At 39.1% G+C, this 288,358-nt stretch overlaps 3 protein-coding genes, 2 long non-coding RNA genes and 2 other non-coding genes across 27 annotated transcripts; 5 read left to right on the top strand and 2 right to left on the bottom strand.

The window, feature by feature from the left end:
* The first annotated feature begins 66,246 nt into the window (after positions 1-66,246).
* Positions 66,247-66,881, top strand: LOC118715346 (60S ribosomal protein L18-like). Its single transcript, XM_036431484.2, has one exon. It carries the CDS (start codon positions 66,292-66,294, stop codon positions 66,856-66,858), a length of 567 nt encoding a protein of 188 aa, XP_036287377.1. The 5' UTR covers positions 66,247-66,291; the 3' UTR covers positions 66,859-66,881.
* Positions 66,882-85,155: 18,274 nt separating this feature from the next.
* TRNAC-GCA lies at positions 85,156-85,227 on the bottom strand. The gene has a single exon. It is a non-coding gene; the product is annotated as a tRNA-Cys (tRNA).
* Positions 85,228-85,753: 526 nt separating this feature from the next.
* On the bottom strand, positions 85,754-85,825 carry TRNAY-AUA. Its single transcript has one exon. It is a non-coding gene; the product is annotated as a tRNA-Tyr (tRNA).
* A 32,914-nt stretch (positions 85,826-118,739) lies between these two features.
* On the top strand, positions 118,740-156,971 carry ACP3 (acid phosphatase 3). 11 transcript variants are annotated; one of them, XM_036431476.2, is made up of 12 exons: positions 118,744-118,943; positions 128,101-128,196; positions 129,680-129,766; positions 130,222-130,374; positions 135,186-135,284; positions 136,500-136,592; positions 138,241-138,373; positions 142,520-142,602; positions 145,326-145,429; positions 147,233-147,402; positions 151,509-151,561; positions 156,378-156,971. In XM_036431476.2, the coding sequence occupies exons 1-12, from the start codon at positions 118,830-118,832 to the stop codon at positions 156,381-156,383; spliced, it is 1,191 nt and encodes a 396-aa protein (XP_036287369.1). In that variant the 5' UTR covers positions 118,744-118,829; the 3' UTR covers positions 156,384-156,971. The 11 variants fall into 11 exon arrangements, with proteins under 11 accessions (XP_036287376.1, XP_036287374.1, XP_045435247.1 ...); XM_036431480.2 differs by lacking the exon at positions 151,509-151,561 and adding an exon at positions 121,385-121,540 and having other exon boundaries at positions 118,813-118,943; XM_036431475.2 differs by lacking the exon at positions 151,509-151,561.
* Positions 156,972-171,916: 14,945 nt separating this feature from the next.
* Positions 171,917-275,355, top strand: DNAJC13 (DnaJ heat shock protein family (Hsp40) member C13). 11 transcript variants are annotated; one of them, XR_004986853.2, is made up of 58 exons: positions 171,917-172,180; positions 185,506-185,586; positions 192,164-192,239; positions 193,042-193,191; positions 193,574-193,615; positions 197,881-198,081; positions 199,572-199,778; positions 199,871-199,966; positions 200,497-200,588; positions 204,683-204,849; positions 204,958-205,037; positions 205,121-205,290; positions 205,719-205,818; positions 207,657-207,764; positions 208,932-209,087; positions 210,160-210,216; positions 212,176-212,297; positions 214,372-214,447; positions 214,708-214,803; positions 216,184-216,327; positions 220,006-220,020; positions 220,583-220,665; positions 223,174-223,327; positions 224,051-224,154; positions 225,136-225,295; positions 226,671-226,733; positions 227,876-227,977; positions 229,486-229,590; positions 230,341-230,543; positions 231,593-231,677; positions 233,784-233,938; positions 234,647-234,692; positions 237,183-237,337; positions 238,692-238,893; positions 240,114-240,229; positions 241,200-241,278; positions 241,909-242,044; positions 244,436-244,620; positions 245,037-245,111; positions 247,512-247,631; positions 248,803-248,982; positions 249,662-249,829; positions 251,882-251,995; positions 253,236-253,352; positions 254,929-255,106; positions 256,835-256,926; positions 258,331-258,430; positions 259,590-259,664; positions 259,868-259,980; positions 260,705-260,874; positions 261,029-261,071; positions 261,498-261,671; positions 263,684-263,863; positions 264,149-264,289; positions 265,950-266,093; positions 269,078-269,177; positions 273,293-273,401; positions 274,511-275,355. XR_004986853.2 is itself a non-coding variant. In XM_036431450.2 (57 exons), exons 2-57 carry the CDS (start codon positions 185,519-185,521, stop codon positions 274,615-274,617), a joined length of 6,747 nt encoding a protein of 2,248 aa, XP_036287343.1. In that variant the 5' UTR covers positions 171,917-172,180; positions 185,506-185,518; the 3' UTR covers positions 274,618-275,355. The 11 variants fall into 11 exon arrangements, 10 of the variants coding, with proteins under 10 accessions (XP_036287343.1, XP_036287346.1, XP_036287345.1 ...); XM_036431450.2 differs by lacking the exon at positions 273,293-273,401; XM_036431453.2 differs by lacking the exons at positions 192,164-192,239; positions 273,293-273,401.
* On the top strand, positions 193,965-195,154 carry LOC123652057. The gene is made up of 2 exons (XR_006741139.1): positions 193,965-194,141; positions 194,350-195,154. It is a non-coding gene; the product is annotated as an uncharacterized LOC123652057 (long non-coding RNA).
* A 6,357-nt stretch (positions 275,356-281,712) lies between the features above and the next one.
* On the top strand, positions 281,713-285,502 carry LOC123652058. The gene is made up of 2 exons (XR_006741140.1): positions 281,713-282,013; positions 284,551-285,502. It is a non-coding gene; the product is annotated as an uncharacterized LOC123652058 (long non-coding RNA).
* The last annotated feature ends 2,856 nt before the right edge of the window (positions 285,503-288,358 follow it).

Raw genomic sequence — 288,358 nt, 5'->3', positions numbered from 1 at the left:
CCATAATAAAGCTGCTCAGGTGTGACTATGTGACCACTTCCAGAAATAGCACTTTAAAATGTTTAAAAAGGTTTTCTACTTCCTGAAGTAAGGCTGGTAAATATTCTGAAAAGCACATGTAATAACATATTACTAGATTCTGAACAACTTACAACATCAATTTTTTTCCAAAGCACTGCTGAGTCATAAGAAAGTATCACCAAGTAGGTGGAAGGGGGTAGGGAAAAGGCAGTAAGATATAACCAGAAAGATGAGCAATGAGGAAAAGCAAAACTCAGTGTCTTCTTGAGGGAAAATGCCAAAAACAGAATTAGAAAAGGGATTCTAAACCTGCGACAAATGGGAACCTAACCTAAGTCAGTAATTTCAGCAAATAAGGTCACTTAACTATGATCTCATAATATAATGTTACCTATACACAAGAAAACAAATTGTCATACATAAAAATAGCATGACAGCCAAGATTGGTTTGGCTCAATGGATAGAGCGTCGGCTTGGGGACTGGAGGGTCCCAGGTTTGATTCCGGTCAAGGGCATGTACCTTGGTTGTGGGCATATCCCCAGTAGGGGGTGTGCAAGAGGCAGCTGATCGATGACTCTCTCTCATCGATGTTTCTAACTCTCTAGCTCTCTCCCTTCCTCTCTGTACAAAATCAATAAAATATATTTTTTTAAAAATAGCATGACAATATAGTGTATTATCAGATGCAAATTATAAAATAAGAATGACATGTTTAAAGAAATAAAAGATAAAACTAACAATAAGCAAAAAGAAGAAGATAAAAGAGTTTGTGAAATTTAAAAATAAACAAAATGAAGTTTTAGAAATGAAAAGTATAATAGCTAAAAATGAAAACTCAACAAAATTAAAGATAAAACTGTTTAATATAACTGAAATTATATTAGTGAACTGAACAATGATAAATAAAATAGAGGCTAAAAAAAATAGAAAAGATCAATGAAACTTCAAGCTAGGTTTTTGAAAAGATAAACAAAATAGGCAAACTTTTGCCTAGACTTGCCAAGAGGTGGGGGGGGAGGACTCAAATAAATAAAATTAGAAATAAAAGAGACATTACAACTCATATCGCAAAAATACAAAGAATCATAATAATTTATATGAACAATTATACACCAACAAATTAGATAACCTAGATGAAATTGGTTGAGCGACAACCTGTGAACAGGGAGGTCAGGCATGTGCTTGGGTTACAGGCTCAGTCTCCAGTGGGTGAGCAGGAGGCAGCCAATCAGTGATTCTCTCTCATCATTGATGTTTTTATCTCTCTCTCTCATTTCCTCTCTGAAATCAATAAAATATATTTTTTTAAAGAAGAAGAAATGAAAACCATTAAGAAATAGAAAATATGAACAGACCAATTACTGGTAAGAAGACTGAATTAGTAATCAAAAATCTTCCAACAAACAAAAGCCCAAGACCAGATGGTATCACTGGTGAATATTACCAAATATTTTAAAAAGAATTAATACCAATTCTCTAAGTTTTCCAATGAGGCCAGCAAAACCAGACAAGAACAACATAAAAAAAAATTACAGGGAAATATCCTTGATAATCATGGAGGCAAAAGTCAACAAAATACTAGCAAACCAAAGTCAACAGTAAATTAAGAGAGGAAGGGAGAGGAAGAGAGAGATAGAAACATCAATAACGAGAATCATTGATCAGTTGCCTCCTGCATGACCCCAACTGGGGATGGAGCCCACAACCTAGGCTTGTGCCCTGACCTGGAATTAAACTGTGACCTCCTGGTTCATAGGTAGACACTCAACCATTGAGTCATGCTTTCCAGGTTGGTTCATTCATTTTTAATACTGTATAATACTCTGTGTGTGGTTTTACTTGAAAATTTATTTACCTTCCCATTCAAAAGTATGTTGTTTGTTTCCAGTGTTTACTATTATTATCAGTACAGTTATGAAGCAAGACAGCACTCCTACCCACACTCAAACACATTAAAGCAGATGCTGCCGGGACTGTGAGCCAGAACCCTGCTGACCATCACCGCTCTACATTAACCAAATGGCAGCAAAGAGGTGGTTTTCCTTGCTTTTCCAATGAGAGCCACTGTCATTTTTATTAGAGAAGAATTAAAAGTGAAATTGGGTTTTTTCCCCCCTATCTCTACATAAATTAGAATATTTTTTAAAAGGCCATGTGTTTCAAGAGAATGAGAGAAAGCATATTTCCTTGTTGGAGTGGTTTCTTTCCCTATGGCTTCAAAATAAAAAATAATAAATAAAAGTGAATCTGAAGCTAAATAAATTAATTTAAGGTGGTTCAATGAAATAAATCATAACAAAGACTCAAATCTGAATAACTTTAAATATTTGAGTTTGTGATTCTGGAGTAAATTAATGATTTCCCCTAATAATAATAATAATAATAATAATAATAATATCTATAACTAGAGGCCTGATGCACAAAATTCATGCCAAGGGCTTGGCCCCCCACCATGGCCAAGGCTGCCTCTGCCTCAGCCCCAGCAGCTGTGGATTTGTCCAGAAGGTTGTCTGGTCTAATTAGCATTTTATGCTTTTATTATTATAGATAGTTCCCAGCTCTCTTTACTAATGATTTCTATATCTGTCTAATCCATGAGTCCTTCCTATCTCATCCCTGCTATGACTTTTATATGACTGAGTTAAGAGAACATATCACTTATTTAATAATAAGTACCAAATATCCTTAGTTACTCAAATGCATAATTCCCACATGTTCAAGTTAAGAGAAAATGGACAGGAAAGGCAATTATATATTTCCTCTAGACAATATGCCTCATTTTAGTCCTGACCTGATTCTCCTAGGATTCTGGATATATGATAAAGGATATATGATAGTGTTTTGGTTATAAACACTATAACTGGAAAATATTTGAGAGCTTCAGATGGGAAGATTCCTGTGAAATACTTTCTTCAGTGTTCAGAAGGTTTTTTTTTTTTTATTAAACTTGCTAAAAGTAGTCCTTTCAGAAGGCTGCCAGGAGAGTTTATTTTCTTCAGTTCTGCTTGTGAGATTATAGTGGCTATCCACAAGATAATCTGTGATTTGATTACTCTCTGAGAAGATTTCACGTGGAGGTAGAAAAGAAGAAGGGAATAGGAAATTAATTTTGGCAATTATCAGACACCAGTACACAGCAGTCTCACAGAAACCATAGCACTTTTTATCCCATTTATGCGTGAGGAAACCAAGGCTTGGACTGATGAAATAACTTGCCCAAAGTCACATTAACAGTCAGTGAAAGTGTCAGAATTTGAATTCACATCTGTGTGCCAAACCTCTGCCCACTCCACTCAAGGTTCTGGAAGTGTGGATCCACGCACCAACAGCACCAGCATCACTGGGAGTGTAAGAAGTTATTACAAGTGTGAATTCTCTGGTCTAACTCCAGACCTTCTAAAAAAGAAGCTCTGGGGGCAGGTCACAGTAATCTATGTTTTCATAGGCTCCTGGGTGAATCTGATGCACATCCACAGAGAACCACTGTGCTGTGCTAGATCAATTCACAAAAAAGGGGGGTGGGGGCGCCATAAACCTGGAATCTAGAAGAGAAAAAGTGCTGAGCAGGGCAGAATCTTCATAAAAAGTTTAGATCAGTGGTCTCCAACCTATTCTTCGCCATGCCCCACCTAAGCATCTCTAAAATTCTAATGCCATCCACACCAGGCCCCCGTGACATATAATTCTTATTATTCAAAAAGTGAACTCCTATTCATGTGAAGGAAGCCTAAAAGGCCATTAACTTAGTCTAAACAAGCTTCCAAAGAACTTGGCATCCATGAAAGAGAAAAATAAAAGAATGAAAGAACAGTTGAAGTACCGAGGAAGAAATCACTACGAAATTGTTAAAAAATAATAACATGAAATGATATGGGAAAAATAGCAATCAAGTTTCAAGACATATAATAGAAAACTGAATTGCATAACTGTCACAATATATATTTATATACTATATATGAGACCCCTAGAACTATAAGAAATTCAAAAAAAAATTCACTATTGATAACTCATTCTCAAATTGCTCCCCTTAAAAATCAAATTGCTCCCCTTAGAAATCAAAGTGCCCATGTTGGGAATCACTGGTTTAGACCCTAGTTGGCCTCTAGCTTGGATCCTGGGAAGAGCCCAAGAAAATGATTCCTACTTATAAATACACTTCAAGAATGAGACTTAGAGCATAATAAACAGGCATAGACGATGCCCTATAGGAAGATGGAATGATTTAATTGTTCCTTTGATTGAATTTTAAAGCTGGAAAGAGACTGATAACTAGTCCAGTTACAATAATCAGAAAAGTGAACTGATTTTCTCCAAATCACAGAACAACTGGTTGGTTAGCAGCAAGCCGGGACTAGAACACTGGTTTCCCAGTTCCCAGTTTGTGCTTTTCTATTAGGTCTCCCTTTCTCTTGCTATACTTCACACTAACCATTAGATTTAACACTGCATTTTCCTCTTCCAAGTCACAACATGTGAACTGAGACGATTTTAAGTTTAAAATTCTGAAAAGGATTCCAATATTTTATTCAACCTTCCTATTTCCCGGCTCTGGGCCAGGGAAGCCAGCCACCTGTTCTTACTCTATTTTTATCAGCTGGAGAAAAACTGAATGAGAGATGCCAGCAGTAACCCGGTCCAGAAATAGGGCATGGGGCCCCCTGTTACGGAAGCTGCCGTGGGCAGGGAAATTGCAGGAACAGCTGGCAGGCAGAGATGTAATCAAGAATGAAGACACAGCAAGTGCCTGCTGTCATTTGGAACTTTTTCCTGCCTGGGTTTCCCACTTTATTATAAGACAGCTTTGTCGGAAGAGGAACAATAAAGAAATTAAAAATTAGATCTAACTGACCAGGAACAGAGTTCCTAAAAATGGGAGGACAGGTACAGAACTGAAGTCCAGCCCTAGCTGGTTTGGCTCAGTGGATAGATGTGGCCTGCATATTGAAGGGTACTGGGTTCAATTCCAGTCAAGGGTACATGTCCAGGTTGTGGGCTCAATCCCCAGTAGGGTCCATGTAACAGTCAGCTGATCAATGATTCTCTCTCATCACTGATGTTTCTCTCTCTCTCCCTCTCTGAAATCAATAAAAATATATTTTTTAAAAGAAAGAAATTAAATCCAAGTAAACAGGACAGAATTAGCTCAAACCCTGGTTGCCTGGGCCCCTGAAAGAGAAGTATGGGAGACCAGAATTCAACTTGCTACATAGGCTTCCCAGATGGGAAAGGGATGGAGAACAGGAGAGAGAGTGAATGCAAATCTTAAGAACTACTAGGTGGGCCCTAACTGATTTGGCTCAGTGGACAGAGAATTAGCCTGTGGACTGAAGGGTCCCAGATTTAATTCCAGTCAAGGGCATGTAGTAGCACTGATTAGGGCATGTGTGATGTTTCTCTCTATCACAGCGATGTTTCTCTGTCTCTCCCCCTCCCTTCCCCTTTCTCTAAAAATCAATGGGAAAAGATCCTCGGGTAAGGATTAACAAAAAATAAAGAACTAGTAGGTGGATATGAAAAAGGGAGAGAGCTATTTGGGCAACTGTAAAGCAAGAGCAAGTTGAAGAGTCGAAGTTCATGGGTCTAACTTCCTGTTTGGGGTTGGGAGGGGTGCTGCAGAGGGACCACTGATGATCTGAAGGGAAGATGCAAAGCCAGCCTGTGACATGAATCTTCATTACAGATCATTAAAAGTTGGGAGGAAAGTGATATTTTGGTTATGGTTTTATTCCAAACAGAACTGTATTGTGCCTTCTAAGGTGATATAAAGATGAGGAGGCACACTGGTATAAAGGAGACAGTATGGCTTGTTCCCAATGAGAGGTGGCCTGGGATAAGACCTAGAAGTGAGTGGCTCGCTAGAGCAAAAAGGATTGCATGCAAACAGCAACTGTGTTGGAACCCAGGCATAAGGTCAAGAAGAGAATTAAAAATGGTCCCAAATGAGGTCAAATTAGGAAAATGTGCAGAGTCAAAAATAAGGATTGGAGGAGACAAATAAAGCAGGAAGTGAGCATCAAAACACCAAAATTGTCAGTTAGCATCTGTGGCTTTCTAATTAACCAGGAGCTTGTTCCATATGTGGGTTTTCTGGTTTAATAGTTAGGGTCAGAAATTGGGCAAGTAGCAATTAGGTGGTCTTTACCGCATTTTTTTTCTTTCAGCGGCAGCCTGCTTACCTACAAAGGGAGTGACTGAAATTTTTCCTCCAAGTGCCACATCCCAACCCTACCAAGTGACTGTGGAAACCAACTCACAAATGATGTGTGCAGAGAAGACTATGAAACACTAAAGGCTTTCTAAACGTAAGGTGATGATAGTAGGATATAATCTTAATGCTACTCTGCCATATTGGTTTAATGAGATGAGTGGTGGGTCTGTGAGTTTTAGGCTGAAAAATGGAGGGGAGAGGCTCGGGAATGATACTCTTAAAGACAGAGGGTGGGTCCAGGCAAACAGTGTCGTGAATATCCTCCTTATCCAACTGAGATTAATATACCTATTATCCAAGCCACCAACTGTTAGATTAGTGATTCTCCTCATTTTCCCCTCTGCAACAACAGGAGGATTGATTTTCCCTTTCAAGAAACACCATGAACCCCCATTAGTGCAAAATGGATGACTATCTTATTCTTAGAAACTCTATTGTTCTTTAAGGCAGATGAAAGAGAAGCAGAGGATCTCTTTGCTGAAGCTACCCATTGGATTATACACTCAACTTAATTCATGTCTGTGTGTACATAAAGCAGGTCTCCAGGGCAAGTCTAAGCAGGAGATAAGACCTGTTGCTAAAACTACATAACAAATGAATTCCTGATATAGACATTGCTAATCATCTAACTCTTGGCCAGCCAACCCCCTCCCAACTTCTCTTTCCCCCAACTCACACATATACTTCTTCCTTACTTTCCTTACTAACCTGATCTGTTTAGGGTAGCAATATGCAAACACAGCCTCCCTTGTAGACCTATGTGGTCTTAAGTTACATGTCTAACCAATGAAATGCAGGCAAAACTCCCTAAGACAGCTAAAAATTACCTGGACAAAACAGTTAAGTCTTGCTACAAAGCACTTCACCATTCGCTTTTCTTCCTGCTTTCCTGGGGCCTAGAAATAGAGCCACCGTGCCATCTTTGACCAGGAGGCGACAAGCCTCATCCAATAAATATTGAGATTGAGGAGACACAGCCTGCATTCTCAGGGGCATCACTGGGCAGCTGCACCAGCCTGCCTCTGCTTTTTATTATATTAAGTGAGAAAAATAAACACATGTTTAAACGTCTCTTCTTTGGCCTTTCTTTTATTTTCAGCGGAATATATTCCAAACTGACGAGAAATTTTCTAAGAGATATTGGGGCTTATAATCCATTTCAGGTCGTATGATCCATTTACCGGGAAGACACCGAAGGCAAGTAAGAATGATAAGGAGGTTCTGGCGAGACGACACACAGGGGCTGATGTTTACCAATACATCATCATTTTGACACAAGCAGAAAAAGCTAGTGGCATTTTAAAGGCAGCAAACTGTGGACACAACCCATGCATGGTTGCTCAATCTCTTCACCCATGAATATTTACTGAGCCCTGTTCTGCACCCAGGGTCCTCTCCCTCCTTCTGTCAATACCATTCTTGGAAACTCCGAGATTATTCACTGGTAAAACAGGAACCTCACCTCCAAGGATCTTAAAGTGCTTCAGCAATATCTATGGACAAAAATATCAGACATGGATGGACTGAGAACTTTCTCTAAGTTACCCATTCATTTAAGGATGGAGGTAGTAATAGATACAGGTTTATTTTCCTTTTTTTTCTTTTCTTTTTTTTTTTTTTTGGAAACTTCTATGGATTATCTTTCGATGTGGACAACAAACTTTGAAAGGTAAGCAAAATGGAAGTGAGTTTCTAGCCCCAATAAAATAGCATATAATCACGTTGTGCCGCATCATGATGATACTTGTGATAAGTAATACACATGAATGATGGCAACCACTTGTATACAAACAAGCCACTTTTTCAATCTTTCTCCCCATTTTGTTAGTTTGCCAGTGTCTAGAATTAGCAGCAAGGCCCTGGAATTATTATTTTAGCATCATCATCTAAGCCCACACATTTGCACTCAGCAAAATATAAAGTAGGCCAAGTAACTGGCCCTTCTGGCAAAGGAGCATGCTCTTTTTCATGACCTGCCCTCCCCTGGCCCTGCCCATTCTCTGATCTATCGGGCTGAGATTTCTCTCCTCCACCCATATGTCAGAATCCTCATACGCACTTGACAGCTACTGAAACACCAAAGCCATATGCCCCAGATGTTAGAGAACTTAGAAAAAACAAGACTTCAGGCCACTGGACTATAAACACAGAAGCATTACCTCTATAGTGCTATCTGCTCAGCACCCTTCTACGAATTTTATATACAGTCACTCACTTAATCACAAACAACCTCATGGGACAGAAACGATGATCATGCTCCTTGTACAGGGGAGAGATGGAGCTGTCCATGGGATAAGTAACTAGTAGCACAGCTAGTAAGTGGCAGAGGTCCAGTCTGGCTCCAGACTCTGGGCACCCAGATTCTAGACCCTACACTTTCCCTCCCCAGGCACTGTAGGGTCCTGCTGGTTATTCTCTGTTGACACCCTGAACACTCAGAACCAGTTTTCACCCTTCTGCCTTGCTCTGTGTCCTGGCAGGATGCACCGTCTAGTCAGCTTCAACTAGGCTCCCTTGCCCTCTGGCTGCCAGTGGATTTGGCCCATGGAAAGGGCTGATGGGAGGTAAGAGAGTGAGAGAGGAAATGTATTCCTCACTCCAATCCTTCCTTACTTCACCACAGTGCTAGCCACGGCTACTTCCTCAACAGGCAGCCATGGCTCCTTCTGGGAAGCCTCTCTCCCATCACTCCAGCTCTCTCTCCATGGACTCTACCATTGCCTCCTTTCCCTTACTAGTCCTGGGGGAGGTGAACGTTCCCCACTAGTGCCATTCTTCAGGTGTTCTTGGTGTTTCCCACCCTTTGTTATTTTTCTTAACTCTGTCCACATTTTGTAAGTATTTCTTTATTTAAACTCTCTTCATCTAAGACTTGTAAGTATGCCATCTATTTTCTTCCAGGATCTTGACCTACACAAAGGTTCATATGACAGATGCCCTCCCTGATCAGAGATGGTGGTCTCCAGAGAAGGACACACCACAGTGACACAAAGCTCCATGTCCCTAGCATTATCTCAGTTCTTCACAATAGGTGTATGGACTGAAGACAAGGAGAGACCCATTAAAATAACAAAAGGGCCAATATGTCATAAGATTTAAAAATTATAAATATACATACATCTATTAACAGAAATTCAAAGCATATGAAGAAAAAGTTGACAGAACTAGTAAAAGATAGACAAACCCATAATTCTAGCTGGAGAGTTTACCATAACTCCCTCAAAAATGATAGAATCACTGGATTTAAAAAAATCAGTGAATACACAAAAAAATCTGAATAATCCTCCTTCACACCACTACCTACAATATACCAGGACACATCTACTATTGGTATTTAGACATAAAACAACTTTCAATGCTAGCACACCGATATTATTGTCTATCAGTCAATGTGTCAATGAACAATGGAATCCTTTAACAAGGAGGAGAGGACTATAGTAGCTTGGAAAGGCATACAGAGGGGGAATCTATGAAGAAGTCACATTGAGAAGCTGAAGACTCAAAAGACAGAATCTGGTTTATGGTTCAATCTTTATGAAAAATTCTAAATCTCATCAATAATTGTCACAAGTCCTGATAGTGGTTGCTCTTGAGAGATAACGATGAAAGTGGACTCTCCTAGGGTGCTGGATATATGTTATCAATTGAGCTAGGTGCTGGTTACACTGCTGTGTTCAATTTGTGAAATTCCTTAAGCTATACCCTCATGATCTGTGCACTTTGTGGAATTCATATCATTATTCAACAGCAAAACACTTTTTAAATGACAAACTCTGTGAGCTTCACACTTAAATTTCAGTTCTTAACTTATCTTCATGAACGTTAGTTGGAACAGAAAACACACACAAATATATTCCTTTTCCCATTGTGCTTGGCAAGTGTGTATTCAAAAGAATCATTAGCCCTTAATGCAGGACTCCAAATTACAAATTGATCAGCAAAGTAAATAAGTAAGAATTATACTTAATAAAATAAAACTTTCATAAGTTTGGGTCTTCCTCTTAATTCTCAGATGGGATTACTGGCTCCAGGTCTTTATTTGTCCTGTGTCCATGCCCAATGCTTTGAGACTTTGAAACGGGTCATTTCTTCTTGCCTCCATGGATAGAGTGCATTTCCCCAACCCTTGCCTTTGGGCTTGATCATCATGTGACTTTCTTTGGCCAATGATATATAAGCAGGAGTGACAGTATGCTACTTCCAAACCTAGGCCTTTCAGAGGCCTTATAAGTTTCTGCTTATTTTTTTGTGCCTCTGTGATTGCCTTGAAAAGAGTTCCAGGTAGTCATAGTCCCTTTATCTTAAACCTCAGAATGAAACACATGGAGCATACCTGAGCCAGCTGGACCCTTCACTTGAACCAGACACATGAGTTAAGTAAATGCTTATATTAACAACTGAGAATCTTTGTAGCTCACTGTTACAGAACATTTGCTAACTACTACCCTAGCCAAAAGCTAGAAATATGTGATGGAAGCAAGTTCTAGAATTCAGCCTGATTTCTTCAAGCCATAAGACATGCTCATTCACAATATAGCCTATGCCAGATTTTAAAATCCTATATAATAAAAGCATAATATGCTAAGCGTCCAGTCGGCCATTCAACCAATCAAAGCGTAATATGCTAATGATATGTTAAGGTAGCTCAACCACTTGCTATGATGTGCAATGACCATCAGGGGGCAGACACTATGACCAATAGTTTAGTTTGCTGCTGGGGTCCAGCCGATTGGGACTGAGCGAGGTGGGCCAGACATGCCTTGGAGCCCTCCCATAGTCCCTCCCTTGCTGGCCAACCTCCAGCATCCCTTCACAGCCCTGATGGTGTAAAGGTGGGGTCCCTCAGCCTAGCCTGCATCCTCTCGCAATTTGGGACCCCTTGGGGGATGTCATAGAGCCGGTTTCGGCCCAATTCCACAGGCCAAGCTACGGAATCTCACTGGTGCACGAATTCATGCACTGGGCCTCTAGTAATAACAATCATAGTATTAAGAAAAAGAAGATTGGGCAGGCTTCTATTGTTCACGCAGAGTAGTGAAGGGCAAGACCCAGGTCAATGTTAGAAAATGGTGCTGGATATCAGGGAAGAGATGCAAAGGAAATTTGTAAATAGGTCTATTTACAAAGTTCCTGACTTTACAGCTTCTGGCCCTGTAGTCTATTTAAAAACGTCTGCTTTCTGCAGTCCTGAGTAAAGACTTCTACCATCTAGCAAAACCTTGTGTACTGTATTCCCTGACATGGGCCTCTCCTTCCTCCTTTCCACCTTTGAGCCATGCCACAGAGTGGATATTCTGGGCTGGCAAATGGATCACATGCACATTGAGTACAATGAGCCCCTCACTATTGGAAAAGTAGGTCACTTTTTCCCATCATGCTTAGGGAGAGAGTTGATATCTCCCTCTCCCAGGATTGTTTTATATTCTCCTTCCTAAAACTATGCTCTGAGCCCATGGTATTAGAATCCCAGCTCAGGCCTGTATCCCAGAGCCCCTGAGTAAGTCACTCAACTGCTTACCAGTCCATGTCCCCAGTCATTTCTCTCGAGCTACAATGAGAAAGAGTGAGTTCTGCGTTGACAGGCCCTGGGAGCTCCCTGATTTTAAAATGTTAAGAGGCGCTCCTGGGGGCTTGAGCAGAGGTAGCAAAAGAAAGCACATGAATAGTCTTTGGCAGAAGTGCTGGCTTTTTGACATTCAGCAGCTCCTGGGAAGGCTTCATTTGCATACCCAGCGCTGTCACAGAACTGGGCCTTGTAAATCCAGAGTCTAGCATCTGTCAAAAGAGAATGCAGTGGAGTCCCTGATAGGAATCTGAGAAGGATGCCCGATTTGGAATCAGAGCTAGCACACATGGCTCTCAACTCACAGAGCATCCTACTTTCTCTTGTGAATCAGAAAGGAAGTAAAGTTCACTGAAGACAGACAACGTGCCTGGCAAAGTTCTTAAAATTTTTATTCATTATCTCATTGAATCCCCGAACAGCCCTGGAAGGTCAGTATATGAATTTTCCTTTTATCAATGAGAAAATGGAGCCTCAAAGAAATTAAATGACTTGTTCAAGGTCATGTGATGAGTAAAAAATGAGAATGTAGGTTTTTCAGATCTATTCCACTGTGTCCTCAAAACCGAAAAGATGAACATGACTACAGAAAACCTTGGAGAAGACAGAAGACAACTATCAATGACAGGTATTTTTCAAGAGTCCACAACTGCTTTACCTGAATGGTAAAGGTGGGGTAGAAACCTGTCCCCAAAATTCAAGCCGGCCTGTCCGTTTCCATCAGCCAGAGGTGCCATAGTCAGGGAGTCTTGTATTGATGGACTTCTTTCAGGCAGAAAACAGAGAGCGCCCTCCCTGGCAGGTTTCTGGAAACCCTCAGGTCACTCTATACCTCCCCAAGTTAGTATTGGCGCTACCGCACAGACAGATGGTGGCCCCAGGATAAATGACAGAAAGATCAGACCTATCCCAGATACAGAAAAAAGATGGCAGTTATGGAATCTCACCAAGACACATCTGAACATTTTCAAACCTAGACAATGACCACTCTATGAAGCTTAATGTGATTTTTAAATGCATGTGGGTTCCAATATAAGTAACATTTGCAAGTATTAATTATGTACCCATCACTGAGCTAGAACTTTCACCTATGTGGTCTTGTATATCATCTTTGCCAATGCTGTGAGTGAGGAAGCCTTACTGACTGAGAAAATGAAGCTCCATAGACACTTAGTGCCATGCACAGTGCCAGACAGAGATGAGTGGCAAAGCTGCATTCAACTCAGCTCTCTCTTTCTTGTTGTTTTTTTTTTGTTGTTGCTGTTTTTATCTTATTTTTTTAATTACAGTTTACAGTATACTTGATACTATTTTGTATTCAGGTATACAGCATAGTTGTTAGACAATCATATACTTTACTAAGTGTTCCCCCTGATATTTCCAGTACCCACCTGGCACCATGCATAGTTATTACAATATTATTGACTATTTTTTCCTCTGCTGCACTTTATATCCCCCATGACTATTTTATAACTACTGATTTGTAATTCTTAATCCCTTTACCTTTTTTACCCCATCCCCCCCCCCAGAACCCCTCCTGTCTTTCAACCACTAGTCTGTTCTCTAAGTCTATCCACCCAACTTTCTTGAAGAGTAGTTCAGCCCTAGCCAGTTTGGCTTAGTGGATAGAGTGTCAGCCTGCCTACAGACCAAAGGGTTCCAGGTTTGATCCTGGTCAAGGGCACATTCCTTGGTTGCAGGCTCCTCAAGCACTGGCCCTGGTCAGAAGCCACCAATGGATATGTTTCTCTCACATCGATGTTTCTCTCAGTCTTTCCCTCTCTCCCACTCTCCCTAAAAATCAATGAAAAAAATATCCTCAGGTAAGAATTAACAACAGCAACAACAAAAGAAGCTCAGAATTCCTAGTTCCAAACTGTGATTGCCTGGGCCCTAGGTTATAATCACTTGGACTTTTTATAACTAAAAAATCATATTTTGAACAAGTTCAACATCATTGGAAGTAAGATACTGCCTCCAAAGTAAAGGTAGAAACTTTAATAATAACTCAACTGTATCTGAAGGTAGAATTCACATCTTATTCTCTCTTTTTTTAGTTAGATTTAGTAGCTCTTCACCTACTGGTTAATTTTTTCTTCTCTCACTCCCCCCCCCCCTTTTTTTTTTTCTTTTTCATTTTAGTTTCTCAGGTTGACAGGGAGGGGCTTCCTTCTCACTGGGAAGGAAGTTCCTTCTCACTGGGAAGGAACTTCTACACAAGTTCCCTTTGGCCATGGCTCTGCTGGGATGTTGGGGTCCAGGTCTTATCTGGTCTTTGATCTGTACTCTGCTGGCTGGTTTTTTCCCCTATTTATTGAATTATTGAGGTGTTACCAGTTAACAAAATTATACAGGTTTCAGGTGCACAATTTCACAACTCATTATCTGTACCCTACATGTGTGTTCACCATCCCTAGTGGAGTCTCTGTTCATCATCGTTAATCCTTCTATACCCTCCTCTACCTCCCCCCACTCACCTCCCTCAGGCAATCACCACACTATTGTCTGTGTCCATGAGTTTTTTCTCTTTTTTCTCAATCCTTCTACCCCATAAACACACAGCACCCTAACCCGACAGTTGTTAGCCTGCTCTCTGTGAGCCTGTCTCTATTTTGCTTGTTAGCTCATTCTGTTCATTAGATTTCATATGAGTTATATAAAATGAGAGAAGACTAACAAATATTTTAAATGAATTTTTGAGAGGCATGGAGTGGCCTTAATAGACTATCACTGTGGGTATATAAGGCTCTTCTTTAGGGAGCAATGCCACTAAATTGATCAGTCAAATGGTCAGCCCTACAGATCCCTAAATCCAGGAAAAAATACTCTAGGTTTTTAGGAAGGTTTTATTTTAATTCCTGTTAGGAAATTAGATCCATTATTACCTGATGGATTCCTAAGAAACCACTGGGAGTTCTCAAAGGTATATCATCAATGTTCTGTTCTCAGACATTTAAAAAGGCTAATGGAAATGCTATGTTAACTATGATATGGCCATATAGACCAACACATAGTCCTGGCTATTTTAGCTGAAATTATATAAACTCATTGATCAGAAGGCCTAAAAGGAAGCCATGATTAGCAGGTGGAGAGATTGGTAGAGATTTATGCACACTAAAATAGAAAAACAAATTCATTATGACTTATTAATTATAAAATTTTTAACAAAATACAGTGTGGTAGAGAAGATAAAAACATGAATAAAAACAAAAATCGAGCCAAAAACATAAATTGGTAATTTGTAGAAGAGAACTCCCCAAAGTTAACACTAATAAATAGAAAGTGCAAGTCAAAATAATATGCCACGTTTTGCCCATCACATTAGTAAGAAGTCAAATGGTACCAAATACTGTCAAGAATGTGGAGAAATGGTGCATTGCTACCAGAATGGTGAGCCTGTCCAGCTCTAGTTATACGTGAGCTTGTGCCCCAACTTACTATAAAATAAGTGGATTTGCTTGGCTTGTGGAAGAAGGCACAGCATCTCTCATTGACCCCCAATGCTCACCCACAGATCCACCTTTGCTTCCAAAATTGAAACCTGTTTAGCCTTGGCTCTATGGGCTTCCCGGTTATCTGCAGAGTAGATTTAAAAATTCCAAGAAATACCAATTCAGGAAGATAATTGGAAGTAATTAACTTCCTAAATCACCATCCAGACTGCAGGCTCCCCTTGCTCTTCATAAACAACCAAATGAAGAAATCAAGAAACAGTAAGATTTGCTGCCAGGCAACAGTAAGAGGGCGGGAAGCAGAGGGGGGTGGGGAAGAACTTCCACTAGTGAACAATATTTTCTTGAACACAAGGCAAAACAATATGGAACAAATTGTGTTGAGGTACAGTTGTTTAAATATAAATCAGCTAAAGAGTCCCCCAACTGATTTACAGAGGGCACAGGAGATTAAGAAATATGGCATAACAAGGACTTCAAAGGATAAATAATTACTAGCATCCAAGTTCATATGTAAAATAAAGCTTCAGACATTCATTTCATTAAGACATGCAGTTATGTTATGGCCAAAAGAAAATCAAATTTCTATGGCTAGAACATGTGCAGGTGTCATGTGAGAAAGTCATTTTTCAGACAACATACACATTTTTAAAATATTTTTTAAAAAGTGCTAAATGGAGTTATGCAAAATTGTCTCGTGAAAGTCAGTGTCAATGCTTAAAAAACTGTTGTCACATGTTAAACATTTCTAGGAAACTTCAAGATTTCCAGGCTGGAGAAGATAAGCAATTTCTAAATAACCTACAAGTTTAGGGGACCCTATACATATGTGATTTTATAAAATACATTTTATAACTGGAAACCTTCTTCGTAAGCAACTCCCATACCCAAACACATCTCATCCTTGTCCCATTTAATTACATGAAAAACTCAGAGACATTTTGTATTCTTTTCTATGGATTTTCATCTTTGAGATGGTAATGGATACTAACACTTTACAATCAATCTTCTTCAGTCACCTTCTAAAAACAAAATCAAGCAATATGTACCTTCTTATCTTGTCAAGTCTAGGTGAACTAGAATCAAAATGAAATCTGAGTCAGTGCTTTACTGCCAAAAGGGGGCAAAATCCTGTACTTTAGAATCTAATGGGGAAGATATAGAGGTAGAAGGGTAATACCACATAGTGAGATAAATAATACATTAGCAAGAATTACAGAATTTCATGAGGGAATATAAGCCATTCTTGGGAAGAGCAGAGGGAAGGGCAGAGACAGGTGCCTGGAGGACTTAATGGCTAAGCAAAAGCCAGAAGGAAAGAACAATATACGCTGATTCATCATCTCAATTTTCTATATCTTAATATTGCAATATACCAGGATGTTTAAGATCAACATAGAAAATGAGTGGAAATGTATAACAGCAAGCCAACAACTTGAAAATACTGATGTTGCCTATATGTAAATAATGCCATGAGTCTATTTAATAAAGCTGTGGCAGCTTATTTTACAGCCCATCAAGCAAGGCCATATGGACCATCACCGTTTTTAGAATCAACATTCTAGAAAGCTCATCTAGCTGTGGTTATCTATTAGAAGCTGTAGTGGGTCCCTGAATCCCAGGCCATTCTCTTCCCTCTTCTAGAATCTAAAAGAGGTAATGTGAGTACTCAGTGGAAATTATAGAAATTATAATATTTTCTCTCTTCACATTTTCAAACATAGCCTTATTTTCATGACTCAGTTTTACACAACTCCATTTAGCACTTTTTAAAAATGCTTTTCGAATATGTATGTTGTCTGAAAAATTACTTTCTCACATGACATTTGCAAATTTTCTAGCCATAGCAATTTTATTTTCCTTTGGCCATAATAAAACTGTATGTATTAACAAAATGAAATAGCATAAAAAGAGAAACACTTGGACAGAAATATTCAAAAACTAGGTTGTGGTGGTAGTTGCACAATTTTATAAATTTGCTGAAATCATTAATTTATCCTTACAATGGGCAAATTTTAAGGTGTATATATAAATTATAACTCAATAAAACACACCTAAATGTTGACCTTTTAAAATGTATATATTATTCCTTTCAATGCATGTTTCATGCATTTCTCTCTATATTACTATTTATTGTTTTAAGGCATCAGCTTTGCTTCCTTCCTGGTTCCCACTCCAACCAGCTCTGTGATCTCAGCAAACAGCAAAACTTTCTGGAACACAATTTCTTGATACTAAAGGTGGGTTTTAATATTTACAACCTCCTAGGGCAGATTGGAGAATAAATTAGAAAAGTGCAAGATCAGTGGCAAGTGAGGTCCCAAGTAATTAAGAGAAGTTTGGTAAATAGTTTTCTTCCTTCCCTCACTTTCTTGAAGTATATAATTTGTTGACCAATTTGTGCATTACAACAATAACAATCATTCTACCAAAGGATTTGTGTCCCTGGCTAAGAAACTATTCGTGTTCCACAGCAGTGACTCACTCCCCAGCATGTTATCAGAATGCTGGTCAATAACCTCCTTGGCCCAGCCAGTGTCGCTCAGTGGTTGAGCATCAACCTATGAACCAGGAGGTCATGGTTTGATCCCCAGTCAGGGCGCGTGCCCAGGTTGTGGGTTCGATCCCCAGTGGGGGATGTGCAAGAGACAGCCGATTAATGATTCTTTCTCATCATTGATGTTTCTATCTGTCTCTTCCTGTCCCTTCCTCTCTCTAAAATAATAAAAAAATAAAAACATATTTAATCACCTGCCTGGCCTGTGGCTCCAGGCTCCCAAAGAAGTGCCAAGTTCTTCCCCCAACTTCCTCCCTCACCAGGGGCCTTCTGAAGGTGATACCACTTGGTTTACACCTTTCATTTAAGAAACAAATGCTTGTTCCAAGTAACAGCAGGTTTTCAAATGTGCCTCCAGGATTCTTAATAGCAAAGGTCATGCTTCTCCCTGGTGGCACCCAGAGTTCATCAGCACCCCCAGACTGTACAGTTAATGCCTCACCCAGAGGACAAGGGGGTATTTAAATGTCTTGAGGGAGAAGCAGCAGAGATTGAGAAGCCTTGGCCCTGGAGCCAATCGCAGCTTAGACCTGACATGCCCATGTGCATGCCAATTAGCAACAGCTAATGAGTCCTAGGCACTCTCCTCACTCACAGCCTGGGGTGAGGGCCTGGGATCAGCACCACAGCCCTCAGCTAATCAAGCAGTTCAAAGCAAGCCTACTTCTGAGGGGATTAAATTAAGGCAAGCCACCACTTTCAGGATGAAGCTTTGGTTTTTTCTATTACCCTCTCCGTCTGCAGTTCCTTTGCCCAAGTAGTCTGCTAGGACCCTTCCTGAGATCTGAAAACCTGGCTGGCCTGATGTGGAAGAGAAAGAATGATACGATTTCCAGCCCTAGCAGGTGTGGCTCAGTGGGTTGAGCATTGTCCCACGCACCCAGAGGTTGCCGATTTGATTCCTGGTCAGTACATGCTCGGGTTCCAGGCTCAATCCCCAGTAGAGGTCGTATAGGAGGCAGTGGATCAATGTTCCTCTCTCATCACTGATGTTTCTCCCTCTCCCTCTCCTGTCCTCTCTCTCTCTCAAGTCAATAAAAACATATTATGATATGCTTTCCAGAAAAATGGGTGTTTCACATCACTTCTTCCCTCTCCCCAACTAGCTAGCCAACGCCTGGAATTCCACTGAAAGAGCTTCATTCCATCAGCCTAAGATTTTTATTCTCAAAATATAATGCTCAAAATTTAATAATATATATTAATAATTTTTTAAATATTTATTTCCTTCAATTTATTATCCCCAGTATAGGAATTTAGTTTGACAAAACAGACATGTAACAAGACTTCTGCACCAGGAATTTTATCACAGGATGGCTTATTATGTTAAAAACAAAGATGGAACCAATTTAAATGTCCAAAACTAAAGATATAAAATAAATCTGGCTTGGCCATATGATAGAATATAAAGTAAATATTAAAAATCATGTTTGCTAGAGCTTAACTTTTTAAAAAAGACAAAAATTATATAGCAAATTTGATCAAAATTGTGCATGCACACACATCCCATGCAATGTTATGCACAGAGAAAATTCTGGTAGAAAATGTTCAAAAATATGGGCTATGTTTTTCTTCAGTTAGTAGGACTATAAGTGCCGTGTAGAATTTCTACCATTCTATTTTCTTCTCATCGAGTGAGCATTTGTTACTTTTCCGAATGAAAATAAAAGACTTCAATAAATTGATGAAAATTTCACAATCCTCTAGAAAAGATAAAATGCCGAGACCGGTTTGGCTCAATGGATAGAGCGTCGGCTTGGGGACTGAAGGGACCCGGGTTCGATTCCAGTCAAGGGCATGTACCTTGGTTGCGGGCATATCCCCAGTGGAAGGTGTGCAAGAGGCAGCTGGTAGATGACTCTCTCTCATCGATGTTTCTAGCTTTCTATCTCTCTCCCTTCCTCTCTGTACAAAAATCAATAAAATATATATATATATATATATTTTTTTTTAAAGAAAAGATAAAACTTTATTATCTTGTTCTTTCAAAGGGTGTCTGGGAGTGTCATCCATCATTTATACTCAAAGTGCATCGGTTTCAAATTTTCTAGGGAAGCCAGTTTTTATAGGGAAGAGACTGAGCGCATGAGCTTGAGGTGTTGAGGGGGAAGAGGAGACGTGGTGCTGGTAGCATGGGAGTGGGGCTGGAGGCAAACACCTACTACTCCACCACCCATTCAGAGCTGTCACATGGCTGGCTGGCTGCCTCTTACAGGAAGAACTCAGAATTCTCAGGTTAATAATTTTATAGAACATTAACATCAGACAAAAATCACTCTGGTTAAAGACAAAATTAAGAACTCAAATGGAGACTGTGCAGACCACAAAAATCTTCCCTTTCATGGCTAAAATGAGAGACTGCTACTTATCAATTGCAGCTTTATCACACTCCATTTCTCAGACCCCATAAATAAGATCCCCAGTTATGGAATTGTCCTGCCTCCTAGTAGCATTCAACCCAGAATAAAGCCATGCTTCCTTGAAGCCTTCCCCAAATCTCCAAGTTCAATCTCATAACAATTTCTCCCAGAGAAACATTCCTTGGCTCCCCATGGCGGGTCCTCCCTTGTTGAAACAAATGCCAATAAATCCGACTTGTTTGACCACAGGTATGTTGCTAGGGGCCTCTGGCTGGCGAACACAGACATCTTATTTCCTCTCTGCTCTGCCACTTACTGGATGTGTCCTTGGGCAGGTAGATTGTAGTTACTGAGCCTCCTTTCTCTTCTTGTTAAAATGGTTACAGCAAATCCAATCACAGTTACCTCTAAGGGTATTTGCATTTGGGTGGCAATAACAGCAACTGGTAAAACAAAAATGGCAAGTCTTTGCTGCAAGCAAATTCAAAAGCAATAAATGCTGCTATGTAGTTTGGAAAGAGCTGATTCAGTGTGGAGTAGCATGCTGGCTCCTCCACTGTGGGATGTCAGACAAATCAACCTCTCTGAGCATTATCTATAGAAAAAGGATGATACTAAATTACACTGACCTCAGAGTTTCTGTGAAGCATAAATTAAAAATAGATAAGAAACTTAGTGCAACACCTGTGATATAGTTGATACAAAATATGCTGGGTCTTAAGTTTATTCATCTTGGTTTTTCAGTGTCTGACACTTAGTAGACATCCAAAAAAATATGTGTAACTAAGTTACATTTGAAATTATTTTATTCACTGAATAGAATTATTTGAGGACTTTCTACATGACATGCTATGTGTTACACTCGCACATGTGTCAAACACAAGGCCCGCGGGCCAAATCCGTCCCGCCAGGCCTTGCAATGTGGCCCGCACCGCGCTGTCATCACTGCACTCCGCTGCGTTTCCATCACAATGACAGTTTATGACTGTTCAGTAAACCATTCGGCCCACGATTTAGGCTGGATTTTAGATTTTGGCCCCTTCTCTGATTGAGTTCGACACCCCTATGTTACAGCCATGACTTCCATGATAAACCAAAGTTACCATCTCTTTCAGTCTAGTGAAAGACTAGAGGGAGACAGACATTAAACAAACATACAAATAAAGTTTATCTACAAGTTGTGATAACTGGTAGAGCATCGCTAACATTTAGAAGTAAATAATGTTTTACTTGGGGACCATCCTGTGCATTGTAAGATGTTTAGCAGCATCTCTGACCTCTACCCACTAGATGTCAATAGCACACCCCCGCCCCTCAAGTTGTAAAGATCAAAAACGTCTAGATCACCAAATGTCTGGGGGAGGGTATTCCCCCTCCCACTGTACTTTAAAAACCAATGTTACAAAGGAAAAATAGAAGAAGATTCTCTGAGTCAGACAGATAAAGGGACCAAATCTAGCCTATGAGTTAAGTGAACATCTGATTGAGGAGAGAACCCTGAAGCTGAGACCCCCAAAATGGTCAGGATAGACTTTGGCAATAAGGAGGAGGAGCGTCCTGACAGGGGTGAAGTCCCAGAAAAGGGATAGTTTTAGCCTCACACTTTCAATGGGGAGAACATACTGAAAAGGAGCAGGAAAGTCCTCTCTATTTCAAAATAGCATGTGGACAGTTTCTTTGGCAAATACTTAACAGTCAAAGGAGGAAATTCCAGAATAATAAAAAGTTCTGAAACCAAACATGGTATAAAACCTGGAAAACTACTACCAAACTGAAAATTAATTAATTACAAATCAATTAAAGGGAATGAAATATAATTTGAAAAGGTGCATAAAATTGCCTGTATTCCTACCCTAAAGAATTTTTCTTTTTGTTAATCCTCAACCGAGGATTTTTTTTAGTTGATTTTTTTTTTTTTTTTTTAAAGAGAGAGTGGAAGGAAGGGGAAGAGATAGAAAAAGAGAAATGTGGATGTGAGAGAGACACACCAACTGGCTACCTCCCACACACATCCCCAACCAGAGCCTGGGATCAAGCCTACAACTAAGATATGTACCCTTGGCTGGAATCGAACTTGGAACCTTTCAGTCCATGGGCCAATGCTCTATCCACCGAGCCAAACTGACTAGAGCTCCTAAAGATCTTCTATGTCGTGTAACCCCCGCCCTTTTTCCTACCAGACTTTTCCCTCTAAGCTTATGAATCCAAATTTCAATAGCTAGAAATGACTTCCACTTTTCAGCAGACACTTCAGCAATCAACCAAGCAAAATGAACAATCTTCTTCTGTTTAGTCAAATGCAGAACTCCAAAGCGATGCATAATGCAAGGAGTGCAATGTAAAGAGGTTGCCCCAGGGAAAAACTATAGAAGCTGAAGCCTGAGCGCGCATGCTTTCAGCTGCAAGTAAGAGAAACCTCAACTTTCAGTGGTCTGAAAATATCAAGAAGGATATTTTTATTACTTGATAAGAAATGTGGTATTAAGTGCTTATAGGTGTATTTAACATTGCAACACACCATATATGTATATGTGTATATGTATGTATGTATACACATATACCTGTTGTGATGTGTTTATATAGTGAAATAAAAGTATAATGAAAGAAAATATATTGCATGCAATGTATTCTGATAGTTTTTATTCTGTTTTATTCGGTTTCTATTTTTAAAGCTTTTGGTGATGAACAACCCAATTTTTAAAAAGGCAAAATATTTAGACACTTCACAACAGAAGATATGCAAATAACCAATAAGCACATGAAAAGATACTCATAAAAAGACACTTGTCAGAGAATTGCAAATAAAATCTACAGTAAGATACCAACAACACACACAAGAATGGCTGAAATTTAAAAGCCTGCCCATGCTAAGTGCTGGAGAGAAGACAGAGCAATCAGGACTCATCATCACTCTGCCAATGCGAATGTAAAAAGCTTTACTTTGGAAAAGCAATTGGCAACTTTTTATTTTCAGAACCAGCAATTCATAGTATAGACCCAAAAGAAATAAAAACACAATTTCTCATTAAGACTTGCACATGAATATCCATAGAAGCTTTATTCATAGCCTCCCCCAAAAGATGAGAACAAATATCACCTGTCCATTAACAAATAAATGATAAAGTGTGATATACCCTCATAAAGGAATACTACTCAGCAACGAAGAGAGTTTATTAATACATACAATATAAATGAAATGCACAGACATTGTACTAAGTGAAAGAAGCCAGGTGCAATATATATATATATATATATATATATATATATATATATATATATATATATGAATTTGTTTATATAAAATATATAGGAGAAATTTTTCCTTTTTAAAATTTGTCTTTATTGTTGACGGCCCTCTTTTTCCCCCATTGATCCCCTTCACCCAATCCCATCCTCCACCCCAGGCCTTCACTATACTATCGTCTGTGTCCATGGGTATGCATATAAGCATAGAAATCTTTTCTTAATGATCATAAAAAATTCCAGTGGTGCCTGGGAGCTGAAGGAAAGGACTACCTACAACAGGGCACAACAAAATTTGGGAGGAGGTGATAAAATATCCTTTATCTTGATTATGGTGATAGTTACATGAGTGTTTGCATTTGTCAAAACTCCCCTAAAAATGAGTAAATTAATTTTGGATCCACTAATGGGTACAACTTACTTTATTATTCAAATTATTTATATTTAAATAATAACAAAGAACTTTCTGGAATCCAAATGATTAGTATAATAGTCCAGTAGGCTGCCATGATACACATGATTACATTAAACAGAGTGTGACTATTAAACGTAAGACCTGGTACACAATAATTCCAGTCAGCACAGGCCTTCAGGAGTGTGTTTCCAGCCACGTTACAACTAGTGCAGTAGTTTAGTGAAAATCACTTTCCTATTTAGAAAGTACTTTCAGTTGCATTTTATCTAACCTGAGCAACAGTCCAATAAGGCATATATTTTTATTATTCTTTTACAGTCAAGGAACTAAGATTTAGAGTCACTGACCTAGTAAATACAAGGTAGATCAAAATCCGCTTCTATCTGTGTCTACCAATTTCCCATTTCATCACCAATGGGTTTAAGAGCACCAATTCATGGGCTCTTGACTTTTTATTCTAATTTTCTTGTTATTGGAACACCCAGATACCAAAAAAAAACACACGTATTTAATGTGTCTCATCTGCTGTCAAAAAATAGAGTTTAGTTCTACTGCTAGCATTCCAACCCACAGATCCATACTTTATGGATTCAATAAGATCAAATGGAAGTCACCTAAAAATGCAGCTTTAAAAAAAGATGTCCTTTTCCATTTTCCTTCCTCCAAGAGCTGGATGCTCTTTCCTCAACAGATTTGGCTAGTTAATCAAAAAGAAGAAACCATCTGAAGAGTGGAATCTATGACCTCTTTGTCAACACAAGTCAGATAATTCAATGCCAAGAAAGGCTATTTTTATTTTCATCTGATGGTCTGCAGATTTTTTAAAGGTCAGCACAGTGGAAGTAAAAAGGAAAAACTATTTAAGAACATCTCCCACAAATCTCTCTCCTCTTAATAGCCTCAAACTTGACCCTATGTTATCATCAGCCAGTTACTTTGAGTAGTTGGAATGTGGTTATATAATGAGGATAAGGGACTGGCTCCATCGCTGGGAGGTCACCGAAGTAACTTTGACATGTTCTGGAGCCACCTAAGCCACCGTTGACAGCAGCAGTCACAGTGTGAGTCCAGAAAGATATATCTCCTTAACTCATGCTGCTACTAGAAACACGAGCAAGTAACTAAAGGAATTGAAGGCGTTTGTTTACTTTATCCTTCAAGCATGACTATGAGGACCACGTCTCAGGAGATAAGAAGGATGGGTCACATTTAGTCAACAAATGCAATCACTCTAAGCTGCAGCAAGGGAAATCTTGCAAAAGACTCTCATTGATTCTGTGGTTCTGGGGAAATCATTTTGTTTCTCTGAGCCTCAGTTTCTTCATCTAGAAAGTGAGAATAGTTATTCCCTAGCTTACCAAGTTGTTATGAAGTTTAAATAGGACAAATATGAAAGAGCTGTGGGTACCGTGAAAAGCAGTACATGCATTCATGATCATTCCATGCTTTATCAGAATCTACTCTTCGTTACAAAAAAATAATGTCTGTGCTCTATTTAATAAGGGTTTGTTGAGTGCCTGCTCTGTGCCAGACAATGGGCTATGCACTGGAAATACAGGGGAAATATAAAGAGATCCTTATAGAGAGTGTGGGGTGGGAGGGCACCAGGAAAGGGGGTTAAGTAGAGTAAATGCAGTGATGTGGCACTCTGTTCCCCTCTAGACTCAAAGGACTTATTCTCCCAGCTGCTGGAAGTACTGTCAGTCTTTTAAGGAATGCCTAGGTTGAAGAGAGTCACCTTGTCCCTTTCAGGGGGTTCATATTAAATAAATTAAGCATCTGAGGGCACAGTTCTCTTTCTCCAAACTGGGACACTTCTGAAGAAAGGGTCATACCTCTTCAGAATTGTCCATAGGGCTGGCTGACATTGGGGCTGTATCACAGCTCACCTCCTTCCTCTGATCAGTCCTCCTTGCTTCCCTTCCTTTCCACAAATATTGATTTTGGAGAGCTCCTCAATAAACTTCCTGCACACTGGCATCCTTCTCAGAATCTACTTACTTCTGTGATGATGAATTGTATGTGTCAACTTGGCTAAACTATGGTGCCCAGTGTTTGGTCAAACACCAACCTAAATGTTGCTATAAAAATATTTTTGATATGCTTAACATTTAAATCAGCAGACTTTGAGCAAAGCAGATTACCTTCCACTATTGGGCCTCATCCAATCAGTTGAAGGTCTTAAAAGGAAAGACACACCTTCCAATTCTGTTTTTAGACTGGCTTTGGCCTTGAGCTGCAACATCAACTCTTCCCTGGGAGGAAAGAAGGAAGGAAGGAAGAAAAGAAGGAAGGAAGGAAGGAAGGAAGGAAGGAAGGAAGGAAGGAAGGAAGGAAGGAAGGAAGGAAGGAAGGAGGGAACAGAGGAAGAAAGGGAGGGAGGGAGGGAGAGAGGGAGGGAGGGAGGGAGGGAGGGAGGGAGGGAGGGAGGGAGGGAGGGAGGGAGGGAGGGGAGGGAGGGGGAGAGACCCAGCTGGCATGGTACAATTCCTGGTCAGGGCACATGCCTAGCTAGGTTGTGGGCTCGATCCCCAGTGTGGGGCACGCAGGAGGCAGCCAATCTCTCATCATTTATATTTCTATCTCTCTCTCCCTCTCTATTCCCCTATGAAGTCAATAAAAATATATTTTAACAAAAAAGAGAAAGAAAGAAGGAAGGAAGGAAAGGGAGATTTTGGAGGACCTTGACTGATACAAATTCCCTTCAATATTAGACATTTATGATACAGTAATAAATTATCTGAGTTGGCAGCATAGTGACAGCTTCTTGGTCACTAGACCTGTGCAATCACACAGGTACCACACTCAGAAGAATCTAGGTTATAAGACCTGCTGTCACCATCTTGAAAATCTTGGTACTCTTATCTTCAAACTTGTCTTTTGTAAGCGCAATCCAATGGAGCACATGTTTGAGCAAAAGGAGATACATGTAATATGCATGTTCCCTGTTTCTTGCCTCCCCATTCATTTATAACATTTGAGATGTCCTACGACTAACTAATTCCAGGGAACACACAATAGGTGGAAATTCAGTGAGACTCAGCAGAAGATAAGATTGCTACTTCTACAACTAAGTGAGTAGGGAGAAGGAGACCATTGACAGCCCTAAGAGGCCACAGTCCTGGCCAAAACTTTCTTCAAACACAGAAGACAGACAGTGACATTCTAACAAATACATATAACCAAGAAACATTATTTATTCTTTTTTATTCACATTACTTTCCTGTATAAGCCACTCATTTAGGCTTAAAATGAAAGCAAAGCAGAAAGGGAAATATCCAACAACACATTTCCTTTACTTTCGGTCCTTCCTTATTCATCAGTAAGCTGAAGGTAGAGAGTGTTGGTATGATATTGTTCTTATTGAGATATGAAATTTAAAATGTTGACTTAATTTTATGCATATTTTCCACTGACTAGTAAGAATAAAATACACATGCTTATACAAGCAATGAAACCTGAATTCTGTAAGTTTAGTGATCCTACATGGTAAATGCTCATATAAAACTGCATTGCACAACACCACAAAAATTCACATTCAATAACAATTTACAATGTTAATTTCCTTTACTTAGAATGACATTAAATAGCAATCAAATAGACAAGATAGGAGACAGAGCATGCAAATAAAGAAAAAACTTTATACTGTAGTACCTTTAACAGTATTTTTTCCCCCTGCTTTTGAACAAGGTTTTGAAAATTATGTAACCAACTCTGATTAGCAGCATGTCTTATGGAGTTTGAGGAAAACTGAATAAAAGTTGAGTCTTAACAGACTATTGGAAATAAGGGAAAGTGAGTTGAGGGAAATAGAGAGAAGGTTTGAGGCAGAGGGAAAAGGATGTAGTCTAGTTTCACAGTCTAAAAGATATGGTTCCCACAGGAAATTAGAAGCTGTTTGGTTTATCTGGATCTTGAGTTGGGTCAGTATGCTTGAGGGCTCTGGCAAAAGATGAATCTGAAGAATACAAGACAGGCCAGATCATGTGGGTGCAGATGTACACTCAGCAGGTGATGGGAAACCAATGGAGAGGGTTAAATAAGCGAGTTGCAAGAGAAGATACATGTAGAAAAACCTTTAGTACCAGCTTTGATTCTAAGGGTCTCATGCTATGAGTCCTACATGGTGTTTGGCCATGGACTTTCCTTCCACCTAAATGTTACAATGCTAGTTGTCAAGCAGAGCACATGCACCAGTTACCAATCACAAGGCGGGGGTAGGGGTGAGGAGGCACTTTAAACAGCTCTTAGTACCAAAGTCGCCAAAGAAAATACAACATAGTCAAGCACTAGATGGAACAGAGCTTTACTTACATGATGAAGAGGTGGACAACACGGAAGGGACATGAAGAGTATTATGCTGAGAGAAATAAGCCAGTCAGAGAAAGAGAAGTATCAAATAACCTCACTCATATGTGGAATCTAATGAACAAAATATATTGACAAATAAAATAGGTTTTTTTTAGCCTAAGACCATCAGAAAACACAGATATTTACATTACGATTCATAACAGTAGCAAAATTACAGTTATGAAGTAGCATTGGAAATAATTGTATGGTTGGGGGTCACCACGACATGAGGAACTGTATTAAAAGGTCGAGGCATTAGAAAGGTTGAGAACCACTGCTCTAGGAAGTGTAAGAAAATTTATAATGACAGAAAGCAGCTGGGAACAACCTGCAGACAGGGAGAAGGGACATGGAGAAGAGATCATGGGGAGATGCCACAGGGAGGGATAACAAGGAGGCATGAGAATGCTTGAGAAGGTATAAAATATATTTATTATCCTGATTGTGTTAATAGATTCACAATTGTGTGTGTGTGTGTAATGTAAAAACATTCCAAATTGTACCCTTTAATTATATAAAAGTGATTTCACATCAATTATACCTAATAAAACTTTTTTTAAAAATATATATATTTGTTTTCTGGGGATTTGTTTCACTATTTTGTCCCCTTTTGTATGTGTTTAAAATAGTCTAAAATAAAAAGTCAAAAAGAAACACCTTTTCTTTTCTTTTTTTTTAATCATTTTATTTTTTTATTAATTAATTAATTTATTTTTTTACATATTTTAATGATTTTTTTGCCCCCCTCCCTCCCTCCCCCATATCCCCTCCCTCCCCATAGTTTTATGTCCATTGGTTGTACTTATATGCATGTATACAAGTCCTTCGGTTGATCTATTTATCTCCCCCAGATCCTCCTCCCCTCCCCGCTGTAATTTGACAATCTGCTTGTTGCTTTACTGTCTCTATATCTATCTTTTGGTTCATCAGTTTATAATGCGAGAAACACCTTTTCTTTTCTTTTGGTACAACATAATCAGATTCATAAAACTAGAAGTGGCCTCAAGGTATCATGTTGAGCCGAAACTGGTTTGGCTCAGTGGATAGAGCATTGGCCGAAGGTCCCAGGTTTGATTCAGGTCAAGGAATGTACCTTAGTTGCGGGCACATCCCCAGTAGGGGGTGTGCAAGAGGCAGTTGATCAATGATTGCCTATCATCAATGTTTCTAACTCTATCCCTCTCTCTTCCTCTCTGTAAAAAATCAATAAAATATATATTTTTTAAAAAGGTAGCATGTCGATCCCCCTCCTCTACTGGGAAAGTCAACAAGTGCTTTTAATGGGTCTGCAGGTTATAACCTAAGTTGTGTTGCTAGAGTTCTCAGGAACATGCTGGGCTTGCACAGCCTTAACTTGCCCCTAAAACGACCCTCATTTATTCCCCTCTAACCTACTGTCCCCTGTATCAGGTCAATAACCAAATATCTGTCCTTGCTAATAGTAAAGTTTCCCTATGAGTCTGACTCCTCCAGAGAACAAACAGAGGTGCAGAGAAAAGTGATATGGAATGCATATTTGATTGCTCAATTAGCTGCTGTCCTTCTCCCAAGCAGCTCTGGCTAACTTAAAGTCAGGCAGGGACTGGAGTGATAATATGATCTGACTTTTCAACTCAGCTCCACTGTTAACTAATCTACATCATTGGTCAAGCCCCTTTCCCCACTGGGCTCTCAGTTTCCTTCTCTACATCAGGAGGGGCTTGGTCTCTACCTCCAAGGTCTCTTCCAGGACTCATATTTACAACCCTTCTACTTTTCTCTTCTATACTCAGAATAATACACTACAGAGTGAGACTCATCGAGGATTTTACGACATGGGCAATAGGCTGTGACTGATGAGAGTTGGGAGGAGGCATTATTCTTAGATGGATGGGTCTCATCTGGGTTATAATGTCAAGTACATTATATTGAAGTTGGAATAAGCAACTTGGTCAAGCATGGTTTGCTGAAAAGAACAGAGTCCCACTTGTACTGCTCAAGCAAATGGGGAAATCCTGAGAAGCTGCAGGGATTTCTTAGAACTGAAATGGTGAAGCACAATTAGAGGATGAGAGCAGGGACCATGAAATCATGAACAGTGTAACTCACCAGCCCAGCTCCCTCACCCCTGTGCTCTTGCACTTTCTGTCACCCAAATGATCTCTCTCTCTCTCTCTCTCTCTCTCTCTCTCTCTCTCTCTCTCTCTCTCTCTCACACACACACACACACACACACACACACACACACACACACCCCTCTACCTCCACAAAGGCCTTACTGCAGTCTTTCTGTAAAGCGGTCTCCTGTGCCTCAGTGACCTATGGTGGGAAATGGCTCAAAGGCCTAACATGACCTCCCCCTCCAACATCCAGCACCACCTAATTAATCTCTCATTTGAAAGCCCAGATTCCCAGGAGGGCACCCCTGAGGAGCCACATTAGGTTGGGTAATTCCCTGGTATAAACATTTGTCCATCATTGAGGGTGAGAGGTGGGTCGTGAATAGAGAACTGTTCTCTGTGGCATAGCTAAATCAAGACCACACATCAGTACTGATCCATTTGTACTACTTGTGGTATCAGTAGACTTGCCTCCAAGCCCCTGCTCTCACCTCCTGCCACAACCCCTTCATTTGCCTCACCACCTACCCCATCTCCGGAGCAGGAGATTAATTAATGAACAGTCAGTCACTTTGAATGATGCAGACCTTGTACAGGTCTGAGCCATTTATTTTGAATGCTTCCCATCATATCTAACCTTGAAGCTTCCAAATACATGATAGATAGCTAGAAATGACTCTGTACCTGATTCTTCCTCTTATTTTCTGCTGGTATATTTAGAAAGCATCAGAAGGGGAAGAAATTGCAGCTTTTTCACACCTTGACTTACTTAGTCACTAGTAAGATGATTGACCTTCAAGCTAGAATTCCTGCAGAACTTCCTATTTCTCCAGCTTGATTAGCACAGAGCTTATTGACTTCAGAATCAAGAATCAAACACTTAAAACTCCACTTGCTTCTTGGATGTTTTGCAGGTGCCCTTTCCTGAACATTGTTCAAACTCAAAGATACAATTAATGTTTGTTAAGATACAATAAGTAGGTAAACAGTTTCCAAAGATATTCCCCAATATATATATATTTTTTATTGTTTTGTACTCTCTTTAAACCTGGGTTGGCCCTGTGACTACTTTGATGGATGGGGGAAAATAATGCTTTTGGACTTCATATCGTTTAAGGTGGCCTAAGATGTGCGAATAAAAGGAACTTAGACAAAGTACAGATAAGGATTTAAAGGAACGAAAGGAAGCTTTTTCAGGAATCTGGGACAGAGTGATTTTGAAAACGTTTGTTTCAGTGTCTGTCTCCTTGACTAGAACATGACCTGTTAAGTGGAACTGGGCCACGTTCACTTCTACAACCCCAATGTCTGGCACAGGACTTTAGCCATCGTGACCACTAGATAAATATTTACAGGGTGAATAAATAAATGAATGATGACCTTCCATATTCCCTACCATAAATCATAGCATCTTAGACCTAAGAGAAATCTATATCATTGCTCTTCAATGTAGTCTCTCAAAGCAGCAGCATCAATATCATGGGGAACTTGTTAGAAATGAAGAATCCCAGACCCTACTCCAAAGATAATGAAACACAATCTTCATTCTAACAAGATTTCAAGATGAGTCATAAGCACTTTAAAGTTTGAGTAAATTGAAATGTGCTTGTCTTGAGTAAACTCTTCTGTTGCATACCGAAAATAAGACATCCTCCGAAAATAAAACCTACTTACAGGTTTCCTTCTGAGTGAAATATAAGGCATCCCCCCGAAAATAAGGCCCCCTAGGCTAAACATGAGAGATTTGGTCCACTGATTCTGAAAGAATTTCACAAGAAATTCACCAGGAAATTCAGGAATTGGATTGTTATGATGATGTTCCAGAAGATGATGACATGATTGTCACTGAATAAATGAGTAAATTCTTGATACTGTAGGATTCACAGTTTGTCTGGTTTGTGTTGACAACTACCGTACTACCGTACTGTATACAGGTAATAAATTTCCTTTATTTTCATTTAACAATAAATGTGTACCTTATACTTCTTCATGGAAAAATAAGACATCCCTTGAAAATAAGACCTAGAACATCTTTGGGAGAAAAAATTAATATAAGACATTGTTTTATTTTCGGGGAAACAGGGTAGTTAGAGAAGCTTGATAGATGCTCCAAGCCTTGGGTCAAACCAAGCTGAAAGCACAGTCCCACCCACCCCCTGACATCACTAGTCTGATGTTTCTTTCTACCAGACTCTCTTCTCAACAGAAAAGAAATGCATGACAGACAGAGTTTGCCTGAATTTAATATTTAGCGTCTGTACTGAGTTGAAGGAGGTAAGGTGGCTTTTTTTTTTTTTTTTTTCAGAGAGAAAGGGAGAGGGATAGAGAGTTAGAAACATTGATGAGAGAGAAACATCAATCAGCTTCCTCCTGCACATGCTCTACTGGGGATGTGCCCACACCAAGGTACATCCCCTTGACCGGAATCAAACCTGGGACTTTTCAGTTCGCAGGCCAACGCTCTATTCACTGAGACAAACTGGTTTCGGCAAGTAAGGTGGTTTTTTAATGATACAATTCTGACCTCAGTTCCAATGTGTAGATTCCCTTCCAGCCTTCCCCCCCAAATACACACATACACACCAAGGAATTCTCAGACACCAGCTGGGTGTCCTACAATTCAACTCAGTCCTGACATCCACTTGAAGACAGCACCAAATATCACAGGTGAATAGCTCAGCCCCACAAGATTGCCCTCATTTTGGATGCCAATCACAAGTTCAGGTTGTTACCTGTGCTTCTGATTAACTGATTAACCATCGATAAGTCAGTTCCCAGGACTCCCTCCTTCGGTTCTGTTAATTTGCCAGAGTGACTCACAGAATTCAGGAAACTAATTTACTCATTAGATTATTGGTTTATTACAAAGGATATTAAAGGATATGAATTAACAGGGAGATGAAAGGATATATGATTGAACTCAATCTCTAGCCCCTCTCTCCTCCCTGGAGGTCAGGGGTAGAACGGAAAATTCCAACTCTCTAATCCATTGGTTGAGCCCCTTGGCAACAAGGCTTATCCTAAGATACTTTACAAAAATAACCTCATTAACATAACAACAGACACTTTTATGGCTCTAATCACAGGAAATCCTAAGGTTCTTAAGAGCTCCTTGACAGGAAAGAACAAAAACTAAATATGTATCTATCTATCTATCTATCTATATATATATATATATATATATATATATATATATGATATGCAAATTAATCCAGGACACCATAACGGGTCATGGCTGGACAGGAGAAGGTTGTGTGCAGGTGAGGCCTGGAGCAGAGACTGAGGCAGAGTCAGGGAGGCCTGCCCGAGCCAGCGCAGTGACTCAGGTCATTCTGGAGCGGACACAGGCAGGGGGACCGGGGAACGCTGCAAGTCAGGCACAGGTCCCAACCTCCCGCAGCACCCTTCTGGCATGACTCTCCCGTGATTTCAATTGCACACTGGGCCTCTAGTTTACTATAAACCACAATATCATAAGTGCTATAACTAGTACATTAGATGCAGAAAACTCCCTTTTCTCACTGGCTCTCACATGGTCTTTCATCATCTGGGACCTCCTCGCCAAGGCTGGCCCAGTTTTCATGTCTTACTATCATTGCATGAAATCATCAGGACAGAATATGTTAAGGAGAGCCTAGGAGTGTACTCTACAGAAGGAGAAACTAGTACTGACCCTGCTAAACATTCTCACAAAGGTGATCTCCATTCATCCATAAAGAGTACGTGCATGTCACAGATGGGGGAGACTAAGCTCTAAGAAGGAAAGTAACTTGCTTAAGTCACTCCATTAATTCAAACTCATAGGTTACAAAATCTAAGATGGCCTGAGATCAACCCTCCTGGACTGGCTCAAATGGGGAACAGTTAAGGGACATCAGCAAATGTGGGGGAATAGATCCACCAGCTTTAGGATGACAGTGTCTGCACCTCTTTGAAAACACTGGCAGGAGTTATTGGAGAAGTGCCCAATTCCAAGCCTCCTGCTATCCTCCAGTCAAGTTCAGAGCCCTGGGACCCTGAAAGTCTGCTCTGAACTGAAGACTGCAGATAGCTCTTCCCTGCATGAAGATTTGGCTGCTCTTCTCATCCACTCAGATAACTATACAAAGCAAGCATCCCTGAAGCTGTTTTACTAATCCAATTATTAATTACGTGGAAAGGAGCAGGGGGAATCCCAAGTAGTGTAGACATGCCAGACGCATGCCTAGTAAAGTCTGGGTGAAATAGGGACAGTACTTACATCTCAGTTGTACCTGGGAACAGGTCATTGGCCAGCACAGGCATGGCCACTGCTAGCGTGGGAAGATTTGAGATACCTGCGCTCCTAAACAAAAGGAGTTCCCTCTCTGGGCTTTCTTGTGCACTGGGCTCCTGGCTCTCCTGTTGCAGGGGGCATGCTCCCCTGCATTTACCCACAAAGGCTCCAGGCCATGTGGATGGACCCCACACAATGGACTAACGGACTGCAACCAGCCTTAGGCTGTGCCGGACCCAGTTCCAACATGGAACAGAAACTTTGAATGCTAGCTTTGCTTCTGGCTCTGTTGAATCCCCAGCTGCACCTCTTCCAGGACTGGATTAAGGGAAATGGGACTTTAGAAACCGAGGGATATAGTTCATGCAAATAAAAATCACTCATCCTCCCATGTCTTAAAAAATACTCTCTTAAGATATCATAAGAACCCAACCCCCTGCCCTCAGTGGGAAAAGGGATTTACCACTTCCACCAATAACATCACCACTGGCCCAATATTATCAGCACAAGATGCAAACATTTCCAGGAAGCCAGGAGCCTGTAAAAGTGTTCTGTGATGCCAGCTCTAGCTAGATCAAGCAAGAGTCCCAAATTATTGGGTCTCCAACATTTCTGCTCCTTGATGCACAAAGCTGAGAAATGATTTCGAGTGAGAGCATATGGATATCTGGAAGTTTTGTTCCTCCAAGTAGAAGTGAATCCTGATTTGCTAAAGAACATGATTTGGCAAGCAATTACTGTTGACATCAGAGGACAAAAGTAAAAGGTTTTTAAGATTTTTGACATCAAGACCTGAGATATAAAATAGCCAAGGCTACATGACTGGTAAGGGGCTGAGAAAGCATTAGAATCTAGGTCTAATTCATACTTTTTCAATTCTGTGTGAATATCTTTGCAACATTTATACCTATTTGTTTGTTCTCCTTTTTTTTCTACTGGTATTTTTATTTCCCTAGGGGATCTCTTCCCATGACTAAAAATACCATCTACATGTTGCAGACTCTAAAATTCATATTTTCAATTCTGGTACCACTCCAATTTTGATATCACATCAAAAGTATATAACCAATAGTTTACCTGACATCTCCACTTGGATATCTAACCAGCATCGCAAACTTAATTTTCCTAAAACAAAACTCTTTATCCACATCTCAATTCAAATTTGTTCTACCCTTAGTCTTCTCCAGTTACATAAACACACCACCCCTCTATTTGGTTGCTCCATACAAAAACTTAAGTCACCTGAAATCCTCATTTTCCCTCCCATTCCCCATTTAATCCATTAGCATGCCCCATTAGCTGTAACTCCTAAAAGTGTCACAGAGTAATCCACTTCTCATCATCACCATTGCTTCCATTGCCCTCACTTAGATGTTTCATGTTTCCACTCTTGCTCTCTCTAACCCATTTCCTAACACCCAGAAGGATCTTTGAAAACATGTATCAGGTCATGTCACTACCTTGCTTCAAACCATGCAAAGGCTTTTTCTAGTGTATCTAGAAAAAATCCAATGCCTGATCATGGCTTGTAAGGTCCCGTTGATCCAACTCCTAACCTATTTGAGTTCTTCTTCTATCACTCTTCCTCTCACTGTTTCTATTCCAAAGAAACTGACCTTTTCTCAGTACCTTGAATATACCAACCTCATTCCAGACCAGGCCTTTGCTCAGGCTTTTCCCCCGAGCCAGAGCCCCTTCCCCAGGTCTCTGTATGGATGCCCTTCCATCACTCAGATATACCTGTTCACATGTAACACCCGCAGGAAGCCCTGCCCTCACTATTCCATCTCAAGTAGCTCCCTTGCCCCTGACTCTTTCTGTTTTATTTGCTTTATAACACTTAGTAGTGTGTTTTTTAAAGTTGTTCACTTACTTATTGTCTCTCCAGCACCACGTTTCCTCCCAAAAATGTTATCTCATTATGGTCATGGAATGCTGTATCTTCCTTATTGAGAACAGAAGTCCTTCCATAAGAGAACTGCAGTCCAACAGGCTCTGTCACAACTACTGAACTCTGCCACTGGAGCACCAAAGCAGCCATATATAATGTAAACAAATGAGCATGGCTGTGTTTCAATGAAACTTTATTTACAACAGGTGGTGGGCCGAATTTCACTCATAGACCATAGTTTGCCAGCCTCTTATCTAAATGAGCATGTGGCTCTCATGTATAAGATGCTCAGTAAACATTTATCAATTGCATAAATGAATAAAAAAATTTAAACAGAACACTCTCTAAAAGGAGACACTAAAAAAAATAGAAGTAAAATAGATACTCAGCTGGTGACTCTTGTATACATCTAGCAATAGCTTATTATTAACAGAGCTTTATTTTTCTCTTATGTACTTATTTCTATGTATTATGAAAATAGCATATTTCCATCCCTCTGTGACTTGGCAAACAGCTTATACTTTGTACTAAGATCAGACAGATCAGTGGGCATTGAGAAACACTTGTGACACAACCTATAAACGCCATCTGTGCTTAGACAAGACATGGCCTGAATATAGAAAGAATGGCGTGTCACATCAGCTGATGATAAAAATGACCCAGAGTTTCTAAAAGAAGATTTCGAGTGAATTACTCATCATTGAAATTTTCCTCTGATTCTGCTACCTCCTGAATTGCACCTTAGCCCTTTTCTACTTCAATTTTTTTCCTCCAGATAGCCTTCAGAATGGATAAAAATTGTGATTAAAGTACTATAATTTATTGTGAGGCTGCACCTGCCAGAGATAGGATGATTCAATTACTGCAAGAAGATATAGACACAAATGGGAACTTGATTTTGAGACTTGATTCGAGAACAATAGATTCCCGAAGCCCTGGATGTGGGGAGAGAAGGGGGAGGAACTAAGGTTTACCTTGGGAAAGTTAACTGCCCATTGAAAAATAACAGAGAGTAAGGGCTCAAGAGAATCCCCTGTATGATGCAGGATAACAAATCAATGAGTAACTAGAGGAGAGGGATTCAGAATACATTTCCCATAGAAACAATGGTGTACACGGTACCTACATTTTATTATTATAAAATAGTGCTGAGACTAAACTTCAGGAACACCAAGGATTGGAAGCTATTTCTAGGCATCTCCCACTACTGCTAAAAATACTTGTTTCAAGAATGGGCCTTTGAGCTCTAAACAAATGACCTCCGAATGAAAACCACTGGGGCACAACGTGTCCAGAGAAGAGAGGAGGGCAATGCATCCGGATCCTCTAAGCAGAAAGAAGAAAAAGAAGAGGGGGGAAAAAAAAAACAGAGAGAAAATTTCTCTAATTATAGTTTGTTTTTTTTCTTTCTGAGCTATGGAAGATATTGTAGTTAACAAACAAAAAAATGATAAACTAAAGAAAGCAAGGTAATAAACTAAAGAAAAGCAACTTTCCCTCCTGCACTTTGAATTCTGACTTCTGAATGAATGGGCACTAAACCTGGAAATGGGTGAAATGTATCTTTAACAAAGCTCTAATCTTCAAAAAAAGGCTCTAAACTCAAAACCCTTTAGTAGTACCTTTAAAAAGCTTACCATGTGCCTTTTCCAGAAAGTTGCTGATGAGCGCCATCTACTGGGAGCTACCCAAAGTGTGTTGGGAAACTTCAGTGCACTTAGCAATGAAAGGCAGAACTCATTCTGCACAATGGCCTCTTGGTAGATAAAGAGAAGATTCACCTGGAAATCTTACTGTCTTTGTCTTTTGAATAGGTTCTAAGATTGAATTAGGAGTTCCATGTCCAGAGGAAAAGATGCAAAGTGAGTACCTCAGGAAATGAAGGGGGATAGGATTTAAGGGTAGAATCAGATGGGGCGGGAAGAAAGGGGGGGCGGGGAGAGCTGTCCCAAGCAACCCTTGCCCCTCTTCTCACTGCATTTAAGTCACTGAGGAGAGGGGATGAAGGTGCACTCATCTGAATATCAGATCATCCTCAAAAGTGTTTTCTACTCTATTGATAAAACAGGATCATGAATATTCCATCTGAACTAGGTCCTTCACTTAACATTGACTACCACTGTCTGGCTAATAAAATAATATGTATGTGGATTAGTGAAACCCCAACGGCTGATCTCTCAAATTCTTAGCACATTGTATCCTGGCTGGATCTGTTGACTAAAAGTGCCACAATCCTGTGAGGTAAACGATATTTTTATCTCTGGATTTCCTCATCTCTGAGCTAGAGCTTCTTCTACTTGTGTGGTACTGAGATTTTTGCACCATCGCTTTTGTTTTTCTCATTAATTCTTTATGATGTATCGGTCCCTGAGGTGTTCTTCGGATGTAAGTAGAAAATTTGACTCACACACAAAAAGTTTTCATATAAATGTATAGCACTAGAGATATCTTACCCAAAAGAGTAGATGGTGATGGATGGAGTTTCACTAAGAATGAGACGTTAACCCAATGGAAATAACGTGAACTCGCCTCTCCAGCTCTGCCACATACCAGTGGGACAACTCTGACAAAGTAACGTCCTTCTGGGTATGGGGCAATATGGCCTTATAATATTATTATGAGAACTGAAAGGAGCACTTGTGTTCTAAGTGACCTGACCTATATTAAAGATCACATGCTTTTCTTTCTCATTTTCTTTTTCATTGGGACCTGCATACATAACAGATGTGAGAACCCTTCTCAGGAGGCCGCATCAGAATTCAGTGCGGCTACATTTGCCTTTCACTCCAGAAGACCCGCAGTGCTTTATAGCAGGCAGCTCATAAAGGATGCACGAGCTCTCTCCAAACTGGTGTTTCTAACCAAGAAATAAACCACTGCATTGTAGGTGCCTATAAATAAAAAGGGAAGGTTTCCAATTGCATTTTTTGCCTGAGTCAAAGGTTGAACATCTGCATGGCTCAAGGGAACTGCTAAAAAGACATTATGATAAAAAGGCACCTATGCAGATAAGTCAAAAACCCACAAAGGCTACCCCAACAAAATTTATTTCTATAAAATTGGCAACCGTTGAAGAAGAATCTTTCCTTTTCTGCCATGGCTTTCCTTTCCTTGATTCATGAATGGTAGCCCAAAGAACCTTATCTCAAACCAGCAAACACACACACACACACACACACAAATGTTGTTATTATACAGATTGGTAGACTGGTTAGATAAATGTTTGCAAATAAACTTAGCTTTTAATATCAGCATGTTGAAATTCCAATAGCAACAAAATCTTTTTATTGTTCATTCCTTTATTAATTCATGAAACAACAAATACCTAACTTGAGCCAGTGTTCCAGGTGCTGGGGAATAAAACAGTGAGTCAGAAAGGCATTTATGGAGCTTAATATTCCAGGGAGAGGAGCCAGGTAATAAACATGCAAACACATAAATAAGTGCCATATAATTTCAGAGAATGAACACTATGAGAAAATATAGCAGGATAATGCAGTTCCCTAGGAGTCAGCACTCTTAGACTCTCGGAGGGAATACTGCTTGAACTGAAATCCAAATGACAAAACAGAGCCACAACCAATGTGAGGACCGAGAAGTCAGGCAAAGGGAATAGCAAGTGCAAAAGCCCTGAAGTAGAAGCCAGAGAAGCATGTCGGAAGCAAAAGGAAGGCTACCGTGTTTGGGGAATGATATCAAAGAGGTTGTGGGCTATGCTTCTCAATCTTGAATGAGTTTACAAATCTCTTGGGGATCTCATAACCATGCAGAGTCTGATTCAAGAGGTCTGGGGTGGGCCTGAGATTCCATATTTCTATCAAGCTAACAGATGATGCTGAGAATGATGTCCAGGGCAGGGGTCCTCAAACTTTTTAAAATGGGGGCCAGATCACAGTCCCTCAGAGAGCTGGAGGGCCAAACTATATGAACTACTAATTCCTACTGTAACACCTCGGTTGCGCTCACTGCCCAAAAAACCTGGCGGGCCGGATCAGACTCCTCTGCGGGCCGCATTTGGCCTGCGGGCCGTAGTTTGAAGACGCCTGGTCCAGGGTCTTGTAGCAAGAATATAGGGCCTTGTAAGCCATGGGGAGAAATGTTTGAATTCCTGCTCATTACAATGGGAAGCCACATTTATCTGATGCCCATATATGTCTGGAGCACTTCTCGGTTATACAAAAGTCTCATACCCTTTTGATATTTTTCTCCCCAACTAGCACAAAGCTGAGTATTTGATAGGTGCACTATCAACGTCTGTGTTAAATCATAAGTCTGATTAGTTAGATCTTGCTTTGTAATTGTCCTGGTCCAAGGAAGAATACCAAAAATAATGTTAGAAGGGGATGAAACAGGTTATGAATGGAAAGATCACAGGTGGACTTCAAGTCATTTATTTATGGATTTAAATTCCACGCTAATGACTAAAGAAACTTGGCCAACATGTTCAACTTCTCCAAATCTTTATAATAAGGATAATATCCTCCTTATTGAGGAAACATGGAAATTACATGCAATCATAAACTGCATTGCCTTGCAAAAGTAAGCGCTCAATAAACATCCACTCCTCCCCTTGCCTAGTTCCATCTGACTGTTAGCGCCATGACATTTGTCTCATAAACTGCAAATTTTGTGGAGCAAAGTTGACTTACAAATTAAGAATTCAGTGTCCAGCCCAGCCAGAGTGGCTCAGGGGTTGAGCATCGACCTTTGAACCAGGAGGTCATGGTTCAATTTCCAGTCAGGGCACGTGCCAGTGTGGGGCGCGCAGGAGGCGGTCAATCAATGATTCTCTCTCATTATTGATGTTTCTCTCTCTCTCCCTCTCCTCTCCTCTCTGAGATCATACTTAAAAAACATACTTAAAAAAAAGAATTCAGTGTCTATATCCATATAAAGGAACTGATTATTGATCATGTAATATTTGCTTATTGCTGCCTAAAAGACAATCAGGCCTAGTGGTTAACTCTAGTTCTATTACCAAGTTGCTTGACCATCTTGGGTAAATCCCTTGATCATCTGAAATGAAAGATTGAAGAACTAGTAGATGGTCCCATCCAACTCTGGCAACTTCCAACTGATTACCCTGCTGAGAGTTCTGAGAGAGTTGTCTCCCAGGAAACATGGCAGATGCTTGTAGCTGAGATATTTGAGTGGTGAGATCCAAATTCATGGAGGAGATGAGTGAAACCCTGTCCATTAACCTTGGCCAACAAATAGCCTCATTCCTTACTCTCCAATCCCATTATTTGAGGAACAAGGGTGCCAGAAATGTTATCTCATCCTCATCAGACCTTTAATATTTTTAAAAGCAACTGACATCACAGAGAAAACTTGACTACAAGATTTAATGGAATCAAATGTGTACACCTCTCTGTTTTATGCTGAGGTTTTTGTTTCTTTTTTTTTTTTTGTCACACAATAATCTTATAACACTCGATTTCCAAAAATATCTTTGAGATGAAAAGAAATCTATAAAAGTGCTAATATTTTAAACAGTTGGTAAACTTTAAGGAGGATGTTGAGGGTTTTTTATCTCTTCTGGTCTTCACCACCTGCACTCCTTCCTCATCTCAGTTTGAGATTTTATTGGCCTTTATTTGTCTGCTTGGATTTGTTGTTGCTGCTGTTGTTTATGCAGTTAAATGCAATAGCCCTAGTCCATTTGGCTGGGAGGGGGAAGGGAGGGTAGAGTGTCAGCCAGTAGGGGGTGTGCAGGAGGCAATTGATCAATGATTGTCTCTCATCACTGATGTTTTTATCTTTCTCCCTCTCCCTTTCTCTCTGAAATTAATAAAAACATACTTTAAATAAATAAATAAACAATAAAAATTAAAACAACTCCAGCAGCAAATGCCTCTTACACTAGAAAATTACAACTATTGTAAGAGGCTTGAGCTGAAAAAGGAAATTATATATCTTGTCTAAATGGGTATATTTCAGGGAAATGGTTTTTCAATGAAGACTTGGAAATGAGCAGAAACTATTTCTTTTTTAAAAATATATTTTTATTGATTTAAGAGATGAAGGAGAAGAGAGAGACAGAAACATCAATAATAAAAGAGAATCATAGGCTGGCTGCCTCCTACATACCCAGCACTGGGGATTGAGCCCGTAACCCAGGCATGTAGCCTGACCAGGTATCAAACCATGACCTCCTGGTTCATAGGTCAATGCTCAACTACTGAGCCACATTGGCTGGGCAGAGACTAGTATTTCTTTAAAGGCCAAATGCTTCATCCCAAAGGAATGTTTTCCCACATCCTACAGAGAAGACCAGTTACTTCCAGATGTGTCAACAAAAGTATCCTTCTCTCAGTCCCAGCCAAATGAAGAATTTCTTTTTAGCTTTATTTACCCTCTGCCTTAGCCGGTTCTGCTGTTTGTCTTCTTTATCCTGGTGTTTTAAAGACTTCAAATGCTGAATAAAATGGCTCAAAGATCTAAGAACCAGGTAAGGGTGGCATACAGTGTCACTTCAGATAGCTCACAGCTGTCACAAATCACACCATGTTTAAAAGATTAAATTACGTGTACCAAAGGTAGACACTAAATCCTCCAAATTCTATGTATCCATGGGTCTGTGGAGCAGGCAAAGGAGCAGGTGCTGCTTACCCCAAATATCACTCCTTTAGTATTATCTCTGCTCTTTCTTGGCCCAGGGCACCCATAATTAACTCCCGTAAACTGAACTTACAACCCTACCACCCTCCACACACACCCACTGCTGAAAATTGTATTGGCAATTAATTTGTCAGGAAAATGCTACAGGATGTGAACACTGGTAATTTTATACCATAGATATTCAAATTAAACTCCGGTCTAAGTGTTTTCAGTGTCAAATTGTAGAATAGCTATAGAAAAAGAAAGAAACACTACCTGCCTCCTGCTATCTCCTGACAAGAGGCGAACAAGAACACTGTGGATGTAATAACCATGGCTCCATCTGTAGGCTTCACTTGGGAACATTAAGAACAAAAACACACTAATTATGGGTGACATTCTTTGAAAAGGGATGGGGGGGTTGGTTGTTCTATATCATTCCTCGAGGGCCCAGAATCTTTTTAATGAAGAACAATAGTGTCAGATACCGATAACTTGCAGAAGTCCATTCCAAGTGTGCACCTTATGTTCCCAAGATTACTGTGGCTTATAGACACCTAAAGTCACAAAAGAAGCACAGGACAAGAGTATGAACATAGCACCCACTGGAAAGTCCCTCTGACTATCTCTTGTAGAGAAGAAAAGCCTCAGGAACAGTGAAACTGAATCAAAGGGGAGAGCATAGAGCCTCGGGTTTTCCTGATGCTATAGTTTTAAGGATTCACTTCATTAGTTCTATTAAAGGAAGAAAGTAAACTAATATTGTCTACTTCAGGCCAATAAGTGTGCCTATAAGACATCATTATATATATAATATTTTATTGAGGAGGGGTCTGAAACCCAGGCATGTGCCCTGACCAGGAATTGAACCATGACCTCCTGGTTCATATGTCAATGCTCAACCACTGAACCACACTGGCCAGGCAACATCATTCAATCTCTACATGAAACCATTCAGAATGTATTACCCATCATTATTTGGCAGGTGAGGAACTATGGCAGCATAAGGGTTCAGCAGCTATTTAACTCAGCCAACATGCTTTCTTTGTAAAATTCAAACTCAGATCTTCCTGGGCTTTTTCTTATTCCAAATGATTCTAACTTCTGCATCAAGAACACTAGGGCAGGATGAGGGACTCGTCGTTTAGCTGATGGAATTCTTTCATAGGGTTTCCTGATCCTTGTAAGTAGATTAAATAAACAGTATCTTCACACACATATGCACTAACACTCTTAAATGTGCTTAGATGCTATTGGTGAAAATAGAAATTCATTTACAAGTATCACTAAACTCAGAGCATCTTCTCATTATTGTACCTGTTTTCCATCAGTAAATACCAAAAGTATAATATTATCATGTTAACATGTTGTCTTTTTCATTAGGGGCTTTCATACTCAAGAGCGATTGCTACTCTCCATACAGCTTGCCGAGACTATTCTTTAAGACCTGGTGCAAACTGAGCACCAAGGAGTTAAATTGTGGCGCCATGTGGCTCACGTGGAAAATGGAAGCCATCAATATCCTGTTTTCAGCTTAGGAAAGAACTGCTTCACTAAAGCATGGACAACTATTTCACAAATTGTGACCTAAGGACTATCTGAGACTTGATAAAAAAAAAAAATCATATTCCTGAGCACTATCTCAGACAATATTAAGTCAGACTTTGAAGACAGGGCTCAAGAAATTGCACTTTTTTTTTTTTTTTCAAGCTCCGTAGGAGATTCCATCACCTATAAAGTCTGAGAACCACTAATGAAAACTGAGACCATGAAATAATTTCCGGTCCAACCATACAACACTGGATCTAAATAAGATTCAAGGACCTGACATAAACGTATATGAGATGGGAAGCTGGTTTCTGTCCCTGGAGAACATAGACTGTGGGCTATAGTCCATCAGTTTACACCAAGACAAAGAAAATATCTTCAGTGTTCAAATCAGCAACACAGAATTGTTAACACATGGGTAGCCGAATGGATTTTTCCCCTATTCTGAAATATGAGGATGCTTTGCCAAATTAGATTTGGGATTTTAAAAATTCTCTACCTCTCATACTTAATGCAACACAAATCAAAAGCCATTCATTAACATTGATATAGCTCCTATCTTTACGATTGCAGATTATTTCATTTCATTTCATTTTTGCATTCAGACATCCTTGCCTTGATGTATGCTAAAATTTAAGAATGGGAGTTTATTCTTGTGAGTCTGTTAAGATGCCTGTTTTCTGAACAACTAACTAGCTTTAGGAGCTATTAGGAGATGGAAACTCCAATATAATGAGAGACATGGAACCTTGAACTCTCACTGTCTAGGATGGCAAGAAGGTTCCAACTGCAGACTAACTTCAACGGCTTGGTAGTGGTCTCTGGGGAATAGTGTAGAGAACGATTCTGAGACCCCAGGCAGGCACTGGAGGAAAGGTTAGTGGGATTGATTCTAGGCAACGTGGCAGCAAAGTGCCAGGCACTTGCTATCCTTGCTCTTAGTGATATAGTATTTGCATTGGAAACATCTGCCAGGTTATACATCACCCAAAGCCAGGGGATTCTGGAAACTTTCCCCTCTTTCAAATGCGCATTTAATAAAAGAGAGGCAGTATCCAGAAAGGATGACTTTCCCGAAGCCACATAACTACTTGGAAAAGCAGGCCCTACACTAGAACTTAGTTCTCTCACAGATGTCTCACAATGAGACGAGTTCCCTTTCATCTGAGCCATGTCTGTTACACAGCTTCTGAAAAGGAAGTTGAGCAAATCTCCACTATGCCATGTCAGAAGGCAGTTCCCCCAAGCAGCAGGCAATGACCTCTTGCTCCAATACCAAGTTGGCCTAGAAATAATCCACCTAGAAATAATGCCATCTAGAAATAATACCATCTAGAAATAATCTGGAGTAATCCAACTGTTCAAGAACCAAACATGTTCATGACTGGTTCTGTTAGCCTAAGCAGGAATGCGTGCCCAGGTAAGTTGGGGACAGGGGCACTGGCTGGGATGAAGTCAGCTCTGTGAAATAGGATAGAATGTGGCAGGCACGTTGTACTATGCTCTCTTCCCTGGAATTCACTGGGTGAGGGCTGGAGTCTAGACCTGCAGGGTATGGCCATATAGCCTCCTTCTCAAATGCACTCTGAAATGCATCATGATACAGTCAATAATAAGAGGGCGCATTCCTCCTGATGGACGCTCACAGACAGAGATGCTCGAGCTTTATAGATCTCTCACAGTTAGACATGACTTCACCAGTCCTGATGATTGGCCTGAAAGGGAGATTAGCATCACAGCATTTTAGCACCTTCCTTCTCTTGGAACCCTTTCATTTCTTTTTTTCTATCCTTTTAATGGTATTAAACCACTTTCTCTTATTAAAAAAAAATTATTATTTGTTTGTTTGTTTGTTTATTTATTTATTTATTTATTTTGCATAGATTGTTTCTCCAATCTCCAGGACCAAGTACCATACCATTGGTGCCCCATGAAGAAAATGGTGTTACATACAAGGAATCTTAAACATACTCATCAGAGTGCAGGTGTTGTCTCCAGTGATTCACAGACAGCAAGGGAATGAGATCAGAGTGCAAGGATTGAGGCAAGGCTGGGTGTGCGTGTGAATGGTGGTGCGGGGGGGGGGGGGGGGGGGGAGATTGCCAGGCAGCCCCCAAAGGCAACCCCAATAGTAACTTGTTCAGGAACTTGTACAAGCTAGGAAAAGGCACCCGTGGCTCAAAACACTTTACTGCCATCTGCTGGAATGTTTTCAAAATAACTCTTCATATCTAGAGTGACTGTGAGTGAATGTCGCCCCCTGAAGGTGTGCCTGGTTGCTACATAACCCACACAACTAAATTGAAGTGAACTTGGGAGAAAATCTAGTCCAGTAGGTGAGGTGGAACAGGAAATCCCAAGACAGTGTAAACCAGAAATCAGTCTATACCAGGAGACCACAAACTATAAACCCGGATAAGGCATAATTCAGAAAGAAGCACTCCAGAGTGAGGCCAGCTCTGAAAGCCAACATGGCCATTACCTTTAATAATACAGCCAGTTATTGCCAGAGAGAGAGGGAGCCTGACAAGTCTAAGAGAGGCTCCAGGACCAACTAGATTGAGGAAGCACTGCAGACACCAGCTCAGAGAATCAGACACGGGCCCTCAGAAGGTGACTCTAAGTCCCAAAGACTGAGGGAGAAGCTGAGGCTGCAGGTAGAACAGCCAGCCTCAGTTGTGAAGACAGAGGGCTGCAAAACCATAGGTCACTCAACAGTCGCTCAACACACATTTACTGAGTACTTGCTATATGCCAAACATTATGCTAGGTAAACAGACTACGGAGAAGAATAAGTCATGAATCCCACCACCAAGCAACTCGTGGTCTGATAAAAGCTCCAAAAAAATACATTTTTAGATGAGTTTAACAATTTATAAAATAAAGTTTAATATATATATATATATATATTTAATAAGTACCTACAACATGCCTGGCACTGTACTAAGCACAGTACATAAACAGTGAACTGGAAAGATTCTTTTCCTGTAAGGGGCCGATAGACAAGTAAATAAGTTTGCAATACAGGGTGTGTATGCATCACTATAGAAATTGACACAGAGGGCTGTAGGCACTCAAAAGAAGGGCACTTAGCCAGTCTTGGGGGGCATGGGAAGGGTTCCAAGGAGGAAGCAATAACTAAGGTGATGCCCATATAAAATATAGTTCCTGCCCTGAAAGGGTTTAAGAGCATAGGTCTGAGCTATCCAATGCATAGGTACATGGCTATTGACTACATGAAATGTAATCAGTATAATAAATTGATTTTAATTAATTTAAAACTAAAGCAATGAAAAATAATTGTTATGGTTGTTAAATGCACTTTATTGTTTCAGTGGGATTATACTCACTCTAACCATTGCATCACATAAGATATTATTGTTGTATTACCGTGTGTGTGCACTTTTTTTCTAGATAATTTGAAATTATATATGGGGGTCACACATTCCTATTGGATAGCACTGGCCTAGACCCAAGAGATAGTCACACAATCAGAAAAGAAAAGCATTCATTACAAGTGCTGGGATAGCAATAGGTTCTATCCCAGTAATTTTACTACTACCTACGGCTGCCTGGAAATATTAAGACAAAATGCTGAGGAGATCCTAGACACCAGAGAAAAGAACACAAATTAAATGCAAATTACTGTAAACTGAGTTTATGAAGAAATGGATGGCACAGCGGGGAAACAATATATTTTAGAGGAGCACCTCATCATCTGGGCAGAGACAGGTCCCTATGCTGAGATAGGTCCCTGGCTGCTACAGATGTGGAAATATGATGCTCACTGTCCTACATCAATCAGTGTGCGTTAGGCTGTAAAGAACGAAAAGTCTAGCAAACAGTGGCTTAAACTTTACAGATATAACTATTTACTTATCAAGCCCGGAAGTAGTAAAGTATGGCTGGTTCAGCAGCTCAGTTGTGTCTTCAAGGATTCAGCAATTGCTGGTCATCCCACCACCCTAAGGATTTTTTTGTTTTTGGCCCTAGGTTTGTTTCCTCGATGTCCCCAGGCAAGAAGCAATGGGATGGGAGCAGCCAAGTTAGAGAACATTCCCTTTAGCTCATTGTCCCTCAAAGATCTACCCTTGCTTGCTTCCAGGGAGGCAGAGAAAGGAATTATCTGGCAAAGGAGAGCCAGAAAGCCCTAATACATTGACGCTAGCCACCAGTGTCCTATAGAGGCCGGGCATATTGCTGCCAGGAAAGAAACTGGAGTTCTGTTAGCAAGGACTCAAGGAAAGTAACTCAGTGTCTACCACATAGAACAAGACTGTGGTACTTGTTTCATGGTATTTAAATATCCCATAAGCTAGTTCTTAGCAGGTAATTGTCTAAAAGAGACTCCCTACACTGAAAACACAAGAACTATTTATAAGCACATATGAAGGACGAGAGATCCAAAAGCACTAGCCAATCTGCCTACAATCCTCTTGTACTCAATTAGGGAAAGTGGTGCCATCTCAGACCATTGTCTCCACTTGACATGAACAAGTGTGAGATTCACAGTGACTGAGAAATCATTTTTACTGAGAAAATAATTTTTTTAGCCTTGCCCTGAAGAAATGAGAAAACTACAACACATCCAGCATTCTTGAACCAAGAACAAGTTATTTTTCAAATTTCCCTAAATAAGAAGGGCACCAAATTGAATGCTATACACAGTGATTGTTAAGATCAATTTTTATAGACAGATATGCTAAAAAGGACCTATAAACCAGAGAGTAAAGAGTGGGAAGCAACAACAACAACAAAATACCAATAATCTTGGCGACAGAAGAAAAGGAATCTCATTCTCTCAATCACATGGAAATTAAAATGCACCTCCATGATCTATGGGAACGCTGGTAAATCATTCACATGAAACATCTCCCCAGCAGGAGGGGCCAAACAGCTCATCCTTTGCAGGGATGTGACAGCCCGCAGAATTTGTGACATGTTCATAAATCAAAGGAGATCAAATTATGTTTCACCATTAGGAGCATATGTGGGCCTTTCATTCAAAAGGCATTTATTAAGTTTCTACTCAGTTCTAGACATGGAGGTAGGTCCTGGCAATTCAGAGACAAAGGGCACTCGGCGCCACCCTCAATCTGTCCACAGCCCAGAAGAGAGATAAGAAAATAGATGTGTTCTTCCTTAGGACAAAAGGTCTGTCTTCTTGTAAAGAAGAGAGGTCCTAGGAAGGTCCCACAGAGCAGGTGGTGCTTCCGCTGGGTTACAAAGATGAGTAGACACTTTCCAGGGAGGCAAAGAGCTAAAGGAGATTCGGGGATGAGAATACAAAGGCAGCGATTTGAGAAGCAGACTGGTGTTGGGAGAGCAGGCCAGCAGTTCCTGCACGCGAATGAAGCAGAGGGCATTTGGATGGCTCTGCAAGAGCAGCAAGCACAAAGGCTGGGAGGACATGTGAGGAGCTGGACTACAATACCGTGCAGCAGCAAGCATATAGCTTTGAGGTTGAAAAGACCTCCTTTTGTGTCCCAGCCCCTTCACTACCAACTACTGTATGTGATTTGGAAGATGATCTTTCCGTTTTCTGAGGTTTAAATTTCCTCTTCATCTGCGACATGGAAATAACAAATACTTTCCAGGGATGATGTGTGGGAAATAGAATAATGATTCTACAGGGATTTGGGAACTTGCAAAGCAGTGTACCAATATTGGTCATTATTTTTATCGTTATGCATGTGTTATTGTTGAAATGGGTATAAAAGCAGATCAGCCTGCATTTACATTGCCTTCCAGAACAAAGTGGTCCTACTATTTCCCAGAGGACTATTGGTGGCTAAAGGGGCAGCAAAGTAGCTTAAATTTTGAAAAATCATCTGATAGCTTAAACAATGCTTCTTCATTTAACTGCACTGAGACAATAGTGACAGAGAGGCACTAAAGACAGCTGTTCAATCCTGGCTCTGTGAGGGCAAGGCAACCAATAGATGTGTGTGTGTGTGTGTGTGTGTGTGTGTGTGTGTGTGTGTCTGAAAATCAATGGGAAAAAATATCCTTGAGTGAAGATTAACAAAAAATAATAATAAAGCAATAAAATAAAGACAGCTATTAAAGAGCGCTGAACACTTAGCAAATGGGCCTATCACTGTAACTCAGTGGTGACTGTATAAGAACCTTTAATCAAACGTTGTCATTTCCATCTGAAACCTGTTAGCTGTTGGGTACATCTCAGTCCTTTTCCAGGGAAACACAGGGCAGCCTTGTTATTGAAAGCAATAGTGAAATATACTGTCTAGAGCTTCATGGCCACCATCACCACAACCCCAATTGTGTCTGGTTACCATGGAACCTGGTTACCATAGCAACTATTTATAAACTCTCCAAAAGGTCCTTACTAAAGGATATGAGTTGGTAACCAATGTCTACGCTGGCACAGATAAGTAAATTTGAGCTCTAGCCTCAGGTGTGTCATTAAATATTAAATATTCCTAAACGTTGAGAAGTGACCTCAGTTTATTAGACTCTGATTGTTCCCTCCATGGAGAAGGAAGATTATTCTGCTTTATTTCACCTTTGTAAGGCTACATGAGCTTGCTTATTCAAATAAATACTTGTTCAAGGCCTCTTGCACACCAGGCACTTTACAGTAACAGATTATTTAACCTCTCCAAGCTTAGTTCTTAGAGAAGAAAGTGCTCTACTGGAAATTCGCATGGGTGGCATTTGAGTCTTCCAGGTTTGTAATGGTTTCCTTCAGTCTCTTGTCTCTCCTCAGCCATCCAAGTGAGTTTCTCAGCTAAAGTGAAGCTTTCTTGGAAAGACGCAATTGCTCTTTAAAAATGTGTATCTTTCAAAATAAATGGCAATGCCTTTGTAACATTTCTGAAAGAGTGGATCTGGCTGTGAAAGTTGACTCAGAGACCATCCAAGGAGCTCTGGTGCAGGAACTCATAAAGCAAGGTCTCAGGGCTAGTGTGCCAATAGGCAGAAAGATTCCAACGTCATCTATTGGTGCACTTAAAGTGGGAAAAAGAACTTCGCATAGGAAGTCTAGGTTTAAAGTTCCAATTCCTTCATTTATTGTATATATAACCTTGGGTTAATCAACTTCTTGTTTGCTATTATCTAAAAATATTAAGAATATCTCTCAAGGTTGTTGTGAAACTTAACTTTGAGTTAAACAATAAGTTATAGTACATGTAAAAGTTCTTTTTTAAGATTAACATGCTGTTATTTTCTCATATGTCAATCTAACTCTAATTCTAAAATGGTAGCATGACCAACTCCAAGCTAAGATGTGAGGAGCAGAACTGGTCAGAGCCAGAACCAGATGAGGAAAGATAGGAGAAAACAAGAGTGATCACTCTGGAAAGAAAAAGGAAAGAAAGAGATAAACTACCCTGTTTCCCCGAAAATAAGACAGTGTCTTATATTAATTTTTGCTCCCAAAGATGCACTAGGTCTTATTTTCAGGGGATGTCTTATTTTTCCATGAAGAAGAATACAGAACACATTTATTGTTAAATGACAATAAAGCAAATTTATTACCTGTATACGGTACGGTAGTTGTCAACACAAACCAGACAAACTGTGAATCCTACAGTATCAAGAATTTACTCATTTATTCAATGATAATCATGTCATCGTCTTCTGGAACATCATCATAACAATCCAATTCCTGAATTTCTTGGTGAATTTCTTGTAACTCTTGGGGGGGGGGCCTTATTTTCGGGGGGATGCCTTATATTTCACTCAGAAGGAAATCTGTAAGTCGGTCTTATTTTCGGAGGATGTTTTATTTTGGGGGAAACATGGTATGACCAGTATTTAGGCCAGAAAGGAGGAAACTATTAACTTCAAACTCTTGAAGGATTACCATGTATAAAACAGGAAGAGATTTGTAAAGGAAGGAAAAAAGAGACTGTGAAGTTCAGAATGTAGAACTGCAAAACGATTGCAGTGTGGCTGATATAGTTTAGTCTAGGGGTGTCGAACTCAATCAGAGAAGGGGCCAAAATCTAAAATCCAGCCTAAATCGCGGGCCGAATGGTTTACTGAACAGTCATAAACTGTCATTGTGATGGAAACGCAGCAGAGTGCAGTGATGACAGCGCGGTGCGGGCCACACTGCAAGGCCTGGCGGGACGGATTTGGCCCTCGGGCCTTGTGTTTGACACATGTGGTTTAGTCTATGGGATCAGACTGGATTTGAGTCAAATCCCAGTTCTGCCATTCTTTCTGGACGACCTTTGGCAGATTAACTCTTCTAAGCCTTAGTTCTTACATCATTAAAATGGAATTAAAAATACTACCTGTTTCATGAGGTAGTTATGAGAATTAAATAAGATAAGAAGTGTAAAAGGCTTAATAGAGTCAATGGCTCATGAAGTTTTTCTATAAATGTTAGCTTTTTAATTAAATGATGAAGAGGTAGAGGAGGAAGAAGAGGAAGGTAGACTAATAGGTAGAAGACAGACTCAGTTCCATTAGGGGAAGCTTTCCCATGGATCAAGATCATCCAACAATGGAGAGGGTATGCTGCTCCCCCATCCCAGTTCCCCTGTCTGAGCAGCACAGGCCCTGGGTGGTACCTCAAGTAATGGTCTTTACCACAAATCTTGGCCTGAGGGTGAAGCTTATTTTCCCTTGAGAGCTGGGATGTGTGAAGTTGAGGAGATGACAAAGGGATGGTAGTGTCTTGGGAAAGAACGAATTCCAAATCCCAGAAGACCATGCCAATACATCACCAGACCAATGGGAGCTGGACAAAGAGGAAGGATCCCAGAAGGAGGCCAACAATGGGGCCCACAGGGAAAAAGGAGAGAGATGAAACCTAAAGTCACTCCTTAGCAACAGGGAGCTTAGCTACTGGTGCTTTTTTTTTTTTCTTTCTTTCTTTTTTTTTAATCCTCACCTGAGGACATGCTTTTCATTAATTATAGGGAGAGAGAAAGAGATAGAGAGAGAGAGATCTATTGGTTGCCTCAAGCTAGTGTCCTGACCAGGATTGAACTGTAACATAGTTATGTGCTCTGAACAGGAATCAAACCTGTGACCTTTCAGTGCACAGGAAGACATTCTGACCACTGAGCACACCAGCCAGGGCACTGCTGGTGTTTATGTGGTATGTCCAAGGCTATGCAGTGGGATTACTAGCCAGAGGCAGATGCCTTCTTGAGACACAAGGTTCCCAGTCACTAAACTTTTTTCTGCAGAGGCAAGTCACGATGCATCCAGCGGGACTCCTAAGAATTGTGTTCCATCCCACAGAACTTGGTCTACATATATGATTTCTGCAGTTCCTTCCAACTCTACAGGTTATACAGTCCTATGAATTAAAAGGTCCCACTCAATTATTCTCTATATAGCTATTGTCTTTCCTCCACCTTCTTTGTATATTCAGTCAACACATGTTTATTCAGTACTTACTATATAGCAGACATTGTGCTAGTTACTGTGGAAAAACAGTTCCTATCCTCCAGGGGCTTATAGTCTAGCAGTGCTATCCTTTAGAAAAAAATGTGAGTCACATTTGTAATTTTACATTTACCCATAGTAATGGAGAAAATGAGACATTTTGGGGGTCTAGCAATCTGAAACTGTGCCGTTAACCTAATACACGTTATTAGCCCATAGTCTAGTCTCTGTCCCTTTAATTATCTGGTCCTGAAGACTTGTCTATTCCCATTTTAGAGAGGCCATAAACTATCCCCAGACGGAGTTATCAGAGCTGGTGCCAGGCCAGGCCTTTAGTTGTGGTCTCAAGGCCACAGCACTTGGGGCTCGTTGAGAACTTGCAAAGGGGACCGGAAAAACCTTATTTGGGAGACAAAGAACTAGAAAAAGTATATATAGAGAGAAAGCTTCCTCCATGTTTTTGTCCAGAAATTTGAAAGACATTTTTCTCTGGGCCTGCGTGTAATAATAATAATAATAAAGTATAACTCCATTTCTCTAAGTGTTACTTGGTTTTTCCCTGGTCTTCTGTAACAATAGGAGTAACAAAAACAAAATATGAAGTGTAAAATCAATCTTAATATATGTTATTTAACCAAGCATATCCAAAATATTATCATTTCAATATGTAATCAATACTTTAAAAGTTACTAATGAGATAATTTACATTCTTTTTTTTTGTTTTTTTGTTAAGACCTTGAAAATCTTGTATGTATTTTATACTCGCAGCGTATCTCGGTTGGGATCAACCACATTTCAAACATTCACTAGGCACATATGACTAGATTGTCATATTGGGTATTATAGGTCTTTGGATATCAAAAGTGGGTATTTTAGAAAATAATAACCATAGACTGACAGAGGAGAGGAGCTTTGTCTTGTAGCATTAGCAATGGTGTACTGGTAATTCTTTAATAACTGGCCCGGAGGAGAGCATAATTTGTAATATTTGCTGATTTCCATGGAATCCTCATTGACATTTTGGTCCAAATAGAAATGACACCTTCTTCTGGGGCCATAAAATTGTTCTTGGAGTGCTAAAGAAACTTCCTCTCCTCTAAGGTGAGCACAAGAGGAAATCAGAGCCACCAGATAAATCGGGTCCTGTCTAAAGATCAGGTGACCTAGATTCTGATCCTAGAACCTTAACTCGTTTAAGGAAGTCTTGCTCACCTGTTACATGAGGATTGCAGCAACTGCTATGGTCTAATTTCTACTAAATAAGGATGAAGTGCATGAAGGAGTCTAGTAAGAACCACAACAAATGTGAAGTTTTATTATTAACTTTTGCAAACTTCAACCAGTGAGTTGTATTCATTCCAACTTCCCCATTAAGTCCGGAGAGACTGTTACGAGGGAAGGAAGGCAAGTGACCACTTAACCCCAAGGAAGCTGCACACTGTGTTCCTCCTGGAAAAATAAGCCACTGCCACCCCAGAGGCTGCCCAGTCTCCAAAGCAGGTCCCAGCTGCCCGGGGAGGGACATCATTAAGAGATCATAGCAACCTCTACATGTCTCTGTGGCTCTAATTTATAAAAAGGGTGGGGGAGGAGGGGAAAGAGCATGATTTACTCATGGTTCTATAATTATCACAAAGTAATGCAGCTTCCCTAATAAATATGTCAACAAATTGCCACCAACCTTGTGCCCCCATAGCCCAGCTGTGCTAATAGACATTTCCATCAAGGCTTCTCACACAGGGGGACTGGAGCAGATGGCTCCAGGTGATCAGCCCATCCAGGTTATATGATGACAAATACTAATATCTACTGTGATTTGTGAAGTGTTTGGTTGGCCTGGCTTCAGCCATAAAGGCAGGTATATTCTGAGCTGCCAACTTAAGCGCTAAAGATTAGGTTGATGCTCAAGATCGGGGCCAGGTGGAAGCCCTCCCACCAGCATCTCCCTGCCAATGACACAGAGCAGCCTCGTGACAAACCACCCTCCAGAGTTTAGTTTTACTTCAGCTTTTCCTTGTGGCCTTGCATGAGCTGTCATTCAGGCTAATTGCTGCTGATCTTCTGACATGGCCATAGGAGAGAATCAAGCAACCAAGATGTCCGGTAAGACGGCCAGAACAGAAAGCTAAGGTGCCAGGACCTCAAGAGGAGAGGAGGAAGGTCAGGGTTGCCCTAGAAAAGTCAGGGTGTTCCTACAGCATTTAGGGAACACTTAATTAACAAATCATTTGTTGTCTATCTGGAATGTAAGTTTAACTTGGTATTCTGGTGTGTGAGTTTTTGTGGTTTTGCTATATCTGACAACTGTGAGAGTAAAGGGACAGCAGCCAGCTCATTTGTCCCACCTCAACTAGCCATATCGCCTTCCCATCCCTTCCACTAGAAAAAGAAATTTATGAACATTAATTTCTATGAATATTAATTTGTGATTTCAATTTAATATAAAATGAATATTCATTTCTGGCCAAACATTTACACTTTGAGCTAGGTTTGAGGCATCTCACTTTGTCTTTTCTTTGACTTCCCGAAACAATAAAATTATCCAGATGGTCTTTACCTTCTTTCAAGCTATTTAAAGACCCCAACAACCATAACTGAAGATTGGCCTTGGTACTGTAATGTTTATTATGCTCCACAGACTCTATTAAACACTTTATACCCACCAATTAATGCTCACAGCCAGCTCATAAAGAAGTTATTTTTTATCCATATTTTGCAGATGAACAAATCAAATTGCATAAAATGTGGGCACTTTGCCCAGGTCACACAGCTAATTAAAAGGCAGAGATGGGATTCAAGCCCAGGTGTGACTCCAGAGCCCATGCTAGGATATAGCTGGTGTCAAATCAACCCTGGTTGGGGCAGGTTGGGAGCCTTCCTGCTAGGTGACTATAAGATTATTCTGGAAACAGGAACTACGTTGCCTTCTTTGCAAGGTCCTTACTTACGCAAAGAAAACATCTGCTTGATTTTTACAGTTAGTTGCCAATTGGGCTTCATTCCCAGTAACAGGAGTCTGAGAATGGTCCCAAGCTATGCTTGCCTCTAGATTTGGGCTGCTGGGGTATGTCTGAAGGGTACTAAGACCCAGGGCGGGGGGGAGTAAGGAGGGAGTTGGGGTTCAAGAATAGGATCTCAGACTCTGAGGGTCTGTGAGAAGAGCATGTCATTCCCTCTCAGATTGTCCCCTAACTTCTGTGACAAGTGAGTGAACATAGCATTTCCTGTTTATGATCTCCGTGGGTCAGTAAGAGGACATGTGCAGCAGCAGCAGCAGCAGGCTCTGCGGTGACAGGACACACTGCGTTAGCATCAGTGGCTTTTGGATGAGGATGGGCATTACTGGACAGCACAGCTCCCTGGGGAGTGGCAGAGCAGGGCTTGGAAGAAATTGCCAAGACAAATCAGAGGATGAGAAAAAAAAGGCTGAAGGCAGATCAGTGGAAGGCCTAAGAGCACACGTGAGGCCTGGGCAGGGACTTCCAGAACCCTTTGGAAGAAAACAAAATCCCACCAGGCAGGAGGGGGCAAAGGCAAGAGATAACAAACTGACTTGGGGTTATTTTTATAAAAGATTTTTAGCCTCTGGCTGACTCTCCCTGGAATAATTGGGGTGCACTATAAACAATAGAGTTCACACTCTTTTTGCATAGCTTTCAAGTTCAAAAGTAGTCCTCTCCCTCAATTCTAACAAGATAATGAGAAAGAAAGTGTAAGAAATAACTAATGTGAATTGTCTCATTAGTGAGTTCTTATATGACATCCTAGAGTGTCTATTAACATATAATAAGTCTATGCTTATAGAGACACAAAGTTTTTCTTATGTCATTAAAAATTATTAATTCCACAACAGTTCTAATGTTAGATTCTGCTAAAGGGATTATATTGCTTAACCCTGCTGACCATTTCATTACCTTTTGTAGGAATCAAGTAGTCAAAATACTTTTATACATGAATATTATCTTTTCCTTGCGCTTTTTTGAAAATCATGAAAGCAGCTATTACCAGGAATTTTTGCCCTTGCATTTGTTTTTTGTCTTGCAGATTACAAAGAGCCCACCAGTTTGGTTTGATTTTGTTTTTCTTGATTTCATAAAAACTCTGTAGGATATGTAGGATACCATGAGTTGGTAATAGTGGTGAGCTATCATTGAAGTGTCTCCATTAAGGATCAAGCTCCATAAAAGTGATGAATAATAATGGTTAACTACTGCTAAGGGTTTTTATATCTTACACTGAGGATAAAATTTATTTATTCCAAGAAGCTCCTGATATAGACCATAAATCCAGATGCAGACATTGAGGTATCCTGATTATTGAAGTCAAGAACTTCTTAAAGATGGATCATTTTCCTGGGAAAAGGATGAAGCTAGCCATAAGTTTGCACACCCCTGTGCACCTCATCCCTTCACCGCTGCAATCAGACAGATCCTGCCTGGAAGTGACCCAGAATCAGGCTTGATCTATAGATTCAATATAATCCCAATCAAAAGCCAAGCAAGTTATTTTATGGACACCAATGGACTGATTCTAAAGCTTATGTGGAAAGGCAAAAGGCTCAGAAAAACCAAAACAATATTAAAGGTGAAGAACAAAGGTGGAGAACAAGTGCTACTTAACTTCAAAACTTACTATAAAACTATATGAATCAAGAGAGTATGGTATTGGAATAAATCAGTGAAAAGAATAGCCCAGAAATAGACCCCCATAAATATAGTTGATTTATCTTTGACAAAGAAACAAAGACAATACAATGTAATAAAGATAGTGTCTTCAACAAATGATGCTAAAACAACTCATCCACAAGCAAAAAAAAAAAAAAAATCTAGACATAGACCTTATACCAGGCGTCTTCAAACTATGGCCCGCGGGCCACATGCGGCCCGCAGAGGAGTCTGATCCAGCCCGCCAGGTTTTTTGGGCAGTGAGCGCAGCTGAGGTGTTACAGTAGGAATTAGTAGTTCATATAGTCCGGCCCTCCAGCTCTCTGAGGGACCGTGATCTGGCCCCCACTTTAAAAAGTTTGAGGACCCCTGCCTTATACCCTTCACAAAAATGAACACAAAATAGATCACAGGCCTAAATGTAAAATGCAAAACTATAAAACTCTTGGAAAAAACCTAGATGATAGTGGATATGGTGATGCCTTATTTTAGATACAACACCAAAGATACAATCAATAAACAATTGATAAGCAGGATTTCATTAAAATTAAAGCTTTCTGTTCTGTGAAAAAGATAATATCAAGAAGTGGAAGACAGCCCCTGCCAGTGTGGCTGAGTGGTTGAACATTGACCTATGAACCAGGAGGTCATGGTTCAATTCCCTATCAGGTCCCATGTCCAGGTTGTGGGCTCCACCCCAAATGTGGGACATGCAGGAGACAGCTAATAAATTATTATCTTTTATCATTGGTGTTGCTTTCTCTCTCCCTCCCTCTCCCTTCTTCTCTGAAATCAATAAAAATATTTTTTTAAAGAAGTGGAATACAAGTCACAGATTGGGAGAAAATATTTGTAAAAGATACAGCAGATAAAGGACTATTATCCAAAACATACAAAGAACTCAACCATATGCATACGTGTTGTATAAAAGATGTAGCATGCAGTGTTTCCCAGACTTCTTTGACTAAAGTGAGTTTGGAGAACCCACTTGGGAAACCCTGCTCTGCACACGTGGTGCTTGGCAAGGAACTGGCATTCAGCAAACACTTGTTGACTTGGCAGAGGAAAGTGCTTCTAAGGACTGAGTCTTAGGCTCTGCTATGAGTAGAACTGAATGCAAGTAATGTGTGAGGCAAAGGAAACACCAATAGGGGTCTCAGGGAGCAAGACAGGGAAAAGGAAGGCAGCAAATCACGTGTGCATTTTCAAGTCAGCTCTCAGAGTAGGTGCCTGGAGCTCAGTCTCCCTGCAAAACTCTGGAAGTCGTTTGCCTGACAATTATCCTGCAGGAGGGGTGAGGAAGCTGTATTATTTAACCACCAGCTCCCGTCAGTCATTGGTTGAAGACTGCTCTCAGAGGATATTAAGCCCCTAGCATTTCTAGCTTGTCCTGTGGGTGCTGCAATGGATTCTATGGCCTGAGAAAGCCTGGGGCAAAGAAATGCAGGGGTCATCAGTTGGATGATAAAACAGTGGGATGTGGATAGGGTATCTAGAGTTTCATCTACAAGAGAGATCATTGACAGTTTCTGAAAATTCTAAAAAAAATCTCCTAACCTCATTTTCCAAACCATAAAAGCAGAAATACCAATTGATTTATATATTAAATATATATATGCACTTTCTGGTTTGGGATTTAAGTAAGGATAACAATCTAGTGGGGATAATAAAATGGGTGAACTGGGCAGGGAGTGGGCAGAGAGTAGGTATTCACAGGGTTAATGTTATAACTAGGGGCCTGGTGCACAAAATTCATGCAGAGGGTGGGGGTCAGTCCCTCAGTCTGGCCTGCACCCTCTCCAATCCGGGATCCCTCTCGCAATCCAGGATCATTGGCTCCTAACAGCTCACCTGCCTGCCTGATCACCCCTAACCGCCTCTGCCAGCCTGATGGTCATCTAACCACTTCCCTTCCAGCCTGATGGCCCCCATTGATCGCTACCCTCAGGGATCAATCTCAGAGCAGAGGGAGGCCCTTCCCATCAGTCCTGCGCTCACCATTGATCCTTGCCTACATAGAGGCCCTGCCCACCCTGCTGGGGCTCTGGAATCAAGGCAGAGCAGAGGCAGGCATTTCCCTCCTGGCCTGGGCTCTGCCATTAATCCCTGCCCACAGGGAGGCCCTGCCCACCCTGCCAGGGCTCTGTGATCAATGCTGTACAGAGGGAGGCCCTGCCCACTTGGGTGGGACTCTACAATGGGTCCTTCCAGCCTTAGCGGCTTGCCTTGGGCCCTCACAGCCAGGGCTTTGTCCAGAAGGTCATCTGAAAGTCATCTGGAAGAAGTCCAGTCTAATTAACATGTTATACTTTTATTAGTATAGATAAGATGATAGATGATAGAAATAGATAGATGATAGATAGATAGATAGATAGATAGATAGATAGACAGATAGATAAATAGACAGATAGATATCCCCTATATTGGTTCCTACTAATATTTGGTCTTTGACACTAATTCCTGACACAGAGCTCCTAAAACCCTTATAATTTTCTAAGTGATAAGAGTATCTGACACTCAGTTCCCAAATTCCTTATGAGTAATAGGGATGGCTTTTGTTCTAATAAGGCAACTCTTGGTGGGCTCCTGATTGAAGACTAGTCACAGAAAGAACAAGGCATAATTGTAGAAGCTGAGAACTTTCAACTCTATCCCTCATTCTGCAGAGAGGGGAGAGGGACTAGAAACTGAGTTAATAATAGACCATGCCTACATGATGAAGCCGCCATGTAAACCCTCACACTGTGGGGTTTTGAGGGCTTCTGGGTTGGAGGACACATTTAGTTGCCAGGAGGCTAGTATACCCTAACCCCTCAGGACATCTTGTGCTCAGAACATTTTCAGGCCCTGTCCTATGTATCTCTTCATCCAGCTGTTCATTTGTATCCTGTATTATATCCTGTATTATATAATAAACCAATAAGCTTAAGTGTTTCCCTGAGTTCTATGAGCTATTCTAGCAAGTTATCAAACCCAAGTAGGGGGTTGTAGAAACGCTGATTTCTGGCTGATTGGTCAGAAGTACAGGTGACAACCTGGGGCTTGTGATTGGCATGTGAAGTGAGGGCAGTCTTGTGGAATCTGAGACTAACTCTATGCAGATAGTGTCAGAACTGGACCAAATTACAGGACACACAGCTACTGAAAACCCCACACATCTGGTGTCAGAAGTGCTGTGAATAATCACAGAAGAGTTTTTCCTCACACATATGTCTAATTCCTTTGAAGTATCCTCATGTCTATGAAGGCTTACTCCACTTGCCAAAGATTATTTCAGGGGAAATAATCTTATAAACAAAGCTCAACACCACAACCCAATCTCAACATTCAGTTAGTATTTTAGCTACACACATCCTTTAATGGATAAGTTTATATCTGTTGACTTTGCACTGCCATAACTCTACTCCCACTCTCTGACAACCGCTATATATCACACACAGCAGCACTGTATCAGACACAAGAACAGTCTAGGAATTAAATGGGGTGCCCTAAGCAAGGCATGCCCCAACAGATCATATCTAGCTTACTTGCTCTTTCCATAATGCTGTTGGAGAACGTACATGAAATTCTGACGCTGCCAAAGACCCCAGTCATTCTTTAGTTAGTACTGTGACTCTAAATCACATAAACTCCATGAACTTCAGGATCCCCAACTACAACATGAAGATAAAAAATACCTTTGTTAGTCTGAGTCTTAAGTGAGATATGAATAAGAATAAGCTCCACTAACTGAAAAATGCTACATGTATGTGAGTGGTGTTTTTTTTAAATATATTTTTTGATATTTTTACAGAAAGGGAGAGGAATAGAGAGTCAGAAACATTGATCATCTGCCTCCTGCACATCTCCCACTGGGGATGTGCCTGAAACCAAGGTACATGCACTTGACCGGAATCAAACCTGGGATCTTTCATCCATAGGCCAACACTCTATCCACTGAGCCAAACCAGTTAGGGCATGAATGGTTTTCTAATGCCACCATCTTGATCTCAGCCAATAAGGAGGATGTACACTCCACAAGTCCAATGAGAACTGAATAATCATTTACAATGGGTGAGACGAAATGGGTTTCCAATCAACTCTACTTCTTTGGAGAAAAGATAAACCAAATGTGTCCTGACCTTCCTACCTTTTATGATGCTTGAAAATCAAAAAATAGGCTTGCAAGCACACTCCTCCCCTTTCAGAGTGAATCACATGCTAGTCACAGATAGTAAAGTCAGACCCAAAGGAATGCTTGATTATTTTTCCTGCATTTGAAAGACACGAAGCACTTAATTATGCATTCTGTAATTAGTTTGTAGTTCTCACAATGGGCACATGGGGAATGCTAACAGCGGCTGCAGGCCTGTGGGGAGGGAGCAGCACATTTGATATTCCAGGGCTGTCCCATGGAAGGGGTTCACATGTAAGGACAGCTTTGTTCAACTACAAAGAAGTCCTAAGGCAGTTCCCATCAGCACAGTGGTGGTGGAGGGAAGCAAGATTCCTCACATATGAAGGCTGGCCAAGGTCATTGCCTAGGGAGTGTACTGCTTCATTATCTCGGATCTGTGAATTGTTGGTCATCTCCTGACATGGAGATCAGGGAATGTGCTGAGATGACATTTTTGTGTTCGATGGTCTCAAAAGTCCTGGGGCCTTGATTGCCACTTTGTATTGTTCATGTCTGCTGGTGTTGAACATTCCTCCCAGAAATGGTTCCCTCCGGTAGCAAGCCATTACCAAAAGCACTTCAAGTTCAAAGGACTGTAGAGCATGTTAGACGTAATCAGGACCAAAAAGCCTGCCCTCCAGGCCTAAGCCCAAGCAGGAGGGATGCAATCACTGTGCTGTCCGCAATCCACTCATGGGTACCTGGAAAAACCTCACCCTTCAGGAGGAGAAATTGATTTTCTGTATAAACCACAGAGGGTGACTTACATTTCAATATGGTGGGCTCTGCCTGCTCACAAAAACAGAAGGATGATTGGGTAGATTGTCTGTAAAAGTGGCCCCGAATTTTTACCTCTCTGAATTCACACTTGCTTGCCATTTGATTTTCAATCAGCCCATCAAACTTCTATTAGCTAACTTGTTAAGTGTGAACTGGCTTTATGAGTTGTTCTGGTCAAGAGGATACGATAGAAGTGATATTGAGCTGCTTTCAAGCCTCTGGCTCAAGAAACATTCCACTCTTTTTCTGGGGACCCTGCCAAGCTGCCATGTGAGCCAGCCGGTGGGATAATGAGAGCCCTATGGCCTAGTCACCTCCCACTGCCTCAGCCAGCAGCCAGCCACCTCAGAAGCAGAGCCTCCTAGCTGACCACAGACATACATGAGCCCAGCTATACCCATCCAACCCACAGAATTGTGAGCTAAATAGATGGTGGTTGTTTTAAACCACAAAATTTTGAGGTGGTTTGTTGTATCCACAAAAGCTCCATAGAGAGGTGTATCCCATATATAGCCCATTCTGGTTGCAAATGATCTGGGCAAGAAGATGCTGGAGGAACAAGTGCACATACAGTCAAGGGGAAGTTCCCAGAAGATAGATTTTTCATCTGAGCCCTCTATAGAGGCCCATCCCCCAGGCCAAGACTTGGCTGCTCACTGGCTGAGTATAAATCAACACCAGCCTCTGTGTGTTCTCTGCATCTCTAGAAATAATCCCAATTCCCACTCTAACCTACCACTCCTGATGCTCAATTTCCCATTTCTTTGGCCAAGTTTTGTTCCCTGTCTCAGTTCCTACCATTTACCTGCCCCCATTTATCCTGATCATTGAATTGAGCTCAATGATTTTCCTGCTCTTCCCTCAACTCCCATTCGTTCTCCTGCTTTCTGGCTTTCATCCACACCACTGGACAGGAACTGCTCACCCGAAGGTCACTAACAGCCTCCTAAGTCCTATATTTAATAACTTCATCTCCATTTTCCTCTCATTCAACATCACGGCAGCACTTGACCTTGTTCTCTGAAACCTCCTTTTAGGAGAGCTTACTCGGGAAAGTTGCCAAAGAGCATTCTTTTAAAGAATCCACTCATTCAAGAAAGTATCAAGGCTTGTACATGATTATGGTGAGATTACAGGGAGAATTATCTGCCAGTGATAGCAGTATTTCTGATTTCAAAATGATAGCTGTCACATTAAAAAAGGAGGAAAAGATATGCTGAGCGTGATTCTTCATGTTTTTTGCCACAAAGTCTAATTTTGTTTTTAAAAAGGGCATCATTATATCTAAAATGTTAGAAGTTAGACTCAACAGAACACTAGACTAGGTAGGATTCAGGAGTTCAGAACTGAGTCCCAGTTCTGCCACCTAGAAGCAGTCTATCTTCATAAGCTACTTAACATCTTGAGCCATAATCCATCATCTGAGAAATGGAAGCAATTGCCAGACTGTGAACTCCATGAAGGTACAGATTCTCTTTATTCTTCTTGGCACAAACACAAGCACAATGCCTACAACACAGTAGGTGGTCAGTTAATGTTTAAATGTTAGTTGACTGAGTTTTGAAAAAATGAATGAAAGATCTGAGACATTTTATATACATACTAGAGGCCCAATGCATGAAATTTGTGCAAGAATAGGCCTTCCTTCCCCCAGCTGCCGGGACCAGCTTACCTCTGGCACCTGGGACCCAAGCTTCCCTCTAGCCACCAGCTTTATCCGGAATGACAGAATGACATCCGATCTAATTAGCATATTCCACTTTTATTATTATACCAGGTGTACCAGTTAATAATGGCGAATTTTGTAATCAAAGAAAACACAATAATTTCAAGAGAAACATCAAAAGCTCTTTATTCAAAGTAATGTCCATCACTAGCTACACATTCCCCCATCTTTCAGGTAATTTGTGGATTACCCAAAAGAACTTTTCTTGTTTTGAGACAGACTATACAGAGACCCAATTTTCCATTTCTTAGTATGTTTTGACGTGCTGCTCAGACAGTGTGTGTGTGCCATTGATCAGAATAAGTGGTAATCTGAAGAAGCAAGGGCTAATGAATACAGCAGGTGGGTTAATACTTCACAGGCAAGATCTTTTAATGTGTCTTCAACTGGTTTTGTGTGATGGTGCATCATCATGAAGCAAAATTACTCTGCCATGTCTTCTGGAACATTCTGGTCATTTTATGATCAAAGCATGGTTCAAATTGATTATTTGTTGTCGGTAGCAATCAATATTAATGATTTCACCTGGTTTTAGAAGTTCATAATACACCACATTCTCCAAACGCAGAGCATTGTCTTCTTTCCTAAGCGATTTGGCCTTGCAGTCAAAGTTGATGGTTCACCTGGATCAACCCATGATTTTGTGCCTTTGGGATTCTCAAAATAAATCCACTTTTCATCGCCAGTCACAATTCGATGCAAAAAAAAATTTCCTTCATGCCATTGAAGCAACATTATACTGATGACTTTTCGATTTTCCATTTGTCTTTCATTTAGTTGATGTGACACCCATTTTCCTTCCTTTAAAATCTTTTCCAGTGCTTGTAAATGATCGAAAATTGTTTGTTGAGCAATGTTTAATCTTTCTACAATTTGTTTTTGACATGCATCTTCATCCAATAAAGCTTGAAATTGTTGGTCTTCAAACTTTTACAGTTGACCTGGGCATTCTTTGTCTTTCACACCAAAATTAACACTTTTAAAGTGTTTAAAATAGCTTTCCGGACCTGGTGGAGCAGGAGGCGCCATCATGGGAGTCGACATCCGCCACAACAAAGACCGCAAGGTCCGGCGCAAGGAGCCCAAGAGCCAGGACATCTACCTAAGGCTGCTGGTCAAGCTGTACAGGTTTCTGGCCAGAAGAACCAACTCCACTTTCAACCAAGTGGTGCTCAAGAGGTTGTTCATGAGTCGCACCAACCGGCCGCCGCTGTCCCTTTCCCGGATGATCCGCAAGATGAAGCTTCCTGGCCGTGAGGGCAAGACGGCCGTGGTCGTAGGGACGATCACTGATGACATGAGAATCCAGGAGGTGCCCAAACTGAAGGTGTGTGCCCTTCGCGTGAGCAGCCGTGCCCGGAGCCGCATCCTCAAGGCTAGGGGCAAGATTCTCACCTTCGACCAGCTGGCCCTGGACTCCCCCAAGGGCTGTGGCACTATCCTGCTTTCTGGTCCTCGCAAGGGCCGCGAGGTGTACAGGCATTTCGGCAAGGCCCCAGGAACCTCCCACAGCCACACCAAACCCTACGTGCGATCCAAGGGCCGGAAGTTCGAGCGTGCAAGAGGCCGCCGGGCCAGCCGCGGCTACAAAAACTAGCCCTGAATCCTGTCATGTTATTAAAGAGGTTTTGGACGCTGAAAAAAAAAAAAAAAAAAAAAGTGTTTAAAATAGTGTTCACAAGTATCTTGAGATGAAGCATGTTCACCTTAAGTTTCCTGAAGTATACAATAACTTTTTCTTCAAAATAATGAATTAAAACTTCCCATAAATGCTTTTTTTGGCACAAAATTTAACATTTTTAAGTGTAAAAATATCTATGATATTAACACCTTCAGCAAATTTGACATATGAAGTTTTGAAGCTTGCTGTCAATACAACAAAATAGCATACGTATCACATGTATATCAACATATATGTAACTCCATCTATTGAAAAATATCTGCATCATTAACTGGTACACCTAGTAGATATATATATACAGATACATATATATGAAGTTTCCAATGAGCCTTTATATATTATATATATATATATATATATATATATATATATATATATATGGAATCAGAAAATCTTTTTCAATCTTGAAAGTGATTAGTTAGCAAAGCAGAACATATTCCTTGAAACATTGTTTTCCTTCATAACAAGGAGAGGAGCATGCATCTATTTAAGTTAAGACAGTTATATTGTAGAAACTACCTATTTTAAGTGAATGATAAGCACCACATAGTCTATTGAAAAGAACAAGCTCTTAGACTAGCTCGGGAGGCCTCATTTGTTTTCAACGCACATCTTGGCTGGCTGGCTGGCTGGACATTTGGATGCCTTTCTTTCTAACCCTGGATACGGAGCCATGGCTACTCTGGGGCTCTCCCCTTTCCTCTAACACTAGCCTTAGGGCTCCATAGTTAGATGTTTATTTATAGACCCTGTTTAAACGCAAGAGAGATCAGGTTGACCATCCTCTTTTTCCGTAGTAAATGAATTTAAAAATATAAAGCGTACAAGCTTCTCATGAATAACCATGGGCCTCCTTCCTGATTTATGAATTCTAAAAACAGGCATTAGAGGGAGCATCCCTCAGGTTCCTTTCAGCATGAGCAGTTGTTACCCATATCTGAATATTTAGACCTTATTGCCTTACAAGTAGCAGAAAACATAACCCAAAGTGGCTTAAGCAAGAAGAGAATTTATTATCTATATATATAAAAGCCCAGCAACCAGAAGGGTGAAATGACCAGAATTGACCAGTGGCTATGACATGTGCTACAGCAGCCAACCTGCCTGATCCAAGCACCAATTGGCCCCTTCACCCAATCAGCCTGGCCCCTGATGGCCCCCAACATCTAGATCAGGGACAGATCTGGCCAGTCAACCTCATGCAGAACCTCCTTCCACACCTGCCCAGCCCAATGGGCCCCCATCGGGGCTGGCTGGCTGGACTCATCCATGCATGAATTCATGCATCAGGCTTCTAGTCTTATATAATTGAAAAATACAGAAGGAAATTGGGTATGGATTGATCAGTATTCCAACAATGTTCCCCCAAAATCCTTTTTCCTCTTTAATTCTTAGCTCTGCCTTCAGATGTTGAATCCATACTTAGCATTTGCATGAGAGCAACATGGCTGCAAAAGCACAAAGAACTACAGTGTCTTCTATTCCTATGTAGTGAAAAGAACACTTGCCTTAATCCCAAATGTCTCAGCAAGTCTAAAGATATCTTATTGGCCTAATAATGAGCTTATGACCCAACTAAAACTCATATTGGTAGTCAGATGGCATGCAATAATTTGATTGGCTTAGGCAACAGGGATAACTCTAGAGTTGAAAAGTGAAAATTTACCAACAACAACAAAAAAAAAGGAAGATCCTCCAAAGAGTTGGTAGTAAAACTGAGGACAGACCCTGAGTGTCAAAATAAAGGCAAACAAAATCTGACTAATCTTATGACTTCAGTAGACACAATATGTGATAGGCATAGACTGTCTTTTAAAATACAACCCTTTTATTAGGCTCATCAGGTCACACAAGGGATTACTCTCATAAAAATGCAATAGAAGAGGCAGTGATAATAATCTACTTTGTTTGGATCTTTCCAAAGCCTTTAACACACAGGACAGACACCTAGGGTTTTTTTTGTTGTTGTTGTTGGCTTGATTTTATCAGAAAGCCTCCATTGTCTGAGGTAAGAAAGCAAGAACTAATCCAGAACAAATGTAACCCAGGCTACTGCTTTGGGTTCTTTTGGAAGAAAGTTTCCACCATTCTCCTAATTGGAACTGTTATCTGTGATTTTTTTTTTTCACTCTGGACGTAGTTATGTGGACCTCAAGAAGACCAGCTAATAAGGATGAGTCCAATTCTGCTCATTAGGCTTCAAAATGAGAAGACACAAAAGCACATAAGCCCTGGGGAGAAAACCAGACAGAAAATTGTCTAATTAGGTTTCAGAGAGTTCGGGAAACCAACAGGATAGAATTTAAAGTAGAGATTTATAAATCACCAGAATTCTCTGCTTGCATGTTTGTACTCCCCTGACGTCTGAAGAAACTGCTCACTGTGGAATAAGGGATGATGGTGCCTGAGACCCATTTGCCTTTGCAAGCCTGAAAAGGAATCCATTGGCACCAAAAGGCAGTAAAATGCAACCACATGCTGGCAACAGTCAAATCTGCCCTCTTGATTTTGACTCTGTTTCTTTAGAAAAGTTTTGTGGTTACCTGATGGGTGATCTAGCAGAGCTGGCAATTAACTGGATCTCGAACAGCAGGGATGGCTTCTTGTGTAACTCCATTCCGGCATCCTTAAACGCACTACCTGCAGTTATGCTATAAGAAGTAGTGGTGGCCAAAAACCTAGGAGATGCATAAAAGGGAAGAAATCTGGGCCATGTTTGAGGCAGCATCATTAACGTTTCAAACACACAGACAAGCAGGAAGGTTATTGTGCAGATGGTGTGGGTCTCATTAGTGTGGAGTTGAATTCCCGGTTATCCCCTACTGACACACCGCGGTGCTAAATATGCTGACAACCATTCTAGTGCACAAGCAATACATCAGTGTCTTCCTGTCTTGTGATGGCTATCTTGAAAATTTGATTTGCCTTTCTGCAATTAATCGGGTTGTAATATTTAATTTTCTGCAACCTATTTTGCTATTGAATTTTTCTCCAAATGTCTTTTGTAGGAAATACAGAAGTAAAATGTCAAGGATCTACAAAGTAAGAGGCAAAGTTATTATTTTTTATTATGTCAATAAAAATATTTATTAAAGTTTTACTATGTATAAGTTATTGAGTCTTGCTTTCACACAGTTCCAGAATTCATCTTCAGATTGTCTTGTCACACTTAACTGATCTAAGACTTAAAACAGAAAGTTTTTAATGTCACAAATCAGAAATGTTATGACATGTTGCTTGGAATTCAGAATCTGTAGAAATTCTTCTAAAGAAAGGTACTCCATTTTGTCTTTAAACCTTGAGCAAAAGATGCAATAGACTTCATAATCACTGTAGTAACATACAAAAATAGATAAAAGCTTTTTGAATAAGCTTCTTTTAGAGTTTAAAAATAATTATATAGGTTAATCAAAACTCAATATATTTATGTTTCCTTCTCCATATGAGGGGCAAAATTATTATGAGTACAGCTTAACTAATAAGAGAAACACAAGTTATTTTTTTTGGTCTTGTCTGTGAAAAACAAAATACAAAGAAAGATAACATAAGCCCAGGATATGCAAATCCAACACTTTGTACCACAAGTTTATGAGTAAGATGTGCCAAGGGGAAATCTCAGAAAAAGACATTTTCTTTACAACACACAGTGGTATATTTGCTATAAGAACCCATTTCCCAAAGGAGAGGTCAGCAAACTATGGCTCTTGAGCTATATTCATCCCACCACCTATTTTTCATTATTATGAATCCTCAATAGATGATATTTTTTCCATTGATTTTTAGAGAAAGTGGGAGGGAGGGAGAAGGTGGGGGAGGAGAGGGAGATAAGAATAAAGAGAAAAGAGAGAGAGGAAAACACAATTTTGAGAAAGACACACCAATTGGCTGCTTCCCAAATGCACCTGACTGGAACTGAGGACTTAACCTACAACTCAGGTACCCAACCTTAACCTGGAATTTAACCAGCGACTGTGGGGTGATGATCTATAACCGCTAAATAAAACTGGCCAGGCCTGTCACCTATTTTTTTTTAATATATTTTATTGATTTTATACAGAAAGGAAGAGAGAGAGAGAGAGAGAGTTAGAAACATCGATGAGAAAGAGTCATCGATCAGCTGCCTCTTGCACACCCCCTACTGGGGATATGCCCGCAACCAAGGTACATGCCCTTGACCGGAATCGAACCCAGGACCCTTCAGTCCCCAAGCCAACGCTCTATCCATTGAGCCAAACCGGTCCCGGCCTGTCACCTATTTTTGTAAATAAAGTGTTACTGGAACATAGACACATACATCCCTTTGAGTCAATGGCTGCCTGCATACTGGAATGAGTAGCTGTGATACAAATTATATGGCCTGCAAAGACTAAAATATTTACTGCCTGGTTATGAAAAAACAGAAAATGGCTTTCAAACCCCTGTCCCAAAGGCTAGAAGCAAATGGCCTCCTTGGTCTCTTAGCATCTGGATTTCATCGCTCTAATGGCAAGAGCAGGCAAGGAGAGGGAAACCCAAGAATATGTACTTCTGGGAGGAAAATTGGGCATCTCTTCTTGAGACCTCTAGCAGAATAATTCAAAGTCACCCATCCTATGCTTTCTCAGGTTAGGAGGCACCTCCCAATGAGGTGGCCCCTCCAATCAGCCATCACAGGAGAAAAGGATGCACTAGAAAAACAGTAAGGAAACATACCTCAGTGAACTGGTGGGTGTGATAATCAGGTAGTTGACATTATTGGCACCCTCATATTTCCATTCCTCACAGCTGGTATCTTCCCTGCCTCAGACAGATCATGTATTTTCCCCCCATTTCATACTATCTTTTATACCCATCTCCCAAAGAAAGATATTTGCTATAGATGTATTAACAGCCATGTCCATGAAAATGAGACACAGAGAAATCTTTAAAATGTCACCTTTCCCCTCTCCACATCCAAAACTATTCTTCCTAACACCATGACCCAATAACCACATAGCGTAACCCATCATATTAGCAATCTGTCTTATTGAGATGGATTTCTATGTGTGTGTTGCATTTGGAAGCAGAGGGTAAAGGAGTGGTTAATCATCCTTTCTTTAGAGGCCAACAATGGTTATATCTCTACCTGCCTTGGTGTCATAAATTTTTCTAAAAAGTGAAGGTCCAGTGGGAAATGCCTCTCATTCTATGGCCATAGTAAAGATTGTCCATGCACATACAAGATGAAAGTCTTTAAAAAACAATGCAATAGAGAAATCTATTTTACTTTGTTTAAGCCAGTGTATTAGGCAGCTATTGCCATAATAGGCGCTGCATAACAACCTCCCCACCCCATCCCCAATCCCATGGCTTACAGCAAACATTTATTCTAACATAAATTGATGGTTGACAATAATTTGCCTGAGCTAGGCTGGGCTGAGTTGGGCACCTCTGCTTTAGGGTGAGGATTGGCTGGGCTGGGCTTTGGTGTATAAAGCAAGAACAGAGCAGACTTTTTGGACGCCCTTAACAATCCAATATGGAGTCACTGTCAATCATGACAACTATGTCAAGTGCATCAAGACTGAGGTAATGGGGTGTAACCAGAATGCCCTTAGGAGGGGCCCAGAACACCCAAAACCACACTTGGAGAAAAACTCCATCTAGACTCTACTATGAATGAAACCTTCACCCCCTGTAGGCTATAAGAAGCCAGAGCTCCGACCATCCAATGCTTAAGCTTGTCTATACCATGGGTCACACTCAGAGCCCACCCAGCCTTCCACTCCATGGGCCTGAGCAGCCACTGTCACTGCCTGGCTTGAGACCAACGTTCACCTCTCTATCTTTGGACACCACAGTGACTGGGACTTTGCACTGGATGCTCACTCTGTGTGTAACCTGCATGTGACTCTATTGGCTTATTGGAGAGGTTTCCCCTAATAAACCTGGCAGGATGGAAAGACACAAACATGTGTGAGTGATTCACTATACTTTGGGCTATGGGTTGGACTCAGGTCAGCTTCTGGGGGATTCTTTCTGTGACCCAGACTGATGGGGCAGCAGTTACCAGGAGGAATTCTTGCACAAGCATATTTCTTTTTATATATATATATATATATATATATATATATATATATATATATATATATATATATATAATTGGTTTCAGAGAGGAAAGGAGAAGGAGAGAGAGATAGAAACATCAAAAATGAGAGATAATCAATGATCAGCTGCTTCCTGCACACCCTCTACTTAGGATTGAGCCTGAAACCCAGGCATAAGCCCTGATGAGGAATCAAACCGTGACCTCTTGGTTCATAGGCCAACGATCAACCATTGAGCAACCCTGGCCCAGTGCACAAGTATATTTCAAGCCTCTGCTCAAGTCAGGCCTCCTAACATCCCATTGGCCAAAGCAAGACACATGGCCAAACCCTAGTGAAGGAGCAGAGAAGTACATCCTGCCTATATGAGGTCATGGCTTGAGCATGGATATGTAACTCTACTACTATTATATTGTTGTTGTTTGTTTGTTTGTGGATATTTTCCATTGATTTTTAGGGAGAGTGGAAGAGAGAGTGAAAAACAGAAACATCAATGTGAGAGAAACACATCAATTGGTTGCCTCCTTCATGAGCTGTGATCAGGGCCCAGGTCAGGGAGGAAGGAGTCTGCAACCAAGGATGTGCCTTTGACCGAAATCAAACCCAGGACCCTTTGGTTCACAGGCTGATGCTCTATCCACTAAGCCAAACCAGCTAGGGCAACTCTACTGCCTTTTGACAACCCATTAACATTCCTTTCCATTCCATTCTGACTCTACCAATATTTCAACTACCATCCCAGCAGTTCTCTACTTTTTTGAATTACAGGACTCTCTTCTGACTCATATCTACCAAAATCCTTTCCATAGAATACACTTCATGCTAATCTATATACAATTGACCATATGTGTAACTATAGAATGAGGCTTGGTTTTCAATTCACTTTGAGAGAGAGCGAGAGCGAGAGCGAGAGCGAGAGCGAGAGCGAGAGAGAGAGAGAGAGAGAGAGAGAGAGAGAGAGAGAGAGAGAGATATTACCTGAGACCCCATCCTCTTTAAATATGCAGGTGCCTTATCTCTACACTGATACCAGAAAGAAAATAAAATTGGTCTCACAGAGAATTTGAAAACTTTTCCAAGACTATGCCAGGAAAGAACCAGAACACTCCTACAGAGGATGTGTCCTCCTTCTGGGCTTGCAAAGCCATTTATTTGCCTCTCGCAGCTGTGGTCAGGCCATCCGAGCGGACTCATTAGAGGAAATTTACTTCAGTAATTGTCCAACTCTCCTCGTCAGCAGGAGTCTCAGGAAGTTGGCCTGGGAGCCTGATCTGGGCTGTGAAGTGGGAGCTGGCAGCTTCTTTATAAATCAGTTTGTTCTCAATTTCAAGGAGATCTAAGAGGTTGTATCTGTGATAAAATGAATTGAGAGGCAAGCAGACAATCATGGTATCAGCTGAACTGGTAGGTTAGAGAGGCAGAAACAAGGAATAGATACAAAAACAGAGGGCAGAGCAGTGGGTCTGGGGCAAAGGGGAGAAGGGGCATTGCCTGGAGTATCCTACAATATCGAGGGGCCTGACCTTGCTGGTGAGTAAAAAGAATCTGGATCCATTTGAACCAGTTGTGAGCCACCAGGTGGAGTGTGGGGACAGCACCACACCTTAGAATAGGCAATCATTACATAGTCAATATAAAGGTATATTTTAAACTAGAATATTCTAAAACATTTCCAGAGAACACAAGTCTTGAGTTACGCTAAAGCATATTATTAACATGAAACAGTGTTCCAGGGATAAAAGAGGTTTAGAAACTCCTGTGAGCTTATCTTTAAGGGATTTCTTGGCAGGACTTTGCAGCAATTCTTTATAATGATAATGTGTATTGTGAGTCTCCAAGAGGAATGTGTAGGTCACAGCATTTTTGTAAACTGATTGATTATGAAGCCCACCTTTTTAGAGTATTTTGGCAAAATACACTGTGAGAAGCATGAAGATAGTGACCCAAATCGATTAAATTTGCTTTCTACTCACAAAATGCACAGTACCAGAGTTAAGTTAGAAAAACTGAAGTATAAAAAGGTATAGAAAAACTGAAGTATAAAAAGGTATATTGCTGCTGGCTGGTGTGGCTCAGCGGTTGAGCATAGACCTGGGTTGTGAGCTCGATCCCTAAGAGGAGGCATGCAGGCGGCAGCCAGTCGATATTTCCCTCTCATTGATGTTTCTATCTCTCTATTTCTCTCCCTTTCTCCTTCTCTAAAACCCAATAAAAACATATCTTTAAAAAAAAAATGAATTGTCGCCGAACAGGTTTGGCTCAGTGGATAGAGCATCGGTCTGCAGACTGAAGGGTCCCAGGTTCGATTCCTATCAAGGGCATGTACATTGGTTGTGGGCACATCCCCAGTAGGAGGTGTGCAGGAGGCAGCTGGTTGATGTTTCTCTCTCATCGACATTTCTAGCTCTCTATCCGTCTCCCTTCCTCTCTGTGGGAAATCAATTTAAAAAAAATTTTTTAAGTGAATTGTCACCAACTTAACTCATCTCTAATTATTTTCTTCTCTTTTTAAAAAAATTATACATGGGATAACATTTTAATAAGTTTAAGTAGCTTTCTCATCTGCAGTTCCCTATATTGAACTTCTTCCCATAGCCTATTAGAAACATCTATTTCTCTAGAAAAGGTTAATGATTATTATAACAAGAGTGGAAAAAAAAGAAAAAAGAAAGAAGAAAACAGCTAATATTCAGCTTCAAAATTCCAAAATACGATTTTTGCAACAACTTAATGGTCTATAAAAGCAAGCTTTTTCAAGAGGGGAAAAAAAAAAAGGATTTCCCAAATCTCTTTAACTTTCATTAATTTGCTAAGGGCTAAGCCTAATTAAGCTAGATCATACCATTTCCTCTATACCTATGCTTCTCAAACCTTCATGTGCACACAAGTCTTGTTAAAAATGCAGCTTCTGATCCATTAGGTCTAAGTGGGCCTGAGATTCTAATCAGGTCGCAGGTGAGGCTGATGCTGCAGGTCCTCAGACCACACCTTGAGCAAGGATACTCCTTGCACATCTGATGCGCACCAGAGGGTTGCTACCAAGTATAGAAAGAAGAGAATATTTTGAGGAAAGTCCAAAGTTTTTCTCTTCCAACCTGAGGGATGGTGGAAGAAACAAAGGAGGCAGAGGAAGGAAAAATGTATCTCAAGTCTCCCCTAAAGTACCAGAAAACAGAGATAAATCAGGGAAGATTTATGCCGAGACCAGTTTAGCTCAATGAATAGAGCGTCGGCTCGGGGACTGAAGGGACCCGGGTTCGATTCCGGTCAAGGGCATGTACCTTGGTTGTGGGCATATCCCCAGTAGGGGGTGTGCAAGAGGCAACTGATCGATGACTCTCTCTCATCGATGTTTCTAACTCTCTATCTCTCTCCCTTCCTCTCTGAACAAAATCAATAAAATATATTAAAAAAAAAAAAAAAAAAGATTTGAGGAAATTTCCAGAAAATTTGTCCAGCTTGTGATTTTCAGCACTGGAATGAAAATACCCAATGAGGGCACCCTGTTTCAGACAGAATTTGGTGATCCTATATAATAAAAAGCACAGTATGCAAACTGTCCCCTCTACTGGGAGGTCATGTAGGAGTTTGTCCAGGGAGCAGGGCCCACTGGGGCAAGGGGAAGGGAGGCCCTGGCTGGAAGCTAGCAGCCATTAGAGACCCTAACAGTACACGCATTTCATGCACTTGGCCTCTAGTGATTCATAATTAGATAGAGGAGAGTTCTCTGTGAACTCTCCAAAACTGCCTCTCATCCAAGGGATAGTGACTGGAGCTCCCTTTAAAAGGCCCTGAGAGTCAGTCTGGGGAGTTTCACAGAAGCATTCATAATAGGGAGTCCCAGCCAGACTGCCAGGGTACCCACAGCACAGCAAGAACCAGGAGAGTACTAAAGTTAACGTGGAAGCCTGGTGCAATGATAGAGGCCAAACTACTGGGGTTCAGCAGCAAATATTAGCTGAACAATCCTCTAATGGAGCTCATTGACCTTGGAATAATCCAAGCCAGGGAGCAGCCCATCTCAGCCCCTCTGCCACAAAGATCAGGGTAGTTCCAGGAATAACAGAGTTCAAGAATCCCATCCCCATCAGCCAAGGTCACACAAGCCACACACCCTTGAAGAGGCACAATGGGTAGGGATAGAAAGAAAGTGATTATACAAAGAAAATAAACTTATAGAGATGGTTTAAATTACTGGATTGGACTAAGATTATTTCATTGGACTAAACATTAGGTAGTAGGGTGGATCAGACTGGTTAAAAGGAAATAAACTGCATACTCACGTAATCCCAACTATAGATACTGGCAACCCTAGTCCATGTTAACATGGCCTGAACTTAACGAAAGCTGGGCTCAACTGTGATTTCAGGTTTGTTCATTACTTTTAGCAACTCTCAGCCATGTAGAGGAATTCAGTAACTCCAAATGGTCATCTAAGTTATCCTCCTTGTCACATGGAACCTCAAACTGACCCAACTTTAGCTCTTTTTTCTTCCTCTAATAATTTTTTATGGGTTCCCTGTCACCCCAAGGAATGTTCTATAAGAAAATACCTTCCTATCCCAACATCCTTGGAATGCCCAAGGAGGAACCTGCTTTCTTTGGATCTCAAATGGAAAGTGATTTGATCTACCAAAGGGATTCACCAAAAGAATTTCAACACCTCTACCAAACCAACAGCAGGTAGAGAACACTGAACCGTGATTACTGCAAGATACACACAGCTTCCCAGATCCTAAAATTATGCAATGTCTCTTAGCTACCCTGTTTCCCCGAAAATAAGACAGTGTCTTATATTAATTTTTGCTCCCAAAGATGCACTAGGTCTTATTTTCAGGGGATGTCTTATTTTTCCATGAAGAAGAATACGGTACACATTTATTGTTAAATGAAAATAAAGAAAATTTATTACCTGTATATGGTACGGTACTACGGTAGTTGTTAACACAAACCAGAAAAACTGTGAATCCTACAGTATCAAGAATTTACTCATTTATTCAATGATAATCATGTCATCGTCTTCTGGAACATCATCAGAACAATCCAATTCCTGATTTCCTGGTGAATTTCTTGTGACTCCATTTCTTTCAGAATCAGTGGACCAAATCTCTCATGTTTAGCCTAGGGGGGGCCTTAGTTTTGGGGGGATGCCTTATATTTCCCTCAGAAGGAAACCTGTAAGTAGGTCTTATTTTCAGAGGATGTCTTATTTTGGGGGATACACAGTAAGATCAGCACAGGGATGGAGAGGAAGGTTTCTCCAGATCTCTGTGATGTTTCCCTTGGTGATGAGTGGTATGTCCTTTCCTACTTTACCCCCAATCCCATCTCTATTCCCATGAGAATCACTGCCCCAGGGACACTGTTATTCAAGCTGCTCAGAGCAAAAAGCTATATTCCTAAATTGGGTTGAGAAACAATCTACATTAAATAAACAAGAGTTAGTGTGTCAACAACCCAAATACAGGTTAGTGTGTTGAAGAGACATGAAGCTATCTATAAAAATGAATGAAAAGGAGGTAGTATTTTAAATAAATGTATATGCAAAGACAAAAAGACCTACCTGTGATTAGTAATAAAAAGAAAGAAGAGATGGGATGTACAAAGAACATCTACCCAACTACATCATAATTCCTATCTAGATCATGATGGTAAGAAACAATCACCAACTGTTTAGTAGATGGAAGATGGATCTCTTGTCTCCTTTACTGTGTAAGTGCATAGTTAACTGTACCTGGTTCTCAGAATGGAATATGATTTCTGGAATCTATATGTATAAAACCCTAATGACCTGAATGACCAGTCACTATGATGTGCACTGCTGGGATCAGGGCTGACTGGCCAAACTCCTTCGGCCCCTCCCTTCCTTCAGGCAACCTCTCACCAACCCCTTCCCCTGGTAGGCCCAGCCTGGATCAGCCCCAATCAAGGCAGGGCCAACTGGACCCCACCCATGCACCAATTTATGCACTGGGCCTCTAGTTCTCAATAAAATCTTTGATGATCTTCCTAAAATTCTGGGTACAACCTTTTTTTAAAATATATTTTATTGATTTTTACAGAAAGGAAGGGAGAGGGATAGAGAGTTAGAAACATCGATGAAAAGCATCAATCAGCTGCCTCCTGCACATCCCTCACTAGGGATGTGCCCACAACCAAGGTACATGCCCTTGACTGGATCGAACTTGAGACCCTTCAGTCTGCGGGCCAATGCTCTATCCACTGAGCCAAACTGGTTAGGGCTGGGTACAATCTTATATATTCAGACAGGTACTGAGCAGATTCTATCTATTTAAAGAGTCAAGATCATGGCGCCCCAACTAAAAGATATCAGGCAGCACCTCCTCCCTAGCAAACCCAGTGTGAGCTACTTATGTCACATGCAGATGGCATCAATGTGTATCTTTGATTGATTGCTTAAAAGGGCAGGACCCTATTCCTTCCCAGCATGTTGGAAACCACCAAAGAAAACAAATTTTAACAAAGGTCCAGCAAGTGTTTTTATGCTCCAGGGCTTCCATCAGCTCCAGGCACTTTGATACAAACCAGAGGCCTCCTCACAGCCCTGCAAACAGAGGGAGCTTTTCCCCTTGGCTCATTAGGTATCCTCCTTGCATCTCTATATCTTACTAATGCATTAAGGCTCAGATCAATTTGCACTTCTTTCAAGAAGCCTTCCTTGACCACTCTAACCTTCATTGATCTCCCCCTTCACTGGATTTCTTGAGCAAGTATTGATTGTACCATAATTACAATATTTTTTCATGTCCTGTCTTGTATTCCTTAAGTTGTCTTTTTTCTTTATACCAGTGCATTTTCCAACAAGACTTTGAAGACCTCACTACCAAAGGGTTTCTCCACTATGGGGTCAGGTTCCAGATTTTTTAATGATCTGGTTATGAAATGTTCTTCCTCAAGGGCCATATTGTTTCTTGATTTTACCGGAGCCGTGGCCAATAAAATACTGTAAATCTCTGACAGCCCATCAGCTTCCTGAGGGTCCCACCATCCCCCTGTGACACAGCGGCCCCTGCTTCTGACTCACCCGACTTGCTTTTCTGGCTTCAGCTTCTCTCTTTCATCCACTAGCCTGGGCACTGTCTTTTTTCATGGGAGATAACTGCCTCTTTTTCAGACCCAGTTCTCCTTGTTTAGGGCTAGATGTCTCCTCAGCAGACACTCTGGGTAGCCAGCTTTTTGGCCGCTATTCTAATCCTCCTAATTGATAACCTTGGATCCCCCGGTCTCTGTGGGCTGTTCGCCAGCTCTCTGCTGTCCCCTCCTGGCAATTTGTGTCATTGTGTCAGATCTTTCAAGAAATATGGCCAGTTGCCTTAACCCTTTACATTCTAGTAGAATCCATATAAGCATATAACCATAACCAAGGGACACAAAACACTGGGGGGGGGGGGGGGGGAGCATGTATGGGAGTGGGGTGGGGGGAGGGGGAAATGGTAATATATGTACACATATAATACCTTAATAAAAAAATGAAAAAATAAATAAACAAATTCTAGTAGAATCCTGTGGATTTGGCATGCCTGGTGACAAACGGTCATTTAATATCTATCACATGATAGATTTGTTTAAAGTTTAACTACTATATTTTTAGCACTTAATTATCTTACTTTCACAGTCAGCCATTCACCATCAGTTAGCCCTGCCTTTATTAGATACTATTAGTATCTAATAAAGATCTATTAGTAAAAAGACAACCATCTATACCACACCTTATAGGAAAGTGGGACATGTGACTATGCATGGGGCATGAATTTTAAGAAAGTCATTATACTGCTCTGTCTTTTACTGATTCTTAACCATACAATAAGAGATAGTATACAATAGTGATTCTCAAAAATTAGTTTATGTAAGGATTGCCCGGTGAGATTGTTAAAAATTAAAATTTATAACTATCACCCTTAGAGACTGATTTTCCAGGTGGAGCCTAAAGATCTATATGGTTAGCCAGCATCGAGCAATTCTATTGCAAATGGAACGTGAGAAACACGAATGTACTAGCCTTCTTCTGTTTCTATTCATTCTATTCCTTGCTTCAGCCAAAACCTCACACTCTAAGGTTTAGAAAGAGAGCACCAGCCTCATAAGGATCTGGGAGAGAAGCAGGCTTCAGTGAGTAAGCATCTTTCAGAAGCACAATCATCATGTTTCTCTCCTTGCTGGGAAGATCGCAAACTGTGCCTAACCCCAGCGCCTGATGTAAGAGGGAGTGTTGTCATCCAATAGCTCTCTTCCATAATTTATTACGCTGGGCCCTGCAGCACACACACCAATGATAAGTTACCGAGTCAGCAAGGATTTTAGCACCCAGGGGACAACGGTTACTTAGATGTCCTTCCTTAGGCCTGGAGACAAATACTTGGAGAGTATTTTTATAACTGGTTATTTGTTTACTCAAATGAAGGTTTATCGGACTGACTGTGCTCCCTGGTATCTTAGCACAAACACCGGAGAGAAAGATACTTCCGCCTCCTCAGCTGCTGAAAGGTGGGTTCCCTGCATTGCCCGTGGGCTGCTTAGTCAAGGTGATTCTCTGACTTCCACATGCACTTGAGTCACTAGGGCTCTGGTTAAATGCAGGTTTTGACTCAGCGGGTCTAAGGTGGAACCTAAGATTATGCATTTTTAATGAGTTACTAGGTGATTCCGATGCTGCTAAGTAGAAGACTGTGCAGCAAGGCTTTCTTCAGGGTTCTGCTCTGGAGCGAGGCTGCCTACCTTGTGTTAAAGAGCAAAACCACAGGCCCAAATGGTGTTACTTGTGATAAAAACCCATGAAACCAAACCTCACCTGACTAGCCTGGCTCAGTGGGTGAGGGTTGACCTATGAAGGTCATCGGTTTGATTCCTAGTCAGTGCACAAGCCTAGATTGTGGGCTCAATCCCCAGTAGAGGGGTGTGCAGGAGGTGGCCAATGATTCTCTCTCATCATTGATGTTTCTCTCTCTCTCTCCCTCACCCTTCCTCTCTGAAATCAATACAAATATATTTTAAAATCTACCTAGATTTAATACGCGATCCAATTACAATTTCAACCTCTTCCAGAAACATAATCTTAATCAACCAGTGTGGAATTTTCTGGTCCACACCAGTGCAGTAATCTGTTATGCGGGCCTTCTCAATCCTCCACCAAAGAAAAGATAATCTACAAGGAAGAAAACAAAACAAAACAAAAACCCTGCCATTCCATTTCCTTCCACCAACATGTGTGATGCTGCCCATCTTATGAATTGCTTAATGAAGCCAGTGATCTTCAAACTTAGTTGAATTTTGTTCTTTAACAGTTCTAAACCTGCTATTCCTGCTTACTCACCAAATGACTCTTGGTAAATTGAGCTTTGAGCCTTCGTTTTTCCCATGAGTAAAGCAGTACCTCCTTCAAAGGGTTATTGTGAGAATTAAAGGAGGAATGCCCATAAAACACCTGGCATGTGGCAACCTTCCAGCAAATGCTTATTACTGCTGCATGACCTTGTGACTTCATGGGACACCTGCCGCAGGTTGTAACCATGGTGTACAGACTTTGGTCACATCCTTCTCGGATCATCTTCTATATTCGTCTCTGCCTCCAAACTGTCTTCAGTTCTGATTCAATAGGAGGAGTAGGTGAGGTGATGGATGAAAGATTAAAAGACACTGCTTTGGCTGAAACTGGTTTGGCTCAGTGGTAGAGCGTCGGTCTGCGGACTGAAAGGTCCCAGGTTCGATTCCGGTCAGGGGCATGTACGTTGGTTGCGGGCGCATCCCCGGTAGGGGGTGTGCAAGAGGCAGCTGGTCAGTGTTTCTCTGTCATCGACGTTTCTAGCTCTCTATCCCTCTCTCTTCCTCTCTGTAAAAGAAAAAAAAACAAAAAACAAAAAAGACACTGCTTTGAAGATGGAGGAAGTGACCATGAGCCAAGGAATGCAGCTCTAGGAGCTGGAAAAGACAGGGAGACAGAGTCTCCCCTAAAGCCTTCAAGGAGTCTGTGGTCCTGCCAACACCCTGCCTTTGGCCCAGTGACACTGACCCAGAACTTCTGGCCTCCAGGACTGGGAGAGGCTGATACAAATTGTTATTTAATTGGCCCATCACAGTATTTTTTCCTGTTTCCTGAGGGCCCCACCAAGATTGTTCCTTTTTAAAAATATATATATATTTTATTGATTTTTTACAGAGAGGAAGAGAGAGGGATAGGGAGTTAGAAACATCTATGAGAGAGAAACATCGATCAGCTGCCTCTGCACAACCCCCACTGGGGATGTATGCACAACCGAAGTGCATGCCCTTGACCAGAATCGAACCTGGGACCCTTCAGTCCGCAGGCCGACACTCTATCCACTAAGCCAAACCGGTTTCGGCAGATTGCTCCTTTTTATTCACCCCACTAGAATGCAAATTCCCTGAGGACAATGATACAGTCTGACTATATCTCTAGCAACAGGCGGTAGAGATGGTGCCTTGTTTAATTAAATCTTGGATGCCATTTACTTCCTTTTAAAGCAGACTATAATTAAGATTCCTTTTATTTTTTTTTTCTAAAGAACCTCTGCTATATAGCAACCTTCCAAACACATCAAAAAAGAAGTCAGGGGAATTCCCTATGTTGATTACTTCTTTCCTAGTATATGAAAAATGACCCATCTGTGGTTTATTTATTTACAACTCTGACCCCAGAGACATCGCCTGTCTAGGTCTGTTCAGTACTGAGTTAATTAAAGTTGGATAGGAATACTGCAAACAACCGAAATGTCCAGCATATTTTTTATATAAGCCATATGGCAAATGTCACGCAGCACTTAAAACCCATATATTTTGAACAGTTTTAGGATGTTTAATACAATGTATAGGATATATTATTAAATGGAAAAAAAAGTTTACAATAATTTAAAAAATGACATTTTAGGTTGTCTTAGTCAAGTTCAAGTAGCTTATTTGGTGACCATGGGACACACAGAAAGAGAAGAGGGGGACTAAGATGAAAGGGAAAGAAGCCAATAAAGGTTGCATTTTCATGAAAGTTACCACTGAGGGCAATCCAACTTCCTTCTACTGGGAAGTCTGAAGCCAGATAAAACACACCCTGGCTCAGAGTTATCCTGGGGAAGAGAGGTAAGAGATCTCGGGTATTTAACAGCAACTTTGTCAGTCATTGTTTGAGAGGTGCCCCTGCACTTCCCGCTTGCCATGAACAGTTGTAGAATCAGCTCTAATTCTCTCCACAACACTCTCCCCCTCACCCCACTCCCAATCCCCAGCCAAAAAAAAGAAAAGAAAATCAGGGAAACAAATGCAGCTGCTGACAGTTGGAATCTGGCCAGGCCGAGTAAACTATTCTGGTAAAGGCCGAAGAGAAAATTGACAGAGCATCCAGACTGCCTCCTATACTCTCTAGATACCCAGAACCTAGAATTTGAGGCAAAAGCTTACGTGCTATTCGCTCTTCAGGAAGTTTGATCCCGGGAGCAGGAGTGAGGGGAAGGGAGTGAGGCAGAGACAGGACGTGTAGTCCGTGCAGAGGTGCATTTCCAAGCTGGCCACCATGCGGTTGAAACTGATCACTTGGTCTCATAATGCTGGCTCTTGAGAGTATGTAGGAACTGTTGCATCCTGGGACAATTTGTCCTAAGGAAGGGAGGAGGAGATGTTAGCCCTGGGCTGGGTCTCACTAAGCAAGTTTTTCCCCCCAGGGTGCATTAACTCCTCAACACTTCCAGATTCTGCCTATGGATGCACCAAGTGGGTCTCATGGCCTCTCACATCTCAAAAGCAAGACCGCAGCCAAGAGGAGGACACAAGTGGCAGCCAGTAGGACACATAGGCAGGAGGGAAGGGATGGCAGGTGCCTTCCAGAAAGTAGAGCCTATTCACAGAACACAGTAAGGGATAAACATGAACTGGCTTGAAGGTTAAGGATCTGCATTCTTCTCCTGTACTTAACCCTGAAGTTCTGTTACCACCCTGCCATCCCCCTTCTCTAAGATACTGTTCATCTCTGAAATCCAGAGTCCTCGGCTCCTCTCAGAAGCCTTCCATAGCCTCTCCTCCATAGGCAGGAGTAATTCCTCCTCCTTTGCCCTAGGCGCCTGGCTGCCTCACTATAGATCCAGTCTTTTAATGAAGCTGCCCAGAGGAATAAAAATAAACACTCAGGGGGCACCTGGATTTGAACCAGGGACCTCTTGATCTGCAGTCAAATGCTCTACCACTGAGCTATACCCCCTGACATGACAGATAGCCTATAAACACTTAATTCTACTTTGATGAGTTGCATCATACTTCCTAAATGCCTCCTTTATGGTTGAGAGTCCTCCCGGATTTTAAATTCATCTCAATTCCCACTGGTTTTCCCAGAGCTTATTTTAGAAATTTTGGCAAGAAGCAGAGGAGAGCCCTGGCTGGTTTGGATCCGTGGATAGAGCATCAGCCTGCAGACTGAGGGGTCCTGGATTTGGTTCCCATCAGGGACGCATGCCTGGGTTGCAGGCTTGATCCCCAATGGGGGGCATGCAGGAAGCAGCCAATCAGTGGTTCTCTCTCATCATTGATGTTTTTCTTTGTCCCTCTTCCTTCTTCTCTGAAATCAATAAAAATGTATTTTTTTAAAAAGAAGTAGAGGAGATGATTAATATAAAGAACTTAGACTGATGCCTAGGACATTAGGACATTATTATTCAGCCAGTCATGAGCTACAGAAAATAAAATCAAATTCAATCCATAGCCTTTGGATGCAAAAACAGAACTGTATCTGGGGTCACCAGGATTTGAACCAGAGACCTCTTGATCTATAGTCAAATGCTCTACCCCTGAGCTATAACCCCCAGTGAAATGAGCTTGTTTTTAATAGTCTATTCCTCTCTCAACATTCTGATTCTAAAAACCTGCAATGCAAAGGAATGATTCACATCCCAGGGTCCCCAACTGGACAAGGCAGGACAGCTCAAGACTTCATTATCCTACTCGAAGAGGGTACAATTTAACATTCATGAATTGTTTATTTCTGGAATTTTCCACTTAATATTTTCATACCATGCTTGACTGCAGGTAACTGAAATCACTGAAAGTGATATCATGGGTAAGGAAACTGTATCACTTACAACCTGTGTGAGACAGCTCTTCCAAGCCCTAACTGTAAGATCATTTCAAATCTCACAAAAACAGGTGATCAGTGAGAAACACTCTTCTATAACTATAACGCAGCTTGACTGAAACTTGGTATAGTGTCACTTCTAAAGGATCATTTCACACAAAGAAACAGAACTCCAAACAAGAGCCTCTTACTCAACTAAGTCAGTTCTTTATCCTTAAGATTCCTTTGCAACTTCCAAAAACAACCATAATTGGAGCCACCCATATTTTGTGGCTTCATAATCACCTCTCATCCTAATAAATTGCTCAGGAGCTTCTTATGGAAACCTTGCGTGTGTAAACCTGTTGAGAATTCTCTCAACAGGTTTACACATGCAACGTTACACATACAGGTTTACAACGAAAGGGATGTTCCTTTCGTTGGGTTGTGGCTGTGTGGTAGCCCAGGAGAGGGGAACACCATTCCATTCCTTTTCAGCCTGTGACTTTACACAAGGCTCTCCAGCTTCCCTCCACCTGTTTCTTAGTCTGCAAAGAAGTAGTTGGAGCGGAGAGCTGAGTCACAGTGTGCTCTGCGCATGGTTCTTTTCTCTTTTTAATCCTGGACTCCAGTGGGAGTTGCGATGTTAGCAGTAACAGATGTGCTACGTGCTTCCTAGGAAAGAGCCCCAGCACTGGAAGGGACCTAGAGATCATTTATTCCAACCGTTTCTTTTTTTTTACTTTTTAAAAAATATATTTTATTGATCTTTACAGAGAGGAAGAGAGAGGGATAGAGAGTTAGAAACATCGATGAGAGATCAGCTGCCTCTTGCACACCCCCCACTGGGGATGGGCCCGCAACCAAGGTACATGCCCTTGTCCAGAATCGAACCTGGGACCTTTTAGTCTGCAGACCACTCTCTATCCACTGAGCCAAACCAGTTTTGGCCCAATCACTTCTTTTGTAGACTCAGAAACACAAGTGGAGGGAAAATGGAGAGCCTTGGGTAAGGTCACAGACATCTCAGGAGCAGAAGCAGAACTGACCATCAACCAGCTCCTTGGACCAGGGGCTCTTTGGAAGCCCCAGGGCCTGGAACAATGTAGGTGCTCAATCAACGTGGGGATAAATGTAAAATTGTCCTTTCCTAGAGCTAGGCCAAACATCCTGATTTACTGGGGATGCTCCTGGTTTCCACACGGAGTGTCCTGCATCCCAAAGCCTAGCACTCAGAGATTCACATGGGAGCTACCAAAGAGGTGGGGAATCACAGCACCAGCCATCTTGCAGAAAATGGTGGCTATTCAACATGTGCTCAACCACGGGATGTGGGAACTGGGTCTTTCTTATTTTTATAGATACTATAGGACTTTATCATAATGGAAATACATTAGAATTTAAGTTTCAGAAATTAGAAGGATTCTCCCCTTTATATGAAGATATTCTTTCTCATTGTTTTTTCACTTTTTAATCCTCAGTTTCCTCGATTGTAAATGGGGATACTGTCATTAGAAGATCTCCTCGATCCTTTCCAATCCCCAAAGTCTATGGCTCACAAATTTGAAATATGGCTCCTTCATGGAACTAGGTAGAAAGTACAGAATGGCCAAGAAATAGTGTGTGTGTGTGGGGGGGGGGTGTTACATTGAGTGGGAGAGTTCAAATATAGTGCAACAGAAAAAAGAAAGGCAATATGTTACCATGGCCACAAGATTTAATAGCAACCTTGCTACCCTAGTTTTTCCTCATTTTATTCCACAGAAGACTTTCCAAATATACATCTGTGTTCTATGAAGAGATGCTCAACATCATAAGCACAAGAGATGTGCACCTCAAATGAGCACAATGAAATATCACCCCACACTCCTTAGACTGGCCACTATCCAAAGAACATAAAAGAGTATGTTGTTTTTTTAAAATTTCTCTTTAAGCTTTGCTTAGCAGTAACTGAAAACTTCAAACCTGAGAATTTCTCCTTTAAGGTAGAGGTGGAAGAAGACTTTGCTACAGTCAACCCCAGCTCTGTTCAATCAGTCTGACCTTTGGGCACGATCCTGAATCCCTTTGGATGCTCTCACCCTCATCTGCATAAAGAAAAGAAAACTGGATTTGATGATCTCTCAAGACTCTTATAGTAACTTCAAACATATCATTTGAAATCAAACTTCTAAATAATACTCTGAATATAGTAAGAGAAGCTTCATTTTTAAAGGACCTAAAAGTACATACTTCCAGAAGCAAATATTTAGACTTGTACATTTTCAAAGATATGTCAAACCAAGCTATTTAAAAGCATATTCCAGATTTTTTTTAAAAAAACAACAATACAAAAAAACTCAAAGAAATTTAATATTTAATTACTGATAGTAAATTAACTTTAATTTTTTAGCATACTTATTTTCATAGTTTTTGATCCTTTATTTTGATAAATCTTATATTTTTTATGTATACTGCCTCAATTCTATTTGGAAGTACATGAAATATAAACTATAAAAAAATAATTAAAATATTTCAGTAGCTCTAAAGGAAAAACTGCTTCAGGTTAAAACTCTTTTATTATGTCTCCTGGGAAAAGCATTATATAAAGTGAATGCATTATATTAAAGTTTCTGGGAAGAATACAGCTCTCAAAGGGCCCTAATTGACTTATAGAAAGTGAACTCAGCTTGGAGAAAAATGAAGCATAAAGTTTTTGCTGACCTGACCAAGTTCACATGAAGTTAAACAATTTCAGTCTTTGCCTACAAGAAAACTCTGTCATCTATCTGGGTCCTACACTCTAGCTGACTTAATGAATATCTAGGCACACACACACACACACAGATACTAAGTTCCCCCACAAAAAGGACCAAGGCTTTATGTCTCACTTTATTACCAGTCTCTATGCCCAAAATCAAACTCATGGACCATAACTCTGCTCCCTACAGACAGGTGTTCCAGTTACTGGCTGCCTCCCTTCCCAAATCTCTTGGCATTACCTGTGAGTCCATTTCTTATGGATAATTAAGGGTAACTCAGAGGGGAAAACTGATCCCTGAGGGCAGAGTCAAGAAGCATAGAAAATCGCCCAGCCAGTGTTGACTCATGCATTAAGAGGTCCCCGGGTTGATTCCTGCTCAGGGCACATGCCCCAGTTGCAGGCTCCATCCCAAGCAAGGGATGTGTATGAGGTAGCCAATCGATGGTGATGCATTGCTGTTTCTCTCTCTCCTTTCCTCTTTCTAAAATCAATAAAAATATAATTTTTAAAAAAGAACCATAATGGAGGAATGCAAGATAGTAACACCGAGTCCTCCTAGGGAATTAGTCTCACATGCCTTGCTGGGTTTCCAAATTGCTCTGGACCAGCGGCTGCTATGGGCCTCCTGTTTTTCCGCTTCTTCAATGAAAGTGTCTACTATAGCCATTCTATGCCTGCCCCACCACAGCGGGGCAGGCAATCGGTCTCATCAGTTCACAGACCCTCAGACTGAGAAGGATGGTGCTCCAGGAGATTGCTTTGAGAAACCACACCATGGAGCCTCATTTGCACCTGGACCTCAAGATTGAGACTGACTTCATAATGAGGTGAAACTTTTGTAGGAACTTGGAAGGCATGTAGTTTGCATTTGAATAAACCATTATAGTCAGAGGATAAATTGTTTTAAAACATAAAACCAAATATCAAAAAGTGGTACTCTCCATATGATTCTGACATGCAGAATTCATGAATATAATAAATAGCTGTTTTACACCATTAACTTTGGGATGGTTTATTATGCGGCGATATATAACTGGAACTACCTGCCTGTATTCCCTGTCACTGTTATAACTCTTAGGCCATTCTACTGCTTCATGCTTCAACCAGAATTTGGGACTGCCACATCCTTGGGTCCTGCTCCTTTTCTGTCCTGCTGACCATATCTTACCACCATCACAATGCATGAGTCTGTCCATGAGCTCCAGACCCTGTCCCTCCCCTCACCTGGTCTGCTTTGTCATGGTGAGCTGCGCTGCCCTATGGGTGAAACCCAAGATGGTGCAAACATTATGGTGAGTAACATGATTATGACTACGCAGTAAATAAGGAAAAGGAGATCATAGTCTAATAGTTGACACTTGACAATGAGACTTCTGATTTTGCTGTTGTTTTATTTGTCCTGGCATCTCTAGCTAACAAGTTGCATTGCATTTCCAGTTTCCTATTGGTCTAGGTCACAGTGGTCGGCAAACTCATTAGTCAACAGAGCCAAATATCAACAGTTCAACGATTGAAATTTCTTTTGAGAGCCAAATTTTTTAAACTTAAACTTCTTCTAAAGCCACTTCTTCAAAATAGATTCGCCCAAGCCATGGTATTTTGTGGAAGAGCCACACTCAAGGGGCCAAAGAGCCACATGTGGCTCGCGAGCCACAGTTTGCTGACCACTGGTCTAGGACAAGAACCAATGACCAGTGGCTGATGAGCTTCTGGCAAATCTTCCACTTCACTTAGCAGAACTCTGAGCCAGATACCATTGCCTCAGACCCCTTCTAGGATTTCCTACTAGGGAGAGGATGCATCCAGCAGCAATACTTTCTCACATTCAAATGTTCTGGTCACCACCTACCACTCCTCCTACACATTCAGTCTCAGTGTCCATTGGGTCTGACATCTCAAGGCTTCAAGCAAGTGGAATGTTCTCCTTCTGCCAAAATGGTATCTGGCACACAGCTCATTTCTCTGCCTCTGTTACCTGCCTCATTCTCCCAGCCAATGCCATTAACACTCCTCCCACTGCAAAGCTATGTACTATCAATTACCAAAATTGCTCTCAAAATGATGACGGTAATGCCCACAAGAAGACCTGGGGCGAGAGACTAGAGGATTTGATGAAATAACCACTAGACTCCCTAGATTGCCAGCTGATAAGGGATGTGGCAGCATCTCCTTTCCACTGGCATGAGATCTTGGAATCATATAACAGGCATCCGTGGAGGGCAATGGGGCAATTCAGGCAGTGGGTGATGAGGTCAGGAAGGAATATGGAAATGGATAGATGGTGGCTCCTGCAGCAGGGAAATAAATGACTCTTCTCTTTTACATGGTTGGCATACAACTTTCAACTGAAACTTGGTAAAGATGAGGTTATTTTACCACAGGCCACACCCTTGGCCTCCACATAGTCTTCCATTTTTATTTCATTAATGTTTCTTTGTTTTCCAGAAACTTCAGAAGAAGTTTAGATGGTGGGTTCTGGGAGACAGATCCAGGAGCATTAAGTTCTACATCTAAACTTTGAGGTCTTAAAATATTTTTCAGCTATAAAAAGATGTCCCATTTTCAATATCCAATTATGTAAATAGTTTTCCACCGTCAGGAGATTTGCAGAGGTTTAATTTGGCTGACAAATTTTTCAGTTGCCTCTTCCAGATTTCATAGTGCCACCCTGCATGGTTTTCAGCCGCTAAAATTATAAGTTATTGTGGACATCTGCTTCTAGCAAATATAGTCAGAGCTGTCCTGCTGCCACCACCAGTTTGCAATCACAAAACTAAAGGGGGTTAAAAGAAATGAAAAAGAACAACTTGCACAGCTTCCAGGAGACAGGGCCTTTCCCTATAATCACTCCCCACCACCACCTCATCCAACAGCCCCAGCCTGCCTCCCCCACCAGCTCTCAACCTAATGTCACAATGAAGCATGGTGGTCCCTCCTTTGAAAAACTGCTGTTTGAAACTGATGTTTGAACTCCTCTGTTATTTTTAGATAGTCTCTTATTCTGTAAAATAACTTTGTTTTTTAGCTTAAAAAATAGAAAAGATAAACCTAACTGTCTGACCTCACAAGCTAGCCATCTAAAGGGGCTGATACGTTGATACTGATAATAATTCCCATTATTCTCATGACAAGTGTTTGTCCATTATGTATCCAAGGTTACAGGTGTCTATATAGTTATGATATATACTCAAGGTTACAAGTTGTCTGTATAGATATGACATGTTTATTAGACATGATATATACTCAAGGTTACAAGCTGTCTGCAAAAAATAACTTACACAAAGAACTAGAAGGATATAAAAATGGAATACTTCTTCCTGTGTTTGTTCAGAATTTGACAGAAATAATCTGCTCTGAAGCTTCGTGCAATAAAGAGGACTCCTAACTAATTGGCTCATTAAGAAGTCTTGTCTAGCTTGCTGATTGATAATACAATAACTCAACTGCCAAGTATACATAAGAGGAAACATCAACCTCAGTTCTATTTGTTCTTTATCATTCAAAGCTCACCATCTTTTGTCAGAATAGAGAATGAAAACTGTGAACTGCATTTAAGGACTCTGTACACCCCAACCATCTCAGCCACAACATGTTTAGAATGAAGAGACTCTAGCTCGTCCTGGGCTGGCTGACACTTGGCTCCAGAGCCGAGGGCCATTAGATATCCCTGACTTGGCTTCATCTTTAGGCCAGCACTGTCCACTATAAATGTAATAAGGACCACTAATATGCGCTACATATATAACTTTCTAGTAGCCACATTAAAAAAAAAAAAAAAAAAAAAAGCCCACTTGGTGTGGTTTAGTGAGACTCTCAGCACTTACAAAAGGCATTTCCATTTTCTAACCCTCCTGAACTAATGCCTTTATCTCCAACAGCCCATTCACTGCTTCCCAGCAGGCTTCTAGGAGGCCAGCCTGTTCTCCATTCCTCTTCAGGAATTCCATCCTCTGAAACTCTCTTTTTATATATTTTTATTGATTTCAGAGAGGAAGGGAGAAGTAAAGAAAGATAAAAACATCAATGATGAGAGAGAATCATTGATCGGCTGCCTCCTGCATGTCCCCAACTGGAAATTGAGCCATGTGCCCTTGACCAGAATCGAACTGGGACCCATCAGTCTGCAGGCCAACACTCTATCCACTGAGCCAAACTGGCTAAGGCTAGAACTCTCTTTAAGACTTCCTGTCTACCCAGGTCCCCCTTGCCCAGGCTATCCATTCAAGAAGTAACAAACACTATCCATGTAAAGACTTAATAACTAAATTACATAGAGTTATAAGGGCTGTTCAAGATTAAACATAAAGAAGCCACCGAGGTTCAAAACACCTCACCGTATTCTCATCCCTGTTCATTTCCAAGAAATCCAGGTATCTTCTCTGTTCTCTTTTATCCCCAAGGATACAGACCATTAACCACACGTGCTCTTCTCTTATCCAGAGGATCCACCCTTCCATGAAGATGCCTTGATGCAGAGCCCTCCTTTTCTGCCAGAAAGGAAGTTTAGGGGAGGTCAATAAAAGAACTAGTAGAACATTGAGTTAGCTCCTCATCCCAAGTGGGAAACTTGCCTCTAGCGAACTTGAAAAGTCTTGAGAAGATGGAGAGGCAGCCTACTAACTAGAACAAAGACCTTGATTTCCATTCAGTCTCTGCTTAGCATTTTGCCCAGAGCTGTGTTTCTCAAGTGCTTTGGATTCCAGGACAAGGGCAAAGTCTCTACAGAAACTACCTCACCTCTTTCTGCTTATCACTTTCAGAAATTGGACATTTGGCATTGCTTTCAACCAGACACCAATACGGTGAGAAGGCTTTTTTTAAAAGTACATACCAAATTGAATTATTATTTCAGTCCTTGAATGAAAACCTAGCACTGTCACAATAGTAAATATGCGATAGAGCTGTGTAAAATAGCCAGCTAATGGCCTTCAGGGCACCTAAAAAAAAACACACATAACCTGGAGGGAGGGATGGTGAAGTCAGTTGCCTCTTACATTCTAAATTGAGATCTTCTGCAAATAAAAACAGATCTTTGGATTTTAAATTACATTCAAAGTGGTTTCTCCACATAAGCAATTCTTATGCAATTAGAAGTTAATGCTGCCTGATCAGATGATTAGACTTGCTAAACAAAACTATCTAGACAGATCAGAGCTCAGAATGAGGCCATTCTGGACTCCCCGGGCAGAGGTGCCAGTTGCTCCATGGATATGTTCTTGCCTTGGGCAGGCTAGTTAACTTCTCTGAAACTTAGCTTCCTTATCAAAAATGCTGGTATTAGTACCTACCCAGATTTGTTCTGAAGATTAAGAGAGTGTATGTAAAAGTAAACCTATAAGGCCTTGTTATACTAACTTTGTATATTTCTTCATTCATGCTAATGGGATTTGGGCAGGAAAGACAGGTAACCAGGCATGCTGAGTCAGCCATCTTGATCAGAAAGTTTTATTTTCAATATTATTATTATCAGGTAAGAAAACATTTTCTGTACCAAAAAGACAGCAAATGAGATGGTCACTACCCATGTGGGGCTCCCCTAAGATGTACATTACCCCTTGGAAGTCAGAGACTTCTGACCCACCTGCTGATTCACCGCTGCTGATGTGGCTCTAAGTGAGCCTTCAAACTTTAGCAAGGGACTGACTCCAGACATCTTCCTAGAGAAATAGATCAAAGGAAGATGGAGTGATAGGGAGAACAAATGGAGGGAGAGGAAGATTATTGACAGCTTAGGTGTTGTTGTTTTTTAACATATTTTTATTGATTTCAGAGAGGAAGGGAGAGAGAGAAACATCAACGATGAGAGAGAATCATTGGTTGGCTGCCTCCTGCACATCCCCTACTAGGGATCGAGCCCACAACCTGGGCATGTGCCCTGACTGGGAATCGAACCGGAAACCTCTTAGTGCATGTGTTGACACTCAACCACTGAGCACCAATAGCCGAGCTGAACAGTTTAGCTTAAGGATAAAAGTAGAAAATAAGAAGGCTCCTGAAGAGCCAGCTAAAAAATTAATCCAGACTAGAGAGGAGAAAAACCTGGAGAAGAATTTATTATTCCCATGATTTTACTTTTTGTGTTAGCCCATGTCTATTTCCCTGGGGAAATGAGCTATTACAAACCTTCAGCTATTGCTGAAATGAATACAACTGAATTTAAAAATCGAAGGTTAGACTATCAAAAGAATCTTCATTTAATACTAAAATAAAACTACAACCGAAGTCTTTGTTGTTCTCCAAAATAACAAAGAGCAATGAGTGCCTCCAGGAGAGGTAGAAGACAAGAAAAGTGTCTGTTAGCATGAAAAAAGGCGGAAGCAGGAAACCAGCATACAGTGTGGGAGAGAGAAGAGTGTGCAAATAATCTAGACTCAAATCCAAACTATCTCACTTCTGAGTTATGCGATCTTGGGCAGGATACAGAAATTCTTCAAGTCTCCCCTTCATTACTAACAAAAACAACAACAACAACAACAACACAATAATAATAATAACAACAACATTGCTATGAGCTGAACTGTGTCCCCTCAAATATATATATATTGAGGGCTTAACTCCCAGTTCCTCAAAATATGACTGTCTTTAAAGAGATACTTAAGGTTAAATGAGGTCATTGGGCCCTAATCCAAAAGAACTAGTGTCTTTCTAGGAGAAGGAAGAGACATGGAGATGTTTATGCACAGAAAAGGGCCGTGTGAGGACACAGCAAGAAGGCAGCCATCTGCAACCCAAGGAGCAAGGCCTCAGAAGAAACCAAGCCTGCAGACACCCTATAAATGGCTGTCTTCCCACTGTTTAGTTTTATTAAGTAACTGAGCTCCCAAGTGTTTCAATTCTTAATCATTCACCCCAGTGCTTTTTAAAAAGCCTTTCAGAGCAGTTCCCATGGATGACCCATAGATGGCATTCATTGGCCACAATGGAATAAAGTTTCTTAAAAACTACTTACTGGAAATTTTCAAACACCTACGTAGATATTCTAATGAGCCCCTAGTACCAACCACCCCATGTCAACAATTAGCAACAAGTGGCAATCTTGTTTACCTATCTATTCACTTACCACACCCCTGGATTATTAAGAATGAAATCTCAGATACCATTTCATCTATAAATATTTTTGTATGTACCAATAAAAGGTAAAGGTAAGATAAGTACCTTGACCTGACTACTTATTTCACTTATTTTTGTTTTTGTCTTTTAAACCTCTAAAATTAAATTCACAAAGAATTATTTTATAATGACTTATTATAATTCAGACTGCTCCTTTATCAGTTTTATTACATATTTGTTCATTATTCACCATGAGAAGCATTAAGAAGCAGGTGGGGTGGTGCTAAGGGTAGAAGGAAGGGACATCTATAATAGTGTCAAAAATCCTTTCAAAAGCAGGTCAGTGGGGGAAAAAAATTGTATTTCAAACTGAAACTATGGATTTTCTTTACATGGGAAGTGTTCAGAACCAATGTCACCCCAATAAATTATAAATAAATATAAAAATAACAAAAATTCTAATTTTTCATCCTAAGGCCTTTCGTATGTACTCTCCATAATTACTTGGGTTTTGACTCAATTCCAGACTCAAATCTAGACCATACCTTCAGGCTAGAGAAGAAGCAGAGGCGGGAAAGAGACGATTTCCAAGAGCAGCATGGCAGTGGGATGAAACTGGGCTTAGAGACTGTATTCATCTGAGCCTTAATCCCATCACATCACTATGGCACCTTGAAAAGTCACTCAAGCTCTCCGTGCCTCAGTTTCCTCTGTGGCAAGTAATTGTACCTACTCAAGCTAACAGCAACAGCAGAGGTGAAAGGAGGTGACTATGAACGTGCATGTATATGTCAGGCAGCACGGCACAGTGGTTCAGAGCAAACGCTCAGGTGTCTGACAGATCTGGGTGTGAGCTCTAGCTGTGTGACCTTGGGCAAGTGGCTTTACCTTTCTGATCCTTAGTCTCAACATCTATGAAATTAAGATAAATTACAGAGCCAATATTGCAAGAATGAAACCTTACTATTTGCAACAGCATGGATAGACCTAGAGGGTATTATGGTACGTAAAATAAGTTAGACAGAGAAAGACAAATATCATATGATTTCACTTATATTTGGAATATAAAGAGCAAGAGAAAAAAGAAAAGAAAACAGACTCATAGATACAGAGAACAGGCTGATGGTTGACAGAGGGGAGTAGGGGTTGGAGATGATAAGATCAAGTAGTATAAATGGGCAGTTACACAATAGTTACAGGATGTAAATAGTATATAGTCAATAATACTGTAATAATTGCACAGTGCCAGATGGGTACGTGCAATATTAGGAAGATCACTTTGTAAAGTATATGGTTATCTAACCATTCTGCTGTACACCTGAAATGAATATAAAATAATGTAAATTGTAACTGAAAAAGGAAAATTAAAAAAAAACACACACAAAAAACAATGCATGTCAAGTATTTCGAGTGCTTAACACATCGTAAGCAATTACTCTCTGGCAGGTGTTACTACTCTTTTTTAATTATAAGTTTTATTGATTTTTAGAGAGAGAGGAAAAGAGAGGGAAGGGATAGAAAGAAACATTCATGAGAGAGAAACATCATCAATTGGCTACCTCCTGCACACCTCTTATTAGGAATCAAGCCTGAAACCTGGGTATGTGCCCTGACCAGGAATCTTACCTGTGACCTCTTGGCTCATAGGTAGATGCTCAACCACTGAATCACTCCAACGGGGTATTACTACTCTTATTACTTCATTTCTAAGCTGAAGGATCATAGACGCCAAAGGGAATCTAGAGAACATTTCTTAAGAGGACCCACGAGAGCTGTTCATTCAAGTTCACATCTGTTTCCTGAGTCAAATTCCCCTCAGCTGACACCTTGGATCCTGGCCTTCCCAAAATCTTTCAGGCCTCCTTAAGGCTGTGGTCAGCAAACTGCAGCTCAGGAGCTACTTGCAGCTCTTGGGCCTCTTGAGTGTGGCTCTTCCACAAAATACCACGGTCTGGGCAAATCTATTTTGAAGAATTGGCTCTAGAAGAAGTTCAAGTTTAAAAATTTGGCTCTCAAAAGAAATTTCAATCATTGCACTGTTGATATTTGGCTCTGTTGACTAATGAGTTTGCTGACCACTGCCCTAGGGGGGTGTGCTAGTCAAACCTGTACTTCTGAGCCTAAAACAAAGGGAAACTGAGCTCAAAGGCTGAAGGTCAGGGAATCCATGTTCTTTCCTCCGCCTTCTTGTGATCCCATAGATAACCTCAAGCAGCCCTGTCCAGGTGCTGCTTAAAGAAAATGACAATAGCTGATCTGTCACGTATGATGATGGTCTGATGCCATAAGGCAGTGATTCACTGGATCCCTAATCACACTCACATAAATGCTGAGCCATCTCTCTCCAGGAAGGCTGGGGCTTTCCCCAGAGCAATTCGCCTCCTCACTCTGAAGTGGGAGGGAGGTGGGGAGAGCAGATGCTTTAGAATAAGTCTGCTCCCAGTTCTGGAAAAACACCTTTGGGGTTTCCTATAAGGAAATTAACACCCTTCTGATTTGTATGCTCTCATCTGTCATTTTGTAATCAACCTCCTACTCAGGAGTGATGTTTTATACTGCTGATACTCTTAAAACTGGGACCTCAACAAAGAAGAGCTTGCAACAGATGCATGGCTGCTGCTCAAATCATAGCTGAGGCACTTAAACACCCAGAAAAGATCTGTTTGGCTCGTAGAGTTTCTCATAGCAGCGGGATGAAGGAGGGTTTCTTTACAAATTTCCTCTGAGGCTCCTTGTAAACAAACTTACACCAATAATTACAACCGCCTTCTCTTTGTAACAACAGCCAAAACTGTGAGCCCCAGCCAAGGCCTTTGCCATTCATACAAAACCTTAAAGTGGCAGGTGTAAGCACTGATGAAATGTAAAGAGAAATGGGGTCTGGGTGGTGTTACCCTGTTATAAGGATAAGACAGAGAGAAAGCCACTAGGGTTGCTATCTCTCTCCCATCCACAGAAGCAACCACAGGCTAACATTTCCCAAACCTAGTTGATAAAATGATACAGTATGCTATTAAATTATTATGCAAAACTGAGGGGATTCCTGTTTAAAATTAGTTTAAGAAATATTAAATGCAATCAAATTAATTAGACCATGTTAGTATAGGATTATGAGAGCTTTTCACCTATCACTGTGCCTTGTAACACTCCAAGAGGGTAATGGGTATTCAAAGTGTTTCCCGTGCATGCTTTACTATGACATCTTTTGTTTACAGATTATGTATGAAATTGGAAAAATCTTCCCTGTTAAGAAATTTTGTGATCTGATTGTTAACTGCTGTTAGCTTGATATCAAGCATAGAGAGAGAATCTTCACTACAGAAACCAGTGAATACTACAACCATTACAAGTATTATAGAATTTAAGTCATCAGTTAAAAATCTCTCCCCTCATCAAGATCTATCAAACATTCAAGAATAGCAGACAGATAATTCCAGTCTTGTACAAATTCTTCCAGGGAAGTGAAAATTTTAATGAGTTTAGCATGACCTTGATACTCAAACTGATAAAAACATGAGTAAGAAAAATCTCAGGACAATCTCAATCATTACCATAGAAGCAGAAATGGCAAACAAACTACTAGCAAAATAAATCCAGTAATGTATAAATCAGAGAGAGATAACATAAACAAAGTGGTTTCTTCCCAGAAATGCAAGGATGGTTTAACATTAGAGAATCCTTTCATGTAATACCTCACCTTTAAAAACTTATTGAGAAAAGTTTGTAATTGTCTAAAAAGATTTTTTTTAAAAAAAGAAAGAAAGAAAAAGAACCTTTGAGGAACATCAATAAAGTTCATAACTTTAAGAAGAAAACTCCTAACATCAAGAATAGAAGGCAACGTCTTTAAATTAATAAAGAATAGCCCTCTTTCCCTCCAGAAATAAGAGCAAACGTGGTCACACATTGAAATCCTCTTATAAAATCAGGAATAACTCCATGGCATCAATCACTTTCACTACTCCTATGCAACATTGTTCTGGGGGTGTCCAGCTAGCACTTTAAGGCATGGGGAAGAAATAACATGGATGAAATAACAAGGCTTGTTGCAATATAAATACAGTGTGGGAGAAGGGAGCTGGTGTCACTCTCCAGGAGGAAATTTAAAGCCAGCATCTATATCACAACAAACCTGGAAGGCAAGAAGAGAAGGGTCAAGGGGAAGACCTAAGAAGCTAGAAAAACAATTTCCCTCCTTGCTCTTCGGTAATGATTTGGCCACCAGGTAAGACCATCACTACCCGGCAATTATTAGTGATTCCCTAGGATCTCTTCGCCCTCCCAGGGACCACAGACCCTGAAGACAATGAGCTGGGAAGTCCCATTTCATCAGCCCTCTCTGGCCTCCAGCAGCCAGCATGAGCCCAGGGTGAAGCAATCACTGCTTCTCTCCCTGGACACTGAATCCCTAGTCACTGCTCATCCCCTTTGGTTGGTGGCTCCAGATTCCAGTATCTTCTAGTGAACTTTTAAAAACAACCAACCAAACAAATAAAAGTACTTCACCTGGGGCACATTTTAAATTCTCATTGCCCAGGCCACACCCTGTACTATTAAATCAGAATCTTGGGTATGGCACCAGATATCAGTCTTTAAAAATAACAATAAAACAGACTGTTCCATTATACAACCAAGATGGAGCCTTTCTCCTCAAAGTGTGAAGAGAACATTGGCATCACTAGGAAGCACGTTAGAGCTGCAGAAGCTTGGACCCCACTACTGAATCATAATTTGTATTTCAACGAGATTTGTATGTCCATATTCAAGTCTGAAAAGATTAACTTTAGAGAAATGGACCCTGGTAAAAATCCATGTGGAAGCACCAAGGAACCAATTCTTCTGGGAAGCCAGGTTGAGCTGAGTATCCATCACCAGCACTAATATTAGCAGAAAGTCTCCCTGTTACCATCCATCTTTCCCACTGCTGCCAAAGCGATCTTTCCTAACTCTAATTGTGTATTGCTCGCCTGAGATACAAAGTCAAGTCCAAACCCCTGATGGAGGTCCAATCACCACCCCTCTCTTCAGCCCCAACATTCTGTCCCCTTCCTGTCTGCCCAAACTCCTACACACCTACACCCTGCCTCCACACACCCTCAACACTCATGCCTCTGCTAATTCTGCTCCTCCTGCCTGAAATTCTCCTCGCTCCCAGTTAACACTGGCGAGGCTGTTAACCTCACCTTCTTTCTGCCTAAAGAACACCTTTCCCTTCTTCAAACTCAGCTGAAATGTCTCCTTCTCCAAAATCAGGCATTTGCTCCTCCGATTTCCCACAATTCTCCTACACTGGTTTTAATATAACCATGATTATGAAGTGGGAATTACTTGTTCACATGTCTGTCTTGCTCACAGATTTGTGCTCTTAAGGGTAGAGACCATGGCCTCTCACATCCACTCTGTAGCTAAAGGAATCATGAATTTTGAAAGGACCATTGGTTAGGATTCTAATGAGGTCTCTATCCCTCCCCGGAGTTCCATCGCCCACTCATGGGGTTTCCCCTTTAAGACTCCCAATTAATTAACCATATGTTGCAAACATTTAGTATATGCTACCTTGGGAATACAAAGATGAGGACATACACACACCTTTTCAGAAATTTATCTCTGCGACACTTGATGAGTCCACCTTCCATTCCCACTCAGCAAATACTTTAAAACGCATAACCCAGTGGGAAGGTAGGGTGATGGTACTCTACATTTTCAGCAAAGGGATCAAGGTTAAAGAACTAGATTAAAACATTTATAAACTGGGTGATATTCTGAATATACTTGATTCTCATTATTCACAGCAGTTACTGACTAGGAATCAAACCAGCAACCTTTCAATGCATGGGATGGCAACCAACTAAGCCACTCCAGCCAGAGCCTGGCTCAATGCTCTTTAAGGTACAATCTGTCTTGAGCAGTGCTTCACAAATGTAAGGTGCAGGCCCAGAACCCTGTTAAAGGCCACACACTGATTCAGTGGGTCTGGAATGGGGCCCAACACTCTTCCGTACCTCACAAGCTCCCCAGGGATGCTGATGGACCACACTGTGACTACTGAGGTCTAGATTGGAGCCTTGGTTGCCAGTCACACCTGAGCATGCATGAGAAACACAGAGTCTTGCCCTAGCTGGTTTGGCTCAGTGGATAGAGCATTGGCCCATGGACTAAATTGTCCCTGGGTTCGATTCCGGTCAAGGGCACATACCTCAGTTGCAGGAGTTGCAAGGCTTGATCGTGTGCAGGAGGCAACCAACCAATGTGTCTCTCTCACATCGACGTTTGTCTCTGTGTGTCTTTTCCACTCTCTCTCTAAAAAAATAAAAATTAAATTATTTAAGAATCACAGAATCTACCCTCCTCATCACCAGTATTTCAGACTCAGTAGCCCTGGGTTAAGGCTTACGAATTTGCCTCTTTCACAAATTCCCAAGTGTTAATAATTCTGCTAGTCTAAGAGTCACACTTTACAGCCTAAGTGCCCATCAGTAGATTAGTGGATAAAAAAGCTATATACATCGACGCAATGGAATACTATGAAGCTGTAAAAAGAAGGAAGAAGAACTTTTTGCCCTTTGAAACAACATGGAAGGACCTGGAGATTATTATGCTAAGCAAAATAAGCCAGTCAGATAAAGACAAATATCACATTATCTCACTTACATATGGAATCTAATCAACAAAATAAACTGACAAACAAAATAGATCCAGAGACATTGAAGCATGCAACAGACTGACAAATCTAAGGAGGAGTTGGGGGAATGGGAAAAAATTAACCAAAGAACTTATATGCATATTAGTGACCCAGTGTATGGATTTGTACACATTGAAAGGAAATTAATTAGAAGGTAGCTAGCAGGGTGGGACTGGACAAGACACAGGCCTTGGAGCCAAACTCCCGCAGTTCCTCTCAGGTGTCTGGAGAGTGAGTGGGGATTCCTCTGGCAGGTGGGGTCCCTCATCCTAGCCTGTGGGGATCAGGCCAAAACCAGCTTTCCAACATTCCCTGAGGGGTCTCAGAGTACAAAAGAGCACAACTTTGCAAAGTTGCTGTCATACAGGGTGTGGAATGCAAATTCCAAGTGTAGAGTAAATGTATTCAGGTCCTACAGTGCCCCAGCAACAACATAACCCATAGCCAAAGATGGAATCGTGTGGCCCTGCGAAGAATCAGGCTCCCTCCTCTCTGATTTTAGGGTGCATCACCCGAGAACTGCTGCTGCCAAGTCATTTGATGATCTGCAGGGATCGGGCCGAAGCATCTGCTCCCTAGTGGTCACTGTGCATCATAGCAGCCAGTTAGACGATAGGAGGGACACTTAGCATATTAGCCTTTTATATAGAGAGATATGCATAACTCATGGACACAGACAATAGTGTGGGGAAGGCCTGGGGAAGAGGTGGGAGTGGGGAAGAGGGGTTCAATGTAGGGTTAAAAGGGAATATGTATTCTTTTAACAATAAGGATAAATTATTTTATTTTATTTTATTTTATTTTTTTTAATATATTTTATTGATTTTTTACAGAGAGGAAGGGAGAGAGGTAGAGAGTTAGAAACATCGATGAGAGAGAGTCATCGATCAGCTGCCTCCTGCACACCCCCCACCGGGGATCTGCCCGCAACCAAGGCACATGCCCTTGACCAGAATCGAACCCGGGACCCTTCAGTCCCCAAGCCGACGCTCCATCCATTGAGCCAAACTGGTCCCAGCAAGGATAAATTATTTTAAAAAGCAGTTTGCCTGGCCAGTATGGCTCAGTGGTTGTCAGTCTATGTTCTAGGAGATCACTAGTTCAATTCCTAGTCAGAGCACATGCTTAGATTTTGGACTCAATGCCCCTCTCCAGCAGGAAGCATGCAGGAAGCAGCCAATTGATGTTGATGTATCTCTCTGCTTCTCTGTCATTGATGTTTCTATATCTCCCTCTCCTTTCCTGCCTCTCTAAAAATCAATAAAAACCTATTTAAAAAACATACACACACACAAAACAGCTAATTCTATCTAATAAAAGAGTAATATGCAGATTGACCATCACTCCAACACACAAGATGGCTGCCCCTATGTGGTCAAAGATCCTGCCCCTATGTGGATATAAGATGGCCGGTGGGATCAGGTCTAAATGAGCAGTTTAACATCCCTCGAGGGGTCCCAGATTGGAGAAGGTGTAAGCTGGGCTGAGGGACACCCCCCACCCCATGCACAAATTTTATGCACCAGGCCTGTAGTTAATAAATATATTATATTTTACTTGGGGGGGGGGGGGGAAGACAGACTGGTCTAGACTAAGCAAGTCAGACTCTTAAAAACTTGCTTCTTGCAACTTATTTATAGATATAGTGCTAGCTTTTCATCATATTGGCAAAGAACTTAAGATTCTCATAAAAGATATTAACTCCAGTGTTGAAGTTCTCAAGATCAGGGGTCATATCTTATATTCATTTGATATAATATGAATATAATAAGGGCAAAGTAAGATAATTTGGATTTATGGGAATTGAGTAATGAATTTTATTATCTGATGGGACCTTTTACCCTTTTAAGTGCTTTCTGTTTCAAATGGCACAAAACCAATTACCAGCTGCCAACTTTTACTCTCAATTAATTTTTTATAGTTTTCAAATTATGATTTTTACAAATTCCTTTTATCTTTCTCTTTTTGCAAATGAAAAGCCCAAAAAAGAAAGCAACTGGGGAGTAGGAGGATGTGGCTCCTTCACTTCCCTATGCCTAAAACAGGGCCTGTCAAAATGTAAGTGTTCAATAAATATTTGAGGAAGAAAAAGGAAGGGAGGGAAGAAGGGAAAAAGGGATGGATGGAGGGAGGGAGGGGAGGAAAGATGATGGGAAAGGGGGGGGGGAGAAGGGAGGGGGGGGGGGAAACAAGGGAGGAAGGGGTGAAGGAAAGAGGGAGGAAACATATACCCTGAGTTCAATGTGTAATTTGCTATTGGCTTGTCTTCAAAATGACTAAACTAAATACACTTCTGAAGGTAGAATGTTAAGTTTACTTGTAGTTGGGTCTTCATTCTAGATCAAGTCCTTCTGACAATAACAATTAAAATTATTTCTTGATGATAATTATTATAATACAGTTTAAAAGCCAGTGTGTTACTTAGCTTGTACAAAGCAGTTGCCAACTAGGTCACTGGGGAGAGTATAACTATGGTCTATTCACCAAGGGAAGAAAATACTGTCTCTCTTTTAACTAAGTTCACTGATCAGCCAATTGGTGTGTCTGGTACAATGATGGTGGCTACCAACCAGACACAATCATGGTCTGGGTACTCAGCTAAGCATTTAAGGCCAGGCATCTGTTCACAGCGAGTCAACTGTACCTTCACTGAGATATTCCAAGAAGTGATGAGGCCCGGCTGCTTCCCCTGGTGATGAGGCCTGTCTTTGCAAACTTTTGCCAGGGACTTACTAGGTGCTGACAATTTGTGAGAGTCGAGTGGTGGAAATTAAAGGTGCGTGAGGTGTGTCTATACCTAAAGTAGTCCCCAATTCATCTGGAGAGAAGAGAAGGTGAACAAGTAACTTTATGTTATAATAAGTGTGTGTACGTGGCCATGGAACAAAGAAGGTAGTGACAGTCTAACTTGGGGGAGTCAGGAAAGACTGAGAAAGAGGGACATTTACACAGGCTCTTAAAGGATATGTAGAAATAAAGAGCAAAAGGCAGCACAGTACATTCTAGAGAGAGAACAGCATGTACAGAGGGATTATCATAAAAGAAACAAACATTGTTAAAGCAATAGGGGTGGGGAGAGTGTTGATCTGGTGATGTTTCAACTCTGAGTACATGTCACCTGTGTCCACCCAGGCCAAATATAATAGCTATTTAGAACAATACCTGTAGGCATTGTTTAATTCAGTGCTTAATGACAGCAGCAATTAGTTAAGAATGACTGAACTCCAACTATGGAATGAGAACCATGTATAGCTACCACACAGCTCCAGTAGCATGAACCACAAATCAACTGAGAAAGGCCTGGTATTAATTCAAATTTCTCATTCTAAAGGAAATAGTAAAAGTCCTTAGCCACTGGGACTCAGTTCCTTTAGATTTCTTTTCTTGTATTGATCAAGATCTGTTGATTCACTTTTTCTGAGTCTCATGCTGCTTACACCCCAATACAATTAGCACTGTTTTCTTGGATCAAAACCTGTACTTCCAGTGGCTGCCTCTGCATATATGCAAGACAATATTTTGCCATGAAGAATTCTTCAGCTCACTGTGTGAATTACTGGCCCACAAATGGCTTCTGTCTTTGGTGAGAAAGTCCTGCAGCTTTTTCACCCTCTACCTCTTATCTGAACATTTTATATCCCCAAGAACTAACTGTGTCCTTAGGAGTCAACAACCTCTGGTGGTGGGAAGTGGAGAGAAGTATGGTATACCCTGTCTCTTTTGGTGGGAAGAGTAGCTTCCTGAATGAATTTGCATTGAAAATGGCTTCCCCATTGTTGTAGAGTTTCCCAATGGATTTGTGGTTTCACTTCCTGAACCATATTTATGGAGCATCTACTATGTGCCAGGCACTATTCCAGGTGCTGGGGTGTAGAGGTAAGCCAAACAGACAACAATCCTCATCAATCTGTGTTCCATCATGCCCCAGTGTAATTCTGCAGGAGTTTAAGCTCCCACCTTTAAATAATTCCACCATGATTATCATGTAGTCTGTACAGAGACTTGGAGACTTTCAAAAGGCTGTGGAAAATCATGTCTGTTATTTATGTACTCTCCACACCTAACACGAGTGCATGATATTTATTCATTATTTTATTTAATAAATTTTTACTGAGCATCTACTATTTACCAAGTACTTGTATTCTAGAACAATTCTCCTCAAACTTTAACAGATATATGAATCACTTGGAGATCTTGTTAGAATGCAGCTTCTGATTTCATAGGTGGGGGTGTGGGGACTTGGGTTCTACATTTCTAACAGCTTCCCTTGTGACCAGTGCTGCTGGTCCATTGACCACACGTTAGCACCATCACTTACACTCTGGTGGAAGACAGAGATAAAGCGGCAATTAGAGAATAGTGAATTAATATATGGAAAACAGCAGAACAGAAGGGAGCCTCAACTAAGAAATCACAATGAGGAGAATGTGATGAGGTTGGTCTTTTGAAAATATAACTCTGAATGCAGTATGAAGGGGGATCTAGGAGGATTAAAAAACTGTGGTACATCTACACAATGGACTACTATGCCGCTATAAAAAGAAAAAAAGAAAAAGAAAAAAAAAAGAAGGAAGGAACTTTTACCATTTGCAACAGCATGGATGGAACTGGAGAGCATAATGTTAAGCGAAATAAGCCAGTAGGAGAAAGATAAATATCACATGATCTCACTCATATGTGGGATATAATGATCAACATAATTTGATGAACAAGAATAGATCCAGAGACAAATGATAGGGGAGGGGTGATTAGAGAGCAACTGAAGGACTTGTATGCATGCATATTAGCATAATCCATGGACACAGACACTGGGGCGGTGAGAGCTTGCCCAGAGTGGGAATGGTTGGGGTGGGGGAGATCAACTGGGCAAAAAGAAGACATATGTAAAACTTTAGACAATAAAAATAAAATAAAGTGAAAAAAATACAATACAAAACAAAGAGACCTCCCTGATATCTTCATCTAATAACATCTGTTTCTTCCTCTGTACCTTGCTTAATTTTTTCATATAACTTATTGCTATTAGAAGTTCTATTGATATAATAAGCTTATGTGTTTTGGGGTATTGTCTTGCTTCTCTTATTCTTACATAAGCTCTAGGAAGACAGAAGCTTTGTTTTGTTATGTTATTATAAGCATCATTCATTATTGTATCCCTAGCACTTAAAACTTGTCTGGGCACATAGCAGATGCTCAATGAATATTTCAAATGTCAAAAAATCAGTTGTCTAAGACAATACATATTATGTACAGGGTGAGTACATGAAACACAGAGTTTATTCTTGTATTATTTTCCATACGAACAACTGTAAATGTACTTTTGCTCCACCCTATATTTTATTTCTTAAATCAGGCCACCCAAAAAAATTTTTTTATGAGTAATCACTGTTATCATCCCCATTTTACAGGTGAGAAAACTAAGGGTTTAACAAGCTCAAGGAGCTGGCCGGGAGACACACAGGTTGCGTGAAGTGAAATCAGGAGCCAAATCTCCACCTGTGCCTGAGAGCACATTCTGCTCTGGAGAGCTGGAAAGTGGACAGGTGATTAGAATAATAGACTTTTAACGTCAATTCCAAGTCTGAGGTAATGGGAAAACACTCAGAAGACTTACACTATGCTAAGTCAAAAATGTAAAGCATTTTAAGTATTAGGAAGTAAGCTTGCCAGCCCTCCCTTTGGCCTCCTAGGAAGTGTAACTCCAGTAGAGGGCTACAGAGCAAACTGAACTAAAAGGGGCCCTGTTCTTTTAACTCGGCCCCGGGAGCCTACGTATTATAGATTCACCTTACAAAGGCCCATTTGGGAACTCAAGAAACTTCCTCTGCTCCAAACACCTGTTCTGTTTCTGTCCAAAAGGTACACACAGTAGATTTATCTCCCAGGAGAGTGAGTCTATATAGAAAACAGAGGGAGTGGAGAGCAAACAAGTTTGTGTAAATTTAAGAAGCAAGTGGATGGTCCTGTGAGGCAGGAACTCCAAGATATGGGCAGATTTGCTTAGAAGAGACCCAGGTTTTCAGAGAATAAGGGAAGATCACAAACACACACACAGCCAATTCCTCATATTTTCTTTTCTGAGCACATGCCCATCCCATAGTAGGTGATTAGTTTATCCGATTTCACTTGCCCCACTGAAATACTTTCCAAAAGTAAATATCTCTGTCACCAACATCCACCAACAATAAAGTCCAAATTCCAATAAATAGTTCTTAAACAAATTCGTGATAGAAAACGAAATTATTTCTTACTAAATTAAATACCAAGATAATAGTGTTTGTTTTTTAATTGTCATTACTTTAAATTCGTGGCTCACACATACATACCTTTTAGCAGAGATATGGCAGAATGCTTAAAAGGATCGGTTTTACATTCAGGAAATCCTGGGTTTAACTCTGGCTCCTAGTATTCTGTGTCCTGAAAATGTCTGTTAACCTCCAAACTCTTCTTTTTTCACCTGCCTCTTGTAGATAACAACTACCTTTCTGTTGGGAGAGTTTGCCCAGAGGGTGTGACCTCTGGTTGACCTGAGAGCTCCATCCAGACCAGTGGAGACCCCTCACCCCCTCACTCCTTGGAATATACATTCTGCCTACCAGTCCCACAGTGGGAGCTATTGTCAAGGAAACAGTCTTGAGAAAGCAATGTGTGATTGAGACCAGCTGGATGGTATGTGTGCCTAAACCCCATCCAGGTCTCTCTACCAACTTTTAAGGCTCTGGTGCAAGGTACAGGGACCTACTGGTCTTGGAGTGGCCTGAGCAAGCTCCTAGGGAAGCTCCCCTGCTGGGAGCTTCCTACCACCTACCAATCTGAAGTGGTCATCAGCCTCTTTCTTGATTTCTCCCTGCCCTTCATGGGAAAGGCGGGGCAGTTTCAGATTTCACCAGGGAAAATCCCCAGCTTGCAGTCAGGGTTGTTGTGAGAATGGTAATGCACTTGTCCCAGGGTCTGACAACAGAAATTTTTCAGAAAATGCTATGTATTACCCTTATGTTACCGAGCTCAAGGGGTTCATCACTTGGGATGTTCTGTTCAAGAACAAGCTGTGCTTGTTGGTAGGTAGTTTTATTTACAAGGGAGACGGGGAATCCACAGCCAAAGCTCTGTCTCCCTGGAGGGAGGTTTAACCATTGCTCGGTATTCAATATTTGGTTAACTGCATATTGATTTCTTCTTTACAGTTGTTAAACTTACCTGATTGAGTTCCCATCAAGCACCATCAGGGACAGCTGCACCTGCAAAATACTGTGCTACGTTTTAACATTTAGCGAGAATAGTATTTAAAAGAAAAAAAAGATGGCATTTAATAAGAGCCTGACCTTAAGCTTCGTGTCCTACTTAACATTTAGAATGTGTTTTTACTTAATTGTCTGAGTTTAGCCTCAATTAGTCTTGTTGGAGCTCTGGTAAATAATTGGCTCACCATTTTCTGAGCTTAAAAGGGTTGAAATTAAAAAAAATATATAGTAACTATATAAGAATTGAATACTTTACCATGTCAAAAATACCATCAACAAAATGTAAACAAATAACAAACTAGGAAAAGTATTTGCAGTACATAAAATAGAGAGTTAATATTTAAAGAGATCAAACAATATGAAAAATACTTAAACACTATTTTTTTAAAAGGTAAACAGTATTAGCAAACAAATAATCAAAGGAAAAATTGAAATGGCTGAGAAACCAGAAGTTTAAAATAAAGCAATAATTGAAGGAATACCTAATAAAACAATAGAATACTAATTTTTGGTATATCAAATTAGAGAGAAAGAGAGAGGGAAAGATGGAAGGAAGAAGAGAGAGGGAGAGAGAGAGAGGAGAAGAAGAAGGAGGAGGAGGAGGAGGAAGAGGAGGAGGAGGAGGAGGAGGAGGAGGAGGAGGAGGAGGAGGAGGAGGAAAAGAGAAAGGAAGGGAAGGGAATGGAGAAATACTAAGATGGAAATCATATGCTTTCAACTGAGATTTAAAATATGGCCAGTGGTGATAAAAATTGAAATATGTTTTCTAAAAACAATTTGGCAATATTATGAAGAGCATTTAAACAATTCACTCTTGATTCAGTAGTTGTTCTAAAATCTATCCTAAGAAAATAATCCAAAATTACATAAGATTTATAACATTAATCATTTCAATGTAATTCAAAATAGGAAAAAGTAAAAAATGTATACATGTTAAATTATTGTACTACTAGAGGCCCGATGCACAGACTCATGCACTGGTGGCATCCCTTGGCCTGGCCTGCCAGGAACGGGCCAAAACCGGCTCTCTGACATCCCCCAAGGGGCCCCAGATTGTGACAAGGCTCAGGCCAGGTCGAGGGACTTCACCAGTGCAGATTGGGGCCAGGAAAGGACCTCGAGAGGGCTCCAGGACATGTTCGGACGGCCTTATTCTGCTGGACCTCAGCAGCAAGGTAACCTACCAGTAGAAGCGTCTGCCCCCTATTGGTCAGTGTGTGTCATAGCAACTGGTAGAAAGGTCAACCAATTGATCAGACACCTAGCATATTAGGCTTTTATTATAGAGGATAAGAAAAGCAGTTATTAACATGATTTTTAAAATATAGGGTGTCCCAAAATATGTATACACATACATTTTTTGATTGCTCAAGTGATGTTGCTTTCCAAATTAAACCCATTAGAATGAATAATTATTCAAAGTGTGTATACATTTTTGGGATGACACCACTATATATAATATCTTAAGCAAATATCCAGGGGGGAAAAAGTAGAAATTAAAAAAAAATGTATGATTTTTGGAATTTGGGACATTTTCATAGAATTTTGTGCTTCTAATCATGAACGTATGTATGTGCATGTGTATATTTCATTGATCCTAAGATATTCATTTCTACATTTTGAAATTAGGATCCACCTAAAATCAATGAGGCTTTAATTAAGTGAAATACCACTCCTTTATGATATGGTTATCATATTATTTTCTTTATAATTTATTGTTTTTATAAATCCATAATGAGTGGATTTTACTGTTCTAATTATATTTATTGTATTTTTTATTGAAAATTTTTAATGTTGGCATTATTGTAGGTGTCCCTTCTCCTCCCCTCCCTTGGCCTTCACCAAACTATTGTCTGTGTCCATGGGTTATGCATATATTTTGTTAGCTAATCCCTTCACCTTGTTTATTTAGTCACTCCCAAATTTACATGTGAGAAAAAACTACACATAAATATAAAGGGAACTTAAAATATTATAAGAAAGCTGGATGAAATGGATTATTTTAATATAAATTTTCAAATTCATATATAATATAAAATATATATTATATATTAATATAAATGACAAAAAAAGTAAAAGAAATGGGGGGGGGAAAAACCCACAGAGAAAATTGTCAATCAGCTACCCTTTGAGAACTACAAAATGCTGACAATTTCACAGGCAAATTGACTTCTGTCAAACTTATAAGGAACAAGGTTACACATACTATTAAAATAGTTCCCAAGCATTCAAAGAAAAGGAGGGCATTCAAGCAGTATTTACAAAGCCAGGGTAACATTGACACTCAAATCTGAAAATGATAACAGAAAAATACAGACCAATATTTTGTGAATATTATTTAAAAAGCAAAAGTAAGCTGAAACTGGTTTAGCTCAGTGGATAGAACATTGGCCTGTGGACTGAAAGGTCCCAGGTTCAATTCCGGTCAAGGGCATGTACCTTGGTTGCGGGCACATCCCCAGTAGGGGGTGTGCAAGAGGCAGCTGATCGATGATTCTCATCGATGTTTCTAACTCTATCCCTCTCTCTTCCTCTCTGTAAAAAAAAAAAAATCAATAAAATGTATTTTTTAAAAAACTAAACAAAAATAAAATGGTAGAAATGGAACACAGTTACTCATGGAAAGAAAAATGCAAAAGGATTATTGCAGAAATATAAAGTTCCACATATTAAAGAATCAAAGGAATTAAAATAATTTTTCCACAGATGTTAAAAATCTGTAGCATATTCAATATCTATTCAATATATTTTTCTTAATTTTTAGAAATTCTTAATAAAGCAGGATTTTTTTAATTCTATAAATGGGGATGGGGAAGAAATGTCTTTTTGTATACATGTGTTTGTTAAGTAAAAAATCCAGCTTCCTGCCTAACAATAAAACATTAGAAGTAGTTCCTATAAAGTCATAAATGGTTATAAGTGCTCCTATATCACAACTATTATTTAAAGTTATGTTTTAAGTACTAACAATTAAAATCAGAAAAGAGAAATAAGGGGGGGGGGGAACCCACCCAACTGGAAATGTACTCTTAACAAACTTGTGCTGAATAAAAGGTAAATAAACAAACAATGAAAGTAAAGGAATGTTGAACTATTATAGCCAAGATCTCAAGTGGGCCCTTGGCACTGCTGGGTCATTGCACTGTGGTGTGTTCATTTCTCCACTACCCAAGACATGTATTTCCCAACCCCTTGCTCCTGAAGCCTTTAAAACATTCTCCACCTTCCTTGCTTTCACTCAGCATATAAACTCAATACTTAAAAACAGGGAAAGCCCACATCTTCTTCCTCAACTTCTCCATCTAGCTCCCCATTTTCAGCTCCTTTTTCATACAAAATTGTTCCAAAGAGTCCTTGGTGGCTGCTACTTCTGTGTCCTCATTACTCATTCCCTTCTCAGTCAGTTCTGAGTGCACTTCCATCTTCCCCACTCCACAGGCACTGCTCCTATTAGAGTCAATACCACCTCATCTTGCCCAATCCACTGGCCACTGCTTCTGTCCTCATCCTTCTTGTGCAAATACTCAGGGCTTTTGAAACAGTTGACTTCTTCCTCCATGAAATGCTCTCTTCCAGCTCCCTTGACACTACTCTTCTGTTCCCTTTCGAGTCCTCATCACTTGCTTCCAGATCCCTCCTGCTTACACTATAAAGGTTGGCATGCCACAGTGCTCTGTTCTTGGTCCTTTTCCGTTTACTTTTTAAAAAACATTATTGAGGTACATATATTTACATAACATTCATTTTAGTATATAATTCAATGATATTTGGTTAATATACAGAGTTGTTGCAACCATCACAATAATCCAGTTTTAGACCATTTCTCTTGTCCCAGCAAGATCCCTCTTGCTCATTTATAGCTAATTCTGATATCCACCCCCAGCCTAGGTAACTTCTGATCAACTCTCTGTGTATATATATATTGGCTTTTCCTCTTCTCTTTTGATACTTTCTTTATATGTGTTGTCATATAAGCCTGTGGCATTATATACTATGTCTGGCATTATATACTATCACCAGGATAACCACACTTATATCAATAATCCCAGTCTTTCTTCCAGATTCCAGACTCACATATCCAATAGCCATCTCTACTTAGATTGAAATGTTGATTGTTTACTCCCTTTGGTGTAGAGGTTAAGAGCAAGGTCTGCAGTAAGACATCCAGGGTTTGCATCTTGGCTTGTCACCTATTAGCAGTGTGACCTTAAGCAAGTAACTTAATCTTTCTGCACTTTAATTTCCTCATCTATAAAACAAAGTTTAATTAGAAGAGCTATTGCATGGTATTATAGCTATATTATAGGTATTGCATAATTACTCTATATCTAAACAGTGACAGCCATCTTGAAATCATTAATAGGGCTAATCTAAATGAGAGAGATGGCGAAAGAAGTAACCTAGGATCTTGGTGACATTGTTGAGCCCCTAAATTAACCAAACCTGGAATATTCAACCATTGTACTACTAGTTATATGAAAACATAGATGGTTCTTCTGCAACTCATGGCCCAAAGCATTCTGATATGTGACCTTGGTAACAGCACAACCATTCATCCAATTCTCAAGCCCAATGCTTGGGAGTTCTTCTTGATTTTCACTCCCCATCATATCTCATATCCAAGACTGATCAGCTCTTCCCTCCATCCTCTTTTTCCACCTCCCCTCGGTCCACCTTGATCCAAGATATCTGTGCCAATGCTATAAACCCCCTGGCTGTTTTCCTCGCTCCCTCATTTGCTCCTCTGAAATTCTCTCTTCATAAGTAGCCATAGTGATTTTTAACACATATCCCTCCCTTGATTAAAATTCTCCATGGGTCTCCCCATTGCATTTAGAATAAATTCAGGCTCCTCACCAAGCAAACAAGACCCTGTGCGATTTGACACCATTTCACCTCTCTGACTACATCTCCTCCCACCATGTTCACAAATCTCCAAAAGAGGAAAAGCAAGAAAACCACACTCTGATTACAAGTTAAGCCAACCCACCAACCTCCACGGGGAGAGCTCAGCTCCATGGGCTGGGTTTTACACACACAACAGGAACATATTCTCCAGTGATGCAGGCATGGCCTCTGGGGTCATACAGCCTTGGTTCAAATCTCAGTTGTGTGACCATGGGCAAGTTGCTTAATCTCTTTGTGCCTCCATTCTTTTCATCTATAAAATAGGAATCATAATGTTTTTACAAAAATGTTGAGGAGTAGTTGCCAGATTTAGCAAATGAAAATACAAGATGCCCAAATATTGCATGGAACACTTACAGTAAGAAATTATTTGTGCCCTAGTTGGGTGGTTCAGTTGGTTGAAGTGTTATGCACCAAAAGGTTGCAGGTTTGATCCCTGGTCAGGGCACAAATGGGAGGCAACTGAATAATGTTGTGAGCTCTCTCTCTCACACACACACACAAACACACATCAATTAAAATAATTAATGAATTAATGTAAAACAATGTCATTATTAAATATCAAAATTTTACATAAAGACAGGATCAGTATTACTGTTTTTCCCTTTCACTTCATGCTCCAATAAGGCTTGGCAGGACACTTTTCCTGATCTTATCTGAATCTCCTGAACTGGAATTCTGGGAGTGAGGCCCAGGAATCTGTATTTCATTAAGCTTCCCAAGTGATTCTTACATGTGTTATAATTAGAGAGATGCAGGAAAGATGACCTCAGTTATAGCTTACTTTGATACTTTCCAATGACATAGTCACTGGTGATTGAAGGGGGTGTTTATCTAAATATTAAACCATAGTCATTCTATGCAAGGGCAAATAGAAGCACACACACACACACACACACACACACACACACACACACACAGTGACTGGTTTAGGGGAAAAGAACTTTTACTCTAAACTCATCTATATTAAATTTGCCTCAAATCAGTTAACATAGTAACAAGGTTCTGAAACAATAATTGTTCTCTATATTGACTGTTAACCAATCAATATTATTGAGTGCCCAAAGTCTATATGGCACTGAAATTCAAATAATACAATTGTGAAGATGTAGCAAGTCAGAGAATTCAAACAGGCTTTCTAGCTGGTGAATAGCCAATGTACCTGTTAATGGATTTCCAACCTAGTCTCTTGCTATCAGAAGCATATTTAGTACTTTTATAGCCTTCTATCTACCAAAAACCATGAATTTTTTCCCCCTCATAAATATTTGTTCATTATCATGATTCTGTGTTATACCACCCAGGTCTCCCTTTATAAGCTGAAGGAATAATTCACCCCAGCTCTTGGGAACTTATTGTCTGATATCACTTTGCTGTCAACTCCTTTGAGAAGTGTCCTGGCAGAAGAGAGCCACCTTATACAGGGTCAAACTCCCTTCCAAACACCCTCCCTCCATATGTTAATTCCTTAGTCCACATTATACTCTTCCATAGCTTCCCCACAACTGGCTAATGTCGGAGTAAAAAGTCCTGTCCCTTCACCCAATTCAGAACAACTCCAAAGGCCTTCCCAGCTTTAGAAAGTTAGCAGAAGAAGCAGGGTTTCCTCTTTCTCCACTCTGCTCATTTATCTTCCCCTCACCTTTGCTGATCCTAATAACACTCCCTAATAAATTTCACACATGCAAATCTCCATCTGGGTGTCTGTTTTCCGATGAACACAGCCTGTGCCACTTATGGAACTTCCTAACACATACTAATTAGAGGTTGAAAGAAATATCACAAGGAAACTAAGGCGATTCAGCCAGTAAATTCTGCTAATCCTTGGCAATAAAATGATTGGCAACCTTCATTAGGACGTAAAGGAAGACATCTCAATATTTTTTCAAGTCTCACTATCAATGCTATCATATCCATATGTTAATTCCAGATGACTCTAAGTTCAAGATTCAAAAAACCAAGGACGATTCTAAAATAGGTTTTATCTGAATTGAGGTATCAAACTCTACTTCATGGTGTGCAGATCTGCATTTATAACCTTATCCTCTCCTTATAATTTGATGATTGAAGTAGGAGTTTGGGTGGGGACTGAGACAGAATTATAAACTATCTACTTATTCCAACTTGAATTAAGTTTGAATTGAGATGTGTTCAATTCAAGCAGCTTTTTTTCATATGTGTGTGTGATTGTTCTCTCTATAAGAAGTTGTTATTGTTGTTGTTGATCTTACTTGAAGGGCTAAAATGAGCCCAGAGCAGGTGACAGAGATAGTAGGGTTTGGGTTAGAAGGAGGGCTCATCTAACCTAGCACAACCTAACACAGGTAGGTTACAGGAGCAGTGTGACTATCAGGAAGCACTAAAGCTGTATTCAGAATAGTATCGGCATCAATCTAACCGTGAGACAGGGAAGAAGACCAGAGAACAAGGAGCCAGGCTGATCCTAGAGAAAAGGAGACATTGAACAAAATCAGGTGTCTGGCACAATGTAAGGCCCATGGTTCAGAGCTAAGCCTGTGAACAGTAAGCAGGCACTGGAGCTTCCTTTCCCAGGTTGCTTGGCCCACACAGCAGGGATCAGTGTGGCAACCTCAGCTCTGCCCTGGACAACTTCCTTTCCCTGCACCCATCTCCTCAAAATCTCACCCATTAGAAATGACAGTGGAGACTGTCAGGTGGAGAATGTTATATCACAGGTCCCCTTAAATGTCTAACCCTAACCTAACCACACATACTTTCATGTTTCACATACAGAAGAATGGCTCTCCCACACATCGCATTCTGGGTCATCCTTGATCACATCGCGACAGCACCCTCCTGTCGCAGGTAAGCACTATGCGCTGGGCAACAGGTTATGAGGAAAGCATTGCTCTCCTGCTTGCAGGACAAGAGCTCTGCTTGAAAATCCCACTTTAGCCTATGATTGGGGCTGACAGGATGAGAAAAAATGGGAGCTAAGTTTCCTTAGTCCAGATTATCCTCTTCCATAGCTTCCCCGATGAGATCATGGCTGGAGAGGCCAGGGTATGACTCACCCAGAATGTCAGGCTCATGGCCAAAGTTGGTGATGGGCAGTTGTGAGTTCGTTTGTTGTAGTGCTTGGACTGTGTCAGGTTAGGAAATAAACTTTTAACCCTAATTTTAAAACATCACAGGCGAGCCCCAAGTAACTTAACGTGTGAGTATAAAATGGCTCTAGCTCTCCTGCAACTTAAGAATACCTCTATGGGCTACATGAGAGTTTTAGAAAGGGGGTCACGTGTAGCCTGGGTAATAGACCCAAAATATGCCAGTCCTTGAGTTACTGGTGAAAGGAGGAGACCTCGGTTCTTGTCTTTTTTAAGGAAAGATTTCAATCAAGAGACCAAATATAGAAAAGCAAGCAAGAATGTGTTGGCTACAGCAAAAAATGTACTTAGGACAGTGAAACAAAGGAAGGGCATAGAAGAAGAAGCAACCAGAGAGCCTAGGCTGGGCTGCTTTGGCTCACTGGGAAATCAGAGAAAAGGGGGCCTTGGTGACAGGTTCAGGGGGGTGAGCCTGGGACGAGCCTCCATTGCCCATTGCTCCCCGCTCCTGGTGGCCAGGGCAGCAAGCTTTCACCTCAACTTCTTGCTACTGCTTTCCCTGTCCCACTTGTTCTGGGATTTTCCTAGCTTCTTACTATTCTATTCCACTGCCAGTTTCTTCCTTGGTTCACCCCTTATGATTCTGGATTCCCAAGAGATGAATCATGACTGGCCTAAGCTTCCCAAGTCGGGGTAAATCCCTTCCCCAAGTGACAGCCACAAAGCAAACGCTGGATCACACTCCATGGAAAGGAAAGATAAAGCTCAACTCAAAAAGAAAGGCCTGCGAATTTGCTCTGTGACATTAGAGCCCCAGCTTTCTGCTCCCTGGGTCTCCTTGCAACTTCAGTTCAGAAGATTGTGATCTCCAACACCCAGCCCTCAAAATTAAGCTGACCGTGCCAAATCCCGCCCCAAGCTTCCTGGAGGTTTTACAAGTGAGGAGTCTGGCTCCTCCCAGCTCCTCCTTCTCTTTTAATTCTTGATTAAATAGCTTCCCCTTTAATGGCTTTTTCGGGGGAAGTTGCACCTCCTAAGTCCTGCCAGCAGCAGCTCTCCCCAGCATGACAGCTGCCCCTAGCCTGGAGGCCAGGGCAGCCAGCCTTAGCTTCTTGCTCCTGCTTTGCTTCTGGCGGGACCCAGGTGTTGGAGCTAAGGAGCTGAAGTTTGTGACTCTGGTGAGTACTCTTTTCTCACTGCTTTTCTCCCAAAACTGTGACCAGCAGGGTCTGAACATCGAGTGTCAAGTTCCTGGTTACCCTCTTGTTTGTTGTCTTGGGGAGACCAAACCAGGCGAGTGAATAATCAGGTTTCGCAAGTTCCTTGGAGTGAAGTTTTAACGTGTAAGGATGCAAAGGTGTTTGGTTTGGGTATTTCTGCCTTGGCCCATGTTCCTTGTTTATCCATTTTCTTCACAACTGCCTTGAATACAGATTCCTTTTGACAGCCAATCCAGCGGGGAGGGAGAAGAAGCCACAGCTGGCGCTGTTTAGTACCAGGGGCTGAACTAGCTTCATTACGTTTCATGATTATTTGTTTGCAAACCCAGAAAACAGTCATTTCTGAGTAAAGAAACCCTTCTGTTTACCAGGGAATTTATAAATAGTGTTTGAAACGGAAAAATGAAACTAAACTCAGGTGTTCTAGGATGACTTCCTGATACAGCGATTTGATTTACCCCTGAAATCATGTTTTTCTCCACCCATAAGTGTGACAGGTTATGAGAAAAGGTGGGGAGGTGGGGGGAGAAGAGACTGCCTCAGGCATGATGTTGGGGAATGAAATATACTGTTGGCACTGTTTTAAAAATAGAGAGTTTGCAAAGTAAAGGGGATTTACCACTTTACATACCAGTTCTGAAATTAATCCTTCTGTTGGTTTCTGTTTGTGTCTGATTTTCTCTGTTTCTCTGTTTCTCTTAGATCTGTTTCTGCCTTCGACCCTTTCCTTGTCTTTCACAGGTTCTCTCCCTCTCTTTCTCAAATTTTTCATTTGATTATGGAAGTATGCTGATAAATACAAAGATTTTTTTTCTCTGTAAGAATGTTCATTATTTTTATTTTTAAAATTTCCTTTAAAATTAAACATGGAGTTCCTATTTTGTCAGCTTAAGTGTAGTCAAAACTCCTTTTCCTTCTACAAAAAAAGAGTCATGACCATGTGTTTATGCAAGTCATGATTCTTAGTCCAATAAATCTTTACTAGGGCATGAGTCAACAATGAGAGAGAGAGAGAGAGAGAGAGAGAGAGAGAGAGAGAGAGAGAGAGAGAGAGAGAGAGAACGAACAAGAGAAATATACCATCCATTAATTTACAGACGATTCACCAGCTGTCAGGTTTCTGTGCTGAAAAAGCTGTGTAATATTGTGCGCCTACCATGGGAAGTTAGACTTTCATTTGCTTAGGGAAATCCATGGGAGTTAGACTTTTAGTTCTTTGCGTGGGTTCCTTTGCCAACATGTGCATTGAGCAAATGTGGGAACTGCAGAAGTTCTCCTGCGATGCTGTAAACCTGTGACAAGCCAGTTGAGTAGTGACCCTCTCTGAGATATTACAGTCCACCCTCAGTGAAATGCCTGTGGTTGGGTCTCCTCCTTGTTTTACTACAGCCCAGGCTAACTTCCCTTGACAACCAAATTCTCCTGGGTTTCCTTTCTTCCCCTCCACTCTTTGTGAACCTAAGTTTAGGAAGTCCCAGTTAAATCTTCTTCCCTAAGAAAAACCTTATGGAGGTAGTTCACTGGGAGCCAAAAACAATGAACAATTCTCACACAAAGCCAATGTTAACAATTTCTCCTACCACAGCTTCCTCCCACTAATGGTAGATGAAAGGCAACTTAATACACCTTTCTTGGCCCTTGCAAAACAACTTCTGTCCAAGGACTTAAACCAGAAGATAGTACCTTCTTTTTAAAAAAAAAAAAAAATACATTTTATTGATTTTTTTTTTTTTTTTTTTTTTTTTTACAGAGGAAGAGAGAGGGACAGAAAGTTAGAAACATCTATGAGAGAATCATCAGTCAGCTGCCTCTTGCACGCCCCCCTACTGGGGATGTGCCCGCAACCAAGGTACATGCCCTTGACCAGAATCGAACCTGGGACCTTTCAGTCCACAGGCTGAAGCTCTATCCACTGAGCCAAACCGGTTTCGGGAAGATAGTACCTTCTTCTTTCTGTGAATTATAACAAATATTCAACTATAAGTGGCTCTATTATATACCCAGGAAAATTAGCAAGTGTTTTACTATAAATAGTTCCATTATATACCCAGGAAAATCCTTGGGAAATTATCAGGAGAACCAGAACAAAAGAAAGATGCCTCTGATTAAATAGATAATATGAATGACAATAAGCCATAGCTAATTGAGTGCTTATTACGTGCCAGGCACTGTTCTGAGAGTTCAAAATGGACTATTTCACATAATCCTCCTGACCACCCTATAAAGTAGTGCTGCCAAGAAAGCACAGGATACCCAGCTAAATTTTAATGTCAGGCAAACAGCAAATAATTGTTTAGTGTTAATATAATATGTTCCATGAGGTATTTGGGCATCCTGTATTTTTATTTGCTACATCTGGCAACCACACCATAAGGATTTTTATGATCCCTCTTTTATAGATGAAAAAGATTGAGACACAGAGGTTAAGCAACTTTCCCATGAACACACAGCCAAGATTTGGACCCAGGCTGTATGACCCCGGAGGCCATGCCCTTAATCACTGGACAATATGTTCTTGTTAACGCAGCACCTGGAGCTGAGATTGGCCCATGGAGGTTTGGTGTGCTGACTTAATTCATAACCCGCAGGTGGTTTTCTCGCTTCTCCTCTGTGATCCAAAGTAAAGAAATCTCCCACAACTCTGAAAAGCTGTTCTTGGCAGGAAGAGCAGGAGACTATCCTTGGTCCTTGTTCTGTCTCATAAGCAGGGTCACCACATGATCTTCTAAAACAGCTTCACCAAAGTGTGCCCCACAGAATGCTAATTGGACTAGTTGTTGATAGACATTGCTTGGTGAAGTGGGTTTCAATAGTCAAATCAGCATTGGGGATTGAGCATGGTTTAAACTGTATTTAAAGGTCTCTTAAATGCAGAACTCCCAATCTTTAACATTTTAATATATACTGTAACGTTCAAAGAAAGGATTTTGTAAATTGTATTTTCTAAATTTTGACTACACAATCTACCTCCCTTTTTCCAGAGAGTATACTGTAGGAAACCCTTAGAGAATTGCTATTTTTAAATTTATATAGAGAGAATAAGTATGGTGGATTCCAATGTATCCATAAGGCAGCTTCAATAATTATCACTCATGGGCAATCTTGTTTCATCTGTATGCTCACACACACCTACTATAATCCTGTATATCATTATTCCATCCATAAATAGGGAGATGCTGTTTGAAAGCATTCTCTTCCCAAACAAGGGGAAACCACAAGTTCAGGTGATCTCAGACAGAGATAAAAACTCCTCAATCCACCCAGGTTTTACAAAGAAAGAAATGCATCACCTCAGCCTGCACATCAAAGGGTTGAGGGTTCAATTTCTGGCCCCAGTCAGATCGGGAGATAACCAATCAATGTGTCATATTCATGTCTCTGCCTGCCTCTGTCTGTCTCTCCTTCTGCCTGCTGTCTCCTTCTTTCCACTCCCTACCACTCTCTCTAAAAATCAATGGGAAAATATCCTTGTGTGAGGATTAACAACAAAAGGATGATGAATCCCACAGTATAAGCTCTTATTCTTTATAGTTAACCTTGCAAAATTCTTACTCAGGCCATAGAATATTCTGGAAGAAAACAGTCCCCAAATGTTAAGCACATGATCTCTACACTGGGATGAGTAACTTGCACACTGTAGTTGGGCAAATTCAAATGAGGCTGGCCATCACACTTTTCCACGGACATCAGACCTTCAGGTTTCTTCCTCACTCCTCCAGGAAAGGAAACATTGGCGTGTTACTCCTCAGCCGGACAGCCCCATACTGTTCTAAATTTTCTAGGACTGTGAGCTAAAATAAAAGTGGAAATCCATACCTAAGAAAACGTTAAACTTTCATTGATTCAAGTTCCAGAACCACTTAGGTGGCATTATGTGTATTCATGTTGCGGTACTACTCCAGAACTATCCAACTCCAGAACTCTTTTCATCTTTCTTTTTTAAAGACAAAAGCAATTGATTTAATTATCACAAATATTCGTCCAGTGAAAGCACTTGTCTAAGATAAAGTATTTTTAGACAATGACAAATAAATAATACCTCTCTTGATACACAGTTGTCTTGCTATAAAATTTGGAGGGACATATCGATAATATATCAATTTGCTCTGAATTATAAAACTTGGATAAATGTTATATATTTTTTTCATTGAATAGATTACTTCTTACCTCAGTTTTTTATTTGTTTGTTTGTTTCTGTGGCATTAATTCTTTCATTTTTTTATTTTTAAAAAAATCTTTATTGTTGAAAGGATTACATATGTCCCAACTCTTTTCATCTTGAAAACAGAAACTCAATACCCTTTATACAGAAACTCCTATTTTCCCCTCTCCTCAGCCCCTTACAATCACCATCCTACCTTCTCACTATGAATTTGACTACTCTATATATTTCATATAAGTGAAATCATGCAGTATTTGTCCTTTTGTGAATTACTTATCTTACTTAGCATGATGTCCTCAAGGTTCTAAGTAATCCTTTATTATTTTTGAGCTTATAAATTTAATAGAATACAAATTTTATTTTCTAGTTTATAAAATTAATAAGTAAACTTTGTAGTTAGGCACATGTGTAACTGAAAGGGAGCAAAGAAAAGAGAACATAAGGTACTAGGTCATTATCTACACTATAACATTAGACTAACTAGAACCTTAGAATAACTATTTTACCTCTTTTACTCAAGTCTTAACCACTATGAATTCTAATTCATTTTCTCTTGGGGGTGGCACATCTGCAGTATGGTTTGAAGAGGGGGAAAGCTGGAGGAAGAACAGAGAGAGGATGCTACCATAATTCAGGAAAAGCACAGTAAAACCTGAGTTGGAAAATAAAGGATGAGTTTCTTTTAAAAAAAAATTGCAAAGGCAGAATTTCTTGTTTTCATTTAAAAATGTGTTATTGTGGAACTATTAAAGCCACATGCAGCTCTTTGGCCCCTGAGTTTTTAGCAAAGGCCAGCTTAGGAATACCCTAATTAAGTTAATAACAATGTACCTACCTATATAAGTTTAAGTTTTAAAAATTTGGCTCTCAAAAGAAATTTCAATCATTGTACTGTTGATATTTCGCTCTGTGGACTAATGAGTTTGCCGACCACTATCCTAGATGCCAGGCTCTTACGTTTGCATTTTGAGTCCCCCAAATGACCCAGCAAGGTGTGGAATGTTTTCTTGCTATTAAAGACGAACTGGAACTTCTTTGTGGCGTACCAGGTGCTGGGGACTCCAGCTGTAACTGTCCAGAGCCATGCCTACAAATTGGTTGGCATATATAAAAGAGGGACCAGAGAGAACTCTCTGCTGGCAAACAAAAGCCAGGGCTCCGGCCTCCACTCACAAAAAACCCTCCAGGGGCTCTCCTAGGCGCTGTGGTCCCCAGGCCTACATGTCCTTCAAAGGCATCTCGCTGTAGGGGAGCATGTGCTTCCTATGTGCCAGCACTGTTTGGGGATATAGCAGTGCCCATAACAGCAAGGATTCTACTCTCAAGGAATTTAGGAGAGAAGAGATGCCAGATACACATACACACAAAACACAAGCAAATAGGGATAAAAAATAGAGCCGGGGGATGAGAAAGATGGAGCAGGAATTTCTTTGTAACCTGTGGTCAAGGGAGGCCTCTCCACAGAGGTTGCCTTTCCCAGGATAGATGTGAATTTAGTGAGTGTGTGTGTGTGTGTGTGTGTGTGTATGCATGCACGCATGCACGCATGCCCCAGCGGAAGAAGTAGAAACAGGACATTTGAGGCAGATAGGACATCAATACTCTGAGGCTGGAACAAATTTATTATATCGGATGGATGGGCCAGCAGGAGAGCTTGGTGACTAACCATGTTTAGCAAAAATGTAAGATGAGAACATTATGATGGGCAGGACCAGATCAGGTAGGATCTTGTGAGCCAGAGGAAGGAAATTATAATTTTATGCAAAGAGAAATAGGAAATGATATAATGTCTGAAATGATATAATGTCTTAGAGTAGGCAGGGGCTCACTATAAAAATCTCTACTTTTGTATATCTTTACGATTTTCTGCCCAATAACAGAATGAGTGGATTCTAAGCAACCAAGTAACACATTCTGATGGACTTTTTTTTTCTTCTTCTTCTTCTTTTTTTTTTTTTAGCACTTGAGGTCTGCCTGGCCGCGGTGGCTCAGTGGTTGAGCGTGGACCTATGAACCAGGAGTCACGGTGTGATTCCCAGTCAGGGCACGTGCCTTTTTGGTTGTCACGAGTGGGGAATGCTACTATCATCTAGTGGGCAAAGGCTAAGGATGCTGCTGAACATCCTATATGGCAATGGTCGGCAAACTCATTAGTCAACAGAGCCAAATATCAACAGTACGATTGAAATTTCTTTTGAGAGCCAAATTTTTTAAACTTAAACTTATTCTAACGTCACTTCTTCAAAATAGACTTGCCTTGCCGAGACCGGTTTGGCTCAATGGATAGAGCGTCGGCTTGGGTACTGAAGGGACCTGGGTTCAATTCCGGTCAAGGGTATGTATAATACCCAGTAGGGGGTGTGCAAGAGGCGGCTGATCGATGACTCTCTCTCATCGATGTTTCTAACTCTCTATCTCTCTCTTCCTCTCTGTACAAAATCAATAAAATATATATTTTTTAAAAAAATAGACTTGCCTAGGCCGTGGTATTTTGTGGAAGAGCCACACTCAAGGGGCCAAAGAGCTGCATGTGGCTCGCGAGCCACAATTTGCTTGTCATAGCTATAAGGCATAGGACAGCTCCTCACAAGGAATTATCCAGCCCAAATGTCAACAGTAATGAAGTTGAGAAACTGGGGAAATTACACAACGTGGAGTTTATATCTATTGACTCATGTAACAACTTTAGTTACTCAGATCTGGGAAAGTATTTTGCATGTACTATTTCGGTATCTAAATGTCTAAAGTGTGCTTCTATTGTGAAAAGAGAAGCACTAACACTTAGCCTCAATAATCTCTGGTCATGACCAAGTCACTCTTGGTGACAAATAACTGTAGGTGCTCATCAGAGACTATGTGGCCCTCCTTCCTGCCATCAGGGCACCGTTTATGACAGTAATTCCTTATCTGGCCCAGACGGTTTCTTAAGACCCACTGCATCAGTAGCCCTCTATTTGCTGTAGCCTATGCTAATGAGATTTTAGTTTAGGGAAGCGATTTTCAACCTTTCTCATCTCATGGCACACATAAACTAATTACTAAAATTCTTCGGCACATGCCAATCTGATTTTTGAAAAAAGTTTTACTTTTGATTCATTCACACCAAACAGCTATTGTTGTGTCGGCTGTTGTCATTTTTTTTTTTAAATTATTTGACTATCTAAGGAAAAAGAGGTCAGTGTCCCTGACAAAATAGCCAGGTATTGCATGTTTTAAAATTTCTTGAGCACACCTGTTGAAAATTGCTGGTTTAGGGACTAAAAGATCAGTTTTCTCCATACACGACCAAAGTCTTAGAATCCTCCCTCACTGCCTCAAAGATGGCTAAAGCTTTGATATCTTTCTTATTCAGTGTCTACTGAGCTCTTTTACAGGATTTCAAAAGAACAGTCTCCCAGCTTTCTTTTCAATGGAGCAAGCATCTTAGCCAAGTAGGATAAGTAAAAAGTGCAATTAAATGTGTGTGCTGGCACCAATGTAGACTTCATCTTGTACTTTTTCTTTTTGGTTAATCCTCACCTGAGGATATTTTCCCTCTAATTTTTAGAGAGAGTAGAGGGGGAGAGATAGAGAGAGACACATCAATTGGTTGCCTTCCGCATGAGCCCTAATCAGGGCCAGGAATGAAGCCTGCAACTGAGGTATGTGCCCTTGGCTGGAATTGAACCCAGGACCTTTCAGCTCAAGGGCTGACACTCTATCTACTGAGCCAAACAGTCTGGAGCCATCTAGTACTTCTTTTTTAAAAATATATTTTATTGATTTTTTACAAAGAGGAAAGGAGAGGGACAGAGAGTTATAAACATCGATGAGAGAGAAACATCTATCAGCTCCCTCCTGCACACCCCCACTGGGTATGTGCCCACAACCAAGGTACATGCCCTTGACCGGAATCGAACCTGGGACCCTTGAGTCTGCAGACTGACGCTCTATCCACTGAGCCAAACCGGTTAGGGCCATCTTGTACTTCTTGAGTGTTTTTCTTTCTCTATTTTTTTGCTTATAAAATAACTTTGTGTTTGGCTAAGTATACTGCTCAGAAAACATATTGTAATCAAGGTTTCAAAAGTTCAGGCTACACCCCCCAAAGAGTAAAATGGGCAATCAAAATAGCATGACATACCAACCAGTGTGGCTCAGTAGCTGAACATCAACCCATGAACCAAAAGGTCACAGTTCGATTTCTGGTCAGGGCACATGTCTGAGTTGCAGGGTGTACAGGAGGCAATGGATCAATGATTCTCATCATTGATGTTTCTATCCCTCTCTCCTTCTCCCTTCCTCTCTCTGCAATCAATTAAAAACATTAAAAAAAAATAGCATGTTTTGTGTACACATCCAAAGTATGTCCTTAAAGTAAAGAAAATTTGCTCTTCTTATCTCCAGTGCAATTCCTTTACCTCCAACCTCCTAAAAACTGAAGAATCATTGGTGCAAAATAATTGCAATTTCTAAGTAACATTTTATTATAGGCAAAAAAAAAAAAAAAAAATGTTGACACCATCATTACTGTAACCGCAATTAAGGGAGGACTACTTCTCATCAAAGTTCATCTGCAATAAAGTGACCTTACTGAGCTTTGTGTTCCTTCTTGTCCTATCCGATGTGCAAACCAATCTCCATGTGCGGGTGGTCTGCCTCCCAATGGCTAATCATTTGTTACTTGCTTTACCTGAAACACAGGAAAAGTGTTAGCAATCTTAGAACAGTGGTTCTTAAACTACGATTTACCTGAGAAGGTTTTTAAAATCCTAATGCCTTGGCCGTATCCCAAATTCATAAAACAAAATTACTAGGGGTGACTCCATCTTCAGAATATGTTTAACTCCCCCGGTGATTTTTACGAGCAGCCACGATTGAGAACCAGTGGCTTAGAAAAACATCTATTATGATGGGTAGAGGCAAAAATACCAAAATGACATTTGTAACATTTCTGTCTTAATCTATTTTCAGGTTTTTAGGCATGGAGACCGAAGTCCCATTGATACCTTTCCTAATGACCCCATTAAAGAAACCTCATGGCCACAAGGATTTGGCCAACTCACTCAGGTTGGTTGGATTTTTAGCTAACGTTGGTGGTAAGTCTCAGGGGAAACTAAACATTGTGGGGTTTGTAAGCCATTGAAACCATAAAACCACTTTGGTTACTCAGATCTAGGAAAATATTTTGCACAATTATCTGGGTTCTAAAAAGTCTAAAATGTGTTTCAATTGTGGAACAAAGAGGAACTAACGGTTAGCCTTAATTTCTGGTCATGTCCAAGTCAGTCTTAGTGACTAATAACTGTACCAAAAGTGTATTAAATTTCCTGTTTCGATTTTTCAAAACATATTTTTATTGATTTCAGAGAGGAAGGGAGAGAGAGAGATAGAAACAAAAATGATGAGAGAGAATCATTGATCAGCTGCCTTCTGCACACCCCCTACTGGAGATCGAGCATGCAACCCAGGCATGTGCCCTGACTGGGAATCAAACCATGACCTCTTGGTTCATAGGTCAACACTCAACACTCAACCTCAAAGCATACATTGCTCCTATTACCTCCTTCCCCCATGTTAGAGGGGTGGTGATAATAGTGGTGGCCAGGAGTGGCAAGCAAATGAGCATATGGGGCCAAGCAGAAGCCTCAGGGACCACATCTTCTTTGACTCCTGAAGCTCTGGTGAAGGTCTGGATAAAGACAGACCTGAACGCAGTGTTTCTCAAAGCATGGTGCTCTAATACATGGATCTGAATCACTCGGGGCACTTGTTAAAATGCAGATTCCAGGGCTACACCAGGATTTAATGAGCAGGAATCTTGGGGGGAAATGCTGAGGAATCTACATTTCAACCAGCACCCCTAGATACATTCTGCTTCTGACGCACAGATAGGCTTAGGGATCATTTAGCTAAAGTAATGCTTCTCAATGATTACTGGCCATCACAGTCTTAGTGAGCTTGTGGAAAACTGATTCCTGAGCTCATCCTCACATCAGGGGGGAAGGGGGGCCAGGAATTTGATTTCTAACATACTCTGAAATTATGCTAATTCTGATGATCCACAGACCATACTCTGAGTAACAGGCTCTAGTTTTTTCCTATACCACGCATAAGTAAACTGTACAAATAATAAAACATTGCACCCAGAGGTTGAATGTGAGCTTCAGATTCATCAAATCCAACCTGTTAATGGTTGAATTTCTTCCACCAACCCCCAAAGTGGTCAACCAGCCCTTTGAATGTTCTGCCCACAAAGATGACCATTGAATGCCCTACCACACCAGGGATGAATCATTTATGTAAACCAGATTCATCACCAATTATAACTGTATGAGGCTCTATGTTAAGTGGTAATGAAGGTAAAGAGTTTTCTCAGGGAGTCATGACTGAAAATTACAGCTTTTTTTTTTCTTGTTTTCATTTAAAAATGTGTTACTGTGGAACTATTACAGTACACAATTGTTCATTCATTTAATGAGGAGAGATGAGATGCATAGATAAGAGTCACAGAACTTACTTTCAATAATTTGTGCTTTTATTTTCCCCCTAGATGGGCATGGAGCAGCATTATGAACTTGGAGAGTATATAAGGAAAAGATATGGAAAGTTCTTAAATGAATCCTATAAACATCAACAGGCAAGTTGGGGAGCTAAAAGTGGGAACCTTGTCCCTCTGCAAGAATTTAATATAACCTTGCATTTCTCAGCATGCTTTGCCTATTTCCCAACAGATATCTTGCTTAGAAATGTATTCCTCTTTCTACAAATATTTTATTCCTAAAACATTATGAATATGAGTGAGCTAAAATGTTAGGGACACCAATGGTAAAGACTTTAGCTTGACAAGTAGTGATATGTAGCCTCTACTTAATTCGTCTCTTTTGTCAATTCAATTATTGGCATAGCAGGTTGCTTTATAGTGTGCCATGCTCATAATACTGTCCCTTCCATAACAGATCTTATGATCATGATGCTATTACAATGTTTGCTAATATTTTGGTGTGGATATCCTGTCCTTTCTCAGGTACTAGCTGCACAGAAAAAACCCACAGTTCCTCTCATTTGGATTCTGCTTTGATTTTCCCACTCTAGGTTTATGTTCGCAGCACAGACATTGACCGGACATTGATGAGTGCCATGACGAACCTTGCAGCCCTGTTTCCCCCAGATGGTATTAGCCTCTGGAATCCCAACCTGCCCTGGCAGCCCATCCCAGTGCACACAGTCCCTCTTATGGAAGATCGGGTCAGTATTCTGAGAAAACCAGGAGATTCTATTGGGCCTAGAAAGCAGGCATCAGGTTGCTCAGTACTTGTGGATTTGAGAATCTGGACTCTTCTTGGGCTGTGCAGCCTTAATTTTTTCCTAAATAAAGGTGCAAAGGATAAAGTAGGATATAGAAAGCCCAAGGCAAGAGAGAGTAGGAACAGAATTTCTCTTTGGATCTTTATCATCTATTTTGTTTTGCCACTCTTTCAATTTTTGGCAATTTGTCCCTATCTATACACACACACACACACACACACACACACACGTACACAAATACACACATACACTCTCATAAGTACATACATACACACATACACATGGCTCCCAGTGTTCAATTCTTTGGTGCCCACACAGGTTCTCCTCCATCACAGAATATCCTAAGACCTCTTTACCTACAAAGTACCCTTCCAAGAAAAATCCCCATTTCTAGGTAGGAAAATGAAGAACTGAATTGAATATATGATTGGTACTGAACACTTTTTATGTGTCCTTATATTTATTTTGAATGGACAATATTATTGTTCTCCTTTGATAGCCAGGGAAATAAGTGCTTAGAGAAGTTAAACAAAATGAACCCAAAGCCACACAACCTGTAGGCATCACTGCTGGAACCAGGTAATTTCAGAACAATTTTCTTCTTTGAAAACCAGTGCTTCTCAAATTTAGCTACATATTAGAATCATCTGACAATTTCTTAAAACTCCGAATGCCCAGGGGACTCTCCATGACAAATCAGCATCTCTGAGGTTGGACCCCCCGCATCAGTATTTTTTAAAGCCACATCTGAGGACGTTTTTATTGATATTAGAGAGAAATGAAGGGAGAGATCAAGAGAGAAACATCAATGTGACAGAGAAACATTGACAGGTTGCCTCCCATATGTGCCCTGACCAGGGATTGAACCCACAACCTTTCTGGTGTATGGGATGACACTCCAACCAACTAAGCCACACCAGCAGAGCCAGACAGCAGTGTTTTAAAAATAATCTCTCTAGATGACTCCAGAGACAGCCAAGTCTGAGAACCAGTTCTGTAAGGCAAGCTGCTTTGAGAGAAACTCTCGAGTTTATTTACACTGGGTAGGACTGATCAAGAACTCTTTAACCTTTTCAGAGGAATTGCTATTTTTAATAGTAATAAATCTAACTCACCTCCCAGGTATAGAATCTAAGATTATATGAAGGAAATTGTTTAGGACAAGGAACCCTTCTCATTCCTCTGCAGTCACAGTAAAAGCATGACCATCTCATCTCTCTCTGAGGATCATCGTGGCTACAGACTGTAGCCTACACACCTCAGGGGTGGGTTGCTATTCTCTGTCCTGCCAGTGCTCCCGGAAATGTGATTCAATTGCTGCATCTGGTGACACAAGAATTTTTCCCATCCCTGTCAACCTCACTCAATCTATTCCAAACAATTTTTCTAGTGTTTTCTGAAAAGTCAGGATTATTTATTTATTCCTCTTTCCATCACATAATCAGGAGTGAAGTGTTATGACTATCAGTATTCTTAGGAGTTTGCGGATATTTTCTTCAAAAAAAAAATTCACTTTCAACACAGCCTTTTCTGCTTAAAGAGTGGACGGCAACACTAAATTTAGCCAAGGTAGACAAGGTAGCTGTTAAATCCTTAATCCCAAAAGGTAGTAATTAAATTAAATAACAAAGAGAATAGTAAAGAGAAAAACAGGAGAGTGAGGAAGAGGAAGAGAGAAACAAGATTACCTATCTATGGCTTCCAGCTCCCTGCTCTCTCAGATAAAACAGTCCTCTAACATTAACTAGAAAATCTAATAAAATCAAGCAATACAAAGTTATCCCCAGAGCTGTGCTAAATGCTATAGAGAAATATGCCAGGTTTCTTCATTAATTTATGGATCTATTTGATGGAAAAGATTCACATGTGTGAAATGTGTAGAATCCAATGCAAGATGGTGAGCAGTGATTTCAAATACAAGCTGTACATTCTGGATGAAATCAGAGAATGAGATGTACATAGAGCTACCAAAGGACAGTCAGTCAGTCATTTGGGTCTTTGTGGAGAGAATGAGAACTTGAACCAGACCTTGGAGGAGGGGTAGGAAAGAGAAGAAGGCAGCCGGAAGGCAGTGAGTGAATAAACATGCCCTTCTGTTTACTGAGTTCATATTTAGAAAGAATGAAGCTGTCTTGGGTACAGATTAGATAATCCAAATTTAATAGCCAGAAGGAATCATGAGGCTGAACAGCAGTGTCCTGTAAAAGGAGGGCTGGATTTAAAGTTGGGAAAAGCTAGGTCTGAGAGCCAACTACTTCAGACACTTGACCTTGAGTAACCTCCCAGCACCTCAGTTTCCTTTTCTGTAAGCAGTCGCCCCCCAACTCCTTATTAGGGGCTTGAGAAAACTAAGTTGGTTAAGAAATGGAAAGGACTTTGTAAACTGCAAAATGTTTGGCAGATGTTTAGGTATTATTTTATCGATATATAATAAAAGCGTAGTATACAAATTGTCCCCTCACCTGGGAGTTTTTCTGGGAGTTCAACCAGGGGGCAGGGCTGGCTGGGGGGAGGGAGGAAGGCCCTAGGCATCAGCCAGCAGCAGTTAGGGACCCTACCAGTGCACAGATTGCATGCACTGGGCCTGATTTTTTTTCAATATGTGGATAGAGGAAACAAGTCCAGAAAGGTGAAATAATTCATTAAAACCTAGACCTTTAAAGGAATAGCCTTGTGCTTTTTCCTCAATAATGTCATTTCTAACTATGGAAAAATTTGAAAATCATGCAATGAAATTTGACTTAAAGCAGTAGGTATAAAAGTATACTTTTTTCAAAATGTCAACTGTAATTGAAAACTTTTTAAGTATACCTTCTTCAGTAACATACATGGATGATGAGTAGTGTTTTGAGGCATTTGTCTAACAGTGACTTTGAAGGAAAAGATACTTGAGCCTCTGACATGATTGAAACAATTCAGAAATAAGGAAATGAGGGCTTGAAATTAGATGGCAAAGATGTTAGGGAAGGAAAGACAGGTAAGACAAGTGATACACAGACTCAGAAATGACAGGAAGCAACTTATATAAAAAAGTGTTTTCTCAGTGGCTGTTGATATGCCAGGCCCTGTTCCAGGCATTGAGGACACATGAGTGAACAGAATAGTCAAGATCTGGTTGGCCCTGAGTTTATATTTTATAGGAAAGAAAGAAAGAAAGAAAGAAAGAAAGAAAGAAAGAAAGAAAGAAAGAAAGAAAGAAAAGAAAGAAAGAAAGAAAGGAGGGAGGGAGGGAGGGGAGGGAGGGAGGAGGAGGGAGGGGGGCAGGAGGAGGGAGAAAGAAGAAAGAAGAGCAACGAAAGAAACAACGGACGAAAGAAAGAAACGAAGACAGCCGAAAAGAAAAGACGAAAGTAGGGGTGGAGGGATGGAGAGTGCTGTCAGTGCGGGCGGGCGGGGGTGGGGCAGTCTGGCGGGGTTCCCACAGCCCGCCCGCCAGCCTCCCTCCCTCCACTCCAGCCCCCCGTCCCTCCTCCCGCCCGCCCTCCTCCTCACTCTGTTTTTCCTCGTATCTGCGCTCCTTCCGGAAATACCCCCAGGCATGTGGTGGCTGGCGGTGGTTAGAAAATCCGGGGTGGGAGTCCGCGGGGGAGTGTCTCAAGCAGGGAACAGTTCGCAGAGACCTCAAGCCTATGTGTCCAAGGGACATCCAAGGCCCACAGTGTTGCTGGAGATGAGTGAGGGAGGACAGCAGTGGGAAGCAGGGCAGAGCAGTCACTAGGGTCCAACCATGAGTTTAGGTTTTATTCCAAGTAAGATGGAAAGCCAGGGAGGGTTATAAAGCACAGGATGGCATGATCTGACTGATGCTTTAAAAGGCTTCATGTTACACAAATCAAACAAAAAGGATTTGTGAGGCTGTTTACAGAGATGGCATATGAAGGTAGGAAGGATGGACACTGTCCTATCCAACAGGAAACTCAGTGGTTGAAACACAGGTTTGGGTAGCTTGGACGGGAAAGGGACAAGGAAGACCAGGAAAAGGGGTCTATTCTGGAAATATTTTGAAATCAGCGAGCAATAGAGAGATGGTGAAGAGGAACTGGTTAAAAATGAAGAAGTTGAGCTCAGCTTTGTACATGTTACATTTGGAGGAGAAGAGTACCATCCAAGCAGTGATATCTACCAAGGGCTAGAAATTCAGGGCTAGCCACAGGGGGAAAACAAGAGCAGCAAAATCAACTCGGAGTCACCAGCCTATGGAGTATGATTTACAAAAGCTTGTTTGATTTAAACTTACTTTTGCATGATCACTTTGTCCTCATAATAGGTCTTTAAGTATATTTTTCTATGGATTCAATATGTGCCCTTATTTTAACAGTCTGCAAATTTGCAAGACTTAAGCCAACAAATGGGTTAACTGATATCTCAAGATTCTTTCCAGAACCTGCAATTCATTTCTCTATACTCATGAACACCTAGAGAATAAAAGGGGTGGAGAGGGAAGCAAGAGATGGGTTATTATCTCACATTGAAAAGCCAGAAAGTATGAATTTTTACCAATAGCACAATTCTCTTAGGCAAGTTCATGAAAGGGGGAAAAATGATTTTCAGTTCTAGGTACCTATTCTACTTTTAAGACCAGCAGATCACTTACCTCTTTCCCCTCAATTTTAGGATTTCCACTCAGCTCAAAACACATTTAATACTCTTATGAATGTTTCTTTGCATCTAATGTTTAAAATATGGCTGCAGCTTCCTTAGCAAAGTACTTCTGACTAACAAAGGTTTTATTATTTTTCTTTTGTCCTCAGTTGCTATTTCTGCCTTTCAAGAACTGCCCTCGTTTTCAAGAACTAGAGAGTGAGACTTTGAAATCAGAGGAATTCCAGAAGAGGCTGCAACCTTACAAGGTTAAAAATTGTGTCATTTCACAATGGTGTGTGCATAAGTATGAGGGCCAAGTCAAAGGGCAGGGCTGCAGATTCTTGAAAGTGTGGGTGGAACAGGCCTGCGGTGACTGGTCTAGGCAATCGGTGAGACTCCTTAATGAAGGTCAGTCATCATTTCCTCTTCCCCATCCTTGTGCTGGAACCACAGGCAGAAAGAAGCTTATACCGATGTCCCTGAGCAGAACCAGGTGAAAGTGTGTGGCTGGCTCAGAAAAAATGCAAATCTGAGATTATCTGCATTATTGTGAGGCTGAAGGGCTGGGCCTAATGTATACAAAGGATAGGTGTGTTTTTTGTTCATTTGGGTTTTTTTATTTGTTTGTTTGTGTGTGTGTGTTTTAATGTTTCCACTTTGTGAAATGTCCCTTTCAAGACTATGGAAAAGGTAAATTGTCTTCCAAAATGCTTGTCATAAATTGCTGCCAGTTTCATCAGGCAGATAGCTGAATGGGGGGGTCTCATGAACGTGGCAACCTAAGAATCATATAGAGAATGTTCGCATCTCATCCACATTTCACACCTATAGCCATTCACCAGTCCTGTTTCTGCTGTGTTGTCCTGGGGTCCTTTGACCTGGGACATGCTTTCCCTTCTCGCCTTGGCCAGTGACTTATATGTGAGTTATATGTAACCTACTTCCACAAAGAATTTTGAGGCAGTGCACTTCAGTCTGCTTCTAGGACAAACAAGGAGCATGTGGCGGTAAGCCAGCCTTTGCTCACATTTTGAATGCAAAGAAATGATCAATTCGTATCTGTAAAAAAAAAAAAAAAAATTGGGTATGTTTTAATTTATTTTTTAGAGAGAAAGAAAAGGAGTGAGATAAAAAGATAGAAACATCGATCAGCTGCCTCCTGCACCCCCCTACTGGGGATCAAGACCATAACCAGGGCATGTGCCCTGGCTGGTAATTGAACCAGTAACCTCTTGGTTGTTGGGTCGATGCTCAACCACTGAGCCACTCTGGCTGGGTTGGCATTATAGCCAGTAATACTGGCACACTTTTCTGTAATGAATAACAGTCCTTAGTGGGGGTAATCTAGGCCAGGGATACTACTAAATAGCCTATAATATATAGGGCAGCTTCCCACAACAGGAAGTGATCCAGCCCAAAATAACAATAATGCTGACGTGAAACCTGGCATAGAAATATCTTTACCTCTCCATATGTTTCAGGATTTTATAGAAACGCTGCCCAAACTTTCAGGATACCATGGCAAGGACCTTTTCAGAATTTGGAGTAAAGTCTACGACCCTTTATTTTGTGAGGTAAAAGAAAAAAATATATTAAAATGAATGTGAAATCTGATTTTGATTTATGCCTACTTTGAAATAGATGAATACATTTTCTTTTGCCTTTTTTTTTTTGCAGATGTATTACTTATACTTTCTTTGATATTGAAACATAATTCAGGCCTTCTTTATATTAACTTGAACATCCTGACTTCTTCTCACCATTATTTATGTTTCCCACCCTTTAGAAAATTGCAAACAAAATTGCTTTTCTTCTGTGCTTTGTCACTTATTTTTCAATCACTTAGGAATGCTGGGCTCCTGTCATAGATGTTAATGAAAACACAATGTTATTGTACAATAAGAGAAAAAAAATTAATCTGATTTCTGGATATAAAACAAGCAAACCAACTTTAAGCCACTATTGAAAATGGTTTATTAGGAAAGGATCTCTTCCTTGCCATGTAATGCATACAAAATATCCTTTGAAGCTAAATTAACTACTGTACTGAGTTGTTCAAGGACATGTGTGTTTTGCACTCATGTGCTCCACCTGCTGGCCAAAAGGAATAATCTACAATCCTGGTTTCCCAACCAGTTCACAGAATCCTGGGGCAAAAGTCTGACCCCCTTCTCCCCTTCCTCCCCCCCCCCCCCCACACACACACACACATGTCCACTCCTGATTCTGTGGTCCTCGTGAGTGTCTGCGGGGCAGCAATCACCTTCATAGTTCCATCGCAATAACAGATGACACCGTTTGCCCCCTCCCAAGCTCACACTACATTCCCAATATTACTTTTTCATCAGCACCTGTTTCAATGAAGCTATGTCAGGCTATTTAGAAACAACACTCTTCAATGGAGACAAGAGCCCACATTTTGGTTCTAGTCTTGATTTTTTTTTTCTTTCTTCTTTACTACAGTTTGATTGGAGCTATTCCATAATGTGGTCATGGTGTGTGGTTCTTTTTCACCTCTTTCTTGTTTCCTCACCTCTCACTTTTCTTTGGTCTTTTCCCTCTCTCTCTCTCTCTCTCTCTCTCTCTCTCTCTCTCTCTCTCTCTCTCTCTCTAACTTTGAAACTCAGGCAAGCTTAATTAACTTTCATGCCAGGTAATAAATATTGGCACAGCATCTCTACCTACCCTGCTGTATAATTCAGTCATCAATTTACCAAATGTCCACAGTGTACAAGGTGCAGGCATTCCTCAAGAGGCAGAGAACTGGAAGCTGATGGGAGTGGGAGTATATTATCAAAGGCTCTAGAAATATCTTACCTTCCCATCCCCCTTTTAGTCTGCTCATCCAGCTTTTAAGGATATATCATCAAGGATATATCAACCCTGTTGGGTTGTACTTACCCCTAGGTTAATAAAAATATTTCTAAACCTCTCATAAGAGAATAAGGTATATTCCTGCCCTACTACAACCTTACTCTGAAAAATATGAATTATCCTTTGACTCAGAGTTAAGCCCAAAGCTACGGACTTGTAGGAAGGGGCAGATTAGTTTCTTTGACTTTTCCTTCTGAAAATCAATGCTACTATTTAGCACAAAGTGAAGTTTTCCTAGACGAAAGCACAGGACACGAAAGGCTGAACCCGGTAGCTCAATGGGGTGGAAGAACAAAGAGGGCACTCAGAAATGAAAATTCACATTTCCTCCCTTTCTCTTTGCTGCAGAGTGTTCACAATTTCACGTTACCCTCCTGGGCCACAGCGGACACCATGACTAAGCTGAAAGAATTGTCAGAATTGTCCCTCCTGTCCCTGTATGGAATTCACAAGCAGAAAGAGAAATCCAGACTACAGGGGGGTAAGTACATTTTAACAAATGAGAGGAGCATATTGAGTTTGTGGTCGCACGATACAGGTCTAAGTCCTGGTTCCACGACTAATCAGCTATGTGACTTTGGAAAAATCACTTGATCCCTCTTGTACCTACCCATTTCCATGATGCAAAACCAGGATAATAATGATATCCACTTCATAGGTCATAGGGATTAAAATGAATGAATATGTTCAAAAGGCTTAGGACAAACACTACCTGGTATGCTGAGGATAAACATTATGCGTTATTATAATTGCTAGCATTACTCTGAGACTTAGTTTTCCCATCTGGAAAATGAAGGCTTTGGGCTAAAGCTAAATGATACTTTTCATCCTCTTCAGATCAAAGAATGAAGGATTTTGTATCTAAGCCCCCATGAAAATCAATGTGTCCAGTGACCTAGAGGATGAATTTTTCAAGTGGGTGGTATGACAAAAATGGCCTTGGTGGTAGCTATTTCAAAGGTTAATAAAACATATTTTGCAGGCTGATTATAGCCTTTAGATGAATACCTATTGCAACTGGCAAGCTTCTGACCCAACTTAAATTTTTTCCATTGGTGTTACAAAGTGCTTATTTCTCAGTGATGCTTCTCCTCTATGATAATGAAGGTGGACCCAGGCAAGAGGATGCCAAGCCCTTATAATCAGGACAGGTGGGTAGAAGGAAGAATCCAGGATCAGACAGGGTGGAGATAGACACTGAGGCCTCTGAGGGCATCAATAGGAAGTCCAAGACACCAACTGGTGTGTCAGGTTCAGGTGTTGTTAATATAGGCATTAAAACTAAGGATGGAGAGCAAGAGAAGGTCCATTATGTCAGGCTGACATAACAATGAAGCAATCCTATGTCATGGAGATGATTCAAATCATATCCTCTACACAGTTTGAGGAAAACAGTACAATCACAACAGGACTCCATCCATGGCAGGCTCTATTTTCATGGGGTCAGGACAAGTTCAGCAGAACCTCAGAAGAATGCAGAGAAGCAAAGCATCCTGGTGGTTGGACCACACTGGGAGGAAGTTCGCTTGGGACTGCATAGATAGAGAAAGAATGCAAATCACCAGCCAGGAGAGGAGTCAATTATAGCTACCAAAAAAGCCTGATAGAAGCTATAACCAGAAGAGCAGCTAATGAGGCATGAAGTCCCGGTAGTCAGGAGCAACTGCATATGAGGTGTACAAAGTAGCTTGTGGCAAATGCTTAGGAACATGGTCATTAGTGATGTGAGGAAGTTGCAGGCCTACTGTCACAGAAGTCTTGATGGCATGGCACAGAGGCAGACTTGGTAGAAATATACAAGTTCTTACTTCATGCTAAGGGTATGGGCAGCAAGATCCAGCCTTTTTGGGAAGGGAGAGTATCCAGAGATGAGTCTTTGATGGGATCTGGAGGAAAGCAGCAGGCAGGATACAGACTGTGTGTCAAGGACAGAGCCCAGGAAACAGCTTCATCCTGTGCACTAAATAACAAAACGATGCAGAGGTGGGAGGTGGGCCTCATTGGCTATATAAGCACCAGGCCTCATACAGGGACCCCCAGATGCCAGCATTCTGACTTAATACCAAGTCCCATTAGATGGTGGAGGCAGGAATCTTGATTTCTTTCCTCCAACCTAGTTATGGGCTCAGGAGTTCAGCCCCTTGTCACTGAAAATGCAGTCCAAGGACCAGCAACATCACCTATCATGGAGCTAGCAATGCAAAACCTCAGGCCCCACTTCAAATCAGAATCTGCATTTTCTGGAGGAAATCCTGTGCTATTGATAAGCCAGGAAATTGTTTCCTGGGTGATCCCTACCAAAACACTACTCAGCCTATTGTTCTGATCTTGTTGGGCAAGAGAGACTTGTCAGCTGCGTGCTTATTGAATGATGAAGTGACTGGACACCATCCTGAAGAGAAAACATGTATTGTCTGGGTGACAGAGTCACATGGAAACATCAGGACGTTGAGCAGCAGCTTCAGAGCTCTGCCAAAACTGTTTGTTCTATCTGTTGGTTTCCGGGGTGACACTGTTGGGTAATATATGCCCTCAACTCACCTGCTACACACACACCAAGAAAATCCTTCCAGGTCATTTAGAAATACATGGCTGGTCATACTCATATTGATGGAAATCTCTGTGTGCTCTAGATCAGGGGTTGGCAAACCACACCCTGTAGTCCAAATCCAGCCCACTGACTATTTTTTGGTAAATAAAATGGGATGGAAACCCAGCCACACTCATTCTCCGGTCATGCCTATGGCTGCCTTTGTGCTTCTACTCAAGAGTGAACAGCTGTGACAGACACTATGGCCCACAAAGCCTAAAACATCTACTATCTGGCCCTTTTCTGAAAAAGTGTGCCAATCCGTGCTGTGGCCCAAGAGTAAGGGAAGTGGCATTTATGTCTTTCAGTCAATGGCATTTTGTCTAGTTTATGCAGCGTTAATAAATGATGCAGTGGGGAACTCAGCAGCTAGCTTATATTGCAGCATGGCTCGATGACTAAGAGCGAAGGTTGTGAAGTAGGACATGCTGGTTCAGAGAAGCTCAGCCTGTCTGCTCAGAGTTGTGTAATCTTGAACAGGTCTCGGAACCTCTCTGAGTCTCAGTTTCCCCTCCTATAATACATTATTACTAGGATGCCAGAACCTGGGGGTACTTGAGATAGTTCCCCTAGTTTCTCCGAAGACCAGGTATACAATCACTCCCAGCCAAGAGTTAATAGCATCCACTGCAGCCTGCTGCACAGGCACCTGCTGACAAGGGACAGGTTGATTGAAGATGGCTGTTATGACTACAGAAAATTGGCTGCAGGGTTTAGTGCTGATGTGGCATGAAGATCAAACACAAGTTCTTAAGGGCTCCCTGAAGGCAACCTTCCCTGGGACAGAAAAATGTAGGCCTGTTGAGGATGTAGCATCCAGCTGCTTCCATTTTGTTTTTGTTTTTGTTTTTTTAAATGTGTTTTTATTGATTTCAGAGAGAGGAGAGAGGGAGAGACATCAGTGATAAGAGATAATCATTGATCAGCTGCCTCTTGCAATGTCCCCCACTAAGGATCGAGCCCACAACGTGGGCATGTGCCCTGGCCAGAAGCAACCCTGGGTCAATGTTCAGCCACACCAGCCTGGCCAGCTCCTTCCATTTTTAATCAAAAAAGTCCCAGCATCTACAGAAAGCAGGTCATCTCCTCCCCCATAATTACCCTTTATCGTGCTTATTGGTATACAGACCAATAAAGTATCTTCTTACTATTTTATGAGCTTTCTGGAGACAAAAAAAAATTTTTTTTTAAATGTGTGATTCACCTAGCAAAGTATCTGGCCCATTGAAGCTGCTCAGTATGTGTCTATTAACATCAATGTCCTGCTCATTCAAAAAAAAAAAAGGAAAAACTGCTCATTCTTAAGACAAGAGAGCACGTGTGTAATAGAATAGAGAGACCACCAACAGAGACACAAGGGGTCTCCAGGTGATGATGGCAGAATCCCTGTGTCAACATGCTCCCCAAACAGCACCTGGCACCACAAGGTACCCTCAGCCTCAGTGTCTGAAAACAGGATGGAGACTGAGTTGTGCATCTGCCTTTCACCACCGTAGGAGCCACAACTATGAAGGGCAGAATCTCTCAGCTATGAAGTCACATGAAGAAGCTAAAGATGCTGCATGCCCCCCTAATAGTGACACCCAGGGAATCTACAGAAATGGTCCACAGGAATCAGTCCATGAACTGGACAGAGAGTGCTTTCTCCATGGTCCCCAACAGGTCTGACTGCCAGAGAGTGGAAGCATGAGAAGTGAAGACAGAGAAGTACACACCATGCCGTCACTGCAGGCCTGCCCTGGAGGGCGCCATTGGCTAATAACAGTCTGGGGGAAAGCCGTCTGAAATCCCTTCCACATTGCTTGGCCTCCTAACTTAGACAGTCAATTACACAGTCATAATTTAGTAAAATAATGCATGTAAATCACACTGCTAGCCCACGGCAGATGCTCAACCGAAATTAGTTCTTTTTCTCTCCTCTTAAGTCTTGAGAATCATAGCAGAGAAAATCACTAAGTATGAATTAACCGAAAGCTTTTCAACTAAAAGAGAAGTCCCTGTTTGGTCCAGCTCCACAGTTGTTCTATCTTCTTTTAGGTGTCCTGGTCGGTGAAATCCTCAATCATATAAAGTCAGCAACTCAGCCATGGAACCTCAGAAAGCTTATTATGTATTCTGCAGTAAGTATTTTTGTCTCCACTCAACCTCCATTGTTCAGGTGTGTGATCTCTTGAAGGTAGGAGCCTAATTTTTTAAAAAATATTTTTATTGACTTTTAGAGAAAGAGGAAGGGAAAGGGAGAGAGAAACATCCATGTGAGAGTGAAACATCCAGCTGCCTCCTGCACACACCCTAACTGGGGATCAAACCCACAATCCAGGCATGTGCCCTGACCAGGAGGCAAAGGGACAGCTATTCAGTGCACAGGACAATGCCCCAACCAATTGGAAAGTCAGTTGCACAAGTTTCCCTTAGTTTCTAACCTGGTTTCCAGTTCTAACTTGTGTGATTTCTGGGATGTCATACTTCTATAATATAACACCAGCCAGGGCAGGGCCTCCTCTTGATCATCATTTCCTTATTGCCCAGTAGGTGGTAAGCGCGTGTTCAAAGCTTTTAAAATTAAACACATAATTCTGGCCTTTGAGGAATTTGCAATCTAACACTGACAAGAAGAGTGTATACAGAAACACCCTACAGAGCAGTACAGAAATGCCATCAAGCCAGCGCTTTGGTGCCTCAGAGAAGACAAACACTCACTTTTCCAAACCATAGGAGAGGAGAAGCTGAGTGCAGGACATGGTGATGAACTGCAATGTGGGTGGAAGGCAATGATGTGGAAGGTAAAGGCAATGTTTCAAGCCTCGATGACTGGGAGGAAGATGGAACCATTAACAGAAGTAGTTTTGGGCCAGGTGAATGTACCAATTAGACAACTGGGTTTGAAATGCCAGGGGGCATCCAAGTTGAAAACTCCAAATGGCAAATGGACAGGTAGAAGAGGAAAGGGAAAGAGGAGTTGCAATATGAAGTTAGAGATGCATTTGGGTTCAGAAAGAAAAGGGAGCAATCTGGGAGAAGACTCACTCCATGGAGCAGGAGAGACAGGGGAAGAAACACAGGTGGATGGGGAGTTTGCAGGGACCATGCCCTGAATGCCCGACCATGGAGTCTGGGAGGAGCAGGGAAACTGGACATAGTATGCTGACTCGGTCTTCCACCCACTGTCTCCATGACAGAGGATCTTGCAGATGTGGTGTGGCTCAAGAAAGCTACACTTTCATTCTGCACACAGATGGAAGAGGTGATTGAAGATACAGGGGACTCTGCTTATCATTAGGGGTTCTAAATGACATCCACCAGAGAAAAAGCTCATGTAGTGTAGTGCTTCCTGGAGAGAGGCAGGCCTGGAAAGTCAGTTGCACAAATTTCCCTAGTTTCTAATCTGGTTTCTAGTCCTAACTTGTGTGACTTCTGAGACATCACATATCTATAAACCATTATTTTCTCTAGTACAAGTTCTAACTCCTTTTGAATATATTACATTGCAATATAACTTAGACAAACAAATGTTATACCCATTTGGCAGATATGGAAGCTGAGGATTTCCTAGAATTAGATAGCTAATCAGTAACAAAACCAGTCCCCTATGCTTCTCAGCCACTCTGGGATGAATGTTGAACAATTTTTTCTCTCTCTTTTTAAAAAACATATTTTATTGATTTTAGAAAGTAAGGGACAAGGAGAGATAGAAATATCAATGATGTGCCAAGACCGGTTTGGCTCAATGGATAGAGCGTTGGCTTGGGGACTGAAGGGTCCCGGGTTCGATTCCGGTCAAGGTTGGTACCTTGGTTGCGGGCATATCCCCAGTAGGGGGTGTGCAAGAGGCAGCTGATCGATGACTCTCTCTCATCGATGTTTCTAACTCTCTATCTCTCTCCCTTCCTCTCTGTACAAAATCAATAAAATATATTTTAAAAAAAAAGAAATATCAATGATGAGAAAGAATCACTGATTAGCTGCCTCCTGCACTGCTCCTACTGGGGGTGGAGCTTGTAACCCAGGCATGTGCCCTTGGCCAGAATTGAACCTGGGACCCTTCAGTTTGCAGGCCAACGCTTTATCCATTAAGCCAAACCAGCGAGGACAAAACAATTTTTTTTAAAATATCTTTTTATTGACTTCAGAGATGGAGGGAGAGAAAAAGAGAGAGAGAAACATCAATGATGAGAGAGAATCATTGATCAGCTGCCTCTGACACACCCCACACTGGGAAATGAGCCCACAATCCAGGCATGTGCCCTCACTGGACCTCCTGGTTCATAGGTTGATGCTCAACCACTGAGCCACACTGGCTGGGCTGAACAATTATTTTTAAGCTATACACTCTATTTCCTTATTTTTTATTCTCCTTAAACATTTATGACCTCATATATTCCTCTCCAATTTTAAAACCCCAGATTATCCTATTTACAAAAAGAATCTAGCATTGATATGTTCCAAAATATTTTAAAATTTTAATAAAAATGACACAAGCTAAAAGAGATATGCCTCTGGGAAACGGTATGGGAGAAAAATCAGAAGATTTAGCTTAAATGTACTTTCTTCCTTTGTGTGATTATATGACAGTAAGTAAGCTACTTAATTTTTCTTGGGTCTGTTTCTTCATCTTTTAATTGGAAGTAATGATGTATATGCAAATCTGACTGCCTAGCACACAGCACATGCTCAACCAAAATTAGTTCTTCTCCTCTCTATTTCTATAGTCATTAAGGGTATAAGAGATTTAATTGAATCACAAACCATCATGGTGCTTTACAAATGCTTAATATATACCTATTGAATGTAAATCTGAAACCAAGGTAAAGATTAAAAAATGATTTATTTCAAATCTCTGCAGCATGACACTACTATAAGTGGCCTACAGATGGCGCTAGATGTTTTCAACGGAATCCTTCCTCCCTATGCTTCCTGCCACATAATGGAATTGTACCTTGAGAAGGGGTAAGTATCTAAGAGGTGCTTTTCAAAATTAGTATCATTGGACCTGAAGTGTTTTTTTTATTATTATTATTGCTATTGTTAGATTAGCTGTATTCTTAAAATATTTAATTTTTAGATTGGTACATAAACTTAAAAATCATACTATATTATATAATTCACTAAATTAAAAATAATGTTTGCCATTCACATTTTATGAAACAATTATATCCAAACTTCTGTATGCATCTTAACTTGTCTTCCCCACTAGAGTCAAAAGAATCCCCTAAAACTGTTTACTAGCAATATTAACTAATAAGAGTAAATTTGGCTGCTATAGAAATGAACCTCGAATTTTCAGAGGCTTACTTAATCAATGGAGATTTATTTCTCACTCATTCATCTGACAGTTCAATGTAGATGTTCCTAGTCAGTAGGAGCCACACGTGGTTATTCAGAGACTCAGAGTTCCATCTTGGACCTACAGTTTTTAAGAGTGCTGGGCTCATCTGCAGGCAGTTTGCAGAAAGGATCAAGAGGGTGGAGAAAGCAACCTGCTTATGAACCACCTCAGCCCAGAAGAGGAACCTAACACTTCTACTTACATTCTACTGGCTAAAATTAGTCACTTGGTCCCACTGAGGTATAAGGGGTTCGGGGAAATGTAGTCACTCCTTAGCTTTAACTACGTTCTATGGAAAGAGAATCACAAACCTTGAAGGACTTTGGGTCATCTTTGCCATAACATCTTTGTTTAAAACTACTTAAAAATACGTTTTTATTGATTTTAAAAGAAAGGGAGAGGGAGACAGAGAGAGAGGGAGAGAAATATTGATTGGCTGCCTCCTGTATGTATACTGATGGGGACTGGACCCAATAACTGGGCATGTGCCCTAAGTAGAAATCAAACCAGTGAACTTCCAGTGCACAGGACAAAGCTCAAGCAACTGAGTCAAACTGAACAGGATTATAAGTAATTACATATTTTTATATGGTTTTTTAAAGTAATGTTTAAAGGCTTGTTTATACAACATCCAAATGTACAATTGTGAGGTTATTATACTCCGCTTCCAAAGAAAAAAAGAAATCATTAAATCCTATTTGAATTTCTCTCTGGCCTCTTTGACAAATGACTTTCATAAGCATTTCATACTAACTCTACTGAGATTGGTTAGGACAATGCACCTTCCCCAAAAAGTACACTGTTTGTTTTTTTAAATCAGATATGGGGAGATCCCTCTTTAATATGAGAGAATGTAAGGATTTGAATATATATCCCCATTTTCTCTTTCTGAGGTATAATTTTGATAAAGTCTTTGCTGTATTCAAACACATATGTTCCATGTTTATGACCTGGTTAAGGAGAGGGAAGATGGATTTATTCAAAAGAAAGACTGAAAAATACTGAGGAATGAAAAGAGAGAAAAGGAAGGAGCAAATGAGAAGCATAAAGGAAAAACAATAGGAGAAAGGAACCCCAACATCCCACCCCAATTCTTACTCAAAGGCTCATCAAATCACCCCCAACTGCTCCAACCACTGCTTTTCCATTTCTTCTCTGATTAAGTATTCTGTTCTCCACCTCCTATGCCCCTGATCATCTAACCAACTAACCCCCTCCCCCCAATTCCCACTCTCTTGATCTGGTCCACTTGCACTATCTCCCCATTCTCACCCCTAAATTGGTTAAGATCTACTTATTCCCATATATTTTTCTACTAATCCCTCAGCTGGTGGGTTACAAGCTAAGTAGAAAGAAATTCAATGGCAAGTTCAACAATACAAAAATACAATAACAGAGCTCTCTCCTCTACCTTACTCCACCAGGGACTACTTCGTGGAGATGTACTACCGGAATGAGACTAACCATGAGCCATATCCCCTCACGCTGCCAGGATGCACCCCCAGCTGCCCACTGATGAAGTTTGCTGAGCTGGTTGCACCTGTGATCCCCCAAGACTGGGCCACGGAGTGTAAACTCACAAGCAAGCATGAAGGTACTAAGGACATTGGGGATGCACGCAAAGCCCTGCAGAAAGGGCAGGACGCCCTTCCTTAGGGTAGATGGTGCTTTGAGAGTATAACATAGCCATTGCCCCCAGACTTAAAAGAAATAGGTTTTGGGTGATAATCATATGTTTCAGGGACCCCAATTTCAGACAAATCCTACCTCTCTACCTGCCCCTGCCCCCACTTGCCATAAACCTTAATGTGGTTTATTTCAGTGTTAATATAAAAGGGCATCAATGCCAACATATAACCAGAGATAAGACTTTGGTCAAAATTCCTGGAGCTCCCATGAGCAACAGGATTGACCACATAGGACCTTTTGTTGTTTAAATATTCCAAGATTTTATTTAAGCAGAATTAAATGAGGCTATTCTTTAAGTGTCTGAAGTGGAAAAGATTTCAAACAAATCTCGGTGACAGCAAAGACGGGAAGACTTTAATCCTAAGGCTAATGGGCAGAGAACCAACTTACCCATTATTTCCTGTGAGAAGCAAAGAAAGGAGCTACAGTACAGAGATGTTGAGAAGTAACCTACACCAGGAAACTGATCCTATCTTTCAATGTTCTGTAAAAACATATTGGGTGGCAGAGCTGAAAAATAAATACCTCTTTGTACACTTTGGCACGGGAAAATTCGTGTTACTTTTTTTTTTTTTTAATATATTTTATTGATTTTACAGAGAGGAATTGAGAAGGACAGAGAGTTAGAAACGTCGATGAGAGAGAAACATCTACCAGCTGCCTCTTGCACACCCCCCACTGGGGATGTGCCTGCAACCAAAGTACATGCCCTTGACCGGAATCGAACCCGGGACCTTTCAGTCCGCAGGCCGACGCTCTATCCACTGAGCCAAACCGGTCCCGGCAAAAATTCGTGTTACTTTTGATGAAACCAAGAGCAATCTTGCCAGCAAACTTTGCTGTACATATGCATATGTATAGACATAATAGCAAATAATTAATTTGCTGAGAACAAGATACTTAGGCCCAACACATCAAGATGAGAGCCCTGCAGAGTGTGCTCTCAAAGCTGTATGGTAAGACACGTTGCATGTGAAATTAATATAAAAGAGGAAGTATGATTACATAGTTTCAACCTGGAACAAAATTAGAAATGTCAGAATGTCCTGAATGCCTCCAAGATCTAAGCTTATTGGAATATTAAAAGTGTGCCTGTGATACCTGTTCTGACAACAACAGCGACGGGTAAGGCTTTAGGTCCTGGTTTCTGCAAAAAACCTAATCACCTACAGGTCCTGCTGAAACTACTCACTATATAAGAAGAAATCATGTTCAAATGATGACTCTTTAGAGTCCTGTAGATTTGTCATGTTATAGATGCAATACATCTAGAGAACAACGTGCTATGCCACCCTTAGGGCTAAAGATGAAATGGTTCTAGAGATGGTTTCTACTGGGCACCAGAGTCTACAGCTAGGCCATTCCCCCTCCCAGTTGGCCATGGGATTGCTGACACGAGATACTGATTGACATACTTTTCTGCATGATTTCTTTCCCAAGTAAATATGTAGCTTTGGGGACATCATCTAATTATTCTTTCCCCTCCGTGCATGTAACTTTCCTCCAGAAGTGAGCCAAGTGTAAAACAGTGAATAAAGTCATTGTTAGGAAGTTCAATACCATTACATTTTTATAATGGATGATGAAAAGTGTGTGTGTTTAATTATAATAAAATTCCAGAAGGACAGATTTTAGGGACTTTTTTTTGTTTTGTGGCTTTATTTTAATGTAACAGGAGGAAAAATATATAAAGTAAAATTATTTGACTGGCTTACATTAATATTATACATTGAAAATGTATTTAGTTTGGACTTCACTGCTTTGGATAAAGGCTAAGCTGATGGATGTCGCTGCTCCAACTATTCAGGATAAAACTTGCTAAGAAAACATCCTTGGGCAAGTTATGATATAGTATGAATTAAAGAGATACATATTACACAGAATAACTAGGGTTCATGTCTTATGTCTACAAGGGTTGCTATGGGAACAAGAGCTACCTGGATTTGGAGGGAGGGAGGTAGTAAGGACTGTCAGGGAGGCTTCTTGCAGGAAGTGACAACTGACCCATCTGAAATCAGTTTGGATGGGGGTTTCTAAAAATGTGGTACGAGGTACTTGAAAGGCATATCAAATATCCTATTGGCTTGAAGCTGGAATGGATAGGGGAGTTACTTCTCAGAAGATTTCTAAGGGGCCAATTCTAAAGAAATAAAATGTCATCTCCACAATAGCCAAGATTCTATTTTGTTCTCTGCTATATCTGTCCTGGACCCCTAGAAATGCCTATACCTGGCATGGATTGGTGCTCAATGAACATTTGCTCAATGAGTGTATACATTAGTTATCTTTCCTCCCTGAACCTACTCTTAGAATCCATCTTGATTGGCAGTAATACCAAATAACTTGGGAGTGTTTTTTGACCCCACCCTCTCCATCCTCCACAGCTAATCCGTCATTCTCTTATCAAATCTACCTGTAGTATGTTTGTAAATATTTTCCTCAAAACACCACTATCAACAATTCAAGATCCACATAGGATGAAATATAATTAAGCAGCAAAATATGTTAAGAAGAAGAAAACTCAGGTACTGGTGAGTTCAAGCAGATCAAGAGAGGAGCATGAGCATTGCTCCCCAACTATGATTCAATGACTTCCTTTTGGTGGTTTGAAATGGGTCATGGTGTCACAGCTGGAGTATTTTCACCACAGAAATAAGCATATGCCACAAATCAGTGTGTTATTGTTCTTTTTGTTTGTTTGTTTTATGAGATCCAGTTACCAGCACACAACTGGTTTTAGCTCAAAGAAAGCTTATTAAGAGTCTATAACATGAGGTGGTCTCCAACAAAGTGAATTTAATATTTGAACTTCTGTAAGTAAAAAGGATTGCATTTGTTGTATATGGTCTCAAACGATGATGGTAAAGGCAGCAGGGAAGCATTTCCGGAAGACAGATTGTTAGGAAATTTCTGGGACTGGGAGTGTCCATTGGGCTGGTGGTCACTTGCTTTGACAAGACACAAGAGAGCAAGGTGAAGCACTGAAGAGTGTAGGGGTTGAATGGCTCCTTAATAGGGCAACCAGATTTAGCAAATAAAAGTACAAGATGCCAAGATAAATATAATATTTCTAGCTGATGAATTTTTATAATATATATCTTAAAAGGCCAAATTAAGGACATTTAGGCTGTTCTGAGAAGTCCAATACAGTAAGCAGGACAATGTCATTAAATAAGGACATATTCTAGATATACAGAATGCCTGGCAACCCTATGCCTGAGGGGATTTCTACCCATGAAATCCTCCTCATACTTGTAGGCAGTGTTTTCAGCTAGTAGATCCAATTAATTTAATTCTCACATCAATTAAATTAACCAGAGTCTTTGCTAGAAATTTCATGATAAGTCTAAGTCCCATAATGTGTTACTTAAAAATATATATATATATTTTAGAAGATACTTTTTTAATTCCCAAACTTTACTAACACAATCAGATCTTCTTCACTAGCACTCTCCTAACCCTTACCTTAATCTCCACTCCAGTTACTTCATAGGAAGGAGAAGCACTGGTAGGCAGTTCCCGTGTCCCCTAATAATCCTTGCAAAGTTGAGATTCTATAGCACAAATACACATGCCCAAGAGTCAACCATGAGCCTTGAAGGCAGGATTTATACTTTTTTCCTCCTTGAATCTCCAGGCAATCTACATGCCTAGAACCTGGTACCTTCAACCAATATTTGCTAATTGAATAAATGTTCAGCTGTCCATACCTAGCCTGGCTTCCTCATGGCCGGATCCAGATGTCAGAAGCCTGTACTCAGTTGTTTAATAAATAGAGGAAAGCTATGAATGAGCCTCAAATGTGACTGCCCGATAAAGACGTAGTCATGGACTATATATATACATATGCATATATCAACATGTCTGTGTTATTTGACCTCTTAATTCTCTTATTCCCCCATTGCTGTTTAAAGGCTTGTTCAATGATACCCATCCCAGCACCTCTCCTATCTCAGAAATTAGGCCATCTGATTGTAATATTCTTCCCTTTCTTGTTGCCATTATCATCAGTTTTCCCAAGGCATGTCTCATCATTCATAAAAAGACATTGGAAACTTGCTTTGGTATATACCAATTCACACCTCATTTCCACTTCTGCCCTCATCTAAGCAATTTGGACATTCCTAACAATGCCCCCACCTCATCTCCTGCCCACCATACCAATATCCAACCCTATGTCAGATCAATCACACAGTTTCTCCATTCTGATCTGCTGGGTGAAGCTTAAGTCTATTGTCACCATTTCAAACCATGAGTGTCGACATTTCTGTTCCAACTGCAGCTGGATCTTTCAACCCTGCTTGAGACTCTTTTCTCATTTTCTATAGAAAGGCATTGTGCTGTGTGTGTTTTTATGAAATTTCTAATTCTATCTTGGCTTCTTTAACTCTAAGAAGACCAAGATAATCTATTGAAAGCCCTTTTAACTTCTGTCACTACCTCAAAATATCTCAGTAGCTTGAACCTGCCTTTACTGCCGTCCCTCTAGAAACATGTTCCTCCTAGAGAAACCTAACTCCTTTCCCTGTTCATATGGTCCCCAATGCTTCCATTTCCTTGAACCTAAATGAGTCTCTTAGCTTCATTTGTTCCATAGTAGAAGGCTCCATCCCTTCCACAATGAAAATGACCAAATCTTCTCATCAGAGAATGCGTTACAGTGCCTGTTCTATCATTCTCTTCAATCTCAATTTTCTCAAGCTAATAATTTGCACTAACTCTATTTCCTCATGTCCCTCTCTGGAACTATTCTGTGAAATGATAAAACTTCCTTTATGTTTTTAGTCCTTACCCCAAGGATATGATTATTGATTTTTAGAGAAAAACATAGATGTGAGAAACATCAGTTGGTTGCCTCCCATACGCACCCCAATCCTTCATGTTTTTTGAAACGTCCCTTTTTGAAAGCCATCAGTGCCTAATTCAGTAGCCTCTTTTCCTTTTCCTGACAACTTCACATATCCCCATTATGCAGAGAAAAATACTGAACCGCAGAAAATCACATGCCACAAGTGGTAGGGTCTGGATTCAAGTCTAACATTTTCCAACACCATATTTCTATTATATCAAAGTTCCTTTCCATCCCACGCTGTCTTGTGTGCCATTTCCTTAGGGCAAATTCTAAAAAAAATGGGATTAGTGTGTCAAAGTACATGAATATTTAATAAGCAATAGATATTTATTGAACACCTATCATGTACACAGTAAGTCCCTATTTAGCAGGCATTAAGTTTGCTGAGGAAACAGCAGCCATATAAGAAAATTGTCTCTTGTGGCTTGTAGATCTGGGCAGGGAGGTGGGGAAGCAGGCAAGAGGAGAGGGAGACAGAATTAAACAAGCCCTAACTGAGCCACGTCAGCCAGGCAGTTCTGAGGTGTTTTAAAAAAAAAAAAATTAAGCCATGTCACTTCCATGTGTAATAATTGTTAATGATTTCCATTTGCCCCACGGCAAACCAGACCTTCTAAAACCTGAACCCCAACCTACATATCTGGTCTCACCTCACCATAACCTATACTCCAGTCTCATGCAACTGCTTATTATTTTCCCAAACATACTCTTGAGCTATTTGTTCTGTCTTCTGGCAAAATCTTATTTAGCACACAGGCCCATTTAGATCTTATCATTTTCTCAGAAGACTTTCCATCCAACTCTTTCTCTTCCAAATAGAATACCTTGTGTCAATTGCAAGACAGACATATTTTTTTACAATTCTATTTTACTATGAATCACACTACCTCATAATTATCTATCTTATTATTCCTCTAAATATTGAATCTCCTCAAGTGAAGGGATCACAGATCCCCAGAACCTAACACACAGCTGGTCTGGCATATAGTGTGTACTCTCTGCATGCCCAGGGAGGCATGAAGAAAGGAGAGATGAAAAACCTATTCCATTGAACTACCATGACAACATAGCCAAAAATCACTGAAAATCATTTCCACCCTGCTGGCGTGGCTCAGTGGTTGAGTGTCGACCTATGAATCAGGAGATCACAGTTCAATTCCTGGACAGGGCATATACCCAGGTTATGGGCTCAATCCCCAGTGGGGAGTGTGCAGGAGGCATCCAAACAATGATTCTTATCATTGATGTTTCTATCTCTTTCTCCCTTCCCATTCCTCCCTGAAATCAATAAAAATATATTTTAAAAAAATAAAATAATTTTCAAATACAGTCATGAACATGAGTTTTTAAGAATCATTAGTCTCTGCCTTCCTCATTTCCATTTAGTCCTTCCCTTCCTTCCTCAATTCCATTTAGTTCCCTCCAACTTACCATTAATTCCATCCTCAATACTAATGGCACCCAACTCCCAAGATCTAATTCTATTAATATTCACTTTCTCATGTTGCTAAGAGAATTCCTGACATCATGAGAAAAGCACTGGACTAACAGTCAGGAACCCAGGAGTTCTAGATCATTGGTTCATTCCACAAATATTTATTGAGCACTTGCTATGGGGCAGGTACTGTTATAAGTGCATTAGATATGCTCATGAACAAAAGAGACAAAATTGTCTGTCTTAGTGAAGCTTACATTCTATTGAGAGGGAAGAAGGATGGACAATAATTAATAAACATGATAAGAAAGTACTTTGGAAAGTGAAGATCATTAGCACCAAACTAGAAATGGATCTGGGGAGAGGACATACAGATTGCACCTTTAAATGAAAGCCCTCAATGCGAAGATGATATTTGAGAAAGAAGGTGATGCAGTGGCCTGATGCAGAGACAGGAGAAGAGAGCATCCAGACAATGATAACAATTCATCAAAGGCAGTAAGGGCGAGTGTGCCTGGCATGTTTGAGGATGGACAAGAAGGCCTGCGTGGACAAAAGAAAAGAAGTGGAAGGACAGGGACAGGGGAGGAAATCCAAGAGGTTAAAAAAAACCATATGATTAAGAGTCTCATCAACTGTTTTAATCAGAGTCTGGGCTTTCATTCCTATAGATGAGCATTCATTGCAAACTTTAAGTAGAGAAGTACGCTGATTTGACTTGAAGTCATTTGGGTTAAAAACAGACTAATTGTAGGGGAGAAAAGATAGAATCTAAGGAGCAAGACAGAAGGGCATTGTAGCAATCCTGGCCAAAAAAAATAAAAAATAAAAAATAAAAAATAAAAAAAATGATGGTGGCTCAAAGCAGGGTGATGGCAGAGAAGGGAAGAAATCATTGGATTCCAAATACAGGTTTTTTTTTTTGTTTTGTTTTGTTTTTATAGAAAGAACAGGATTTCCTGATTGATTGGGTATAGGATGTGAGAGAAAGAGTCAAGGAAGACTCCAAGTGTTTTGGAGTAAGATACTAGGAGAAGGAGGTTCCCATCAACTGAAGTGGGGAGGATGCGGGAGGAGCAGATTTGGCAGGGTGTGGAGGGAAAGGGTGAGCAGAGGTTGGGAGTGCCGTTTTGGAACGCCTACCTGATGTCCAAGGGCATATGTCAAGGACACTGTTGGCTATATGAGTCTTGAGTTTGGGGAATATTTAAATTTGGAAGTCATTAGTGAATAGCTGGCTTTTAAAATTATACAACTGCCCTAACCAGTTTGGCTCAATGGATAGAGCGTCAGCCTGTGGACTCAAGAATTCCAGGTTCGATTCCAGTCAAGGGCATGTACCTAGGTTTCGGGCAGCTGATAGATGTTTCTCTCTCATCAATGTTTCTAACTCTCCCTTTCCTCTCTGTAAAAAAACAATAAAATATATATTTTTAAAAAATTATACGACTGATAAGATCCTATGCATTCCAATCCAAATTCAAATATCTGCTTTAACTTAGTCAAATTATCTAATCTCTCCACTTCTCATTTTTATCACCTCTACAATTATAAAGTTAGGCTAAATAAATGATTTTCAACTGGGTTCTGTGGAACACTCACTAACTAGGGTTCTGTAGACAGAGCTTCCAGGATCAGAGATGTTTGCTCTCCCATTGCCTTTGCCAACAAGAAATCCATATTTTTACAATGAAAATCAGACATACATTTATATATTTATGATATACATACTATAGTTTACTAGGATGTATGTGTGGGTGGGGTTAGGATAACTTTCCAGATGAAATAATGAATAGCATCTAATTTAAAAGGATCCCCTATATCTGTATCATGCCCGGTCAGCTGTCAAAGGGATCTGTATAAATAAAGATTTAGATTAACAGTATCCTAAAATATGCTTGCTGCAAATAGATCTGGAATTCTCAAGTGGTGAGGTAGATATGCTCAAGGTTTCCTCTCTAAAAGATATTTACCAAAAATCAAATTCAAAGATTGAAAGATGATATTCCATTTCATTTAGATCCAATTAATGATTGCAGTTGATTATTCAGAAATTCCTTTGACCCTGAGACCAGGAACAATTAAATAATTTTAATTGTAGAAAAATACATGAAGTTAGTCCTGGAAGGGGACTTTAGAAATACTTCAGTCAATTGCCCTCCCTTTACAGTGGAGGAGTTGAGGCACAAAATTCAAAAATCATACTGGAACTGGGACCTCAGTCATTTCCTGAGTCCTAGTCTATTGCTCTTTACACCACACTATGCTGATTTCAAGGCTGCTTCAGAAATGCCACTGACATTTACAATTAAGGCAGAGCCCTGGCTGGTGTGGCTCAGTTGGCTGGGTGTCATCCTATGCACCCATAGGTTACAAGTTGGATTCCCAATCAGGGCACATGGTTTGGAGGCGTGATCCCCAGTAGGCACATGTAGGAGGCAAGCAATCGATGTTTCTCTCTCTCTCCCTCTCTCCCTTCCTCTCTCTGAAATCAATAAAAACATGAATTTTTTAAAAGGCAGAAATCAACACTGATTGATTAGTAATCTTCATATATTTCTAACCCATTAATGTTCTTCCTATTTTTCCACAGTCCTAAGGCTCATCCTTGCCATTGCCTTTTGCCTGGTGTCTAGTATCCTAGTGGTGCTTGTATTTACCCTCATCCGCCATGGACCCTGCTGGCCGAGAGGCTCCTATCGGGACATCTGAACTGACAGCTGAAGAAGGGCAGACATGCCAACCTTCTGTGAAGCACCATCTCTCAGTGACACAAGATTCAAAGGACAGTTTCACCATGTGGGCGCAACTCTGCCCACACTCTTCCTTTTGAGTCTACCTAGAGCAGGAACTCACAGTGAGTGACCCAGGGACAGCTGCTGGACTGACTGATGAATGAACGCCCAGGTTGCTTGGTAAGGTCTCATCGCAGTGCAGGTGTCTCTCATCCGGCTAGGAAGAAGTTCTCTGCAGATGGCAGTTGTATTCTCTGGCACAGATGGCCAGACAGAAACAAGAAGTCAAACTCCAATCAACTTTTAGCCTGCAAAGATCAAAAAGTTACAAGGTGTAGCAAAGATATAGAATAAAGAAGCCTGGATACTTGGGGTAGGGAGGGATTAGATTAACAGTAGAATTATATAGGATGATTCTTAAAAAATAAGACCCAATCAGAAGGTTTAATAAATTTGGTTTTATTGTGTGTGTTTTTCAGCCACCAAGTAGGTTTAATACAAATGCACACACACATACTCTGGAAAAGAAACTCCTACCCAGTGTTTGATAGCCAACACATACATACACATATCTATACTGAAAATGCCTATATTTAATTATCAGAAACTGTAATATCAACTATTTTAGTTGTAGCTGAGGCCATTTTCCCCATAATAACTAGAAAATCTACATACCTGTTCCTCCTCCTCCTCCTCCTCCTCCTCCTCCTCCTCCTCCTCCTCCTTCTTCTTCTTCTTCTTCTTCTTCTTCTTCTTCCTTCAATTATCAGAGCTCTGTATTTTTAAAATTCTGATTTCTTTATTTCATTTTAAAATTAAGAGATTTCACTTTGATAAGGCCTATTCATAGCCATGTTGAAATGATAATGTATTTTCATTGCTGCAAGTAGATCTGAACTTCTCAAGTGGTGAGGTAGACAGAAAAGTAGACTGAAGATGATGACCGACTGCCTCAGCTCCACGCCAGCTTTAGGCCAAGTTGGAACAAATGTTTTAAAATCTAAAACCTTGGCTTCATAATCTAGAAATGAGAGTCCCAACTCTTCACAGAAGTCACATCTAGTTCTCATGGTCTATGAGCAATGTGTTTTTTCATTTTGTACTCTGGATTGGTCATTGTCCAAGCAAACACTTCCACGAATGGTACCACATTAGTGAGCCTGAAATTTATTCTTAACAATTATATTCTGCATTGAGCTTCAACTATCCAGTTGGTGGAAAACTTGATTTCCTTCATTGGTAGTGTTCTTCACCTCCTCAGGTTCAACTGAAAATCCCAGAGTGTACCTAATGGAAAGAGTCAGGTAAAGGTCCACTAGATTTCGGTCCACACTGGTCTTCAATCAGATCACTTCCATTCCCACGTGGTGCTCTGAAGGTAGGCAGAGGGCATCGGTGCCATGACTCCCAAGGTCACACACTTGGAGCTCATCAGCCTGGCATTGTCCAGTCCCCTACTGGAGTATTCCCTGCAGACAGTACTGGGATTCTCCACCCACTGCCCCCAGAACCCTACCCCATCTTTTAGTCTTAGTCTCAGAAACCCCCCTCTCCCTTGGATTCCAAAGCTTCCACCTGTTAAACTCCAAGCACTTACCTCTTGTCCTCAATTTCTGCTTAATTCTCACTTAATGATCCCTGTGAATGACCCATGTCCTGTGTGGTTCAGGATTCGGGCTCTGGTGACATAGACAAGAAACAATAATTTGGAAATCGGAGGTGGGGGGTGGGGCAGGAAGAACCCAACCCAAGAGGAAGGACTGCACTAGTGTTCAGGCCTTGCCATCCTTTTATTCAGTTTGGGATACACTTATAGCCATTAGGCAGGCAGTTCCAGTGACAGACAATCTTATCAGTAAGGACTTACATGACTATCTGGTTGGGAAATTGCTTCAGCTACCATTATCTCTACTACACAGTTAGTGCAGAGCTCTGACCTTTGCCAGGGCTCAAGGTTCACTAGCATTCAGGGCTCCTTGTCCACACCTCTCTGCTAGTGAAGACAATGGGAAGCTTCCAACAGCCCCTCAAGTGCAAGAATTTCATGCACCGGGCCTCTAGTACAAATTATAATCTACAAATGAAGAACCTTGTAGGTTAATTGGAATGGCCAGTGTTTTTTTCCCCTCTTAGCTCTCTATATCTGTTTCCCCAAGAACACCTTCTTGAATGACTGCTTTAAAATTCTCTAATGCTAACTGCAATATCTTAGTCACCTCAGGACTGGTCTTAATTGTCTTTTCTCCTAAATATGGGCTATGTTTTTCTGTTTCTATGTATATAGGATAATTTTGGATTGTTTTAGACATTGTGACTGAGATATTTTAAGACTGGATTTTATTGTGTTTCTCTAGAAATTTGGGTGTGGTTTTTCTTTTTGTTTGTTTTAAGCAGTCAGCTAAGTTGGCTGAACTCAAACTGCAAGCTGTCTCCCCTCCAGAGGGCAGCAGCTCAAATCTCAGTTCAGTTCTTTTAATCTAAATGAGACTGCTTGAAGTCTTCCCTGTGTATGGTTAGTTCAAATTGTGGGGGTCAGCCACAGAGTTTGTATATAGTTTTCCCTCTTTGGTTTTCAATTTTGGGGGATTTTCTTCTCACTTTTAGAGGCTGTATATGCCTTCAAACTCTGTCCTTAGTACTTCAAACTAGTAAAACTATGGGTCCCCCCTTTCCCCCCCCCCCCCCCCACACACACATACACGTCAACTATTCCACCCCCATTCTCTGCTGCTTCATGGCACAACCTTGAACAAGACTGCAGGCGAAGAGCCAGAAAAAATAAAAAGCACCCTTTTATCCAATTGTTGATTCCCCTCTAGTACCGGCCTGCTTTTGATCCCTTCCAACTATCTTCAATTAGATGTATTTTGCCCAGAGTTTATAGTTGTCATCTGTGGAAGTTAGTCTTATAGGAGGCACATAACCATTACTGGAAGTAGGTGTTCTCACTTGAATGGGAAGGGCTGATTTGAGGTTCTGTAAGGGTTGGTTATAGCATCAGGTGCCCAGTGGTGTTTGTGGGCAGGAAGTGGTATGTCAGCAAGGGATATACAAAAAACTGAAGGGACTTTACCCTTGGCTGGAGTGAGTGTTTGAGCGACCTTAATTTTTTAAAACTTTTTCCTTCATGTCTGTGCTGTAAGTCCTGCATTACCTCAACATCTGCTCTGTTTCTCCAGGGTACAGAGGCCATGCCAGCCCTGCCTCCTTCCTCCTCCCCTTCTTTTTCAAATACTTGTGAGGTTGTAGGAAGACTCAACCACTAGTTTGTAGTTATAGGCTGACACCTACTGTCCATAAATGGTCTTTGCATGCTTGCTTTCATAGTTGAAAAACATGATTCAAAATACAAATTATATTTTAGTATTTCCTATGAATGAAAGAAATAGCAAATCTGGATTCTTTTATCCATAATCCAAAGATCTGCCTCCTTTGTTCTAAACCTCATATCTAGCTAAAATGCACTATCGCTATTTCTTTAACATTGGGCCAGAACTTGAGCTTTCCTTGACCTGCAGAAAAATGTTGCTGAGGAAGTAGGTTATATCAGCCAAACACTGGTGTTGCTTATTACCTATATACAGTTTGAGGTTCATTAAGGTCTCCAGCTGTTGCTTGGGGGAAAAACACAACTTTTCCTCCTCCAAATTTAAAATCTGTGGTCACAAATGCAGAAGAGAAGATAGAAAAAAGGTAGATCAAGACTCTGCAATTTCATTTCTCTTTTCCTGGAAACAGTTTTGCCCCCACATCTTTCCCAGGTTCCAACATTCAGATCTCAACTTAAATGCCACTTCCCTCCACCCTACCCTATTTTTATTTCTTTATAGCACTTAGCCGTAACTGAAACTATTTGATTCATTTATTTTTCAAGGTTGTCTATTGTTCTCCTCCACCACACCCCACCTCATCTCCTGCGAAAGGTAAGGGCCATTTCCTTGTTCACTGCTACATTCTCTATACTTAGTACAGGACTTGATACATAATGAGTTTAAAAATTTAATACATACAATTATTTTGTGGCATCCATCACCTGCCAGCCTAGAGATTCTATTTGGTTTGGTCTGCATCATGAATGCTCACCTCAAGCATCCCTGAACTTCTGAGTTGGCAGCACTGAGCTAGGAAGAATTTTATGAGCTGTCTGTCCTGGGAGTCCTCAAGGGTATTTTTTGTTGTTGTAATTGCTGAAGGAAAATCCTATATAATAAAAGGGTAATATGCAAATTGTCCCCTTGACAGGGAGTTCAGGAGTTCAACCAGGGGGTTGGGCTGGCCAACCAATCGCCCAGGGCCCCTCTCCAGAGCTGCCTGGCCTGATCACTCTGATTGGGGTGGGCTGGCTGGACCCCACTTATGCACAAATTCATGCACTGGGCCTCCAGTAATTAGATTGGATTAATAGCAAATTTGATATTCTGAGGTTTAATAGGAACATTAATGTGACTGTCAGAAACTTGGAATCTGAACCCCAAATTCAGAGGAACTCTGGAAGTAATTATTTCCAGAATTCCAGTTATAGGAAAGATGGAGTAAGCACAATCCACACCTTCTCTTCTACTGAATATAACCACAACACCTGGACAGAATGCATGGGGAAACAGAATACTTTTTAGTCTGAAAAGCAAATAATAGGCAGATTGGGAAAGAACATCAGAATTCTGAATACCACTAATTTAAACTCAAATATATAAATACTAACCTTAATGTATATGATCTGAATATACTCATTTAAAAACAACAACTCTCAGAATGGATAAAAAAATATAACCCAACTTCATGCCATCTACAAGAAACTCAGTTCAAGTATGATTTCCATCGATTAAAAGTAAAATGAGAGAAAAGTATATAGGATAGTATATATATCCCATATCAAACAAGTGTCACTTCATTCATCTGTACATTCATCAAATTTGTTGAAAATATAATAGGCTTAAGACATTATGCTGAACACTTCAAGGAACTAACTCATTGTCCTAAGAGCCATATTTAAGAATGAATTATATTAATCGGGAGAATAGATAATGGTATCTGGATAAGAGGGATAGGTAGAAATGGGGGAGGGGGGGAATCCTACAATCCAAATCTTGAGGTAGCTTTTGATCCATAAAGGCAAAGTTTCCACCCATTCACCAAGATTTTCAAGCAAAGTAGTTAGTGAAAATAAAATGGGAAGAGCAAAATCAGTTGAATAAAGAATATAATATCTTTTATTGGGTTGCATACCTTTCTTTTAAATAAGCACAATCAACAAAACAAAAGCAGAATATACATTAATCCACTATGGTCACTTGGAAAGTAATATTATAATTGGGAAAGAAATTAAGACAAGGTTAGAAATTCTAACTGATGGGGGGGGGTATTACATGTATTTTCTGTTCTGTTTTTGGTTAAACCTAATCTTTTCTTTAATGTAGCATTGACATTTATCTTTTCTATCCATCTCATGCTGATCCAGGGACCATCATCTGGTTTGCTGACTAATATCATGCACTTTTAAATGTGTCTTTCAAGATTATGAGTTAGTTCCTCAAAATGTGCAGAACATAAAATCATGCCTTAAACTTAGTAGATTTTCAATAATATTTGATGAATGAATGCATAAATGAATATGATATTTATTTGATGTGAGATACATGTTTCCTTCCCTATTGGGATTTGTAGATTCCAGTAACATTAAGTAATATATTGCTACAATCCTGGAAGAAGAATAGAAAACACTTTCATAGTACTTTTTAAATGCCATACACTGTTCTAAGTATTTCATGAATATTAACTGATTTATAATTTCAATCAACCTTGAAAGATATTATCACTAGGCATGTTTTTCAGATGAGGAAGCAGAAGCATAAAGAAGTTTCATCACTTGCCAGACTCAAAAGACTGAATATTAAATGATTCCATTTAAATGGAATGTTAGAAAGAACAAATCCATAGAGACAGAAAGCAAATCAGAAGTTGCCTGAGACTGGAGTAGGAACAGTGTTTTCAGAGCAGTGCCTAGAAAAAAAATAAGTACTCAATAAGCATCAGCTGCTGATATTGTGTAGGATTCTTTCCCGGAAAGGTATACAATTGAACCTAAGCAATGTCCATCATGAATTTACTGTCCTCCATTAAATTTGAGACTTCTCAACTCATATCATGCTCTTTTTCAATGCAACTGAATATAATCTTTTTTCCTATGTGACTTTAAATTTGTGTTTTCAACAGTGATTATATTGAATTCCTCAGGATTCTCTTATGCTGTTGGAAATTCTTTGATCTTTAAAATGTTTTTGAAGTACTTTCTTGCTTTTGGAGAGAGTTAAAAGGAGAAAGAAAAAACAAACAAACCCCATCTCATTTCTGGAGATGAAAAACTATAAAATAAAAGGAATGGGAAATGATCAAGTGAGATAGCCAAGTCCAACTCCAAGAGAGCCTGAAGATCTGGGATACAACATGACTAGAGGCTATTGCCTTTAAAAGGATAAGAAATTTCAAATAAGATTGAAACGTAAAGACATCACATCAGGATTGGGGGTAGCTATTCACAGGAAATCTTTCCAGACATTACTCATGTGTTTATGTACTTTATTTTTGTTACATGCTTGGCATATAGAATGTAGACTAATAAATTACACATATTAGACATCCTGCATATGCATATTACAAAATACAACTGTAGAAATACTCTAAACAATAAGGAAGACTACAATTTACTGCAGAATAAGAAACAACTATAGCAAATTGAATAATAAAAAAAAGTCAAGAAATATTCTTGCACATTATTTGAAATGACCTGTATCCAAGGATGTTAATTCCAGCCTTGTTTGTAAAAGTAAAAGATTGGAAAGAACCTAGATGTCTACCTAAATATCTTTTAACAGGAGAAAAGTCTAAGTACATGTTATCTATACAATGAAATAATTTTCAGCCTTCACAAGAATGAGGCAAATTATACAGACCAATTTCAAAGCTATATTGTGAATAAAAAATGTAAGATATTGAACTAGGAAACTATAGTTTACTACCACTTATGTAAAAATCAACTATATATATAGAAACATATATATATGTATGTATATAGGTGTATATAGATATACGCATGTGTGTATATATGTATACTTATATGTATATATATATGTTTTTGGTCTGGCTACTTAAACTTATATCCATATACACCTATATACAAATATATCCATTAACATGCATATATGTTATGTATGCATATAAGGTGTTCTGAATAATGGAACAGTTGATGCTTTCTAATTCTCGTTCTTGTAACATCAAAGAGTAGCTGGGATTAAAAAAAACACAAAGAAAATTTTAAGTGCTATCAATCTTAAGTGTTATTGGTTAGGAGCCTGAATTTAGCCTTTCTGGCACTTCCATGGAACAAATTATAACTCCAATATTAGTACTAATATTTGCAGCAGCAATTGCTGAGCTATTGCTATGTCCCAGGACTTTTTCATAGAAGTGCACAGAAATCCTCACAATAACTCTATGAAGTACATATTACTTTTGTTCATTTTAACATGAGGGAACTGAGGCACAGGGAGACTAAGTTACTTGTCTAACTCTCTCTCTCTCTGAAATGGGGGTGCTGACTGTGTTTCACTCATCAAGGACAACGGACAGCCAGTAAGTACCATTTTTATCATCAGAGTTCTTATCTTAAATCAGCAGGACCCCTGCCATGATAAATTTCTTGACCACACTGAACACAGCATTTGATATGCCTGCCCCACCCTACCTCAGACAGCATACTGAGCCCTGGGAGGAGAACATTTGTGAAATGTGTTAGCATCTCAAAGGAAAATGAAATGCATTCTATGATTCTAAAATACTTAAGGCAGACAAGGTCTTACAATCTCAAAACAGGTGATATTACCGTTTACATGCCTGGTATGTGTATAACAAGAAAAATCCCTTTTCTATTTGAATCTCATGCATTTTTTTAGGAAAGCTAGTTCCCTTTCTACAGTACGTATAGAGAAAACTCCAGTTGAGGGAAAATTGCAGCAGAAATTCCTAAGAGAGGTCCCCGGCACACGAGAGAAAATAAGGAGTGTCTAAAGAAACAGAAAAAGATGGCAAACAATTATAACTCCCCCTGACAACCAACAATCTCTATCTCTATCTCTATCTCTATCTCTATCTCTATCTCTATCTCTATCTATCTCTATTTCTATCTCTCTCTCCAAGCCAAATTGTTTCATAGCCCCTCTATTCTCTTTTTTTTATTAGTATTATTAATCCTTACTCAAAGATATTTTTTTCCATGAATTTTTAGGGTGGAAGGGAGGGGGAGAGAGAAAAAAATACTGATGTGAGAGAGACACAACCATAGGTTGCCTTCCACATGCGCCCGGACTGGTGCTGGGGATCGAGCCTGCAACCGAGGTAGGTGCCTTGACAGGAATCAAACCCTGAACCCTTTAGTTCTCAGGCCAATGCTCCAACCACTGAGCCAAACTGGGTAAGGCTCATAGCCCTCTACTTTTCAATAAGGACAGGGCTGGTTCAGAACAGGCTTAATTCTGAAAATTATGAAATATCCTAATGCTGGTATGTTTCTTATGGGAGATTATCAAAACATTTTACCCAAAGAGAACAAATTAGCAACCACCCTATTCTCTAGGCAAACTTCTTGCCTGGAGTATTGGAGGTTTTGCCCTTTGTTTTTGGACTCAGACTCCCTCTCCTGTAAAACCTGGACTTGTGAAATATGCAGCACTGATATTTTAGCAAAACATAAGCAAGAAAATGGTAGACTGTTGTGAGAGGGCACTGGGACTGCTCACTGAAGGCCTTTCTCAGCACAGTCAGCTCTGAACCGTGAGCCAGAACACTGCTTACGGCAGCAGGAAGGTCCCAAGGCATAAACATCTTCCCTCTCTAAATAGTGTGGCTCATGAAGAGAGTTGTATTGAGCAGAACAGAGTCAAAAGTGAAGAGCTGGGATAAAGACATTTATTGTATCTACTGACTTTTATGAATTCTGCTGTTAAGCCTTTACTCAGAGAGATGGGCCATGTTTTTGGCCTGGCTACTTAAAACCCGTGATGCCTGAAAAGGGTGGAAAAGGGAGAAAACACCTCTCCCCCCTTACCTCTTCTCCCCCGCCCCCCCCCTTTTTTTTTTTTTTTTGCCACTAGAAATAGACATGTCAGCAAAAGGTATTGGTTTGTTTTCTTTGTTCTTTTTATCAGCAAAGTCTGTATGCAGCTATTGTTTGCTGGCCTAACAAAAATGAAATCAAGGCTTTCACCGAACAGCCTTCTATTCTTCTGCCAAATGCTGAATCAACAGTCCAGCTTCTGCAACAGCTTGCTTTAATGATCCTAGACAGTTTCTGTTGGAGCCTTGCACAGTCACAAAGAGGAAAGAGGAGTAAAAGAAATCAGAAAGGTATAGAAACTGACTTGGCACTTTGAAGGCTATTTGGGCCCGTGTCAAATCAGTTCCTCAGGGAGGCACGAATGGAATTATTTATTAGCTTCCTACTTCATGTTTTGCAGTTATTTCACTTGTTAGCATATAAATTGATGCTTTATAAAATCCCCATCTTCCCATTCGACAGAATGCATTTGACCATTCTCCATACATCCTTCATAACCTCTTTGGAAATTTTGACTTTTTGGGTCTTAAGAATGTGATGACTCTGTCTAATAAATATAGTCAAGGTTTTAAATTAGATAAGCAGCCCTCAATCCAGAGGCATATTAGGGTCTGGGTATGGTACTTGGTTCACTCTGGCCCCTTAAAAAGGCAGAACTGAAGTTCAGCTCTCACAGTCCAGTTGCTAGAAGCTTGAGTAAACCCCCAGGACTATGAGTTAACAGTGGTGATTCATACTAACCGTGAAAGCATTCTGAGCTGGAGGGAATCAAACTTCCTTTGGGACTTTCGAGTCACGCCCATCCTGTCTAGTTTGTGGCACTGGGTTTGCCATCTTCCAGGAAACCTGCAGTGGGAGAGATAATCGAGATCATAGTCACAAAGGGACAGCAGCAAGGAATGGTCAGTTGCCTTTTTCAACAAAAACCACTCTAACAGTCTGAAATTGGATAATCAAAATGCCACTCAAGGCAACAAGACTCTGACAAAAAAACACAGACATTAATTAGGATGCTTTTGTGATAAATGTTGGGTGAGTAATGAATGGACTATGTATGAGGCCTCCTTAATCCTGTTGATGGGTGAATGCCTTTTGGTCATCTTTTATAGAAAAGACTCCTTGAGTAAAGTTGAGGGAATGATAAAAAGTGAAGCAAAAAGAAAAAATTAAAGCTGAAGAGTGAAAGAAAGAGAGCCAGTGAGAAAACTGTGCCTTGGCATGCAGGTTTTATTTCCCCCTCCCCCGAGTTGAGTAAGGGAGGCAACCAATTGATATAAGACATTTCTACTCCCCACCCTACACAGTTTAATTTCAGTTGACTTCGTATTATTTTGCAGTTTCACTTCCCCCTTGTGATTTATTTGATTTCATAGAAACAGGCTATTTCTTTTCCATTTCTGTTACTCATGATTTAGGCCACAAATGGGCTGGAAATGAGGGAGACTGCAGATGACGCTGTCATATTTCTGTTACTTAAAATTACAGATACGTGGTATTTTTGGAGGAGATACTTTATCTTGAGGTCAAATTTTAATGAAAAGATAATCAGTATTATTAAATTGATGTTGATAAGAAAAAAATGCAAATTGTAGGCCCTTCCATGTTATTTCATGAAAATGCACTGAAAACAAAGTAAAATTATTTGTTTTTCCTTCATTTAAAAATCTCAATATACATTTTTAGTGGAAGTATAACCAGAAGTGACTCCAGAATAATCAAGGAAAGATAAAATCATGGCTATTAGAGCTTGTGGGTAAAGACCAGGGACTTTGAAATCCAAGAGACCTGGTTTGAATGGTTCTGTGGCTTACTAGTGATAAGTCACTATGAGATGAATACTTTCTCAAAAGCCTTGGGTTCCTGACCTCTAAAATGGGATAATAACAGTGTGCTCCTTTAAGGGTTATGATGAAAATTAAATGAGACAATACATTGAAGTGCATACACAAAGTTATATTACACAAAATAATTTCTCAATAAATGATAGATATAAGACAGGATGATATATGACATATTTCTTTGAAAACTGGTCTGAAATTAACCAGAATTTTGGATTAACTAGAATTTTCCTTGGCTATTTGAGGTAGTTTAGAAAAACTTAATACTTTCTTTTGGAAGGTACTAAATAATGATTTACCGCATGTTGCTTGTTTCAGAACTAAGGCACCATGGAGCAATAATTTATTTTAATTTCTTACTATATTATTTATCAGGGACATTTTGCAAAACCTGCGCTTATTCATGATATATTATTTTAAAATACAGGCAGTCTTCCAGTTATATCGGACTTGACATATGTCGTTTCATGATTACGTCACCATCTCCCATTTACAGTCTACACTAATAACGAATTTGTTTGCTGACAGAGATTTTAATTTAGGAATAAAAACTACTTCATTTTAATATCTATACTAATAAAGGGGTAATATGCTAATTAGACCGGATATCTTCTGGAAATCTCCTGGATGTCCTTCCGGACAAAGCCATGGTGGTGGGGCTGAGGCAGAGGCAGTTAGGGGTGTGCAGGGGGGAGCAGTGAGGAGAGATAAGGCTGGCAGGGAAGCAGTTAGAGGCATCAGGCCACCAGGCAGAGGTGGTTAGGGACGATCAGGCAACAGGCAGGCAGGCAAGTGGTTAGGAACCAGCAGACCTGGACTGTTAGAGGTATGTTCGAGGGGGTCCCAGATTGGAGGTTACAGGCCAGGCTGAGGGACTCCTCCTGTGTGCATGAATTTCATGAACTGGGCCTCTAGTTTGTAGATAATCTTGAACTATCCATTTAACATATGTAGAAATAAAATGACACCTTTTGCCCAGCTGGTGTGGCTCAATGGTTGAGCATCGACCTGTGAAGCAGGAGGTCATGGATCAATTCCAGGTCAGGACACATGCAGGGGTTGCTGGCTCTATCCCCAGTAAGGGACATGCAAGAGGCAACCAATCAATGATTCTCTCTCATCATTGATGTTTCTATCTCTCTCTCCCTCTCCCTTACTATCTGAAATCATTAAAAATGTATTTTAAAAAATGACTCTTTTGGGCATGAACTATATTACAATTTTTCATGAGTATTCAGATATGGTTGTCAAGAATGAACATTGAACTTCCTGTTTTTGGGTAACAACAGATAGACTAAAGGATTTTCCAATTCAGATGTTGTTACTGGTTAATCCAAATCTGTTTACTTTGTCATGGTTGTTAGTCCAAGGAAACTCAAGCACAAGGATTATAAAAACCTGCTGGAGACCCTGAGATTAACGATAGCAAAAAAAAAAAAGCAAGTTATTGAGTGCTTAGTAGGCAGGTACTCCAATAAATTATATTATTTATTTCTTATTATTGTCTCTTAAGGGAAATATAAATACCGTGTTTCCCTGAAAATAAGACATCCTCTGAAAATAAGACCTACTTACAGGTTTCCTTCTGAGGGAAATATAAGGCATCCCCCCAAAACTAAGGCCCCCCCCCCCAGGCTAAACATGAGAGATTTGGTCCACTGATTCTGAAAGAAATGGAGTCACAAGAAATTCACCAGGAAATCAGGAATTGGATTGTTATGATGATGTTCCAGAAGATGATGACATGATTGTCATTGAATAAATGAGTAAATTCTTGATACTGTAGGATTCACAGTTTGTCTGGTTTGTGTTGACAACTACCGTACTACCGTACCATATACAGGTAATAAATTTCCTTTATTTTCATTTAACAATAGATGTGTACCATATTCTTCTTCATGGAAAAATAAGACATCCCCTGAAAATAAGACCTAGTGCATCTTTGGGAGCAAAAATTAATATAAGACACTGTCTTATTTTCGGGGAAACAGAGTAGCTAGTTTATAGATGAGGAAACTATGGTGCAAAGAGGGATAGCAAGGGGGACATGGGACTGATTTAACAGAATCGGGAAAGAGACAAGTCCTCCTATCCTTCCTGTCTCTTGTTTAATTTTACTGTTTTAAGAAGGGCACTACAAACTTGTGCAAATCTAATTAATGGCAACCAGGGGCTTTGGGAAAAGGCTTGAAACCACATCCTGTAAGTTACTTTTGAAAGCACTGGGAATATGGCTTTGGGGCTTTTGGAGATGAGATGTGGATGGGTAGTGGGAAGGATAAGCAGAGGAGAGGAAAAGAGATAGGATAATTAGCTGTATTGGCAAATACTTAAAGGGATGTCACATAGAAAAAGCAAACAAAAAAAAAACTATTCATGAAAAAGAGGGCAAACTGAATACAAAAAGAGTGCTTTCTAAAACTGCAAAATGGAAAAAAAAAAAATGTCTGTGTTGGCAGGGAATTTCCTGCTACAGGAGATGGGCAGGGAGGGGTCATTCATGATGCCTAAGGCTTCTCCCAACTCCCATAGTCAATTTTATCTGTGTGCAGTATTGAGACACAGATAGAGGTTTAATAATTCACTGGCCTTGATGTTTCAAGTCCTGTGACTAAATCTCTTCTCCACCGTTAGGAGTTGGGTGGTCTTGGGCAAGTCTCTTGCACACTTTGGGTCTGCTTCATCTATAACATAGAAATAATACACCTCACATCTACTTCTGAGATTATTGGAATGCTTTGCAACCTGTAGGATAAGCACAGGAGTTTGTTTCCACGGAATAAGCCGAGAAGACCTCTTAATTTAGCCATCCTGTTTCTTTTTCCTTCTTCCTTTCTGCTCTACTTCTGGTTTTGTCTTCCCACACCCAGCTATTCCTAGTACCACCCCTTAGATGCACCTTATCTTAGGGCTGCAGTACAGGAAAGCCTAATGTAAATGCAGACTTTTACTACCCCAAGGCAGGGCAAGAGTCAATAAAGCCAAGAAGGAAAGTCTGTAAGAACTACTCTCTACACTTTTCATCCTGCAATCGCCATCTCTGAAATACGAGCCAACCACTGAAAGGGATTCCAAAGAAACTGAAACTTCGGGATTGGTCTGCAGAGTATTAAACTGCTATCAGAGACCTTTGCCCTCATAAAATAATGTATCCATGCAAGCCATTCTGTATGATCATATTTTGAAGTTTGCAGCAGAATCATCTTTTTTTTTTTTCTTTTTTTAACTATGGTCTTTAGAGTTCAGGTCTGAGAGTGGAGACTGAACTTCTTTAATTAAACCTTTACCCACAGGTTAACACACGACATCCTATTATTTCTCTAGCCTGTCTCTCCCTCCTTCTCCCCCTCGCTCCCATAGGCTCAGGGAGATGGAATCAAGAGCACTCAGACTCTGGAGTCAGACTGCTTGGTTTCAAACACCAAGCCCACTACCGTGGGGTGGTACATCATTTTACCTGCAAAAAAACTAGGATAACTACGATATGACAGAGTTGAAGATTAAGTAAGCTCTTGACACGTCACCAGCACACAATTAAATGGAGCTATCGGTATATCTTTCTGGCCCTGATGCCAATAAAAGGCCAAAAAGCATCTCCCAAGCTTTGGTTTGGTGACTGCCCAGATCAACCAACGTTTAAATTCTTCTCTAAGGTTCTCTAAGGTTCACTGTGAACCTTAGAGAACCTGCTGGCTCGCAATCCGGCCAGACAGGTGAGTTAGTAGGCTTCGGCTTCAGACTACCTCCTGGATATACTCCGTGGCATTTGAAGTCAAGGTCCATGCTGCAGAAATGCTTGAACACAGAGGGTCAGCTGAAACCGGTTTGGCTCAGTGGATAGAGCGTCGTCTGCGGACTGAAGGGTCCCAGGTTCGATTCCGGTCAGAGGCATGTACATTGGTTATGGGAACATCCCTGGTGGGGGTGTGCAGGAGGCAGCTGGTCGATGTTTCTCTCTCATGGATGTTTCTGGCTTTCTATCCCTCTCCCTTCCTCGCTGTGAAAAATCAATAAAATATATTTTAAAAAAGAAAAAAACAAAACAAAAACAAAAACAGGGCGTCAGAGAATTAAGGAGTGCAACATCCTGGGCTGGTTCAGCAATAGCCCTCTGGCATCACAGCCACATGCAGAGGGGCGTGGCCATCCTCGCGTGCGTGCGTGCGTGCGCGCGCAGGGGCGTGTCCTTCCCAGCACGCGCCGCGGGGCGGGTCCCTTCTCGCGCGGCGTGGACTCCGGAACCCACATCCGGGCTCTCCCTCCTGAGCATGTGTGCCTGCGGGCGGGGCCGGGTGGGCGGGCGGGGCGGCAGAACCAGACATTTCGGGGAAAGGGGACGCCCGGGGACTAGGAGGGCGGGGGAAATGCACGAGAGGGGGCGGGGCAGGAGGCGGAAAAGTTGGGGTCAGCTGACCGGGTCCCGTGATAACCGGGGAGGGAGACGCAGGCGCAGTAGAGCGCGGTCGCTCCCAGCCTGGGCGAAGATGGCGGCCTCCAGATTGAGCCTCTGAGAGGCAGAGGGAGGAGGCGGAGGGGGCGGGGGAGGCAGCGCCGCCGCGGCACCAGGAACCCGCGGCCGCGGAGCCGCAGAGCCCCAGCGCGGGGAAAGGGGAAGTGGGCAGGGGGAGGAGGCCGGAGGTCGTCTCAGCCCACTCTGGACGCGCAGCCGGTGGCGGGAGGAGCTCGGGCTGGAGCCTCTCCAGCCTCCCGCAAGGTAAACCACTCTGTGGGCACCGGACTCTGGGGCTCTCGTTTACCTTCTCCCCACGCCGCGGGGGTTGGGTGGAGGAGAGGCTAAGGGCAGGGAAAGGAGGCATGTGTCTTGGCCGCCGCAGCCTCCGGCTGCTCAGGAAAGCAATGACCCCCGCCAAGCTGCGGATCTGCTGTCTCCTTGGGACCCTCGACACCCCCGGAGCCCACTGATATTCGCCCCGGGCCATTCGCTCCGGGTGCTCCCTTGGTCAGCCCTACCCCGCCTTTTGTTTTGTTTTTGTTTTTGTTTTTTGCTTTGTTTTCTGATTGTCTCTCCAGCTCGGCCTCTCTACACATCTTGAACCCCACGCATCCCTTATCCCCTCTGGGCTCCGCCCTCGGGGTTCCCTGCCAGCCTCCTGCCCAGTCTGAGTGCTGTGCCTGACAGATGCTGGCAACTCCTGTTTCCTAGGCTCAGCGACCCTCCTCTCTCCTCCTCCCCAACCCCCACCCCCGTCCCGCATACTTTGTCTTTCTTTGTTTAGCTTTGTTTCGTTTTGGTAGGAAATGGGAGGGCGCCCACTTCGTTTTTTCTCTAGTCTCCTCCTCTTCCAAAATCAAGTTTCTCCCCAAGGCTTTTTCCCCCCTTTCTGCAGAGTAGCTTATCCACCCTGGCCTTTCCTTCGCTGCTGTGATTTTTGCCTCTGAATGCGGTCTTTGGAGTGGGTGAAGTAGCTCGGTGAAGTGGCTGTTAAAACACAGATGTGGTTGCTTTAAGTACCCTTAACGAGAGTGCCTTTCCTTAAATTGTCTCCTTGTTTTTAGGGTGTTCAGTGAGCCACTCATGTCTGGAGATTGTTTCCTTTATCAGTTGCTTAGGGGGAGAAGAAAAGTTAAAAAAAAAAAATGTACTCCTGATGTGGCGGTGTCTCCTGAAGCCATGATTTGCTCCCTCTGTTTTTCCCTTTGACCCTGCCCTGAATCCTCTCAAAAAGGAGGGCCCTCCAGGTGCTGTTGCCTCTACCCTGCGAATGGCTTTATAGGGTTCTGTTGAGCCTCTTGGAGAGTGGTGTCTTTGGGAAAAAAAGTAAAGTTTCAGAATAGTTTTTCAGGACCTGCCCCAGTGATTGTCTTTCTTACTGTATTTTCTTTCTTGATGGCTCTGATAGATTTCTAGGTTTGAAAGTACTGTCTGCAGAGTTTGAGGAAATTGCTCTCAGTGGTCAGGTTTTGTAGGATGTACCTTGTATCCTTTGAGTCTAGGAGAATATGAAACAGGACTTGCCTTTAAAAAAAAGTAAAAAGGAAATTTAGAAACTACCTGTCAAAAGTTTGGTATCCTAAGAAGACTTGATTTCACTAATCTTTGGTTTCTGCAAAGTGCTTTATTGCTTGATTTAACTTACATAACAGAAAGCCTCATTAACACTTTAAATGTACAATGAAACAATGTTTAAGAGGTTATGTCTCAAATTTGTGTATCTGGGTGTTGTTTTTTTTTAAATATGGTAATGGAACATTAAGACCTTTTTTAGATAATGTTGCATTATACTCCTAGTTTGGAAATAGGAAGTAGAGCATATTGAGGGAGGAAAGAGGGAGTCAGAAGGTTATTCAAAGAAATGTAAAGAACTTTTATAACCTAGTTTATGGAAAGTACCACCATTTGTATTCCACTGGGAGGCAATGGATATTCCTCTTTTTCTAAAGTGGTAGTAATAAGTAAATAGTCCAAAAAATTGATTTTTTTTATATTGTCGTGAAAAGTTATGGAGTTATGGATTATCACTGAAGATAATCATGAGTTATTTGTAAGAATTTAATGTTATCCATAAATAAGTAAAAGCTGGTTGCCTAGGTGACTATATTGGCCTCATTTACATTTGTTAAAAGGTTAATAGTGCAGCTTGGTTCTCAGTAGATACTAAATTATGGTATAAATAAAAAGGGTCAGTTTTAAGTAAATTGGCTCCATTCTTCAACCAGGTTTACTTACATGGATGAATTTGAGGTTTCCATTGCACATAACTTTCACTTGTTTTCCTGATTGAGGTACTTAAGATGAGTAAAATACAGGCAGGCATACCTTGTTTGACAGCACTTCGCTTTACTGCACTTCACAGGTGTTGAATTTTTTACAAATAGAAGGCAAGTTCTTCCATCAGCAAAAAGATTACTACACACTTCAATGCATACTCACTGAATTGCCTTGGTGTGGAACCAAACCTGCGCTATCTCCAAGTTATGCCAGTAGAAGCAAGGCTATGCAGATAAACTGCAGCAAAAATTTGGTTGTTACTAATAGTTTTAGGTCTAATGTTGACTGTAATGTTTAGAAGTAATTAAAGAGGACTTGTTTTGAAAGATAACCTGTAAGTCAGTGCTTCTCAATTTTATCAAAACCAATAAAAACCTCCTTTTTATTCCAAGTAATTGTAATACCTCTTTTACTATCCTGAAATCGTTTAGAAATAATATAACCACTGCCTTTGGTTCTGGGACAAGAGGAAGCTTTTAAAACAAAAAAACTGCACTGACTTCAAATTCATGGCTTGTTTTTTGAAATCTGTTAAAGAGCTGAGGCCACAGAACAAACCACTAGCCCCAAATTTAAGGACAGAAAGAGTAGACAGAATTCACATTCACTAGAATAGCTGACAGAGTGATGAAGGGTCAGTGTGCCCTCCTCCAATCTCTGTCCAAAAATCTCACTAAGTACTCCTGGAAAAGATTGGGGAGGGCCCTGGGGAGTATTTGTTGTGCTGACATAGAGGAGAGGAACAGCGGCAAAGCTTTCAGGAGGGGCAGAAACTCTGCTTTGATTCTTCCCCTCTGTCCCTTCTATGGCACAAAATCCTTAAATCTTTTGAGGGAAGAGATTGCCCTGTTAATGAGCATTCATTGAGTTGGGGAAGCAAAAAAGGAGAAAGACTCTTTTGGAGAAGGAACACTGAGCCCCAAACTGCTGTCAGGGGATCACACCTTTGAGGTCCAGGTACATTGAGTATGCATAAGACTGTTAATGATAGCACAGCAGAGACTGTATCCCCTAATCCCCTGCCACCAAGTTAAGCTTTGAATAACAAGTAAATGCAGAATACTACTAGGAGTAGAACAAGATATACAAAGAGGTACAGCACAAATTATAAGACTGCTTTAGTAAACCAACCTCCACAGGAGCCACAAGCTATTGTGCAGGTATTTGAAGCTTCTGGCACACTGAAGATAATCACAGCAACAACCAATCATAAACCCAGCCTGACTCCTAAACAGATTAACACCCTGCACTAAAGACCTAGCAAAGAAAAGGCGTGCCCATTTCCATCACAAACATCATTTACCTTAGTCTCTGCTATCCTTATGCAACATTTTCAGCTTTCAACAAAAAATTACAAGGCATACAAAAAGCAAAAACATTCCCAAGAGAAAGAATAATTTTCAGAATTATACTTTAATATAGATGCTATCTGATAAGGGAATTTAAAATGATTATAATTAATATGTTAAAGATATAAACTGAAAAGTGGAAAACATGCAAGTTCAGATGGGTAATTTCAGTTGAAAGATGGAAACTATAAAAATAACCAAAAGAAAATGTTAAAAATTTCATTACACAATAAAGAGATGTAGAAAACCTTTAGGCTCCTCAGTAGATTTGAACAACCAAGGAAAGAATCAATGAACTTTTAGATGTCAGTAGAAATTACCCAACAGAAACACATACACACATGCACACACACAAATTAAAAAAAAAAAAAATCCGAGAGCTTGGGGGTAATATCACACATTTTAATATGTACATAATTAGAATCCTAGAGGAGACGAAATATTGAAGTATCTAAGGAAATACAGAATTTTCCAAAATTAATGTCAGGCATCAGACCACAGGATCCAAGAAGCTTAGAGAACATGAAGCATGATAAATATCTGGCTCCCTGAAACACAAGCAAAACACACCTAATATACTATATTCAATTTGATATAAACAAAGGACAAAGAAAATCTTGAAGGTAGCCAAAGTAAAGAAAAACATATGCAGAGGAGCAAAGATAAACATTACAGCAGAGAAACTGTGTAAGCAAAGAAACATTAAATGGTAACTTCAAAGTTTTGAAAGAAAAAAAAAAAAGACCAGAACAAAAATACCATTTAAAAATGAAGACAAAATATAGACACAAACAAAGCCAAGAGAACTCAAAGTATATCTTCATTTACATGATAGGTGCATTTCTGGAAAATATATGTATATTAAACTGGAAAAACATACTTTGTGGGATAGTTAATTATAAATAGGTGTTTTTGTGTGTGTGTGTTTTTTAACCTATGTAAATGACCATTTGGATATTTGAAAGTTAATTGAGGACAGTTCTTTGATCTGAGATTGTCTTTACATTGAGGGGTATCTAGCCCCATCAATTAAATACTAGTAGTGTTTTTAATAATAGTGTCTCTTATGGGGCCCCAACCATTACTTTAATTCAAAATTTTAATCTGGTTTTCAGCCCATTTTTCTGCTTCAGCGGTGTTCACATGCTCAGCACATGCCAATCATAACTCTTAGTCATGAAAATCATAGGAACTCCTTTGAGAATCAGATTTAGGGGATATTTTTGTCCCAAGTAACTTAAGCCAACATAGTTGCGATAATTTCTTCTAATTTAAGACAGTTATCTATGCAAAGGTACATTTAAGTGGGGTTTATTCAGTAAAGGTAAACATCTAATTTGTTAATAGTTTTTTAAAGATAATCTTAACTTTATTGAACAGGCTACCTTTTTGAGTTTTATTTGTACTTTTATGGACTACTTTTGAAAAGAGTGATGTCTTAAGACAGTCTAAAATCAGTGGGATTTTGTAGTTCCAGCACTCTTAAGTTGTCCTCAAGTAGATCACACTGCCTAAGCAGTATTCATAAGTTGATCTTTTGATAGCAGATTAAAAACAAAACCCCTGAAACAATCTAAAATAATCATTTTAATGCTATTTTTGTCTAGCAGAGTTGTCAGAACATAATTGAAGGATTGATAAGGTTATGAATGTAGAAGACATTCTAATAAATTCTATTAAAATTTAAATTCTTATACATGGATTTCAGACTTGTATTCTTTAGTCCTTTAGTGTATGGTGTTTCTCTCTCCCACAACTGTCTAGTCAAGATATAGAATGTATTTTGGATGTTTATCAAATCTCAAATTAGGTAAGCCCCACACCCCTCCAACCTTAGAGCTTCTGGGTTTAATTTTTAAAATGGAATATTACTTTTTTTTTTTTTTTTAAGTTAACTGATAGATTTGGGAGTGTTCTGTAAACTGTGAAGCACTGTGGCAGAGATAGGAATAATAGGGCTATTTCTGAGCCAAATTAGAAACCTATACATTGCTACTTTGTAGTGAGTTAAAGGGAAATTGTAACAATTTAAACTATTTGTCTTTTACTAAATATAGAGAACAATGTTTGGTTATTAGGATGCTTAAAACTTTAAGTTGTGTTTGTTATATGCTTGGGGAATTTTGTCCCCCACTGTGCATTTATCAATACTATAGTGATAGAAAAGCAGCTACAAGTTAAAATATGGCCATTGAAAACCTCTTTAACTCAAAAGGGTCTGTTTACAATAATAGAACAAGATTATTAAGTAGGTGTTTGTGAGCTGATAAATTTATTGAACTAATATAATTGGCTATTGCATAAGTCAAGTTTTAAAAATAAATGAAATAGAAAGTAGGTCTAAATTATGTAAATTATCAGTACCATTAATTTCATAGACATGCTCAATTGAACTCATTTCTTAGTTCTTTTCAGGTGAATATTTCAAGGCATTTTTAAGTTTTGGAAAGGAAAGAGTCATAATTGTGCATATTGGAAATAATGTTATTTTTTTGCAATCAGATTCATGTCTATTTTGTAAGAAATAAATATTCCCTCAGGTGAAATCAGTATACATATGATTAAAATATGAAGAGACATGTCTTTTTTCAATATTTGATGTATATTGAGTAGGTAAAGCTAACAAAATTAACTGTTAAGGTATATATGCTTGCCCCTTTCCTCATTAAGATATTATTAACAGTGTTTCTTCAGATCTAGGATTTGCTTTTGAATTTCTCTTGCCCTTTAATTTTATGAACATGTATCCAGTTTCTAATAGAAAAGGAATAGATTTTTTAAAAAGTAATATGGGGATCTTAGATAATGTTGTCCTATCCCATGGTGGTAGAAGGATTTTAAAAAATATTTTGATATGACAGATAATGCAAACGTTTCAGTGTTATAACTTCTGAGTAATTATTCGGAGATATGATTGCCACCTTAAATTTGATACTACCACTGGCTTTCTCTCTAACAACCCTATCTCTGGAATTAGGGATTCTTCAGCAAGAGAGCTAAAGTGAAATGTGCTAAAACCTTTGCAATCTATTTTATAGCTGTTTAACATAGGTTATTGTACACATTACATATACTGATTTCTTGTTTATTTAGGAGGAAATGCTTTTGCCTATACTTGAGTTACATATTAAAACATGAAGCTGAAAATTAAAAACAGGTTAAAGTTTATAGCAGTTTTTCCCCATACACAGCACATTCTATCTAAGACAGACTAGTTGTAGCTTTTAATCTGGGTAAAAATTAATGTTCTGTTAACCATTCATATTTTTTACTTTTTTTTTTTGAAACTGAAGTAACTTGGTGATATAATTTACTTAGATTTTGAAGCCAGTTGCAAATAAAAGTAGGTCTTTAAGAAGCCAGTAATAAGGGAGTCTCCTCAGTTATTACTCAAAATTAATCACTCAAAAGGAGATTAGCCTTTGCCTTAGCAATGGTTCTTCCCCCTGTATTTTCAATAGGCTATTCCTTTCATGTGAATATCTACCACATTTTCAGATGTAGTTTTACAATGGAGCAGAAAAAGTATTTCTGTTGTAGAGTTAGGTCAGAAAATAAAGGCAAAGGCAATTTCTCCAACAGAAAAGTTTTCAGCTATAGTCAAATTGGAAGAACTTTACAGTAGATACCCCTATACTCACCTCCAAAATTTTCACATTAACATTTCACTATACTTGCTTTAATACAATACATATCCATCTTTCCATCCATCTTAGGGGGATCTAAGTTTTTGATGCATTTCAAGACAAACTCTTGTTTCTAATTCATTACTTGAGAACAAAGTTGATGAAAGAGTTTATTCTTTCACTAGAAGAAATTCATGCACTTGGGGGGGTCCCTCAGTGTGGGACCCTTAGGGGGATGTCCACCTGCCAGCTTAGGGGGATCAGGCCTAAGCTGGCTGTCAGACATCACTCTTGCAGTCTGGGATCCCTTGCTCCTTACTACCTGCCTGCACTTGCCAGCCGGGAGCCTGGCTCTCCTAGAGGGAGCACATTGACTACCAGGAGGCAGCTCCTGTGTTGAGCATCTGCCCCCTGATGGTCAATTTGCATCATAGCAACTGGTCATTTGGCTGGTCATTCCTCTGTTCGGTCTATTTGCATATTAGGTTTTTATTATACAGGACAGGATATGTGGACTCAAAGTGGAAAAATTACTATCATACCTGCTTTCAGGAAGTTTTTGTATTTGTGTAAAAATCAGTTCCTGTTGGTCAAGCAAAATATGTTTTAAAGCATATTGCCTTTATTAATGCCAATTCATTCATTCACTAATGTATTATTTTATGAGTACTGTATACTCATTCATTTTTGGCTAAATGACTGTTAACCAACACAAGATACGTATATACACTTAATTTTACTTTTTGTGCAAATTTTTTTGTTTAAGCCCAGCTACAATCTGGGTTCCTGTGATGTTAAGTCCTTTCATCTTGCTTTCTGTTCTTAGTGTCAATTTGATGTAGGTTTCTGCTTAGTGGACTCTCAAGTCCTGCAATTTTGTGTCAAAATCATATCTTCTACAACAGTGTTTCCCAAAGTGTGGTATGGGTACCTCGGGTACGGGAAGAGTTTGGTGGGGTACGCATTGCAACAGAGTTTGGTGGGGATATGCACTGCACCGTGCTTAGCTGCGCCTAATTCTACGTTCTCATGAGTACGAGGGGTACTCAGTGTTACGAAAATTATAGAAGGGGTACACATATGTCAAAAGTTTGGGAAACACTGTTCTACAAGATCATTCTCATTTTATTCATAAATGATCTTAAATGGATTCTCAGTTTTACTGCCAGTCATAAATTAGATAATATGAGAAAATTAAATATTGTTCGAAAGCATGATGCAAGGGAGTTCATTGAAAAAAGTGAATGTAGCCAAAATGTTGTATTGCCCTCAATTTGACTTTTTAACCCTTAGTGCAGTTCTCTCAAAAGAATAAACTGAGAAGTTGCAAAAAAGTTCTGTTGGTGTTGTAATCATAGGAAATAGAGTGAAAACAACGAAAGTCAACTTGCAAAAATTGGAAATACTTTCAATGTGATTTAGTTTAAATAGCATGTGAACTTGAGTTTTTCTCATCAAAAAGATGGGTAGGTCTTTGAGAATTTCAAGTGGGACATTTGCAGAAGTAAAGGAGATGAAATTTAAGTGATTAGTTTGAACAGAAAATTCTTGCTTTAATTTAAATGGTATCTAAATTGGCAGGATGTCAAATGCTAGTGATATGGCATCTACCAAGGTCTCTTCCAACAATTTTTATCTTTCTTTTTAGTTAGACAGTTTATTGCTATTTATATAATGTGCCTGTAAGTGATAATTGGCATGATCTGCTTGATGATTGAGCTGCTTGATAATGAAAATAGTGAAGATGTTCATCAATATTAATTGGAATTATGGTTGCTTAAGAGTTTTTGCCTGCAAGAACAACACTTAGAACCACTTTTAGAGTTTGATAAAGAAATATGAAAGAGAAGATAATGAATAGGAGTTAAATTTTAAAATATTAAGTTGGTTTCATGTAAAGAAACATTTCTAATAATTAAGATTCCAAATGTCTAAGTGGGGATATTTAAAATGCAGTAAATAAGATTGACTTGCAAAATAGTAGTCCTTTGAGGGATAAAGTTGAAATAAAGAGACGCTTAAGTGTCAGTTATAATTGACAAGGTAATATTTAAAAATTTCACTTATCATGTATTTGATCATATGTATTTTTTCCTTTTAAATGTTTTGGGAAATATAAATTTTAAAGAATAAAATAACAAAGTAATGACACCCCTTGTGTATTCCACCAGATAAGATAATACTTTGGTGTACTTTTTAATGACTAAGTAAAAGCCATGAGTACTGATTAAATCACCATAAAACACTACTTTTAAAGGTAGAAATTTTAGGTGATATACATTGATTAGTACAATGATTGAAATTAGTAGATAAAAAGACTTAGAATCAAGTAATTTAATAATAACTTGCCCCCAGAATGCCTTAATATGTACAGAGTTCTATAAGTAATATTTTTATTGATGATTTCAGAAAGGAGGGAGAGGGAGAGAGAAATAGAAACATCAGTGATCAGAGAATCACTGATTGGCTGCCTTCTGCACACCCACACCGGGGCTAGTGCCCGCATCCCGGGCATATGCCTGAGTGGGAATTGAACTGTGACCTTCTGGTTCATAGGTCAATAATCAACCACTGTGCCATTCAGCCAGGCTATAAGTAAGCTTGAAAATAAAAGAGGTAATATTAATAGAATACTCAAAACAACTATTGCCTATCTGGGGTAATAAACACTGAGTGGCCAGATTATTATGATCTCTGAACACATAATAAGCTGACCACTCAGTGTATATCTAATATAATAAAAAGCTAATTTGCAAATTTCCCCTCAACCAGGAGTTCGACCATCAGGCAGGCTGACCAATCGCCCATGTCCACCCATGCATGAATTCATGCACTAGCCAGATTATTATGCATCCAGAGATCATAACAATCTGGCCACTCAGTGCATTTAAAGTACAGTAATGATTATTATGTTGCAGTTAATAGTTTTGAGTGCTTATTCTGAGCCAAGCATCACACTAACTTCCTTTATTCAAGTTATCTCATTTAGTCCTCACCACAGCCCTTTGAGACAGGTATTGTCATCTACATTTTAGGAATTGAATCCGAAACCTTTTTGGTGCATGCACCAAATTTGTTTTAATTCTTTTCCTAAAATATCTGATTGAGTTACATATTCTCCTAAATCAGTGATAACCTATAAGGTCATTGTTTAGTTTTTGTTTGTTTGTTTTTAATTATTCTTAAATTTGCTTGGTTGTGAGATTATTTTGCTTCTTTCCCAACTCTTTATACCCCATCCCCACCCCTGGTCTCCTCAGGATATATTAGGCATCTCTGTTCTTTCTGGGTCATACCCTAAGTTCCCTGTGGCTGTCATTTAAAAAATCTTTATTTTTTCTTCTCATTCTCATTTTAAAGTTTTCCAATGATATCAACCAGTCTTTACTCAAACACATTTTCTTGTTAGTTTTCCCAAGATAGGTCCTTGGTAGAGTCAGTCATTCTGATGTCTTAAGTTATGGACTAGGTATCCAAATTCCACTCTTCGATATCATTCATTACCTTTTCTGTTCTCCTTTTTCTTCCATTGTTCCAAACTTCAGTTACAGTAAAGGAAAAATATCTGTAGACCATTATTTTTTACTTTTTGGGCACGTTCTCAGAAATCCTGTATTTTATCCAGCAAATGATTCAGAAGGCAGGGATAATGTTTGCTGGTTTAATAAGTTTTGGTTAGCTGACTATGTCATCCCAGATACACGGTTCAGAAAAAAAGAAAACACTCCAACTGGGAGGACTATATTTAGCTGTTTCCATACATACTTAGAAGAAGATTGTCAGTTGACTGTTAAGAGAAATTTCCTCTCTGGTAACAATAAAGGTTTCTCTAAACTTGCTGTTACTTGTGGTTCTCTTACTATTCCTCAGAGCATGAATTGATGCTTGTTCAGAAAGTTTGGCAAAACCTTGTTGGGAGGAGTATCTCTTGAGAGAGCATCAGAATTTCCCATAACTTTGCTGCATTTCACTCAGTCACTCAAATGCTTACTGAGCTCCTGTTTTTTTGTCAGACATTCTTGTAGGCTCTGGGGATATATGCGTGATGTGAGATATATATAACACATACATGCTTAATACAAAAATACCTCTCTCTGGATATTCTAGTAGGAATAGATGTAAGATAAATATAATAAATTGCACATTAAACTATGAAATGAAAGGTGCTATGGAGGAAAAATGAGAGGAGTGAAACGGAATAGAGAGTGTAGAATGAGGAGAATGGTTATAGTTTAAAACAAGATACCCTGTTTTCCCGAAAATAAGACAGTGTCTTATATTAATTTTTGCTCCCAAAGATGCGCTAGGTCTTATTTTCAGGGGATGTCTTGTTTCTCCATGAAGAAGAACACGGTACACACTTACTGTTAAATGAAAATAAAGAAAATTTATTACCTGTATACGGTATGGTAGTACGGTAGTTGTCAACACAAACCAGACAAACTGCGAATCCTACAGTATCAAGAATTTACTCATTTTTTCAATGACAATCATGTCATCATCTTCTGGAACATCATCATAACAATCCAATTTCTGAATTTCCTGGTGAATTTCTTGTGACTCCATTTCAGAATCAGTGGACCAAATCTCTCATGTTTAGCCTAGGGGGGCCTTATTTTCGGGGGATGCCTTATATTTCACTCAGAAGGAAACCTGTAAGTAGGTCTTATTTTCGGAGGATGTCTTATTTTCGGGGAAACAGTAGTTAGGATATGCTCATTCTAAAGATGACATTTGAATACAGATTTGAGGCGAAGATGTGAGACATATAGGTATCTAGAGGAAGAGCATTCTACATAGAGTACAGAAGTCCTCATTAATTTGCTAATACAAAGACAAGTAGGAATGAAGAAAGCAATTTTTAAAACAATATAAACATGTTTTTACCACTCAAGTATATTCCCAAGAGAAATGAAAACATGTTTATGAAAACAATGTTTAGAGTGGTGTGATTGATAATAGCCAAAAAGTAGAAGCAACACCAATTTTCATCAACTGATAAATGGATAAACAAAAAGTGGTATTATATAATATATACACTAGAAGGAAACTAATTCATTCCAGAATACAAATAAACTTCGAAAATGTTATGCTAAGGGAAAGAAACTAATAAGACCACATAATACATGATTCCATTTATGTGAGATGTCCAAAATAGCAAACCCATAGCAACAGAAAGAAGATTAGTGGATGCCAGGTGCTGGGAGTAAAGGGAATGGAGAGGATTTCTTTATGGAGTGATTAAAAAAAAAAAATGTTCTAAAAATAGTGGTGTTCATTGTAGAGCTCAATATACCTCCCCCCCCCCCCCGAATTATACATTTTAAAACGGTGAATGTTATGGTATGTGAATTGTTTCAAAAATAGTTACAAAAATGTTATTTGAAAGAAAATGGTCTTATTCCAATTATTAAAAGAATACTTACTGGTTAAAAAAGTTAAATCAGTGTATAAAGATATAAAAAAAGAAAGCTTAATTGAATCATACAGGCTTGATCGACACCTAACTACTCCCCTGCTGGCCTGGTCGCCCACAAGTGTCCTTTCCTGCCGGCCATCTTGTGGTGGCCCTTTGTGGTGACCATCTTGTCGTGCGATGCCATCTAAGCTTTTATTATATAGGATAGTTTGCCTTTAAAGTGACAGCAAAGGGCTGCCACTTAGCACCTCCACAAAAACCTTTCCCATTGGTTTATCAGTTGGCAAACATTTTCAGGTGCCTATCATGTGCCAAGGCATTGTTTGGCAATGTGAGATTTAAACACTCATTTACTTGAACATTTTTTATTAGATCACTATACTTGGAATATAGATAGAGGGCAGTTCTTATCTTCAGGAAGCCCAGTGCAGTGGAGGAGAGCAGACAGTCACAATATGGCTGTAATACAGAGACGAATAGATCATTCCCTCTCCTTTAAAACTTATGGTCTAGTACTGTGGTCGGCAAACCGCGGCTCGAGACCCACATGTGGCTGGCTCATGAGCCGCGGTTTGCCACTCCGTTGACTAATGAGTTTGCCAACCACTGGACTAGACTAAATGTTACTGTGTAAGTTGGAAGCTGTGAGGATTAGGCAGTTGTGGCATATTGTGTGCAAAGAGGTAAAGGGTAGTATATGACAGTTGCGGCAAACTCATTAGTCAACAGAGTGACAAACCGAGGCTCGCAAGCTGAATGTGGCTCGTGAGCCATGGCTCTGCCGACCACTGGTCCAGTAGAAAAAGTTGTGTCTTAAAATCAGTACCATATGGCAGGCTATAAAAGTATGATATGATTCAGGAAAAACTCTAAGGATAACTGTACTAAATTCTCACCCATATTTTTATCTTCCAGGTTTCAGCACAAAATGAACATAATCAGGGAAAATAAGGATCTGGCATGTTTCTACACAACAAAACATTCGTGGAGGGGAAAGTATGTATTTTTGTTGGTTTTATTTTCTTGTACTTCTATAAAGTATTATGTAAACAGTATTCTTTCAATATTTTGAGTTGTGTGACACAACTTATTAATGCCATTCAGCCCTCTCTTAAAAGCATCTGTGCATATTTCAAACCAAGATGCTACATTTGGAATACTTATTGCTCTTTTTTCTTTTGACATTTCTGGTATTCTATGTCTGTCTTGGCAAGGAGCTTGGTAAGAATTAAAAATAACAGAAGGAATAAGCCAGTTATCCAAACTCTTTTGATTGCTATCAGTTAATGTTGAGTTTTTGCAGTAGTAACATAGTATTAACTTCACAACTTTGTCACCCATATTAGCCTGTATGTGATCAACAGATTTCCATGTCCATTTGACTATCAGAGAAAATATATCAATAGTGCATCTTATAATCATTTTTAGGTGTGTAAAGAAATTTAAAAATTGGATTTCATCTTTTCTTTTCCATGGGAAGGAGCAGTGACATTTTTTATTAGCTTTCCAGGTCAGACTAAGATGTAGTAGCTTTGTTTTCCTTTTGTAAAAGAATGTTAATTCCTGCCCCTCAGATTGCTGTAAGGATTAAATGACATGATATGAAGTGTATGAAAGAGTATGCCACATTTTGACAAATAGGTGACTACATTATTCTAGAGTAGGCCTAAGATAAAACATGATATATGTACAAAGCCATTAACTTTAGTGTTTGTTCTTAACTTCATTTTTAGGGAACAGTGTGGTAACTTAGAATGGTGCAACATCTGAATTCTGTAGCATTTCTGGTTTTCATAGGCAAACTGACTATAATTTTGAAAGATTTGAGTGTTTTATTTCCTTTTGGTAGTTCAGTTGTATGAATGCCTAAAATAAACAGCATAATTGTTATCCTTGTAGAATACTTATCTTGACTTTATTTTTTCAATTAATTTCATTGAGCAAAGTTAGAAAATTGGCATATTTTGTCTAGTTCTGTAAGCAGCCTTAGATAGTTTGTGTATTTAAACGATCCTTATTTTTTCCTCAAGTGGTAGATTGCTCTGATTATCCTATCTAATAAAAGAGTAATATGCAAATTGACCATCACTACAACACGCAAGATGGCTGCCCCCATGTAGACACAAGATGGCCACCATGAGATGGCCAGCAGGGCAGGGCAGTTGGGAGGCACCAGGCCTGCAAGGTAGGGAAGTTGTGGGTGATCAGGCCAGCAGGAAGGGACAGTTGAGAGGGACCAAGTCTGCAAGGGACGGCAGTTGGGGGCAATCAAGCCTGCAGGGAGGACAGTTAGGGGTGACCAGGCTGGCAGAGGAGGGAAGTTGGGGGTGACTGGGCCTGAAAGGGAGAGCAGTTGGGCGGGACCAGGTCTGCAGGGGAAGGCAGTTAGGGGCAAACAGGCTGGCAGGGGAGCAGGTAGGCATCAATCAGACTGTCAGGGGTGTGGGTAGGGGGTGATCAGGCTGGTAGGCAGAAGTGGTTAGGGGCAATCTGGAAGGCAGGCAGGCGAGCAGTTGGGAGCCAGCAGTCATGGATTGTGAGAGGACAACCCCTCAAGGGATGTCCGATTGCCCATCCGGGCAGTCGGACATCCCTTGAGGGGTCCCAAATTGGAGAAGGCTGGGCTGGTCTGAGGAACACAAACCCACGTGCATGAATTTCATGCACCAGGCCTCTAGTCCTATATAATAAAAGGGCAGTATGCAAATTGACCCTAATAGCGGAACGACTGGTGCGCTATGATGCACACTGACCACCAGGAGGCAGATGCTCAGCACAGGAGCTGCCTCCTGGTGGCAGTGAGCTTCCACAGGGGGAGTGCTATTCAGCCAGAAGCTGGCTCATGGCTGGCCAGCACAGAGGCAGTTGTGGGAGCCTCTCCACAGCAGGGCTAAGGATGTCCAACTAATGGCTTAGGTCCGATCCCCCTGTGAGTGGGACTAAGCCAGTAGGGAAGCATCCCCTGAAGGGTCCTGGACTGTAAGAGGGCATAGGCTGGGCTGAGGCACCCCCTGTCCCGAGTGCATGAATTTTCATGCACCAGGCCTCCAGTCATAATATAACTTCTTTTTAATACAGTTGTATGCTGATGCACTAATTCTAAAGAACAAACTTATTGTAATATTTTTTGCTTTGTGAGCTTGTCGGTAATTGTGATTCCAATTTCTCCATATCCTTGCCAACACTTGTGATTGCCTTTTTTTATTTTAGCTATCCTACTGGCTATGAAATAGTATCTCATTGTTTATTTCCCTTATGACTAAACATCTTTTCACTACTCATTGGCCTTTTGTGGGTCTGTCATGAAATGTCATTTATTCAGATAATTTATCCATTTTTAATTGGATTTATTTACCTTTTTAATGTTGTAAGAGTTCTCTATATATTCTGAATACAAATCCCTTAATCAAATGCATGATTTGCAAATATTTTCTCCTATTTTGTGGGTTTTTACTTTCTTGATAGTATCTTTTGAAGCACTGAGTTTATTTTGATGATTTTTCAATTTATCTATTTTTTCTTTTGTCATTTTCACTTTTGTTATCATATCTAAGAAACCATTACTTAATTTAAGGTCTCAAAGATTGACTCCTATGTTTTCTTAGAGTTTTATAGCTTTGATTTTGGGTTAATTTTTGTATATTGTATGAAGTAGGGATCTGGCTTCATTCTTTTACATATGGATATCCAGTTGTTCCAGCACCATTTATTGAAAAGAGTATTCTTTCCCCATTGAATTGTTTTGACATCATTGTCTAAAACCAATTGACCATAGCCCTGGCTGAGTGGAGCATTGTCCCATACACTGAAAGGTTACAGGTTTGATTCCCGTTCATAGTACATAACTAGGTTGCTGGTTCAATCCCTGGTTGGGGTGTGTACAGGAGAACAATTGGTGTTTCTCATAACAAAGTTTCTTTTTCTCTTTTGTTCCTCTCTTTTTAAAATTAGCATATCCTTAGGTGAGGATTAAAAAAATCATTTTACCATAAATAAAAATGTAAAGGTTTATTCCTGAACTCTCAATTCTATTCTGTCGAAATATACCTATCTTTATGCCAGTAACATCCTGTCTTGATAACTGAAGCTTTGTACTAAGTTTGAAACTGGGAAGTTTGAGGTTCCAACTTTATTCATTTTCAAAATTATTTTGGCTGTTCTGGATTTCTTGCATTTCCATATGAATTCTAGAGTCAGCTGGTCAGCTTTACAAAAAAGGCACCTAGGATTTTGATAGGGATTGCATTACTTCTGTAGGTTAATTAGGGAATTATTGCCAACTTAACAGTATTAAGTCTCTGTTCCATGAACAAGGGATGCCTTTCTGTTGTTTGGATCTTTAAAATTTCTTTCAACAGTGTTCTGTTGTTTTCAGAGCTAAAAAGCACTTTTCTTTGCATAAAATAGCAAAGTTTCCTTTTTGGCCTAAGCAAGCTATTTCTGATAGGAGGGAGCAGTGCAGATTCACTATGGAAAACTTGAGTGAAGTTCAAAATACGGGTTTTAAATTTATTCTGGATGGAAGTTACATCCAGTAAAATTTACCTATTGTCACTTATATTTGCATATCAGGGTTCCGAATATAAGAGTAGCATTTTAGTATCTGAACAGGATTTTAACTTCACGTAGGTGATCAGTCCATGAAATTCAATGGCAGAGCGCACTACCCTCATAGATAGTCTACCCTCATAGATAGTCTGTATAATTGCTAGATAGAGTAAATTTTAAGAGTTCAGGGAGTGAAACTGATTTTTCGGGTGGAATTTGAGTAAAATCAGAGTATCTCAATAATATAGTAAGAGGAATTACCAATTTGTCTTTTTGTTTTATGTTTAAAAATGAATGTATGAGTCATAACTACTGGAAAGATAACGATACTAATTACAATTAGTTCAGAGAGTATTGGAGTTTTGATCCATTTTCCCTATTACTCCATCAGCAGAATAATAGCAATAGGAATGGGTAACATTTATCAATTGTAAATAATAATCGACAAGCACTTTATGTGAATTATTTCTTATAATCTCCTTGTGAGAGATAAACACACACATACACACATATAATGCCTATTATCAACATCTTCATGGGGGAAAGTGAAGCTTAGAGAGGTTAATCAAATTATAAGAGGACTTGAGGCCCGGTACATGAAATTCGTGGTTGGTGGTATGTGTGTCCCTCAGCCCAGCCTCTCCAATATGGGAAATCCCTCTCAAAATCCAGGACTCCTGGCTTCCAACAGCTCTCCTGCCTGCCTGATTGTCCCTAACCCCTTTTGCCTGCCAGCATGATCACTCCATAATCACTCCCCTGCCAGCCTAATTGACGCTTAACAGCTCCCCTGCTGGCCCAGTCGCCCCCAACTGCCCTCCCCTGCAGGCCTGGTCTCCACCAGTTGCCCTACTCTGCCAGCTCAGTTGTCCCCAACTGCCCTCCCCTACTGGCCTGGTCGTCTCTAACTGCCCTCCCCTGCAGGCCTTTTCGCCCCCAATTTCTCTTCTCTGCAGGTCTGTTTGCCCCCAACTGCCCTCCCCTGCAGGCCCAGTAACCCCCAACTGCCCTCCCTATAGGCCTGTTCCCCCTCCCCCAATTGCCCTCCCTGCCAGCTCAGTCCCCCCCCAACAATCCTCCCCTGCTGGCCCGGTTGCCCCCAACTGCCCTCCCCTGCCAGCCCAATTGCCCCCAACCATCCTCCACTACAGGCCAGGTTCCCCCCACCCCCCCAACTGCACTCCCCTACAGGCCTGGTCCCCATTAACTGCCCTCCCCTCTAAGCCCAGTCTCCCCCACTGCCCTCCCCTGCAGGCCCAGTTCCACCCCAACTGCCCTCCCCTGCTGGCCTGATCGCCCACAACTACCCTCCCCTGCCAGCCATCTGTGGCAGCCATCTCTGACCACATGGGAGTGGCCATCTTGTGTGAGGGCGTGAGGGTCAATTTGCATATAACCTCTTTATTATATAGAATTTTGTTTTTTTCCCCCTTAAGATTAATGTTTTGCCTATTATTTTATTTCCAGAGAACAAATTCTTCAGTTTTAAATAAGGGTTTCTAATTCAGTTTTACTTTTATCATTATGGATTCCTCTCTTCTAAAGGATTACTGATCCAAATTTTTTTTTTACTTTAGATGTTTGTTATTTTAAATGAAGGAAGTGAATTGAGAAGTGAAAATTGCTTGTGTGTGGTGTATGTTTCCAACTTCTATAAAATTGCAACATTAAAAGTAATAGGTAGTTGCTTAAATAGAAATTACTAAGATTCCAGAATATGACTGTGACTGACCAGTTGCTGGTCATGGCTTTTCCTTTCTATATATCATGGTTTTGTTAAAAGGATATTTTGAAAGAATTAGTAGTGTACAGTGTTTTATTTTGTTTTTAATAAAGTTTTTCCATTTAAATCTTTTGGCCTCATCAGGTGGTACTTTGCTAACTTTATGTATGCTAACAAAACAAGATTACTTGTATATATCATATTTTCCTACTTCAGGATCTCACAAGTTCACAGTAAAATGAGTGGTGGGTGAGTTTTAATACTAATAACATTAAAAAATATTTTATTAATTTTTTACAGAGAGAAAGAGAGAGAGTTAAGAAACATTGATGAGAGAGAAATATCGATCAGCTGCCTCCTGCACACCTCCTACTGGGGATGTGCCCACAACCAAGGTACATGCCCTTGACCAGAATCGAACCCGGGACCCTTGAGTCCGCAGGCTCCATCTATTGAGCCAGACCGGTTTCGGCCTAATAACATTTAGAAATAGAAGCCCGGTACACGAAATTCATGCACGGGTGGGGGGTGGGGTTTGTCTCTCAGCCTATCCTGCACCCTCTCCAATTTGCGATCCCTCGAGTGACATCCGACTGTCCATCTATGCTTGATCCCACCGGTGGGATTGTTGGACACCCTTCTCACAATCTAGACAATCCAGGACTGCTGGCTCCCAACCACTCACCTGCCTGCCTGCCTGCCTGCCTGCCTGATTGCGCCTAACTGCTTCAGCCTGTCAGCCTGATCACACCCTAACTACTCCCCTGCCAGCCTGATCAACACCTAATTGCTCCCCTGCTGACCCGATTACCCCCAACTGCCCTCCCTGCCAACTGCCCTCCCTGCCGGCCTGGTCACCCCCAACTGCCCTCCCCTGCTGTCCTGCTTGCCCCCAAATGCCCTCCCCTTTTGGCCCAGTAACTACTAACTGCCCTCCCTTGCCAACCTGGTCTCTCTTAACTGCTCTCCCCTGCTGGCCTGGTTCCCCCCAACTGTCCTCCCCTGCTGCCCTGATAATTGTCCTCCCCTGACTGCCATCTTGTGGCCACATGGGAGCATCCATCTTTGATCACATGGGGGGGGCATCTTGTGTGTTGGAGTGACGGTCAATTTGCATATTACTCTTTTATTAGGTAGGATGTTAAAAAATGTGAGAATATAAAACTACATTATATTTAGTCACAATCAATGGACATATTTCTGTTTATTTATTGAAATGTTCCTTTTGTGTTGATGTCATATATATTTTTTTGCAGAATATTTGTTTTAAGACTAAATTTAAGTACTTGTTTTTCTTTGTAGGTATAAGCGTGTCTTTTCTGTTGGAACCCATGCGATTACTACATATAATCCCAATACTTTAGAAGTAACAAATCAGGTAATCATGTTAGAAGCTGCTAGGTGTTTGAATACCATTTGAATTTTAAAAGTTAGGCTATGATCCTTAACTCCTTGGCTTGAAACAGATTAAAACTTGACGATAGGAATGCCAAATATGAAAGAGATTTCAATGCTCAGGACCAAAAATAAATTAATGAAAGGGAGGCAGGAAGAGAATGTGCTTATTTCTAGGCTCTAAACATAATATCTTTTTGATATGTTACTATCTATAGATTTTAGCCATCTTATGTAAAATTGATAAATTCTTTATATTTTTTAAGCCTTATTGTTAGTGTAATTAATACAGGCATACAGAAGTCACAAGTATAGTCACAAGGGTAGTAGTGGTTGGAAAATACTTGTCATGGAACCAGGGTTACTAATTGTAAAGTGAATACTAACCTGAACATGGATAAACATATTTATATATATTCTAGCTAATGTTAATTGTAAATTAGGCATGCTTTACAGATTCCTCTTTTTGTTTTTAACATATTTGCAGGTAATAAAATTTTCTCCAGTGTGTGTTACTTCTATGTATTTATTTTAGATTGTTTGAATTAATGCCATTAATCATTAAAATGTGGATATGAATAGGATGTTTCATTGTCTCTCATGATTGAAAGCTTTTAAAGGTTTTTGTTATAGAATTACTCTAAGATACAGCTTCTTCTAGACCTCAGTATTATTTTGTAAATTTTTTCTTATTTTATGATTGTCTAATTAAAGTAGGGAAAATAATAATTATATTATTACACTATATTATAGCACCAGGCCAAGTATTTCCTTTCTTTTGTTAGTGGCCTTATGGAGACATTTGTGGCATCAGTCCTGTTGGAAGAGGACAGGGTACAGAGTTCAACCTCACATTTCGTAAAGGCAGTGGAAAAAAGTCAGAAACTTTGAAATTTTCTACAGAGCACAGAACAGAACTTCTTACAGAAGCATTGGTAAGAACAGTTCCATGTTAATAAACTAGATTTTTCTTCTTTATAAAATGAAAGTTATATTAAAGTAAGATATTAAATGTTCAGAGCTTCTGGTCTCACTATGCTTATGTCCTCTTATTGACCTTTAACACACTGAAACTGTCACTTTTCTCTATCTGAAAGAGAGGAAAATCCTATATAATCGATGGTTTTAGCCTTTTAAGTGTATATGTAGAACAAAGCAGTTATGTTTAATTACTGTTTCATGTTTTTCATTAAAGTTCCACACACTTCCTATTAAATATCCTTTTTTAAATATCAAGATTACCAAGTTGTGATTTTACTTGTTCTGGATTCTTCCCAACCAATCTGTTATCAACTGTGGTTATATTTTCTCTTTCAGAGATTTAGGACTGATTTTTCAGAAGGAAAAATTACAGGAAGGGTAAGTATTTAAAATTTATTAATATACTGGAAGCCAAATGCAGGAAGATTCGTGCTAGCATGGGCCTTCCTTTCCCTGGCTGCTGGCATCGCCTTTTCACTCTGCTCTGCCCCGGAGCCACCTCTTTCCACTCTGGCCCCAACTTCCCACACTGCCCAGAGGCCCTGAGAGACCTGGGGTGGGGTGGGACACCTGCATCATCGTCATGGGGACGAGGCAAGTGTCCCACCTGCCCCCAGTTGCTCAGTGTCTGTATGCAAATTAACCACCATTTTTGTTGGGTTAATTTGCATACTCTTGACTGTGGGCGTAGCGGAGGTACAGTCAATTTACATGTTTGTCTATTTTTAGGTGAGATTTTTTTATGTGTTCAAATGTTGCTCTTTATTGTAAAAATCATTCCATGACCTATATATTCTTTTTCTGGCAAAGCTAACAGGGAAAAAAGAAAACACAGATTTAATGTCTCCTGATAGTACATGTTAGAAAGATGAATGTGGTTTAACTGGAAACTCAAATATCAGGAGTTACCACATGTGTCAAACACAAGGCCCACGGGCCAAATCCGTCCCGCCAGGCCTTGCAATGTGGCCCGCACTGCGCTGTCATCACTGCACTCCGCTGTGTTTCCATCACAATGACAGTTTATGACTGTTCAGTAAGCCATTCGGCCCGCGATTTAGGCTGGATTTTAGATTTTGGCCCCTTCTCTGATTGAGTTCGCCACCCCTAAGTTAGACTGTTAAAGCTGGTAGATGGGGAAAATCTTTAGGCAGAGAATTATGGGGCAAACAGTGCTGTCACCATTCAACTAGTCTTGATTTAGTATTCTAAACAGCAACAATGACATCACACTGCTGACAGTACCTGTTGGAACATGCAATAGTTCTTTTTTGGTGTGAGAGTTTCCAGTTTCAGAACATGGAAATTGTAAGGTTTGGGTATATGAAAGTTGTCTTACTATTTATTTTTGCACTGGATCTGGCTGATAATGTAGTTTTCTGTGATGTACCAACAGCTTTGAGGAAGTCATGCTTATTAGCTAGAATCTTCTTAGTTTTCCCCAGATTTTCTCTAGTCATGTTATGACAGCATTTAAACTAAATCCGAAACTTCTGGGCTAGGGAAATGGATGTTTATGCTCTTTTTACTCCCTTGAAATAGTGAATTTTTTTTTTTTTTTTCATGAGAAGATATGTTTTTATAACTGAGGTTAGGAGGGGGCAGTGTTCAGAACTACAGCTTCTGGCAAAAGACAGGAACTGAAGTCTGATATGCTGGCAGTGCTATTCCCCTGTCTTTTTAAAGTCCTCATCATCTACTGGTTTAACATCCCAGAAGCCTTACTGCTCAAGCAATTGGCTGGTTGCCATAGAACCATTAAGATAGTTTAATGGAAATGGCAAGGTGCTTGTTTCTTGTTCCCTGATGAGATAACAGATTTCTATAAATTATAATTTGATATTCTTTAATTATTTTATGTTAGCAGGTAATCTTTCTGTATATCTCATCTGTTTAGCATACTTACAGTTTGATTTTTTTTTAATAAGCTTTTTATATCAGTCAACTTCAACTTGATACTTTTTAAGACGTTGGGGTGGAAACAATATCTCTAGAAGAGTGCCTGAAGGGGACAGTCCACTTGACTTTACATCTGGAATAAGTGGTACCTCCTCTTCCTCGCAAATGCTGGGCTGGCCAAACTACACTTTTGCATAAGATGAATTTGGCCCTCAAACCTTCAAAATCGTCCCTAGATATACTCTAAATCAGGGTTTTCTAAATTTCTCTTTTGACCTTCACAGTCCTGAGGGATAATAGTGTTTCCAGTGTCTCATTATGACAGTTAATTATCTGCTGGGAGGAATGGAGAATATCCTGCAGAGTGGGTTTGGGCATGTAAATAAGCATAGATTGGAAAAGTGCCACCTTTTTTGTGCCTTCCCTGCCACCTGACTCCTGGAGAGGTATGGCATACTTTCACCTTTCATTCAGAATCAAGGCTCTAAATATATTTTTGGGTTAATGCTGGCCCTTTTGTCTTCGTGCAGAGTTCCTCATATGGAACTACTAGAGGCCTGGTGCATAGGATTCATGCACTGGTGGGGGGAGGGGTGGCATGTGGGGATCGGCCCGCTGTGGGAGCACTGCTCATCCCGGGCAGCTGAGCAGCTATGGACCTGCCTTCTGAGAAGCTGCTCCCTGGTCCGGCATCTTCCGTGGAGTCTGAGCACTCACCTCTTTAGAGGACCTGGTTAGGGCCGGGCCCAGGGACAATAGCACTGAGCGGCAGTGGAGTAGGCCTCAGTCCCTCAACTGCCACAAACCCGCCTCCCAGTCTCTGGGGTCAGCTCTGCAAGCCCAGTGGTGGCTTGCAGGCATTTGGAAGAAGCGGCAGAAAGTGAGGAAGAGCCCCTTATGGCGAGGAGGCTACTATCGCAGCCTGGGTTCCTGCCTACTTATCCTGGTCAGCCCAGCGGTGCTCCCCTTGTGGGAGTGCACTGACCACTATGGGGCAGTTCCTGTGTTGAGCATCTGCCCCCTGGTGGTCAGTGCACATCATAGCAACTGGCCAACCGGTTGTTCTGGTCGTTCTGCTATTCAGTTGCTGGGCTTTATTATATTGGATAATGTGTGTGATTACTACCAACCAATAATGCTGAGGGGACTTGATGTGATAATATCCTATGAACCTCATTATGGAGTTTAGTGATGGGATGTTAGTGGAGGTGTTTATTATATAATGCATGCCTTACTCTCTCGTTTGAACATCGACAAGATAATTTCTCTTATTTCAGTATTAGAAATAGTTGTACTTTTGAGCAACCAATTTATTTTTGCCTTGAGTCATGTAACTGACCATATTGATAGATAGGAAACTGTGGACTTTTTGGGTGGGCAAGGGGATACTCATTTCACATCTAACATTTTGTTATCCTTATATTCTCTGCCTGATTTTGCCTGTATTTTAAATAAATTTTCTGTATCATAAATTTTGATTAGTAGCCTCAACTAAACATTTATTTTTAATAACTTAAACTGGGTAGTAAGTGGATGTTGACCATTTTGATAATTTCTAATACTGGGTACTTCACCTTATGAAAAAATGTTATAGTCTAAATGGAGTTATACTTGCAAATAAGATCAAACATCAAAGATAACTTCCCATTGGTATGATTAGAAAAGCTTAAGGTTGGACTGATGCTTCAGCTTTTTCTGTGCATGTAGAAAGAAAATCTATATTAATAGACTGAACTAGCTCAGGTTGTTTAAATTGAATACAATCTCTTCTCCAAAATGTGACTTAGCTCTTTTCTATATCTAACTTAAATAAAAGAATCTATCAACAAAAGTTGAAATTTTTCCTCAATAAAATATTTTACAATAACATTTCTATTTAAAATTTCCTTTATTTTCTTTTTGTATATTTGCATAAGAGTGACTTAAAATTGTTTTACAAAATATTATAACCCAAAACTTTGCTAATTTAATAAGGACATATTTTCTTAAATTAGAGAGAACATTCTTAAAAACAATATATATATATATATATATGTATACACACACACACACACACACACACACACACATATATATACACACACACACACACATATATATATTATGGATTTCAGAGAGGAAGGGAGAGAGAAAGAGAGATACAAACATCAATGATGAGAGAGAATCATTGATTGGCTGTCTACTGCACATCCCAACTAGGGATTGAGCCCGAAATCTGGGCATGTGCTCTTTTTTTTTTTTTTTTTTTAATATTTTTTTATTGATTTTTTACAGAGAGGAAGAGAGAGGGATAGAGAGTTTGAAACATCAATGAGAGAGAATCATTGATCAGCTGCCTCTTGCACACCCCTACTGGGGATGTGCCCACAACCAAGGTACGTGCCCTTGACCGGAATTGAACCCGGGACCCTTCAGTCCTCAGGCTGACGCTCTATCCACTGAGCCAAACTGGTTTCGCCCTGGGCATGTGCTCTTGACTGGAATTGAACCTGGGACCCTTCAGTTTGCAGGCCGATGGTTTATCCACTGAGCCAAACCGGCTAGGGCTAGAGTGAACATTCTTAATGAAGTAAACACAAACTTCCAAACAGCTAAAATTAATGTTGATAACAATTTGGATAATAGTTCTAAATAGAGTACTGTTTAGATTTCTGGTTGTTCCAGCAGTGACTGGTACATTAAATGTAACCTTATTTTATGGTAAGTGTATACATGAGCCTAAAATTGATATTATTTTTCTCTAGAGATATAACTGTTATAAGCATCATTGGAGTGATACAAGAAAACCTGTCATTTTGGAAGTAACTCCTGGAGGCATTGACCAGATCAGTCCTGCAACTAACAGAGTCCTCTGTTCCTATGACTACAGAAATATTGAGGGCTTTGTGGATCTCTCTGACTATCAAGGAGGGTTCTGTATAATTTATGGAGGATTTAGTAGATTGGTAAGTTGTCTTTTAAAAAGTCATTTAAAAAGGAATATGAGCATTTGAAGGAAAATGGGGTTTTTCAACTTTATTTTGAAACTTTATTTGATTTCTTTGGGATTAAATATGGTATTAAGAGTTCAGACTTCTATACCAAAGAGCTTGAATCTCAATTAATTTGCAACTATTGGTTTTTTGTTGTGTTCTTTTTTGTTTTGTTTTGTTAATCCTCACCCGAGGATATTTTTTTCATTGATTTTTAGAGAGAGTGAAAGGGAGAGGGAGAGACAGACAGAAACATCGATGTGAGAGAGACACATAGATTAGTTGCTTCCGTTGCTTTCTACACGTACCCTGACCAGGGCTGGGAAACTTGCAACCACGCTACATGCTCTTGACTGGAATTGAACCCGGAATCCTTCAGTCCGAGGGCCAACACTCTATCCACTGAGCCAAACCAGCTAGGTCTGTTGTTTTTAATTTTAATCACTTATAAAAATTTAATATATTTTTTATTGATTCAGAGGGATAAGGGGGGAGAGAGAGAGAGAGAAACATCAACGATGTGAGAGAATTATTGATCAGCTGTCTCCTGCATGCCCCCTACTGGAGATCAAGCCTACAACTCAGGCATGTTCCTGATGGGAATCGAACCATGATCTTTTGGTTCATAGTTTCACACTCAACCACTGAGCCACACCGGACAGGCTAATCATCCCACTTTTTAAGCATACTCTGCCTCTTAAAAGGCTAACTAAAAGAGTATGACAGATTTATTCTCTATAGTTCACTATAGTTAAAAGAGTATGACAGATTCATTCAACAAATCTTTATCTGGTACCTGCTATATCCATAGTGACTGTGATAAGGTGTTGGGAATAAAATCTATTTTTAGAACATAATCTGATCCTTTGTTTCTCTGCAAGAGAGCTATTGGCATTCAGGGCAGGACCATCCATTTTCATGAGTGGGACTCCACACCCTTTTCAGGATAGTTAACATTCCTAGCCTCAGGCACCAAATGCAAGTAGCAATACCTTATTCTTGACCTTTGTAAATACACTCCTAGAGGTTGGTTTGTAATATACATAGGCCAGTGACTTGTAAGCATGTAAACATTCTTTCAAGAAAGCCCACTATATGAAAACATTAAATCAGAACTACCTCAGTTGAAGCTGAAATCCTGTCCACTTAATGCCCACCAACCACAATGGATTTCCCTGGGGTCCCTGGGGATCCTTTTGAAAGCCCCAGAGTGCTGTTGTCCACATAGGATGAAAATCACACTCTGAGTAGTTAGAATTTCCACTCATTATTTGTAAGACTATATGCCAAACTTTGTGGTTTTAATTTAGTAATAATGTTTCATTTACAACACTTCTGATAAGATGTTCTACCTTTCTTCCCTTTAGAATTGCTACTTCAGTCTCTCTCTTATGAGTTGATTCAATGTTATTCAAATTTTAGTTATTTCAACCCTGACTTTTTAAATTTCAAAATTTGTGCAGCATTTATTTGCATCAGAGCAAAGAGAAGAAATTATCAAGAGTGCAATAGATCATGCTGGCAATTACATAGGCATTTCATTGCGGATCAGAAAAGAACCTTTAGAGTTTGAGCAATATTTGAATCTGCGCTTTGGAAAATACAGCACTGATGAAGCCATCACATCTTTAGCAGAGTTTGTAGTCCAAAAAATATCACCTAGACATTTGGTAAGACCTGTGTGTTGAAAGAAAAAATTTGTTCATCTGATTTTAATATTTTTCTTTAGTAACTTTTTAATATCTCTCAATTTTGTTTGAAGGAACCTGTAAAAAGACTGCTAGCACTCACAGAAACATGTTTAGTAGAACGTGACCCAGCAACTTATAATATTGCAACATTGAAACCTTTAGGAGAGGTAAGCTTCATCAATATTAGCTTAATAGGTATTTTTTTAAAAAAATTCATCAAGCTTTTGAGATTCTAGTATGTGAAATGCAGAGTGCTTCATCAAAGAGGAAAAACAAATATTTGTATCCAGAAGTTCTATGCAGTTTAGAAAAAGATAACATTATTAATTTGTATATTTAAAATGACCATTTAGTTTGCATTTCTTCCCATTGATAAATTAGAGTAAGTTTCTATTTTAATATTTTTTCCATGCTTGAAGAATGGAAAACAGGAATAATCTGTATTCTTTACATTATTTATTGATCTTTAGAACAACAAATATTTTAAAATTTATTTTCAAAATATACAGTGAATTTTAATTAAATTAGTTATTTAATAATTCTCTGAAAATTTGAATGAGAGTTAAGCAAGCTGCTCTTAAATTCTGATATTGTAAAGAAGCCACATTTTAAAATAGTGATTTTTGTAAAAATGATGTGTGGTTTTGAAACAAAATACTATAAAACTAAACAGCTTTTGAAATTTTTTTTTCATTAGGTATTTGCATTGGTTTGTGACTCAGAAAATCCACAACTCTTTACCATTGAATTTATAAAAGGGCAAATACGGAAATATTCTTCAACAGAGAGGTATTTTTTAAAAAAAATTCGTTAAGCTTTTGAGATTCTAGTATGTGTAATGCAAAGTGCTTCATCAAAGAGGAAAAACAAAGATTTGTATTCAGAACTTCTATGTAATTTAGAAAAAGATGACATTTTGTTGTATATTTAAAATGACCATTTAATTTTCAAATTCCTAAAGAGAATAAAAATGGTGACTTGGTTTTAAGTGAAATGATGAAAATAAAGTGTTTTTCTGAAATTTAAGCTTTTATATTTTTAAATATAAGTATATTTTTAAAAATTGTACCTGTCGCTTTCATTATTAAATTGTTTGGATCACACCAGCAAGTTACTTTAATATGAATACTGTACTTAAACTAGATTTTATAAGTTAGAATTGTTAGGCTATTTACTAATTTTCCATTGGAGTAAGCCAACATATTATTGTGACTTGGCTGTTGACATTAAGACTTGTGAGATGCTATAGCTCATAAACTCGTGAGAGAGAGAGAGAGAGAGAGAGAGAGAGATCTATTGATAAATCAAACACATTTATCACCCTGTGCTGTGAATTACTGGATCTCCCTTTATTAATCCATTATCATGGGATTGGCAGTGTTTAACTTCCAGGCAATTCTTTCAGACTAAAGCTGTTCTTGAAAGTTAGTTGAAACAGTTCTGGTGTATTTTGCCACTGTCTATAATGCAGCCTTATTATATTCACTTCCTGTAATATGACCAGTTTCTTACCTCCAAAAGCTTTTGATCTAAAGTCTACAAAAATGGCAAAAGGTTATATTTTTTTCCTGTCCTAAATTCAAGGAAGAGAACTGCCGGGGGGGAAAAAAAAGTATGTCTAATTAGAGGAAAGATCTCAACACTTAGTCTATCATGTAGCTTTATTTACATTATATTGTTTAATTTCAGGCTTCTTCAAACTACGGCCCTTGGGCCACATGCGGCCTGCAGAGGAGTCTGATCCGGCCCGCCAGGTTTTTTGGGCAGTGAGCGCAGCCGAGGTGTTACAGTAGGAATTAGTAGTTCATATAGTCCGGCCCTCCAGCTCTCTGAGGGACCGTGATCTGGCCCCCATTTTAAAAAGTTTGAGGACCCCTGTTTAATTTTGATAGTTGCCCTAGGAAGAAGGTGCCAGTATTTCCAGTAAAGCTTACCTGCAACAAGTAAAGGAATTTCTTTGTGATTTTGGAGTAGAAAGGATTTCTTAGCTATAATATCAAAAGCACAATTCATAAAAGAAAAATGTTGATTATTTAGACCACATGTGTCAAACACAAGGCCCTCGGGCCAAATCCGTCCCGCCAGGCCTTGCAATGTGGCCCGCACCGCGCTGTCATCACTGCACTCTGCTGCGTTTCCATCACAATGACAATTTATGACTGTTCAGTAAACCATTCGGCCCGCGATTTAGGCTGGATTGTAGATTTTGGCCCCTTCTCTGATTGAGTTCGACACCCCTAATTTAGACTGTCAGAATTTAAAAATTTGCCCAATAAGAAAAGGAAGAGTCAAGCCACAGACAGGAAGGAAATATTTGGATTTTCTAATAAAGTACTTGTGTCCACAATATATAAAGAACACTTTTAAGCAATATTACATAAGAAAAAAACAATGATAAATGGGCAAAAGATTCAGATAGACACCTCATCAGAGAAGATATATGAATGATAAACACATGAAAAGATTGAGTTATTAGGGGGAAAAAATTAAAATCACTACATACCCACTAAAATGGGTAACATCAAAAAGACCAGCAGTGCCAATTGTTGGCAAAGTTGTGGAGAAACTGGAACTTGTAAACATTGCTGGTGGAATGTAAAAATTGAATCTGCTTTGAAAAATAATTTGGCAGTTTTGTAAAAGATTCAATATATATTTATTATGTGACCTAGCAATTTCATTCCTCATTATCTAACCAAGAAAAATGAAGCCCTGGCTAGTGTTGCTCACTTGGTTGGGCATTGTTCCATGCACCTAGAGTTACCAGTCAGGGCACATGCCCAGGTTGCAGGCTTGATCCCTAGTAGAGGGCATTGATCTCTCTCTCTCCCTCTTCCTCTCCCTCTCCCCTTCTCTCTTCCTATCTGAAAAATCAATAAGAACATTTTTTAAAATGCCCTAGCTGGTTTGGCTCAGCAGAGTGTCAGCCTGCAGACCAAAGGGTCCTGGGTTTGATTCTGGTCGAGGGCACATACCTCCATTGCAGGCTCCATCACCAGTCCTTAGGGACGTGTGCTGTAGGCAACCAGTCAATGTGTATCTCTCATATTGATGTTTCTCTCTTCCCCCTCCCTTCCACTCTCTAAAAATCAATGAAAAAGGATACTCAAGTGAGGGTTGAAAAAGAAAAAAAAATGAAAACATGCCCACACAAAGAATTGCATGTGAATGTTCATAATAACTACTTATAATAGCCCAAAAATAGAAATATGTATATCATTTGGTAAATAGATAGACAAAAATGATGTGCATCCATAAAATGGAATACTATCCTATACAATAAAAGGCTAATATAAAAATCGACTGACCGGTGAAATGGACCAGTCGCTATGATATGCACTGACTACCAAGGGCAGGCACTCAATGCAGGAGCTTCCCCCTGGTGGTCAGTGCGCTCCCGCAGGGGGAGCACTGCTCAGCCAGAAGCTGGGCTCATGGCTAGCAAGTGCAACGGTGGTGGTGGAAGCCTTCCCTGCCTCTGTGGCTGTTGGGCCAGTGATCAACTAACCTCCTGCAGTCCCCCCCTCCCTTCAACACTCTTGCACGAATTCATGCACCAGGCCTCTAATAGTATCATACAGAGTATTTTCACTGCCTAAAAATCCTCTAATCTGTCAATTTATCCTTCCTTTTCCATTTACTTTGGCAACCAGTGTTCTTTTTATTGTCTCTGTAATTTTGTCTTTTTCCACAATGTCATTGTTGGTCTCATAAAGTTTGTAATCTTCTTTTATTCACTTTTACAATCAAGTCTCCTTCATGTCTTATCATGGCTTAATAGTTCATTTCTTTTTAGCTCTTATAATATTTCATTGTTTGAATGTACTATGTTTTTCTGTATTTGTTCATCTGCTGAAGGACATCTTGGTTTGCTTCTCAGTTTTGACAAAGATGAATGTAAAGCTTCTGTGATGTCAGGGTGTGGCTTTTGGTGGACATAAGTTTTCAGTACTTTTGGGTGAATATAAAAGAATATGATCACTGAATCATAATGTAAGAGGATTTGGGTTTTGTAAGAAATTGCCAGTCTGCCTTACAAAAGTAGCTGTGCCATTTTTCATTCCCACCAGTAATGAATGAGAAGTCCTGTTGCTCCATATTCTCGTCAGCCTTTGGTGTTGCCATTGTTCCAGATTTTGGCCCTTCTGATAGATGTGTAGGGGTATCTCATTTTTTTAAAATTAATTTTCATTTTTCTGTTGTAGAGCTTCTTTTTATGTATGTATTTGTCATCTGTATATTTTTAGTGATGTCTCTATTAAAACTTTGGAGTGTTTTTTAATTGGGGTGTTTTTCTTATTGTTGAGTTTTAAGTTTCTTGTATATTTTGGGTAATCGTTGTTTTCCATATATGTCTTTTATAAACATTTTCTCCCAGCCCGAAGCTTCTCTTTTCATCCCTTAACAAAGGTTCTTGAAAAAGCAAAACCATAGAGATAGAAAACAGAGAGTAATTCCCTGGTTTAAGGATTTTTTTGCAAATAGGCACAAGGAAACTTTTTGGGTTGATAGAGGTGTACCAAAATGAGATGGTGGTGATGATTGAACAACTGTATTAAGTTTACTAAAAATGATCAAAATGTGCACTTTAATTGGGTGAATTTTGTGATTTGGAAGTTATACCTCAGTAAAATTGTTTAAAATAATCTTAAAAGACCCAGAAAAATGGTAAAGCTATAACAGTGCTTAAGTAACTTGTACAAGGTACATGATAGCAAAGTGAAGAGTTCGGAACTCCAAACTTTCTCCTAAAGCCCCTGTGTTTCTCCTTGTATCTAGTGTGCCCCTGAGCAACTTACCTGCTGAAGGGTCTATGTTTCTTCTGAATTAGAATTCCCCTTAATTACCAATTGTAAAATCTTTTTATTTTTAATCTTACTTAGAGACTCCTTATTAGCAAGTTTGCTGGATGGAGTAAGAGCCTCTGGTAATAGAGATGTTTGTGTGAAAATGACATCAACCCATAAAGGTCAGCGATGGGGGTTACTAAGCATGCCTGTCGATGAGGAAGTAGAGAGCCTTCATCTTAGATTTCTAGCTACACCTCCAAGTAAGTATTGATTTAAAAGTAATTGCATTTTCATCCATGTATTTAATAGACATTTAAGAATCAGGAATGCAAAACTAAGTCTTTTTGAACCTTTTTATCTCCTGACAGATGGGAACTTTGCAGATGCTGTATTCAGGTTCAATGCTAATATTTCATATAGCGGCGTTCTGCATGCAGTAACGCAGGATGTAAGATAAATTGTATCCTAAGTTATTCATTGTCATTAACTTTTAGTGTGGAAACTTTTTTGAAACAATCTTTCCTCACTTAGGGTCTCTTCTCAGAAAACAAAGAAAAGCTGATCAATAATGCCATAACAGCATTATTGTCCCAAGAGGGAGATGTTGTTGCTTCCAATGCAGAACTGGAGAGTCAGTTCCAGGCTGTGAGGAGGCTTGTGGCTTCCAAAGCTGGTTTTCTAGCCTTTACTCAGCTTCCAAAGTAAGTTGTCTTCTGAAACAGAACTTCTTTTAGAGTATTTTAATAATTGAAAATAACAGATGATAAACAGTTCACCTCTTTATAGCTGATTAAACCAGATACCTTTGTGTAGTGATGTGATAGTTTTTATTCATGAGAACTCAAAAGGAGGTGAGTGGAACTGAACCAGTAATATTATTTACTCTTGTTGTAGTGAATTTGGGAAATTACATGCCCTTTTGTTTTAATTAACCTCAAAAATATATTCACCCTCAAAGAAAAAAAATTATTAAGGAAACTGATATATATACCATGGGTAGGATTTCAAATGTCATTGCTGTAGTTACGCAATGGAAACTTAATGACTTACTGTTTTATATTTTAATAGTAAAATAATAGAATAATGCTCTGGTATTGCTATTATATGCTTGTGGGGTTTTTGGTTCAAGGTTTCGGGAACGACTGGGAGTGAAGGTAGTAAAAGCACTCAAGAGGAGCCACAATGGAGTAATTCATGCAGCTGTTGACATGCTCTGTGCCCTCATGTGTGTAAGTAGTGCTTTTTATAGGAAACTTAATTAATCTTAATTAAGTTCACTGATGGTTTCAATTTCCACAAAACCAGATTTTAATTTTACCATTGAAATTCAATGTTTCTGTATTTCTTAAATTGCTCTTATAGCCATTTATTTATGCAAATAAACATTTGTTTAGCACATCCTATAAATTAGACATTGTGCTAGAAATGCAAAGAACTTTAAAACAGAGTCCTTTTCGCCCTAGTCGGTTTGGCTCAGTGGATAGAGTGTTGGCCTGCGGACTGAAGGTTCCTGGGTTCGATTCTGGCCAAGGGCACATGCCTGGGTTTAGGCTTCATCCCCGTAAGGGATGTGCAGGAGGCAGCTGATCAGTGATTCTCATCATTGATGTTTCTATCTTTCTCCCTCTTTCCCTTTCTCTCAGAAATCAATAAAGAAATATACTTTAAAAGAGTCCCTTTCTTCCTTGAAATTGCTGACAGTCGAGTAAGGAAGGGATATGTGTACCATATAAAGTAGGTAGGGGCCATGGAATCACTAGAAAGCAGCACTTATATTTGGTTTTGTGATAAGGAGAAGTTAAAAGATTCTAGACAAATCTTTCTGGAAGACTTGACACTTGATCAGAATGTTGAAGGACAGGGAGGTATTTTTCAACTTTGAGAAATCTTTCCTGGGAGAGGGATTAGCATATACAAAGGCATGTTTGAGTAGCATCAAATATTTGAATATGGCTGGATCATAATGTGAGTATTGGCAGTGCATGGGATTAAGAATTTCAGCTAAAGATGTATGTGGAAAGTAATAAAAAAAAACTTGTATCAGACAAAGAAGCTAGATTTGTTTCCTTTAGTAAGGAACAACTGAAAGGGAAGCAATATCTGTCAGGTTTGAATTTTAAAAAGCTCTCAGGTGGCTTGTGGAGAATAGATTACAGGTAAACTCAGAGGCAGGAAGACTAGGTTACCATATCGGGATGCCAAGGTAGGATAGGGGCTAAAGAACATAGGCTTGGAAGCTGTTTGAGAGCTAAAGACCTAAGGTGGTGGCTTGTATGGGGGAAAGCAGTTTTTCTGTATAACTTTGAAATTTCTGATTTACCTCATTTTGTGTGTAGTATATGGTACTTTATTTCTTACATAAAGTGTTTGAGGCAAGTTTAGTGGTCTAGTAACAATCATGTTATATTTATGCCCCAAATTGAATTTTATTTACTACTATAAATTCATTAAAAGAATTAGTGAGGTAACTAGAATGTAAAATACAATAGTAGGAAACAAACACATTGACCCTCATTGCAGTTTAGGTTTGGGCTAGGCATTTTACATGAATTATCTCATTTAACTAATAATAGTACTCTGAAACAAGTACTTCTACTATTCCCACTTTATAGCTGAGGACATTGAGACAGAGTTAAAGGTAAGCTATAGTCAATAGCAGAATAAGGATTTTAGCTCTAATCCTAGCATTCTGGAATCCTTTTATTCTGCTATTCCAACAGTCAAAAGGAAATCACCTTGAGACAAAAAAAGTATTTGTTGTTAATTTTGGTACTTGGTTTTCAATGCTAAGTTTTATATCAAATTTAAATTATAAAATTGGGGGAGTGGGAATGGGTGTTACTTGCCTTGTGAGAAGGAGATCTATGGCTTCTGAGGTAGTACCTTGTGTAGTACTATCAACAGTAACTTGATGGGCATTTTATAGTCTCATCAGATCCAAGGAAATCATCACTTTTTCTCCTTGTCTTATCAATTCTTTGTTTAATGAATACTCTTTATTAATGACTTGTGTGTGATGCCAACAACATGGAAATGCTCATAAATTACCACTGTTTTTAATCAATAGCCCATGCATGATGATTATGACTTAAGACAAGAACAGCTCAACAAAGCTTCCCTTCTCTCTTCAAAGAAGTTTCTGGAAAACTTATTGGAGAAATTTAATTCCCATGTGGTAAGTTATAATTAAATTTATCTCAATGAGAGATACTAGATGTTATTGAAAAGTATTATAGAACTGCAACATGAACAGTTTTTGTAGATTTTTATTTTTGTTTGTATTATAGCCCCCAACTTTGGTTAGTATTTGGTCACAGTTCAGCTTGGTCAGTAATAATACAATACTGTTTTAGGACTATATCCATTCATCTGGAAGGGATGGGTTGCAAAACTTTTATCCAATAGATATTTACAATGATATTCCAATTTATTTGGGGGGTGGGGTGTGTATGTGTTTTTCTTTAAAATGTTATAAAATAAGCTGCTCTAAAAAAAAAAAAATTAAGCCTAATCATTGTTCCTCAGTCACTGGTTAGCAGTTTTGGAAAAGGGCAATCTATAACATCTTAGAAGGAACATGAAGAAATTGCCAGAGTTTTGTAAGAGTTGTCAGATTGCTTTTAAAGTGTGTGTGTGTGTAATTTGGAAAGGAGGGAGAGAGGTAGAAACATCAATGATAAGAGAAAATCACGAATTGGTTCACTCCTGCATACCCTCTCGTGGGGATCAGTCCGTAGCCTGGGCATGTGCCCGGACTGGAAATTGAACTGTAACCGCCTTGGCTCATAGGTCGACACTCAACCACTGAGCCACACTGGCTAGGCAGATATTTCTTTTAAAACAAATTCACAATAAATACTTATACATTTTTGAATAGTCTTCATTATTCTCTTGGAATTTGACGAGTGTAATTATTTCCTTTTGAGATATGGTAAGCAGTGAATTTGCTACATTAGTAAAACAAGTACTACCATACTTCAAACTGAACATCTTGTTGAAAAATTATATGTTTACTTTTTTTTTTTTTTAAATATATTTTATTGATTTTGTACAGAGAGGAAGGGAGAGAGATAGAGAGCTAGAAACATCGATGAGAGAGTCATTGATCAGCTGCCTCTTGCACACCCCCTACTGGGGATATGCCCACAGCCAAGGTACATGCCCTTGACCAGAATCGAACCTGGGTCCCTTCAGTCCCCAAGCCGACGCTCTATCCATTGAACCAAACCGGTCTCGGCATATGTTTACTTCTGACATAATATAATAACAGTCAGAAACATTACTGCTAAGTTTTGAATGAAATTATCTACCATAGTCATGGCAATATGTTTTTTTGTTTCAGGATCATGGGACTGGTGCCCTAGTTATTAGTTCACTCTTGGACTTCCTTACTTTTGCCCTTTGTGCTCCATATAGTGAGACAACGGAAGGGCAGCAGTTTGATATGCTCTTAGAAATGGTAGCATCCAATGGAAGAACCCTCTTTAAACTCTTTCAGGTGAGAGCTATTATTTTTATCAGATATAAGTAATCTTAAAAGCACCCCATTTGGGGGTCAGTTTGTTTTTAAAATAATACATGAATGTTTCTGTACTAATAATGATAAATACAGCTTAGCACATTATCATGTTAGGACATGATTGCACTGATTTCTTGGTATTTTATGTAGAGCTCTGTTGATTGTTTTTGATCACTATTTGTCCATCTTTTGCATATTAGAAGTGGTGAAAAACTCATTTTTTTCTGGGGTAGGCCCCAAAGTTCTCTTTCTTTACAAATTCTCAAATAATAACATGAGTATTAGCAGGGCTGTTCATAAACAAGGAAGCATTTATTACTTCTTATGATACTGTATTATTTTTATGTATATTTATGTGTATATGTTTGTGATAATTTTTCTAATTATATTATCAATTTCTATTTTAGTATTTGACGTTTATCATTCAAATAAGTATAATACATATTGTTACTCAAATAAGTGTCAGCTATTTCCTATGAATATAAACTCTTTTTAGTATCTGTAAGTCTCTATATTGTAAGAATACCTTTACTAATTTTATGTATCTTTTACTAATTTTATGGCTTATACCTTTATAAAAGTATGCATCTCCCTTAAGAGCAAAAGCTAAATACAGTGGTAGGCAAAAGTAGGTTTATAGTTGTATGTGAAGCAGTTTATTATTGAATTATTTATTAACTAGTAGCCCTGAGCACGAATCCATGTTCCAATAGCTTGACAGTAGCTCACTGCCACCCTCTTATAGCTCTTCACCCAATGCCCTACCCTCCTGTAGCTCCCTCTACCACCCTTAGCTTGCTTCCCTGCCCCCTCCTATAATCTCCACAGTCCACTTGTAAGCTTGCTACCCCACCCTCCTGCTGATCTGTGATCTGGTCCTTATGTGGTCGGCCGTTAAGCTTCACAGTGTGAAGACCATTTGTATATTACACCTTTATTATATAGGATTGTTGCATTATTGTATTACAACTGTAAACCTACTTTTTCCCACTCCTATATGTTGGAATAAAAATACTTTATTCTGTGATATGTTTCTTCCCCTATTATAAAGCATCCTTCCATGGCAATTATAAAGGGAGCTGGCTTGGTTATGAAGGCAATAATAGAGGTAAGAACATTTCTGAAATTTTAAACTTACTTGAATGTTAATTATTTTAATTGACGATGACAAAATTACCTTTAAATCTTATGGAAACATGAATTTTTCTGTGTAAGGAAAATAATTTTAAATCTCTATTCAGAAATTAGTTTAAAACAGTTACAGGAATAATTCCCATTAATAAACGAGGAGTTTCAAATTCTTCAGTGGGTTTAGGACAAAAAAGCTTTCTTTAATAAATATATGTATTTCAGTTCTACATTATTTCTTTCATTTTTAAAGAATTAAAAATTCAAAATCTTTTATCCATCCCTCCCTTTTTTTTTTGGAGGGGAGAGTTGGTGGTGATAGTTTTGAAATCTTTACGTGTACTGAGCTTACATAGAAATCTATTAATGGAGTTAGTTGATGCAAAATGGCATCAAATAAGAATGGTAACAAAAGTTAGTTCCTCATGCTTAAAGTGCACTTGTAATAAACCTTTAAGAGACATGATATTGTCAGACACAGGATATTATTTCTCCATTGTAGTTACTTTAACCGTCTATGTTCTTTAGAAATTGAGATCATAGCTATGAATGTCTGCTTGCATTCCGATGTTTACAATGACATCAATCTAAATCTATTCTTTAGTTGTCCTGTAGTAATTTGGATTAATGTATGGGTTTTACCCTTTTTATAAAAAATCTCTGGGATTATATTTCATAAATATGTAGCTAAATAATAAGCACAGAACTAACATACTCAAGTAGCTGTTAAAAATTATGTAAAGGTATTTAACTGGTGGAAAATTTACATTTATTTGCATTTTTACTGTGAATATTCAACTACTGCTAATTTTCTCTCTCTAGTTAATTGGTCCTATGTTTTTTTAGCTTCCAAAATAAGTAGTCCAGGACAATTAGGATCAAGAGACTAAATAAAAATATATTCCTGACCCACCACTATATTGACATTCATACAGAAATATTTGTTGAGTGCCAGTTATAATCAAAATGCTGACTTTGGCTTGTCATAGCTAGTGATAGAGCTGATGTCTGTTTATTTACACTGAAATCATGGCAAGTATCTTAAAATATTTTTTTCCTGATTGGAAAAGCGGTATATGATCTTTGAAGAAATATTATGATGTTCAGAAAAAATACAAGGAACAAATAAAAATAAATCACCTGTATTTTTAGAATCCAGACATAACTGCAATTAGCATTTTGGTAATTTTCCTCTAAGACTCTCTGCTATTCTAAATGATGTATGTACATACATATACAATGCATATATTTGCATATATGCTACATGGTTATTTTCCAGATGATATATGTACATATTCATACTGTATGTATATTTGTATACATACCACATATTCAGCTGTACTATATTCTTGTACCTTTTTAAGTAACATTGTGAGCATTTTTACTTTTTGACAGATTGCCTTAAATTTAAAACTGCTAGCTTAATTTATAATTCTGTGATTACCTTTGATTAGTAGTCCTATTTGTCTTGTTGCCAAAGTGAGTCCATATAAGTAAAGCAAAATCAGAATAAAAAGAACTGCCCCTATATCACATAATTTAAAAAAAAGAAAGAAATGTATTTACAATGAAAATGACTATGTTGTTAATAACAAACACAGGTAGGCTTGCAGATGCCTTTCAAAGAAATTGCTAGTTAATTCTTCCCTTTGTTGGCTGTTATACACTCAGGGAAGGAACCCAATTTTAATACTAAATTAAGTAAAGCATAATTTGTAAGATAAATTTGTCTAGAAACATTTAAATCTCATTCCAAAGGCAACTAATATTTTTTTAATTACTTGTACTAATCTGTTACTTTTCAGTAATTGAAGTTGCATTTAAAAATTTTTATTGTATATTGAGTACTTTTTCTAGAAATAAAAAATTAGTTTTTATAAAATGAGGATAGCTTTCTTCAGATTGATGCTTTAGGGCTCATTTTACCCTTTTCCCAAAGGAAGGTGACAAAGAAATTGCTACAAAAATGCAAGAACTTGCCCTCAGTGAAGGTGCCTTACCTCGACACTTGCATACTTCAATGTTTACAATAAGCTCAGATCAAAGGATGCTTACAAATAGGTAGGTTAAATTTAATTTGCTATACATTAACTTGCTGTAAAGAATGGATTCAGATATATTTCATAAAACAAACTGTTTCGATTACACAAATGTTTTTCTTTTGATTCACCTTGTTCTCCCTTTCCTTATAGAAGGATTCTGCCCAAATGATCATTGTTTCTGGTCCTGATAATGTAGGAGGAAATAATGAAATGTATTTGCTTTCCCCCCACTATCCTATAGTTTCAGGCACCCATAATCCTGGACTAGAACATGGGAAAGGATGCCTGGGAACTTAATAAATTAGGACCACATGTGCAGGCTTTTTTTTCCTTATACTTGTATCTGGCCACCCTGCATGCAGATGATCCTGTGTTAAAATATCTTTGGTTAGTTAGGTACTCTACTTTAAGAATAAAGAAAACCTTAATATCTAACAGGCCTAACTTAGGGAAATTCTAAATCTCTTGTAAAAATTTATCCTTTGGCGAATCATCATTTTCATAATAATTATTCAGATATAAAGAAACATAAATACTTGTTTACTCGAGGCTATATAAATTCCAACCCTTTAAAACTTTATGGATTCCCAACATGTGATACTTTCAGATATAAATATTTTAATCTTGTTCTTTTTTACTTTTTACATAATAAATTGCTGGCTTATGTTTACTTTATGATTCTATATATTTCTTTTGTCACTCATGTCCAATTATTCAATGCCTTAGTATGTTGCCAATAGTTTTCTGCTTTTATACTATTATGAGAAGCTGTCTGCATCCCTCACTTGTATATGTTAGCCATAAAAGTAGTCTCTGTGTTGCTTGAGGGGACAAAGAGATACATAAGGAAGGTCTTTCCTTGGTATATTGCCTCTGTTAACATTGCTAGACACCATCTTTCATTACAGTAGACTATTCGATGTCTTATTTCATTAAACACTCATGTTAGATGTTTGCTTGTTCTGTTCCTCTTTATTATACTTAATCAGTTACATTTATTTTCTACTGTGATTAATCACAGAATTGGAGAGCTGTCAAATTATTATAAAAATACCACATTTCCTTTAGATTGCTTTTGCAGTCTTATACAGATTGCTATTATAAAAGTTATTTCTTATCCCTAATTAAAGCCTTTTTGGGAATTATTGATATGATACTTACAAATACCAGTGAAGGAAATTACAATTACTTCATTATATTAGCTTTCAAATAGGCACAGAAATGAATAGTTTCAGTAATGTTTATTTTTTTGGTGACAAAACAAAATTTTCCTATTAAAGTTTTTTCTTCTGGGAAAGTAACATCCATAAATATATATACTGGAAGTGATTATTTGGTTATTTTTCTCACAGTTTTACTCCCATTCTTATAGTAAATGGTATATAAACCCTGCCAAAGCAGAAGGGTTATCAGTGAATAAAATATACTCCCTGCTCATGAGGAGCTTCTAGCCTAGGAGATAAAAGTCATCATGAGGATTAAGATAAGTAAATGTCTAAGTCATAGAGTCAGCATGGATCTATATTTTTACTTTGAACCAAAATATGCTTTTTAGTTCCAAGTGGGATGAGTAGGATAATCTGCTTCAAGAACTTTAAGTCTTTGTCTAGGCTCCAAAACCAAAAATATTTACTATCTCTGACCTTGCCGAGAAGGTTATATTTGAACATAATTGTAGAATTTTGTTCTTGTTCAGAATCCAGAGAAGGCTAGAGTACTAGGATCACTATGTCTGGACTTTTATACAAACTAATTGTATATAATCTATTTCAAGACTTATACAAACTAATTGTGTCAAATTGATTTTTTTACTTTTATCTTGAAGTGGGGTAAGAGCCTACTTCATGTTCAGGTCCATTGAAAATTAGTGTGTTTATCAAGAAAGCATTTTTATTTGGAGAAAATTCTAAAACATTAGCAATAGTTGCATTATTTCATATCTCCAAATTAAAATATTAATTTTTAATATTCAACATCAGAATGATTTTTTTTACTGTAGTCATATTTCTTATGTGATATTTTGTTTTTAAAAATTCCTTTCTGTTCTAGCTGAGATAAAGCAGCAAACCTTTCTCAACGTCTGCTTTTTTCAGACAGCTAAGTAGACATTTAGTGGGACTCTGGACAGCTGAAAATGTAACTGCAACAAACTTGTTGAAGCGCATTTTGGTAAGTCAGTTGAATAACTGGAAAGATTTATATATGCTTGCCCAATAAAATTTCATTGATAAGTTATTTATATATTTCAAGGTTTTTTTTTTTAAAGTCTGCTTTTAATTTAAAAGATACTTGTCATAGGAGTTGCCATATAGTAAATGCTACCATTGAAAACTAAATCATAGTATTTATTTGGGTTTTGAAGGCTAAATTTTCTTTTGTGCAATTGTTTTGAAAATAGATTATGTCTTGTTTTTGTTTGTTGTTTTTAGCCTCCAGGCTTGCTGGCATACCTGGACAGCTCAGATTCAGTTCCTGAAAAGGATGCTGATCGGATGCATGTTAGAGATAATGTGAAAATAGCAATGGTAAATATAATTGTCCTAAGTATTTTTTTTTTTTTTTAAGAATGAAAGAGTACTTTTGTCAAAAAAAATTATAAACAAAGAATTCACTACCTTGAATAGTAGTATTTGGAAAAGATATTAACAGTTTATTAAAATAAAATTTATATCCCCAAAATTCACCTGTTTTAAGTATCCAATTTAATAATCTATATAATAAAAGAATAATATACTAATTAGACCAGGAGACCTTCTGGAGACTTTTTTGATGCTTTTCCAGACAAAGCCATGGTGGCGGGGCCAAGGCAGAGGTGGTTAGGGGTGATCAGGCCAGCAGGGAGAGCAGTTTGGAGCAATCAGGCCATCAGGAGAGGGCAGTTGGGGGCATCAGGCTGGCCAGCAGAGGCGGTTAAGGGTGATTAGGCTGGCAGGCAGAGTAGTTAGAGGTGATCAAGCAGGCAGGCAAGCATTTAGGAGCCAGTGGTCCCAGATTGCAAGAGGGATGTCCGATTGTGGGATTGGGCCTAAACTGGCAGTTGGACATCCCCTAAGGTAGGGGTGTCGAACTCAATCAGAGAAGGGGCCAAAATCTACAATCCAGCCTAAATCGCGGGCCGAATGGTTTACTGAACAGTCATAAACTGTCATTGTGATGGAAACGCAGCGGAGTGCAGTGATGACAGCGAGGTGCGGGCCACATTGCAAGGCCTGGCGGGACGGATTTGGCCCGCGGGCCTTGTGTTTGACACATGTGCCCTAAGGGGTCCTGGATTGGAGAGAGTGCAGGCCGGTCTGAGGGACACCCCTCCCCCACACACACACCCTGTGCACAAAATTCGTGCATTGGGCCTCTAGTTTTTATTATATTTACAGAGTTTGCACTATCACTATAACTAATTTTATGAATAGTAATAATTTTGTATATTTTGTTTTTCCAATTGAGCTTGTCACATTTTGGATTGATTTTTTTTTTTTTAATTCAAACGTGTAATGCAATGTTTTGAACAAAATTGATATTGTTGATGAAAGGGGCCAACACATGCAAAGATTAATTTAGTTCAGATTTTTTCTTGCAGAGCTATTTTAATTATTAAGGTTGGGGTGTCTGAGAATATTATATAACATGTTTTAAGATATTTTGTTATTTACTGACTTATGTGTCTTTTTTCTGCATCCACCTCCCAATTACATGTTGCCATCTCTAAAAGGAATCATCTTGAAAACTAAGTAGAAGGTTAAGATTTCTTTAACAAAAAGTATAATTTATTGCAGAAATTACCTTTTCACTGAGCCCTGACATTCAGTATTTATTTAATCATGTAAAATAGTGTGAATCAGGTTTAGTTACATTTTTATAATAAATTTATAAATAGGACTGTGATGGATTTCAATATTATTTTACAGGATCAGTATGGAAAATTTAATAAAGTTCCAGAGTGGCAAAGACTAGCTGGAAAAGCTGCTAAAGAAGTTGAAAAATTTGCCAAAGAAAAAGTGGATCTTGTGTTGATGCATTGGAGAGATAGAATGGGTATTTCTCAAAAAGAGGTAAAAAGAAAATCTGCTTCCAGAGTTCTAGCACTTTTGTATATTCTAGGTTCACTGTAGTTTTGCTGCTCACTGACATGGCAGTCAGATATTTGTGACTGAATACTTGAAGAAATGTTGCCTAATTCTGATTCAGAGTTTGATGTGAATTTTTCTTAATTTATATATTTTTGAATAAATGATTAGGGTTTTTTAGGTATTTAATATGAAATTTATGATAAAATTTTACTCTTAATTTTCTTCCATTACTTTGAATTTCCATACTTTTTTCATTTATATGCATCTGTTTCCTTCTTCCTCTGAACTTTGTTTTGTAGCTATAAAAATGTTGCCCTTCTTATTTTTTTAATTATTTTTATATATTTCAGAGAGCTAAGGAGAGGGAGAGAAGTAGAAACATCAATGATGAGAGAGAACCATTGATGGGTTACCTCCTGCATGACCCATATTGGGGATCTAGTACACAACCTGGGCATATGCCCTGACTGGAAATCAAACCATGACCTTCTTTCTGGTTTATAGAGTCAATCTTCAACCACTAAGCCAATGCCGGCTGGGCCTGCTTATATTTTAGAGAGAGAGGAATAGAAACATTGATGCGAGACAAACATTGAATTTTTGCCTCTAATATGCGCCCCGACTAGGGGTCAAACCCATAACCTCATTATATGTTACCTGACTGGGAATCAAACCTGTGACCTTCTGCACAATGCTGCAACCACTTGAGCCATACCGGCCAGTGCTCCTGTTCAGAGCTAGCCAAACAAGTGTCGTAGATATGGGATGCACATTTTTTTATTTTTTTATTTTTTGTTTGTGTGTGTGTGTGTGTGTGTGTGTGTCTGTTGGATATTTTTCCATTGATTTTTAGAATGGAAGTGGGGGGGGTAGAGACACAAAGAGAGAAACATCAATGTGAATGGAGACACATTATAGGATAGGATGCACATTTTAAAAGTAAATTTGCTGTGTGTATTTGAAATTTTCTTTTTTTCTTTTTAAATATATATATTTTATTGATTTTTTTTTACAGAGAGGAAGAGAGAGGGATAGAGAGTTAGAAACATCGATGAGAGAGAATCATCGTTCAGCTGCTTCTTGCACACCCCCTACTGGGGATGTGCCTGCAACCAAGGTACATGCCCTTGACTGGAATCGAACCTGGGACCTTTCAGTCCACAGGCCGACACTCTGTCCACTGAGCCAAACTGGTTTCGGCTGTACTTGAAATTTTCAACATTAGATTCTCATATCAAGATCAGATGTAAAACAGTTTTAGTCTTATTTTTCAGTATGTAATATAAGCTGCAGAACCTAATTCAGTAGTGTCCACTCTTCTATTTGGGATGGAATGTGCAGTGGTTAAGAATAATTTAATGTATCTTGTAAAAATTGACTTAATCTTGTGTTTTGTTGATCACACTTAAATTTTTTTTCTTTAATCATCTCCTTATTTATGGTAGCTGTTTCCTTATTTAAGGAAAGTAATAGAAATATCTTTCTAAAACAAACAAGTTTTTTATGAATTTTCAGAACATCTAAACATAATGCATCAGGTGCAACAGAACAAATTAGAGTCATGTGAGTCTATCTGAAATTGAGACCAAAGCAAAGTTCTCTAGAACTTGAGCAAAATTGGTTAATGCTAATTTGTATGAGTGACATATACAATATAAAGAGTTATTAGACAGGCTTGCAAATGGCTAGAAATTCTGAACTTTGAAATGATTAACCTACATCTTAGCCTGATTTTGTTTCTTATTAACCCATATAGCTAATTATGAGTTTTCAGAACCTTACTTTCCTCTTTCATAAAATCAGAATAACAATACCTCCCTTCTTCATCCTACAGGGTTGGTTTGATTTACAAGCAAGATAATAAAAGCAATAGATAGGGTAGGACAAGAGTAGGGTTACAATTTATATGGAAAATAATATAATTAATAATACAAGAATAAGCTATTATGTGTACTCACAACTGTAAACCTGATTTTGCAGTTATTAAAAATTACAAACTCTGGCTTCAGGTGGTTAGACCCCATTTCTAAAATAACGCTTTTAAGCTACTGGATATAATTATGCTGAAAATAGGTTTTTGGCATCAGATTTCATATGTCACGTCTATTCAGCCTAAGCTTGAATCCAAAGCTTCTTTCTTTATTCAAACTATAGAGGAAGTATTTAGAAAGTCAGAGGTAGAAGAAGGGAGCGGTAAAAGAAATGGGTTCTGGAGAAAAGCTACAGAGGTAAAAGAAACAGGCCCTTAGATATTAGGACACAAAAAAGGTAACGCTAATTGGTCCTGAGGGAAGAGGGAACAGGGAAGAGGGCCTGCTCCCCAGAGGGAGAGTGCTCTAAAGCTATTTTAGCTAGAAATGTGGATAACATCTGTTATTAAAAGACAACAATTCAGAGGGAATTTATTTTTCATGTTAATAATGTTTAATTGGTTTGTTGGTTTCATTTACACGGGGTATTATCTAAAATGTTGAGCAAATAATGACACCAAATAGACAAATGTTGGTCAATAAATTATTTTGGTAGCATACTAATTATTTCTGCCAGAATACTGTTTTCAACATTAATATTTTAATGAAATAATGAATAACAACCTTTGCGACTGTTTTATTTGTAAATATTAACACCACTTATTGGAATGATTTTATACCTTAGCTAAAGTCCGAAAATTAACCATTGTCAAGATTAACTGGCAAGTCTTTGAAATTAACTACATTTCATATATAATCAGGATGCTTATGAAGTCATTTTTATATAAAACTAATGTCGTGGTTGGATTAATAATAACCTTCTGTTTATATATAAAATTATCTATTTATGTGATTTTTCTGTTTTGGGGTTTGTTTAGCTTTTGGGGCTTTGATTTAATAAGCCTGAGTCTCTGAATCAGTCAGCCTAGGATTTGGAGAGCTATTTATCTTTTTGGTATAGCATTTACATTTTCATTACTCTACACTCCTAGCTTTTTATCCTGAAGGCAGGGGAAATTGAAGAAAATACTTCTTAGTTAAGATTTTAAGGAAAGATTTTATTTTTATTTTGTTCAAGTTCACCTTACTCAAGTTCACCTTATATTACTTGTCATGATAGTGCATAGAATTAAAATTTGTAGAAAACGTTTTCTATTTTAGTTAATAGCTTTTATATTTCAAAGAGCATTTACTTTTTAAAATGTCTACTCATTTTACCATTATTCTCTATATCATTTAGTCTCTTTATTTTATATAATTTGCCACTTATTTAATGAAGTTGAGATTTTCATGTTTTAATCAATACTACTTCCACTTTTTGTTTATGTCACATTGAAGATAAAATTTTTATGTCTGAAATACATTCAGGTTTTACTTGGAGTAGAGATTTTTAACCTGCAGCCCATTTATAGAATTCAAGAAATCTTTAAAATCTTTCACTTCAATTGTAAACCTTATATATGTGGGTTTTTTCCTATAATGGTGGCCATAGCTTTTTGTGAATTCTTAAGTGAGTTTATAAATGCCTAAAATTTGAGTCTGAGAAGCAGCTGGGACATTTTTTCTGTCTTAAAGTGAAGGTGTTTTATATTGGTGACTTGTAAAATTTGTATATAGCTTAGCAGATACAGACTCCCTCTATTTTCTTTTTAAAAAAAATTATTTTTTTCCTTTTTACAATTAAATTCAGGACAGAAACAATATGGTGAGTTTTAAGTTCCTGCTACATGTGTGAAATTCATATTTGCCTGGCATGTGGAGTTGTCTTTGATATTCTTTGTCTAATAAATTAAATTCAAGTCTCGCTTCACATGTGTCTGGATACTTACTTCTTGTCCTTTAGTTATTCTAATTTGTTTTTGCTCTTCTTGACTTTGGTAGCAGTTTCATGACTTGTAATCTTCTTTATTCATTATTTTCCCATGGCTTCTGTATTAACTGCATGTAAATGTTTAAAACAAGTCACTGTTTTTTACTTTTATAAATTTTATTAGTCATTATAAATTTTAACTAAGTTTGGTGTTATAACTAAGTTTAGGCTACATTAAAATATTTCAGCAACACTATAGAACTATATACTGACAAAGTATTATATTGTAATAAATCTAATATTCTGTGCTCATATTTTATAGATTTTTTTCAGTAATTTTGTTTCTATTAAAATTTAATGAAGGAAATACTTTTTGCCACTTACAAAGTTATGATCTTTTGGTTGAGCCTACTTGGTAACCCCAGATTGAGCACTATGAAGTTTCTTTTTTTTCCAGAATGTAAACCAAAAGCCAGTAGTTCTTCGAAAGAGGAGACAAAGAATAAAAATAGAAGCAAATTGGGATCTCTTCTATTATAGGTAAACTTCAGGCTTTTTTTTCAATGTAGATTAAATTTGGCATTTCCATTAGAGAAGAATCATAACAGATTTTGTTGTTGTTGTTTTGTTTTGTCTTTTATTTGTTTGGAACTAGTGCTTTATGCCACAGGTATTTTTATGCTATTGAGGTCAGGAACTGTATTAACTAAGATTGGTATGACCTTTTACTGGTAACAGTAAAATTAAAGCCTTTTATAGAATGTTAGTAGACTGAGGAGCCTAAGTTATTTTTAAATGTTTAGTATGGTTTGTAGATGGTTACTTTAAAACACTTTTATGGTTTAGAAATAACTGCTTTATAACTTGAAGACTTGTTGAGAATGGAGTCTTAAAAAAAGTGAGTGACGGAAACATAAGGAGTCTTAATGGAAAACGAGTATCCATGTTAGCTTATATGATATACTTTTTCAGCTTTTCTAATATGGTAACCCCTTCTTATTCTCATCTATTACCTCCCCTTATCCCTCTCTCCAACATACACATGCACACACAAAAGGACTCTTTTAAAAAATCATTTTGGGAAGTTTGCAAACCTTTTTTTGAGATAACTCATAGTACTTAGTCTGGAAGATGACCTATTGATTATATTTTGTCTAAAAGAGGAAAATAAGGAAGGCCAAAAGGCACATGAAAACATGCTCAAAGTCACTAATTGTCCGAGAGACGCAAATCAAAACAACAATGCGGTACCATCTCACACCTGTCAGAATGGCCAACATCAACAAATCAACAAACGACAAGTGTTGGCGAGGTTGCGGAGAGAAAGGAACCCTCTTGCACTGCTGGTGGGAATGCAGACTGGTGCAACCACTGTGGAGAACAGTGTGGAGTTTCCTCAAAAAACTGAAAATGGAACTCCCATTTGACCCAGTAATCCCACTTCTAGGAATATATCCCAAGAAACTAGAAACACCAATCAGAAAGGATATATGCACCCCTATGTTCATAGCAGCACAATCTACAATAGCCAGAATTTGGAAACAGCCCGTGTCCGTCAGCAGATGATTGGATCCAAAAACTATGGTACATCTACACAATGGAATACTATGCTGCCATAAAAAAGAAGGAATTCTCATCATTTGCAGCAACCTGGATAGAATTGGAGAATATCATGCTGAGTGAAATAAGCCAATCAATGAAAGAGAAACACCACATGACCTCACTCATTTGTGGATAATAAAGAGCATTATAAACTGATGAACCAAAAGATAGATATAGAGACAGTATATCAAGTAGACTGTCAAATTACAGCGGGGAGGGGAGGAAGATCTGGGGGAGATAATAGATCAACCGAAGGACTTTTATACATGCATATAAGTACAACCAATGGACACAAAACTCTGGGGAGGGAGGGGATGTGTGGGAGGGAGGGAGGGGGGCAAAAAAAAAATCAATAAAATATTTTAAAAAAATAAATAAATAAAAGAGGAAAATAATGTGTTTTGAAAACTTCCCAAAGTACTTTTAAAATATATTGTATGTATATAGTATATCAGAGGCCCGGTGCACAAAATTTGTGCACTGGGGTCTGGGGGATCCTCTCAGCCTGGCCCAGTGCCCTATCACAGTTTGGGAACCCTTGGGGGATGTCAACTGAGAGGTCTAAGCTGTCAGTCTGACATCCTTAGCACTGCCACCCAGGTGGGAGGTGCTCCTGCCACTGCTGCTGTGCTTGCCAGCCATGAGCCCAGCTTCTAGCTGAGCGGTGCTCCTCCTGGTGGTCAGTGCGCATCATAGCGGCCAGTCAATCTGCAGTTTAGCCTTTTATTATATGGGATAGTATGGCCTTAAGATTATGCCTTAGGAATATATCAATTGTGTTGTGCCCCCTAGCACTCTGATGCCATGCTTTCTAGGAGGATTACAAACTGAAAGTGAATGTATATGAAGCCTATATATCCCCAGTTCAGACTTGTGTCTAAATTTATTACAGTGGTTAAGTTATTCCAAAAATAAAAGGAAGATATTTTGAAAATATCAGTCAGAACTTGGCAAATTATCAATATTCTTTTTTAAGTAGTTTATACAGTTCTAATGTAGAATGTTGTTCATCCCACACACTTCACACCCAATAATTCAGAAGTTCTTATCTACCCCAACTTGAAATTTGATATCTAATTATTTCCTGGCTAGAATTTATATTAGCAATATATATATATTGAAATTGAAATACCAGTTTTTTATTTTGAAATTCACACCGATTTGTTTTATATTGTGAGTTCAGTTCGCCCCCATCATTTTACTATGAAAATTTTCAAACATGTAGAAAGGGTGAAGTAATTTTAGAGTGAATAACTGTGTATCTATCACCAAAGTTCTACCATTAACATTTTAATATGCTTACTTTACAGAAATTTTATTTTATTTATTTATACTTGCTAAAGTTTATTAATTGTACTATTTTCTTGATTATTATAAGATATAGTAAGGGATATTTATAGATTTTTGTTTCCTGCTTATTGTTTCCTCCTGATTATATATGTCTAGGTTTGGTCAGGACCATGCCAGATCAAACTTAATTTGGAATTTCAAAACACGAGAAGAATTGAGAGATAGTCTTGAATCTGAAATGAGAGCATTCAATATTGATAGAGAGCTTGGTAGTGCCAGTGTGATTGCCTGGAATCACCATGAATTTGAGGTAAAGTTTAATATTTATAGTATGTTAGTGTTTTTAATCATGTATTTTTGGAGTATTTTAAGTTCATAGTTATGTAACATATATCCTTACCTTTCTCTCTTAATTTTATGGAGGAAACTTTGGAAAACTTTAATCTTTGCATAAGACAAAAAAATAAAAAATAAAAACAATTTTGTTCAATAACCCGGCTTTGTACCTGAGAATTGTATAGCAGTTTTAATAAATTCGATTCTATGCATTCTAGATCTGTTATTCGCTTGGTTTCTTTTTTCCCCCTTTAGATTCTTTCTCCATGGAAACGTAGTCTGTTCTCCTTGTTCTTTGTAGCTTGGTTAATTAATGTTTTGGTAATTTGATTGTGAATGCGGCCATATTTTGCTGTTCAAATATATAATAAAATGATATATAGTTGATGTGTTGGGAGATGAGGGAAGATCTGAAGTAGCTTATCTGAGTTGGGCAAACTTATGTGTGGTGCAGGACCATTTACGACTTGTTTGGTCATGGCAAGGTAAGAAGGGAAAGAAGAAGTTTATCCTTTAAAAGTATTTTGGTTCTTCTCTTAAGACTTCATGGACACTATGTATTCCTGTGAATTTTAATTTAAAGGCTGTCTTATCAAGAAAAGAAAAAAAGCTCTGACAGAATTTAAGAAGTGATTTTGTGGAAATAGCCAAAAATATATTGTAAACTAAAGTAATATAATTTGTTTTTATTAATAAGGTTAAATATGAGTGCCTGGCAGAGGAAATCAAAATAGGAGACTATTATCTGAGATTACTATTGGAAGAAGATGAGAATGAAGAAAGTGGATCAATTAAGAGATCGTAAGCTAGTCTTTATATCTTGCAGTAGTCTCCCCTTTTGTGCGCAGTTTGAGTAGCATGGTAAAATCTGGTGCTGTCTCGCTCCATCCCATGAATCACCCCTTTGTCCTTTATACCCACTCTAGACGTTTGATGCACAAAATTTGTGCAAGGGTAGGCCTTCCTTTCCCTGGCTGCTAGCTTCTCAGCCCTGGTCCCGCCCTCCACCCACACCTGCCTTGGCCTGGCACTGCCTGCGTCTGCTGCCACACACCTCCAATTCTGTGAAGCACCCTCAGCACCTTCTCTCCCCCCACCCCCCCCTTATCAATTGCCCTGCCAGTCAGTGGTCTAGGCCTCCCTCTGCAGGGTGATCATGAGGTGATGGTGGGCCTGGTGTTAGTGTGTGTTATAGCGTGGTCCTCTGGACGGTCATTCTGCTGTTCAGCTGTTGGTTGATTGGCATATTACACTTTTATTATTATATCGATAGATTGTATTTGCTCTCCACCCACTAGTCACTTAGTAACCACCTCCATTAACAGATATTTTGAGAGAGACCACGTTCATATAACTTAATTATACTATACACTATATTGTTATATTTTATTATTAGTAATTTTTAATCTCTTACTGTGCCTAATTTATAAATTAAACTTTATCAGAGGTTTGTATGTATTGTAAAAAAAGACAGAATATATAGGGTTTGTTACTATCTAATTTCAGGCATCCACTGGTGATCTTAAAACAGGCGTCTTCAAACTACGGCCCTCGGGCCACATGCGGCCCGCAGAGGAGTCTGATCCGGCCCGCCAGGTTTTTTGGGCAGTGAGCGCAGCCGAGGTGTTACAGTAGTAGTTCATATAGTCCGGCCCTCCAGCTCTCTGAGGGACCGTGATCTGGCCCCCACTTTAAAAAGTTTGAAGACGCCTGTTAAAACATACTCTGTATATGTTTTTTCTGTTTCATGGCTAATTTTATTGTAAACTTTTTTAAATCTAGGTATGAATTTTTCAATGAGCTCTATCATCGTTTCCTACTCACCCCAAAAGTAAACATGAAGTGTCTATGTTTACAAGCCCTTGCTATTGTTTATGGCAGATGTCATGAAGAAATAGGACCTTTTACAGATACACGATATATCATTGGAATGTTAGAGAGGGTAAGATCTCTTAGGAAACTGCTGTTTTGTAGTGTCATTGTAGTACATGTTTGTATTTTCAAAATTACATTTAAATTCTATTTGATCGCCTTGCTACCATAACTTTCTGCATGAGTTGGTTTTTTTTGTAACTTACATTATACTTATTTATAGATAAGTAGGAAAATGACTAATGGGTTAGTATTTGTTTATTTTTTCATTTACTGCTTTTTGAATAACTTAAACGACCTCTTTTTCAATCTTTAAATATGGATGAGCTGGACAGGTGTGTAAAAGCGTTTTATGTATTTTGGCTTTTCCATTTTGGAAAAATCTTAAATGATGCTAGCATACTAAATTTTAAAGTGTGGAGCTAGTAAATCTTTTCAGCACTATAGTTCTAATCAATAAAATGGAAACGAGTTAGCACCTTTTTATTTTAGAAAGTTTGTCCTTTAACACTTGAGCATGGTAGGAGGAAAGATAAATTAGTCAGGTCATCCATGGTGTGGCTCAAATTTGAGTGTCACCTACTTGCTTCAGTGTGTACACTTTTTTTTCGTTTGTGTTTTCCTTCTTCCTATACCTAACAATTTAAATTTTAGAGAACTGCTTTAGAACCATTTCACCAATTTCGCAAATGTCCATCAATGTTTGTTATAATTACCTCAGCTATAGATTAGAAACTGATTCTGAGTAAGGTCACAAAACATACCTAGAAAATAATAAAACCAGCTGAAAATCCTTATTGTTTGTTGTTACACCAAATTCTAAGTTACTCTAGTTCTGTGGTCGGCAAACTGTGGCTCGCGAACCACATACAACTCTTTGGCCCCTTGAGTATGGCTCTTCTACAAATTACCCATGGCCTGGGCGACTCTATTTTAAAGAAATGGCGTTAGAAGTTTAAGTTTAAAAAATTTGGCTCTCAAAAGAAATTTCAATTGTACTGTTGATATTTGGCTCTGTTGACTAATGAGTTTGCCTACCACTGCTCTAGTTGAATCTGAGTGCATGTGGCATAGTATTTGTATTTTAGGCATATACATTTTCCTTCTTGTTTGTATTTATCATGATGTGATTTATGTGAAACATCATTAATCAATTATTAGCTACTTCACTTATTTTAATATTTACATATATTCTTAAAGCTATATGTTGACATAATCTCTTTATGACTTTTAAAATAGCCGCCTATATAAGGAGATTACAGAAGTTATATAAATTGCAGAGAATGTAAAACATTGGAGGAATTGTAATAATTGATGGTCTTTGATTTTCTTAATGCTTAAAAGATGACATTATTTCTTATTGGCTGCTGGTTGATGTCCAATGATGATAACATCTAACTTGTGTTTCTGTTCACTTCTGATTAAATTCTCATTTATTTTAATAGTGCACAGATAAACTTGAACGAGATAGATTGATCCTCTTCCTTAACAAATTGATCCTTAATAAGGTACAGTATTTCTGCATAAATGTTATTATTTCCAAAATCACATGAGTGTGTAACAAAAAGATAAATTATTACAATTTAAGTTAATTATCCAGACATGGTAATTTTTTTAGATTAGAAAGTTTTGTGTACTCTCAGCTACTAGAGGGAAAAGTTTCTGTCAAATATTCTCTGTACATCCTACCCTAACATTATAGATACTGATTAAATTAATGATGATAAACTTCTTAGTGAAGAATAATGAGGGGTAAAATTGCTAGCTGATTTTTCTTTAGGATTAGATTTGAAGTAAAGTAAATACTCTACAGAAAGTGGAAACTTTTTAATTTATCAGTATACATTTTTAATTTATCAATATACATTTTCAAGTAATTTGAAGATAAGAGTTACTTTAGCTCTTCATAGTTTATTTCTAAGATATTTAAATAGGTTTGTGCTGGTTTCTAACAGGAATTTAAAGTTTGTGCTGGTTTCTAACAGGAATTTAACATTCACAATTGCATGATGTTGAAATAATATTTGAGATTTTTTTAAAAATAAATTTTTATATTAGTAACTTGCTTAATTTTAGTCTTTTAGTAAATAATGCAAATGCTTTAAAATGAAGTGTAATTAGTAAGTCCTAAGAAATTTTAATTTAAATTATAATCTCATCCTAACTTTTTTAAGAAATTACCAGTTTTATCTTACATTTACAAAAATATACTGGAACATTAAAAGGTTTTTTGATATGCCAGATTTTATTTCTGATTATAGAATAATTTGTTTATTAACAAAAAGGCCTGGTAAAATGCAGGATAATTGTAGGACCAGAGTTTATGTGGGTGTTATTCCTGCCAGCCTTTCATTTGTTTGCTTATTTTTATTTTGTTTGCTCAGAATATAATTTAAGTAAAATATTTTTATGTGATATATTTGTAATATAGCTTTAGCCTTTTTATTTTTGTCTAAATTCATGTTTATTGAACACAGAATTCTGGAAATATCAATTAGTATCACTTGTATGTTAAGTTTTCCAGATTCCAATATGTACTACTACCTAAAAGGCTCTCTTAGGTAGTAGTACATATTGAAGAGAAAGGTTTAGGTAGTAGTACATATTGAAGAGAAAGGTTTTACTATGTAAAAATGTTTTTGTCTCCTAGAAAAATGTTAAGGATCTCATGGATTCAAATGGAATTAGAATCCTTGTGGACTTACTTACCCTGGCACATCTTCATGTAAGCCGAGCGACGGTACCACTGCAAGTATGTATGCTTATCTATATTTTACAAGTTTTACATCCGTGGAATATACTTTTAGTATCAAAAGAATCTTAAAAATACGAAAATATGTCATTATATATGTCTATAAGTGTATTGCTCCAATAAGTATAGTATTAATACACAGGAGATTAAGTCACACAAAAAGCGGGAAAACAACTGTTAAGAACAATCCAAAATGGACAGTGATGATAATTTTTATTTTTTTCAATGTCTCTTTGTCTTTTAAAGTAACTACAATGCTAATGTGTCGTATTTTGAGGCAGTGCAACCTTTAGGATTTAAACTGTATTCACCAATTATGTAACAAGAACTTTTAGCATTGACAGCCATGGAGAATATACATTGAATCTGGGACCTTCTTGAAACCAGCCAGTAAGAGGACAGAGCTGCTAGTCTCTGCTGAAAGGCCCCTTCTGATAGACCTAACTTACAGAAGGGATCTGTACTTGGCTCATTGGACATTACTTCCTCCTTCTCTCCCTCCCTCCCTTCTTCCCCTCTTTTCTGTGTTATGTTTTGTTTTAGTTTATGCTTTGTCTTTGTGCAGGGGAATGTTTCATTTTAAATTTTGGCTAGAGTATGGACAGAAGTGCTATTTGAATAGATGATGGCATTTTATTAGGTATGAATAATAGTAATCGTGATGCTTATATAGCACGATAGTGTACCAAGTACTATTCTGGTACACATAATATGTTAACTCTTAAATACCCAACAACTCTTCCATTTTACAGATGAGGAAACAAACAGAGAGGCTAGGTATAATGCCCAAGGTCAGTGAATAAGGGACAGAGCCTAAGCTAGAACTCAGAAGTCTATGCTCTTGACCACTTTGTTATCCCTCTCAATATGAGTAACTAAAAGCTAATTGTTAAGAGAGTATTTAAAAACCATATTTTAATAAAATATACTAATTACATAAAATTCTATTTTAGGTTTTTATAAACATCGATAAATAAAACTATATAACAGTGACCTGTAGTGGTGGTAATTGATTGAAACTAAGTGTTTAAAACCACTGGAATTTTCCTGTCAGCATTTTAATTCTTGGATCAGATGCTTATTGAAACTTTTAGTTGGAATGAATTTTTCCCTTAAAAGACGAACTTTAGTATTTTGAGCATTGTGGTTTAAGGTTAATGGTATATGCTTATTTTTATAGCTATTTGCTGTGTTCTTTGCTAGTAAAATTTTAGTGCCCTGGGAATTTATAAAAGACCATCAGGAATGTAGATATCTTTGAATTTGGCTTAGATTTTCAAGTGAATGTAAAACCCGTTTACTTCTAATGCTTCTTAGAAAGCAAGTCACTTTTTTTTTTTACTGTTAGGCTAAGCATTTAACTCTTACCTCTTAAAATAAGGTCTCTTAAAAATGTAGGTGAGTTTTTAAAGGAATAAAACCCAAGAAATTAGTACTATGTAACTTTTTGACAACTGCCCTCTTAAATTTCAGTCTTAAAAAAATAACTAAATTATTTTAAAATTTAGAGCAATGTAATTGAAGCTGCTCCAGATATGAAAAGGGAGAGTGAAAAGGAATGGTACTTCGGCAGCGCAGACAAAGAAAGGAGTGGCCCGTATGGATTCCATGAGGTATGTGTCTCAGAGAAAGTTTTCATGAAAGTCGTAGCCCTTCTTATTTCCCTGTGGTTAGCACACATAGAGATATTGGAATATTTTAACACTATAATTTGAATTAGTGTCATCAGCTCCAAGGGTTCTGCCTTTCCATTTCCACATGAAGGATTAGATGGTTTGCATTTCTAAAGAAACACACACACACACACACACACACACACACACACACAATGATGTCTTCAAATCTTAGTGTTTAAAAGCAGTTGTTAACGGAAGTAGCAAACTTTTAATGAATTATCTTGATAATTATGTCAAACTACAAATCTTTTTTATTATATGAATAGGAAGTTTTAATATGCAGTTTGAAGTTAAAAACTGCCTGTACAGTCCAAAGGCAATTTCTTAACATCTGCTGTTTGATCCTGCCCTCCCATCCTTAGCCTCCCAGACTCAGAATTTAGCCAAAGAGTTTTATAGAACACCAAGCCTTTTGTTTGCATAATTTGGTCATTTTACATTCTGCCTACTGTTTTTATTTTTTCCAATGTTTCTTTATACTCATTAGTTAACCAGCTAAATGGTTATTTTCTTATTAATAGCCAAATTTGGGTTCCTAAAGGCCTGTCAACAAAAGTTTGCTGTTATTTTTTAATAGTGAACTTGGATATTTCATAGTTTAGTATGTGTTTACTATAAAAATAGAAAGCATTAGAAAACCCTTTCATTTTGCTTTGTCTGTAATAATGATGTCTTGCTTTCATTTAGATGCAAGAAATGTGGACCAAAGGAATGTTAAATGCAAAGACCAGATGCTGGGCTCAAGGCATGGATGGATGGCGACCACTACAGGCAATCCCTCAGCTTAAGTGGTGTCTGTTAGCCAGTGGACAGGCTGTGCTAAATGAAACTGACCTTGCTACCCTTATATTGAACATGTTGATCACAATGTGTGGATATTTCCCAAGCAGGTAAAATGTAATTGAACGTTACCAGGGACTCTTAATTATCTTCTTCCCATTGGTAAGGATGCTCCTCTGTGATGGCATGGGAGCACTTTGGTGATTTAAAGCAATAGTATTCCAATTGTGGCTTTGGGGGAACGCTGCTTGGAATTTTGGAGCTTTTTTTGGAAAAATATATTAGGAAATAATCTGTGAATTATTTTGGTAAAGTAGCTAAAAGCATCTTTCTCTGAAAAACTACAAATAAGGATACTACATTGAGGCTTACTAGCTGCATTCTAGCAATGGTAACAGTTGCCATTCATATGAATTAGGTATAAACTGTTGAAATAAACACACTGCAGTCTGTACACAGTGGCAGGTGCCAGCTCCTGACCTGTCAGGTTAGCCACTCCTGGTATAGGAACATGAGTCCAGGCTCACATCTTGCCCCACCTGACGAGTGAAGGTGAGACTTTGTTATCGAATGATAATCATAATTATGACCCTTTAATGAGACATTTTAATCTTATAAAATATTTGCATGTACATCAATTTATTATGCTACAGATATTTGTGATGGAAATTACTGAGGAACAGTCAATTTTATAACCAGGCTTTAATGTTTTAGTTCTCTTTAAAATTCAGATTAGACTTAAAGTGGCGAATAGTCATTAGAATAATATAGCATTGAATTAAGGTTCTTGGAAAACATTACGAGTAGATAAATTGTTTAAATTTATGTGACTTAGTTTGATATGCCCTTTTGGGGGGGAATCTCCACTGACAGTGTTGGACAACACCAAGTTTAATCAATTAAATAATAAATAAGAGTCTCTGGCTCTTCTAGGGTACTGTTTTTCAAGGAAATCTTATGGAAGGAAATGAAGTCATATTAAGCAGCCAAATAGATTTAAACCCAAATACCTAATCATGTTCCCAGCTGTATGAGAGCTTAGTCTTCATTAACAAAAAAAGTAAGGTAATATGCTTCATGCTTAGTAGAATGTCATATGCTCTGATCATATAAATTTTAATGAAAATATTAAAAGTTGACCTTAGAAAATATTTTCTAGAGATCAAGATAACGCCATCATTCGGCCTTTACCCAGAGTGAAAAGACTGCTCTCAGACAATGCTTGCCTTCCCCATATTATTCAGGTGAGTTACTCTTATGTTTCCAAATTAGGAATACTATTTTAAGAATCATTTTCCTTATTTAATTTTACTAGGAACCCCAGTCATTGTTTCTTTGTAGTCTGTTCCATTTTCAAAAAGCCTGAATCCTGAATTACATTTACTTTGCTTACTGATAATTGAATTGATGTTCTGAATAGACTGTGGAAGATTGTGTATCCAAGAATGTAAATATGGGAAGACTCCAGAATTATTCTCAAAGGGTTTTAGTTATTATCCATTCTTAAAATCACATCATTATAATACCTTAAAGGTGTTCTACTCTGATTTGCTGTGGGCTTTTCTGTTGTGGACATTTCTGTTCAGATGCTTAAGTGAAAGTGCACTGCAGTTACTGTTCCTTATCTTCCACTACCTCCCCACCCCCAGCCAAGAGGACTGTGCTGCTGTATGTGTGACCTGGTGGGAGAGGCTTTTGTTTTCTATTCTGGACCCTCTTGGCATGTCGGTGAAGGACTGTACCTGAAAATCTAACTCTCCCGCATGTTTTTCCAATACCTATGAAACTGAAAGGAAAGAAGTAATGCAAACGCTGTTGAATTTCAGGCCCAGAAAGAATGAGTACAAAACAAATTTTAAAAGATTTGGTCAGCATAATGTGAAACTTTCTGGGGGAAAGATCTATTTTAATTAACCAAACACCTTTAGTAATATCTAAATAATTAAAATTATTTAAAAGAATTTTAATACTAAAAGTAGTTCTTTTTAACAATCTATGCCTCCTATTTTTTTTTTTAATATTTAGTTTAAAAGTATTTTTGAGAAGCTGTTTTGTTTTTCTTTAATTTTCTATGTTCTGGAAGACCTCAGTCTTGCTAAGCACAATAAGGCAGTAGTAGTAGTTTTCAGGAACATTATCTATATTGGTTGGTACAGATTTTTGAACTTCATTTGATTTTAAGAGCAATCACCAGTTTTACCATTGGGTATAGCTTCAGAATTTTTAGACTGGTCTTAGATACCTCTAAGATACCAGTAAATGTCCAAGTCTTGTGGTATAGTCACAGTTTCAACTACTTTAGAATTTTGCCTGCTAATTCCCATATTTTGTTAAAAGTGCTGTCAAATCATGTGTTACTGTATCTCAATTTTTCCATGAAAAAAATGTCCTAGAACTAAATACCTTTTTAAACACAGAGAAATTTAAATTAAAGACATAAAACTATTCAGTCTCATATCTGAATCTAAAACTTTGACCTCCTAATCTGAGCTAGTACTTTTGTTTAAAATTTATTTATTTTACTAGTAACATTTGACTTCAAGTTGGAGGTCCTTTGGAAGTAATTGTTTATAGAAAACTGACATACCACTTTTAAGCTAAAACTTACTATATTTATCAAATATTCATTTTAGCAATGTTTATCACTCCCCCCCCTCTCCCCCCCCCCCCCCCCCCCCGAGATTCATTACTATTATCTCAGATGCCAGTATTACCAGCTCAGATTTCTAGAGACCACACCTTTTGGCACTTCCTAGTAGTAGAAATAACTACTGATATTTTGTTACCCTCTTGTCCTCTACCTGCATGTGCAGCTTTGTTGTTTACTCTTGTTTTACTGATGGCGTTCTCTGCTCCTTGAGTTATTAAGTCTTCTTTGGGGGATACTTCACAGCCACTCAACTGAAAATAACCCAAAGATTGCTGCTTTTTGTTTTTCTTTTCTTTTTTTTCTTTTGTCACAAGATTCCTGCACAAGAAACAATTTTAACAGCTTCAAGCATGTTTGGACTTTTTCTGAATTAATTTTGATCAATTCTAATATTTTATATCTCTGCATTAACTATTGTAAAATGAATCATCTTCAAATCTTTTTAGAATCTCACATCTGAATCTAAAACTTTGACCTCCTAATCTGAGCTAGTACTTACTCTTGTTTTAAGTTTATTTTATTTCATTTTTTTTTTTGCTAGTAATATTTGATAGACAAGCTTACTGAATCCCGTGGATTTTTATTTTGTAACTGGATATAAGAAACTAAAACCTCAGTATAAGAATACATAAACCTAAAATGAATGATGATATTGCAAATTTTTTATAACCCAATAACAAAAACATTTTTTCTTTTTTAGCTATTGCTGACCTTTGACCCTATCCTTGTTGAGAAGGTTGCTATTTTGTTATACCATATCATGCAAGATAACCCACAGTTACCTCGTCTTTATCTTACTGGAGTATTTTTCTTTATCATGATGTATACAGGTTCCAATGTGCTTCCTGTAGCTCGGTAAGAACTCTAATAGCAATCTATTTAAAATTATTGTTTGAATTGTACATGGATTGATTTGTGTATGTGTACGTCATTACTTTCATTAAACTTTTCATTATAAAAGTAGTTTATATGTCTAAAAACTTAGAAATTAGAAGAATAGGGGAAAGTTACTAATATTATACCACTTACCACTTTTATCACATCTAACATAAGAATTTTATCACCTAGTATTTTAATATACATATTTAATGTAACCATATTCCTATTGTGCATGCAATTTTGTATTTTGTTCTTTCTTCTTAAATTTGGATACTTTGTGCTATTGTTGAGTACCTCAGTTGATTAGAGTATTGTCCTGATGTGCCAATGTTGCAGGTTCGATCCCCAGTCAGAGCACATACAGGAAGCAACCAGTAGATGCATGAATGGGTGGAAAAATGGGTCGATGTTTCCCTCTCCTTCTCCCTCTCAATAAATACAGTAAAAATAAATAATTTCAAAAATTGGATAATTTTTCACGTTATTATTTAGCCTTAATATGACCGTAGTTTAAAAACCTTTCTGTTCACTTAAGTTCTTGTGTTAATGAGAAAATAAACATTTGGCAATCTGCATTTACAAGTTATGACTTTTACTTATATAGAAAGACCTCATTTTAAAAAAAATCTAAGGTTACTAAATCTAAATCAGTTCCTGTGTCTGATAAGTAATCTTTTCTCCTAGATTTTTGAAGTACACACATGCCAAACAGGCTTTCAAGTCAGAGGAGGTAAGCAAGATGAATCCTCTACATGCATGTTTCACACTGGGTAAGATGTGTTGGCAACAAAGCTTGCTGAGCTATGTATGTTTACTAGATTAGGAGCACTTGAGGGCAGGTGTTGTTTTAGTACATTCTTTTTTTTTTTTTTTTTTTAATATATTTTATTGATTTTGTACAGAGAGGAAGGGAGAGAGATCAGAGTTAGAAACATCGATGAGAGAGAGTCATCGATCAGCTGCTTCCTGCACAACCCCTACTGGGGATATGCCCGCAACCAAGGTACATGCCCTTGACAGGAATCGAACCTGGGACCCTTCAGTCCCCAAGCCGACGCTCTATCCATTGAGCCAAACCGGTCCTGGCTTAGTACATTCTTACTGTCCCTTATGGTACATCGCACACAGTCTCAGCTAATACTTTTTAATGAAAAAAATATTGCCCATTAGGTTTCATATTGGAAATTGAAGATGTGGATTATAACATGACACCACTGTGATTGTAATTTGTTCCCTTTGTGTAAAATTTAGATTAATATTCAGAAATAGTTCATTATATACCCGAATCCCATATAATCAATTAACATTCAGTATGACTTGAACTTTTTTTGTTCAGATTCCAAGATGGTGCTTTTTTTAGACACTTGCCATTTTACTGAGGAGGGAAAATAAGAATCTAGAAAAGGATGACTTATTCAACCTGAAACTTTAAATATACATTTGCAGAGATATTTGTTGTCAACACATAACTGAAGTATGTTTCAAATTTTGTGGAGGCTTTTTTCATGGAGCATTGGTTTTCAGATTTTTTTAAGAGCAGAAGAATAAACCAAAACCAGATCATAGTTTAAGAGACTAACCAAGGAATGTAAGACCACTTTGACACTATCAAACTGCATCTTTTAAAGAGTAGCCAGTGAAGCTCTACAACATAGTCTGTCTCTCTGATAATATTAAAGTGATGCCCGTGCCAGTGTCATTTTCCCAGCTTTATACAAATGGAAAATGAAAATATAAAAAAAATTTCAAAACTTGCCTTTAATGACATTACCTTAATGTATGTAGCTTTAGGAATTTTTGGCATTTTTTTTCCTTTTTGTGGTGCAGTTATTCATATGTAATCTTATTTTCAAATTTTATATGAGAAACTATGTATGTCATTTCATCTAACAATATTTAGAATAATTACAACAAAATAGTATTTTTTTTATAGCAGAACTTTGGATATAGGAATTACTAATAGTATTGTAAAGAACAGAACAAGCAATTCTTCAGCCAAAAGTTTAACTGATAATAAATGTATGGTTTTTATTAGCAAAAGACCTAAAAATATCTATAATCTAATTTTTCTTTGCACTAAGTGATAAAACCATGTCTGGGTTTTTTCCCTGGGCCATTGCCAAATCTTAAAGAAATGATATGTTCTCAGTTTGCCTAGAAGGAAATAGAGAAGTTCATATTGTCTTTAGGATTTTATTTCCATCAGGCAGAAAAATGGGTTTAAAAATTTAGTATGATTAAGTGTAATCATTACCCTGACTTCATTTGGCCAGCCAGAAAATATTGAGTTTTTAATAGAGTTAATTATACTTACTTTGAATAGGAATTCTTCATCTAAGTTCTAGCCACCCTTCATGCCTACAGACCCATTTAGACAGGGGTGGGGAACCTTTTTTTCTGCCAAGGCCCATTTGGATATTTATAACATCACTTGTAGACTATATAGAATTATCAATTTAAAAAATTAGCTTGCTATATTTATATTCGGTCGAACATTTAATTAACTCACCCGTAATGCCTTGGCAGGGCCAGACCAAATGATTTTGTGGGCCTTATATTGCTTGAGGGCCTGATATTCCCTATTCCTGCTTTAAGATCTTGATTTTCTGGATTTACTAATTTTTTATATATATATATATTTTATTGGCTTTTTACAGAGAGGAAGGGAGAAAGAGATAGAGAGTTAGAAACATCGATGAGAGAAACATCAATCAGCTGCCTCCTGCACACCCCCTACTGGGGATGTGCCCGAAACCAAGGTACATGCCCTTGACCAGAATTGAACCTGGGACCCTTCAGTCCACAGGCCGATGCTCTTATCCACTGAGTCAAACCAGTCAGGGCTGGATTTACTAACTTGTTTTTGAAAACAAGCAGGTACAGGTGGAAACTGCAGTGAACGATGTAACACAGAATAACTGATGTCAATCTCTTTCACATATTTCTGTGTTGTCCCTCACTATTGTTCATGGTCAAAGGCCAGTTGGCAGCCTTGGCACCTGAGGAGGTTAAGACTGCTGGTGAGGAATGGAGGTGTTAGTTCACCTTGGAGATCTTGTCAAGTCACTTTAAAAAAGAAACATTTCACTTCACATTTGGCTATGTTCCTATCTAAATTTCCAAAGCACAAAAGCATTTTTTTTCTGTTTTTTTTAAAATGTTTGTGAAAAAGATGAAAGATAGCTTTACTGTTTCTGACTACATTTTGTTTTGTTTTAAGTCAAAAGGACAAGATATTTTTCAAAGAAGTATACTTGGGCACATTCTACCAGAAGCAATGGTTTGTTACTTAGAAAATTATGAGTCTGAAAAGTTTTCTGAGATTTTTCTTGGAGAATTTGACACACCAGAAGCAATCTGGAGCAGTGAAATGAGGTAAGTACTCAGTTGATTGTATTTTATACTCAGAATCTTTGCCTCTTGCTGTCGGATTAGACTCTTATGAAAAGACCTGCTTTTACTACTGGCATAATCTGAAGCTCCAGCAGTCATTGATGTCAAATCAAGCAACAAGTCCATAAGCCTTTTTCAATTTTTGACATGATTGGACAATATTACTGTGACCTAGAGCTTTGTATAAAGATGTAGACCCTGTTATCATTGATACTTTTTAAGTCAGTTTGTAGAACTGGTACAATTTTAGGCAGTCAACTAATATATATTTATGGAATATGTGGAGATTAAATCAAAACACAGTTCTTGGGTATTTGGAAATAGAACTGTATTCCACTAATTAAAAATTATGCCCATTAAACTGAACCATACCAGAGAGATTCTAAATTAATTTTAGAATGAGGGCTCCATAGCCAGAACATTTTGACCTTAATCTGGAGATTAGGTTTCCTAACGAATCTCCTTGTTAGGAGAGAATGCCATAGGAAAAGCTGATGTTAACGTAGAACAAGGAGAAGCCCAGAAGCAGATGTCAGTGTACAGGAAAGACTTGACACTCTAGTGTTCCCGTGTCAGGGCCAGTTCTGTGGAGAACCTCTCAGTCCTCTCAGCTGGACGCCAGTTGTCCTTCTGAGTCAATCCTTCACTCTCCGTTGGCTGACTTCACACTCACAATGCCACCTGCTGGTTATCATTTGTATCCTCCTATAGGTTGACCTATAGGTTTGGCATGTGCTAGCCACCAATTTGAATATATTCTGTATTCTTTAGGAAAAAATACATAGGAATATAAAGAAGTTTACAACCCAGTTTTTCTATGTAATATTTTTTTTCTGAAATTTATTGTTATGCCTCCCCCATCTAAAAGATGTGACTCTCAGAGTACTGATCAAATCACATTTCTGCTTAGCTGAGGGCCAGATCCCAGATTGTGGTGAAATTGACCAAAGTAAATACCAAGCAGTGAGCTTTTTGGGATGATAGCTAATTGAGTTCCCTGGCTATGCCCATGTGCTGCATGCAGACTTCTTACCATTTGACCATCTCATGACTGATTTTTCAGTAGCAATGACTTATAATAGGAAGGACTGGTAATATCAGCCTTTCTTTTTGTAGTCTTCTTTGTAAGTAGGTATTACAAATAAGTTTAAATCCATTGAAAGTTTTTACATAAGTTTAAAATACCCTGAGTAACATTCTCTGGGTATTCTAAGCAAATGAGTTACTCTAAAGAAGGTCCATGTAATTATTTTGCATGATTACCTATCTTAACATTTTCTTTAAAATCAAATAATCCTTTCGTAATGCTTGGACGTTTTTATAATTGTAATTGTAGGCGCCTCATGATAGAGAAGATTGCTACCCATCTTGCTGATTTCACTCCTCGTCTTCAGAGTAACACGAGAGCACTTTATCAATATTGTCCCATCCCAGTTATCAACTATCCACAACTCGAAAATGAGCTATTTTGTAATATTTATTACCTCAAACAACTTTGTGATACACTCCGATTTCCAGATTGGCCAATTAAAGACCCGGTAAGTTAGATTAATTTGTGCCTTCTTAAAGTATAAAAAATAGCCTCTAATCATTTCTGGGTATTCCATCTGTGCTAGAAGGTTACTAGCTTCCTGAAGTGTTTGCTCTTACTCTAAGCACCATGTAAAGGGTAGTTCAGTATATTTAGGTGCACACCAAATTGAAAGATTTTTTTTTTTTTGAGGGAGTATTAGGAGCTTTATAATCTTGACCTGTGACAGAAATGAAACAAACTTAATTTCAAGTATATCACACGAATGTTACTATAATAACTTGGTGGAAGCTTGTCTATAGTGCAGATTAAGTTCTACAGATATTGGAGTAAGCTGGTGTGGGACTGCGTCTCAGTTTGGCCTTAGGCAGTAGTACTACTAATATTTATAATAGCAACTCACATGTGGTAGGAGATTATGTGAGAATTTATGTTATAGAAACAGAGCACAATTCCTAGCACACATCTGAGGCAGTATGTGTGACATACTTATTTGATTAGTGGTATCTACTGCCTGCCTGTCCACAGTGTCCTTGGGACCCCTCCAGTATGAGCCCTTGCATATCTGCCTGAAGCCTGGAATAAAGTAGGCCTGGCTACCTTGTTAGATTATTATTGTGGCAGAGGGTATACCATTATCTTTACCATCAAAAGGTTTCAGAACAGTTGCCATTTGTACCATCAGGCACTTCCTCTTTATAGTGCTCTGACCACATGAAGGCATGTAGGTTCTACTACTTGTTCTGGATTCAACTTGAGATAATTGAAAAAGTTTGGGCTTTTTAGTCAGATCTAGGTTTGAATTCAGCTCCATCACTTCTTAACTGGGAAACATGTAGCTATCTCTCAAAATCTCAATGTTTTCATGTATTACTGAGATTTTTATACATGCCCAAGTTTCAGGCTTGATCCCCAGTAGGGGTCGAGCAGAAGGCAGTTGATCAATTTTTCTCATCAATGTTTTCCCCTCTATCCCTCTTTCTCCTTCCTCTCCTACCATTCTATCTAAAAAAATCAATAAAAATGTATTTTAAAAATAGATAGTCCTGTAACAAATATCTTGCTATTCAACAGTGTTTTGGTTAATTGTGTTTCTGAAAGCTGTTAATTGGATAGTCTAGAAATGTCAGTTTAAATAAATATAACAAGGATTTTGTGGCTTACAAGTTATATTCTGAAATAGTTTTATTCTGAAATAGATATAAATTTTAATCCTCTGTCTTTAAGGTTAAACTTCTAAAAGATACCCTTGATGCCTGGAAGAAGGAAGTAGAAAAGAAGCCACCTACTATGTCAATAGATGATGCCTATGAAGTGCTTAATCTTTCTCAAGGACAAGGACCGTGAGTTATTTTCAGTATTATCTTTTCCCTTCCTCTTGCTGTTCCTGTTAGGTGTGAGGAAGAGGTTTTATAGCAGTAGTAAGGGCCTGGTACCTGTGGTCCCTTGGCCTGGCCTGTGCCTTCTTGCAATCCAGGATCTCTCAGGGGATGTTGGGCTGCCAGTTTCAGCCCAATCCCCACAAGCCAGGCTTAGAGACCCCATTGACGCACGAATCTGTGCACCAGGCATCTAGTACACATATAAGATCTTTGGTTAATTTCTTCCCGCACTCCCCTTCCCACCTTTCTCCTTCCCTCTGAAATTCATCAGTCTGTTCCATGTTTCCATGCTTATGATTTCTGCGCCTGCATTGAGAGTCTGCCCCCTGATGGGCAATGCACATCATAGCAACTGGTTGAACAGTCAAACAGTCACTTAGGCTTTTATATAAATAGATGTCTGAGACACTAAATGACAGATGCTTTGGAAAGATTGCAGATTCACTTTATCAGTGAAATTTTACAGTAGAATAGATATGTTAGAGGAAAATAGTTTAAAAGACATTTTCTTAAGTATAAAGCAGAATGTCTACATTTTGGGGAAGGTTGATAGTTAAAATGACTTAAGAATTATAGAGTTAAAAGTAGTATTTTGGAAAATTTTAAAATAATTTCTTAGTTCTTCAAACCCCAAATATTGTTTTGTAATTTTAAGTGAATGATAATTTTATAGAGGAAAATTTTAGGTTTTATCTTTTACATGAAAAGAATATATATAAAGGATAATTTAAAATTTAACTGGGTTTGATTTGACACCTTATATATGATCATATACACTGAGTGTCCAGATTATTATGTGTTCAGAGATCATAATAATCTGACCACTCAGTGTATAGTAAAGTAAGGTTCTTAAAGTACCATTTTAGATGATCATGTAAATATTTTTCTTTGCACCCTACTGTATTCATAAAATAATTTTCCTATTTAACAGGCACGATGAGAGCAAGATAAGAAAAGCTTACTTCAGACTTGCACAAAAGTACCACCCTGATAAGAATCCAGAAGGAAGAGTATGTACTACCTGTGGAATTAGGGCTTTGGGATTGGCTTCCTTTTACTCTGTTACTGTTTTAGACAGAAATAAGATATATTCATTCTCTGTGCCAGTATCTGCCTCTAATGTCCAGGGTGTGTTTAACTTCAAGCCCATGTTTTCTGCATGAGTGGCCTCCCTCAGTTTACCAAAAGCACTACCCTTGAGACTATCAACTTAGGGATTTTATACACATGGCTGATTTAAGTATTAAATGAGATAAAGCACTTAACAAAGGGCCTGCCATGGTACTCAATAAATAGTAGTTCTTATATTTATTTTTATAATAATTTAGGAACTATCTTTAGTATATAGCAGTTTAATATCATATTTATGGTGTAAACCATTGAGGAAGACATTTTTATTAAACGGTATTGAGATAATTGAATAGCTGTTTGGAAGGGGCTGGGGGTGGGGGTGGGGGATTTCACCTTAAAAGTATACCAGATAGATTACAGTTGGAATGAATACCTTCATGTAAAACAAAACAGAGGGAAAAAATAATAACTAAAGAAGTTATTGGTAAAATACAAACTAGCTCTGTTCTATTTCAGTTTTGATTTGAGGTGTTCCAAATTAAAAGTTAATTATCTCTGATTATATACAGGATATGTTTGAGAAAGTAAATAAAGCATATGAATTTTTATGTACCAAATCAGCAAAAATAGTGGATGGACCAGATCCAGAAAATATAATTTTAATTCTGAAAACGCAGAGCATTCTCTTCAACCGTCATAAAGAAGGTAAGCATGTGTTTTCAAATTTTCATATAACCTCTATCTAATTCTACCATGTTACTTTCTGAATATTAAAATTAGAATATTAAAATATTCTACAACATACTTTAATAGATTTATAAAATTGCAAAAAGGCTCTTGAAATTGTATTTTATTTACAGCAAAAGAGTAGTTTTTCATAGGAAGGTTCAAAACGGTGCTTATTTTATATCTATGTTTTTCAATATTTTGCATTTCCAACAAGATTTCAGTATTCCTTCTGATTTTTTATCTTGAACCATTTAGCAGCAAACATATTAAATGAGATCTAAAAGGGGTCTGATTCAAAGATGATTCAGTGTTTTAGTAAATCACATATAAAAGACTCTGCCTATCATGAGTCCAAAAGCTCTAAAGGTTGAAAATGCCAGTGTGTTTTGGTCTTTAAAAGAGCAATAGAAACTTTTGAAATGACCATACACTTCCTATTAACCTTTTATTCCTATGGTAGCTGTAAAAACCACGTTGTGATTGCAGGGTACAGTGTTACTGGGACTTTTCAGCATGATTGTGGTCCATTTGTGCTAACTAACTGGCAGCCAAAAAGCTGGGAGTATGTTGAAAACTTTGAAGACTTTATGTTGTGGAGTTATGTTCAATATGGCAGATATCCATTGGCTTAGGGGCTGAACTTGGTTTACAGCACCAAGTGGGAGACCCATTTGCTTTGCAGGGTGGTCAGAGAAAAGGAAGAGAGGACAAAGTGAGTGGGGTGGAGGGAGGAAAATAAGCAGATGGAACACTGGATAATTGAGGGCAAGTAAAGTTGCAGTTTAGGTTCACATTGGAGGGGACAGCATGGGGATCTAGCAAGGGGTCATTAGAGAGTAGTGACTAATTGACTTCTGCATATGACTTGAATAGAACAGATTTCTAAGCATTTAGTTATATGGTATTATTACTAATCAGTATGAGTTAAAGGTGTCTTTTCAAACCTTTTTTTTTTTTTTTTTTTTTTTTAATGCTTTTTTAAAAAAAATTGATTTCAGGGAGGAATATAGAGTGAAAGAGAGCGATAGAAACATCAACAATGAGAGAGAATCATTGATTGGCTGCCTCATGCATGCCCCCTCCTGGGGATTGAGCCCACAACCCAGGCATGTGCCCTGACAGGAATTGAACCATGACCTCCTGGTTCATAGGTGGAAGCTCAACAACTGAACCATACCAGCTGGGCCATGGTTATTTTTTAATGGCTGATAACCCTGTGTTAGTCACAGGTGAGGTGCAATTGTGGCTCACCATTGGTTGTTATCTAGGTCAGAATGTTGTGGGGTTTTTTTCAGGCTGCATTTTCCACTTTTTCCTTGGGGGTGTTTTTACCCCGTGAACTTGGGATTGGGGATCTGATTTGTTAGGCTTACAGTGGTTCTCAACCATTCTAATGCTGCAACCCTTTAATACAGTTCCTCATGTTGTGGTGACCCCCAACCATAAAATTATTTTCGTTGCTACTTCATAACTATAATTTTACCACTGTTATGAATCATAAATGTGTGTTTTCCGATGGTCTTAGGTGAACCTGTTAGTGCCTCTCAATCTGTGGGTACACTGATTTCAAGTGGGATTGCTCATATAAAGTCATAATCTCTTTTGTTCTAGAAGAACTTTATTCAGTATTTTTAAATGTTTGTTTTTATGATAACTTGTGAAATAGAAAGAAAAGTGCACTTGTTATTCAGAGAATAACATATAAAAGATTCATTCATTTAAATCAAATGTCTACCTGGCCTACGTGGCTCAATTGTTCAGCTTCTACTTGTGAACCTGAAGGTCACAGTTCGATTCCTGGTCAGAGTACATGCCGGGTTGCAGACTCAGTCCCCGGTTGGGGTACAGGAGGCAGCAGATCAATGATTCTCTCTTATCATTGATGTTTCTATCTGTCTCCCTCTCCCTTCCTCTCTGAAATCAAGAAAAATCAAGAAGAAAAAAATAAATATCTCTCACTTTTCTTTACAAAGAAGTAGGAAAATCATGATGGTTAATACAGTCTGTGGTGTGTTGGCTGGGTCTTGCTGTCTGTGACTAGATGAAAAGTTGCAAAAATCATATGGGACAACATAGAAAGTCAATATGCTGCAAAGGATCAAACACTAAATTCAGTTAATCTATCAGAAAATGTTCTTTCACTAGTGGAAACATTTTAGAGAAATCAACCAAACAAATTTGCTAGAAAAGAAAAGATCCAAGGGATTTGTAATTGTTTTAATTTATTTTTATAAAATAGAATTAGGAGACATTTAAGATACTGAATATTTTACTATTTTTTAATGCAGTGTAATTGAACAGTGTCTAAATTTTTAGACACAGTTTTTGTTTTGTTGTTTTGCCAACACTAACCTTTCATTATTTCAGATTTACAGCCTTATAAATATGCAGGATACCCCATGCTGATTAGAACTATAACCATGGAAACTTCAGATGACCTCCTTTTCTCAAAAGAATCACCTTTGTTGCCTGCTGCGGTGGAACTGGCTTTCCACACTGTCAACTGCTCAGCCCTCAATGCTGAAGAGCTCCGAAGGGAGAATGGAATTGAGGTAATATGGATCCCTTGGAGTTTACTTTCTGGCTAGTTTAGATACATTGTATGACTCCTGGCAATAGAGAATTCACCAAATACAAATACTTGGTATAGTTAATATAATTTATGCCAACAGATAATAGAGTTACATTCTCTATATTCTGGTATCAAAATTAAAGGTAGAAATGCATCTTTATTTCATGTGAATTGGAGAGTATTAGATTCAAAAATGATAAACTTAATATTACTTGCAAAGTAGCTTATTGGGACCACTTAAAAAGAAACTTTAGGAGCCCTTGGTTTACTTGTTTATTTAACAAATATTAATTAAGCAAACATTTACTTAACCAAGTATCTAATATTCCTACTAGAAAAGGCTTTTCAGACTTCAAGTCAGAATGGCAACTTAATGGTTGGCTTCTTTCTCTGCAGGTGTTACAAGAGGCATTTAGTCGCTGTGTGGCTGTCTTGAATCGTTCTAGTAAACCAAGTGACATGTCAGTACAGGTGAGGCTAGTTTCTGATGTTTTACTGAAAACCTTTGGTGTGGAGTACACATATTACTCTGATCTCTGCTTTCTTCACATGGCATTCTTCCTGTTTCTGTGGTGTGCGTGTGTGTGTGTGTGTGTGTGTGTGTGTGTGTGCGTGTGTGTGTACACGCACTCGCGCCTGCCTGTCTGTCTAATTTCTCCTATTATAAGGACACATATTTTATTGCATTAGAGTCCATCCTAATGACCTTATATTAACTAGTACATCTATAAAGATGCTATTTCCAAATAAGTTCACATTCTCAGGTACTTGGGGGTTAAGACTTAAACATATCTTATAGGGAACACATTTGACCCATAATTAATATTGCAAGAAAGAGAGAAAATCAGGAAAGAATAAGGTACACTGTAAGGGAAAGTTTCAGGAAATAGAGCTCATAAATCCAGAACTTTTAAGTAATAAAAGTAAAGGGAAAACCTGAAAAATGTCTTGAGTAACAAACACCAAATAACACTCCACACTGCAGCAAGAATTAAACCAAAAATGCCTTTGATTTCTAGGGGTTCATTTTGTATTCTGCTACATTGCCAAATTCATTTATTAAATCTAGTAATTTTTGGTGGAGTCTAGGGTTTTCTATGTACACTACCATGTCATCTGCAAATAATGACAATTTTACTTTCTCCTTTCAAATTTGGATGCCTTTTATTTTTTTTGTCTGATCGCTATGGGTAAAACTTTCAGTACTATGTTGAATAAGAGTGATGAAAGTGTACATCCCTGACTTGTTCCTGTTCTTAGGGAAAACATTTTTGGTTTTTACCCATTGAGTATGATGTTGGCTGGAGGTTTGCCATATATGGCTTTTATTATGTTGAACTCTGATCCCTCTATTCCCACTTTGCTGAGAGTTTTTATAAAAATAGGTGTTGGATTTTGTCGAATGCTTTTTCTGTGTCAGTTGATATGATCATGTGGTTTTTGTCTTTCAATTTAGTTATGTAATATATCACATGTATTGATTGTGAATATTGTACCAGCCTTGCATCCATAGAATAAATCCCACATGGTCATGGTGTATTTTATGCAGTAACAACAAAATAAAACGTATGGTTCCAAGAGAATTATACTATACCCTAACTCAAACTTTATGAGAACCACTTGGAGGGCTCTTTAAACCTTGGGTTCTGAGCATCGCCTCCCTGTCCCCTGCCCACAGAGTTTCTAATTCAGTGGGTCTGACACAGGGGCCTGAAAAGATGCTTTTTTATCAGATTCTCAGGTACTGATGGTCTGTATATCACACTTTAATAGCCACTGCACTAAATTGTTTGTGATCTATTGCCTTTATTTTTTCTCTTAAGATAGAGAATAATATAATGAACCATTATGTCCCCATTACCGAGTTTCAAATATTTGCCATTTTGCCATTCTTAATTCATTTCTACCCCTGCCTAATTTCCTTTTCTGTCTCCTGCCCCTAACCATGGTTATGGTTATGATAGCTGAATTCTTTTATATAAATTCCATCAAGAATTAATTAAGATCATTATAGAATGCATCTTGTTATGCCAGCAAAATTTAGAACATAAAACAATTGAGTATAAGTTTTTTTAGTTTCAGCCTCTACTTTGAAGTACAGTACATAAATAGAACTCTGGTTCTACAATGTTAATACTCTGGACAAAAATATTTTAATCTAGAGATTGGCAAACTTTTTTTTTTTTTTTTTTTTTTTTTAATTCTCACCCAAGGATTACCTCCCCCCCCCCCCATTGTTTTTTAGAGAGAGTAAAAGGGAGGGAGGAGAGAGAGAAAAAAACATTGATGTGAGAGAGTCAGATCGATTGGTTGCCTTCTGCACCAGCCCTGATTGGGGCCAGTATTGAAACTGCAACTCAAGTATGTGCCCTGAATGGGAATTTAATCGGCAATCCTTCCGTGAGTGGGCTGATGCTCTAACCATTGAGAAACATCAGCCTGGGCAGCAAAAAGGCCATAAAGTAAACATTTAACATTTGAGGCTTTCAGGCTACATACATACAGTCTCTGTTGAACTTTTTTATGGTTGTTTTTGTTTTTTGCTTTGTTTTTTTTTGTGTTGTTTTTTGGTTTTTTTTAGTAACTCTTTAAAAAAAAAAAAAAAAAAGTGAAAACCTTAACTTCCTGGCCATATAAAGACAGCCCAAGGTTGATTTGGCCATGTACCATAGTGGCCATAATATGGCAACCTTGCATCTATAGAAAATCTTAACCAGAAATACTAATGACTACAAATAGGAATATTTGATTTGATTTTGGAGTGTTATATATATCATTAAATATTCACAAATTTTTGCTGATTTGATTCCCACTGTCTTAAGCAAGGAATACAGAGGTGACTTCTTTTTTGCTCTGTTGTGTTGTCTGCAGGTATGTGGACACATAAGCAAATGCTATAGTGTGGCTGCTCAGTTTGAAGAATGCCGAGAGAAGATTACAGAAATGCCTGGCATCATCAAGGATCTCTGTCGGGTGCTATATTTTGGCAAGGTAGAGTTCACCTTTAATGCTTTCTGATAGAACTGGCAATGAGTTTTCTTTTCAAGTAGCCAGTCTCAGGTTTTTAAAGTTGTTTTCTCTAAATTACTATTATTTTTCTTTTAATTATCACCCAAGAATATGTTTTCATTGATCTTTAGAGAGAGAGAGAGAGAGAGAGAGAGAGAAACATCGACATGAGAGAGAAACATTGATCAGTTGCTTCCCGCATATTCCCCAACTGGAGATAGAACCCATAACCTAGTTATGTGCCCTGATCAGGAATCAAACCTGCAACCTTTGGTACATAGGCCTACGCTTCAACCAACTGGCTAAAGCAAAGCCCTAATTATTTTTAAGTAAATTACTTGGCTCTCTAATAGTGTCTTTCACAGAAGCATTGCTTCAATGAAAACTTTTGTTCCTAAGCTGGCCCACAAAGAATGAGACTAGTGACAGAGCTAAAGAGAAATGTGTTTCATCTGAGTATTAAGAGAAAGATAGGGAAGAAAAAGATTAGTCTTAATAAATCTCATTAGAGTAAAGGACCTCATAAAATCTGAAACTTAGCCACATCACTGCCTCATGAGAAGAAAGTCCAATTTAGAGATCTGAGAGTTGACTGTTTCCTCTTACTCCAGTACTGCTGAGGGAAGGAGAGATTTCTTGGGTGACTGACAGTGTGAGAGATGTACTGGAATAGAACAGGATTGGAGTGCTGATGCTGAGCTAGAAATAAGGGAATCTGATGAAAACATGTCCTCAACTATATTTACTTGATGTCCTTAGAAGTACTTAGCAAGAACAAACTGAATGACAGAAGTAAATTTGTATACCAGCACTAAAGATATTGATAAACTTAAGTTGGTTGGCATGTGAGTTCCTGTTAATTACCTTGTTACTATTTTTAGAAATTAAAATTGAATAAGTGAAATGAAGAAAATGATTCCCAAGTTTCTGAGCACAAGCCTCAAAGATAGTAATTCTGTGTTTTGTCACAGAGTCACTTTTAATTTGGATTTTAAAGGGTATAGGATTCAAATTTAAACTGGAAATAAAAATAGAAGAGGAAGTAAATATTTTGCATAATAAGATAGCTAGCTTGACATACATTCACATCCAATTTCTCTTGGGAGCTTTTTTTTTAACTCTATAATTAATTCAATTATTCTTATTGTCTCAGACTATTCCACGGGTGGCCGCTCTTGGGGTAGAGTGTGTCAGTTCTTTTGCTGTGGATTTCTGGCTACAGACACACCTGTTTCAAGCTGGAATTTTGTGGTATATGCTTGGTTATCTGTTTAATTATGACTACACACTGGAAGAGAGTGGCATTCAGAAAAGTGAAGAAACAAACCAGCAGGTAACTTGAGCACTGCTTATATATTGCATTTAAAATCAAGCCATAGGTTAATGTGAAGCAAAGTTTCAGTTATCCAGAACCCCCAAGGCATGCAGTTTTTCAGAGATAAACTAAGTTTATTGCTCTTTAATCCTCGACTATTTTTTTTATCTTAACTAGGATTCAAGGCAATAGTAGCATATACTGGATACAACTTAATTTTTTCTTGATTACTCAGCATCACTTGTAGAATTGCAAAATTATGGTTTTGTAACACAGGAAAAGATAACGATACTGTTGGGGCTAGCTCTCCAAACACTTGAGTGCTTTCCTGAATTTTACATATATATTTTTTTCTATCTATACTTTAGTATTTACTGTCATTCATTATTCATCTTGTTATTTTGTATGTGTCTTTAGCAGTCAAATCTACCTCCCGTTCCTGCCCTACCCCCAGATGTGCTTCTTCCAGTTATCTACAAGATACTGTTTTGGTATAAATGAACTCACAGATTCTGATGCTCTTTTGTATAGGTACAAGAGTAACCTCTAATGCATAAATTCATTAACATTAGTGGTAGGGACTCCTGTGCCTTTTTTGGTTGTTAGCTTTCTGCTTTTTAAATGTGTCCCATATAGTTAATTGTGTTATTAATGTAAGATAGCAGGTCTACTTTAATGTCTTAATTTTTTTAAACAGGAAGTAGCCAACAGTCTTGCCAAATTGAGTGTCCGTGCTCTCAGTCGCCTTGGAGGGTATCTGCCTGAAGAAGAAGCAACTCCAGAAAATCCAACCATCAGGAAAAGTTTGTCTGGCATGTTGACACCCTATATTGCTAGAAAACTTGCTGTAGTTAGTACTACTGAGGTATGTGCTTTACAGGTAGCCTGGGTTGTGATGAATATTGCAAAATCCTCTAAATAATACAGGAACATAAAAATTTGAATGCTGCAGGGAAACTAAAAATTGACTATTTATATGCTTGTTCTCTCGGCCAGGAAATTTAGTTTATTGTGTATTGATGCTAATGACCTATCTCTACAAGAGCAGTTTTTTGTAAGTGTAAATTAACTTTGTTTCATTTGTGGAGCTACCATAATTGTGTGTGTTTTATCTTGACCTGAGAACTTTATTTTATTTTATTGATTTTTAGAGAGAGAAACATTGGTCAGTTGCCTCCTGTATGTGCCCTAACCAGGGATCAAACCCACAATCTTTTGGTGCACAGGACCACTCTCCACCAGCTGAGCCACCCAGCCAGGGCAGAACCACCATAATTCTTAACTAATCTTGTCCCTTGGAATTATAAGGGACTGGACTGGAGTGGTGTTTCACAGTGGGCAGAGGGAGTCAATTTTTAGTTGTTTCTCAGCTTTCTCTTATTTAGGCACAGTTTTGAAGTCCCAAAAGTAAATGCACACACACACATGCGTTCATGACAAAAATAAGCATGACCTTGGCAGACCCCCCCAACTTATTTGGCTGCTTATGTGAAGATCACTGAGAAACAATCTACAAATATAGCATTAGAGAATTAACCTATAGAAATTCATTAAATAGACTACTGTGAAGCCTTAAATTGTAAAGGCATATTTAAAGGCATTCAAAGATGTTTAAAGTGTTTCAAGTGAAAAGACTAAACACATTTTTGTATTAAAAAGAAATGAAAGATGAATGAATCTGTACCAATCTGCTTATGCGTAGTTATCCCTGAATGGCAGGATTGCAGGCTATTTTTATATTATTTTTATATTCTCTAGTGATTGTCTAATACTTTTGTTTTAAAAAAAAATAGCCCTCAGGGTTTTAAATGTATTTTTAGAACTTACAAATAGCTTCTTTGTTTTTAATCCAATCTGAATGGGTCTGGTTCCAGTGCTGGGCATTGCTTTTTGGTGCCCCTCAACAAGAGGGAAGAGCTTTAGACTTTTCTAAAAAAAAAAAAAAAAAAAAAAAAAAAAAAAAAAAGTCTTTCTTTTTCTGGATTTAGTCACTCTTTCTTCTTTTTCTGGATTTTGAGTTTATTGATGTGATGGGTTTTGCTGACTGAAAACTAGCAAGTTGTTGATTAACTACTACAGGAAAAAGAACTAGTAGCACTTCAAAATGTTGGCCTGAACTTCACCTGGACATATTAAACGCTTATTTTAAGCTGATAGCTCTCAAAGTTTTACAGTTTTCCTACTAATATATATTTTTGTCATTTTTCTTAACATTTGAAAACAAGGGTTGGATGTGTCTGTATAAGATGGAGGTATTAACCCCTGCTTTCCTCCTCTCATAGAGCTCTATAAATGTAAAATGTAAAACAGTGTTACTAAAACATATAAAGGAAAGTCAAATGTCTATGCATAGTTACTATAGAGGAGAGTTAAGTGGAGGGGAGCATAATGGATAGGGAAGTAGTCACAGCTATGTCTGCTGAACTGTTTGCTGAAATTTGGAATTAGGGCTTGGCCTAGAAAAGCGGAACTGACTCTGCCCATACATTTATTTTCCTTCCTATAGGAGTATGCTTCATAAAGATTTAGATTTTTGTTTTCAAATAAATGTGTATAAAGGCAGTATGATTCTGTTTAAGCCTATGTTTACTGAGTTTATTAAATGCTTTAACACAGATATATTGTGTAATTTTCACCAAAGCAGAGCCAATGTTAAGTCAGACAGATTCAAATTTGAATCCTTGTTTTACTACTTAAGGATTGTGAGACCTGGAACAAATAATTTGCCCTCTCTCGGCCTTAATTTTTCTCAGGTGCCCATGGATAGTATTATCAGACTTTTTAGAATTATCAAGATGCCTGTTATTGAGCTCTGTTCTACTTAAAGCGCCTATTACCAAATGTAAGAGACAATTTTAGTAAACGATAACGTCAATGTATTTTTACTAAATGTTACAAAACTTATACTGTTTCCTAGATTTTGAAGATGCTTAACAGCAACACAGAGAACCCCTATTTGATATGGAACAATTCTACAAGGGCAGAGCTACTTGAATTTCTTGAATCCCAACAAGAAAACATGATTAAAAAAGTAAGTTACTGTTTTTAAGTTTATTGGGTAACTAACTCTGATGAAATCTCTGGAAATGTAACTTAGCATTGACAAAGCAGAAGCCCATTTCTCCATTTGGTGTTAATTAAGCCTATATATAGCTTTTTGCCACCTAATATTTAAGAATACTAGTAGCACTTAAAAAATTTAAGAATACTTCTTTTATATTTAATAATACATTGAGATTTTTCTGTTGTTTTGTTACCACTAACATATACTGTCTTCTATTTTAACCGGTTTTTGCACCCAGAAGCCCTGCTAATTATTCTTTTCAGCCTCTATTTTCCAGTAAATCAAAATTGCTTTTGGTATCAAAATTGAATAATTTCTCCTACTCTGACACCTTTCAGTGGAGAAGCTGTTAAACCATTAAATACAACCATAGGATGAAAAATATGGAGAAAACCTGGATAGTACATATACTAAATGATTGGGTTTTGACTTTTTTTGTTGTTAATTCTTACCCAAGGATGTTTTTCATGAATTTTTAGACACAGAAGAGGGAGGGAGAGAGGGAGGAAAAGGAGGAGGGAGGAGAGGAGGGAGGGAGAAAGAATTGATTGGTTGTCTATTATACACACCCTGACCAGGGATCGAACCCACAACCTAGGTATACAGCTGACCAGGAATTGAACCTGCACCTGCAGCCTTTTTGGTGTATGGGATGATACTCCAACCAACTGAGCCCCCTAGCCAGGGCTCTCCCATTTCTCTTTTCTGTCTTTTTACTTTTTCTTAAATGGAAACTCTTCTTGATTTGTTAACCTGTTTATTTAAACAGCACTTCATTTAATATATTACTTTTAAACCAGTAAAAATGTCACCCTATACCTGACTAGGCCCAATGCTTGCTGAATGGAGTGAGAAGAACCAAGTATCATACTTGCTTTATGAACACTAGCTCTAAGACACTTCATTGGCTGACCTTTGTGATCTTTTGAAATTTTAAAATGAGTAATAATATTAGTCTTTGACTAGAAAATAACAACTCTACATCCTTTCCAGAATTCATATTACTACTTAATAAACCTTATAATTGCAATTGCAATGGGTGCTGTCTCTGTAACCCACCACATTTTTTCCCTCTGAAAAATGAGTGAGTCTTTTAAGTTACTTATCTGATGCTGTTAAACTGAATATGTAGAAAGATTTATAATCCAGACACTATTGATTCTGATGCATATCTAATAGTCTATATTCTTTTTTTTTTTTTTTTAAGGGTGATTGTGACAAAACTTACGGATCAGAATTTGTCTATAGTGATCATGCCAAAGAACTTATTGTAGGCGAGATTTTTGTTAGGGTGTATAATGAAGTCCCTACTTTCCAGCTAGAGGTAAGCTCTCTGTTAGTTTTGTCTGATACTTTTGCCCATTTTACCACACTGTGTACATAGAAATAATTCCTGTTCTTTGCCAAATGCTTTATAGCAGCCTGGCTATGTGATGGGGTGACCATTGATAATGTATAAGCCTCTTTATTTTGAAAGTTGAAGAATTTAATTTTGTGGATTCAGTACTAAGTTATTCCTTACCCAGCTGTTCCTTATGTTATGGTATCCTAATGTCATGGATATATGCCTTCAACTTACTAGTCTCTCAAGGAAGTGCAAGGTCACTTGCACACTCAACTCCGTCATGTAGAATATCCTTCTCTGGCCAGTTATTAGACAAAAACAAGAAAATACAGGTGGAGAACAAGTTTGTTTTTTTTTGTTTTTTGTTTTTTTTAATGATAGGGGTCACATCAGATTGTCAGTTCCAGAAGCAACTTGAGGAGCTTCTTTTTCTTCTTAGTGCTTAGAGATTGTGTAGGAATATTTTGTTATAGGGTTTTTTTTTGTTTTGTTTTGTTTTGGAGAGGATGGCAAGGAGGATTTGGTGATTAATTGGTTTTTAAGGAGGGAAGAAGTGAAGCTTTGTTTTAGACTTCGCTCTTAGCAGAAAAGGAATTTACTAAATCATAATGTGTATTATTTAGCTATTAGGCTGAATGAATTCAGTAATTTTAAAGACCCCTTTGAAAACTAAACTTTGAATATATATTCTAAATATATATAATTTTAAAATGTTAAAATATAACCAAATTGTAGAAGTTACATCTAATGTTATTCATTAACTTTTATTGGTAAAGATAAGTGGTACTGTAATCTCAGCATTGTTATACTAAAGTTCTCATGGTAGTATATTTGATCTCTAATGTATTGGGACAGAAAATGTTGAGAAACACTTCATAATGTGACTGAGTTTTATTTCCCCTTCCCCCAGCTTTTTTTTTTTTTTTAAATATATTTTTTTATTGATTTTGTACAGAGAGGAAGGGAGAGAGATAGAGAGTTTGAAACATTGATGAGAGAGTCATTGGTCAGCTGCCTCTTGCACACCCCCTACTGGGGACATGCCCATAACCAAGGTACATGCCCTTGACTGGAATCGAACCCGGGACCTTTCAGTCCCCAAGCCGACGCTCTATCCATTGAGCCAAACCGGTTTCGGCCCCAGTTTGTTTTTAAGTCATCATCCAAGGACATATCTCCCTCCCCCCCACCCCCCATTGGTTCTAGAGAGAGGAAAGGAGGGAGAGAAACATCAATGTGTGACAGAAACATCAATCAGTTGCTTCCTGTATGAGCCCCGACCAGGTATTGAACCCAAAACCTGGGTTTGTGCTCTGACAGTGAATTGAATCCATGACCCTTTGATGCACAGGATGATGTTCTACCCACTTAGCAATACCTTCCAGGGCTTTCCTCCCATTTTTAATCCATAGGTATGTTTATGTATATGTACAGTCACTTAGTAGCTTGAGTTTTTGCTGCTGTTTGGTTGGTTGTTTTTTTTTACTATGGAGTCTTTGTTATACATTATTTCTGAAGTCACACATGTCTTTAAATACATCTCCACTCAACTTAGGTTCCAAAAGCATTTGCTGCAAGTCTCTTGGATTACATAGGCTCACAGGCCCAGTACCTCCACACATTCATGGCCATCACACATGCTGCAAAAGTGGAGTCAGAACAACACGGAGACCGCTTGCCAAGAGTGGAAATGGCTTTGGAGGCTCTGAGAAATGTCATAAAATATAACCCAGGTGTGTGACTGTATCCTTCATTAGTTAGATCCTTATAATAACGGGCCTGAAAAACCCAGTTCTCAGTTTTATCAGGGAAAATTACTTGGTTATAATGCTATACCTGACATAACTTTAAGAGGACTTGACCCCATAATATTTTTATCTGTAAGCAGTAGGCTGGAATGATAGGTCAAAGCACCATGGGTATAAGTGTCTCAGTGAGTTGAAAAGGCAGAATCAATTGATAGTGTAAAACTTCATATTGATTACATAAGTTGATATACCAAATGTAAGTGCTTAAATTAGATTTATTAGGTGATGTAATTTTTGTCTCTTCTGGTCCTTAATACAGTGCCATATGCATATGGACACTCATAGTTTTGAAAAACTGAAGTGGTTGGTGTATAAAATTTGTAATAATGAAAATGTGAAATTTTTCATTTTTAAACATCTTTAAGAAGACATTTCCAAATACATCATCACTCTTGCCTGACTCTAAAGGAGACAGATGAATGAAAATCTAAATGCTTCTTCTAATTCTAGCTTTGATAACAAATATAGAATATAAAACTTAATATAAATGTAATTTACATTACCATTAATAATTATCTTCCAGATACTTTTTTGCTCTTTTCAATATATATTATAATACTATTAAAATTCTGACTTTTTGTTTATTGTCAACAAATTAGTCCAATAAAACAACAGTAATGAAATGTTTTTAGAAATTTAGTAATTTTCATGGTATACATTGGGATGTTATTAAAGGCAGTGTTACATACTCTGAGGAAAAACTTTTTTTATTGTTGTAGTTGGCAGTAGAATGGTAGCAGTGGTGTATTAGGTACAAATAATTGCAGTAAAGCAGACTATTGATTTGGAACTTAGAAAAATAGAGGAAGGGCTTGCACAGAAACTGTTTTGATAGCATCTATAAAGTTCATGTATCAGGATCACATGCTCACTTGTAATTTAGAAATGGTTTATGTGTCATTGATGTATTTTTAATAATTGTTACCTGTTAAGTGGTTTACAAGTGAATTTAAAAGCAACTTATAGAATACTTTCAGATCCTTTAAGCTGAGGGATCATAGTGAATTATGGGGTCTCAAAAGATTACAAATGACACTAAATGTTTTACTACTATGTAATAAAAGGAAATACATGCTGAACAAAACCTTAATATTTAATGTTTTTGTTTTATTGACAAGATGGAAGTGAATATGTGGGATTGTGGTTTGAGGTGGGTAGGAATGGAAATAAATTTTACATATTTTCACAAATATCCCTGTAATATGCATATTAGTTGTTTGTTTGTAGTGTAGTCCTCAGGTGGCAGAGTCCTAACTCAGTCTTAATTAAAAGCCAAATGATGTCAACACTTTCCCAAAATATAATTAAGCTGGGGTGAGTAGGGTAGCAGTTCGAAGGTCAAGAGACAAAGAGTATAATTACCACTGTATACCTTTTATTTTTGAGTTCTATTAGATAAATTTCTTGTTTTTTGTTTGAGGCTAAGGGTGGGGATGGAAATGGAAACAAAACGAACATAAGAAACTTAATAGATTAGTCTTGCCTGATACTTACTGTGGCTTAGAGATACTTTATTCACATCATATCACAAATATTGAGAAAAGCTTAACAGACCCATAATTGACAGTAAACAATAGTGTGTATTGGTTTTCTGAATGTTTGAAATTTAGGACATCTCTTAGGAAAAAATAACATATTATTTTTTTTCCTTAGGCTCTGAAAGTGAATGCATTGGGCACTTTAAATTAATATTTTCTCTTCTTCGAGTCCATGGAGCTGGTCAAGTGCAGCAATTGGCTTTGGAGGTAAAAAAATGTACTAAAGTATGTTGCCTTTCCTGCCACTTACTATGTATGGTGGGAACCTTGGTTAATCACCATCTGAAGCTGAATGGAAGTTTACATGTTTATTGTGTCGTTTTTTATTTTTCATTTTGTCTTCAAGTCGAGTGTGGATGTGTTTTTTAAAGTTTGAATTAATTTACTCATTTTGAAGATCAAATGTTATGCATTCATAACATTTTCAGGATCATACTCAGCTGCCATTGTCTATTTTGCATTGAAATACATTATATATTGTCATGTAGTGTGGGTTTAAAAGTTGACTTTACTCGGATGTTTGGAATTAAGAAAAAGTGTCAGGGTTTCTCTGATATTTCTGTGACTCCACAGAGAGACATTTGAGATCAGGGTACTCTGCTGGCTACACACTAGGTTTGTGTTCCAGAGAAAGGACAAACACCAAATTTAGCCCTGCAGTAATGAGTTTATGATTGGGTTAAAAAAAAAAAAAAGTTAGTTAAGCTTATTAACAAGCATGTTCTTTTCTTTTGATTTTAATCGTTTAAAAATACATATTTTTATTGATTTCAGAGAGGAAGGGAGAGGGAGAGAAAGATAGAAACATTTATCAGCTGCTTCCTGCGTGCCCTCCAGTAGGGATCGAGCCCAAACCTGGGCATGTGACTCTTCATTCTGCAGGCTGATGCTCTCTCCACTGAGCCAAACCAGCTAGGCAACAAGCATGTTCTTTTAATTGAAATGCATGCTTCTGAACTTAATTCCTTAAAGTACCCTGTAACATTTTAAATAAACATTTAAATCTATGATACGTTGCATTGAGGTACTGACCACATGGTTCAAGTTAAGTGACATTCATCTTTAGATGTCTACCATAAAAGTTAGGCTTGAGAAGTCATCCTCTTCGAAAGAAAAATATGCCCCATTTCTCTAGAATGTAGAGTTAGTCTGTTGTGCTGGCCCCGAAAGACATTTATTTTCTCCTTCTAAAAGCAAAGTCCCAGTGGGGAGGATTATCATCTTCCTACCCCAAGTCTGCAGCTGGAAAACAGTGCACTCCCCAAAGTTACAGAGCGTGTAGGATTGAAGGTTTCTTACAAGCCTCAAGATTATGAATTGGTGCTAAAATATTTGTTAGGTCATTATACTTAATTCTTACCTCTAAATTAGTAGGAAGCTAATGTACAAAATATGGATATGAGCATTAGCATTTTCTTTCTCAAAAGAGCAAATAATAAAGCCAATCTTTAAAATTAAACTATTCTCTAAATATTAAAGATTCTGTCCTCCAAACATTTTTCTCACTTTTGTGAAGCCTTATATTTATTTAGGTCTTGCTAACTTGAGTTAATTTGATTTAGGTCAGAAATTATTTCCAGAAATCTTAATATCCTGTTGATTAATTTACAGGTTGTAAATATAGTGACATCGAACCAAGATTGTGTCACCAATATTGCTGAATCAATGGTTTTGTCCAATTTATTGGCTCTTCTACATTCATTACCATCAAGTACGTATATTCACAAGTGGTATTTTAGAAACCATAGCACAGCCAACCCATGGAGGGGCGCAGTTACACAAATGATGTAAAGCCTCTAACGTGGCTTTGTCCATATTTAGTTTCAGAAGATTTTAAGTGATATGTTAGATTTGTCTTCCTAGTTATGGTTTTCCACTAAATTATTAAAATTATTTCATATTTCCCATATCAGAGATTGAAAGTTGGATGTGAGAGAGTTCCAAGTAAAGGAAATTAACAGGTTTGCTAAGTATAAGCAACCCATGAGCAATTGAGGATTGGCTAATATTCCATGGTTTATTTACAAGCATAATTGGTCTTGGATGATAGAAAAAAGTGCTTAAGATAAAAATTACCCTGTATTCAGCCTGGAATTGAATTCTTCATTATTTGTTCTTTACTGATTTAATGCTGATAGATGCTGTTGCCAACAAAATGAGATCAATTTTTTAAAAAATACACCAAGCTGATTTTTTTAAATATAACACCTACTAATTAGTATTGTTCTCCTGCATAGTAACATAGCTCACTCCAGATAATCAGCCTTTGTTGTTTTAGTCTTAGCCTAATAGGAAACAGCTTCCATCCTCTTTGCCAACTGTTAACTTCTTTGGTCACTTGTCTGTCATTGGCTATAGAAGAGTCAAGTCCAGTAGCCCTATATAATTCTATGACAAGGAGTGGGAGGTGCACAGATGCACAGACTGTCCAGAAGGATGCTGTTAAGTCTTAGATTGAAATAGTGTCTTGCAACTGCTGCTTTCTGCTCATTTCTCTGAGATAATAGTACCCAGTGAAAATCTTAGATACCTGATCAGAGGGTCCTCAGGTGTCGGGATGTGAGAAAATTTTGTTTATGCTGGTAGGAAGACAAGCATATTAGTTATGAATATGCACTTTGGAGTCAGATTGACCTCTATACAAAATCGAGCTATGCCACTTACTGAATGTGAAACCATTGACTGGTTAAACTCAGCCTTAGCTTTCTCATTCATAATACGCCATGATAATGTCTGTCTCGCTGGTTATTGTGAAGATCTAAGTGTAATAACCTATTAGAGCACCTGGTTCTGTGCCTGGCACAGAATTGATACCCAGTAAATATAAGCTTATTGCTGATGCATTCCTTGAAACATCTTTTCGTCTGCAGGTCGCCAGCTTGTTCTGGAAACTCTGTATGCTTTGACATCAAGTACAAAAATAATTAAAGAAGCAATGGCAAAAGGTAATGTATGGAGTGCTTTCTCATCCAGTAATGTTCAATAATGATGACACTTTGTATAGTTTATAAACTATAAGAATGTTTTAGAAGGCTTATGGTTTTAAAAAATATCAATTGCATTGAGTTAAAATAAGATTGAAAATGAATTCTGAAAATTTTATATTTTTATGTGTAGTAAAAATACTAATTCTTTTTTTCTTTCATAGGAGCTTTGATTTATTTACTAGATATGTTCTGCAATTCAACACATCCACAGGTTCGAGCCCAAACAGCGGAACTTTTTGCTAAAATGACAGCAGATAAACTAATAGGTCCAAAGGTGAGCACAGAATAAGTTCTTAGGAAGAAATTAATTATTAAAGCTCTGTCACTTTGATATTGATTTCATAAAGTTTACCAAAATCCAAGAAGGTTAGGGTAAGGAAATGATAATGTGAAGCCTGGAAGATTGTCATAACTGAAATTTGTACTTATTATGCCTCACATTAATTTTCAGTTTGTGTGGATGTGTGTGTTTTTTTAAAATTTCTTTTAAAATCCTTTATGGAAAAAGTCACAGTATAATATAAAACATGGTATAGCAAAATAAATGCATTAAAAATACTTGTAGGGCACAAAGCATGAGAAAATTTTATTTTTGAGGGTGGGGGAGCATGGAGTAGAGTTGCGGGGGATAAACCTACCAAGGGTGTTCTGGGCAGAAGGAATGGCTTGTGCAGGGCATGGTCCCGAAAGGAAGAGTGTCATCTGGGAACTTTGTACACCAGGGAAACTGAATTTCTTAGTTTCTTAAATTTGAGGCAGAGCATGGAAATGAAACTAGATAGGTAAATAGGAGCAGGTCATAATGAGGCTTGTTAAAGTTACCTTTGCATAAACAGAGATTTACTTGTTGACCCAGTTTGATTTTTGGATAATAGTTTGGCTCATATCAGCTATAACACAAATTATAGCAATAGTCTATCTTAGCGAGATATAAAACAAGTGAAATATTAAGATGTTTCCAAAAGTTTTTTTTGTTTTTCTCAAACCTCCTCATATAGGTTCGACTTACATTAATGAAATTTCTGCCAAGCGTTTTCATGGATGCCATGAGAGACAGCCCTGAAGCTGCTGTCCATATTTTTGAAGGAACTCATGAAAATCCAGAGTTAATTTGGAATGATAGTTCCAGAGATAAAGTGTCCACAACAGTTAGAGAAATGATGCTAGAGTAAGTAGGATATGGATCATACCTTTGGCCTTGAGGTGAAATCACCAGAAAGGGCATATGTCTTCTCCATTGTCAGCTCTCTGAAACTTACTCTAAAGGCTAATGAAAGTATATCCTATGACTGAAGTTTAACATCCCCATTTTTCCCCCCAAGGCACTTTAAAAATCAGCGAGACAACCCGGATGTAAACTGGAAGGTAAATATACTTTCATTCAGAGAAAGGAATTTTGCATTTTTTGTTGTTATATTTTAAAATCTCTGCTGAGTTTAATGCCATCCTCTTAGATCCTTGGTCATTAAAATAGTGTTGGGAGGGACAGGCCAGTTAAGGCCAGCTACTTCCTCTGGCAAATAAGATTTTAAACCTAAAACTAGGAATTCTCATTTTTAAAGTAAGTAGCTAATCAAACCACCTTTTCTGAATTTTATTAAGAGATAATAAAACTTACAAGATTATGATTTGATTTACTTTAAAAATGAGATTATATTAATATAATTTGATTATATTAATGACTAAGAACTACTTAATTTCATAATGATGTCTTTAATAGTTTGGATATATTGAGTAATGTACAACTAATGATGACCAAGGACTTGACTCTGCTTCTTTCTCTATTTCAAGTTGCCTGAAGATTTTACTGTGGTGTTTGGAGAAGCAGAGGGTGAACTTGCTGTTGGAGGAGTTTTCTTGAGAATCTTTATTGCACAACCAGCTTGGGTTCTAAGAAAACCTAGAGAATTTCTTATTGCACTACTAGAAAAATTAACTGAGCTCCTGGAGAAGAACAATCCTCATGTAAGCTTCAATCATCAAATAGTTTGCCAAATACACTGAGTGTTTCTGGTACAGCACGCTCCTCTCTGACTGTGCATTAAGAATTAACTGCCTCTTTCAATATAGCAGCCACATTTAAATTCAAACAGGCCCTTCTTTTTTTTTCAGCATGTTCTAAAGTGAAAGTCATTGGTAAAATGGTTATTTTTGAACCACAGTTATAGGTGTCTATACTGAGAAGATGCTCTTTCTGACCATTGGAGAAGCTGGGAAAGAAGGTTTCTGCCATCCCATTACCAGTGACTATATAATTTTAAGGAGAAACCTAACTGTTCAGTGTAGAAACTTAAATGGAAATGCTCTGCTAGGCCATTTTCTTTACTCAGCTTTGCATATATGGCAGGAATGACCTATTAATAGTTACAGAAATTGACAGAGTAGTAACTGCATGGGTGAACTCTGCCTTTGAGAAAGTAGCCTTGGTCTTGGTTTGGTGAATTAGAAATCTTGATAATATGTAAGGTTCTGTTATTTGTAAAGATTGAAAGATAATTGAGGCACATACATAATTGTTAGAAGCTGTTATTAGAGAGGGGTTAAGAGCCTGAGTTGTCTTGTTAGATGGTCCTGAACTCCAGTTCGAGTTCTATTACTGACTAAGCTCTGTGACCTCGAGTAATATCTCATGATGGCTTCAGTTGCCTCATTTTTTTGGGAATCACAGCACCATCATGAAGGCTGAGGTTTTAATGGGTTTTGATAAATATGTGGTGCAGTTTGCATAATGCCTGGCATGTATTGAGTACTTAGAAATTATTAACTAAGCAAAACTTGTATTAGTATAGAAATATTTACATATGTCTATTTCCAGAGTCGTTTTCTCTTTACTGGGATTGTTATTACATATAGCTTGTTTAAATAATGAAATCTTCAAAATAGAAACTTGGAAAGGTAAAAAGCATACTACAATTTTCTCCTATGTCACTTTTCTTTTTGGCACATCCCAATTTCCATGTTTACTTATGATGTGTGTGTGTGTGTGTGTGTGTGTGTGTGCGCGTGTACACATATATATATATGTATATTTATATTTGCATATAACGTTATGTTAATATGTCTTCACAATCCATTTTGCACAATAGAAAGTGCATTATGGCATCCTGATATGTTAAATAGTAAGATTTTTTTGTAGAGCTGGGGAAAACACTTCATTATTCTTCATTTTTCTAAAACTGATCTGATACATTTCTATAACATTATCTAAAATTTTCTAGTACTACCTTACTCCTGCAATAGCAATGAGATGTGACCTTGCTCAGTGAAAGACTGCTGAGATTAAGATATCACTCTTTAAAAATTTTTTTTTAATATGTAAAAAATATATATATATATATAACTCAAAAATAAAAATAAAAATAAAAAAAATTTTTTTAATTGATTTCAGAGAGGCAGGAAGAGGGAGAGGGGAATAGAAACATCAATGATGATAAATAATCATTGATTTGGCTGCCTCCTGCACATCCTGCTCTGGGGACTGAACCTGCAAACCAGGCATATGCCCTGACCGGGAATCGAACCGTGACCTTCTGGTTCATTGGTTGATGCTCAACCACTGAATCACTCCAGCCAGGCAATACCGCTTTTTTTTTTTTTTTTTTAATGATTTTTTTTAGAGATAAGAAGGGAGAGAGGTATAGAGGTAGAAACATCTGTGAGAAACATCAATCGGGTGCTTCCTGTTTGCCTTCTACTGGGCATGTGCCCTGGCAGGGAATCAAACTAGTGACCTCTCAGTTCTTGGTTCTATGCTCAATTACTGAGCCACACTAGCCGGAAGCTATGACATCCTTCAAGTCTTTTGAATTCATGCCTTTTATCAAGATGGGGAAATTTGTTCTTAGAAGATTTGTGACTCAGTTTTCAAGTATTAGTACATAGAATTTGTGGATCCCTAGTTTTGAACATCAAATAATTGTGAAGGATGTTTAGAACTGTGCCAATATTTTATAGTTTGTTTATTTTATACATTCCAGGGAGAAACTCTGGAAACTTTGACAATGGCTACAGTATGTCTCTTCAATGCACAGCCTCAGCTAGCTGATCAAGTTCCACCATTGGGCCATCTTCCTAAAGTTATCCAGGCGATGAATCACAGGAACAATGCCATTCCTAAGAGTGCCATTCGGGTTATCCATGCCCTGTCTGAAAATGAGGTATTGAAGAATCCATTTAGTAGATTATAATTCTAGAATTTATGCTTCCTCTTCCTAATGTCCAGTGTGGTATGAATCCCTTTCCTATTGTGTGTCTTTCTGCATCTGAGCTACATGATACTGTAGTAGTTCTTAAGCCGGTTTAATGATATTATTAATAGAAGACTGAATTTGATTAAGTTCATTAGTAAGGTTGAACTGAATGTAGATTTTTCATGTCTTTTATTTTTATGGGATCTATTGTGCTGAATAAAGTGTTGTAACAATCTCTTTTTGGGCACTTAGTTGTGTGTTCGAGCCATGGCATCTTTAGAAACCATTGGTCCACTGATGAATGGAATGAAAAAGCGACCAGATGTTGTTGGTCTAGCCTGTGAAGCAATTAATCGAATGTTTCAGAAGGAGCAGAGTGAATTAGTAGCACAAGTAAGTGACTTCCAGATTCAGCACTGTTTTATGAAAGCAAACATACCAGACAAAAGTTTTTACTTCACAGCACACCTTGGTGTTTCTGATTGAGGTTTGGCAGAAGAGTTAACTTGTGGGTTGTACATGTATGATTTTATACACACACACATACACAGGCACAACTATATATGTACACAGACAAGGTGGAGCAGCTGCCAAACATCTTACCAATGTTTAAATTTAAAGTTTTGGTTATCTACCTAATCATTTATCCTTAGCTAGTTTTGTAAAATTTGCTGTATCTTTTTTGGAAAATTTTGTTTATTCATTACTTTGTTTCTGAAGTCATATTTAAGAAACAAGCCATGGTTTTGCCCTTTTCTTATTTTAAAAATATATTTTATTGATTTTTTACAGAGAGGAAGAGAGAGGGATAGAAAGTCAGAAACATCTATGAGAGAGAAATATCGATCAGTTGCCTCTTGCACACTCCCTACTGGGAATGTGCCTGCAACCAAAGGTACATGCCCTTGATTGGAATTGAACCCAGAACCTTTCAGTCCGCAGGCTGATGCTCTATCCACTGAGCCAAACTGGTTTCGGCAAGGTTTTGTCCTTTTCAAATAAAATATATTTAACCTACCTAATGAAAATAAGACTTGTTGGGTATTAATGTAGACAGACACTGAAGGAACAAAAAACATACAAGAAATTAAAAAGCATTATGACAGTGATCTTCCTAAAATATAACTTTTAATATAACTGGGTCACAACCTTTTAACAGTTTCTCTATCTGCCAGGTGACCCAAGTGACATCTGACATCCTTAGCCTGAACACACAGACCTACATCTTTTTTATGTGTCTTCTTATTCTCCCAATCCCCCTTTCCCCTCAAATTTCCTCTTCCTCATTTAGACAAGTTAGAGGTCCTGGGTTCATCTCAATTATAATTGGCCTGGAGGGTTTGTTCTGGAAAGAACATGAGTTAGTTCTACCACTTGATGACTCTGTGACCTCAGGCATGACACTTAACCTCACAACGCTCAGATTACGAATCTGTAAAATAAAGTTAAGACTGCCTCACAGGCTTGTTATAAAAATATTGGTAAAAAGGTATATTCACTAATGTTAATTACTTCCACCTCTAACCTTTGAGTTTTGGAGCAGGCATCGAAAAGTTTGTGAAACAGTGTTATTTAGCTTTTATTAGGCTGATAGGAACTGTATGATGAATGCAAAGGTTGATATTTTGAGAAAAACATATTAAGATACTTCAAATATTGTTGCCTGTCAATGTGATGTCAGTAGAGGAGGCAGCCCAGTGCAGGACTGAAAGCTCCGGCTTTGCCTTTGAACATCGAGCTCTAGATTCAGTCACTGCTGGCTCTGTGACTATCAGCGTGTTTCACCCTCTGTGCACTGACTTTTTTTCCCATCAGTAATAATGTGCTTATGTCATGGGAAGATTAAATAAAATAATCAATGTGTATTTAGAATAGTTGATGGTCTGGGTTAAACTCTTACTGAATAAGAATGCCATTATCATTAAATACTTAAAAAGTCTTCACCTGGCATTAAGATAATGCAGGGATGGCCCAGGGGGTGAAATTATTTCTTCAGTGAATGGTTTACATTTTTGCAGCATATACATATACTTAATGTTATATTGTCTTCTAGGCCCTGAAAGCAGATTTGGTCCCGTACCTCTTGAAATTACTTGAAGGCATTGGCCTCGAAAATCTGGACAGTCCAGCAGCCACTAAGGCTCAGATTGTTAAAGCCCTCAAGGCCATGACTCGAAGCCTGCAGCATGGAGAACAGGTGAGCGCACAGGGTGACTGATCTGCCAGTTTCAGCAAGGCCTTCTCAAAGCCCAGGCTCTTGGCTCAGGTGCCACGCACAGGGGTGGTTCTCTTGGCTATTACAAGCTGATCACAAGACCGAGGATGGACTCGCAGGGCTCTCCTCTAGCCAGTGAGAAAACACAAACCAGACACTCCTGCAGTCACCCAGGAAGATTTTTTTTCTATGTAGTAACAGCATGTTGTCCATTTCAGGAAGAAAAATGTGATGAAATTCTTCAGCAGTGAAGAATAATGAGTATTTAGTATTGATGAAGTTTAACTTTCACTTCTAGGAGTTATTGTTGGATAGTGATAATCACATTTATGAAACATCCCATAATGCCATATAAAAGATACAGAGCATCAATTTAGTTTCATCTTCTTTCTTTATTAGCACATATAAAGAGTTGGTTTTATTTTTGTTGTTGTTACATAGATATACTTCATGCATATGCTGATTTCAAGCCCATTCAGTAATTTAATTTTCCTCTTTGGTTTCATTGGTTAAGTTGCTTCTGAGGAGTTCCTCATTCAGTGTTATTGCATAGCCCTGTCTACTAATTCTCTCTCTCTTTCTCTTTCTCTCTCTCTCTCTCTCTTTGAAGTTGAGGTAAAATTTAGGTAACATGAAATTAATCATTTTAAAGTGAACAATTAATTGGTGTGTAGTGATTCCCATTAAGTAGTGACTCCCCATTTCTCCTTCCCACCAGCCTCTGGGAGCCCCACTCTGTTTTCTATGAATTCTGTTTCAGTTATTTCATGTAAGTGAAATCTGTGTGATCTTTGGTGTCTGGCTCCTATCACTTATATGTTCTTGAGGTTTATCCATGTTGTAACGTGTATCAGTGCTTTCCTTTTTCAGGCTAAGTAATCATCCATTGTGTATATATGCCATAATTTGTTTATCTGTTCATTTATTTGATGGACATTTGGGTTGTTTTTACCTACCAATACTTTTTATAGGTTTATTTTTTTATTTTATTTTTTTTAAAGATATTTTATTGATTTTTTTTTTTTTTTTTACAGAGAGGAGGGGCAAGGGATAGAGAGTTAGAAACATTGATGAGAGAGAGAAACATCATTGATCAGCTGTCTCCTGCACATCCCATGTGCCAGCAACCAAGGTACATGCCCTTGACCGGAATCGAACCCTGGACCTCGCAGTCCGCAGGCCGACGCTCTATCCACTGAGCTAAACTGGTTTCGGCCTTTTATAGGTTTAAATTGACTTGGAGCTTTCCTTTAAGGAACCTATTCACTCTTTGTGTGTTCCAACTAAAGAAACATTTTTATGCCATATTCCATTCTATCAGTGTCATCATTTGAACAATTTAAAATGATATTAAAAGGGAAAGAAAAAGGAACCTATTCACTGTGTGTTCCAACTAAAGAAACATTTTTATGCCGTTGTCCATTCTATCAGTGTCATCATTTGAACAATTTAAAGTAATATTAAAGGAGAGAGAACATGTGTTGCTGCAGTCATTAACTATAAGTTTATGTAAAGAATTTGGGATGAGGAACAGGCTTGCCTGTGGGTGCTCTGAATGCCAAGTACAGCCACTCCTGTATGCCATATGCAGGCAGTTCTCTTCCCCTGTCCTGTCTCAGGACTCCTGTTGATGAAATTAGCAGAGTAACCCTGACATCACCTTCCACTTCCAAGGGGAGGAGAGAAGTAGGATAGTTTCCAAAGTAGGAGCTCCTCCACCACCTTCACAACCAATCACTTGCACTATTGCTTCTTTCCAAGGTGGAAAGGGAATTTCTTGGACTCACATGGCCCCATGTGCAGCCCTACTTTATGCTTATCATGACATTATCTGGTGCTGTCTCTCCTGCTAGACTGTAAGCATTTCAAAGACAGGCTGTCTTTCTCATGCAACATGCTCAGTAAATTCTTGATATGGACATTGATATGAAAAGATAATCTTCAAATTGGAATATCCTAAACTTTTTTTAAAAAAAATCTGTCACACAGAAAGAAATATATCTTATATCAGTAGACATTTACACACATGTTGTTTATACTTATACTAGAGGCCCAGTGCATGGATTCATGCACTGGTGGGGCACCTCGACCTGGCCTGCACCCTCTCGCAATCTGGTACTCCTCAGGGGATGTCAGACTGCTGGTTTTGGCCTGATCCCTGCAGACCAGGCTGAGGGACCCCATTGGTACAAGAATGCATGCATTGGGTCTCTGGTATGCATATAAGATCTTTGGTTAATCTCTTCCCTCCCTCCCCTCTGAGATTCATCAGTTTGTTCCATGTTTTTATGCCTGTGCGTTGAGCATCTCCCTCATGTTGGTCAGTGCCCATCATAGCTACTGGTTGAATGGTTGAATGAGCAACCACTTAGGCTTTTATATATATAGATGTGTGTGTGTGTGTGTGTGTGTGTGTGTAAACACACGTCACAGAACAGTATTTATCCATTTACGTGTGATACTCAGATGCTTTCTATATGAACCTATTTTATTTTCTGAAATGTGTGGATCACAATCCTCTTAATTGATTTCATAACCATCTAATAGGTCACAACCTGCAATTTGAAAGACTCCTATGAGTTTTAGCTGTAAATTTTAGCTTGAGTTTGCAGCATCTTCTCCCCATGTCCCTTTCTCAGTAGTCTTTTATGAGCCTATACCACACTGTCAGATAGTTGTTACTATAACAAGAAAATCTCTCTGCCAAATTACATGCAGATCAGTAGTTTGTAGGTTCAAATAATAGAGTCCAAGAGGGAAGGCTGACTTGGATCTTCTTTGTGTCTGGTTTAATGAGATGTACCTGGTATGGAGTTTGAGGGATGCTAGGTTTTAGTCCATCTTTGATTTTACTTCAGCTGGCCTTTGTCCTTTTGTCTTGGAAGTTTACTTTTCTCTTTAGTTCTGTCTTTCAATATCCAGCCCTTACTTCATTTATATTGAAAGAGTTTCCTTTCCTTCCCTAGGTAAATGAAATCCTGTCTCGTTCTTCAGTCTGGAGTGCCTTCAAAGATCAGAAACATGATTTATTTATTTCTGACACCCAAACAGCAGGATACCTCACAGGTAAATCCCACCTAATTGGTTACCCTAAGACATATGCAGAAGCCACTTGGACCTTCCTTTTGCCCTGACTAGATCATAAATAGCATTTGGAAGCTTTCTAAACTCAACCTATGCTGGAGGTGCTGTGGGAACGCAATGACCTCAGGTTTCAGCTCTGGACAGCATGTGACCTGCTGTGTGCTAACTGGATCATAGACTCTGCTCAATTTTAATCAAAGTAATTAATGGTGTCATAGGTTATATTTGGAGCATGGCTATTTTAAAATGTTTATATTTAACACTAGAGGCCCAGTGTATGAAATTTGTGCACAAGTAAGGTCCCTAGGCCTGGCCAGTGATCAGGGCTGATCAGGGCCTTCCAGCTGCCAGCCAAACCCTCCCTTCCCCAGCTGCCAGCTGCTGGCCAGGGCCTAGCCAGGGCCTTCCTTTGTTCCACACTCTCCCCTGCTGAACATAGTGAGCAAGCAATCTCCTAGTCGAACTCCCATGGGGATAATTTGCATGTTAGGCTTTTATAGATTATAAATTTTGGAGAAATATCTAATCAGAACTAACAGAAACATGGTATCATCCTTCCATTTCTGTCAAAGTAAGTTGAGGTTTCTTATATGTACACTTATATGTGAAGTATTTTTCTTCTACATTTCTAGTGATTCATCTGTACTTTTAATAAATATTTTTGAATAGTCCTCTTGGAGGAGGAAATAGCTGGGTACCGTGAAGGGAAGGATGTTTACTGCTTAGGGATCAAAAGGAAATGCAGCCAAAACTGGTTTGGCTCAGTGGATAGAGCGTCAGCCTGCGGACTGAAAGGTCCCAGGTTCGATTCCGGTCAAGGGCACGTACCTTGGTTGCGGGCACATCCCCAATGTGAGGTGTGCAAGAGGCAGCTGATCAGTGTTTCTCATCGATGTTTCTAACTCTCTTATCTCTCTCAATTCCTCTCTGTAAAAATCAATAAAATATATATATTTTTAAAAATGGTAATGCAGTTTAGAATCTCAGGACATTTGTCCATTTGACATACTAATTGCAAAATAATTTTACAATACTCATTTTCATATTGGCTTTTGTTTAAAAAGAAACTCCCAGCATTGTATTGCTATGTGCTGAAAATGAAATAAAGTCTCTGGTATAAAAGGTTTTAGTTGAAATTAACCTTAAGAATATGAGGTGGTTCTTGCTGTCTGCCCAAAGTTGTGGTTTACTCTTGAACAATGTGGGTTTGAACTGTGCAGGCCCAGTTATACGTGGATTGTTTACAGTTAACCCTGGAAGCTCAAATGACCATGTTGTTCAAGGGTCAATGTCAAGGTTGGGATCTGTGATTGAGGAGGGCCAAGTATAGGTGTACTTGGAATTTCAACCGTGAGGAAAGTCAGTACTCCTAACCCCTCACTTCTCAAGGTTCAACAGTATATTTTAAAAATGTCACCACTGCCGAAACCGGTTTGGCTCAGTGGATAGAGCGTCGGCTTGGGGACTGAAGGATCCCGGGTTCGATTCCGGTCAAGGGCATGTACCTTGGTTGCGGGCATATCCCCAGTAGGGGGTGTGCAGGAGGCAGCTGATCGATGACTCTCTCTCATCGATGTTTCTGACTCTCTATCTCTCTCCCTTCCTCTCTGTACAAAATCAATAAAATATATTAAAAAAAAATGTCACCACTGAATCCTCTAATCAAAGATGATGTGGGTAAATTAAGAGAAAAAGATTATCTAGTGTTTCTCACATCAGTGTAATTGTTTTAATCATCCTTTTTGCTAGTATAGAAGATTATACATCATAAAGACTGAATCTTGAGAATTCAGAAATGAGGACTTGGGAGGATGTTTTGCTTGGTTTTGATTTTAGACTCGGTTGTGATACAACCACTCCCCCACTCTCCCCATTGTGACCACTTTAATATTAATCCACTAGAATTCTTAAGCAGAGCCTACAATTTGTAAACGAGGTGCTTTGGCTGCAGGTGGTGTTTGCACATTGAGGAACAGAGTGCCACAGGTTTCCCTTCGACTTTTCCATCCCCGTCCTCTGCTTTCCATGGAGAGAAGTCCCTGGACTATGGTCGTGCTCTGCTCCACATCTCTTCTAAATTGGGGATAGAGCCATAGCTTCTAGTTAGGAACATCAAAAACTTTACCTCTCTAGACTCTTTTCCCTAAAGTTTACAGAGTCATTTTTTTTGTGGCATTGTAGTCATTACTTTGTATATGGGATGCTTTGATTGGAAAATCTGCCTTATTCTAGCTAAGTGTAAACTTATTTAAAATTGGGCCTAAAAGTAGTAAGGTTTGGATTGTAAGCTTCCTTGCAGGGAGGCCTCTTTTTAGTCTTTCTGTTCTCCATTCTAGTTCACATTCATTGATTTGACTGGATGTGATAAAAGACTGCAAATGGTCTTTGCTACTGACACAGAAGAGCTAGGAGTTTATCTTTAGAGACCTAGACTTCCTTTAGAAACCATTTTGGTCCTCACCCTCATACAAATCCCCTAGCATGTGTAGAAAAGATCAGGGAGTAAGGATTCCTATCTGTGCCTTTCCTTTGACTTGATCCCAGGGTGACTTCTGAAATGAGGTGTGAGCAGCAGCTTGAGTTGCAGGGTGTGAAGGGAGGGTTAGGGATGAAGAAAGGCTGCTGTTTACAAACTTTAAGTTGTTAGGCTGCTTGAGGGGCAGCAAGTTATACCCAGATCCAGTCTAACCTCAGCCTGGAAAGGCCTCGTGTCACTGTGACCATGCTGATAGCCACTGCTGCAGCCTGTGGGCATGTCAGCACGTAAGAGCTGGAATTGGACAGGAAAAAACTTTACTGGTGCATATTTATTTAATTAGAGACAAGTGGGACAGTTAACTTAGCTTCCTAAGGTCATTAAAGGGACAGAGGATACAGTTATTGGGCCTCTCCTCAAACCAGTCTATTAGTACTTTGCACAGTAGGTTTTTATTATCTTTTGCTTTTTTTTTTTCCCCACTCCTGTCCAAGCCAGGATGTTGGCAATGTTAGCAAGTATGAGCGTTGTCAGGAGGGACCCCTGAGGTCAGTGTCAGTTCATTGAAGGGCAGTGCTGCTGCGGCCAAGCCTCCTTTTTCTGTTTTCCCTGCTGAGAAGCCCGTGTTTGTTGTCACTAAAGCTCATGAACCTTCCACTGCTCCGTCATGGGCAGTTCCCTTTTGGGGTGCTCTTTAAGTCTCCATCTTTTTTCATTCTTTTCAGTCTGACAGTCTTGCACACTGTTGCCATCTGCTGAGTTTCTGGCAACCCCTCCTCTTTCCTCCTGCCTTTTGCTGGAGAGCACTCTGCCTGTCCCATGCTTGTGGCCAGACTAACGCCTAGCCCCTGGACACCAGACACGTCCTCACGGAGGCTGGGGTGTGAGCGTCTCAGACTTCGTTTACAGAATATTTTGCAATTACGTAGTCTGTCTTCCTAATGAGGCAGTGTCCCATGTGTTTGCCCTGTGCCTCAGCCCACAGGTTGAGGACCACAGCCTTAGTCCACTCTCTGTACGTACGTACCATTCATGATTTGGTCTCGTGATCCACTTGTTTGATGGGAACCATGTTGAGCCCACAATCAGAAGTGCTCAGGAATTGTACCCATCCGGAATGTGGGGGGTTTTATTCCTAAGGGTGCATCTTTGGTGAGATCCGTTTGCTAGTTTCCTGGTAATCTCACTGCTGCCTGAGGTTCCAGAGCGATAGGGTGATGGGCCGTGGTGGGCAGTGTGAGGTCTTTCTCTTGAGCAGGCCGTGGGAGGCCCCTGTCCTGGTTGGCGGAAGGCAGGGGCTGGTAGGCAGGTTCGCTGGACCTTAAAAGGGAAAATCCTTTTTCTGAGATTTCTGAGTTGAAGGTTTTGAGGGCTTAGGTACCTGCGTGGCATGCCACAGTTCCCCCAGGCTGTTTCTGTGGCGCAGTAGCCACATGCAAGACCTGGTGCCGGCTCAGCGGCACAAGCGGTGCAAAGCTTGTAAGGATGAAAAACAAGGTGGTCTGAACTGGGCCCCTTTTCCTGCATCTGTCCCTGTTATGCTTAGTCCCCATCAAACTGCTCTGCTGTTTACACTTCCTCACAACTTCCCTTGCTGCTTATATTTCTTTTTTCCCCTCAGGTGTCTCTCCTTCCCTTCTAACTGGCAGCAGCCCCCTTCACCTCAGGAGCGGACTTTAGATCCGCTCTGCCAGGCAGCTTGCTAACTTCTGTGTAGCTCTCTGACGCAGGTAGAGAACCATTTTGCTAAATGCATGCTACTTCCACTGCCTTTCTGCTCCTAACGCTTCAATGTTCTCTAGCTGTTTGCTTTTTTCCTATAATTTCCGCTATAAGTATTGCTTGCCGTATTTTCCGGCGTATAAGACGACTGTGTTCTAGTAAAAAGCCTGCTCAGATTGGCCAGAGGCAGAGAGGCGGTCTATTAAAAAAAAAGAACTGGTGTTGCCTGGGAAGTGGGTAGTCTTATACAGCGAATATAGGCCTAAACCTATGTTTTAACTTTAAAATTAGGGGTCGTCTTATACGCCGGAAAATAAGTAGTTTTCGTTTTATGCTACAGTGGGTCTTGTAAGTGAAGTACTCTGTGCAGTTTGTGCAGAGTCAGGTGTGATTAAATGTCTGCCATGTTTTAGAGAAAGTAGAGGGCCTCTAGCCATTCCGTGCTTCCAGGACACATCCTGATGAAGGCTGGCAGGGGAGCATTTTCATGCAGTGGAGACACTGAGAGTCCAGGCAGACCATGAACTAAACTCATGAGACTTTTCCCGGAGCACTCTTGTTTTGACTCATACATGTCCTGAGCCTGCCTTTCCTTTCTGAGACCTTGGTGGAGCAACCCTTGTTCATTTGGTGTTACTTGTTATAACAGCTTTTTTTTTTCTTTTTCTTTTTTTTCACCAAATGAAAATAGGTTAACTTGATGGATAGAGTGTTTTGTTTTGTTGGGAATTTCATCAAGTGTGAGTTTTGGATGGACTGAGTTTCTTTCCTGTTTGTCACACTCCCCCTTTTTTTAATATTTGACATAGCCATCCTTCAGTGCCCAGGATTTTTTTTGAAAAACAACTTCCCAGATGTGAGGAGGGAAATTTTTCCATATTCCCACAGCAGTGTTACTGTCCAGCAGAAATTTGGAATCATTTTTAACCTTGTCACATAGTAAAGACAGCAGCATTTTTATGGTTTATGTAGCTATTTGTTAAGGCCTAGTGGTATCTTTAGATAATTCTCTTAGGTCATCAGCTTCTTGTGATGGGGTTCTACCTTTTTGTAAAGGTCCCAGTTTTCATGTGACTGTGCTCTCTAGAAGGTGTGTGTTTTCCTTTCTCTCTTGCAGGACCTGGAGTTGCTGGCTACCTTACCGCAGGCACATCCTCGTCAGTCATGTCTAACCTGCCGCCTCCCGTAGACCATGAGGCAGGCGACCTTGGCTATCAGACTTGAAATCTTCGTGAGAGACATTACACTGAAAGGCCAGTCGGTGCCCAGTCCACATTCCTCCAGCTGATACGTTGAAGCAAACTCTTACTGCCTTCCTCCTGATTTCATGACAGTGTTATTCCTTTTTCTATGAATATATTTTTATTTAGGAAAAGTCAGTGATTCCAGTTGTATCACACTATAAGAAAGCACTCTGTGGATCAATTCTTGTGGGTACCCAAGAATTTCTTTCTTGATGTATGTAAGCACATTTGCTCCTTTATATCTGTTTACAAGACTGTGAATCAAAAAGACAAAACCTTCCTAGTTTTTATAATGTGTTTTTTTGTTTTTGTTAATTAGTGTGACTGTTAGGTTGAACTACAGTCTACAGAAATTGGGCTAAGTCACTCGTTCCTGGAAAAGGGCATTTTCCTCTCCTGAATCGAGTCCACCTGGCTGGCCTCCTCTCATGGTCGAACACTATTAGGGCTTGTCCCTGCATCTGTTCTCTGGTCCCCTCCCGAGGCTCACAGTCCACATCGTATGTACAACTGGCTCCAAATTGAATGAGAAAGGAGCTTGAGCAAAAAATTCAAGAACAGATGTCAAGATGTTCGGTAGGAGATTAGTGTAATTGTGAAATGTTCTATACATTATCAAATATATAAAACTTTCTATATTGAATGTACATTATACAGATCATTCATATGTGTACATAAAATTTTAAAATAAAGGGAATTGACTGCTTTGTTAATGAGATATATTTGTTCTAGTTTAATTTTTCCCTTGGATTGCCTCATATGTCTTTATTTCTGAGACAGAATTAGCAGTGGTAGAAAACAGACTTTACCTCACGTTCACAGCTCCTCATACAGCCACAGTGACATACTGATCATTTCTAATTCCATTAATATTTTAGCCATAACTAACTTTCCAGGAATAGACAGTGTCTCATTTATTTTTTATACAGTATTCAGGAATGGGTAGGGCTGTTAATAAATAATGTGTGTGAAAGACATTAATTCCGAAATTTTTATGAGGAGAGAATTTAAAGATGAGAGGCTATTTTAAATAACACCAGTTTCAGCATGTAGATCTTATAATATGACCAAAACTACAAGTAAACATAAACATGTAAAATATATACAAATGCTTCTTAAAGAATGAGGAAATACCCAGACTTCCAAGTTGCCTTTGAAAACAAGAACCCGTTTGTTCCACAGTCAGTGTGTGAAACCTGGGCTGGAGACCTCGTCCTATTATAAATTGCTAATTAAAAGTTTCCATCAGACTTATCAACTCTCAAATTAAAGATTATGAAGCCATGTAAGTATTTTCATATATAAGTAGGGTTTTAGTTTCCATAATACTTGGTCATAAATATATGTTCATGGAAAGAGATTACAATAGCTAACTTGGGAGGAGTAGGTGTTTTGGAGAACATAATCAACACAAACATTTTTTCCTTAAATAGTATATGACTATTAAATGATATTTAAAGGCCCATTAAATTTATAAACATTGATGTTTGAATTTTGATAATCTTTATTAAACATTTACTTTATGCCATGCATCGTATGAAGTATTATACATGCATAACCTCATTTAATCCTCAGAGCAAACCTCTGGGCTTGATAATGATATAATTCCCATCTTCCAGGTGAAGAGCATGAGAGAGGCAAAGCAACTTACCAAAAAGCTCACTATTAGTAACTAACAGAGTAAAAAAATCAAAACTATTTTCCTTGCCATCAACATCTGTGTTTTGAGCTCCTCTCCTAAGAAAGCAGCAATCTCCAGCAAATGTATAAGACGGGAAGCTGAGTTTTTTGTTTTTAAACTTTTTTTTATTATAAAAAATAGATACAAAAAACCTCACTGGACAGATTAATGAATCATTACAAGGGAAATCACCCTTGAAACTGTCACCCAGGCCACGGACCTTGCCATCCCTCATCAAAATCACAGCCTCTCCCTCCACAAATGACCACCTATCTGACTCTCCCTTGTGTCCCTTCAGGGTTTATCCCCTAGACACTACAGTTTGGTCTGGCCCTTTTTCTTTTTTAAACATAGCTCTGAGTCTTAATCTTCTGGCTCCAGAACCCCATTAGAGAGAACATGATGAAAGTCTGTAAGGATTAACCATTGAAGATGCCACCATTGTTATAGAGAAAGCAGTGAAAGCCATCAAGTCCGAAACAAATTCCTTCTGAAGAAACTGCCCTAATGCTGTGCATGACTTCACAGGATTTATGGCAGGGCCGATCAAGGAAATCATGACAGATTGTGGATGTGGCAAAGGTGGGTAGTGAAGGGCTTCAGGATATGGATCTTGGAGAAATTAAAGAGCTCATAGATTCCACACCAGAAGAATTCACAGAAGACGACTTGGAGTTGAGTGTTTCTGAGCCAGTGCCAGGCTGTGAAGAAGATAAAAGCAGCAGCCAGAAAAGTGTTGACATCAATCGGGCAGAAGGTTTCTGATGATTCAAGACTGCTTTTGGCTTTTATGACATGGACCCTTCCAGGATACAGGTGCTGAGACAAAAGCAAATGGTGGAGGGTTGGTAGCATATAGAAATATTTTTAGAGAAGTGAATAAAGTGAGACAGAAATTGCCATGTATTTATTTAAACTTAAACCGCATATGCCTGCCCTTTACACCTCCTCTTGTACCTCCTCCATTTCTTCCACCTCTGCCGCCCATCAAAGAGGCAGCCGCCGACCTCTTCCTCCTCCTCCTCAGCCTGTTCAACATGGAGATGTGAGGATGAAAACCTTTATGATAATCCACCTCCACTTGCTGAGTAACAAATGATCATCATATTGTACAATGAATAAACTTACTGTTTCAACTTTATGTGTTTTCATGTGGCAGGAACTATGTGAGACTTTGTGTGGTCATTGTCATCATGGCCAAAGTATTTTCATTGTGTAGAACATCAAGCACAAGATGTATATGAGAGTGGATAGCCTACCTTACACAGGCAAGGTGAGTGATGTCATATATATAAAATTAATCACGTGTTTTCTTATTTCGTAACTTTGCTTTTGAAGGATCACACTACATACTCTTTAATTGGAGAAACTGCATATCAGAGTATCAACACAGGTAAGTGTTTCTTTGTGTGTGTGTGTGTGTGTGTGTGTGTGTGTTTAATATAACAATGTTTCCAATACTACGGTGTGACGGGCTGTACTACTGTGTGCCATGAGAATTTTACAACGATGCTTTCATTGTTATATAGGCTGTGCTGTCATAAGCAATTGCATTGATTACCCTAGGCTACCGTAAAGGAATCCTATTGCTGTTTCTTCATTATTAATTCAGGAATTGTTATGCCTGTAAATAAGTGTAAATTTCTTTTTCACGTCTTTTAATTTTTAATAATTGTGTTAGTAAAAGGTATAATATCAGCAGTGTTTTGAATCATGTAAAACAATATCGATGTACCATATTCTTCCGTGTGTAAGACGCCCCCAACCAAAAATTAAGAAGTCAATATTTTAAACATAAAACAGAACACGCTTTTATTTAGTAATTACTGCAGGTAATGTTTGCATACCACTACTATATTATGCAGCCTATCACTTTATATGTGATGCCTCTGTTGCATCACTGCTCTCTTCATCGCTATTAGATCCAGACATATCATCTTCAACTTCTATTGTATCACTGCTATCTTTTGAGTCATTGTCTGTATATGTGAGATTATCCTCATAAACTGGTGGCATTTTCTGAGCCAACTTTGTTCGTGTTCTCATGGCCAACCCTTCTCGTGGAATTTTGCCACTCCTGTAAAATCAACAATGTTCATTTTGCTTGTAAACAGTTTTGCCTGACATTGAACTAGCCACTCTGGCACTGCTCCATAATCCAAGTCTTAAGCCTCTGCTCCAAGTTTGCCCATTTTACTGGTTTTCCTCTTAAGGCCTTTTTTTTTTGCCATCTTAGGGAGTTGTTCTTGCTGTTTTCTCCACTGTCTGGTCATACACTCAGTGGGAGGAGGTCCAAATTGTCTCTCTGCAGCTCTGCTTCCATGCTCTTTTGCATAGCTGATTACATTCAGTTTGAATTTTGCAGAGTAAAACAATCACCGATATTTATCTTTTTATTTTTTGACATCTTTATGGGCTCAGAATGCTCTAGCTCCTGGTACAGCTGCGCACTCTCCACCTCCAATTAGGGCATCAGCTGATATCAGTAATAGTAAGGCTCATGATTGGAAGAAGCCTGTTTGACTCGGCTGCCTCCTCGGCTTACTTCCGTGTGTAAGATGCCCCTCAATTTTCAGTCTTAATGATTTTAGAAAAATATAGCGTCTTATACATGGAAAAATGTGGTACTAACATGATTCATTCTGTAAACAGGTGACATAAACTTACAGTACTTATAAGTACGATACTCTATATTTTCTCTTAAGACTTTCTTGGCATTTTTTCTCTAACTTATCTTATTGTAAAAATACAGTATTTAATATGAATAACATACAAAATATATGTTAATCAACTGTTTTTGGTGAGGCTTACAGTCAACAGTAAGCTATTAGTAAAATATGGGGGGAGTCCAAAGTTACACACATATTTTCAACTGTGGGGTGTTGGTGCCCTAACTCCTGTGTTATTCAAGGGTCATCTGTATCTTTATTGAAGTTAAAAATGTTCCATCTTTTTCAGTCTAGTTTCTGAATCTATTTTTTTAAAATTGCTTAATGTGATAAAATACACATAACATAAACTTTGTAATCTAAACCAGTGATTTTCAATTTTTTTTATCTGATGGCACACAAATGACAAAAATTCTATGGTTTACCAACATATATTCATCACCAATCTGACAAAAAAGAGGTATAGTTTTCATTAATTCATTAATGGACAGTTACTGTGTTGGCTATTGTCATTTTCTTTCAAGTGGTTGTGTGGACTTAAGAGTTGAATTCTGTGTCTCACTTGTTTGTGGTTTTGTCACCCGGTCTGTTTAAATGAGAGTAAGGGAGAGGCAGCTAGTTATGCCGGAGCCAGCTTGAGCTCTGGAGTGGGGGCCATCCCGGCTAGTTTGTCTCTTAATGTGTGACCTTAAATGGGGGTCATAATACCTCCGTTGCAGTGGTCTCCTGTAGATCTGGGAAGTAACTTTGCAAGAGAAGAGGAAGACCCAGATATGTTAATGAAAGTCTTAGTAATATGTAAATAGGAACTAATGCTTATGCTTACATTTTTAACATTGAGAAGGTATATGGCTTATATAAGAAGGTTAACGCAGTCACTGTTTCCAGTTCTCCAATGACCGTAAATGTAAAATGTGATGCCTGTGAGGAACATGTGCCTCGTTTCCTGGCCCCTGCAAGTCTGGCAGTGTCTGTGAGCAGGAAGGAGGAACCCATATCCTTAGTCATCTGATTTCAGGCCAAAGTTTATGAAGATGTGGCTTAAATTAGTGAAGGAATGAGTCATTTGTCTTCAAAAAGAAAGGTCATATGGAAGCAATTCTGCAAATATTTAGTTGCAGATAAATTCATTGAGGTTACTTCAACTAGAACGTCAAGCTCAAACCCCAGTCTCACACTTTAATATCTTACAGGCCTCAGCAGAGCCTTTTTATCAATGTGTCTGATTTCCTAGTATTCCAAAAACAGGATGGAGCCATTTCTTGGCTTTAAATGTAGGAATTGGGTAGGGACTATCTTGTCAGCCTTAAAGAGATCAAGATGAGTTCAGAGTATTTATGTGCTGCTTGAGTTTAGAGCAAAAAACCTGATCAGTTGTTACAGAGCTGGATGAAACCACATCCTTTAAGTGACTGGGACTTTCTAGAGCAGCTTAAACTGGTGGAACACCTTTGAAATCGGGCCTTGGGGTGAAAGCACACCAGTGTGTGCCGCCAGACGGGAGTAGAAGCCCAAAAGGGAGCAAAAGAGAGAGAAGGAAAAAAGGTGATTAGGAGAAAAGATAATGAAGGAAGAAGAAACATTGGGAAAGAATGCTATCATTAATACAGGTAAGGTTTAAACATTACATCCACAAAAACTAACAGGATACCACTTAAGAATACCTTTTTTCAAGAATTAAAACCAAGTCATAAATTAAAAAAAAAAAAATTATGGTAGAGATGAAGTTGAAGAAAATTTCCTGAAGCGGAATAATAAGATACAGCTGGAAAAAGAGGAGACAGTTAAATGAGAGGCCTGATCCCAGAGGCCCATTATGCAAAAAGACTAGGTCCAGGAAGGAGGTTTAGGTTTTGAAAAGGAGATGTTATGGACTGAATGTGTGCCCCCCAAATCTAACCCTCAAGATGATGGTATTAAGATGCAGGGCCTTTGGTGGTGGTTGAATCCTCATGAATGGGATTAGTGTACTCCAAACAGACCCCAGAAAGCACTCTGTGAGAACACAGTGAGGAAGCAGCATTTGGAAACTGGAAACAGAGCCCTGGACAGATACTGAACCTGCTGGTACCTGGATCTTGGACTTCAGCTTCCAGAACTTTGAAAAATAAATGTTTGTTGTTTTAAGCCACTAGTTTATGGAAATTTGGTATAGCAGCCCAAGCTGCCTAAATGGGTGGAGGACACACTGAAAATTTCAAAAACTTTCCCAAAAAGGAGGAGTATGCTACTGAGTGTCCAGCCCATGAATGAGAATGAGCCCAAACAAATCCAGGTCATTGTGAAACTACAATATGAAAACAAGAAGTCCCAACAGCTTCCAGTTTGTGTCAGGAGGAGGGGAGAGCATTTCCTAGATAGGAACGGGAGCAAAGTAACACTGGATTTCTCAACAACATTGAACATTAGAAGACAGAGCATGATGCCTTCAGGGTCTAAGGGGAAATGGTTTCCCAGCCCAGATTCTAGGTCCAGTTTAACTACAGATTGAACGTCATTTCAAATGCACAAGTCTCAGGTTTACCTCCCATGGTTTTTTAAAAAATATATATTTTATTGATTTTTTTAGAGAGAGAGATAGAAACATTGATGAGAGAGAATCATCGATCAGCTGCCTCTTGCACACCCCCTACTGGGTATGTGCCCGCAACCAAGGTACATGCCCTTGACAGGAATCGAACCTGAGACCTTTCAGTCTGCAGGCTGACGCTCTATCCACTGAGCCAAACCGGTTACAGCATCCCATGAATGTTTTATAAGAAACTCCTGAGGAAAGAAGCTGGATTCTCCAAATAGTGATGAGATGAGATCCTAAGTGGAGACAACAGCCTGCAGCTGACTTAGAGTATGACCAGACCAGACTAGACTGGAGCAGGTCAGAAGCACTGGAAACAAATTCAAGAGGATGAAATTGGTAGACAACCTATGTGTTTGAATATACTTAGAGGAAGGATATTGATGTACCTGAGAGAAGAGTTTGGAAGAGTCAGACAGCAAAATAATCATAGTATAGACAGCACAATAAGGTAAAGCTCTGACTGACAGGTACATAATTATGGTGCTAGTCAATATAATAAAAGCCTAAGCAACTGTTAAGGCAGAACGACCCATCACTGATGCACACTGATCACCAGGGGCCAGATGCTCAATGCAGGAGCTGCCCCCTGGTGGTCAGTGAGCACAGCCAGAAACCAGCTTACCACAGCTGGTAAGTGCAGTGGCAGCAGCGCTCAGGAGCAGGAGCAGCGAGCAGTGGTAAGGAGCAGGATGTCCCGTATTGTGAGAGGGATGTCTGAGCCAGCAGGCGGATATCCCCTGAGGGGTCCCAGACTGCAAGAGGGTGTAGGCTGAGCTGAGGGGATCCCCCCTTCAGTGCACAAATTGCATGCACCAGGCCTCTAGTGTGATTATATTGAGGGAGTAAAAAATAGCCTGTGTGAGAGAGTATGTAACTTTGTGGGCGGAGAAGGTGAAAGACAACATGAATTTTTTAAAATAAGAAATTGAAATAATCAACAGACGACTTGCTGGAGAGAACACTGATACCCAAAGGACCTAAATTAGAGACCGTCATGTCAACATTTAGAACATCTGCATGATTTCCTTTCATTAGTAATAGCCTACTGTTGTAGTTTTAATCAAACGAATTGGTTATTTGAAAACAAAGGAACTCGGTAATGGCTATAACAACAGTCAATGAGAAGCAGTATAAAAGTATAGCAATGTACAGTCAAACCTTGTTTCTCAAATGTCTTCCAATCTCTTCCTGGGATTTTCCAGGGTTTTATGCCCTTATCTGGTCTTTTTACCAGGTTCTCCCTTTGTGGTCACCATTTTGGCTCCTACTGTGCATTCCTCAGCAGAGGAATTTCCCCCACATTGTTTATACCACCAGCCCCCTCCCCTTCTCTTTCTCCCCCCCTTTCCCCTGTCCCTCTTCTCTCCCCCATTAATCTGGAGGAGCGGACAGGTTGTTCCCTCTTGGCGGGGCGATGCTGCTGCTCCCTGGAGTTTCTGTGGAACTAGCTTCCTAGTTAATCCATCTTAGTTGGATGTTTGGCTTCCTTTTCTTTTGTTAATATTAACAAGCTGCCTTCTGTAACAATTATACTCTGCATGTAATTTTTCTGAAGATTTGAAATGTTTTGAAAGAGAAACGGAGATGAGCAGTGGCTTAGTTGCATTACTTAGAAATAGATAGCCAAGCTTATTTAATGTATTTAAGGTTGCCTGTGGGAGGGTGGGCAGGAGGAACTGCTGATGCTTTTCATCACTGACTTTGGTGATTTGACTGTTGAACTCTGACTTGTACATCTTTGATTAAAAATAAAACTAAGTTTTTTAAAAAAAACAATACATGTTAAGGGATTCATGGCTTCGTCCCTGATAGTGGAAAGTTCATTTAGCATCTTGCAGACAGAGACAGACTAAAAAGAATGAAATGCAGCAATTAAGCCATTTGGGGACCCTTCACTCTGAAGCCAAAAAATCTCATCATAAACAAAGTTGCAGAGGATGGGTGGGAGAGAATAATAGATGATCGCAATTTTGAATTTTATAAAGAATGCCTCCTTTTTCCATAACAAGATCGTTATTCATTCCCAACAAGCTGTGAGGACTCTGGCTTAGAAGTCAACCACGTAACCTTAATAGACTGAGATAATACTCTTCCCCCCCTGGATTAGAGCCAACCTTTTGTTTCTATTTGGAAACCCTGACCGCCCTGAACAAATGCCAGTTTCCCCGAAAATAAGACATCCCCTGAAAATAAGACCTAGTGCAACTTTGGGAGAAAAAATTAATATAAAACACTGTCTTATTTTGGGGGAAACAGGGTAGGATCCCTGGTAAGCTCAAAATACTTAGCAATGAATTCCTTGTTGTACTGAGTTGTTTTTTTAAATATAGGAAATGTGCTGGAGTTCACTTTTTCCTTCCCCAGACAAAACCATGAGAGGTTTAAAATCACTGGAGAACAGTTGGTTTGGGCTGGGTAGTATCCACTTTTTCCCATTTCTATTAATGCCCAAGCCTTTCCCCCACTGAGTGTGACTTTGTGGGGAGGGTATCCTGGTGACTTCTCCAACTGTTAAAAAGACAGTCATGCTGTCCACTACCATAGCCACTGGCTGCAGGTGACCACTGATACTTGATCTGCTGCCTCCTGCATGCCCCCTACTGGGGATTGAGCCTGCATCCGGGCATGTGCCCTGACTCGGAATCGAACTGTGACCTCCTGGTTCATATCTCGATGCTCAGCCACTGAGCCACACTGGCCAGGCCTGTCATCTTTTTATAGTTCAAGTATTTTCATTTAAAAATTCAGCTTCCAAATTAAGATGTGTTATAAATGTAAACTATACGCTGGATATGGAGGAAAAGAATAAAATACCTTCTTGGTAATTTTTTATATTGGTTACATGTTGAAATAATACTTGGATATATTAGGTTAAATAAAATGCGTTAAAATTAATTCCACACAGTTCTTTTTTCTTATTTAATGTGGCACTAGAAAATTGTAAATCACCCTTGTGGCTTGCATTATAATTCTCTCCTACTCCAGAACAGGCTGGCATGAACCTGTAACCTGAGTTTGCACAACCAGATGCTCCTCAGAGCCTGAGCAGACAAGCCAAGGACAACCGGTGGGCAGGTCAGAGGAAGGTGAGCCCCTGAAGGGGTCGCTCTCCCTCCGTGTCTGGGTGAGATTCTCTAGACTCACTCCCTGAGCTCCAACTCCACACCCACCTGAGACCCTTTGGCTCACATTAGCCCACCTCTTCTGGTGTTTGCAATCAAACATCCTAACAGACCTGATTAGGATTTGGCAGGGAGTCTCTACCCTCAACCCTTGTTTCACCAGAATCCCTGGTACATCTTTTTACCACTGACATCACACACTGGGGCTGGGACAGGGCAGCGGGGTCCATGCCAAGCTCCCTGGGGGTTCTGATCTCAGCCAGGGTGGAGAAGTATGGCTTTAGGTTGTCTTGGCCGGTGAGTATAAACCACCACAATGAGAAAGAGATGATGATTTATAAAAAAAGAGAAATAAAAATATTGTGGCAGGATCATAAACCCTACGTGTTCTTTGGCTGCCTTGAATTAAGTGGGGACACTTCCCGGAATCCTGTTTGCTTGGGCAATTGGAAAATTCTAGCCATCACCAAGAATGGTTTTGTTTTTCTTAGGTATCTTGACTTCCCTCAGAACCTAGAGCTGATTGTAGCACCAGGAAAGTAGATGTGCATTTCCCTGGGTTGCTAAATACTCATTAAAGAGCTATTCATCTACTTATTTGCTCCTAGCTCAGCCCCCGTTTTCCTATAGCTACTTGTGCCCCATTCTGGGGCTTGCTGCCCAACCTCTGTGATCAGGGGCTGGGGCTCCCACTTTCTGCTTTGTTCTTTTGCAGACTGATAAACCAATGCTTTTTCCTCTCACCGATTGCAAATCAGAAGTCAGGAGAACATCCATGCTCATCATTCATTCATTCATACTTTTTAATAATTTTTAATTTTATATAGTAATTTTACTTTATTATTTTTAATCCTCATATTTTTTCCCATTGATTTTTAGAGAGAGGGAAAGACAGAAATATCAATGTGAGAGAAACACATCAATTGGCTGCCTCCTGCAAGGGCCCCACCAGGGCTTGGGTGAGAAGGACCCTGCAACCAAGGTGTGCACCCTGACCAACATTGAATCCGGCACTACCTGGTCTGAGCCTCAGAGTGATGTAAAGAAGGTTGCTACTCATGCTGTGATTGCAGGTACGCAGGAGAGGCCGAGCGTGAACCAAGGCCGGCTGTTGCTAGTGCTGGACCTGGGGACACTTAGCAAGAGGTATGTGGCATGCCCAGGCCAGACGCTTCATGTTGGGGGTTTGTGGATCTTTGAGCCAAGACAGGTCATTTTTATGGAAAAGCCCCTGGAGATGGCTTTGGAAGGCCCACAAGTTGCCATTCAGTCATCCCATATTAGGTGCCACTGGAGATCAGGTACGGTTCCAGGAACAGAGGAGACACTCCACTCTGCAAAAAAAGTGAGCAGTCTCCTGAAATTTCAGGGTAAATCTTTTTTTTTGTATTAATCCTCTCTTGAGGATATTTTTTCCACTGATTCGTTAGAGTGGAAGGGAGAGAGGGAGGGTGAGAGAGACAGACATCAATTGGTTGCCTGCTGCTTGCACCACGACCAGGGCAGGGGATTGAACCTGCAACCCAAGTATGTGCCCTTCACTGGGAATCAAACCCATGGCCCTTTGGTGGGCAGGCTGATGCTCCAAACACTGGGCCAAGACTATCTGGCTTGATTGAAATAGGGCATTTGTTCATGAATACATTTTATTAAAAAATTTTATAAAGTGAAATATATTTAAGACCTTCATTAATTTAAATCCCTTCAGAAGTAACTTCCCAGTAACTGCTGTAGCTTAATTAAAGAATGAAAAAAAGTGAGTTTTTTTTGTAAACGTTACACAACCTATCCATCAAAGTACATAAATGCTGCTCTTGGACAGAATATGAGCAGGCCTCTGACGTGTGAATAGACCACAACTGAGGGGAGAGCTGGGTGATATGACCTTGGGGAAGCCGTTGTGAGAAACGCTAGGCTGTTGAGGTATCAGCTCCTCCAGCATCAGCTGAACTTCCTATTGTGTGTTCTCCAAGGTTAACATGTGAACTACCTCCACTCCCTGGACAAGACCTGCCACGCTTCCCATGACACTGTGTGTGGAGCCTCGTGGTAACTTCCCTGTCAGGCATTTCCAGGCCCCTCCTCTCTGCTGTTGACCACGCACAAATCCTGGAGGGCAAAGTGCTGACAGTGAGTTCTCTCCTTCCCACCATAGGTATCATTGAGTAACTTCTTATTTTAAAGCCCTTTGGTTTCAAACGCAAAGCAAACCTTGCTGCATAGGGACACCTGGAAACAGCTGGAGGAGATCCTAGAAATCGCTATGAGGCTCCTATATTTTCCGAGACTGAGGCAAAGGGTCGCTTGATCTTATTTTATCCTTTGGAGATTGGAATTTTCCCTTTCAAACCAACCCTCACTATTGTTCATAACAATTTATCTGAATGAATTAAAGGTAGGGGTTAAGATTTCATCCACTTTAGTTAAGGACACCTTTTAAAGCAGTGGTCTCCAACCTTTTGGACCTCACAGACCACCAGTGGTCCATAGACCATAGGTTGGCAACTGCTGTTTTAAAGTACTTCGTTGTGGTTCACAAATGTCAATTGCTTCTATATGGCCTCAGCAGTTGTCACAATAAACCCTTAGACGGTAATGGTCCTAAGGTTTAAAAGTTAATTCCAGTGTGTAGAAAGAAAAATGATGTGCAGAGAGGTCCAGGGTCAAAGGCAAATGTTTCAGAAGCCCACTTGACACACAAGGAACCAGAACGCAGGTCTTGTTGCTGGTCATTGTGTGACAGGCGAGCTTTCTAATACAACAGTTTTATAGTTTTTAGAAGTCCTTTCATTTGAAAATTTAAAAACTTGACAGTTACTATTCCAATGGCTTTCATACTAAAAAGATAAAACAGATAAAAGTATTACTGTGAGAAAAGTTAATACTTTTAGTATTGAGTTTTCAAAATTTGGTGTGTATTTCATACTTAGTCTTCACCCGAGGACATTTTTTCCACTAAATTTTAGGCAGGGGGAGAAAGACACATAGATTGGTTGCCTCTTGCATGTGGGATCGACCCAGGGCATTAGCCACTGAGCAACACTGATCAGAGCCTATACTTAGTCTATTTCTTAATTCAAATGTAAATTTCATGAAATTTACATTTGAAAAACCCATCCACATACCAAGTTATTCCAAGCATACTTGAAAATTTTCTAGTGAGTGAGTTAAAAATGGATTTGAATTTAAAAAAATAAAACACTTCCTCAGTCACCCTAGCTACAGTCAGAGTGCTTGAGAGTCACATGTGGCCAAAGGCTGCCATATTGAACAGAGCTGATTCAAGGGCCACTGGAAGTCTGCTCTCAATAGGATATCATTCAGAGCAGACTGTCTTTAATCTCATCTCAAAATTAAATAACTTTCTTATACCTTAAACTATTCATTATCCCATCAACATATTTATACTTACACTAGATGCCCGGTGCACAAAATTTGTGCACAGGTAGGGTCTCTAGGCCTGGGCTGTGATCTGGGCCCATCTTCCCCAGGTGCCAGCAGCTGGCCCTGACCCCCGCTGGTCACCCTCTGTGTATGGCGTGACCAGGGGGGTGATTGGGGCCCCGCTCACCCACACCAACCATGGCCTGGCACTGCTCCCCACCCCCATTTCTCTGTTCCCCATTGAGCGATCAGAGCCTGCTGGTTGGGTGCAGGTTCTGTGTTGTCTG

Source organism: Pipistrellus kuhlii, unplaced genomic scaffold (genome assembly GCF_014108245.1).
Source record: "Pipistrellus kuhlii isolate mPipKuh1 unplaced genomic scaffold, mPipKuh1.p scaffold_m20_p_11, whole genome shotgun sequence".
NCBI classification, from domain to species: domain Eukaryota; kingdom Metazoa; phylum Chordata; class Mammalia; order Chiroptera; family Vespertilionidae; genus Pipistrellus; species Pipistrellus kuhlii.
This window is presented reverse-complemented; position numbering and strand designations above follow the sequence as displayed.

Excerpts from the sequence above, each read along its gene's own strand:
- LOC118715346 (XM_036431484.2), top strand. The coding sequence starts at position 66,292 with ATGGGAGTCGACATCCGCCACAACAAAGACCGCAAGGTCCGGCGCAAG.
- ACP3 (XM_036431475.2), top strand. The coding sequence starts at position 118,830 with ATGACAGCTGCCCCTAGCCTGGAGGCCAGGGCAGCCAGCCTTAGCTTC. Across the intron at positions 142,603-145,325 it reads AGCTTATTATGTATTCTGCA|CATGACACTACTATAAGTGG; the intron begins GTAAGTATTTTT and ends AAATCTCTGCAG. Across the intron at positions 147,403-156,377 it reads ACTCACAAGCAAGCATGAAG|TCCTAAGGCTCATCCTTGCC; the intron begins GTACTAAGGACA and ends ATTTTTCCACAG.
- DNAJC13 (XM_036431450.2), top strand. The coding sequence starts at position 185,519 with ATGAACATAATCAGGGAAAATAAGGATCTGGCATGTTTCTACACAACA. Across the intron at positions 237,338-238,691 it reads ATCTGGAGCAGTGAAATGAG|GCGCCTCATGATAGAGAAGA; the intron begins GTAAGTACTCAG and ends TTGTAATTGTAG. Across the intron at positions 260,875-261,028 it reads GTTAGAGAAATGATGCTAGA|GCACTTTAAAAATCAGCGAG; the intron begins GTAAGTAGGATA and ends TTTCCCCCCAAG.